Genomic DNA, 283451 nt, shown 5'->3' on the forward strand with positions numbered 1-283451 from the left:
GTCTGGATGCGTGCCCCCCTCCCCCCCCTCCCATTCCTCATTATCCACAAAGAACATGAGAGAGCCGAGCCCTGACCCAGCGCCCTATCAAGGGAACTGGGCAACAGCAGAAAGAGGAACGCAGATGCAGGGAGGAGAAAAGACAAGGCAGAAAATGCTTTGGCAATTCACCTTGGAGTGTGTCAAAAGCACAGGCAGGCGTGACGCTCACCAGACACCGCACAGAGCCAGGGGGGATCCGTGAGCTTTCCCACCACGGTTCTGGCAGTGCAGCAGAACTTGAATGGACCCCTGCAAATCCCCTACAATTATTCTGCAAGTTGCACTAGGAACCTTAATCGCCAAGCCCGGAAGGCCTGCCAAACAGGTTGGCTAAATACTCAACTGCAGCTGTATTCCTGTAACACTGCGATAGTAGGCAAATATCCTGTCTTTTCCTTTCCCGCTAAAGAGCTAAAGTTCACGTTTACTGAGCGCTTGAAATAGGCAAGATGTGCTCAGAGGAAACAAATCAAGTAGGTTACAGGGGCAGGGAACGTTTTGAACCTGCTGAAAGATTTAGCTAGGAACATACAGGTTCTGGGGCTGAGCCTTGCCTCTCTCCTGCTTGTTTTACACCAGTTAAGCTTCACTTTCATAATAATCCTCTAGTGACTCCAATCAGAGAAAATTCTTTCTGCCATGCTTTGTAAAAAGGTTCAGGACACTCCAAAGGTCCTAGTAACGTTTCCGTTGTCAGTGCTTTTGCAGGTTACTTTAAATGGATTTACTTGCTGTGGGTGGGGCTCAAGTAATCTCCAATCTAATTTAGGTGCTTCCAGAGAGGGTTGGTGCTTTCCCCTGCTAATGAGACTTTTAAGCAGCATGGTAAGAGGAGCTATTGGAGCCTCGGGGATGCTCTCCTTTGGGAAGCAGAACGTGCACCACATAGCTGTTATCCGTTCAGACCAGGCAATACAGCACTATACATCATGCATTGATGTATGAGTATGATGACTATGAAACTTCCAAAGAGTGAGTGAGTGAGTTTTGTCCCAATATATACACCTCTGCTTTTAATACCGAGGAAATAATTGATTCTAAAAATGGAGAAAAACTAAGGAAATGGAGCTTTTTAGTGGGAACCTTATTACTTCCAGTAACAGTTCACAGAAGTACTTCAGATACATAATCATGGGAATCAGCCTCAGGTATACCAAGTCCACAGCTAGCATCAGGCAGTGGTAAAATAAAGTGGCTACCCTGTTTTAGGTACTTAATTTCCATTCGGTCTCTTTAGGCTTCCTCTACAGTTACTGAAAAGAGCTAGGGTTTTTCCAGAGGGCGATGCAGAGTCTCCTGATCTCAGTTGCCTCTCTCCCTCTGGTGCCTGCAAAGAGCGAGCAGGTGCCTATCGTGGGTTGGTTCGCATCCTCCCCTTCCTAATAAAGCCTGCACTTTATAGCCATTTAGCAGATTGCTAATGCGCTGGGAGTTCAGCAACACTTAAGTACTTGCACATCCCCCATGGAAATAGGCACTCAAATGTACGATTAGCTGTTCAGTTTCCTGTGTTCAAAATGGTTTCTCTTTCCTTGATTAGCTTCGGAGCATAATTAAAATACGCTGCCAAAAAGGCTTCCTGTTGCTAAAAAAAAAAAAAAAAAAAAAAAAAAAGTGTCTGCAATAAACCACTTTTAAAGCGGAAGGGCTATAATTTGTGGCTATGCTTCATTACAACTCTTGTACCAAGTAACAGGTGAAACTCTGGGATGGGGCCAGGGGCTGGAAAAGCGGTGACAAAAGGAAGTGTCCTACCCGAAAAACACGCGACGAAGTCTGGATTTTTCCTTCCCGTGTTGCACTGATTTTATTTTTCTACTGCCTTCTTGACTTCACCCCGCAGAACGACCCGGCTCGGGCAATGTCCCACCGTCCCTCCCCAGCCGGGCTGGCCGCGGTAGCCGGGCCGGGGGGCGGAGGAGGGGGGGGCGGCCACCACGGGCCCCGGGCACCACCTGCCGGCAGCGCCTCTACGGGGAGGCCCAGGCTGCGGTACGGAAGAGGTTGGGGCAGGTTACCGAGTTGGGATCAGCCAAAACTTGCCGGAAACCAAGCCTGCCAGATCCCTGGAAAGCTTTCCATTCTTGTTTAACTGAGCTGATGTAAGTTTTCAATTCAGTGTTTAGTTTACAAATTATTTCATTCTGATTACTGATTTTAAAAAAAAAAGTATAGTTCTATAAGCTCCTGAGCACAGGGATGTTGTGTACACACGCACAAACTACCGTAGCGTATTTCTGTAACAGGAGGAGAACATCATAACCCTGTAAAACTGCAAGGCCTGTCCAGTGCAGCTATTTATGTTGGAAGACATCTCTACCTGGAATAATCACACAAATTCAGAACTGTTTTTGCTATCTCCATCACTGACACTGACTGAGTCAGGTGCCTGGAAGCGCAAGGGGAAACCTTTCACTCGAGTCAGTGGTTTACAGTGGGTAAAGGCTGGAGGTGCTTCGGAGCTGACAGCCTTTGGATGATATGCACCAGGGGAGGTGAAGCCCCTCTCATCCAGCCAAGATGAGTGGGAAGATAAAAAAGAACTTCTGGCCCTGCTGTGAAAGGGGGAGGTGTGGAAGACAGGCATGGATGAGACAGACATAACAGCTTGCCATCCTTAAAGAAACAGAAATACCTCTGTGCATTACACTACCTAAAACATGCAAAATTTCCACAGGCTTCTCTGAGAAAAAAATCTCGTTCAGTTTTATTTTCCTAAAGAAAGCAGTAGCAATTCAGCTGTAGTTTCTTGAAAAAACCTTCAACCAACTGAGAGGCACTTTGAGTTTGTTGGGTTTTTTTCAGTAGAGATTGGTATCATGAGGAAATTTATAGCACTTTGATTCATTTCTGGTCATTTTGACAAAGGTCAAAGATATCTGTTAGCAGTCTGCTCACCGCTTCTGGCCTAAATCAAGTCATTCTGCATCGGTTGTGTGGCAGGACAGAGTAGGCAGAGAAGTTCAGCAAACCTAATCTGAAAATTTTTATCTTTATTCTCTTATTTTTTATCATATAGTAGCTTATATTTTACCTCATCAAAGGCAAATTCCTTTATAGCTGTATGAGAAGCGTCAACGCTCCTTTAAATGAACAAATGAAAGAGCAGATGCCCAAGTGCTGCTTGGCAGCAAGAGCACAGGAGTGGCAGGGCTCTTTAGACACTTCAGGACTTTATGTAAAGTGTCTCAAGTACCTTGTGTGGCAGCGGTATGAACTGGAAAAAATCTAAAGGTATGAACTGAAGAATTCATTCTTTCTAGCATATTACATGGTCCTGTGATGAGAAGCTGACATTTGTCATGCAAAATCCAAGGTTATGCTGTCCCCAATTCCACTGCCACTGAAGTCACCAAAAAAAAAAAAAAATCTGTCATAAGCATGGGACTATACAGGGATCTGACTGTATTTGGCTTTAAATGCCTTTCCCTGTTTACAATGGAAATACAGTCAATTCCAGGCACTATCTACTTCATGTCTATTTCAAATCTGCAAACATATTGTCATTGTTTTGTCTACATGATGTTACATTTCTTTTCCCTGCATGCTTTTTAAGGTTTTTTTGCCTGCACGCATTCCAGGTTTTAAGACCCCATAGTGCAAAATCCAGCTTCCAGCATGAAATGTGCTTCAGATAAAGCATGGTGTCCAAGGCCAATAAGATTCGGATGCCATTTATGTAAAAGCCAGTCTGGCATTTTAACCAGTTAAAGAAATATTTTCCCCTACAACAATTTGATGCCCAGGAGTAGATGAGCTGCTCTGTTTTCTCTGTGACACATTTTAACATGAAGGTAGAGTCTAACTTTCACAAAGAGCAATCCTCATGCTCTAGCTGTGTAATGAAACCCTCTTGCCAGGCATGAATATGTATAAAGCTGGGAGAAAATACCTAATCACTCTAATGAAAAGGGGAATTAAGTCTTTCTTGCATTTTCTGTGTTCAAGCAACCTACCAGTAACAGCAAACAACCTTTCTGGAACTGCTCTTCTCTAAAGTTTAAATGGCATCATATGGGAAACATTTTGTTCCATTCTTGCAAACATGAGTTTGTCTAAAAATATTCACCAGTAAGTAATATAAGTTTCTGATCAGCCTCATTCCTTATTTCCTACCCAATCAGCTTGTTTGATTACATTGCTGCTAGTGTATGAGATTGTTTAGTACTGATTTTATCTTGAAAGATAAAAAAGACACGATGCCTTCTCCAAAATACACCTACTTCACTTATCAAAAGTAATTCTAACAATTCATCAGAAATGCTCTGCCTAGATTTTATTCTACTCGTGAAGCATAAAACCAAATATACTGTTTTGCTGTTCAAGTTTAGTTTCTACAACCATCACTAACAAGAGAGCACTCCTGGCATTGAGCAAGTTCTACTATAAAAAGGAGCTGGTCACAAAGAAAAGCAAATTACCAGCTTTGATTGGCTTGACTGAATACCTGAAGGTAACTCTGCTGGATGACAAAATTAATTCCTATCATTGCCCTTCCCCATGAAAATATTTGGAAGTTTTGACTTAAGTGAACATCATTGATTTAAGCGCCTACAGCCAACAAAGCCTAAAGAACAGGGTTACTTTTGAGGGCAAATAGTTTTTTCAGTATTCCCTATCCAATTACAAAGTCAGTACATATTCAGATCAACAGGATAAGGAGACTGGATACGCATATTCTCTTCTGTGGGTCAGTTGTATACCTCTTAAAACAGTCAGATGAGTTATGACACCTGAATCCAGGTAAAACACAAAGAAACAAAGTTTTGGGGCTATAGAGAACACACACATCACAGAAAGCATTATACATATATAGCAGCTCCATGGATTTTACTTGGGAACAAATCAAAACTTAATGCCAAATATTCAATGAACTGGAGCAATATGCTTACGCAATGTAGCAGGTTGTCTTTGTCCAGTGAAAGTAAAAAATTACATATCACCAGAAAGTATTTATGAAATATTCCTGGTGAGAGCTGGAAACTTTGAATAGTCTCGTAAAATGCCAATAAGAAACTGAAACTCAGTTTAGGGTGTACTAGTATTGCTGAGAAAAAGCCTCAACAATTTTTTCTAGAACATAATGCTTCAACTACCTTGTCTTGGGACCTACAGAATTACCCAGATTCAAATGGTATTTGTTGTTCAAGTTTTTCGTTTGTAGAGTTACAGTTTTCTCTTGTTTTAATGACAGCGTTTCTAGTTGGATTGATCAGATGGATGGAGCACCTTTCCCATGAGGGCAGGCTGAGAGAGCTGGGGTTGTTCAGCCTGGAGAAGAGAAGGCTCCGGGGAGACCTCATAGCAGCCTTCCAATATCTGAAGGGAGCCTACAGGAGAGCCGGAGAGGGACTCTTTGTCAGGAAGTGTAGTGACAGAACGATGGGTAACAATTTTAAATTGGAAGAGGGGAGATTTAGGTTGGATACCAGAAAGAAATTCTTTAGTGTGAGGGTGTTGAGGCACTGGAACAGGTTGCCCAGGGAAGTTGTGGGTGTTTAAGCCCAGGAAGTGTTTAAGCCCAGGCTGGATGGGGCTTTGAGCAACCTGGTCTAGTGGGAGGTGGCAGGGGGGTTGGAACTTAATGACTTAAGGTCCCTTCCAACTCTAACCATTCTATGATTTTTTTCTGCTCACTGTTCCACTGTAGTTACAATGCTGTGGCCAGCATGGTACTACTGATAAGCAGTACAATGGACTAGAGGCCTGCTACATACAAAGATCACTTTAGACATTAATGGAAAAAAAGATGCATCTTTCACACCAGTCGCATATAAAGAACAAGACTGCCAATAACTTATTCAAGCAGACTTGCAACACTGTAGGAAAGAATGGAGACGGAAAATTATTTTAAAGGCTATCAAGATCATGACATGTATTACACAACAGGTAATTCATTATCTACATTTCCCACGCTTAGAGTGAAATGAGCTCCACCGTTCAGTTCAGCCAATTACCCGGAAAAGCAAGCTTCTGCACACAGATAACCAGGATAAAATTCAACAGCAGAGTGGATTTCCTAGCACCATCAGAGGGTTCAGCAGACACTTGATTGGCAGTTTAGGTAAGCTGATGAAAGGATCCTAAAGAAGGCTGGAACTGGCTTAAGAATAGAAGAGAGGGAGATTATTTAATTGAAAGAAATACGATGGGCAGAATGACTGCTTATTCTCAGGAAAAAAAAGGCAGGAGGGTAGGAGAGAACTTTGAGCTCTGTTGCACTGCTCCAACTTGGAAGTAAGAGGAATATGTGACTCTCAGTCAAGTCTCGGCAAATAGCTGCCCCATCAGTCACTTTCTGTGACTAAATCTTAAACTTAAAAAGGGAAAAGGACTCAGGGACTCAAAAGGAGACTGCTGGTGCCCCCATATCTGTGAGGCCACTGTTCTGAAGGGTGACAGGAAAGTGCCTGGTCTTTCACCAGTGAATTAATATCATCAGTATGGTTAAAGGATGTCTGATGAGGAAGATAATTTCAGAGTTCTGTAACTATAGACGTACACTCACTCTGACAGGCCAGTTTTAAGATCACAGCCAAGTTACACAGGTGTAGACACAAAGAATGGAAACTGGATTTCCTCTAAACAGAGATTTACATTCCATAGATTACTCTGAAAGTGCCCTTGATCTACATTCTTGAAGCCATAGCAGTAGCAGAGGTGTGTAGGTTGGCCATGCATTCAGGCTGTCAGACCCCAGAACACCAAAGTCACAGATAAGACAATGGTGTGCTGTCAGGAGAGACAGAGCATTCTGGGGTATGTTATGGTTCTTCTTGAACACCTGAGCAGTGACGGTTTAACATCAGTAGCTAGAACTAGTGAGCACAATTAAGTCACACTGTTGCAGTGGTTGAGGATGTAGCGGCTTACCTTAAACAGCAGCATCCCTGAAAGCAAGCATGAAATGCTTTTTTCTGGTCTGTCTGGTGGGATTTAGAGTACAACTGACTTTACAAACAGAGGCTTCAGAGCTTCTCCAACTTTTTAAACTACCCTCTGGTGTATTCTGTCAATGCAGAACTGGAGAAGAAAAGGGAAAAGATGATGATTTGACATCAAGCAAATGTAGTTGTGAAAAGGACATAAAAGTACTCTCCCTCGAGGGTAGATATATTTCATCTTGAATTCAGAAGAAAACCTAGTGATTTTTCCCCAAATCTGACTTCTTGAACAGCATTAGAGGACAAGCAAATGTGGGTGGGAGTAAACCTTGTAGCAAGACAGAAGGAACACATATCCAAGGGGCGGGTGTATAAAGTGCCTTGTTAGCAGATGTTTGACATAAGTTTTATAGGGCTGAACATATGAAAGCCTAAAAAAATCCTATGATGTTTCCCAGGAGTTGCAGCTCTGTATTGCATACTCCATGTTTCTTTCAAGAACTCTGGGATATGGTGAAACCAGACCCAGAACTTCCCCCAGCCCTATGTGTTCAGGTCACTCTTCTGTTGTGGAAGACTGACTTCTCATTGGGAAAACAGCCTGGGCTTTCACTTTCAGGCTAGGTCTCTAAGATGTGAATGTTTCGTGATTTCCGGAAAAGGAAATCTGACATGGGTGGGAGAGCTCATGCTGTGGGCCACTCCATTGGCACGTTGTGGATTCAAGTGACTGCAAGGTGATCAACACCTCTAAAAGCGATAAAAGAGCTTTCCTTCCTGAAACCTGGATTCCTTGTCCTGCACTGAGTTCAACTTGGATTGCTTGTTCCTTCAATACATACATCCAGCCTGATTTCAGGCCAGGCTTCTCTCCACTACGCCAGGGAAACGCTTCTAAGAATTTCCTGAAAAAATGTCCACCAAGCAGACCAGCTGTTTCCACAGGGATATACTGTGTTACAGAACTAATGACCACCATTCATCTCATGGCTTTGTAGAGTTACCATGCTGTGGCTTGTAGCAGGATATACCCCAGTTAATGAAATTTGAGAATTATAGCTTTTATTTTTACCCTGAGGAAAATATAATCAGGCTGTGCAACTTTATAGAATAGAATATTTCAGTTGGAAGGTACCTACAGTGATCACCTAGTCCAACTGCCTGACCATTTCAGGGCTGACCAAAAGTTTAAGCATGTTATTAAGGGCCTTGATCAAATGCCTTTAAACACTGACAGGCTTGGGGCACCAACCACCTCTCTAGGAAGCTCTGTTCCAGTGTTTGATCATCCTCTCGATAAAGAAATGCTTCCTAATGCCTAGCCTAAACCTCCCCTGGCACAGCTTTGAACCATTCCCGCATGTGTCATCACTGGATACCAGGGAGATCAGGACCTCCCTCTCCACTTCGGCTTCTCAGGAAACTGTAGAGGGCAATGAGGTCACCCCTCAGCCGCCTCCTCTCCAAACTAGACAAGCCCAAAGTCCTTTGCCATTCCCCATCTATGAAGAATTGTTCATTACAGATTCCTTGCCTAGAAAGCATAAATATCAAAGCACTTCACACAGCTATCTCTGTTCTGGTAGCCTTGATAAAACATTTTCTGCACTTTGGTCCCACACTTAATGGGGTCTAGTTTCATGGTAATTATCATGAATCCTAAATGAATTTGTTGCATATAAATGTTATATTGACACCTGTAAGGTGAATAACACACATACTGAGAAAAGCTAGTCTTTGTATCCTTTTTGTGCTGTAAGTAAATTTAAACGTGAAAGCTTAAAAATAAACATAAATTTTTATTTTCAACTAAAAATGAGGCTTTGTAAATAAACAAGTTTCCACAAAACTTAAATTCAGTAAGGATCACTTCTACCAAGGTTAAAGAGAAAGAGAGAGAGAATAAAACAGATTTAGTTCCCTAGTATGCAGTCCCGGCACTGTGCTTGTCCACAGAAGGAATGTATTTCAACTGTTGATAAAACACATTTATATCCATTCTCAAAAAGTCAAATTTCAGAAAAGCTATGAATCTGTGCCAATCTTTTGTCATTTTATATAGTTTTATTCCTCAAAAAAAGATTCCATGAGTCAGCAAATAAACATTTTACTACTACTACCACCTTAACCGGGCATTACAGTGTCACTAGGTATTCTTTGAGTAATTTCTAGGATACAGACACCATATGCCATGGCCCATGACTTCCACAAATAGCAATATTTAGAGTTTCCTCTGCATCTGTGCCATAACTAGCTCCAATAGTCACACAGAAACCTGCAACAAGGGGATTTTGACTTCCAAAAGTATGTCGAGGTTGATCTATGCACTGCAAAACGCTTACTGGCAGGTTTTATTAAACAAGTAGTTCTTAATAACCTTTCCCCCCTGCCCGGACACACATACACACACACGAGAGCCCTTCCCCAAAGAGCACAGATCAGAAACAACCTTAAACTGAAAAGAGAGGAAGGATTAGTGCTCCAACGCACCTGAAATACATGTTCTCAGGGCTTCCCAGCTGGTTGCATTCTGTCCCGCAGGTACAGTACGTTTGAAGCTTAAACGCACCAGACGACACTGCTGTGTTGAAGCAGCAACCTACTAGTACAAACAAGGCTCATGAGAGTGAACAAGGCAGCAAGCCAAGGACATTTCAAAAAGGATAACTCACCTTGTCAAAACATGCTAGATCTTGATTCAGAGTGTTTAACACTTTAAAAACAGATGTGTTGGCAGACATGGCTTCCCTGTATTTCCCATGCCATGAGCTACAAAGACTGAGGTGTCACTGAAGGAAGAGAGTTTAACAACAAATGCAGTTGCCGCAGGCCACACTCTCATACTGCTACGGGCTGTGAGAGCCCATGAGCATAATGCAGCTCCAAGAAGTCGTGTGTGGAGGCTCTTCTCCACATGTTCCTCCCTTGGCCCCAGCCCGGCCCCATTCCTGAGGCAAGAGGAGCAGGAGGGAGCCACTCTCCAGTTCTAGGGAGGGAATTCTGCTGCAGGAGCTGTCAGATGGAGGGATCCTATGCTGGGTGTGCAAAGCGCATAAGAAGAGCAGCCTCCAGCTGACTTCCTCCTCTCCAGATCACATACAGCGAATCTCCAGTTGTTTATATCAGCTTCCACCTAGACTTGATTTGACTTGGAAATATTCCTGCTTTGCAGCAAGTTAAGACAGACAGCCAGTCCAGGCAGCTCCACCTAGTCCTTGTAGATTAAATATTAAAAAGAAAACTCATTAATAACAAAAGGGTATATAGTCTGTGTAGTAAAAATTGGTTGAACATTTCTTCTACATGAGGGCAGCACACTGATGGCATTGGCCTCCTATCTTGATGTGTAGGACACGTAATCATGACAGTTACATCTTTAAGTGGAATACATTTCAGAGTGGTAACGCTGATCAGCAGCATATAATTACGAAACAAATGTTACTTTTGGTATACTGAAGTAGAACATTTGAAGCAAAGCTCAAAGCTAGACTCTTCATCCTTAGACTCTGTCCTCAGCATTTCTGCATGCAGAAGGACACTTCTTACTAAAATTTCATTTTAGAAGGACCCAGAATTTCAGCAGTTCAGCTATAGTTTTCTGTCCACTAAGTTGTTGTGTTGCTGCAGAAGCATTTTCTGAAATAAGTGTTCCACATTTTTCCTCTCCATTTAAAAAAACAGGGCCTGCTACGGCCCTGATCCTGCAAAGCTTCATATGGATGGTCTGTGGTTACCTCCCTTATCACAGATACCCAAAGAATATTTGGAGAACAAAAGCCATGGAATGTCAGGGAGGGGGGGAAAAATCCATTAAAGAAACTGATACCAGTAAGAAGAATCTGATTCCAGGAGCCAATGCAAAGAGTCCTGTAGTCTTCAGGCGACTTTGGGAAAAGGCTCAGAATTTTGTGGAGGTGCTGGTCTTGGGGAGCAGAAGGAGAGGATGAAAACAGACAGCGACAGTTTAGTCACCTTGAAATTGATTGTCTGAAGTTTCATTTAAAATAAAATCAGAAAAGACACAGGATACTGCAATTATACCCTGGGATAAAGAAGCAGCTTCGGGGCATTTTGTGACTCCCCCTCCCCAGCATTAAATATCTGCCATTAATGGTTTACAAGCAGAGAAGTGTAGCAAAGCAGGTTAAAAGAGCTTGGAAAACAACACCCACTCACAGCAGTGAGCAGGAAGAGTGTGAGAAAGGCAAGGATTTTCTTTGACAAAATTCCTTCCAAGTCAGGGAATCCATAAGCATGAGAAAACAAACACTTTAACTACTGGTCCCAAACACAAAGAGTTTAAACATATGGCCAGATATTACTATATAAAGAAAAACAATTTGAAGTTATTGCTGTCACACACATATTCCCACTGGGAAAAGTAGAAATAGGCTCACATGACCATAACAGATTCTCTGGCACTTTGTAAAAATTGTTACATGGTGAGGAACTTCGTTTAAACAGGGAGGACGAAATTAAACCCTTTATTGTTTAGCTATCTCATCCTCTTTCATTCCCTTAGGCGAGCTTTAAGCTTGAATGCCTCCCTCATGCCCCAGGGCCAGCAGCCTCCTGCTGGAGCAGGCAACGTGGAACACATGGCACTTGTGTGCTGGGAACCTCCTCCACCCCAAACACTTATGAGAACACAGGCTGCGATTTACTTTGCAGCACATGTTTCACTTGAGGCTTCACACTACCCAAAACCATGGCAAAACCTAATACTACAGCTGTTGGGACACTTGTGGGTTTTTTGCTACCCATGCATGTAAAGTAAAAGATGCTTTCCTCTGTTTTCTAGCACTTAAATATTTTCTGCCACTTATTTTGTCTCAATTAAAATAACAAATACAATGAAAGCTCTGGAAAATGCTTCTTCTCACACCAGTCTTGTAAGCAGCTGCATGGACAGAAAAGATATCAGGGAATAGCTTTTCCAGGCCATAGTTGTGGGAAACACAGCTCTTCCTTCATGATCAGCAGCACCATCCTCAGAGCTGAGTGTGAAACCAAACAAGTGATCCAGCAGGTTCTGTATTTTCCTCCCATCTGAATAAATGGCAAAAGAAACTTCCTGGGCAGCAGTCTTGTTCTATCCTTCAACCAGTTATATGCAGATGATCAGTCGTATAAATACAGGGAGTGCATGGGCCAGCCCTTCCCAGTGTCTCTGGGACTAAAAACACCTGAAAGATGCTGTTTCACTTTCACAGAGAAAATCCCATCTCTGGCCTCCAGGACAGAGATTGCTTTTTGCTTCTGTGGCAGAACAGTGTCTGCCTCATCGGCACTCCTCAGACAGGAGTAGAGCCAGGATCAGAAAGCCATCAACTTGTTCCTACTGCTTTTAATGAATCAGAACTCATCAGCAAACTGAAGGCCAGCAAATGGCACAGGCATTAATAAACATAGTAGTCTGACTTCCAATATTCCTAATATGGAGCTACATAGCAGCAGCACCCTCACTCTGTTGTTTGCTCTCATTTGCTATTTACTGGGGTCAGCTGAAGATGGGAAGAACAACCAATCTTATGTAATTAAAACATTATACCCTGCAATGTACTGCTCAGCAGTAAAAACTTTCCTAAAGCAATGAAGTGTTAGCATGCAACAGCCACTAAAGTGGCAGTCAGGCCAGAAGAGCTCCAGCCCCCAAATACTTAACCCACACTCTCCATTCAAAGATCAGCTGTTAATGATCTTCAGCTTCCCTGAAACAACTGCCCCACTTCACCTGCCAACAATTTGCCCTCCTCTAAGAATATAACTCAAATCTCTTCTGCTTTCTGTTAGATCTGAGTCAAAGTCCTTTGGAAATTGTGGAGAACTGTAGCAACCCTGGGCTTGAGTCAGTTTTCTAAAGGACACTTGCAAACTGAATTACAGGCTTGCAGGTTTTTTTTTTGTTTGTTTTGGCAGTTTTTTTGTTTTAGTTTTTTTGTTTGTTTGTTTTTAAAGTATTGCACTGGTATCAGGGAGCTGTTACAACAGTTACAATGATACAAGTCCTTCAAGGATAGTTTCAGTGGCACATGATCTTACTGGGACTATGCAGGAGCACATTTCACTGAAAAGAGTGGCGAACAAGGGAAAAAAGTGCTTTTGGGCTTACACTATTATACTGAATGCTTTGATTTTAAATATTTTTGAAAAGTGTCATCAGTGTGCTGCCCAGTGAAACTCTGGAAAAGCATTTCATAAATCAGTTTAAGTTAGCAGCACTTCATGTCCTCCAGGCAAAGAAATCCTTTATGGTTTAATTTATATGGTAAGATAGCATTAAAAGGAAGAATTAACTGAGGATTGTTGTCAGTGTATGACTGACAATAAGATGGAAGATAGGTTTGATCACAGGAAATGCAAACAAATTATACCTTTGCAGGGTGGGGGTGTCAGTGAAAAGCTCAGCATTAAAACAAATCACCAGACAACCCTGGTGACAGAGCAGCTGGGAACAGGCTGGTCATGCTGGCTTTACCTCTGTGTTAATCCTGCTGACTTCAGACTTTCACTGCACAAGTGAGAAGAGAATCACATGCCAAATATATGCCATGCTAGCTTTGACCAATCTTAGCAATTGAGACTCTGGAGTTTCCAACAGTAGCATTTCTATACATCCTGAACATCTTTTCCACTGGGTACTCGAGCGCCACACAAAAAAATACAGGGCTTTAAGAAAGTTCTTTTATGAGGGAATTGCTGGTATATTCTTTTTCATTTCATTTATGTTTCTTTTGAATCAACATCTCACTTAAAAACTGTAGTGTCAAGAACAGCAGCAATTTCCTTCTTCAGAGCTCACAAAGCAGATTTCAAGTCTTTTCCATTTTTACTAGGTTTCTTTTTAATACTGATCCTTTTATAGAACACAATTCCCATGCCACCCTTTTATTTCTCCATCTATACTGGTGCTAAATCAGAATATAAATCCATTTATCATAGTTCTTCTCACTTGCACTTCTATGCAACTGAAACACCATAAAATTTTGGCCACAGGAAGCCTATCTAGCAGTCTTAGAACACTGCACCTCATAAAACCTTATTAAAACATTTAGTAGATAGCATTGCCTCATTCCGATTTTCATCTTTTATCTTTTGTCTTATCTTTTGTCCTGTTGCAGATTACACATTACTCCAGGATTCCATTTTCCTCCTCTCCTAGAGGTCAAGCTCCCATCAGGTATCTGCCATCTCTGAACCCAGCTGGTCTTAATGTATCAGATCCATTTTCTAAACCCATTCTTGCAGATGTTTGAAGCAGAAGCAGCAGCCAAGTCAAGATAAGGCTTTGGCTGTGTATGACAGGTCTAGAGATCCCTCTCCTGTTACCAGCAACTACTGTTGGTATTGGAGTTTCTCTCTGAAGCCCAGACTACTTATACAAAGCAAGTCTGCAGATTATGCCATTTTTGGACAAGGAATGCAGGGCTGGAAGAGGCCTCCCCCACCTCTAAGCATGATCCCTCTCTATTGCTAACACTGCACTATCCAATTCCCCATATCTTATCCTGCTTCATTATGAAAGGAAGTCAGGTTTCAGCTCTGCTTCTCCCAGAGGAAAGCTGTTCTAGATCCCAATCACTGCTGTGATCCTTCCAGGCTAAATTTACTCATGGCTAGTCCAGGCTCATCCATACTTCCACTGACGTTTTCCTGAACCTCATACAATTATTTCCCTTCTTCCTTCCCAACAGTGTTCACCCTCCAATGCTCTACAGAGAACAGTATATTAACATGCACTTTAAGTCTCCTCTTGTAGAAGACAATACTCCTATCCTTGCCCATGATAGGAGATCTCACTAGCAGGAATATTCCTTGTATCTGAGGGAAACAGATCCCTCAATACATGTCTTTTTCAGGACTGCTCATGGTGATGTCATGATCGCCTGTTACACCTAAGTCACTCCCCACAAATGGCTCACATTTTGGTGCAAAGGGTTTTGTTCTTGCATTTGTTCATGCATTTTGCAGCTCTGAATTTCTTCTGGTTTCTTTTACTTCATACCTCAAGGAGGACAGTTCTTTCTTCCTTGTCTTAAAGAAGTAACGTTTCTCTGCCCTCATCAAAATCCTCCCACACAGTGTGTTTCAAGCAAAGTTTTTCTTTACATCAAAGGGGAGAGGCATAATATTTGGCTTTCAGTCATCAGCAGAAACCCAAATAAATGGCATTTTCTAGACAGAGGCTGGAGAAAGCTGTGTGGAAACAGTCTATTCACACAGTTGAAATGAATTGCCACCAGGACTTGGCAAATGAAAAGGTACGATCACATCACTGATTCTTCAAAAGGTAGGTGTGAGCAGAGACATGGAGATGTGAAAAGAGCCCCAGCAGCATACATCCCACTGCTTTGCATGAGTCTCTGAACCATGAGCTGCATGTCATTTGACAGGAAGTCCACCAGGTTTACTTATACTGAGCCCTATACTGGACATGCCATAATTTTACCAGTATTCTTGGCATCAATAGCAAGTTTGTCTACGTAGTGACTAGTCAAGAGGAGAATATTTAAAAAAAAAAACAAAACAAACAACAAACCAACAACATGATTCACTGCTCCTACTTACTCTCATTAATAGCTTCTATAAGGACTCTAACTTCCTGGGCCAAAACTTTTTCTCTCACTGTCCCGTTTTCTTTGCTACCCTTCTTAGCCTGAATCATGATCAAATTCCTCACTATTTGGTAACTGGCTAGCAGATTGTTAGATTGCAATTAGACATACATACATGGTACCACCTGCTACGTGTTTTTAATTTTTTTGGCTCTGTAACAGCTGTTGGTTTCAAATTTTGCCAGTTCAGAGTGAAGGAGAGAAGGGAATTCTTTTGTTTGCTTGTTTTGCAGATGCTTTAATTCTTCTGCAGCATATCAGGGACACGTAACAGACTCGGAAGAAAATTTAAGATCGTACGTAATCATGATGTTTTACACAAGGTTTGTCAGTGAAACAGTAGACACTTAATGAGTTCACTTAAGGAGTCCCCAAAATTATACAGGCCCACAACCACATCTGTTTGTCCCTAGGTTTGGGTTTTTTAACCTCCTTCTGATTTTAACAATATGCCCAAAGTCAGTCAAACAACTGAAAGTTTTACAAACCAGTAGATAGGATATGAAGTGATAAAGCAACCAATGCATCAAAAACCTACCAAAAGGTGAGACGGAGAAATCTCATTGCTCTATCTGGAGTACCTCATTTAAAAGTGAGGGAGACAAAGATATACAGTACATTCTTTCCATGTTTTTCAGTCCTTGAATTTATCAATAGTAGGGCATAATTTTCTCAAAAGCATTGATATGTGTCAACTTAATTTTAACATCTTTTGTCAAGTCAGGCATAAAGATGCAGATAACAACCATAACTTCCAAATACTTGATGTCGTGACAAACACAGTTCTGGGTTCCCTGGTGGGAAATGAATCATGCTATTGCAAAAGCTAGCCATGCTCACTCAAGTAATGGCTCTTTCCCCTTGGGGAGACACACTTAAATATACAGGCTTACTTGAGGTGTATGAACTGGGCCCCGATAGCAGAATCTAGTCTGCACCATGGTATTAAAATCTCCACAAAAACTTGAGAGCTGTTCAATGTTGACATGGTTCCAACTGGTAAGTATAAACAAAAAAAGCATCTTACTTCATGGGATTTGTTTGGGGGTTTTTTGGGATTGTTTTCCCCTCAAGCATTCTACATTAAGAAAACCAGAATCAGTGATAAGCATAGCTCCCCTGTACTTTAGTACAGGGCTGTACTTTAGCATAGGGTAGAATACTTATGATTCCCTCATTGGATTGCTGGGCAGAAGCAGTGTCTAAGCACACAAGAAACATCTGCAAAACCTGTCCAAGAGCCAGAAAGGGATTTCGAGTTGTGAGACTGGTAGGCACTGTTGCCCTGTGGCCAAGTTTTCTGAAGCAGTATAAATTTCCTTGCAAAACTATAAAGTTGTAACCGACTCCCCCTCCACAGTCACAAATGCATAGAGAATCTAATGCCATGCTCTGCCTCTCCTTTTTTCCCCTTGTCTAATCTTTGCTATTTCAAACTGTAACCAGTTTATAGCTGTTTTCCCAGCACTCAGTACTGTTGCACATCTCCAGTCACATACTACTGGAGAGTACCTTGTGATGGGATGGGCTGTACCTGTGCTGCAGTGCTGGACCTCTTCCCTGCAGTGGGACAACACAGATGGCACCAAGGGCAAGGTTTTGACACCTCAGAAGACTCTAAGCTGGTTGGGATTTCTGCTCTGTTTCAACAAGATTTAAATCATAGAGCTCAATGAAAAGTTGTTTTCAAGGAGACAAAGTACAAAGGAACTAAGCGTATAGTAACAGAGTTCCAGATGTATTTAGGCACTCAGTGATGTGAACAGACACTTCATAGCAGCTCTTTAATTTATATGTTGTTTAAAATCTCATTTATCTAGATTGCATTTATAGCTCAGATACTTTTACAATCAGCACTAGGTCTATCTACATAGGCTGTTACATGCCTTCCTGAATTCAGCCCCTTAATAGTTCAGCTCTCACTAAAATCTATAGCAAAACATATACTGATTTCAGTCACACAACAGGTCCCTAGCTACATCTAGTCAAATAGCCAGCTATCTCAAACCCTTTTCCTGTGACATTTCCTCACCCAACCTCCTCCATCTCTCAGTATTGCAACATGAACATCAGTACTTACTGAAAAGACATCAAACTGTCCCACATAAGCTAATGGCAATTCCAGCCATTGATGAGGAAGTATGGAAAGCCACAATATCCTCAGCACTTAGGCCTTGGCCTCCTAGACATATAAAAGAATAACCTTTGAGCCCTCATGATCCAGCTATTTGTTCCCATGCATGTACGCTGGTGACTTGAGAAGACTGAAAGGGGCAATCCCTGACAAAGACTTTTGCTTTACCATTGAGATGGTAAGTGTTACAGGGTTAGGCTTTTTCCAGAAATTCTAGTGAGAAAATTATTTGCTGACATGGAACATCAAAGAGCTGAGCTAAAATTAAACTTTGGGGTGAAATTGCAAATTATTCTATTGACCAAGACTAAGTGATTTATGTTAGTCACTTCAGTTTCCATTAATTCTAATATAGTGCAACAAGATGGCATCTTGGAATCCAATTTCCCCACAAATGCTAGTCCTTCACGTATTCAGAGACATCTTGATTTTATTCAAGCACTTACAAAGTCACTGCTGCATATTCATTTGGCCTTCACATCCCCTTTTTTCACTAGAAGCAGCTTTTTTTCTTTCATCTGAGGGGAGCTTGAAATCTGACTTACAACTTATCGACACTGTACTTTTGCTTTCTCAGATACCTGAGAGCAAGTTACATTGGAGGCCTTATAAGTATCCTAGGTCTGCAGGATGGGGAATGAAGCAGTGTAGCATTTAAGATGGCTGTATTGAGGGCACGCTACCTACCTTACAAACAGCAAAGTGATAACAATCCCTGCTTGTTTCATGAGGCAGGCTACGTCCTGATTTGAACCCTTGCTGCCTTTTTGGCAGGGTTTGAGTTTGAACCCATTCTTAGTTTTCTGACACTCATTAAAACATTCAGTTAAGATCTGTGCATATGCCTCTCCTGCCTAAGGGCAGCGTTATTTCAGTACTTTGGAATAATTTTCCCTATATCCAACAGTCCCCCAACACGAGAGCACTACGATCACGCAAAACCCTGGTTGCTCTCATTAGCTCAAAACAGTTGCAGTCTCAACTTTGGAGAGCTTCCACCTGAGCAAATGTAAATCTGCCTTACCAAAGTGCAACACATAAAAAGAGGGGAAAACAGGGGTGAATATCAAGTGTAAAATGATTTCATATTGTAAATCTTAATATAAAAAGGCTGCTCCCGCTTACAGTTAACGTTGATATTACTCACAGACACTGGGTTTTCAAGAGACATGGCCGTATCAGCTTACTCCTGCAGTTACTCAGACAAACTGGTAGAGCAAATACCAACTTCTCTTTTTCTTTTTTTTGGCAAATCCTCCAAGGCTAATATCTGCCTCACACAAAATGAGATATAACCATTGCAAACATATGCAACAGACGCTGCTCAACCATGTCCAATTCACAGAGTGTCAGTGATGTCCCTTTTACTGTCTCCTAGGCAAAGGGGCAGATGTCCCTTTTGCTGTGTGGTCAGGGCACAAAGATCTGTGGTTACCACTACAGCACAGATGACTCCACATTGTAGCTGCAAATCCTTCACCGCACAGACTTCCCCTCCTCCTCCCTCCCCTGTTCAACTCCCTCTGTCAAATCAGTCTGTGCAACAGAAGTGCACAAGAGTACATTATGTTAACAAGACAAGACAACTGTGGAAGGTAACTACAGTATCGAAATATTTAGAAAATGGATTCCAGGTTCCTAAAACTGTAAATGAAGCACAGTTACAAATGCTTTACCCACATCTGTTATTCTTGGGCTGCAGTAGATGATGATGAAAAAGTTCTGTTTGGGCAGGTGACAAGTAGAGAAATCTCTCATATTTTTAGTGAATCATTACCTTTAACAAGGCACTCAAGGAAAATATCTGTTTTTTCCTTTTCACTTGTTCCCTACCCCCAAACATGCACAATACACAAGAAACTGAAGTCAGGTTCCTAGGGAAAGATTGAGATATCTGCAAAGCCTGCATGCCAGCCTCTGAGGGCAAAGACCGGCACTGACAGTGGAAAGCACACTACAGAGCCTGTTCTGTTGCTGCAGGAGAGAAAATTCTTCCTCCCTAGGTGGTTAAGAAATATTTAACCATTTCAGTTTTATGAGCATAAAGTAACACTAAGTAAAATTCAAGTAGAACTGCAAGGGCAAATTCGCATTAGGATAAAATTGAATGAAATACTTAAGGGATACAAAACATTTCTGGACAAGCTGTGTTTCTAATTTGTATGATATCTTGAGTACCTAATAGTCTGTTACCTATTATTGAAGGAATGCTGAAATCATCCTTAAGGCAGAATGGTTACATTTACTAGTGCTGTCTAGTACCACTACCACTTGCTGTAATTCTTCAGCTGCCTGACTCTATAAAATGATTCCAGCAGCCTCAGCAGCAGTGATTGGAATAGGCCAGCACATTGTTGTCACATGTACTGCAGTTCCCAGCACTCTAAAAAAATACCTGATAAAACAGAAAAATTAATCCTGTGATGTAACTATTGCTTCAGCACCATGCCAGCCATTTTTAAGATTCGTTAAACGCTCACACAGAGACAGACATGATGTCTGGTAGGCCAGGGGTCAGATACTACCATATCTTATGGCCTTAACTCAGCAACACCTTTAAGTACCTGCTTAGCTGCAAAACAGGGCTCTGCCTCATCACTTGACTGTGTACTTTCTCCTCGTCAGGAAACCAATGATGCTGGTGCTCATAAGCAAGGTGTGGTGAGGCTTAATCCTGCCCCTCAGACTTCAGCAGGACTTGTGCGTCAACTTCAATAGCTGCCATATTTATCAGTAACAGATTTCTCACAGGTAAGGGCACAGATTAGCAGGACTTGTGCCAATTTTAAAAATTGCAACAAGGGTCTATCAGACTTTTTAGGTGACAGGTACCTTTAGAAAGATGGTCCTTGCCCATTGAACTGTTCTTCCCTCAAGAAAAAGGATGCCACTATAGACCTAACTGATTTTACCTTATCATTATTGCCACATTCACAACTTTCAACTATGATGCTATTGCTGATACATTCAATCCTGATGCTAGCTGCTGAATCTGGGCATAGAAAGAGAGTCAATGACGCACTGCACTTTGTCAGAGTGGTAGAAAGAAGTAATGCAAAGAAATCATGACAAGCAGCAAAGTGATCTAAAGCTACCAATAGTTATTTAAACTCTGGCAGAAATACATATAACAAAGTAGATTTTTGTGTTAGCATTATAACACGTAGATCAATTGACTACACATTTAATCATATGGATGGGTCATCCCCAGATAATGAGTTCCTGCACATTGTGGCACTTCAGTGTCATTCCTCAAAGTGCAATAGTGAAGGACTCCTCATTTTTGACCCTGGCATGGCAACATTAACGCCAAATCCATCAATGTGTCTCATGTTGAGGTGGTTGCACGTAAAATTTTACAAATAAACCTCTGATGTATTTTAGGTATTTGGAAGAATCTGCAGTCTGGACTCCAACACAGAAATTCAGATATCTAGTCAGTTTAGTGGCCAGAGAAGTGATGATGATTCTGGGCAAGGGAAGAGTATTCCATCTCATAAAGCCCAGCAGACAAAACAGTTGGATGTGTGCCACTGGAGAAACTTATTCATTGGAGTCAGCAACAGTTGGAGACATTATTACAGTTCTTTCTGGATAGAATTATGGAAAAGTAAAAGCTACACTTACTAACGAGGCTCTCTCCAGGGTGAGAGAGTTAGGGTTGTTCAGCCTGGAGAAGAGAAGGCTCTGTGGAGACCTTATAGGAGCTTTCCAGTACCTAAAGGGGGCCTACAAGAAAGCTGGGAGGGACTGTTTGCATGGACAAAGGGCAATGGTTTTAAACTAGAGCAGGGTAGGTTTAGATTAGACATTAGGAAGGAGTTCTTTGCAATGAGGGTGGTGAGACACTCAACAAGTTGCCCAGAGAGGTGGTGGAGGCATCATCCCAGGAGACATTCAAGGCCAGGCTTGATGAGGCTCTGAGCAATCTGATCTAGTTAAAGATGTCCCTGCTTACTCCAGGGGGGTTGGACTAGATGACCTTTAAAGGTCCCTTCCAACCCAACACATTCTATGATTCTAATGAGACGATTATTCATACTGTCTTTATCCCTTGCTTCCTCCACCAATTCAGAATTGGATGCTTCTAGGTCCCTTCAAAGTCTCACAATAACACAAAAGCTTTCTCTGCAACTTTGACGTCTGGAAAAAACTCTTTTGTATTTCTCCATCTTGCCATTTCTTCTGTCTTCAGACCTCGTAAGTGTCCACAGCTTCCTGCTCTGCTGGAACAGCAGAGTTTTTCCTTAATTGTTCTGCTAATCTTTCATATTTAATTTCACGTAGGTCTAAGTATTTAGTCTGCCTGTAAATATCAGTGAATGTCACCATTCATAAGATTGTTTTAACTCAACGCATTTTTCTTGCCTTTTTTTTTTTTTAAGAAAAAAACCAGTGTGTATCTGATTTATGTAAAGCACCTAATGAGTAATTGTACACATTTTACTTCGAAGGCACAGCGAATGCAAGCCAACCACCAGAGTTGGCTCAAGACTTCTTATCAGCATATACTAAGTTGTGCTGCCCTCAGGATGAAGTGCATAGGTTAAACCCAGAGCTGGCTTTGTCTGCCACAGAAAAGTGAACAAGATCCAGAAAAAGGCTCACATGCCCCATTTCCCTCAAAGTAGCTGCTGTTTCATACATTCTCATCCCCTCTCTTGACAGCAGCAGCTGCCAGTCTGGTTTTCAGGGCTCTGCCAGGGCCCATTCTGCCATCCTATTGCTGCCTGCCTCCTTTGCCTGTGCCTAGATCTAGCCCTGTGAAGCACCAAGAGATTAGCCTCGTTGAAAAGTAAAGAAAAATCCCAACCTCAACTCTGCCTACCCTTTCTACCTATGTATTATCTCACTAGAAATTATTTACATATCAATAATCTTGCTTACAAGGTTGAAATAGACAATCATGTGCATCTTTATAGCCAGTATGTGCCAGTTTCCACCTTGTCTGGCTTTTAACTCTTAATGAAATTTACAGCATTATGTTAAAAAAAAATTCACCTCTGCCCAAATTTCCAAGGTCACTAGTACTAATTGCTTCTCTCAGGTAAATAAATTAGGTAGGCATGTACATATACACACATGTTCACACAGACACCTACTCCATTCAAAAGGGAATGTACTTGGTTTGTGCTTTATTTGAATGATCAAGTTGTTGCAAGGGCACTTGAAAAAAATCCAGATATGCACAATGCAGGGTGTAGAATGGTACACAAGGGCCAAAGAATGTGCCAAGTTCCCATTAGGATACATGCCCAAGTGAAGTCTAAGCTCATGCTTCATGGTTTAAAAATCCCACAAGACACTTACTCCCTGAACACAAGGCTAGAGTGATATAAGAGACCTTATACTGGTCCCCTGCTGTGGAATACCTCTTTTTCTTAGCAACTGACCATGAAATGCGTAATAGTTCACATTCATATGCAATATATTCCATCAAGGAAAGCATCAGGGATTTAGCCATAAAAAACGTTGTAGAGCTGCTTCTTTTGCCGTGCTTTCATTCCCCTTCCCTGCAAGATGAGTAGGGAGAGCATCTAATACAATGAAGACTAACTCATTCTGGAAGGAATGCAAGTCTGTGCTGAAACAGTGAATTTTGCCCTTGAGGTGATGAATACAATCAAAGAAGAACAAACCATTTTGCAGAAATCATTACATCTGTGGAAAGAAATCCACAGGTCTGTTTCCTAGAGTCGGGACAAGCTGTTTCAAGTCCAGCCTTGCAAAGTGCTGGGTCAGCTCTGGAAAGGAAGGGGTGGCTTGGCAGAAATAGTTAAGCTGCTTCAGGACTAAGGGAAGACTGCCAAATCCACAAGTCCTGATTACAATTAGCTGATTTAACAGACTCTTCTGTTATAAGATCTTTAAAGTGGAAAAGAAGAGATTAGAGAATGTTTAGCCCTGTTCTAATGCATGTAGCTACATCCCCTGCACATTAGCTACCCCAGGACACCCCACTTCATTTGCATTACAGAGGCAGCAAAAAAGGGATGGAAATGGTCCCTTTCAGGGACTAATGTCCAGAGAAGGGGTTCCATGTGGAGCACAGGGCTGGCAGTGCAGCTTCCTATACATGGGAGGACATGTTCTTGAAACAAGAGAGTATGGGAGAAGGAGCAATGCCAGCCATCCTTGGTTTCCCACCACTCAGCAGGAGGTAGGGCAACTGAACATAAGTGAGGCCAAGAATGAGCACTGACATGTCACAAAACCCAGGAAGTACAAAGGTGTCACATAGCTGAACATAAAATTAAGTCAGGGCTTTTACATTTGTGCTCCCTCCAGACCTCAGGCATGCCAGAAGTAGTACAATTTTCATTAATAACTGCTTCTATCACTAAAGAAAAAGGCTGTTAAATCGTTATTGACTTTATACATACACAAGAAAGCATAGCAGGCAAGAGATTTGTCGACAAAGTCACAGAAAAGGCAGCTTACTTTTGAAAGAGCCTAAAATAAGGATACATAGGAAGAAACAGGATGCATTGATCTATGTTTTATAAAATTATTCCATGTAATGTATATTTTTATAGTAATTATGTGCTGTCAGTGATTTCATATCAAGAGTGTGACTTCTTCATTTTACTGAGGCAAGATGTAATTAGCTCTTCCCATGGGTGAAAAAAATGATTATGTATGAATTTGATAGTCAGAAGTGATTAATTATTGAGAATGGTTGAGAATGTTACTCTTGCAAACCTGGTTTGGTATGCACAAACAACAAGATGTGCTCTGATTAGAGGAGGAAGCAGAAATAACTGCACTAGCACAAATATCTATAAAATGCCTCTGCAAAAAAGAATATCACAAGATCTAGACATCATTTAAGAAGTTAAATACAGGCCATCCCGATATACACAAAGAACATGCATGCAGGTAGAGTTTGCTTGCTCAGCACTGATAGACAAGGACTCCACTTGCACATCTACCCTTAAGATACATTATGCAAAAGTTATGTTATGTATCTTCCACTTAACGTCAAGAGTGTCGTTTTTGTTCCCACACAGTCCTTGTACAAGCTTATCTACTTCATCAGATTTTTATAATATTGCATTCTTCACCCATTTGGCTAGAGTTAGATAAACCCACTGAAGACATTATTGTAGAAGACAGACTACAAAGAACCTACTGCCTTCTTTATTGTAACTCCTTTCATCTCCCCAAGTTACCAATTGTCTAGTTCTATGCAGCCACTTCATTTATAGAGCAAAATTCCATCCATGTATTGGGATCTCTTTCAGAGCTTCTCAGCTTATTCAAGGCATTGGTACCAGCAATGAGGAATAGTTTCCTGTCTTCTACCCACCTTTTTTCTCAGCCAATAAGTGAGTATTTGTCAGCAATACAGTAAGACACCGTTGAGGAAACACTAGCATATTTCTACCACACAATAACTTATGTTTTTATGTAGGTATACTGCTTAAAAAAAAGAAGAAGAAAGAGAACTTTCATACTTCTCCTGTTTGACAAGGCCTCAGGATTTGGTGCATATACCAAAAAAAAAAAAAAAAAAAAAAGGAGACAACAGGAATCCAAAGATCTAGGAAGAAATCCAGCCAGATTCTCCCATGGTAAGGCAAGAGCTCTTTTAAAAGGCCAGCAAGCTGGTACAGCAGAAGTAAGCACTCAGCAGGGCTTCCCTCTTGCTATGGAAAAAGCCAGAATCGCAACCCTTTGCAGAACATACAAGCTCATCTTCTCATGCCCACAGCTCCACGCTTGTTACACCCGCTTACAGCGCCCACGCAAATTGCTATGCATCAAGTAAGCTATGAGGATGAGGGAAAGAAACAGGGAAGGAAGAAATGAACCAATGAATGAATGTAGGCAGCTTCCCATCAACCAACATGACTGATGTCTTCCTAATCTTTGCCCTACCACATGCCTTACCTTAGAGGTAACCACCCCAAAACACGGCTCCATTTTCCTGTGATTTCATTCCTTGGCTCTCCAGTGAAGATCAATAATTGCAGCAGTTCTGGCTGCCTGCAGAAGCCTGGGGCCATGCCATGGAAATCCCTGTGTGGCCATAAAGAGAACACAGCAGTTGAACAGAAGGCACAGGAAGGACCAAAGCTTATCTGATACTTCAGCTCCAAAAACCCAAAAGTAGTGCTAAAGTAGCATGTGGCCCCAGAGCCGATACCCTGAATGCTTTTTTTCTAGAGTGAAAAGTTTGCAAATAAATATTGATTTTGAAGAGTTATAGTGTTTGTACACATGAAGCTTACCCTGTGGGGCCAGATGCTAGTGCTTTATTAAACACACACATTAGAGGAGACTTGCAATAAAGAATAGTGTGACTGCCGCCAATTTTTCTTTGGCAAACCTCCAGCAGGAAATAATCCTGTGTCAACTACAGCTCTCTCCTTTAGTATCGCACAGACTCAAACAATGCATCCATTGGATTCATTTGAATATGTCCAAGTCTGTGTTTCATTGTTTTAAAGCATCAAAGACTTTTGCTGTTATAAATCATAACAAATAATCAGTAATTCTGAACAATAAAACCACACAAAAAAATGAGGTGCAGCTGTTGCTAGTCATTGAAGGAGACTGTAAAAGAGAAAGGAAACAGTTATGTACATTATACTGCATGTAATTTCATTATTTGTTTGAAGACAAGGTACTAACAACATCTCTCATTTTAAAGGTGAAGATTTTTCTATAATACTGAATCACCATAGTTAAAGAAATATAGTAAAAATTATTCTTTATTCCAGCAACAAACTTAATGTATTTGTAACATCTGGGGAGCCAGAGAAACAGCAATTTATTTCCTAAAATACCTGGCATTGCTCCAGCGCTATATCAGCATCCTTAAAATACAGGCAATTGAAAAAACACCATTATTGCTGCATGATATGAATTTCAGACAAAGCAAAAAGTTTAGCGTAATTCCATACAAGTCACATCTGATTTGGATCATTCTGTACAATACCCAGGCAGTTTAGAAGACTAAATCCTATCTTCAAAATTGTAATACAGTATTCCCATGTGTACTCCGTGCAGTCAACTTTATGTTCTGCCATTGAATATGGACAAGAAAAAAATTAAATAAAGGCCCAAACTTTTAAAAATAAATGCTAATTCAGTATGTGCTTTTAAAAACAATCAGGAAACATAGCTATTTATACTCAGGAGTATCTGGAACCCAAAAACTCTGTATTACTGTTCATATTAACTATCACTTTGCTAGACACATGTGGGTTCAGGGACAGCAGTCCATGTGTTAACTTTCTGATTCTTCCCACAGCAGTTTTTAAAACCTGGAAGTGTTCATCACACCAGAATGTAGTTCAACTGCAAACATTAATGTTAAAATATTTTTGTCAGAAGCTACAGGGGGCTTGTAATCAAAAGGCAACTTGGATTGCCTTCCAAGGGACAGCGTTACAGAAAACATTGCAGTTTGGAAGTTAGAATTTTTCTGATGGTACAAATGCCATGCTGGGGGGCAGCCATCCTGATTGACTAGGGGATCAATTTATGACCCTTCCACTCTGTGTACAACATGGGATATAACTGAGGGATGCTACTCTTGTTCTTAATCTCCTGACCTCCCACATTGCCAAATCTGTCTCTCATTAACTTTCCTGGGACCAACATTTTCTGTGGGAAATAGATCTGAATTATAATCCTATCCTTCACTCTCTTTGAGCTCTTGAATCTGCTGTTCCCTTGAAGATTACGTACCTAAACATCTCCTTTGTTCTCTTCAGTCTTGGTCTTGAGTATTCCTTACCAAAAAATGTTAACTCTAAAGTCATTCTCTCCTTTACAAATGGTTGATTAATTTTCTGCAAATAAAACAACTACCCCACAACAGAAATACAATTTCAAAGAAAAATTGTATTTTAGACAGTAACGTAACTGCAGAGCTAAAAAAGAAATTAATAAGATCAGCTGATCCTGCATTGACAGACATCAGTCAGTGCCTTGTCTTTTCATCATGACTAAAATTAGTAGAGCTGGGAAAAATTGGTAAGGTCATGACAAGATTGCCACAACTCTCTGCATGACCTTGAATACTGTAAGATGAGAGGGAGATGATCCCTTCAGTTACACAATTTGTTTGTTAAAGGTCATTCAAAGGTAGTCCAAAGAGATTTTTTTCTAATAAATTAATTTCTGGAAGTTACTGTGCCAATCTGAAGAGCAAGGTTCAGCTATGCCTCTAAAGAACTTATTTCCATATGGAATTGGATCTTTATATGGTAAGTGGGACCACTGAGGAGTTTACTGGAAGGTCCAATTATTCTGAGAATGAAAAAGGCGATGCAAAATAAGAACACAGCTCCTGTAACAGAGTAATGCTGTTCTTTTTGTACAGCGCAGTGGTATGGAATAGACAGAAAACACAGGAGCAGTGTTTATATGAGGCAAGCAGTAAAAATTGTTACCCAAAATTCCACTTTTCCCTCACATAGCTAGGATCTTCACTGAACGCATTTAACAGAAGATGCGGCATATGCTATCTTACACATGCTGGTGGATACCTTACATCCACAAGCAAGGTTGAATAATGGCAAAGAAAATCAGAACCACTGACTCTCAGCTCAGGGAGGTCTTGAGATGTTGCCCAAGAAAGGTGGGGAGAAGGTGGTGACTCTGATAAAGTCAAATGGCAGTAATGTGACCCAAGGTAGCAGAGATACTTATGTAGTCTTTGTAAAACCTATGAACTGCCCACAATACCACTGTGGTATTAAAAAGACACCCTTTGTGCATTCTTCAATCTAAAGGCCTAGTTTGATTCACAAAGGAAAACTAAAAAGCTAATACAGAGGGCTGCACCAGAGAAAGGCGTACATAAAGTTGTAATGATCCAGAGGAGACTGCAGGAATCCCAAAGAAGTTTGTAATCTTTTCATGAACATCTAAATAGGTGTTAGTCAAGCAGAGGAAAGAGAAGTTGATTCTTCCAATTATAAAGTTATAATTTCAACAAACGTAAAGTCAGAATCATGATCCATTTGTTTACCATGGCAAAAGAGAGCAGTACAATAAGAAATCATCTGAATTAGCACCACAAAAATAGACTGGGTTCTTGAAGAAACTTCCTAGTGAGGCCGGTGGAACACCAGAACCAGCTACATAAAGATGCTGCAGCATCTTCTGGCCTGATGATTTTAACAATGAGGTTAAGCAAACCACAGTCCTGGAAGACCTACACATTTTGCCACCATGCAGAAAACTGGTTTTCTGGATTTCTCTCAGCCCTACATTTTTATGACTGTACAATTCATTATCAACCTGCATGTTATGAGGAAGAGCACAGATACCTCTGAAGGCCTTTGCTTAGTCTCTTTCATACCTCATTCAATCTCTCCTTTATCTGCAGCGCTATAAAATAACAGACAATAGCTTAGGCTACTGATGCATGGAAACAACTTGTGATGCTGCTGAAACAGTATGTGATACTGGCCACTAACATCTTACTTGTACTTCCCATCTGCCTCATTCAGTCTGCTGCTCCTTACAGCATAGTTAAGTAGTAAACTCTTCAGGGCAAAGAGGGAGCTTTTATTCTATCTTCCCTTAATGCCTAGCAAAATTTTTTGATCTGCTTCTACAGCAGTAACACAAACAATAGCAAGATTATTAGAACAATAAAGAGCACATATGTATTATAACAGTTTAAGAAATTAGTTTGTACCTTAGCTTGTATCTGCCAAGGAACAGCAAGGACTGGCTGCTTCCTACAGGATAGGAAACTGGGAGCCACAGCCAGCAGAGCAGAAGCCACCCTACAGTACCCAAGCAAAGATATCAAGACAGCTATAAATCTAAAGATTTATAAAGATGCTATCTAAAGATAGCAGAAAGACTTAGCCAAAACCCCAAATCATTATAGAAGCTTACATCAATAAAGCAGATCCAAAGCGCAGCCAGGAAACCAGCCCACGGGTCAGAATGATATTTAGCAAAAGGTAACCAGGCTCAGACACAGTCTAGCTATCTCCAGAATGAGTCCATACCCAAGACAGGTTCAAATTCAGACCAGGAACCCAGTTTGCAGATCAAAAGCTAAACTAGCAGAACCTATAACTAAAGCCAAACACTCCTACAACCAAGAGCAAACAAGAACTAAAGGCTCAGGGCTGAGCTTATACGGAGCTCCTGGGCCTGTGGGCAGAGGCTGTGGGTGGAGGCCCCAGGTGAGGTTGGTCAGGTCAATTAAGGGCTATTTGTGCACTCAGAACCATTGTAACAGTACTGCCTGCTAACGCTAAAGTAATGACAGTGCTGACTTTTGCCTAACGTTTACTTATCAAGGATAAGTTTGGCTCATAAATGCCATTTTTATAACTATGTGTCTGAAATTTATCTTTCAAAGCTTTCTAATGTAGTTATTAAAGTAGTCTGGTCACACACCCAGAATCTAGTTTACGTGCTTGGGTATGATTTATGCTGCATTTTAATGGGCCTGTTCTAAGACAGTGATTTAAAATGTATTTGAAATGACAGATGAGAAAGCTGTTCATAGAGTACTTCATTGAAGGCCCCTGCACACACACTTGACTAAATTTTAGTTCACCCAAAACATCAGTAAATATGCCAGTATTGCTCTCATCCACAGGCTATTTTAAGGACCAGAGTCCCTAAAATAATTTCACTACAAGGATTAACAGAGGGCCATGATCAAGTAAGACAGCATTTGTGGATAGTTTGTGTAGATATTTCATGTCTCTGTTTTGGGGGATTGCTTAACATCTGCCTCCTGAGCTGAAAAAACCCCAAAATGTTCCCAACCTTACTGTCCCACCTGCCAAAAAGCTAGAGAATGTCCCTGATGTTAACACACCAACCCATTTGGCTTTGTAGAAACACATAAGGTAATCGTAGTCTTGCTCTGACAAAGTACACTTGCCCTTAAAGCTCTGGGGTTTAGTAATTAGGAGATGGAAAGAAAAAGTGTTAGAACAGCTGGAATGGAAGGATAACGTAACCTCAGAAATGAAGTCTAACGCCCAATAGAATGTCCTAATTTTAAAATGTTCTCTGAATACAAATGCACCCTAGAAATGTTAAATTCTTTTTAAAAGATGTTATTTTTCCACCCAATCACAACAAATCATAAACAATACCCTTCCCTCGCACTCACCCTCACTGTCACAGCTGGTTACTGCAACTGGAGTCTGATTTAATCTCAGGAGATTATTAGGCCACACAGATACTGTTATCTCACACTCCACTATGACTGGTAAAAGCAGTTTAACAATACCCCAGGAAACCTGTGGCAAACTGAGCAAAACAGAAATGAAAGGCCAAAAATTCTGTAGAAATACTAAAGAAGTTTTGGATTGTGCAAGTACATTGATATAAGAGCTTTCAGGTTCATTTATACTGTGACTATTTTTTTCTCAAGGGAAATGCACCTATCTGTAAATTTTGGTAAGTTGAAATCATATAAAGGAACCAGGAAGTTATACCTCTGTTCTCTATACCCACTGTACTGTAGCAAAAATATGGATATTTCTCATTAATATGGTTATTTCTCATTTTGTTATTGAAATAACAGAAGCCAGATCCTCAAATGACAGATTGATAGGATACCGCATTTATTATTGGAATAGTGATATCATGGATTGTTACTATAGAACCCAGGTATGTGCTCAGACCCCCTTGTATTTGGTATGATTCAAAGACAGAAAAAAAAAACAAAACCAAAAAACAAACTGGTTTGTGCCCCAAAGCAAGTCACTAGCTGGGGACAAACGGAAATAGTAAATGCGTCCAGGCACATTGGGCATAGCAAGACACAGAAATGATAAAGGGAAGCCCAGTCTCACCGTTGCACTCCATATTGTGGTAAAATTTTGTTCTTTGGGATTGGGGGGTATTTTTGCTGTCATTACAATGAAGAGATTTCAAAGGAGCTGTTTGGAGGGCAATGCAGTACAGAGGTTTCCACAGCATTCCTGTGAACTGAGAGGAAACAGGAGAACACAGAAATGACAACAGCAACAGTGACTGGAATTGTGGCTTTGCATGTTATTATGTGAGAGACCACATAGGCTACGGAAAGGTTTAAAAGTGAAGCTTATAAGGTAGGAAAAGCTAATGCAATGAATTATAGCAATGGGGTAGAGGAAGTTTCTTTTGAAGCAGCGCTGCAGCCAGAAAATAGGATAATACTGCAGAAACAGAAGAATGGGGTGATCATGATATATTTTGTAAGAGGGCAGTTTTAGTTATATGCTGAATAGGGAAAGCCACATTGTTGGAAGCTTATGGTGAGTAAAAAATGGCCACAGAGAAAAAAAGCTGTTCTTTATGCGAAATGTTGTGGCTGTTCACAGGTAACTTACATCTGAAAAATGGCCTCTAAAACACAATACTTTAGTTACTGCTTCTTTTAATAACAGACATGATGGTATCTCTTTAGTAACAAATATGAAAACAATAACTCATTTTTAAAGCAGGTATATTGTCAAGTATTTGCAAGTTATAAAGCAAACCCCATGTAGTCTCTATTTTATTTAACAGGGCAGATACTTCTTGTTCCTTTGCTGCAGCTGACACAGCTCAGAGTGACTCTTTCGGATGTTAACATTGTGATGCTTTTAATTCTGTAGTGTGGGTGTATAAAATGACCTAGTTAGTTTTTGTTACTACAGACTGTCTTAATCACACCCACCAAGAAGTTTCCTGATACAGGTGTAACTACGTTGGGCTGCGTCAGAGCCTTGTACCTGAGCTCAGTGTCTTAAGGTTAATTTGTTGGAGCGAAATTACTTTCGAGGGCACAGCCAGCTCTTTAATCTGGTTACAAGCAAAAATATCTACTAATGGCTGCACTTCAGCTAAATCAGATTTTATTATTTTAATTGTATGATTTTTAACTGTCAGTTTTACTGATGGGGACCCCAGTATACATGAAATTAATTCATATAAGGGACTTATGTTTGCATAACTATTTATTTCCTCATATTGATATGAATATATTGGTATGGAAACCATTTACACAACTGTAACAGTAGCAGCACAGTTAGAGCAATACCATCTGCGTAAGGAAAGTCCTGGGTTACCTTTGCTGCTACAGCGGTCAACTACTCGCTGGTGTTACTTGTAAATGCTTAATACAACAAAATCCAAGGGCAGTCTGGATTGCTTCCACAGCGTGCCGGCTGCTTCTATGTATTTCTGTTACCTTCAGGCCATTTTTTTTCCTCAGAGTTTTGTGGAAGCCTCTGCCTGAGGAGCTGGAAGCGCGAGGCCCTGGGTAACACCGACAGGGCCGGGCTGACACCGGCGCCCCCCAGGTGTCTGGACAGGAGACCCGGCTGGGGGCTCTCAGCAGAGATTTGCTCCATTTTGCCCTTGGGACGAGGCGGTTGGGGTTTTTTTTTTGCCTATCGCGACAGGGAGCCCGCCATGCGCCCAGGCATCGCGCGCCTCCCTCCCGCCCTGCAGCGGGAGGCGCGAGGCTGCGCGCGCGCGCCGCCTCAGGGGCCCGGCGCCTCGTGCTGCCTCAGGGGCCGGGCGCCTCGCGCCTCCACAGCAGCCCCTGGGCGGGCGGTGGCGGCCCGGGCGGTAGGCGCCCCCCAACCCACCCTCCCACAGCTTTATTTTCCTTCTCGCGGTAAAAAGTGATGGGCTCCCCCGGCCTTCCTTCTCCTCCTCCCTGAGGAGTTACCGTCTCCCCGGGAACTGCTGTCACGGGCGGAGCAGGAGCGACGCGACCGCATCGTCGCCTGGAGGGCCGTGGCCGGCTGAGGTGCCGCTCCCTCGGGGCCAGGTAAGGGGGGCCCTAAGCCTTCGGCCCAGCGAGCTTGCTGAGGCGGGGTTACTCTCCTGCCGGTCTCTGGGAACCGCGGGTTGCTCTGACTGGGTGAGCGGGAGCCGCAAGTCGCCCGGGCTGGGTGGGTGCCCTGGGCTTCCCGCGCCCCGGGCCGGGCGGCGGCAGAGCGGGCCGAGCCGAGCCGGGCCGGGTGAAGGGCGGTGGAGCGGTCCCGGAGTGATGACGCGCTTCCTGCCCCCCCCGGCGGGGGTCTGCGCCTGGAGTCCGCAGCGGCGGCAGCTGCGGGCGGCGGCGGCGCAGGCGGGAGCGGGCAGGAGGCGAGCGGGGGGGAAGGAAAGAAGGAAGCGAGCGAACGAGCGGCGGGGCTTAGGCGCTTTACAATGCTACAGTAACTCCTTTCCCGGTAGGAGCCTGCGAGGACCCCCTTGTCCTGCCCTGCCGTTGCACGTTGCATGGAGTGTCTGGTCCGTGCTGAGCTGCCGAGAGGGGGAAGACTCCGCGCAGGGCTGAGCGGCGGGAGCGCGGAGCCGCTCCGTGCCTGCAGCGACTCGGCTGCCACTGGGTTTCGCATATAGACATTGCGTTGCCCGCAGGCAGGCGGCAGCTGCCGGTCGCCGGTCCCGCGGCAGGAGGCGGGAGCTGCGCTCCGTCCGGCACAGCCTCGCCGGCGCGGAGCGCTGCCCGCCCAACAAGTTGCCGGTTCCAGGGAGGACAGCAATAGCTCGGCCCAATACCGTGCGGGGAGCCGCGTTGCCGTGGCCCGGTATGGGCTCTGCTGCCGGGCGGGCTGAGCTCTGGGAAAGGGAGAACGGCCCCGGCTCACATTCTCTCCATCAGGAGCCGGGCCGGGGTGGGAGGTGAACCGCCGCTCTTTTGGGATTCCTCCCTGTGCCGTATAGGGTTGGTATGGAGGGCAGTGCAGGGGCGGCCGGCTCCTCCCGGCCTCTCGCAGCCTGTCTGGGGGACGTTCGCGTGGCCAGGCCGGGGGGTGAGTTTGCCCCAGAGACGGAGCTGTTCGCCGTTGGGCGCTACTGGCGACCGCGATGGAAAAGAAAACCTTTTCGCAACACGTTGCGAAGCGACGACCTCCCAAGGACGATCGTGCCGTGGGTGTATATGCGTGTACCTATATCCGTCTATCTGGGTATACGTCCGCGTCTTCCTAGCAGGCACGTGGGATAGCTCGGGTTGGAAGCGGGTCGTAGGCCGGTCCCGTAGGGCCACCCTGGAGGGGAGGAGAGGGGAGGGGAGGGAAGGGAAGGACGCGTCCGCCCCTGCGCAGCGCAGACGAGGGTTGGTGGGCGGGTGAGCCGCTCCGTTCCGCGGCCGCCCCATTCCCCGGGCCGGCCTGAGAGCGTTCCAGCGGCTTTGGGATACATGCCCCGGTGCACCAGGGCTTCATGCCAAAGTGCAAAACCTCTCTTAGTGCAAGATGGTGGTGTGTGCTCACAGAGGGCCTGTCCGTGCTGTGGGTTGGGGTCCCCCTGCATGTCCTGGCACCTCTCTTTCTTCCACCTCTAGCACATGTCTGTGAGTCTTACCTTTGGGTGACTAGAGGGTCCTGATGCAGCGCCACTGCCTGAGCACTGCGTGGGGGGAACACCTGTATGGAAAAATGGGGCCTCTGCTGTCTTTGTGCTCGCCTTCTGTAGCACTTTTGTTCTTCTGACCAGCCACTTCAATTTATTTAGGCTCTACTTTTTGTGTGTCAAAATGCTGCTGCAGTGTCTAGTTAGAAAGATTGTGGGTTTGTTCATTGATTGAGAAACTCTGGCAGATAAAACAGTTGCCTGCTTCCCTCCAATTCTTTTAAAAGTTTACTTTGCAGACCTGTATTTTAGAGCAAGTTTGAGCTATATTAATTTTCAAACCAGAAAGCCAGTTCTGAGTTTGAAAGTATGTTGTTTAAAGGCATCAGGAGTTCTGCATCATCAGGAGAGCCCAATAGCTAAGGGAAAATGTCCATATGATTAAAAAGCAAACAAGCAACATGTTTCTGAGATTACTCTTGCTTATGTAAAATAACATTTGCCGATATGTGTATGGCAGTGTGTTGCGAATATGAGTGCAAGCTGCCTGTGTTAGTTATAAATACCTTACAAATTGTAGTATATGAAAAAGTTTCATACCTGTTTGAGGTAATCGTCAGCCGTTCTTCCAACAGTACTGCTGCTAGCTAAGTTAACTGTGAATTACGTTGGTTGAACTACATTTTCTGCTTTAATTTTCAGAACATGAAATTTTCAAGGTAGTGCCTTGAGATTGAAGGTTACCACGCAGCGTGGGGGGGAGAATCTCTTGCTTCTGGGAAGTGCATTTCGTGTGATTTTCTTAATGCCTCACTTAAGTCACTGATCACTGCAGAACTGAAGGGTTAAGTGGAATTTTCATTTAGATCATCTGTTGGTGGCAAAATTATTGAATTTAAGATAAGAATACTTCTTGTTTCCAATTGCCAGTCGAAGTCTCTGGGTTAATTGTGGCAAACTTAGGCAATATTTTAAGTTCTGAATTTCAGTAAAAAACTTTAATAAAGTTTTGAGATAGGGTACCCATTTGTTTTACTGTTCAAATTACAGCAGTTTACCCTGAATAATTGTCCTGTGTGTTCTTCAAGTAACATCTGTTTCATGATATCATGTAATGGAATGTAGTACAGCCTAATTTAAGTTGATTTGAAATGTTGCCATTGCACTGTAGTAGTGCCGAAGAGGGCGAGAGGTTTTCTGGTATATGTTTGATGGATAGGTTGATTAAGAGTAGATGAGGTTGAGAAAGGTGAACTTGCTTTTGAACTGCAAAGGATTAAGTAATTTTATTGTGAACTTGGTTTGTGGTGCAGTTTTACTTAGACTTCTTTCATCATTTGCCAGCTAATCTAATCACTTAATTTTGCTTACATTAGGAATGCATCTATAGTTATAAATATAACTGATTAGTACAAAACACTACTTCAGTAAATTCAAGTCTTTTGTTTTGGAAAGCGCGGAGTGGATTTGAAAGAAGTATCTGGCTGTGGCATAGCTTGAACTGCATAATCTTCATGATGACTTATATTTTTTTTGCTGTGAAAACCTTCTCTTATTTGGTATTGTTTCTACAAAGATTTGAGTCCGCACAGCAAGGAAGTTCTGAGGCATTAGTATTTGGATTGTGTCACTTTATATGCTTACCTATATAATATGTATCTATTAAATCTGTGCAAATGCAAGGTCTGGGCAGCTTCCAAGAATGCTAGTACTTAATTAGTCACCACAGCTAGACAGTAGTACAGACATCCACCTCCATTCCTCCTTGTGCCATTGTAGTGTCAGATAGCTGTTGGGATATCTGTGTTGTATGTTCATGAAATGTGAGCAATACCATTTGCTGATGCATCATTCTAATCCATAATTTTAGTATTAAAGTACCAAAAGAAGTGTGAATTTGTTTACAGACCACTGTATCCAGCTTTCAAAAATTCCTTCTTTTCTTTTTTCCTGCTCTTGAGTCTTTAGAAGGTTTGGCAAGTCTGCTTATGCATGTTTCTGCAGACAATAGAATGCTGATGCAAATTGAGAACAGCAAACAAAATGGTTGGGTGTTGTTGCAAATGGGGGGAGGCTGTGTTAATAGGCAGTGTTTTGTGTATTGGGTTTCATTTGTTTACTTTTGGGTTTTGGTGTGTCACTTGGGACAAATGTTACTGGTATATAGTTGGAAGTTGTAGTTTCAGGTAGTCCTGATTGTTGGTACCTGAAGGAGAAAGCAGGTTTTAGCTTCTGGGGTTCTGCTTTTGACCACATGTGGTTATAAGACTATAAATTAAATTGAACTGAAGAACTTTTGGGTTCAGGGGAGATGTGAATGATAAAAGTAGAGGGTTTTTTTTCAGAGTAGCCTGGCTCTCAAGTTCCAGAGACTATGTTAAATTGAATAATCTAGGATTTTGCAACTCTGTGTATGAGATTATTATGATTATGGACATTGTGTCTTAAACTCTTTTATGCCTTTTTATTGTTGTGATTAAATAATCCATTCCTTTTCAGAAGAATCTCTGATTGCCTTGAAGGTAGCCCAAGCTATTTGGATGCATAAGTGCTAGGCTGATCCACAGGATGTTAAAATCCTGGGTCTGATCAATGTTTAGAGGATTGTGGCCTTCTATCTCTGGGTGCAGTAAAGGCATGCCTTTTGAGTGAGGCTGATACACCTGGGGATGAGAAGGTGGCGAGGAGCCTGTGGTTAATTTTGAGGCCAGACTTATAACTGTAAACACTGATTTTTTTTCTAGGTTTTTGTCCGTGCTAATGCTGCTGGAAACCCATTTCACAGTAGTGTCAGAGAACTGTTTCCCTGGGTCTGTTGTGTGCACACATGCTTATCTTGGAAATGAGTTTGAATTTGCCTGTGCACTTGAAGCAATTGTGATAACATTTTGATATTTTCCACTTCCAGTTGCAAGCTGGGATTCCATCCCCAGAGATCCATCCCATCAGTTCTTGAAGCTCCAGTGTCTTTTACCCAAGCATCTTCATAAAGCTAGAAAACACACTTACTGACTTCACAAGGTGAGGGTGACTATACAACAATAAATCTTGTCTTAAAATATCTTTACAGTACTACAGTGCTGACTTGTTACTTGTCGTCCCTTAACTTGGCAGCAACCAGTTGGATTTCTGCCAAGATGGGTCAGGCTGGCACTTGAAACTGCCTGCCTTGCATTCTCAATAGGTAGCTCATCTTTCTGTGTTTGGGCAGCGGGAAGAAGTGTGAACTGCAGTGAATTGTAAGTGTTCCTCGTGTCTTTCTGTCTGGCAACTTTTGTAAGGTTGGGATTTCTTATTTCCATGAAAAAGTATCATGTAAACCAGGAGTAAGCAGGAGGTTCTCAGTCTTCTAAATCACTGCAGCAAGTAACAATTGAGGTGATAAAGGATCAATGGTAGTACATGGGCTGTTTAGTTTTTCAAGTTGAATAACAATTTGCATTTGTCAGCTGTGGTAGAGAGATTTCTTACTATAGTATATCAAAGTATTTAGTGTTTTGCTGCAGTGTTTGGTGTAGTGATGTGAGAACCTCTTAAACGATAGGATTGTCTTCAGCTTAGAAGGGCCTTCAGAGTTGTGTAATGCTTTTCTTACATGTTTTTGTTTATTTTTATATAATGATGTCTCTTACCTTTCTTGGGAGTTGATATCTGTAATATGTTAAATAACCCTTTGTTTCAGCTACCTCAAGTCTAGTTTATACTGTGGTTCGTTTACAGTGGTGGTATGTACTAGTGGGAAAGGTGTGATTTTTCTGCAATGTGACATTAAAAGTTCAGGTATAGATGACATAAATATGTGAGCAGAAAACAGTTTCAAAAACTTACTGATAGTAAAAATCAGGCTCAAATTTCTGAAGGTGGAAACATTAATTGGCCTTAAAGGCATTTATGGCAAGTACCTCTTAGCTTTTTTCAATTGAAATGTGCCAAATGCTGCATAGCAGGAAGTAGCACAGTGACACTTGGCAGAGGGAATGGAAGCAGCAAAGGCAGGTTATGAACGTCTGCTAGAAATGATAATCTCTGTTGCAGAAAAAACCTATGGTAATCTAATGGGAGGGATTGTGGCAGGAACGTGGTGGTGATGTAGATCTGAAGCACATAATGCTTAGATATAATAAAATGTTTAAATGCCAAGACAAAGTCAAAGTTTAGCGATGGGTCTACAAATGAATATATGAATAAATGAGAACAGGAAGCTGAACTTGAATGCTACAGTTCCCTGTAGCCTGCAAGTTTTGTATTTCTTTCTTGTAATTTTCCCTTTTTTGACTAAAAGATTTTCATAGATTAATTTTTATAGCAGTACAAGGAAACATCTTCTGTTGTGAGGAGGTATCTGAACTATATGGGGAAAGGATCAAGTGGAAGCCACTGCTGCACTGCAGGAATGCAAGGTCAAGCAGAAGGAACTGGTGGCACGCCTCCTGGGTCAGGGTATCACTAAAGGCGCTATTACAGGGTGGAAGAGATAAATGTCCAATTTCAGTTTAAAAAAGCAAGGTCTGTGGGAAATGAGATCGCTCTGTTTTGATGGTTAAAGTCCTGTTTGGAAATGTTATGTGAAACAGCTGAGGATGGACGGTACCCAAGTGAGAATCCAAGATCTTGTAATATGTAGCCAACCCTGAAAAATATTTGTTTGTTGTTTAATTAAAAAAAAAATTCAGTAGCTGCATTTACAGTTTTGAGTAACATCCAGATCAGCCTGATTGTAACTGGATTCAGCTGTAGTGTGATGGTAACCAGACTTAAAAGCAGCTGAGGAAAAGAGAAGCATAACTAAATGTACAGAAGACTGAAACCTGTGAAGAAGGGGTGGTTAACTAAACTCTGCCTGTTGAGATTGGATATACCAGACCATGGATTAAGTACAGAACAAACCCAGACACAGAGAGAATGGGGGGTTGCGTGGATCTAACAGGCCTTGTCTGAGACTTTGTATGTAGAGGATGTGGTTATGGAAGGGGTCAGTTCAAATGAGTTCACAGGTTCTGTATAGGTGAGTGACATTTTGTCCTCTCTCTGTCCTTAGAGAACCAAGAAAGCAAAGGCCAGGCTTATCAAAATGGACTTTTCCCAGGAGCAGGAAGATAGGCTGTTAGTGGTGCTACCTGCATCCGTAGGTGTGAGTAGTTGGAGGACCCAAGACACTTCAGTCTTTATCCACTCCTTTTGTACACTGGCTGTTGTTTTGTTCAAAATGGGCACTGCATTTCAGAACATGCAGATACTTAACCTCTTACAGGGAGATGCTTAGCCACTGCTGTGTGACTGCTCCTGAAAGAAAGTGGTCCAGTCTTGAAAAATCTCATTGTAGCAGTCACAGCAAACCATCCAATGTCAACACAAAGCCTTCTACTGCCATGGAAAATAATTGTTTGAAGCTTGATGATCTTGAGGAAAGGAACAGTTATGTTCAGTAGGTGACCACCTAGTGTCACAGTACCATCAGAAAGCCCAACTATCCAAATTTCTGGGTAATATTTTTGAGGGGGAAGGAGGAAGTGTTTCTTTTGCTATCCTAAGAACTTTTTTGCTGCTGCTTGGTTTGCAGCATGGGCCTATGCATCCCAACGCCTGGTGGTTGCTTGAGCACTAATGCAAATATTTCATGAGTGAAATTCCTCCCTGAGAAGATTTAGCGAAGTGTTATTTATTCTCAAGTGACTCCTTGAACAGTACTCTTAAAAATCTGGTTCTTTACTTCTTGCATTCTTCTTGAAAGCAAAGGCTTTCAGCAGCCTTTTTGTATTAATTGCTGTGACAACCAAGGTGCTAGCCAAATTTTAATCCATTCTACATAACAAAAAGCAAGATATATGAAATAAGAAACCATGGGATTTAAGTTTCACAATTCTTTTTTCTGCTTTCCTGTAAGGAATCCCCCAAGACAAAGCATTAAAATCTTGGGAGGGCCTGGGCAGGAAAGATATTCTTAAGGATTTCATGTCAGAAGCGTGGCTGACTTTGTAAGAGCACTCCAATGGAATGGCAGGGCTTTAGTAGCAAAGAAATGAGGCAGAAAAATACCTTGATTGTGGTACAAGTGTGTGGTTAAGGTGAACTTCTTATGCAGCAGTTGTTGGAGATGATTTAACACTGATAAACAAAGCCTGCAACCAGTTTGAAGGGTGAGTGTGTCTGAGGAACCAAGCATACCACTACTGAAAAAATGTAGGACCAGGCTATGAAAGTGACTCAGTAATGACTGTGAATATCTGTGCAGGAAAAAATGTCTTCCTACCTAATGCTATTATCATTCCTTTTCAAAGATAAATTTACGTTAAAAATGCCATCTGCGTAGGAGAGCAAAAAACTCTGTTACTTTAGGTTGAAAACTAAAAATTAAAAAAAAAAAACAAAACCACTAAGTTCCATAGTTTCTTTGGAATAGGGTTACCAGCCTACCAGGTCATTTAAGGCAGTGGTTTCCAAATATTTTTGATCTAACACCCATATCTGTAAAAGATTTGTGAGCACTCCCCCCCAAAATACGTATATTTATTTATAAATTATACACATATACTACTGTACTAATATTATGTATGTTATAAAACATATACAAAAAATAAAAATCAAGAAAGCTTGAGAAACACTTTTAAAAATCTTTTTGTGAGATCTATGTGATTGAATATGCTTCGCTATTTTTAAAAAAATCTTGGTTTAACACTTTGATACAGCTATTTGAAGGTTCTGGTTCTAAGTTCATTTTATTTCAGTACTTCGTTTTAATGGCTGTCATAGCTGAAAAAGACTTGTCACAAAGGTACATAGATCCAAAAGGAAGAAGAAATGCATTGTTGGTTATGCTTACTAAATCATGATACTCATTTTCCATTTGCATACACTAATTATGCAAAGGTTTTTCTTGGAATTTATCTATTAAATTTCCATCTTTGCTGATGTCAATCAGTTGTTCTTGCAAACTAATGGGAAGGTGTTGCATTCTTATATTTTTAACAAATGCATTTGAAACCCCTGAAATTCTTCTTTTGGAAGATTTTTAAACAGGTTAGGAAATTACATTCCCAGGTCTTTCAACTGTACAGATTTGAGAGGTTTTTGTAGGTGACACATTATTTTAAGCCACAAAATCACCTCACAATGGAAACATTTCCAAACATCCATTTTCAAAACAATCTCTTTAGAGTGAGTTTCTTTTGAAAAGCGGTTACTTTCTTGCTCACTGTTAAAACGTCAACTTCACTTTGAAGGGACACTTTAAGTGTGTATTTTTTATAAAAAAATATCTGCTAGCTAGCATACTACTGACAGCCACTTGTCATCACAGAAAAGGTCAGCAAATTTTGAACAGTTGTCTTTGTGGGAAAAAAATGCATAATGTATCTTTAAGTTTGACAACTCTTTTAAGCACTTTGCCATGAGATAACCAGCAAATGTCAGTGTGGGAATATGACTTTCATGGTCACTCCTCATCTCATTACAAGCTAAAGATTCTACTACTTAAAGATCTTGTTTTTATAAAATTAACTATATCCGGAACATCCTGTAGGAATTTGTGCACTTCTGGCCCCAAATTTGCTGCTGTACTTGCTGATGAATGGTGCAGTGAAAGTATTCCACGTGTGGTTCTGTCTGTAACCTTTACACTGGAATCTCCCCCCACACACACACTTAAGGCAGCCACTCCATCAGTGATTACACTTGCAGAGTTTTTCCATAAAATGTTGTTTCTATTAAAGAAATAATTTACTGTTGAGAATGTCTTGAGTCTCCTCCAGTACATCTTTCCTGTAGTGACGTGCAAAAAAGTAGTTCCCAGTGTATTTCATCATTGAAACAATCTAGCGTGTACTCTAAGCTGAGACATGTTAGAAACATCTATACTTTCAGCCAACAGTATAGCAAACCTCCCACAGTGCATAATTTGTTCTAACACTTGTCTCTTCAAATCATCGTCTCTTTTCTATGCCTCTTCCAGCAGTATTTGCTGACAAAGGAATGTCGTATTGTTTTCCATGTATTATTTCAGCCATTTTTTACTGCAGCAGGAAGACCAAGTGCTTCCCCAATGGTATATGGCTCTATCTCTTCTGCTGTTAAGTAAGATACTTTAAAAGAGGCTTCTGCAGATTTATCATTAAGTTCAGTGATTTGGGGGTTATTGAGTTACTGCATGACTAGAAACCAGTACTGAAGAAACTGTAGAGATTTGTCCTCGTGTTACGGGTGCTTAGTTTTTAAATGTTTTGCTAATCATGATGGCTTTATACTATCATTAGCCAATATCTCAAGACACAATGTACACTTCGGGTGAGGTTCATCATTAATGACAGCAGATGTAAATCAGTATTTCAAATAGTCATCTTCATAATTTCAAATTTTTGTCAGATCTGATTAGGTTGTTGATTTTACCTCATAATGTGTCTGACAAGGAGCTTGTACTGAGGGTAGGAGATCAGCTGATGCGCGTAGGTTTTGAAGCAAAAGCAAAATCTGTTGTGGCATCTGTGTATCTGACATAACACTTCAGAGTTTTCAGGGTCAGAGGTGATTTGAGCAAGACTATAACTGTAGAGGGCCCTAAACCATTTGTGCATTTCCCTGATTAGAGTTCCTTGTCTTCACTTGCCTCACATTTTTGTACTTTAAAAAATGGTATGTAGTAATGTGACTCCTGTGTTGTGACAGCATGCAAATTTTTATGAGCATGCCTTTTCGAGTTGTGGCCTTAGGTCATGCCAGTTAAACTTTTAGAAATAAGCAGTCCTAAATGATTGAAGTTTTGTTTGTTTGGATTGTTTTTTTCTGCCTGGGACTTCTAAGAAGGGACAGCAATTCTTACTTGGTTTGTTTAACAGCCAACACGATGTAGTTCTCATCCTGCCTGAGGCTACACTTTCCCCTAAAGATAAATTTCAAGTACCTGCTAAACATCTGCTATCAGGCACCAGTACTGTCTTGGTACCTACCCAATAAGTGTATCTCTTCATGTACAGCTCAGTTTCTGTAGCTACCATGTGACTTGTAAGGAATAAAGTACAACTTTACCCCCTGAAGAAGATGCAAAAGCAAGGTGGGATTGCAGATAACAGTCCTTTGGGCAAAAAGGGAAGATAAAGCAGGGAGTTGCTTTTTGAAAGTTGTTTACAAGGCACTTCTTAAAACCAAGGGGAGAAATGTAGAATGGAGACAGAAAATAAACGAATGAAAAGAAAAATGAGAGAAGCATCTCTTTTAAAAACTGTAGTTGCAGCTGCAGTAAAGACTGAAGATTTGCACTAGTGTGGTGTTGACTAATTTTTTTTTTTCAACTATGTACTTGTTTCAAATTTCTTGCTTAAGGTGTACCTTTCATTATTTAAACCAAAATTGCATTGCTACCTGTGAAATAGTCTTTGTACTACCATGATTCATAGATTGGTCCAGGCCGGAAGGGACCTCCAAAGGTCATCTAGTCCGACCTCCCCGCAGTCAGCAGGGACACCCCCAACTAGACCAGGTTGCCCAGGGCCTCGTCGAGCTTCACCTTGAATATCTCAAGGGAAGGGGCCTCAACCACCTCCCTGGGCAACCTGTTCCAGTGTTCCACCACCCTCATGGTAAAGAACTTTTTCCTAATATCCAATCTAAATCTCCCCTTCTCCAACTTAAAACCATTGCCCCTCGTCCTGTCACTGCAGGCCTTTGTAAACAGACCCTCCCCAGCCTTCCTGTAGGCCCCCCTCAGGTACTGGAAGGCCGCTATGAGGTCTCCCCGGAGCCTCCTTTTCTCCAAGCTGAACAACCCCAGCTCCCTCAGTCTGTCCTCATAGGAGAGGTGCTCCAGCCCCCTGATCATTTTGGTGGCCCTCCTCTGGACCCGCTCCATCAGGTCCATGTCCTTTCTATATTGAGGGCTCCAGACCTGCACACAGTACTCCAGGTGAGGTCTCACCAGAGCAAAGTGGCAGAATCACCTCTCTGGATCTGCTGGCAACACTTCTTTTGATGCAGCCCAGGATGTGATTGGCCTTCTGGGCTGCGAGAGCACATTGCCTGCTCATGTCCAGCTTCTCGTCCATCAGCACCCCCAAGTCCCTTTCCTCAGGGCTGCGTTCTAACACCTCATCCCCCAATCTGTATTTATACTGAGGATTGTTTCTTCCCAGGTGCAGAATCCTGCACTTGCTTTTGTTGAACCTCATGAGGTTCAACTGGGCCCACCTGTCCAGCCTGTCCAGGTCCCTCTGAATGACATCCTATCCCTCTGGTGTATCGACAACACCACACATCTTGGTGTCATCTGCAGACTTGCTGATGGTGCTCTCAATCCCTCTGTCTATGTCTTTGATAAAAATGTTAAACAGTACTGGTCCCAGCACGGACCCTTGAGGGACACCACTTGTCACTGCTCTCCATCTGGACTTAAAGCCATTGAGTACCACCCTCTGGGTGCGACCATTCAGCCAATTCCTTATCCACCGAACCGTCCACCCATCAGATCCGTATCCCTCCAATTTGGCAAGCAGGATGTTGTGAGGAACCGTGTCAAAGGCCTTACAGAAGTCCAGATAGATTACATCCATAGGTCGCCCCTTGCCTACTGACCTAGTCACTTCATCATAGAAGGCCACTAGGTTAGTCAGGCAGGACTTGCCCCTAGTAAAGCCATGTTGGCTGTCCTGAATCATCCCCCTGTCCTCCATGTGCCCAAGCATGGCGTCCAGGAGGATCTTCTCCATGATCTTCCCAGGCACAGAGGTGAGGCTGACAGGTCGGTAGTTCCCAGGGTCCTCCTTTCTACCCTTTTTAAAAATGGGTGTGATGTTTCCTTTCTTCCAGTCTGCAGGGACTTCACCTGACTTTTCGAATATCATGGAAAGTGGCTTTGCAACTTCATCAGCCAGTTCCTTCAGGACTCTGGGATGGATTTCATCAGGAAATGATGATCAGATAAAGAAAACAGTCATTTCTTCATAGAAACGGACTTTCTAGAACAATCATATTTTTTACCAACACTTATTTCTGATGTGTTTAATAGAATTTTTTTTTTTTTCTTCTCAAGTTAAGTTGTTCTGTAAGAAAAGTCTCCAATTTAGCTGTGTCTTATGTGGCTGCTATCCCCACTTAAGGGGGATAAAGACCAAGTGTACTTAAGGTTCTCTAAACTAGATGTTATACTGCAAATGAATGATACAGTGCTGTATCTTCCTAGTGGAATGGATAAACAATTAAAGCACTTGAAACAAATATTTATTTTAGAAGACTCTGATTTTTGAGCTGGAAGAAATAGCTGTTGTGTTAAACTGTTCTGAGATTTTCTGGAAAAGTCTGCAGGGTGCTGCAAGTTATTAGTGTAATAAACTTTAATTTCAGCTTGTTTATACTGGTAGCTAGTGGTTTCTAAATGTCTGTTCTTGGCTTGTTTGGAGGCAAGTCTTGCAATAGTTGTCTTCTGCATCTGAACAAAGAAGCAGTGTTTCTTGAGTATTTGCAAGAAAATAATATGCATAGGCAAAAGGCAATGCTTACCAAGTAGTGGACAAAAGGAACTTCCTAGTAAATTATCAACTTTGAAATCCTTGAATCAGAAAAAATGTTTTCCTATATGTACTCTCCTTTTCCCATGCACGCTCAGTTGTCCTGCTTTAGTGTCTGCTCTTTAATGATTCCAAATACATAGAAACTTATGTTTAGTCCTCCATAAAATGAAGCGTAGACAGGAAGAGGTTTGCACTCATCTAGATCTATATGAAGTGTGTGTTTATGTTGATACTTTCTCACATTGAACTGGGTGGTTGCACCTTCTGAGCTGCTATTGCAAGTTCTTGTCCCACTGAGGTACCTATGCAACTTCTTTGACTGCATTTACTGTTTTCTAAGGTGTTGTTAACAATCATATAAGCTGGAAATGCAAAATAGAGATATTGTTTAGGTCTCCATGGTGACCGCAGGATCCTGAAAACTTAAAAAAATGTATTTGACTTCCTAGGGCACTAGGTTACATCTAGGCTCTATGGGTTTAGGCTTACAACTTAGAAAAATGTTTCTTCAGGCAATGTAGAAAACTGTACATGCAATATAAAAAATAAAACACAGTTGTGTAATTACAAAAGAGTGGAACTATGGTTGTGTTTAAGTAAAGAAAAGTTTTCTGTTGGTTTTTTTTTTGAAGAGGTTTATAGAGATGAATTATACTTCATAAATTACTCCAAAACCATTTTATAAATAGTAATATGGGCTGCCTGTCAAAAGAATAACCTTGCTGTATGACAGTTACTACACTTGAAGACAATGTAAGTTATTAATGAGATGGTCAAGTTGTGCTTTCTGTTGTGTATACTTGGTATCTTCTCATCTACTGAATACAAATTTTCAGTTATACACAGAGGCATGAGTCAAAGCCTTTGAAGCACTATGGAAATCTGTGTACGTGAGAGTAATGGCTCTGAGGGAATGTGTCTGTAAAACAAGTGTGTGTGTGTATATATATATAAAAATATATATATAAAAAATGTATTGAATCTGTCTAAATGGGCGCCAGTACAGCCTGAGGCCTTGCAGTTGGCTACTTAAGATATTTTAACCCACACATTAAAATAAATTCACCTAATTAGTGTTGATGATCAGAAAGAACTATGTATTAATTTATTTTGAAGAATAGAAATAATATAACTTTAGGATTATTTGTTTGACTTCTTAAGGATAAATAGAAAGACTCAGGAGTACATGGTATTGATTTTTTGAATGCTTTAACTTGGTTATTGTAAGTCAGAGACAAGGACCAGTCTTTGTGCTTAAGCTGCTGAAGTGTCTAGACACGAATTGAAATCTGGAACTATTTTTGCAGCATTCTCTTACATAGAATGATGATGTCTCGAACTCTGTATCAATGAATTACTGGCATCCATTTTTGGTTTCTGCCTTCTCTCTTAGAGAAAAGTGAGTTTGATAGTTTAAGGCCAAGTTCTCCTGACATCTGATACTTCATTCTCTTCACACAGCATGTAGCCAATCTGTGGACTCTGGCACTTCTGGGGATCAGAGCTGGGTAGCTATATGGGCAGGGTTGATGTGGTTATGCATGCTACAATAGAAGTCCTAAACTTCAGCTGCAAACAGCGCAATTTAAATTGAGAGCCTAGGGGGAACAATTTTTTCCTTGTATTACATACATAGGGTTTGCTGAGTGATCAGGGTTTTACCTTTCTCAGAATCATTACAGGCATGTAATTGCTCTGTCAAAGGTGAAGGCAGAGATCTTGATGGGCAAGGGGGAAGTAACTATGTGTGTCATAGCAAAATGAGTTCCTGAGTCCAAATGTCAGGTTTGGATTTGAAAGTTTAATTTGAAATACTGACTTTGCAGGCATATTTTGACCTATGGCTTGAGTTTGAAGCTTTATTAAACTTGCCTCCCTCTATCCTTCCTTTCATATCCCGTTCTTCAGTAATCTTTCATATACTTACTGAGCATGATGGAAATAAAAAATCTTATTGGATGTATTTTAATGATACTTGAGAAACTCAGAGTAGATTTTGTAAATCAGTGTTAATAGTGTTAAAAGTCTTTTCTTAATTTGCAAAAGTATGCACTTTTTCAGGAAACCTAATATATTCAAATTGTTGGATTATTTAAAAATAAAATAAATAAAAATTGGTAGCTTCCAGAGGTGGCCCATTGGAGGTCTGGCTGATTGATAGATGCTGCTTTAAGTGTAGTCAACAAACGGCGTGCTAACCTTATTGTAGCGGTTTTGTTTCCCATACAGCTGATAGTCAGAATCCAGTGGTGCTTATAGTATCACAGAACAGGAATTACCCAAAATTATGATTAAAATGTAGCAACTTGTATTTTCTAAAATTATTAGTTAGCAGGATAAAAATGAACAGTATAGTTGAACAAGGATATTGTATTTAACACTGTGTTTTAGTATAAGAACATGTGAAGCATATCCTTCTATTATGGGCTTGGATATCCAAGGTACTGGCATAATAATCTGAAAACCGCTTCTGAAAACACTTTTTCGGTAGTTTTTTGACAATGATATACAGTAACAAATTCAGTTATTTTTGATAGTGAAAGTATACCTTTGTCCTCGCTGAGTGAATTGCCGTCTCTTAAAGTGAATATTAAAAATCAAACCTAATGTTTTTGAGCTATGCTATGTACCTAATGATGTTTTGGCTTGAGATAGTTAGCAATTCAGGAAAGCTTAAAAGCGTTTGATCCATTTTGCCTGGGGATATATTTCTGGTTTTGTACTCAAGGCCTGAAATTTTACTCTATCTTGCAGTGACATGTAACTTACTGTTTATTTCAGCTTCCTGAGCATTAAGGCTACTTTGGCTGAAGAACTTGTAAGGAGGCTGAGGGGAGACCTCATTGCCCTCTACAACTCCCTGAAAGGAGGTTGTAGAGAGGTGGGTGTTGGCCTCTTCTCCTAAGGGAATAATGACAGGACCAGAGGAAATGGTGTAAAGTTGCGGCAGGGGAGGTTTAGATTAGATATTAGGAAGAATGACTTTACTGAGAGAGTGGTCAGACACTGGAACAGCCTGCCCAGGGAGGTGGTGGAGTCACCATCCCTGGAGGTATTTAAGAAACGTGTAGACATGGCGCTTCAGGGCATGCTCTAGTGCCTGAGATTGTTGGTTTGTGTCTGTTTGTGGGTGGGTGTGGTGTGTGGTTGTGGGTGTTTGTTTTGGTTTGGTTTTGGTGTTTGTTGTGTTGTTGTTTGTGGGTTGGTTTTTTTTGTTGGTTGAACTCAATCTCAAAGGTCCCTTCCAACCAAGAAGATTCTGTGATTCTGTTTTGGGGTTGGTTTTTTTTTTTTTTTTTTCAAACTGCTGCTGTGGTGAGTACTACTGAAATACTTGGTAGCTGCATATTGGAGTGCAGCCTGCGACAACAAAGTGGTCATTCCTTGGAAGATGAACGTCTGCCTGCATAGCAAGTACTCATTGTTCTGTCCATTGCTAGCATTAGTATCCTGTGTTTCTATTTTGGAAAGAGCCAATCCTATTTTATTAAAACTTAGACTTTGGAAAAATGTGTCTCTTTAACTAGATTTGGGTTTCAATACTTCAGATGAATGCCATAAAAATAACTTCCTGTGTCCAGTTACTTGGCCTCTGTAAGGAGCAGTTCTTTCTTTGAAGGGTTGACAGATCAAAGGACAGACACTTGCCCTAATTTGGTTCTTCCTTAGCCACTCTTAATAGGAAACATTGTTGCCTGCTTTTAACACTAAAGACTATCCTTGTTTTCATGTGTTGGATGTGTTTGACAACAATTATCTCCTTCCAAATTTTTGTAAGAAATGCTTGTTACTAAGTTGTTCCAGCATCACAGAGGTGCACCATCCATACTGAACAATTGTCTTGAATACCATTTTCTTGTCAGTTTGCTATATTCTGTGTAAAGATAGGGATATTAATCATGGATAAGTGTATCGAATGGTGTATTGAATCTTGCAGAAATGCTGCTGTCAAATCATCACATTAAGGGGTGGAATTTAGGCATGCGGTAGTTATTTGCGAACTATTGAGGAATCTAACCTTGCTGTGGAGGTAACATACTGTGTGTGGTTAGTGCACACAGGAAGTACAGTGAAGCTAGAGATGCTTATGTTATGTGAATGGCTGTGACTTGTCGTCTTTTCTCAAATATAATTTTTGAGAGATTTTGAGCATGTTAAATCCATAGAAGAGAATGTTGATTCAAACAGTGTAAGTCTTTGTGGTCCCTTAATCTGAAGTCTACTTTTTGAGCTATGTTTTAAAACACATCTCATCAACACTTAGTGTAATTTCATGCATGTTTTTCTCTGGAAGCCCTTATGTTTCATTTCAAATAAAGTTATATTAGTTTGATGTTGGTACCAGTTTGTGATAGCTGCTTATCAGAAGGCGTGATATTTTTTGTGTCGACTTTGAAGAACACAATTCTGATCAGTGTTCTGTATGAAATGCTCTGGTAAACATGATTCCAAAGCCTGTTTACTGCTTCAGGTGATCAAAGACAATGCAGAGCTCTCCGTTGATTATTGTGTTTGTGAAGACTTTGTGACCCTTCCGACAGTGTAACAAATTGATTTACAGTCTCTTGTGTGCAGAAACATCTATAAACCAGCTTCCTGATGTGGTTAGCTACACTGATAACCACCATTCAGTTTTTCCAGGAATTAGTGGCATAAATGGACTGTAGTACAATACCTAGCTTCTTGATGTAGATGGGGCAGAAAAATATTTGGGCAGTGTATTGACAGAAGACTTACCTTACTTCCAGTGTGCCTGGCATATTGATTCCTCTCCACAGCCTTCAAAATTAAAACATTCTTGTGTTCATAATTTAAAATTTAAACTAGTGTGACAGTGTTAGGACAGATTCTGCCTGATGGTAGGACAGAAATCTTGATCAACTGTGTGCTTTGATATTTTTGTTGTGAGGAAACAAATAACAATATATTTCATCTAACACATTGTTTCTGGGTTGAGTTAGAAGCTGGAGATTCCCTTTGTAAGAAGTTGTTTCCGAAGATTGAAGTCTCTTTATAAAGCAGACTTGCAGCCAAACCAAATATTTAAATAAACCCAACCAATGCAAAATCTATTCTTTCTTACAGCTGAGAAGCTGTAGGAAAGCTAGTATTAGTTTTCCTTATTTACTTCTCTTCCCAATACCAACTACTTCCAAGTTCACTGCATTTGGCATTAAAATAAAAGATATACACAGGGTACTAAATGTTGACTTTGACTCCTTCATGTTGTAGAAGTAGTGTGTCTTGCTAGCTTATGAAGCTTTCCAGTTACTTCCTCAGAATGTTGTGTTTGAGATACTAGTACCTTTCATTTCTTTTTCCCTCCCCTGCAGAAGAAGTTGCTTTGAGAACTGTGTATTAAATTGGAAATGACCTTACTTGCCTTCAATTATAAATAACAGCAAGAAGGAAGGGTATTCCCCTGCTGCCAACCCCCATTCATGGCTTTCTATTTTGGTTCAAACCATGTCCTACAGTACTCTTTGACTTCCAGCTCTCAACATGTTGCAGCAAATCTGGTTGTATTCCGAAAACTACGTACTGAGGTCATGAGCAGGTAAAGATGCTGTGATACAAGTGCTTTCTTTTTTTTTCTTTTTCTCTGGGAGTTAGTAGAATTAGAATTGCTGCAACATTTATTGAAACAGTGCCCTTTTGATATTCACTGCCATGTGCTATGTTGAGTGCTACGTGCATTGATTTGAGCTGTGTTGAATCATGAGATGAGACACTGTTAATGGTGAAACACTACTGTGCCTGAAATTTGAAGGAAATAAGTCTTGTGTATATGATAGCTTAAAAGAAAAACACTTTTTCTTTATTCATATGGCTTTCTCTTATGGAACTATGGTTCTTGTACTGTAGCTGTTACAGAAGCTAAGCACTTGAAATAAATGGTAAAATAACTAAGTAATATTTTGGTGTGTGTTCTTTCTTTAAGAGAGCATTTAAACCTCTTTTAAAAAATCTGTTTTATGAAGCATTAGTAAAAATATGCACTTACTTAATAAGGTAATTCAGTATTAATAGTGCTAACTGTTCTCAACCATTTAATTATTAGCTGATCAATTGTCTAAAATACATCTTTGGCCAAAAGTAAGTTGGTACTGACATTCAGTTTATACTTCACCTTCAAGTCCTACAGTTTATATCTCAGTCTTTGCAATGCAGTAAGTGGTGTTGTGTTGGGTGGGAGCAATTGATTACTTAAAACGTTATGATGCAAATGATACTTGATCTTGAAAGTACAATGTGATTCCTAATTCAAGGATTTCTAGTGGACTGAATTAAAAACACCCGACTCCTGTAACACAGCATAAAGTGCTGTGTATGTTAGGTGCATGACAGAGCAGAATTAGCAGTGTACCATTATTTTGTACATGACTATGATTTAGTTTTGAAGGGAAAATTAAGTTAAGCTTGGCTTCTGACTTAATTGAAGAGCAAGTTAAATTGGTTTGACGTTAGTATTAGTTTTATGTCATTTCCCAAATAAAGACAGCAAACCTTTGGGAGAAGGTAGAATTAGTATGAAAAACATGAGCTGCAGATAGGCTCATGTCAAACCTCTTCTATCCTTTTGCTCCTGTCGGGCAAAGTAAAATCAGATTTGTCTGGTTCAGCCTCTGTGATTGACACAAGTAGGTTATGAGTGGTGATTGTTTCTTCACAGCATGTCTCTCACTTGTGTTTCCCCCCTGCCCATTTGTTCATTGTATTGTAATTCTGTTTTAGAGATCACGTTTTTTATAATTTAACAACTTTGGATTTTTGTGACGTTTGTCACTTAATTCAGAATGCTGCAGCTAAGACTGCTGAAACAGTTAATGATAAACTAGTCTTTTAGATGTGTTCCTTGCTTTATATCTTCCTTTCCACTGTCTTCAGGACTCATTCAACAACACCCACTCCTCTCCCAGATCATGCTTGTGCCCAGCAGCAAGTATAAATTGGGAGAGGAGTGGCTGGAGAGCAGCCCTGCAGAAAGGGATCTGCAGGTGCTGGTTGACAGCAGGCTCAGTATGAGCCAGCAGTGTGCCCTGGCAGCCAAGAGGGGAAAACTGCATCCTGGAGTCCATCAAACAGCATAACTGGCCAGTCAGAAGAAGTGATTATCCCAGTTTATTCAGCGTTGGTGCAGCTTCACCTGGAGTGCTGTATGCAGTTCTGGGCCCCACAATTTAAGAAGGATGTGAAGGTACTTGAATGCTTCCAGAGGAAGGAAACCAAGCTGGTGAAAGGGCTGGAAGGAATGTCCTATAAGGACTTTGGGCTTGTCTGGTTTGGAGAGAAGGAGGCTGAGGGGTGACCTCATTACTCTCTACAGCTTCCTGAGAGGGAAGTGGAGAGGGAGGTGCTGATCTCTTCTCCCTGGTATCCAGTGATAAAACACGTGGGAATGGTTCAAAGCAGCGCCAAAGGAAGGTTTAGACTAGGCATTAGGAAGCATTTCATTACTGAGAGGATGATCAAACCTGGAACAGAGCTTCCTAGAGAGGTGGTTAATGCCCCAAGCCTGTCAGTGTTTAAGAGGCATTTGGACAAGGCCCTTAATAACATACTTTTAACTTTTGGTCAGCCCTGAAGTGGTCAGGCAGTTGGACTAAATGATCACTGTGGGTCTTTTCCAACTGAAATATTCTATTTTCATTCCTTGATTTTACCTTCAAAATAGTTTCTAGGTTTTCACGCTGTCAGTGATAACTAGCAAGAATCTTTTTTCCCCAAAGGCATGCTGGCAGCCACTCCTGCTTCTGGGGGACAACTCTTGTTCAAAACTCATTACCTTTTTATTTCTGTTCAGGTGAGAAAACTGCCTCTTAGTAGTGAGATGACTCCCATCTGTTTATTTGGCTTAAAACTTGTCTTTTTGTCTCATCTTATAATCTAATTCAGTAGTCTAGTTCAATAGTCTAACTAATTTTTCTTGTGTTTTGGGAGTAACACTGAGGCAATGCGATTTTTCAGTGGAGCCCTAAGTTGGTGCAGTCACCTTTGAAAGAACTTAAGCGTGTAAAAAGGCATTAGTGTGGCAAGAGCTAGAATGTTCATTTTTCACGTCTTGCTAATGAGCCTATCTTCAGTTTTGAGCTTTTCCTAAGCAAAGTTGTTTTTACAGAGGTGAGGCAGGCAGTATCTCTGCAGGTTTTACTGTACATGTGTAGTTTGTAAAACATAATTTGTGATAATAGCATTCTCAGTGGAGAAACTATTACTAGCAGGAACTTTGAATCTTTCATGTCCCGGTTTCTTGGATTTTACTCCAACTATAGGTAGTCTTCATGAATCGCTAATGACTCATGGAGGCAGCTGCTTACCAGTATCACTCCTTTGAAAACTGAAAAAAATAAAGAGTTGACAACTAGTAGATTTTTAAGGAATGCATCCTTAAACGCATCCTGGAGAATGTGTGCTGCATAACTAGAAAACTTCCAAACACTTGGGGAGTGTAGATCTAAGACAAATTGGAGAATCTCTCTGGTTAGGACCCGAACAGACCTGCCCAGAAATCGTACAAAACTTAATAACTTTAGCTTTGTATATCTCTGTGGGCATTATTTTGTAACTTGTTAGGCAACATGCTGCTAAAATCCTCCTAATGGTTTAGTTAACTAGATACCAGCTCAATTTCAAGTGACTGAAACCCAAAAGAGCGGTTTAGTTGTTGGCTATTCTTTTCCAGAATAATTTGTGCCAGTTCTGGTGCCTATGTCCATGTTTAAGTGTAATGCATCTGCAGCATGGTTATTGCAGTTTGAAGAACTTAAGCCTCTTTGTGCATCAGCCATTGGTTTGATGACTGAATAATTTGCCCTAGGTGGGAAACCCTTGCTGCGTAATCGAAAGTATAATGAAAAAAACCTTAACTAGTTCAAGTGGCTTGAAAAGTCCATGTCCCTATTTTCCTGATCCTTAAGGTCGGAGGAGGTGTGTTTACAGTTTTCCCTTATGTGTATGTGCGTGCACACAGCTGGTCTCTAATAATCAATTGCTGGATGCTCTAACTGCTGTTATACTGGGTTTGTAGCCTGTAACTGTAGAAATCCCTGTGAAAGAGCTAGGTTAGTGGACAAACTGGATCTACTTGCTCTTTCTGTGTCTTTTCCAGTCATCACCAGGCTCCCTGGATGATGTCAGGATGATCAGTGTAATACTCTTAACTCAAATTTGGCACTTATTTGGTAGTTATGGAGTTGTTTTTTTCACAGAAGTGTTATCTTGAGTGTGTGAATGAAGGTGGAAACACTGTATACTTCAGAGCTATGTAACAGAAGAAGTTTGTGTTTGGGGTTTTTTGTGCCCTGAAGACAGAAGCATAATGACTCAAAAGTCAATACTGTTGTGTAATGAGAAGCTGCTCTTGGCAAAAGTTACTTCAAAAGTGGAGGTTTACATCTGCCTCCTTGCATGTGATTGGATTCCTACCTACCACGGGTGAGGCATGAACCGGAGTGTGGAAGACATCTGAGGTAGCAGTGCAATGAGAAAAGAGGTTACTCAGACTTCCGGGTCTGAGAGAGGAGAGGGGAGCAATGTGAGAAAGTGACCTGCAGTGTGAGGTGAATGGGGCTGTTAAATGAGAAGTCTAAAGCAATGACAAGGAAGCGACTTCCTGGGGGAAATGACATTGTCTAAAGACGAGCAAGGATTATGGTGGCAGATGTCAGACCAACTTGTATATCCCCTGGTAAAGCTACAGAATCAGCAGAGTGATCTCTTTGGAAATGTCTGATCTTTTCGGTCAGGTGCCAGTATCAAGCAGTGGCAAGTAGCAGTCTCAGTAATTAGTCCAAGGTTTTGATGCAGAGGTCACTGGTGGAAGATGACGTCCAATGTCTGTTTCACCTGAGTTGTCACCTCAAGTTAAAATGCTTGGAATGTGTGCAAAATGCAGGCAAATGGGATTACTTTGATATAAATGTCTCTTGTAGTTATGAACTTTTTTGCATTTACAAAAATGGCTTTTGGACTTAAATTTAGGTGTGTGAAATATTAAATGTAGGGGGTTTTGGTAGAATAGCAGTCTTTTGTTTTCAAAAAGTATTACAGAAATTTGAATCACCCACATAGCCCTCTACAGAAAGATTATCAGATGCTCAAAATTCTCTTTCGAGGTCAGATTCTCCTCACTTTTTTCTGTTACAGTGTGCAGCCTGTGTTTATATAGATGTTTTCCATTAAGCCAGGACTGTTATTTAAACTTGTCATTTTCCAACTCTGTTAGTTGCTGGGTGAAACTAATCTGTCTTCTCTTTTCACCCTTCTCCTAAGCCATTTCTTTGCTCTCCCTCATGAGATCTTAGCTCTTCATCCTTCTAAGAAAGAGTTATGGATTTTAAAGGTAATATGTAGATGAAGAGGAGTGTTTACCCTGTGTGGCTATGCACAAGAATACAGGCATGTTTCTTGGTAAGAAGAGCAAATGTCTTAAAGGTAAAAGATAGTGGGTGGGGAGTCTGGATATTTTACAGCTGTCTATGTTTTGAGCCATAAACTTACAGCATAGGGTAGCTTCCACAAGTTGGACAGCAGAGCAGCTGTTGCCATACAGTTACAATTCAATTGGCTACATTTTCCCACCTTCTAAGTGGGTTTTGAAATCGTAGAGCTAAGCTTGAGATAAGCTGTAATTCAAAACAGCGGAATTGGAGAAGTGGTCATGCTGCAGGTGGTATTAGCTCAGCATGAGGGGATGGCTTTATGCAGTGCTGAGTGCAAATATTAATTAAGGAAATGAGCTGCTGTGTTGGTCACCTTGTTGCTCTTCTCCCATCTCTGTTGGTGATCTCTGCCCTACTTTGAGCTTATTTCTACTGACATTTTCCTTTCAAGAAAGGAGAATAACAAATGTGAGTGTAAAATGTCATGATAAATAAACCCTGAACCCATATATCTTGTGTGAGGAAAATAAGAAAAGGTCAAAAGTCATTATCTGCTTTTTGGTGAAGTTTGGATGTGACACTTCTGTAAAAATTAAGGCTGTTGGTTCTCCGGACTGTGTATTTAGTAATTTCACTTGCAACTGTCCAGTACATAGAGCTGGCGCTATTGGAACAGAACATTTTTTTTACTTGGAATACTGCATTGAGATGCCTTTCATACTTCGTGAAAATGTGTTTGATTCAGATTTGAAGTATAAACTTTTTTTCAATCATACTTTTTGCAGAACAATAAATTCCTTAAGGAGGTATTAGTGGGGAATTTGAAATGGTCAGAGGAAACAAGACTAAAACCTTAAATCTTATAGTGTAATTGGAATAACATGAAAAAAGCAACGTTTTAGGTATTCATGCTTTGCTGATTCTTTGCAGTGCGGTGGAGTTGTTGTTTTCAACATGTTTATTAATAAAAATTATAGAATCATAGAATGATTTGGGTTGGGAGACCTTTAAAGATCATCTAGTCCAACCCCGTGCTGTGGGCAGAGACATCTTTCACTATATCAGGTTGCTCAAAGCCTCATCCAGCTTTCAAAGATGGGGCATCCACAACTTCTCTGGGCAAGCTGTTCCCCTGTCTCACCATGCTTATTGTAAAATAAAATAAAAAACACTGAAAAATTTCTTCTTTATGTGCAGTCTAAACTTACCTTCTTTTTAAAACAGTTGCCTTGTCCTGTCACTACAAGCCTTGGTAAAAAGTCTGTCTTTCTTTATAAGCACCCTTAAAGTATTGAAAGGCCACGCTATCTTCTTCCTAGAGCCTTCTCTTCTCCAGGCTGAACAACCCTCTCAGCCTTTCTTCACAGAGGAGCTGTTTCAGGCCTCTTACCGTTTTTGTGGCCCTCTTCTGGACCAGCTCAAACAGGTCTATGTCTGTCGTGTACTCAGGACCCCAGAGCTGGACACAGTACTCCAGGTGGAGTATCATGAGAGCAGAGTAGAGGGTGAGAATTACCGCACTTGACCTGCTGGCCACACTTCTTATGCTGCCCAGAACACAGTTGCCTTTCTGGACTGCAAGACAGTCTAATCTGACAGACAAGTAGACTAAACATGTCTGTTATAAGCTGCTAGTGCATACATTTGTGGTATATCCAATACTTTCTTAAAGTGGAGATCTGCTAATGTATTAACTCTTCAACTTTCACAACTCCTTGACAACTCGTATCCTTGTAAATGTGAAGTCACTAGTAGTTGAAGACCTTTATGCTGTTGCATTCCAGATTGCCTGCTTATCAAATGTGTGGGGTAGGCTGCCTTTCTGTATCTCAAACTTGTAAACAAAGCCTCTATTTATTCCAAATGAATGGCAGCTAAATAAAGTAGGCTGCAATATCTATGGCCTTTACTAAGAGTAAAGGCTTAAATAAGAATTGGGAGGAGGACAAAGCCAGCAATCATTCCAGAGCAATGTAGCTTGCAAAAATTACTGGTCTTCTTGTAAGCGAGGCTGTTTGTTTCCTTGTGTTTGTGAAGGCCTGTGCTGTTTCAGTGTACCGTGCACTACAAATCTACGTTCCCAAGGAGCTGTGGCATCTGTACGATCTGTGAAACTAGAAGATATGGTCATATGTTTGCAGGAAACTTTCATATTAAATGTTCCTGCAGCTGTGAGTAAGTGTCTTGATAAGACATGATAAATCCAATTTTTAGTCAAACTTGAGCCAGCTGGGAAATTTGAGTTGTTTCAATGCTGGGAATGTGTTTCATATTAAACGTTTTAAGGACAAGATGGGGAAACTTTTGCTACCCTACATTTTAGATAGCTAATTTAGCTACTAAGATACTTAACTCTTAAGTACTAAGGTACTTAAGCTACTAACTCTTCTCTGGTTACAGCCCTACAGCTGAGAAATAAAATGTAGTCTCCGTAGATGTGGAATATTATTCTTGGGCACAAATGTAGAAAGTAGAGGTGATTGTTGTATCCAACCTGATTTTATTAAAATACTCTATTCCATTCCATGTGTCATGTAGTCTACAAGCATTGCAATGAAGTATCTGAAATCTTTATATAAATTAATTATTAAGTGTTATCCCTCTCATCCTATTAGCGGTGTATAGTGTATGTAGTTTGTGCTGAAATGAGTGAATTTTGGGGGTAAATAAGATAGGTGATTTGTTAAAAAAAGGTAATAACCTCATGCCATCTGCCTTTGACAAAGTTGCCATAAATGCTGTTCTTAACTTGGAATATAAACTGAACACTGGGGTGTTGTAAAAGTTGTGATAATGAAACCTGTTAATTAGGCAGATTTGCATAAATCTTGTCTGAAAAAGCTTGTTCTTGTGTAAAATTACATCTACGTGGGAGTTTACCTTTTCCAGTACAGTGAAAACAGAAAAAGATATAGCCTAACTTTGAACTTCTTCATTGTTGGTATACCCTAACAATAACTGTATTTGGTGGACAACCTCTTTGAGGTTGAAGTCTTTGCTACTTCTAGAGCATCCGTGCTTGGGTATTTTCTCTTCATAAAGGATTTTAAAGGCTAGATCAGCAGTGTGGGTCTTAGACTGTACTATCTATTCTGGTGCGCTCTTCCTCCCTCATCTAGAGCAAGAGAAATTTGGGGTTTTGGTTGACATCCTGTATCTAGGCCATGTTGTCCTGGTGCTGGAACAGGTACTGTGACTACTGTGAAGATAAGACCTTTGCCTTTCCTGTTACCATGAGTCCCTCAGGTCTAACTTGTATCCTGATAAGCACTGTGTGTGGAAGGAAGACTACAGTGTATATAATAAATATTTACTGATGTAGAAACACTTCTTTAAGCGTGCAATTCCAAGGTGGGTTGGTTTAGATTGAACCAAGGTTAGTGCTGTCTTGGTCTTCCTCCCTTCCCTTGTGTCAACCTTAGCGTTGACCTGAATGTGCGGAGAAGTATTCTGGAAATTCCAGCCTAGTTGAAAACTAACATTGTGGAGAAGCGAGGTGGGGAGAGAGGCAAAGTTGGATAGTTTAGCTCCCTGCATGTACTTGCTATGAGCAGGGCTGCATGCCAGTATAATGTGGGAATGGGAAAAACTGGATAGTGGGACAAAGGGGAGGAGGGGATTGCACTCCCAGGGAATCTAGTTATCTTAGTAGAAGTGGTCTGCTTGCTGGGGGTGAGGTTGTTAATGTCCCCCAGCATTATGAGCTTTTAGTTTGGGTTGGTTGAAAAGGTTTTTTTCTGGAGTGCAATTACGGATGCTAAGTTTGCTTTAATGCCTTCAGGTGAGCTTAGCGTTTTAGGATATATCTTAATGGATTACTGTATATGCTGATAGTATTGTTATGGTACCAATTACAACTTAGCCTTCTCATTTGGTCAAGATTAGAAATAATAATTTAAGTACCAGTTAAATGACCTGATAGTCTTGCAGTTAGTTAATTGTGTATGATACACTTGGTAGGAACAAATGATACTGCGGCAGGCTTTTGCAACTGGCATTGTGCATCAGAATTTGAGTGGCTGCAAATCTGTTGATGCAATTAAAGTTCCAAGCAGTTAGCTATTTTTTTAAATTTAGTTTTGTTGCCTCAATTGACACACATCCATGGGCAGAATTTTCTACCTAACTTAACTTTCATGTAGCATTTTTTTGAAGTGTCTAATAGGTGTTTAATAACTTGATTAACTATAATGACTGTGCAACATACTTCAATACATCAGGCCATGCAAATATAGATTGACTTTTGTTCTGTTGAAATTATTCGGAAACATCCAGTGTACTAATTAAATTTTGTTAATTAAAAGTTAATTAAGCATTATTTTCTGTGCTTGAGGGCCATTTTTTGTGGAAGACGTTACAGATTGACTTATTTTTATGTTTATTTCACACACACACTTTTAGTACAAGCCTTGGGTCAACAGAAGAAACAAGTCATTCAGTACTGATCAGTATCATGACACATATTTTAATACACCTAGTCAGCTAGAGATTAAGAAGATAACATGCAAGTGCTTTACAGGCAGTGTCGTTAATGCCAGTACCCATTCTGCTTTGAGGTGCTCATTAATAAACCTGAATTCACTGGATAACAGCTTTCCAAGTGCATTTTAAATGTGTGTGTGTTTCTAGGGGTGTAAAGTCTTGCCTAGTTTTCCTGGCACTTACCAGCCCTCTTGGTATTCTTGGATGCCATGGGAGAAGGGTTGAAATGATAGCAACAAATCTAACTAAAGTATCTCTTAGAGCTTTCAGGTTTCTTTTAAAGTTCCCATACAGCCCAGAACCTGTTCCAGTCTGTTTTGTGTTGTGTTGTGTTCTGTCAATGCTGACCATGCTGGTCGGCCATGAGGTTGCATTTGATTGTCCTAGAAAATCTTGGACCCACATGAAAGTCAAATCCATTACACTGATAGAAGGTTGTTGTCTGACATGAAGGGGAAAGAGGAATATTTCTATTTTTGGTTGTTGAGATTAAGAAACAACTACAGTTGTGGTTTTTTTCAGCGCTCAGCAATAGTCTCTAAAATACATGAAAGAAGCTAATCAACTTCATCTCTTTAGCATGGGTATTCTGTTGCAGCCAAGGCCGTTGATTACATGTACCATGCATAAATTGTGTATTTCAAGGATTAATGCATCCTATATGAAATTGTAGAAGATTGTAGAGCACTAGGCCCACTAGTAAGGTATAATTGTCTTGACAGAGCATCAACTATCTCTTGAGACAAGGCTAATTTTGGAGTAATTTAGGGTCATCAGATTTAGAAGTAGTAACAACCATGAGCTACTTTTTTTGTTACTGAGGAAAACAGCAACAGATCAGAATATTTGTATACATATCAGTCTGGGAAGACATGTGAAATATAATTAACAAGCTAAACTGCATGTCAATGGGATCAGTTTTGTGTATCCATCTGTACTTCACTGAGATGAATCTAATTATTTTTGGGTGACTAGCTTATCAATATTCTATTCAGTACCTTGGCAGTGTTTTCTTGCTCTATGTAACCGTTTCAAAGCTGGGGCTGAGCAGTAGTTTTTACTTAACACTGCAAGGACTTTCAGATGCATAAACTTAGTATCTTTAAATTCAACCCAGCTATCACAGTGAAGAATCTGAATATTCTTTCAGTACTGTTTACCTGCTAACCTGCTGCTGATATCTAAGTGCAGAAAGACTAAAAGTCTTTACTGTTCCCTGATCTGTGGTGGGCATTATGCGGGAGGCGGCATCTCTGAATGTTTTTGTGGAATTTTGTAGCGTAATACTACATTCTGTATGTTAAAAATACAGAGATGATAAGTTTCCCATTTTGGGAACAACCAGTCTTCTAAGAATTCCACAAGAGCCCAGCAAGTTCATCCAATGGTACAACAGTGCTGCCAGTGTTGCATTGTCCAAAGTTTTCATCCAGTGGATTGCTGGAGCCCTACAGTTGCAGTGCTGAGACCTCAGAATTCAACATGGCATTTGATGCTCTGAGGTACTATTTCACTAGGGTCTCTGACAGGTCAGTAGTATTTAACTGGGCTGTAGATAAAGATGGTGACAAACTCAAAAAGAGCATGGTTTGTAATTCTATTAATATTTTGAATTCAAACTGGCCAAATTTGTAAGCTGAATTTACAGAAAAGTTTCTCAGAGGGTTTACTGCGAGTCTCTTCTGTTGATGATGATAGAAATGACAGCTGCTCTTTCTGTGAGCATTTTCTTGGGGGGGAAGACGGACTAACTCCATGGTTGGACTGGAAAGTCTTTGGAGCATTGAACACTTATAGGTTTTTCAAGTGGGTGTGCCTACTGCTGTCAGTCTGAGCAAATAACCTGCAAGGCAGGTGTTCAAGATTGCCTCTTGGCAGTCTACAAGGTTTTGCTGGAGTAGAGAAGCTGGTAATTTGTGCTGTTAGCTGTCAAATACATAGGGGAAAAAAGCCCTAATTAGTTCATCACTTAAAATTTTCTTTTTAAGTAAATGTGAAGCCATGAATTCCAGTCCTGGAAGAGGACAGAAATGTATTTCCTGTGCCTGGAATAATTCTGTTCTTTGTGACATGGAGATGTAAAGTTTATTTTGCATTGCTAAAAGGGGTATCTCAGTGTGGCATACCCTGCTGAAGTCCCTTAAGTTGCAATGAAAATTTCACCTGACTTGTTATTAGCAGACCTGTTGGAAAGACAACTTTGAGACCAAGCGGGTGAGAAATGTCTTTTAGTGTGAACCAATTATATATGTGAATGAATGTGTGGGCTGCTGGGTGTAAGCAGGGAGAAGCTATGGTGCAACTCAGTTGGAGTGATTAGCTTTTATTCTGTGTGGCTGAGCAAAGGAGAAGCAGCACTAACCGCTGCCATGATACTTCTTGGTGACGTTTGTCTGCACAGGTAAAGTGCTGTGAATGAAAGCATGGTGAGAGTGGAAGGTATTCCTTAAAATACTTTTTGCTGTTTAGGAGGAGTTTACTAGTAGTTGAGCTACTCAAAGAAAACCATTTTAGTAAAATAGGGAGGTAATTGCAGCTATAGGGCAAATGATGATTAGTTTGTCTTAACTTTTAACATCCTTTAAATGACAAGCTTCCTGTAGAGCTCCTTCTTTATGTGGGATCTGGGGCATTTCAAGTCTTTCTTAGACTGTGCCCCATGCCACAGCTCCTCTCTTTCGTAGTCATATTAACAGAATGGATGCACTGACAATTTCCCTTTGGGGCACTAAGGTTGTACAGATTTGTAGTGCCAAAAATATCTTCAGAACATATCATTAGTTCAAAAACTTCAGCACAAAAACTAAATAAGTGACAATGCTTCTAGGAGAGAGCTGCTTCTGCTGATCTACACAATCAACCCAGTTGAAGAGAAGGATTTAGAACATTGGCTCAGTATTTGGATGAGTTGAGTACAGAGGTGAGGGATGATCTGGTCTGTCTTAATTAAATCATCAAAAGATGCAAAATGTCTTTATTGATGCATGAAGAAATAATACTAAATGTCAAATCAGTGAGCTGTAAGTTGATCTCTAGTTAGTGTTATCTACTAGACAAGTCACATGCAGTTTTCAGTTACGATTGCAGGTATTTATTTGGTATATGAGAGTAAATTTTTTAGGATTAATTTAGGCTTTCTTTGTACCACCTCATATTTGTGTTTCTAAACCATGCAACAAGCGAAATTTGTAGAAGAATAAAGTAAGATTGCTGTGTGGTGTCAGTAGGCATGACGGTTCCAGTAAGGACTAGAGGTAAGATATGTACCTAACAATAGATTACAGGTTTGTTTTGAATCCCCAGTTACTTCTGGCATGCCTTCAATTTTCTTGGATAAAATTTATATCTAAACTCTTGAGATGAAATGCTTTTAAATTCATCTGTCCAAGTCTATGGAGGACCTCCTTCTGCTGAGCCTTAAAACTGAAGAAAAGCTGTTAATACACTTCATATTTTTTAATCAAAGGGCAAAAGCTAATATTTTACATTACTTTCATAAGTTTTGTAGATTACCCTGGCTAGTTTTGATACCTTCTGTATTGGAGGGCAAGCAGGCAGGCGGCTTATGCTGTGAAAAGCTGATGTCTTTTGAGATGTCCAGCTTTACTACGTAATGAGCAACCATGCTAAAATAAATGGTAATGATGGCTGCTATAGTTTCAAGGCGAACAAGTTACTTCGTTTTCTAGATTTTGTTTTTGTGAAAACCTAAACGCTTCCAAAATAATCCTTGGAACCTCAAACATTGTAGTGGCATGTTCATTACTGTAGTTGGGAGTAAAAGGTACGCTTTGTATCTTGTGTATCTGCATGCATATATATGGTTATATGTTTATTTGCATCCCAGGATATCACCATCAGAAGTGTGTAAATTCTTTTTAAACACTGTGACTAATTCTTGAAAACTTTGTAAGCATGTTGCAAGTTCCAAAGGCAAGTATTAAGAGAAGTTATTTGTTAGACCTGTGTAATCTGAGTGTCAGCTATTTGAAGGGCAGATGAGGTCCAGGAAGAAGCACTTCAGTTGTAGATGGTGCATTTCTCAAATTAACACCTTAGCACCAATGTTCTAGCAGTCATGTAGATTGAAAATCTTTATTTTGATTGCAATATTTACTTCTTTAGTGACTCCAGTATAACTTTTTTTTTTTGCTTAGTTTGCTATGTGAAGTTTTAGCCCAAAGATGTCAATGTTGAATGAGTGAGTTGCATGAAAATAAAATATGGGATTTTTAAAAGGTATGTAAAATATTACAGTCCTTAAAAGTACTCTGATTTGGCCAAATATTTTAGGTTTTGACAGTCTCAGACTGTGACCTTCAGATTCATAGATGTAAAATCTATGAGGACAAAATGACTTCAGCGTTTAAAGAGAAACTGGATCACAAACAACTGATTTACCATAGTATTTTACCACAGTTATCTTGAAGATAATGCTAGTTTGTCTACAAAGAAGTGTTGGATGATAGAAATAGTGACACTGCAAATCTTAAAATTATCTATGAGGAGTTTCCTTTTTCTCTACGTGTCTCCAATATACACATTCTTGGGAGCATTGATCAAACACTGTAGATTTGCCATAGCTCGTGCATATTTGGATAGCAGTTGCTGCTGTCAGGTCACTCCCAACTAAATTTTGCAATATGAGCTGCCCTGGTTTGTTGTTAACTTCGCTCAGGATTGAAGTACGGGTCACTTTGCTGCCATATTTCATTCCAAGTTGTAGAGGTTTGGGGTTTTTTTTTTTGTTATTTGGCTTGATGTGTCTGTCGTTCTGAAGAGCAGTGTCATAACATGCTGTTGCTTTCACTAACCTCTTTGCTCAGGTAGAATATTGAAAATGCCTGTTTCCCCTATGGCTTCTCCCTCCCCCCCCCTCAAGTAGTACACTGCTGTGAGTAAACATCTTGGTCTTCCTTGCTGCTGAACTGTCATGTTAACCTGTTCCAGTATTCTAAGATCCCAGATTGGCAGGAAGGAACCAGTAAGTACAGTGGTATGGGGGAATATTTTACTCTAATTTAAAGTTCTACATACCTCAGAGATAGATAGTACTTGGTTAGTGGTGTGGTGTGTGTGCTTTAAGAAGCCTTGCAAAACAAGTGGCTAGCAGCAGCATTTACTTTATGCCACTTAGCTCTTAGGCAGCTGATCAATAACCAAAATTATGGCACTGCTGTCTTAAAACTGCAGTTTACATCTTTATCCCTTAAAGAAAATATTACATGTAAAAAAGGAGAAAATTCTGTTAATGAAATGTATGTCACTTCAATGGCTGTTGTTATTTTACAGTCTTATAATTTTAGAGAAATTATTTAACTGCATAACCTGTAAAATTGTATCAATAGGAGGAGAAAGAATATAGGGAAGCATTCAAAATAACTGAATGTGGTAAGATTTAATTTGACAGTCTGGAGTTTGTTACTTTCAACTTTGTCAGGACATCATGTAGTAGATGTAGTTTTTTTACATAGTGTCAGTGTTTTTAGCATGTGAATTACTTGGACGGCTTATTAGTATACTGATTTGCTTTGTAGTTTATTTCGTTGCAGTTGCTTAGTTTGGAAACAAGTCTTGCCGTCCAAGCAGCATTCTTTCCAAGTGCCCAGGGAGTGCCCCATTAGATGAAGTATTTCTGCTGGGATGTCTGGGCTGGCTTCAGAAACTGAAGTGCTGTAGCAGCTGACTTGATTTCCTTGCTGATCTCGTGCTCAACGAGTTCTGTTGCCTTTGTTCTTGCCTGGTTTCCCTCTGGGCTGCCTCTGTAGATGGAGTTTTAGCAAGCATGCTGAGAGGCCTTTCTAGTTCAGGCATATACAAAGTGTGTAATCTCCAATGTGCGTTTTCTTCAATGAACAGCTGAATGTAATGTTTCATGTCTCTTATTTCAGAAAACAGAGCAGCTTCTGGGGAGTAGTTGGGTGCCTTTGTTGCTTTGCATTGTTTTGTTGTTGCAAATAATGGATAAGACTAGGTATATCACCTTTGACCAAATACTCTGGAGAAAATGACATTATCTGTAGAGGAATGGAAAATGAAGATAATGGTTGCTGAGATAATGTTCTAGCAAGAACACTGGGAAAGGAAAAAGTGTTTGTCTTGAGCAATTCGTCAGGCGCTGCTTACTGGGAATGCCATACTAAACACTACATGGTATTTTGAACACCTGTCATCTAGCAAGCACTGGGTTCTGGAGAAACATCTGAACAGAAAAAACTGGTTTTGTTGCAAGGATTTCATACTGCAGCAGTTGAAAAATGAGAAACGCTAGATTATTTTTTACTGTCAACTTTCTATGACTGGAGGCAGAAACATAAAATACTTCAGTCAAGATGTGGTTCAAATGTTGTGAGCGGAAATTGCAATTCTCCCTTTGAGAGACCCTATTGATGTCTTCATCAGTTATCCTGCTCTGAAAATGAGGTTTCTTTATCACGTGAGAAGAATTTTTTACTTTTTTCTTTTTAAAATGATGAGTGGCATGGTAACTTAGCTTTCCCAGTGTTTTGTTTGAGGCTGTTTCCAGGCATGAGAACATTCAGGTGTAAATAAAATTCACTTTTCTTTTACTGACATTCCTGTCTCCATTGACATGGCTTTCTTTTGTCAATACAGTTGATTCTTACTATCAGTTACATTTAATTGTTTGAATACTAACTTGACTTTGATACTGACTTGATTTTGAAGTATGAACACTCAGACTTGTCTGGAATTTTCACCCCTAAAGATTGCTTCAGCTGCTTACTCCCCTGCTGATACTTATCCCTCATGTTTGAGGCTGGTACTGTGTATTAATTAATGATCACGGTTATTGCAAGGAAGGTTTGGCTCTTCTCTTCCAGAGAATGTTTCAAACACGTTTGAAAATACTTCATGTTTAATAGTGAAACAGTTAAATAGTGAGTTTTGACTGTGGATCTTGCTTGCTAGTGAGCTTTATAGTTCCCATGTTACCCTTTTTCATCAATGACTATATCCCATGCTGTGTGTCCCTGTACTCGGAACTCTGTCTCTTCTTCCTACTGGGCTATGAAGTCCAGAGTGGTTTGATTGAACTGCTCCACTGTTCATTTTGCAGATGGACACTAAATTATCTTCATGTGTTGACATTTATTGTGCCAATAGGAAATAACTGGCAGTTTGAGCCTTAAATTAAGTTGAAAAACCATAGGTTAAAGCTCTTAACTTTTAAATGCTCTGAACACTGAGAGAAACACTGAAATTTTCCAGATTTGAAGACAATGAAAATACTGCAAAAGAATGGAAATGGTGTCTTGTTCTGTTTACTTTCCTTCTGTTACTGTGCATATTTGTAGATTAACTCTTACAAGCTCATTGTTTTAGTTTATTTAAATAGAATGAAACAACTCTTAATTATATGCTAACTTCCGATTGCATTGTGGTGTGGAGTTTTTTGAGGAAAATAAAACTGCTTTTAGGGAGGAGGAAAGATTTATAAGATGGCCCCTCCTACAGAGGAGGGAATGGTCAGCCTGACATACCCAAAGTTAGCCAGCCTGCACCAATCCAACAATAAAGTGGCTTTTCAGGCAGAGCTTCCCAATTAACTTGCCTTTTTGGCTTGTAAATGCTAATCATAAGTAAAGTTTGAGTTGCAACTGAAACATTCTTTGTTATAGGTAGGGCTTGTGCTGTATCATTAATCCCAAATGCCAAAGCATCCTTGCCAAAGGATGATGCCAAAGCATCCTTGACTTCTGTTCAAATTGAATTCTAGGAAGTCTGCCAATACTTTGTCGTTCAGCTTCTTCAAAAACTTACTACAGCCTCAGGTTATGTATTTGTATACTGCTGACAAGCATAGTTTGTTTTAAGTACAGTAGTTGGCTGGATGTTATGACTACAAATTGTGCAACTTTTGATTTAGTATTTTTGTGCTATCCTAATCAAGCGTGTTAAAAAGGGGCCATAGTTCAAAGACGAATCTAAAGGCTCTTTTTGTGAGGCATATTGAAAGTTTGTGAGAACTGCTCAGTGTTGCTCTAATAAATTGCACTCTGAGATGCAGAGTCAATTTATACAGCATAATAAAGAAAAGTTCAATACTATGAGTGAGTTTTAGAAAGTCGTCATATTTGAGGAAATGTAAAGCTTGTAAGAAACTGTGCAGACTGTTGTAAAGCTAAATGGATGTTCCTTTGCCTTTTCTGGCAGTGGGGAAAGGCCCTTCAGGAATAGGCCTTGAAATATTTGTCCTGAAGTTAAAGCTAAGGAATTGTTTTTACTTTATTGGGGGAAAAAAAAAAAATCACAGTTAAATTGGGTATTTAATGGTATGCATTTTCACTAAACTGCGTGCACACTGGTTCACATTTCTGAAACTTAGTTCTTCACGTACTTTTAAGTAGGAGGGCCTGACACTTCTTTTGCGTCTGTCCCGAATTTTGAGAGTTCTTATTCTTTTTCCTGTTATTCTGTTATTCCAGACTTGTCTTCTCTCTGCTTTTTTTCCCTTAGACTTCTAAGGGAGAAATGTGCCGTGTTCTCAAAGGAAAACCATCCAGTTTATATGACTTTGAAATAGATATTGGACTTTTGTGAGACTTGGCAATTGGGTCTTCTGGCTTATTGGTCATCTTGATTAATATTATGGCAATATCTGGAGAATTTTCTGATGTTCTCTTAGTTCTGTTAAGTATTTTCAGCTGCTTTGCCTTTGATTTTGTTTGAATTTCACTTTTTCCTTTTGCCTTGACGTGTGCCATCTATTAAATATTTTACATATTACCACAAATTCTCTTTTTCACTCTTGTGTATTGTCTGGAATTATTTGTAGCTGGCTACTCATGCTATGTGGAACTTCAGCTTATGTGAAGCACTTGTGAAGCCTTTTGTTGGAGGAGGAGAGACTATCACAGGTATGTAGGATCTGAAGGAATTAGATTTATTGGTGGAGAGTAGTGTGTGAAGCAATTAGAATTATTGGGGGAGAGAAGTGTTAGGAGAAAGGCATTATGTCTGCAGAAAACCACATTTTCTTGTCTTCCTGCTCAAAATCAATGGTTTCTTCTTTAGAGTGTTAAGAGCTTTTACTTCAGTATCACAAAGGGTGAGGGAGGGCAGTTTGCAAATTAACGATGTAACTTTTTTTTTTTTGTGTTCCTGTTCTAGAACTGTTGGGAGACATATATATCCGTACATATCCCAATATAGCCTTAGTCTTCTGCTTCTACCCAGTCTACTCTCCTGATTTCTTCTCACAAAAAATCATGTAACACCTGCTCCGGAGTAGCTTTTGAGTTCAGTCCCAGAGGGCCCTTATTACTGAAGGCAGCCACAGCAAAGAATATTTGTTGCTTGGTTTGGTGTGGTGGTTTTTTTTGTTTTGGTTTTTTTGGGGTGTGTTTTTCTTTTTTTTTCCTTTTTTTTTTTTTTTTTTGGGTGATGGTGGCATGGTTTTATTTGAGCTGATGACTTTCTCCCATTCCTTTCCCCTTGCTTCTTTATTTTTTTTTTTTTTTCCCCTATAGCATGGGCTTCCAACACTTTCTGTGCCAGGTCCAGGCTGCTTATTCTGATAGCTTTCTGGGCATATAACTTGTGTTTAAGCTGTTGATGGACTTGGTAGTAGTTCATTAAATGGCTCACTGATTTCTGCTTTAAGTGGAGGGCAGGTATGGATTTATATTTTCTCCTTTATGTTTATGATTCTGAGATCTGTCTTATGGAGAAACACTATTTCCTAACTCTCAGAGAACAGGCTATTTATTTCATTTTCTTAAGCGGTGAGAGAACAACTTCAGTTTAAATACTCTGTTCTATTAAATATTGTTTTCCTTGTATATGCTTTCCATATTTCAAATAAATAGATAAGCAGTTCTGGCAGGTTAATTTCAGGATGTGCCAGAAGCTGTTATCTTCATAAACAGATGAGAAGTTAGTTATCTTTTGAAAATGTATAAGGAAATATTATTGAGCTCAAAACAGTAGCTTTGACAAAGTTAAATAAAAGAACAAGATGCATTTTATGGCTAAGGGGAGATGGAAGGTAAACTTAAACATTTTAGTGGTAATGAAATAATATAATCTGAAGGTATGATATCTTGATGTGTCCAAGATGGATAACTTCTGTATTAGACTTCATCTTTGTGATGGAGAAAAATTATCTTATTTTTAAGGTACAACTTTAATTCCATTTTAAATTAATCTAATTATTAATCTAATTAATAATGCCAATTTAAATTAAACCCCTTCAGGAATATTAAAAATTGTATGGGAAGTTAGTCTGCTATTTAATTAAATGCACCAGCCACTGAGCCATCAAGTATGCTGGAACTATAGGACCAAGTTATTATACATAGTGCATAATTGAACACTTGTTTTTACTACATATATTCCCATAACAACATAGTTTTTTTCCTGGAATCTGAGGAGCACAGAAACTAAAAATGCAGCTAATAGGAGGAAACTTAGAACAGCTTCCAGTATTCAGAAGGTCATTGGCCGTGATATTTGAAATGGTTGAAAGGAATTACTTACCTGCATCTATGGTTTGTAGGGCACTTTCATCAAGGGTCCTTTATAGAAAGATCTTATTTAGACAAGAGAAGGGAACAGGCTTGAAGTTGTGCTTTCTTGACTTGGAGTGTTCAAGATAATATAAATAAGCTTTTGTCTGAAATTATGTAAGTTAAAGAAGCTATTAGTGGAGTTTAATACTCAGGACTTAGAGAACAAATTTTACCATGTGTAAAAGAGCATTGTAGCAGAAGCCATTTTACCCCCTTTCTCTACTGCAGATTTGATTGGTGTCCAAGAACTAGGCTGCTTCTTATCCTTTTCCAAGATCAATGACTTGTTGCTTTGCAAGTGAGGTAGCCAGCTTGAGAGGGCAAACGCTCTAGAAATTGGCTCTGCAGTTTAGGATTTTTTCCATATTTCTGCAATTGTTCCTTTGATGGGTGGGAACTTTCTAAACAGCTGCTCTGATCAGATCCTTACAAGACCTTGAGAAACTCTTTTAGAAAGCTTTAAATCTAGAACAGAGTCTACATTGCAATCATGGACATTGTTGGTCATCAAAAAATGCATTCCCTCCCTGGGTAAGCAAACAAGTATATACTTTTGTAAGGTTCTTGCAAGGAAGCTCAGTGTAAAAGAGGAACAGATTGCTTTTGTGTACTTGTGAATCTTAGTTTTATTTTGCAGTCAAGTATTTAAAGATGCCGCCACCTCAAAAATCCAGTATACAATTTAACAAGCAATTACACAACACAAAGAAAGTATCCTCTTAAGTAATTATGTCTGCAAGTGTTGTGTGATGTTTTTTATTCTAATTATTTTGCTTTCAGTAAATGATTAGATATCTCATTTTGAACAGGACTATAAAATACCAGACTGAATTTGAATTGCATGTGCGGACTGAAGAGGGGCTAGTTCCAGAAAGCTGCTTTCATGACTGGGATGTACACTGGCATCCTGTTTATCTTTCTTCTGTGATACTATTACCACTCCCTGTTGCCAGAATGTCTGAAACTGAATTCCTCCCCCCTACTTACGTTTGGGAACTAAGGAGAGCTACTCTAAGTGACAAAAAGAGTAAAAAAAAGTATTGGTTTACTAGGGAAAGGCAAAAAGATGATACAAAGATGATATTATGACTTTCTTGGAGTGTGGGACCAAAAAAATCTGAATTGCAGCTTGGGGAGAAGCATAAGGTCACTACTGTAAACTAAGTTTCTCTGGAAAATACTTTCCAGTGCAGAGCACAGCAAAGAACTTGCTAACTACAAAATCTGTTCCATAGGCAGCCTGTTGCCTTCACTAACTAATTTCTTCATCTTATGCATTTAGATGTGTAGTATCTTGTAACTGTTGTGAGTGCCAAAATGTGGAAGACCTGGCATACTGCTGTACACTGGTAATGAAGCTAACATCAGTTACGCTGTAGTACACAAGGGAACATTACTGGTATTAGAGAGGTATGCCACTTCTGTTGATGATGTGCATACTCCTTAACTTGTAGTAGCAATATCAGTTCTTAGCATGTTCAGGAAACCGATCACAAAGTGTACAGCAGTAATGTGCTAAAGGTGTAGCATGAGGAAGGCTGTATAGAGTCAAAATCTAGGATGCTTAAGTCTTTGAAGAAAAATGTGTATAAGCAGCAGGTGAGCACTTATCCAGCATCTCCTCATCTATTGTTGCTTCTAAGTCTTGAGCTTGTTACAACTAGGAAGTTTTATAGTGCTTGCTTTGCTTAAACTCATATTGCTACTACTGCTTTTAGGTTGATTTTTCTTCAGAAGTGAATGAGTTGTTGCTTTTAGCTTCTGAAAATTTGCAACTGTGTGGTCATTGCCCAAACAGATAGGGGATTTATGGGAAGCAGATGAAAGGTTTACTGCATCTCCTGCCCAGTCCTGCTAACACCTTGGTCTGCCCATTGCAGTTCAAGCTCTCTGGGTTATCTAGCACTGTAACTTCCTTGTGGCCACACATCTTTCCTCGCTCCATGTGCCGAACACTGTCTTATGTGGCTTTATTGCGTGGCTGTTAGCACATACTACCAGCCATAGGATAGGAAGAAGACTCTTGAGAGTTTCAGCAAGAAATCAGAGTGAGTTAACTCAAATGAAAGTTGTTTGTGGATTTTGTAGGAAATGGGAGTACAGGCTATAGTACTCTGGGCATTTAGGTAGGCTATAGTACTCTGGGCATTTAGGTGATTTTTTCTGTGAAGTGAAGTGCTTCAAATCATGCTGCTGTTGTCTTCGGCTTATATTCAAGTTGATCAAATGATTAAGTGCTCATATGAGTCGTGGCAGTGGGGTGACGTACTCATTTAGAGGTGGTCGGGGAAGTAAATGGGAAAAAAAAGCGAAGATATATTAGTGCTGTCTAAAAACAGTATTAACCATTTCTGACAATGAGTTTTGCATTGATTGTATAAAAATTCTGTAATCAAATTTCTCTGACTGTAGCGCTTCTCCCAGTATTTCTAAAACTTGAGCTTTGATGTTACACTTGTGCTACTGTCAAGATAACTGATGTGGTGATGTGTGGTATATGAACCTAAGACTGTAAATTATTCTGTTAGACTGAAGGTCCAGCACTGATGCATGGCTTTCAGTGGTTGAGCTGAATGTGGAAAAGTAGGAAGAAGTAAATGTCTGCAGCCTTTCTTCCTTATTAGAAGTACCGAGGGATTTACCAGACAGAAAACTTGGTAGGCTTTACATTCATTCAGTTCACATTCAGTGAGCGGCTGTCCCCTTAATTTTTAATTGTTCACTTCGACTCTCCCCAAACTGTTTGGGGATCTTATTCAGACTATTTTCTCCCTCCAGAGAAGGTGGTTAAAAGGAAGGTGTCTGGAAACTAGTCCATATGGATTTCTTGCTGTTAGGCTGCATCTGAGACTTGATTTCCTTAGTGTGCTTCTGTTTATTTTAACAGGAAGTTCAACCAGGCCTCCATTTATGCAGAGTAAAAAAACCCTCTGCATTTTCATTGCCATTGTTGCTTTAATGTCAAATTCTTTAACTGTTGAAGTCCATAATTGGATCATATTTGAACAAGAGTTTTGTTTGAGGTGAATAGAGTTAACTGGAACAAGAGATGCTGAAGTGTCTCAGACTTGATGCTTTCATTCTGTTAAATGCTACAGGTGCCTATGCAACCTTTTGCTTTACAAACCACTGCAACTCTTGTGATCCTGGCTGTTGTCTTCAGTGTCCTCTGTTGCTTCCATATGTAGCATACTTAGCTTGTTCATCACCTGCGTACTGTCAGCTTTTTCTTTTTAGCAACCTGAATGGCCTGACTTGCCTTTTTGCCTGCTTGCTACAGGAAGGCTTCTGAGGGAACAACTTCATAAATGTCAAGTTTCTTTACTATGACAACTCTGTAATTTTTTTGTTACTTTAAGTACTTTTTTTCCTCCTTTTCATAGAATCATAGAATGGTTTGGATTGGACCTTAAAGTTCATCTAGTTCCAACCTCCCTGCTATGGGCAGGGACACCTCCCATTAGGCCAGGTTGCTCAAAGCCCCATCCAGCCTGGCCTTTTCCATTTTCAAATCTTGTAAGGGGTTTTCTACACTCAAGAGTACTTTTCTTGTTGTTACTTTAAAGCTGGTAGTAATTTAAGGTGTCACGTGTGTTTGGTCAGCTTTTCTGTTGGGAACTAAACATTGCTAGGATTTGCTTAATACTGCTAACATTCATTTAGCTACAAGTGAGGGGCCATATTTCTTCCTATTGCATGAAAATACGGTTGGTTCAATCAAGAATCTGAACTCTGAGCATGCGTCAGCAGATTCACTTTTGTGTAATATTATAGAACTGAACAGGGGCTCTGGTGATAAGGCAGCAAAAGCTGTAGCTTTGTGGTGGGTTGACTTGCATAAGACAAGTGTTTTGACAGCCACAAATTGCGGTTTGCTAGTTGTTCAGCCTTTTGTGGTTGAGCTACTGTTCTCAAGTTTCTTATCACCAAATCTTGATGCCACAGACAGTCTTTTCAAAAGCACTATATGGAAGGAGGAGTTGCTGCCACTCTTTCTAGTATCTGTCCCTTTCAGCCTAATGTCTTCTACCCTTTGGCCTTCAGGTTACCCGTTCATTACTGATCCTTTTAAAGGCTGTATGTTTGCTTTGGAAAGGGCACTGTTATGCTTCTCCATATCCAGAGGATGGAGGCAGCTGAACCAGTCTCAAAAATCTTAAGTGGCTGTGTTAGGCTGTGAAAGATTTCTTAGCTTGGGCCCACAAAAGGAATACTCAGGTCTGATCTTCTACCTTTTGTGGTTTGTGTGGATTGTTGCCCTCTCAAGGGTAGAGGGCTTGGAAACTACAGGGCTGAGCTGTGATCTGGGACTTGTTGAGAGTATGGTGTTCCTATTTCTCTCTCAGCCTGGTTTGGAAAAGCTTTTCCCCACTAATACGGAGAGCAATAATCTCTTCTCATCTTAAATTGAGGAATTAATGCAGATACATTTGAGAGCTCAGAAGTGTGACAAACAAGATCATAGAATGGTTTGGATTGGAAGGGACCTTAAAGATCATCTAGTTCCAACCCCCTTGTCATGGGCAGGGATACCTCCCACTAGACCAAGTTACTCAAATGTGCAAGTCCTCCCATGTAATGCCTAAATTTTATATCTCTGTATAGCTTAATCTAGCCCACATAAACTTTCCATTAGGACTTGCATGTTTACTCTTAACAGTTCTCATGAACGAACACATGCATTGCTTTTTAGACTTAAATAGTAGTGTAATCTGAGATGAGAGCTGTAGTGCAGCAGCTAAATATATCCTTACAGCAGAGCACAGGAGTCCAGCATTCAGAAATTAGTTTTTGCAAACAAGGAGGACTTGGATACTTTTATAGCTACACCAAATAAACAGTTATTTTTCATGTGGTAGTGTAATTTAATACTAATTTATTCACATGCTCACCTGAGATACTGTTAAGTGCGTACGTGTTGGTATAATAAAGTTAATGTGAAATAAATCAATTTAGGCTAAATGGTAATGTTTAGCTTGCGGGGGCTATGCAGATGCTGAAGTAATAAGGTGTCAAAGTAGTTGTAGGTGGCTGACACATTTGTCATGTAATGTCACTAGACACACAAGATGAAAAAAATATCTATTCCATTTGATGGCAGAAAGCATTGAAATTGTATTGAAACTTCCATAGTGGCTTGTGTAATTGAATGTTAATAGGGAAATGTGTGGTTGGTGTGGATTTCTATATAATTATTACATAGTGTTACATACTAATTAAGTAATTGAGTTTTGTATATTGATAAGAAATGTGGAATGGGGGAAAAAATAATATCTTAAAAAGCCCAAGAGGTCTCAATTGAATTTCTTGCATTTTGTGATACATAAATGCTGAAATGAAAAAAACCAGTGGTGTTTGACATCTACTCTTTGTTGAAGTTTTAACTGTTATCTTTCTACAGTGGAACTGGTGTTGTGTTCCTGAGGTAAGAAAAATGCCTCACTTTAGGCAGCTGTTTGGGGCTTGGATTTTAAACTGTATCAGTTTTCACGTAGGATTCTCCTGTCTCTGAGCATGCTACATTTTGTAGTGAGGCGAGATACGCAGCCAGAAAGCAAGAGGCAGTTTTGCAAACTGCATTTTACATATGAGGCCCGTATGAGCATGTCTTTAGACTTTAATGACTTTAGATGGTTGGACCTCAAACTTTACATTTGATTGGATTTTTCTGCATTGCAGATGCACTCATATGTCAGTTGCAAAGCATCCCCAAAATGGGCATGAATTTCAAGCCTTTTTCTGGACAGTTCTAGCAAAGTTACAGATGTTTATAAGAAATAATGGGCTGGTATGACAAATGACGTAATCTCTATGAGGCAGCAAATATGAAGGGAATAGGATGCCAGCTTCCTCTTATGATATGTGTAAGTTGTTTTTGGTTTTCCACTCAATAAAGAAATAATTTTGCGTATTTGCTATCAAGCTATTTGCTGTCAAGTTTATTTATCAGGTAGGCTAGAAATGATGCAGATAGAGTTGAATGTTGGGAAGAACATTTTAAAAATTAGATTTCAGTGACTGACAACAGTTAGAAGTAGTAAACAGGTGTCAGATTTGGAAATTTCACCATATGAAGAGCATGATATAAAGCCATATTGGTTTAGGTTTTTGTTTACTGGTTATTCATGTGGTTTGAAAGTACTGCTATCTTTTCTCTTTGAGAAAGCTAGGAAAGAATCAGTGAGTTTTGATTCATTAACTGTGAGCTCCTTTGATTTCCAAATGCTTATGCCTTTCCAGAAACCTTGTGCATGTAAATAAGGTGGTATTTCATGTTCTAGGTTTCAGTGTCTTTCTGCCTTTTCATCATGCTAACAGTGTCAGTGCTGTCCGGGTTTTGATTGTGTTCTACCTTTCCCTCCACTTGGCTGAGCTGTCATTTAGGCGATAAGAATGTATGCCCCAAAAGTGGTCTTTTGGATAATAGTGCTAAAAATGTAGATATTCACCTTTTTCCTGTTCGCTTTGGGAGTTCCATTTCTGTAGGTTTTCCTTAAGCTGGCTCAAGCAAGCTGATGGAAGGCCTTGTGAGAAGCTTACCCTGGGCACATGGGATTGAAAGATGTGGCAAGGTGAAACACTGGGTGCCAGAGTATGTGCAGAGGAATCTGTGGCAATTGTTGGAAAGGTTTCAAAATGGATTGTGGTGCTGAGAATAATTAGTCCAAAGCAGTTGTATGTTTTCAGAGGTGACTTGTCTTGATGGTCAGTGTTGACGCTCAACAAAAGCAGGCTTGTAATTGCCAGTGTGATTTCATGTGCAGTCAAAGGAAGTAATGGCAAGGTATGACCCAAAAGGATTTTGTTCAAAAAGGCAGTAGATAAGTCTAGCATGCTACCTGTCCAGAATTACCCTCTTCCATTTCTACTTTTTTGTAGAAAGGCCACAAGAGTCTGCTGTTGAGGCCTGAGATGACTTGTTGTGTAACATAGCAGTTTCTGCAATGCACAATTGAATCTTAAAAACTGCAAAAACAATGGTGCTTTTGATCCCGGACTTTATGATTAAGCACAAAAGCTTCCTAGAGTGTGGAGAAGTTGTTTTTCTTTTTAAGACTGCAGGGAGAGTTTATGTGGAAACTGGTTTTTGGGCGTTTTCAAAAAAGCTAGCTGAAATAGTGGCTTAGTGTAGCAGTAAGAGACAAGGACAAACATGAGTTTTATTAATTGCACTCAGGGTTTCTTAGGAGTGACTGACTTTGCCTGACCTCGAACACGTGATGCTCAGTCTGCATCTGGGCAAATCAAACCATGCTGGAGTCAGAAGTGATTAAACTGTAGCTTTAAATGATATAGCTGTCGAATTACCTGCTTACTGAATCTGAAAATATGCTAACAAAGCATGCATAACATACTAAAAGGTACAAAAGGTATTAGTCTTTGATAGAGCATGCCAGTTTAGGTTCCCCACCCCTTGCATGAAAACATAGGCCAGAAACATTTAGCTGCATTTTCTACTTAAGTGTAAATGTGCAGAGCTGCTGCATAGTCAGGGAATGGAGTTCTGATGCTCCTTTCTTGCACACGGTGGGCCAACTTAAATCAGATTATTTACCAGTTAACTCTCTGAGCATACACACAACCTACCACATTTTGAGTGGTGTATCCAGACTTAAGCTTTTAAGTGAAGAGCACTGTATTTTCTGGTTAAAAATACCCTGTTTTTCAGAAGTATTTTTGTAAGAAAGAAATAACTGTCACCACAGTTTTTTTAAGGAAAAGAAACAAGATACCCCACCTCCCCAGCCCCCACCCCCAAAAAACTAACAGCAGAAAAAACCCTCACAAAGAGTTTTTTCAGTGGGAGACTTCTTCGAATTAGCAGTTACTCTAATCTAACATTGTAGGTTCCTAAGAAATAATATTCAGTGGGAGACTTCTAGGTTAGTCATTATTCTAATCTAACATCATAGGTTCCAAGGAAATAAATTTGAGAGAAATCTCAGGATACCTGGTGGTTTAGTAAGAGAATTTAAGTTTCCAGTTACCTTTAGCAGGTATCAAGTTGCTTCGTAATAGTAAGTAATTACCTTGAAATTGCTACTTCTGTTTTTAAAACTTAGTTTTGTTTGTAAGTATTGGCCACAAATCTTAATTTTAGTTGCAGAAGTTCTAGAATAACAACCATTTTGAATATCGTTCAAACTTGCAGCTTGTGTGGGAGGAGGAATTCCTTGGGAGACTGGATCATGTAGTCCACTGAACTGTTTGCAAGCTCTCTCACTACTGGAGGTTCCTTGTTGCTGCAATATTTAATTTGGATAAAGGCACCTTTGAAAATTTCAGTTTTAGAGTTAATAGCTACAGAAACATGGATTTCTTTCTATGGGCTAAATTCAAGTTTTGTGTTAGCTTGTATGACCACAATGCAGTGTACTGGATTAAGGTCACAGTTAGGATTTGATCTTGTGGGGAATATGTGCTTTTGTTGTTGACAGTGTCTTCTCATTCTCAAGCTTCTATTGCTGTGGACTGCTTTTTTTTTTTACTGCTTTCCCTGTCACTAGATTTTCAATATCATAGTTTAACTGAAGTCATTCAGTCACTTCAGGCATGCATGTCCTTTGGATAGAAAATGTAAGATCTCAGAGACACAAACTGTCCATGGTAGGGCTTTTTACTTCCTTCCCCAGCTATCTGGTTGCTGTGAGAAATCTTTTCTGCTGCTCAGGTTTCTTAAGCCTTCATTTCTGGATCCATGTCCCTAGGGACTTTAATCAAATCAGAGGAAACTGCTCTCTATCTTTCCAGATTTTTCTGCAGCTGCAAAGATACAAGGAAGTAGAACACAGTGCCAGAATAGGTCAGCCTTTTCTCAATTGCACCAGGGAAGTTCTAGGCAATTTTGGAGGTTTTTTTTCAGTCTTAAGATACTGTGTCCTTGGTCTTTTCCCTGAAACAGACAGACACATGTACCCCCCTACATTCAGAAATGTTTCAGAAGTATTGGATATCCTGGAAGTGATTATTTCCCATTGATAAAACTTTGTTCCTCTGCCTAATCTGTGTGTTTGTCTAGGCTACACTAAGGTCATACTTCATTTAGTCGTTTGTTTAATCTTAGAGTGGTACTTCCAAATATAAGACCTGAGCTGTGATCTTCCATGTCCTCAGACTGATGTGTCCTCTTCACTTTCACCCTAAGAAACAAGTTACCTCTCCTAAATGCTTCTGAGTTGCAAATTCAGGGCAATTTGCCAAGGGGTAAATACATCAACTAGAAGTGTGGTTTTTTGCCCATGCCCCTCCCCAGCAGTGCCAGTCCAGAAAGAGGGTTTGGCTTGGATGTTCTTGGCTAGAATTACTTCCAAAAGCTAGTTGTCCATCTGTTCGTACAGCGAAGTGCTGTCCAAGGAGTCAGTAACACATAACTGTAGGAGACTTGAGTGTTAATCATTCATGAGAGCAGCTGGAGTGAAAGTCAATCCAGAAAACAGTTCTGAATTATCTCAAACTAAAATGTGATGTTAAAGGATATTTTACAGTTGACTTCCTCTCGGATTAAATTGATAAAAAGGTAGTTAATTTCTAGAAACGCTTATGTCTCTTTGAAATGCCTGCCTTCAAGATAATAGCTCAAAAAACCTTGCATGCTGTTTAAATGTGGCCTTGTTAATTGTGGTTTACCTGACAGATAATTATTAACTAACGCCAGCCTTGGTAATAGGTCAGAATTGTTGCTAGCTTCCCAAGTTGTATGCACTGTATCCCTGAGTTGGGCTGCTCTGATTTTTTCAGGCAAGTTGGGAACTTTGCTTCTAAAGTATACTATGACAGAAGTGGATACTATCACTTAAAAGCATAATCAAGAGTACTCAAAGGTTGTAATGATAAAATTCATGTAATAATTTGTAATAATGCAGATTTAGAAGCATAGGAATAAAGATGGAAGTTAAATTCTAACAGTGTCACTTGGCCTATTGGCCTGCTAAATGCTATCTACCAAAACACAGTTGCATTATATCACCAGTTTTCATGGATATGCTCACTTCTGTTCATCCAAGTAGCTTATGCATAGCTTTCTGGTAATCATTTACTTAATGTTAGTTCTTACATTCCTGTGGTCCATGACCAAATTTATGTTCCTAAGCAGGTATTTTAGTTATTGAATTCAACAATCTGTTGTATTTTTGGCAGGCTCTTGTATTTTAATTTTAAGGTCTGTGAGTTCTGAGAGCAAAAGCTGTCTGGGTAAAAGTTTCAAACTTTTTGCACCTATGACTAGTGTCCATTCTCTTATCACTAGGGTCCAACTGGTGTAGTTGGGTTGTTAGATTCAGATCTGAAGGTCTAGCAATGTTATACATCAACTTAATTTATCATTAACTTGGGTAGACCTGTGTTAGCTGTTGCTCTTGCTGTCTGACTTGATTTGCGTATCTGGGACAGTGAGGTCAGTTGTCACCTATGTGTTGACTTGATCCAATAAAATTATTAAGTGCAGAAATGGACGTAATTAGTGATTATTAAATTTTGCTTTTAGTGCAAATTCTGAATGTAGTGCTTCATATTTTTGGCAGAGAATTGCAAAAAGGTTATATGCAGCAACTCAAGTTCCCAAATACTTTCACGTGTTTCAAGCAGCCTGCAATATAAGTTTTGTTTTGGGTCCATCTTCTGTGTTAAATGGATTGTTCTGTCTAAAACTTGAATATGAGCTTTGTATACCTGGAGAATTAATACTCAGGAAACGTGTTTATTCTGAAGTGAGACTCTGGGATGAAAACCAGAGAGGCTTTAGCAGAGCTGTTAAGACAACCCGGCTGAGTTATAACACTAACTTCTTCTTTCAAAATCTGGAAGCAATAAACACTTCAGATGTGCTTTCTGAATGCAGTGAAATCGGTCCCTTGGGCAGACAGTGTATGAAAAAGCCTTTGGAATTGACTTTGGATATTAACTCTATGATACTCTGAAAATACTGTAATGCATACTGGAGCTAAGAATGCAATGTTTTACCTCTTCCTTTCTAAAGCCTTAGTTCTGTGCAGACTGGTGTCACAGTGACCTGTTTCAAAAAGACCAGATAGGAAAATTGCTTGATTTACTCAGGTTTTTTGGTTTCAATTCCAGGACAATGAATGGAAAATCAGTGAACATATATCTTTCTGGGGTCTCTGTTATTGAAAGTGTTAGCAGTGAGTCCGCTTTTCCATGCAGCCAGATTGAGTTGTTGCTGAAATGTGTAGTTTTTTTTCATTTGGTTGGTTCTCTGGTTTTTTTTGGCTTTTGTTTTGTTTTTTAAGCCATGCTACCCCGTGGCTGTACAGTGGCAACTCTGCTAACTGCACTTTAGTGGCAGGTAAAGGGCACTATCTCTATCTGCGCCAGCAGTGTTGCAGGTCTACAATCATGCTAAAAAACTGAAACTAGCTCTCAGTGACTTAAGATTGTTGAGTACTTCAAGTTTTTGCAGTATTTAAGTAGCTTAATTGAGAGCAAAGGCAAACAATACTTTCCCTCTAGCAAAGTGCCTCAGGGTGACCTGATTTAAGTTTCTTGACAAAGATTATGGAAGCGTCGGCTTCCTATATGGAGGAGACTTATGGGAGCTAACTTCTAAGGTGAAGTGTTGCGAGGTAGGGAGATTTGAAATTGAGGCAGCTCCAGTATAAGGAGTGATTGAAAAGGATAGTATTTGGGGTTAGACAACTCAGGTACACAAATGGAGGGCTGATTTGGTTCAAGACCATTTCAGTGCACAAGTGTGGTGGAGTTTCACTTCTTCCTTACTCTGTTGAATAAATATAAATTATGTATATAAAAAAACCTTGGTGTAAGACTATATAACTAGAAGTAGTGAAAGCATCTTGAAAAGGGTTATTTCATGTTCTCCTGCATAGCTCAGACACTGCCTCAGTCCAGAAACATGTGCTTGGAAAGCTTAGTCCTGTCGAGAAGACATCTCTCTTCTTTTATTGGGACGGGGAAGTGAGGAGGAGGATGAGCTTCTTATGTTTGATTTCAATAAAGAGTATAAACAGTGTGTATTTCCTATGTATGTGTTTTTCAGCGTTGTATCTCCTTATTCTCCCGTTTGAATAGCCATTCCAGTCAATGTTCTCCTCTGGGACACTGAGTGCTGTTCAACCTGTCTGGTGAATACTGCAAAGCATCACTTTTGTTCTGTGGGGGACTTGAAGTGAAGCAATTAAAATGACAGGAAGTGCTTGAGACTGAAAGATTGATGTCTGTGGGAAGACCTTATGAAATTCAAAGTATATTTCAATCAGAAAGAATTGGCTTGGCAGCTGCATAGTTAAAGATGTGCTGTTTTTTCTGAAATGTTAACTTAATGTCCTCCAAGACAAATCAGGCAGAAATAAAACCGCTTTATGCATATCTAGTATAGCTTATAACAGTTATGTGTATGCTTCGTAGAACTACTAAATTCTAAATCACTGAGGATCTCTAATAACTATTAGCGATTAAAGCTGCCTTTTAAAATCCTACCCCTGTCCAGTCATATCAAAAGACTTACACCTCCTACAAGAAAAGAAATCCTTAATGCAGAATTCACTCACTTGCACAAATAGCTGTTATTGGAAGTGCATTGAAAGTAAATTAAAAATCAAAGATTACAAAAGTTGAAATACTGTATAGGAAGCTTGATAGCAAGTCATTGTGCTGGGAAGATGAGCTTCAAGCACACAAGAAAATGAAAAAGTACTGTCTTGGAAGTCCTCGCAAAACATTATTACTGGTAAACTGCTCTTGGGAGCACATTTCTTCCTCTGGAGAGATCTAGAACAGTGGTTGATGACAGTGGGTTTACTTTGAGCTGGGAGAATAGTGTCTGTGGGTCAGGAATTGCTTCAGTTTGGTTCTAGTCAACCACATTCACGCTGGGCAATTTTTAATGCCGGTTGGTTTTGATCTCAACTTCTGCAGTCTTAAGAGCTTGACTGGAGTGACAAACTCCATTGATGGAAGATGTCTGTGGGCCTCAGGTGGCTGCTTATGATCGCCTTTTGGACTCCTGACAGGTATTTAAAGCACTCACACTAGTTGTATAAGCAGTTGTCGTTTATAGAAAAGTTTTGGGTTAACTTTTTCCGTTATTGTTTACTGAGGTGGTGTCAGACAAAAAAGTAATGTTTCTTTTTTGGCTTTAGTAGAGTAAACCTAAGGACATTACTTACTGGGGTTGAAAGTTTCAGCTTTGTTTCTGCATGCAGTTAGACAAATGTATAGAGGGAAAAAATATATAGTACTGAGATAGGGAACACCTGCATAGTTTGCATAGCAGAAATAAGTGTGTAGATTTCCTGAAATTTTAGCTCTTCCAGTTCTAAAGTGATGTGAAACTCAGATATTAAATGATATTTTAGTGTGCCTCCTAAGTATTCGGGGTAGTTCTCCAGAATTCTCCAGAATTAGATAATTGGCTGGTTTTATATGGAGAAATTGTGAGAAAGAACTGTATCTATCACTGAATTTTCAAAATAAAACTTTTTTAATGAGGGAAGTAATTTAAATTCCAAGACTTTTAAGTAGTCACAACAGTTAAAAACAACTGGTGTTAAGATGTCATACTGGAAGTTATAGAGCTATAGTGGTAAACATACATTTCTTACTGTCAATATGGTTAATGGGTTGCCTAAGTTAAGTATTTAATAACTTTGTCTGAAAATAGGAAGTTTTATAAACCGGTGCTCTTTAAAGAGAATCTCTTCAGTCGAGCAAAACAGGATAATATAACAATAAAAAATCCAAGTTTTTATTGGATTTCCGACACTTTGTATCTGGACGCTCTGAACCATTATTATACTAACCCTTTGGATGCAAATATAGAGCAGCCCAGCTTTCAAGGAATATGTTTGGAAAGTTGGCAAACTTCCTATTAGTCATGCCAAAGAGGTAAATTGTATGCTTTGTCTGCTACAGTGTAAATGGACCGTAGTTGTGTTGTGAACAGATTTAGCTGGAAAATTTTATGCTAAATATAAACAGCTTGAGAATTACACCATTAGAATGGCAGGTGCCCTGTCTTGGTAACATACTGCGAAGAAATTGTACCAGCAATAAAAACCTTGTGATGTTTTTGTTTTTTTTTTTTTTTTTTTCTTTTTTTCTTTTTTACCTGTGCATTGAGAGATTACTTTTGTTGTTTTATTGCTTATTCAGCTCAGGCACCAACCCCAGACATGAAATCTTAACTCCTAAAACTAATACCCATATTGCTAATGTCTTTATTTGCAGGTATTGAGCCAAAATTTTATATGTATTTCATGTCATCATTCAAGCTGGAAGTGTTCACGTCACAGACAACCTCATAATTTGATTATAACCTTGTAGTAAGTTGTGACATATTTAGATTAATACTGGCAATGCAATAGATATTTTTTTTTTCAGTTAGCTTAACTGCCGGTACTTGGAACCAGACATCTTTGTTACCCTTCCTGCAGGGATTTTAATGTCAGACATGGATCTGGTGATAGTTTTATTTTATATGGGGTTAAAATCTACCATGCACGTAGTCAAGCTATTTAAAATGTTAATGTATTTTCTTTAGCTTATTTAGAAGAAACATAGAAATGGTAGCCATTGTAATAGGCTGTCTTTTTAATTGCCTAAGACTTCGGATTTTTTCTAAATTGCCTTATTTTGTAAATTCTTCTTTGATCCAACTTCAATTAAAGAGCAATTGAGGTTTTTGGTGAAATTGAAGGTTAAATATATTTTCCTGAAGAGGAAAGCCTTACTGGGGATTGGGAGCAAGGCCAGTGTTATATTATGGAATGATATGCCTTTCTTGCATGAGTAACTTGAAGGGAAAGGTGAACCTACTGTAAAAGATTCTTATATAGGAGAAGTGTTTGAAGCTCAAGTGATTCATGACTCAAAAGTTAAGAAAAAGTAGACGTTCCCATATTATTATCTTTTTTTATAGTAGTTACTTATGATAGCTGAATTCACACTTTTTCATAAAGATGATGCAAATATACTGTTAATTTATATTGCGATAGAACTGCTGAGGTTCAATAGCTTCCACTGAACCAGTGAATCTTGGCAATGGATTGCTGCATAATTGGTGCTGTAACGTATGTCATCATAAATGGATGAGAAACCTGATTAATTTTGACCTGAGTGCAAGTACATATTTGGATATTCTGAGTGTATAGCATCAAAGCATGGAAAGAAAATAGACCCCATGCTGAGGAATTTCTTTCTGATATTAAGGAGTTGTGTTCACCGCTCAGGTGTTAGTGTCCAGCAGAGAACTGCAACTGTTCTAAGGCAAGTTACGCTTCTGTTCTCATGAAAAATAGGCTTAAGTTGTTAAACTGCTTACAGATTGTCTGGTTGGAAATAAAGGATAACGTTAGTGTAGATTCCAAATCGTAACAGGTCAAACATTGCAGTTAATGTGAAAGGTACACTGATGAGGAAAGTGCCACGTACTCGTTTTTGAAGAGCTGTTGCTTCACATCACTGCCTGTCATTTTCAGTTACTATGTATTGTATCATGTGATTCAAAATTATGTATTTAGCTCTGTTTTTAAAAGATTCTATTCTGTGCCCAAATCTAGAGTCAGAGATTTTATAATAAATGAAGAACCATTGGTGATGGCTGTGGTTAACTCCTTGCAGACATTGCAAGTCTGACATACTTAATAGTGGTTGTGATGCTTGTTAGTCTCTGGACACTTCCTGTAGTAGTACTCAGAGGGTGAGTGTCATTCACGTCATGACAGAAGAATAGGTGGGTTTGACGCATAGCACCTTTCTAGTGTGTGGTTTCTTAGGAGGGCAGTAAAGCATGACTGCCTTGTACTTCACATCACTCCTGTGAAACGGTCAAACGTACTTTGTCATCAAAGGAAAGGCATTGCAATTTGATGCCAGGATTACATACTGTTCCGGGCAAACATGTTTCAAAGAAATTACCAGGCATGACTGAATGTGAATATTTGCTGTAGCTTTTTCTGTAGTAGTAATAACAATAATAAAAATTGAAATAATTTACCACTCAACTTTTGGTAAACATTCATTGCCTACCTTAAAAGAAATAAAAATTCACATTAAACAAGATTTTGTCTTTCTACTATAAAACCAAATTAGAACCTTTTTTCTAACTTATGTAGAGAGGAAGCTCTGAATGAAGTTTAAGTAGTAATTCCTCCTTTATGGAAAACTGTCTACTGCTCTTGAAGATCACTGAACAGGAAGAAAGTAGCTTTTGCCTGACAAACTTTAAATTCATGAAAACACAGGAAGATGTTTATCTTCTGTAAAGATCACAGAAAGCTGATTCAGTTTCATAATGTAAGAGATCTGAGATTTACATGATTTTGAAAATATAGCAGGGTATAGTTGACTTCAAATGATCAGAACAGCCACATTTTTCTGCTGAATACAAACGTGCAGCCTTGAGAAGAAATTAATGCCATACTTTCTTCTTGTGTTGCAGAATTTATGTGTTGTGCCTTTTCAGACCTCCTCAAAACTATCAACCCATATGCACAGGAAGCTGTAAAGACTGATAAATAGAAGTTGCAAAACAGTAGGTAAGATGCGATAGAGTGAAGCAGGTACTTAGAAGTTTAAAGCTGAGTTTTGGCAGGCTGGTGCAGGGCTGAGCTACCACCATCTGTGAGGTACAAAGGAAGAAAGTCTAGCTTGAATGCTTCAGCTCACACTGAAGCACCATTTTCATAAAAGTCGCAGTTTTTAAGGAATAATGTTTAGTCCCATGTGTAAGGAAGGAATGGCATTTCACAGAATCACAGAATCTTAGTGGTTGGAAGGGACCTTTGAGATCATCGAGTCCAACCACATTAAAAAAAAAAAAAAAACCCCAAAAAAAAAACCACAAACAAACAAAAAACCACAACACACAAAACCAAACAAACAACAAATCCCCCCCCCCAAAAAAAAAAAAAAAAAGCACCCACCAACTAAACCCCACACCCAGAACCTCACACACAACACCCCAACACAAACCAACAATCCCGGGCAACTAGAGCATGCCCTGAAGAGCCACGTCTACACGTTTCTTAAATACCTCCAGGGATGGTGACTCCACCACCTCCCTGGGCAGGCTGTTCCAGTGCTTGACCACTCTTTCAGTAAAGTAATTCTTCCTAATATCTAATCTAAACCTCCCTTGCCGCAGCTTCATACCAGTTCCTCTGGTCCTGTCGTTACTCCCTTGGGAGAAGAGGCCAACCCCCGCCTCTCTACAGTTTCCTTTCAGGTAGTTGTAGAGGGCAATGAGGTCTCCCCTCAGCCTCCTCTTCTCCAAACTAAACATGCCCAGTTCCCTCAGCCTCTCCTCATAGGACTTGTTCTCCAGACCCCTCACCAGCTTGGTGGCTCTCCTCTGGACACGCTCCAGTCTTTCCTGTAGTGAGGGGCCCAGAACTGAACACAGTACTCGAGGTGAGGCCTCACCAGTGCCGAGTACAGAGGCACGATGACTTCCCTGCTCCTGCTCCCAAGAGCTGGCCACGCTATTCCTGATACAAGCCAGGATGCCGTTGGCTTTCTTGGCCGCCTGGGCACACTGCTGGCTCATGTTAAGCCGGCTGTCCACTAACACTCCCAGGTCCTTTTCTGCCGGGCAGCTTTCCAGCCACTCAGCCCCAAGCCTGTAGCGTTGCTTGGGGTTGTTGTGGCCGAAATGCAGAACCCGGCACTTGGCCTTATTAAACCTCATCCCATTGGCCTTGGCCCATTGATCCAACCTGTCCAGGTCCCTCTGTAGAGCCTTCCGACCTTCAAGCAGATCAACACTCCCACCTAACTTGGTGTCATGTGCAAACTTACTGAGGGTGCATTCAATCCCCTTGTCTAGATCATCAATGAAGATATTGAACAAGACTGGCCCCAAAACTGAGCCCTGAGGGACACCACTGATGACCGGCCGCCAACCAGATTTTGCTCCATTAATCACAACTCGCTGGGCACGGCCATCCAGCCAGTTTTTTATCCAGCGGAGGGTACACTTGTCTATGCCATGATTCTCCAGTTTCTCCAGGAGAATGCCGTGAGGGACGGTGTCGAAGGCCTTACCAAAGTCCAGGTAGACAACATCCACAGCCTTTCCCTCATCGAGAAAGCGGGTCACATGGTCATAGAAAGAGATCAAGTTGGTCAGGCAGGACCTCCCTCTCATAAACCCATGCTGGCTGGCCCTGATCCCTTGGCTGCCCTGCACGTGCCTTGAGAGCTCACTCAGGATGATCCTCTCCATGATCTTTCCAGGTACTGAGGTCAGGCTGACAGGCCTGTAGTTTCCAGGATCCTCCTTCCGGCCCTTCTTGTAGATGGGCGTCACATTGGCCACCCTCCAGTCATCTGGCACCTCTCCTGTTGACCAGGATTGTTGATAAATAATGGAGAGAGGCTTGGTGAGCTCTTCTGCCAGCTCCCTGAGAACCTTTGGGTGAATGCCATCCGGCCCCATAGACTTATGCGTGTCCAGGTGCATAAGCAATTCATTAACTACTTCCTACTGGATTACAGGGGAGTTGTTCTGTTCTCCATTCTTATCTTCCAGCCCAAGAAGCTGAACACCCTGGGGGTAGCTGGTCTGACTATTAAAGACAGAGGTAAAGAAGGCATTAGTATCTCAGCCTTCTCCTCATCCTTGGTTGCAAGGTTTCCCCCCGCATCCAGTAAGGGATGGACATTCTCTGTCACTCTCTTTTTGTTGATGTATTTATAGAAACTTTTTTTGTTGTCCCTTATATTAATTGCCAGGTTGAGTTCCAGCTGGGCTTTTGCCTTCCTGATTTTTTCTCTGTATGACCTAACACAATCTCTGTACTCCTCCTGACTTGCCTGTCCCCTCTTCCAAAGGTGGTAAACCTTCCTTTTTTCTTTAAGTCCCATCAAGAGCTCTTTGTTCATCCATGCCGGCCATTTTCCCCGCCCTTTAATTTTGCGCCTCATGGGGACAGCCTGCTCCTGGGCCTTTAGGATTTCCCTCTTGAAGAGCGTCCAGCCTTCCTGGGCTCCTTTGTCTCTCAGGACTACCTCCCACGGGACTCTCCCAACCAGGGTTCTGAACAGGTTAAAGTCTGCCCACCGGAAGTCCAAGATAGAGGTTTTGTTAAGAGTTTCATTTAAGAGTATGGATTCACCTGGGGGATAGTCAAATTTGCTCAGCTGCTACCTTGTTCCAGTAGGTGAATTCTGATCATTTATTGAAGTACCTGATGCAGCAGCCTGTGTGGTATGTGTTGCTGGTTGTAATCAATAAAGAATAGTTTGGTTATTTTGAACAGTTAATCTGGTTGAAGTCACAGATGTCAGCAAAAAGACCCAGAAGCGTTGATGGTTTAGATGTTGGATGGTTTGGAGCAGAGACAACCTGAGTGCCCTATTATCTAGATAGGGAGAGTGGGGCAATCTGTATTACCATCTGATAAATGGTAGTTTCTTAAACCTACCTGAAGTGTAACCTAAAGTGTAAATGATCGTATGTGTCTGGTGGGGAGGAAGGGCAAGAAATGATGTTGCTTATTGGTTTGTTCTCCTTGCTGAAATGGATTTCCTGCTATAATGAATGTCTCCTGTAATACTTCTTTGGGGAAAAAAGTCAATTAAAATTGAATTTTATATTCAAAGGTAAATGTTTTGTTTCAATTCATACTATTAAAAACTGATTTACCTGCAGCAGCCATTTTGGGGTGTAGGGTTCTTACTGATAATTTTTTTCTCTTTGTAGCCTGTTTTTATCCTTCACAAATAGTAAGCATAGTAGCAAAGCGTGTGGGTGTTTTGTGCTGCTGAGCAAGTTATATGTGATGAACTAAATGCGGAATTCCTTGTTTTATGTGCAGTGTTCTGTTTACGTTCTGCAGCTAGAAAACCTTGCTGGTTTCAAAGTAATGCAGTTCCTAAAAACTTAAACTCAGTAGTTGAAGCCTGGCTGTAGGCATGACGGAGGCTTTAGCCTCATAATTTAATAACTTTTCCTCATTCACCAGGAGGAGTGTGGTAATGGTTGTGGTATGTTCAATGTTTTGTGGTTAGTGTAGTTACAGTATCTTAGAGGAACACATATAAAATATATAAACCTTTATCATAATGGCTTTTGGTAATGAACTGTTGCCTAGATTAAAACCTAATACAAGCCACTTTGAAAAGTTTTTTAAATGAGAGCTTCTTCAAGTAGTGTCAGACTAAGATTTCTATTAGGTTTTTGTTAGACTCCATGAATAACGGTTCACAGTATATAGAAGGGCATGACTGTCATCCTCGAGTTGTGTTTCTGTGATGGGCTCCTCATGCACTTGGGTGTCAGCACTCCATACCAGGACATGTACTTGATCTTGGAACGCCCCGCTGGATACCCCTGAGTCCTGGCAATTGCTGCTGTGTTACTTACCCTAGTTGACCCAGTCTGGCCTCTAGAATGGAAAGCCCAGGCACGACTGCAGTTAGCCTGCAGGTTTTTTTTTTAAACTGAATGTGTTGCTAAATAGCTGGGGTTTTGTGTATTATGCCATGGTTTAGAGGGAGGTAGCATATCTGTTCTCAGAAGTCACCTGCAAAAATATGGATGTTGGTTACAAGAATATTTTATGTGGTAAATGCCAGAAATTGCTTTGATTGTGAAAAACCCTATACTGAGCTACTACAAAAAAACATTACTGTTGGTTTTTGATGTCAGTTTGATAAGGAAAGTTGTATATCAGCTCAGTTTCACTGAGGCTAATAGGTATTTCTAGTAAATGTTCAGACAGCCTTAAAGTTACTGTGGCTTTCAAGTATATATTTGGTGGTGTCTTATCCCACCATTTCTTCACTTGATTAAGATGCTTCCCAGTGCTAATGAGCTGAATACTGCCTTAGGCTTGAAAGAGAACCTGAAATGCATGTTACTTGGCACTTAGGTCAATTAAGATTTTAACTATTTATAAGTTTGTAATTATTTTTTTCTTAACATTTTATAATCTTGTTATCATTAGATGTGATATTGTTCTGTGAATGCTATGTTTGCCAGCAGAAGGTTATTTTTACATGAATAAGTGTGGGAAGCCAAGGTCTAGAAGCTTGGTTGCAGCCTTCATTGCAAAGCAAACCTTTGAATAATTCATTAGTGTTAATTTGTGTGGGTTTTTTTTATATAAACTGGTGAAGATCCTTGTTTGTAAAGACAGAAATCGTATCAAGCATTACATCATAAAGGAACTTTTTATTATAACCGAATTAGGTTTTACCAATTATTCCTCTGATATATTCATGTCTTACTTAAATTGTATTTGTACTAGCACACTCTGGAGCCATCTTCTCTGTATTATAACTATGTGAGTTCTTATATTGGAATATAGTAACGGATCTATACTGCTCAGTAGGTCATCTTTACCCGACAAAGATGCTTCCTGCTTCACCTTCCAGGCTACCTGTTTGTTGTACAGAGTTGAATAAAAGCAGTTCCATTGCAAACTCTGCAATATTATTAAATACTCATTAAGTGCAGAGTGTGTACAACAAGCACATTGCAGACACTCCCATGTGACCCTATGTAGCGATGGGAGCATATTCTCAGCGTGTTGTTTTACAGAATGCATCTTGTTTGATGTGCTGAGTAGGGATTAGAGAGATGTGAGAAGAGAATGGAGGAGACACTTAAGGAGGATAGGAGCTCTATTCCTGTGGTATTTTTAGTATATGGAGCCGAAATCCAGATTCAGGGTGCAAAGGAATCACAGTAGTAAGTTGCGGAGAAGACTTTTGAAGGAAGGTGGGAATCTGCTTTTGGATATAATGTGAGGATATAGTCTTGGGTCCTGTTGAATGTGTTATTTGCAGTGTACTGTGAGTGGCTGCATAGACCGTATTTCTCCATCCTCTCCTTTAACCTGTTTGGTGGAATTCACCCCAGTTTTATAGGGATGGGGCTGGTAGCAGGGATTTAGCCTCTGAAACTGATGCTAAAAATATCTGTGCCTCATAATATTGCGTGTTTCGTTTCCTTGCATATTTCGTAGTTTGCTCTCTTGTACTCTTTAAGAAAATAATAAAAGAAGACAGGTAAGTGGAGGACTAGAGAATTCAAAGAAGTCACACTCTACAAAATATCTAAATCAGTACCAATTTTAAATGGCCATTCAATCCCTTTATTGTGTGCAAGGAACATAAAGTTTTGAAGCATGAAACATGTATCAGAACCAAATTTCCTAATGCTGGAGGGGGGACAGGACAGGATTATTCCCTGGTTTATACCTCAAAATATGAAGCTATTAGCAGATTCATTTAGCGGGGGGAATACAGTAATGTGGTGATGAATGCCAACAGGATTAAAACATAGGCATTCATGCTTTGTGTAATGGACCACGTATTTTGATTTGCTTTTGCTTTTTTGCAGCAATGCTTGGCTAACAACAATAAGAAAATAAAAAATAAAACAAAAAATACCTCGGAAAAAACCACACACAAAACACAGTACAGGAGAATATACATAAACCCAATGGAAATGCATAGGCAGAAATATTTTCCACATTCAAAAGATGTAGTATAAGAGAATGCTGGAATTTATCCTTGTATTCTCAGCAAGGTTGAAATCCAAATACTACTGAATTAAACTAGGTTATGACCAAGAATTTTGAGAATACAGAATACCTAGGAAATATCTATAAAGGGCAAAGCTATAGTTTAATTCTCTAACTCACAGTGTGGAGTTCTGCAATGGAATTGAGAAAACACGTGCTACTTCAGCACTTCTCTTTATTCAGTATTCTTGTTCTATAAATAACATCACTAGCATTTGAACCAAAGCCCCAAAGCCCCTTCATAGAAATGTAGTTGCAGCTAATTAAAAAAAAAAAAAGGGGGGGGGGGGAATGGGGAGCTTATGCTAAAAAATACTCCAAAATATTCAGAAAGTCCTACTGAATTTTGTGTGAACTTCCACAATTTGTGTAAACTTCCACGAGTGCTTTATGCACTCGTTCCCACACTACGATAGGTTAAGAGTGTTATAAGTAGGATCATGCTGTAAACAAATCCAGGGTTCAGGGCAGCTGATTTGCTGACTGGGCTTTTGGGCAGTCGAGTTCCATCTCTGACTACATTCCAGGAAGTGAGGACAATAGAATAAACAAACAGTGATTAATAGTTTTTAGGCTCTCTTTAGCTCCAGTTAGTAAGTTTAAAAAAAAAAAAAAAAAAGCTACTTCAGCAGTAATTAACTGACTTGAAAAATGAATGTTCTTTCCACAGTCACATTTCTTCAAGCTAGTCTTAAAATCTAACATAGTATAAGCAATTTTTGTTTTTCCCTGACTCTACAAGATAAATTCGTTTTTCTACTATTGAATATTCAGATAACTGAAAAATCTGTTACTTTAAAAGAAGTTATAATTTTGAAACATGATATTCTACTCATTAGGTTGCTCTGGTAGTATGTGCAAATGCATTGTTTTGTTCCTTCCCTTGTTCCTTCATATTTTTCCTTCCCAGTCGCGTTTCTGATTAACACTTACATGAGCAGGTAAACCCTCCTGATAATATGGTGAACTGGAAATTTATTTTTCTGTAGTTTTAGTTTATAGCTTGAAAACAACAGCTGATTTTCATTACTTTTTTTAGCAACGACTGCTAAACTGCATCTGAAAAGATCAGATTTCAAAGCAGTTTCCCAACCATTTCAATCACAATGATGGTAAAATAACAGTGTGTATTGAATTGTAAAATTTATTTGGGGATCTTTGTCAGATGTAACGAGAAAGAAGTGGTACTGGGATGGTCACTTCATTCTCTGCTACATCAGGTTTTGTTGTCCCCTAGATGTATTACATTCTTTAGACATTGAGTTTTTAATAGGAGCCCAGTGTCAGCCTTAATTGCTCAAGGCTTGGAGTAGAGTTAAAGATGCTTCCAGCTTGGTGCTCTCAGAACTTGGGTATTTGAAAGGTCTTTGTCAACAAAGGACAGAAAATAAAGAAATGTATCAATGTTGTAAGTGACTGAAATACTTGACAATTGCATTTGAAACAAATTTTAGAAATTTAATGTGTGTGCAAATACGGAGAAGTAAATAGTGGCTTCCAGGAAGTAGGGTGGCTAGCAAATTCCTGGGCTGTACTGAACAGGACTTTGGCGTGTTACTGTTACACAAATACTTTAATTACAGATAAATCCCTTATATGCTGTTACAGCCACCTAAGGAGCGCATCAGATACGCACACATTCTGTGCACTGAACTTGCTTTTATCCTGACCTTAAATTTTAGCAGAAAATCCATGAGGTGCAGGCTGGTGGCACACATTTAGATTAAACTTAATTGTACATTCTTTGTGCATTACTGAAGTCTTGGTATGTGTTGAAAAGTTGAATGAGTTTGGATTAGGGGGCTAAATTTCCAAGTAGCAAACTGTTCATTTTAATGCATGTGCAGGTGATCCTGCAGGATGCTAAAATAATTGTCCTAATGTAAACTGCATTTATTCTTACCTAGTAAATCTATTAACCTGCAGTTAATAGTTGCGTTGGCATAAAGCTGATGTCACTTAGAAGTCCACTGAAAGGGGAAAAAAAAAAATATCACTTTTCTAACCAACCTAAACAAGCAAAACATTCTATGATAATTTTATTCTATTGGAAATGTTTTTGCCAGCTTTGGTTGGTTAAAATTTGCAAGAATTCTTTTGTTGCTATAGACTTCCCTCAGGTAAGAGGCATTCCTTGTTATGTAGTACGTGTATGTGCATATCTGTGCAGTACATCTGTGCCTCTAAAAGTGATAAGTCTTGTAAACTTTAAGATACTTGAAGAGGTGGTGGTGTTTATTTCATAGCACTGGGGAGGAGAATTGATAAATTGCAATTTATTTTGGTGTTCAAACTGATGTGGCAATCTTCATGAGATGAATACTAAACATGAGATGAATATTATAAACCTATATGCTCTATTAGCTTTTGTTTAGAGTAAAAACTAACAACTAACTAGGAAAAAAAAAAAGAACCAAAAAGTTTGAAATACACTTTCTGCCATCTTTTAAAAACAAAATAACCATTAGTTCTATTTTTATTTTTTTGCAATCATACTTTAAGAAGGAGGTTCGTTGTGAAGGGAAATTGCCTAGAGAGGCTTGTGCTGCAATATTTTCTACCAAGTTACTCCACACAGAGACTGTGAACCGTAGAAAAACACAGTTAATGGAAAATAAATGTCTTTGAGAGGTCAGCGTGCTTGTTTAATTTGTAAATACCCAGACTTGTGCTTCAAGTTTTTTGTTAAGTCACTAGACAATTGCAAGGGGGGTGTGTGTGTGTATATATATATACACACACGTATATATACTCAGAGTATATATAATCAGAGTATATATACTCATTTATTATGACATTTTAAGTGTGAGTAATTTGGAAGCCTGGATCGAATTTTATTTTGTTGAACTTAAAGCTATTCTTTTTGGCAATGCATATTCCAACTCACAAAGAGAAAAGGAAACTTACAACTTCCTGAGTTGCTTCCTTTCCAGTGTGTTGGCAGTTCCTTTCCAGTGTGTTGGCAGAAGGTTCTTTAAAACTAGAAATTAATGGACTGAGGATAAATAACTAACTTGTTTGTATCTTGTGTTACAGACCTGGTTACTGGAAGCATTCCACATGGTCAAGCAGTACTTTCAGAAAAGCTTCTTTTCTATTAAATGAAGTTTAATTTTGAGGTAAGGTTCTGTTTCATTTTCTGTGAAGCATATAATGACATAAAAACTCCTACAGTAATTAAAAAAATTTATTTGCTGCCTGTATATACAAGTGTAATATTTTCTTTAGAGAATGCATAAAATGTATACAGCTGTGGCTGTGATGGTGAGGAGAGAAATCAAGCTGAAACATAACTGTGATGCATGAATATTGAAGCTTCAAGTAAACATTGCAATTAACAGCCAGGAGACTAACCTGACCATTACAGCTATTGACTATTTTTAACCAGTTTCCAGGGAGACTGGAGAATATGGTCATGTAACAAATGAGTTCTCTAAGCCTTAGGAAAAAGGGCCATGCCTTTCATTGGTATGAGAACAAATACCTGAGAAGATGACTTGACTTTGTCTCATCTTAATACATGGTGGCAAAAAGAACAGGGGAAAAAATCATTAGTAGAATAGCTTCACAGATAGATTAACATTTCTATACTGTAATGTTTTGAGAAGAGAATGTCACAAAGTGGTACAACTTGCTTTGGGCAAAATGTTGATAAATCTCACTCCAGATTCTTAATCTCTTGGAGTTATTTTGACCTTGTACACATTACTGTTCTAAATGTGTCTCTGGCTTTGACTGCTCATCTGGAAATGGTCCTTGTAATACTAAAAGGTCTCTAATGGAATTTTGTCCTGCTATTCTCCATGTTTGAAAAACATCTTCAGTGAACTTTCAAAGCAGCCTATAATTAAAGCAGCATGTCAACTTATATCAGATATGTCTAAGGACAAGGTTAAATGAAGTAAAATCACTAAAGAGTAAATAGTTACTTAGGATACATGTTCCATCATAGGTAAAAATATTAAGAGAAGGCTAGATTGTTAGCAACACTGTTTTGTTCTTGTTATTATACGTTAGACCTAAATATTTGTAGAGCGTTCTTGTAATCAAACCTGTCAGTAATAACCTTATAAGTATTGTGTTTTTAAGAATTAACATTGCATTAAGTCCTCTTCTGTGATGTCTCTGTTCTCCTCATTTCACTGATGCTGCTGTCAGATCACTGTTATCAGATGCAGTATCAAATAATACAGCTAAAGATCTTAATTAGTGTTTGATTTTAGAAACTTTTTTAAAAGTATTATGTATTTGTGTACTTAGACTAATTATGTCTGGCTGTATAACTGATTGAACTGGATTGGTAACTACTTACTAATCAAACAAAACAGGTGCTTTTGTGAATATTCTTGGTTTCTTCACTGTGAACGGAGATTTCCCTCAGGAAATGTTTTCAGTTCATTCATGCTGGCCTGATACAGGAATGAATCTCTCAAAGTCCACAATGATTTCCCTCCTTTCTGTCAGCAATATGTCAGTGCTGGTGGCTGTTGGATATGTAAGTGAATGGTAGGAGAATAAATTTGTGCTCAAGAAATTCAGTGACCTCTTCACACAGGTTCTTGGTTAACTGGTGGAACAGTATCCCAGTAGTAGCAGAAAGTAAGCGTAGTCACTAGTGGAATGATTGCCAGTGAAGAATATGAATAGTAAGGAATGCTTCAAGCCCTTTACTTCATGTGTACACTAGAAGGAAAACAAAAGCTAAAACTTCTGAAAATTCTTTCAGTTGGCTTTAAGTGTTGTGCTTTCTTGGAATTTACTAACACAAAAATGGCCGAGGCTGATTTTTGCCTGTCTGCCATGATTCAGTGTTTTTTCTGCATCAGGTAGTCTGGATATTAAGATATGAGAAACTTGCTGTTAAAAAAAACTTGCTGTTATATGGCTTTGATAGGGTGGCTCACTTGTCAATATTGAATGAGTCTGAAAAGCTACCTGCATTGTTGCTCTTCAGTGGATTGGCTAGCAGTTCTCTGAGAAGAAATCTTAACCTTTCTTAATTTAGTTAAAAGCCATATCAGTTTGTAAAACAGCAGAGCCAAACAATTGCAGCGGACTGTAAGCCAAGTAAAACCTACTTATAAAAAAAAAAAAAAAAAAAAAGGAAAAACCAAAAAGTGTATGTGCTAAATTATTTTGTTGACTCTCTCTCATAGGTGGAAAACATTTTAAAATATTGTTATAGGAAAATGCTTCTCCATGTCCTAATGTGTATTATACAACATTAGTTTTTAAAGGGGAAAAAAACCAAACAAAAACATGTTTTACATGGAGAATAGCTCAGCACAATATGCTGTTTCCCTCTATGAAACTGAAGAAAATGAAGTCACATTCATTTTAGTATGTTTTACCATTTAAGTTACTTTAATGGTGGTGATAGTTGAATTTTTCTTAAAGCAATACTGATACCATGACGCACGAAATGCTTATGGACTTATTCCAAAGATAAATATTGTGTGTCAGCATATAACTTCTGCTGCAGTCATTACAGTCATATAGGGCAAGCAAGTCTGCTCTTATGCTGCGACAATTTTGAGTGTTGCTCCCTTCATTCTGAGATTTTGTTCCGTTTGCATTTATTTTGTGGTGGGTAGTGCATTGTGAGTGATTTAAATTAGCCATTCTTTTGTGTTGTGCAGTAACTATAGTCTTTGTAAACCAAGTTATCACCAATGGTGAGCTGGTTTTAAGTCCCCAACCTTGATCAGTGGCTCAAGGGGATTTCTATGTATTGCATGTGTTGAATATTCAAAATCATCACCCCAAGATAGAAAGCTTTTTAATTGACTTTGCTTCTGTTCTCTTGACTAAAACTCGCAAAAAGGCTTTGTGAAGTTTGTAAGTACAGAAACGTGCTGATGTGTACAATTTTAGTTCTGGGAACACATAGACTAAAGATGAAAATGGTCAAAAGGCTGCTGAATGACTGCTTTGTTCCAATGCTGATACAACAATTCAGGACTCCCTCAAGTAAGAATACAATAAATTAGTTTATTGTTAAAATTATTTATTCTAGACATCTTTATCTTTTTTGTATGCAATCCAAACTAAAAATTAAAACTTCTTATTGATGCACTTATTTAGGGTGTATAAATAATCAGGTGAAAAGTTATCTAGCTCTCTTCAGGGTGAATGAAAAATCATATTTAATCTTGTCATTTCATTAAAACAGCAGCGCGTAACTAGCTTCCCTTTGAAATTTCCCATTCAACTTTCTGTGTTTCCAATGTGAAGATTATTGAGGCCCAGGAAAACATAACTGTCTTGTTGAATGTGAGAAACTCGTAAGTAATTTAAACTTAGTTTCGTGTACTTCAAGAAAAGCGTTGGGTAAAAGGCTAGTGGAAGAAGACATTGTTGAAGGCCTGTGCTGGTTCTGACGAAGAATGAGTGGGGAAGCAGAGGCTCTCGGGGGGAAGATGATCTAAGTAAATGAATGGCAGCATCCAAGTCTCTTTTCCTGAACAGTGACCTAAACCCCAAACAGGATGTTACTTTCAGCTTTTGTTAATAGTGTCACTTAAACATTGAAGTTGCACTTAAAGTAACTGCTGCAGTGTGCTTTCCACAAGACACAGGCACTTTGGTGAAGAATAGTTGTAACACAGCACATAATAAGCAAGTAGGAAACACCAGTAAAACTGAGATTCCTGCCAAAGCTGGATAGATTCCTGTTTTGAATACCAGGCTTGCTTGAGGAATTTTTCAATACTTGATTTCAGTATTTTGATGCCTTTTTTTCACCATTTTGAATGAAGTGTATGCTTTATTCCAAGAGAATAGCATGTAAATAGAACTTGGAATGGTGAGGAAATCTATTTGATGTTTTAATGCAAAATAGGGAGTGGGCTGGGAAATAGTGGTATGGGGTTAGGTTCTAATAAGTAAGAAAAGCATTACACAAGGAAACATTTCACTCCTGTCTTGTCTAGTTGTTACAGTAAGGTGTATCTTAGAGGGAAAGGATTGGAGTTGCACAAGCAAATAAAATAAAACAGCATAAAAGGACTATTCCTTATAAAGGGACATTTCTGTAAGAATGAGAGGTATGTGGAAGTCTTGAAAGAATAGGTCAATTAATCTTACGTTTATGCAAAAGATTTCTAGTGTAGGTTTTAATAGTTCATATAATAATAATTCAGCATGAATGCTGTACGTGATTCAGGTAAGTAATATAAGATTTAGCACATTGCTTAATTCTAAATAGATAAATATCTTGTAAAATCAGTGATTTGGGGCATTTCTTTTATTAACTGTGGTAGTAGTGCTTCTGCCCCTCAAAAAAACCAGTGGGTTAATGCCACTAGTATCAGCAATTATACTGAAGTTTTATTTCAAATGTTTCCATTGAATATTTTCTCTATATCCTTCTGCTGCTAGTTCATGGATAGGATTACTTCAAATTATTCAAGTATTGCGTTATTAATCAGACTGTAAATATATAATTCAATATGAGCAATCCAGTGAGCATTCCCTTGAAACTGGAGTTGATTAATGATGCTGAGCCTGCAGTAACTATCAGGTGGTTATATTTTAAATGCTTGATGCATGTTGTTGAGGTCTTAAATTTACAGCTGAAGTAGTCAGCCATTCAGTTAGTGATGATAGTGGAGGGGCAAAGAGTAGGAGGAGCGCTTTGACCCTGAGTGCACTCATTGTACTAGACAACGTATAGGGAAAAGTGTTTTCTCTTCAATCCGTTTTCAATTGTAAACTTTCTCAATGATACACAATGCTTAAAAGCCATGATGATTTTCAGGGATGTATGTGTGCATGTGCTTGTATCATACATACACAAATATGCTGTATTTATGTATTATTAGTGTGTTAGTATGCATGCACCTAAAAATATAAATAATATATCAAAGCCAAGTAGTACTTCTAAAACTGAGACTTGGTATATCATTAAACATGTTATTTACCATGTTAGTCACTTTAATGCCTTTTTACTAACACATTTTTTTAAAATAAAGCTGAGTTCTTTAATAGTTTGATTGTGAACATGCTATGTGTTTCTACAGTTGTGGTTTATTTGTTCCTTTTCAGGTTGTAATAGATACCAAAATAGTTAACAGATCTTTATTAAGTATTAGCGTAATCTCTTGCCCATATATATTGTGCTTTGTTATTTGCTACATAAATAGCGTGCTTGAAAAAATCCAGTGCTTTGCACTATGGGCAGAAGAAAACCTTGATGAGAACAGATGAGGATAGATACAGATCTCTATTTAGAAATACACCCCTCCTTGTGTTTTTATATGGAGTTAGGGGGATGATGTTATAACATACTCTATTTTGAAATACAGGTTTATAACTGTTGAATTTTCACAACATTAGTAGCAGCTTAGATTTAGGGATTCTATTGCACTAATTGTTCCTTTAAGCCAGGAATTGTTTTCAAACATAATTTAAACACTTTAAAAACCCCAGAAGATTTAATGTGTGACATCAGGACCTTGTAAACAGTCTTCTGTTTCTCAGAAGAGAAGTGCTGGTTCCAGATGAGACCCATTTTCTGGGTGGCAAGTTGAGTCTATATTTTGTGACAGACAGAATTCCATGATTCTGTAGCTACTTGAAGCTGGAGAGGTTTTACACAGTGATGGAAAGAATGAGTGTCCCTGCACAACTGTGTCCTATGTTGTTATTTATCCAAGTTTTGTCTTATTTTTTGTCTTATCTTTCTTGGATTTATTTTCGGGATTGCCTGAAACTCACTGTGGAGGTCAGCAGTAAAAAAGAAAGTTTTGGCATAGGAGCAAGAGCTGGGAACGCCCTAGACATTATACAAAAAACAAAACTAAATCAATTTGGCAATGTAATGTTGTCTGTGGAAATCAACACTGAACTCTCCACTGGAACTGGTGAATGAGAAACAGGAATTATAATTTATTGGAGTGAAAAAGAGATGTTCAGCTATTGCTTTTAAGTCTTTTAAATAAGTTGACATAAACTAATTTTGTTGTGATTATTTTCCTTTAAGTATGTTGTCTGAGGAGTAGGTATTTTCAGACTGTATATTTAGAATCATTGGTGAATCTGTGAATTTTCCAACTGGGAAATCTTGTTGCCCTACTTACTGTCACCTTCCTTAGCTTAAGACCTTTTTAAATGGAAAATCTGTTTGCAGGTAGAAACCCTACTGGGAGAATAAGTCATTGCCTGTCCCCGATTTGCAGCTCAGTTGATTGAATTGCAGGACCACTTCAAACACTTGTGACTATCTGCATTTAAGACACTCCTCTGATTCCCATTAAGTAAAAAAAATCTTCAGTCTTGGAGAGGGCTACTTGGTGAGTATTCTCGTAGGTAGCCAAAATGATAACTGTGAAACGTTGATCCCAGCTAAAACAAGTTGAAGCCCTATCTGTCTTTAGGTAGGAAATGATATCTGTAGCTGTAAATTGGATCTCAGATTGATTTCCCATTTGCTGCTGACTATAATCAACAGAAGCAGTGACAATGACAGATTATTTTTCCCGCCTGCACTTGGAAAACAAGCTCTTCTCTTGTTTTATGCAGTAACTTTTTTATTGCCCTCTGGTCTTTTTGTGTAATTGCAAAGGGTGGTGGCTTAAATCTTTTAGGATGCTCTATGTAGTGCAGAATACTGGAATGAAATAGGAGTGATGTGTAATGGTCCAAGATAGTGTTTATTCCTTTGTGGTCCTATTTCATCTGTGAATTTCCTCACTAAACTGCATTCCCCATCTATGCTGTTGACCATCAGCTGAGGTGGAGGAGGTCCTGGTAGGTAATTTTATTCTGACTTAAACTGGGTTTTCTGGAGGGATGGCTTCTGTGGAGAATGTACTTCGAAATCCTTTTAGTAATTGACACATTTTAAATGATGGTGGTAGCTGGAGTTAAATGCTTTTTTGTTGTTGTTGTTATGAGTTTATGCCTATGTCACAAATCCTAGCCTATCTAACATGCTCTCTTTTCAGTTGTGTATATGCACGTGTGTGTGTTCATATGCGTTTGTTCATATATACATGTATATGTCTATGTAGGTGTAGAATGAGTGTGTTCTTCCATATATAGCATATCTATGGTATATTCCTGCTCTGTGTGAGTAAAGCATTTTAAGACATTTACGAAATCTAATAGTTACAAGGCATAAGAATCATTTAGGTACATCTTGAAATAGGCTTTGCTAAGAAAAATAATGGAATATCTGAGTTCAGGCTCAACAATTTGAAGTCTGCCAAGTTGACTTTGAGCTTTTCAGTAAGATTACTGCCAGAGTCTGTCTCTGCACACATTTGATGTAGGAGGAGGTTTGACCTTAGATTAGCACACAGTTGGCAGTGTGCGAGGATAACTATAATCTAATTGACATGTAATGTTTGCGCACACTGTTACACCCTGATAAAAGTGCAGCAGTGTTTTATGATCCCTTCCTTTCTGTTTCTGTTGTAGGAGTAGCAGCTGCTTTGGCATTCAGTCCTGGTCAGAGGACTCCTGAATCCTCAGATTTAGGTTTTTCTGAAGCTTAAACATATTCAGAAATTTTCACAAGTATTACACCAACCTGTAATTTCTTTCCTTATCCAGTAGTTGTGAGCTTTTTACCTTGGGGGTATGGAGTACTCTTAAAGCCGCAGTGAAGTGAATGCTTATGTGCTTTCTAGTACTGTCTGATTCTTAATTATGGTTTTATTTAATCCTGTATTAGTATGTAGTATCTTCTTGAATGATCATATCATTTTTAACTCAGAGTAAACCCTAAGATTTTATCTTTACCGGACATACTTACCTATTCTTTAGTTTCTGTTGACTTTTCACAGTGGGCTGTCAGCAGGATATACTTTACTTTTGGACCAATGTTTTACTGTTGTAACTATTAAGTATCTGTCCTGTACAACAGGCACATAATGGCAGGGTTTAACAAGAAGACAGGAAGCATCAGTATCTGCTGCTGTTTGTATTTACATAGATGTAGTGTATTATGGAAGTCAGTGTTACGTTGCATGCTGAGCATTTGGGATGGGAGGCATTTTTACTGATGTGACAAGTTCTGGACTTATATCCGGGTGGGAAAGACAGGCAGATAGCATTCAATGTCCCCTTTGCTGCCTTTTTTATTTGTCTTTATTCTTAAGACAGTGATTTAAAAAAAAAAAATCAGACACTGGTAATGAATGTTTCCTATGACAGTGATTTTTGCTGTCGTTTGTATTCCTGGCAAGCTCAGTAGATACTGAAGTTTAAATAACGATTGTAGCTCGAGCACTTGGATTTGTATTGAACCATACAGTTTTCAAGTGCACTTCATCTTTCTATATATGGCTGTTTTAACATAGAATGAATTTTAGCACACTCTGTGTTCTTGAACAGAGAAGGTTAGAGTTAGCTTGCCTGGAGAGTAGCTATAACTTTTTAACTGGGACCTGCTTTGCCATGCTTTGCTTAATATAAATGACAATCAGTGTCAGGCTGTCAACCTGAATTTTCACTGAATGACTGAGCTCTTTACCAAGCATCCTGCTTTCCAAATGGGCCTTCAAGAAATAAAGATTTTTGAAGTCAGGAATTCTTTCGCCTTCATCCTCAATTTGTGAAGATTGTGGATGAGCAGGTAAAGTTCACAGTGGAGATGATGGTTTGGTTGTCAGCATGTTTTGTGTAGTTCTCCTTCAAGTTCTTCTAAGCTTACTTAAATAGGTGGAATGCTGACTTGCTAGACTACAGTTGCATTCATTAAAATAACATTTTATAAATGTTTACTTTTTTTCTGCCTCACTTCCTGTTTTAGTGAACTGCTTTAAATGATTGTACTAACTGATTATTGGGATAAATTGATCAAAACCTACTGAAAGCAATTTCAGTGCCTGTTAAGTCCACCGTTTCACATCAAATCAATGAGAGCAAAGAACTATTCCACATAAACCCCATCACAGAGTTGGCAAAAATAATTTTACTTGAGCCTCACTAATTTTCTCGTTCTGTGTAGCAAAGCTGCTTCTAAAGACTTGTCTACCCCATTTAGTTCTGCATCATTATGCTGATCAAAACAATCAATATGGATTTATTTCAGGGATTTCAGTAGCTAAGTAGATTTTATTTTATGCAGTTTCAGCTTCCGTAACAAATTAGAAGGCTTTTTATAAAGCTTGTAAGAAACTTGAGCAGACTATTAATTGTCTTTGTGTTCCTTAAGGTAGGTAATTGAGCAGAGAATGTATGAAGTGACAGTTGACTGCCACTCTCTTCAAAGAAAATGATCAAAAAGTTCCAGGGTGGCATAAGGTGATGTTCAGGAGGGTGGGAGGAAAGCAACAGAAGAATTCTTGTATGATTTACCATGACACTCTTTTCTGGAACTTAGCAATACTGTTTCCGTACCTGAAGAAAAAGATTTCTTGATTTTCTTTTGAATGGGCAGAGTGTATTACTGTACAAAACTCAGTATTTTCTAAACTCTGCCTACATGTGTCACTTAAAAAAAAAAAAAAAAAAAGGAAATGCAAGGTAATATCTAGATCACAGTAGGTGAACCCAAGAGGTCATACCATAGCTGTGTCATTTAATAACTATATTAACAACTCTGGTTTATTGCATCCTACTTTGGAGCTGTTGCCAAGAATGGCAGGCATAGTTCAGAGCTTTGAGTTGGGGCTTTGAATTAATTCAGTGAAAAAAAGCATTGAAGTGTGCTCAAAGGTTGTAAAATTAGACATAAAAGCTTAAAAATTTTCCTTCAAAACATTATAGCATTTCAGCAATTGAAAATAATGTGAATATACAGAACTGTGCAAGCCTGGATTTAACAGCCCACTTGTTCAGTTCAACCTATTACTGTTGTTGTTGTGATTTAGAATACTCAAATCTGCTGCTTTGGAAAATCGTTTTCATATCAGTTTAACTCTTCCACAGAAAATAAAGTATTTGTAATCTTAGTTTATTCTTCTTATCCTATAATTTACCTATGTGCTTTTAAATTACCAGAAATCAGGAAATATATTTGAAGTTATTTAAGTATATATTTAACTGTAAGTAAGTTGCAGCTCTTGTGATAGGCCTAGATTAGCCTTACAAGCAGTAAAGTAACACAAAAGGCCTCCCAACAACAAACCCCACAAAAAAACCCCAAACAATAACCTCCCCCCAAAAAACCCCAACCAAAAAAACCCAAACCCAAAATAAAACACCAAACAAACCCACACCAAACAAAAATGTCTTCTGTATCTCGGATACTGTTTTATTTATACTCCTAGGATCTGTGAACATCTTTCTCACCATCCTCCCAAGGACTGTCTTAAAAGTAGAGATTCTGTCTCTACAACAGAATCATTTCCTTTGGAGAGGAACCAAGCAAAAGGATGTTGATTCACTTCTGATTTCTACAGAAACTCATGTTCCCTGTTTTCAGCTTTCTCCTGCAGTGTTCTTGCAAAATCAGAACAGAAGCCTGGAAGGCCTCTTCAAAGTGTTGAGTCATTGACTGCCGTATTGGAGGCTTCTGCTCCTGAGGCTAATGACTTCTATGTTAGACTGGTTCCAGTTGACCTCTTTGTTTCTGTTATCTAAAACCTATTTCAGCTCTGTTTGGAACAATGACATTCCTCCTGTAGTCGCTTGCATGTATCTTCAAAAGGAAGTATGAATTACAAGGAAGTTAGTTTGCAAATACGCCTTTTGACTTAAAAAGCAAACTGTATTTTAATTGCTAATAAGCTGACTGTCCTATAAACAACTCTTAATTAGACTCGGATATTTTAGTCTCTTATATAATTCTGCTTATGGGTACTTCCTTTCTGGATTCTTAGCAAAATAGATGCTGTTCCTGTACAACTACATGTGAACTGTGAATGCCATGATTAATGCTTACTAATGATTAAAGCCTACTTTCACAGTAGCCTTTCAAAGCTTGCCCTACTTCATCTCCATTTTTCTGTTTTTCAAGTGGGTTGTTTTTAAGATTTAGCATTGCATGCAACAGATAAATGCTGTGAATTTTTCCTGAGATTTTTGAAGATTTTAACTGTAAACTTGGTTATCAGGATGTGTGGGGTGTGTATACAGGAGTTGTGGTTGAGTAGGGCTTTTCTTGGGGCAGGGGGACATATAGGAGGTCTTTATATAAGAAGGTCTTCATATAAGAGGCCATCATAACTGATGGAAGGAAGGATTACACTTTTTGTGCTTGCTTGTTCAAGCTTGAAGAGTTCTGACTAGCCACCCCAGATACCATGCGATGCCTGAGGTTGTCAGGCTACTTTTGGACTCCCCTTAGCTGGTATCTTTGTACTCATTGCCCGTTTAGAACATCAACTTTTACTGTATTTGTTTACTGCTCTTGCCTTCATCTTCAAACTAATTAGAGGGAAATTGAGATTATTATTTTGTTTTAATTATTTTTTTCCTTTCTGGTCACCACAAGAGTGCATACTGCTCCCTTCTAAACTTACTGACAAGACACAACTTCCAGTCCAGTGTTTAAAAGTGGGATGTTTGCACATCAGTGATAGTTGTCCCTGAAGCACCTCTCTACACTGTTCTCAGTGAAATGACAAAGCAGCTGACCAGTGATGATATCTTCAGTGGCTTGTCCATTGAGGAGTTGGTGATGTAGGCCTTGCTATGACATACAGACATATGTTTCAGGCATACAACCCACAGATGATTGTTCAGCTCCTATACAATGTTCTGGTGGAAAATCAACGTAGTGTTCTAGGAAAACATATCAATAGCACCCTTTAAGCACCTTTGAGAGCATTGTGGTATAAATGAGTTACAAATTGATAGCAGTGGAGGGTGATCTTACTTGGAAAGAATGTGTGATCTTTTATATGGTAAGCATCTAAGATTCCAACAGCAGCAAAGACCAACTAGTTTAAATGCCATTGAAAGTTTGTAGTAAAATGTGTGTCGTTATCTTCCGTACCTGTGCAATCATCTGCCCGCTCACATGCTTTGTGGTTCCATCATCCTTGATTTTGAAGGATGACACTTCCATTTGCGTTCAGAATCTTGGAAACATCAAATGTAGTTATCGGTACAACTGGGTTTATATTTTTGAGTGTCTGTCGCTTAATGAGGTCTTACCAGGTGCCAGTCCACTAAACAAGCATTTGGTATGTCGCAATAGAATTAGATGTTCAACTGTCACTAACAACAGAAAATGTAACCTGTCCTGTTTTCCTGGTGCCCTGTGCCAGCAGGTAGGTGGTGGGAGTACCGAAAAGAATAGGGAACTCTTGTCCCACTGGATTGTCTTACAAAGTTAATCTAGAATAAAAATACATAGCTTTGCCTATACTAGCATGTACACATGCAGGTTTTTAGACTTCGACAGTTTCATGACCTAGATTTGTGTTTGCTCAAGCTTGAATGAACCAGTTAAGAAGTATCTCCAGGGAAACAGACCTCTACTAAATCATAGCAGAGCTTTGCTTTTAACCATAGCACTGGCAGTGACAACTTTCCTTTAACTGGGTAGGCGTAGTCCATATTTGACAGTGTCAGTGTTGGCTGTTCTACATTTGCCTAGTTTAGAAATGCAGATATTTCTGGGTTGTATTTTGCTTTAAACTCTTTATTGGCAAGGGTGTGAAATGGAAGGCAAAGAAGTGTTTATATCCTTATAGCATTAAGCAGAGATAATATTAAGCTGAGATTTTGCATTCTTTGTTTGCTTAGCAGTGTAGTTCAAAATATACAGGTAACATCCTGGCCCCATCAGCTGTCAGACACCACAGATGTTAGGGTAGGAATGGCACAAATAAAGCCAGGTGGGTTTGTGAATGATCCGGTACGTCAGTGTTCACTAACTGGTCTCCCCTCTAAATCTCATTCTCCTGTGCATCTGGTAAGCCGTTCTTCCCCCGGTTTATTGTATGCTTTTAGTTAGATGATAGTTGATTCCTGTTGGTATTATGTGATGCAGACTTCTGTCCTCATCAATATTCAGAGACACAGCCTTTTTGTTAAAGAAAAATAATTTAACTGTTCATTGAGTATGGATCTGCTTCTAAGCCCACACCTATTGTAACTTAACAGTAACAGCATCCCAGCTCTAGCTGTTGTGGGAGTGTGTCTATGCAGGGAGCTTTTGGGAAGGATACAGTAACTTCAACTGAGAATTGACTAAAGCTGTGCAAATGGAAATACAGGTGATTGCTGCAAGATGTATCTTTCCGGGGCACAGTGACCATTCCTTACCACATGTTGCTCCTTCTCCTCTGCTGGAGAGTACTACTGCCTTGGATGCTCTCACAAATCATGTGTGTAGTCATTCCACAACCCAATTCTGTCAAAAAGTAAGGGAAAGATTCATCAAAAATGCAGTGGCCAACACGAAAAAAAAACCCCAAAAACCAAACTGTCAGAATTGCAGCTGTGACAGGGACTGTTAACTTCTGGAGCTGAAAGGGAGCTGGTTGCTGCTGTGGTTACACCATTGCTGAATTGCAGCGGTGTAATGTCAGGCGTTCCTCCAACTTGAAGTTACTTTGCTCTAAAGAACCTTAATATTGCCTCATTCTTATGTCTTACTTTTCGGTATTTGATAATATCTTGGGGTTTATATGTTTGAAATATTTTTGCTTGTTTGCAAGGTATCTCTGTGGGCACACAGAGGCCTGCTCATTTTGGTTCAACCCCTGGTGATAAGCTTATTTTGGGATTTCCCGGAACCTGGGCACTGGGACGGTTCAACATGAGACCTTGACTTACCCACTTCACATAGGTACTTGCAGGCACTGGGTTCTCTCACTGATGATCTGTGGATTTTTTAAGAGCTCAGGGCTGCTTCTTCCTCTCCCAAACCTTTCAGATCCTTAATTTATTACTTCAGTCTCTAGGCTTTGCAAGTACAGATCAATCATAGTCTGATTTAGAAATTACCTACTTCATTACTCACACAGCATTAGACTTAGTACCAGGCAAACCATTCTTTCCAAAATCCTCTTAATTTCCAGGAACACTTTGACTTCTGGTCAGCCATTCCAAAGGCTGAGTGATATTGGGGAGGAGAGAGTCCCTTACCTGCACAGAGAAATATTTAAATGTGGTGTGAATCAATGTATAGAAGATAAGGGGAACACAGAAGGTATTTTTCCCTTGTTTTTCTCTGTGATCTCAGCCCTTTTTCTTGACCAAGTTCTTAGTTCTTTTGAGAAAAAACAGCTGTCCTATTTTGGCTGTTACCCAGGAGATGGAAACTGCCTGTCCTGGTTATTACTGAAAGCCAAGTGGGGAGGTTTAGAGCCTGAGGTTAATTTGGAGGAGGCAGATGAAAACCTTTGTCTAAAGTTTGAGAACACAATGTTGGAGGAAGCTGATAACTCATGGACTCTTATCATATGCTATCTTTGAAAAAGGCATCCTTTCTGTCTCTCAAAACAAGAGCACTGAGTTGGAGACTAGACCACTAATGTAAGGAGCTGAATTTGACTCTGAAAAAAAGGAGGGGTATTGAGAGGACACAGTAACAGGTTCCCAACTTGTAAAATTGTGTTAAAGATGACAGGAATCAATTTGCTGTGTTATTTTATGTAGGGCAGGGAAAAAATGTTCTCTTGCAGAGTGGAAGACCTAGATTGAAAACTTGGGTAGGTAAGGAAGAACCACCCAAAATGTAGTAGTAGTAAAAAGAAAAAATAAAAATGGAGCAGCTTTCCTGTGGATGTTGTGGACTCCATTTCAAAGGAGCTTTGTCAGAACGGATTAGATGAGCATCTGGCAGGGGCAGCATAGGGATGCGTCACCTCACAGTGCAAGGGAGTAGGCTAGGCTGCCTCTTGAGGTTCCTTCCAGCACGTTTTTACGGTTTTTGTGGTGCATGATCACAAAGTGAAAATATTAACAGGAGGAGAAACTGCTTAATACATTTTAAAAGAACTTTTTTTTTGTCTAAGTTTTAAGAAATGGGACCTCTGCTTGTTTTTAAACTTAAGAAGTATGTGACGCAATGCTGTACTGGCGAAACTGCTTTCAAGTTCGGACTGACTCTGTTCTGGGTCTCACAGATGAAATTAAGTTTATCTGAATGCTTTGGTTTTCTAAATTTATGCTAACCTAGTAAAAGCAGCAGTAAAAACAGCAAAATCACAATAACTTTAGCAGAATATTTTAATTCGTTGTTGGTTGTTTGTTTTTTTTGTTTTGGTTTGGTTTTGTTTTTTTTTTTTTTTAGATTTTTCCAGTTAAAGTTTCATGGTCAGTCATCACCGTTTGGTTTTTCTTTGCTCCTTTTTCTCCATTCAGATTAGACCATCCAGATTAGACACTGGAATGAATTTTGGTGTCCCTTGATGTGAGTTAGTGCCCTTTTTTAGTGTTACATATAAAAGAGTTAACTAAAAGATTAAGTAGATTTTTCGATTTGCAAGTAACTGTATTTATTTTCATGCCATAACCTTCTGACCCTTCACCTTAAAAGAAAATGTTATTTTCTACAATATTAAAAGATTCAGCTATACATAGGAAGCATAATGTTACATCACTGTAACTTACATGAGACCCTCTACTGTCAGTGCCGGTAATACAGGATTTGTATGGCATGAAACTTTCAAGTCAGGTGCTAATTTATGATTATTCAGTCGCTTGTCTAGTATTCCACTCCAGAAAGTTGTCAATTATTCCATTACACACAAAGTTTTTTCAGGTGGATCCTATTTTCTATGGTAAAAAAGGTTTAATTTGATCTTTCCAATGGTGCTGCAATGTGTGTGTGCAACTGTATTATATTCACTTTGCTTTAACATCAGAGAATAGAAATTCAGTCATCTGTATTACTTCTTTATATGTTAGCAGAAGAGAGGAGACCTCTTTTAATGCCCTTACTCAAGTTATTTTTTTAAAAGACGATTCTTGAATGTGCTTGCATTTTTTTTTCTGAACAACTGTTTCCCTTCAACCAAAGTCATTCATACTAAAAGTTAAGACTGCAGCTTGTTCATGGGAAGTTTGATAGGAAAAGGTCAGTATCCATTCTGCCTTTTAATAGACAAGATAATCAGATGGAGTCTGCAGATATGTGTGTGGCTTCAAGTCTTACCTTCAGGTTCAGTAGAAAGCAAAGAGGAGAGGAAAGCTTTATCTAGCATGTACCTGTTCACTGGTGTTGCTTCATAGCATTTCCTCTTTCTAAGAGGAGTAGAAAATAGGAGAGAGTTCAGAGGTTTCAGTATAATGGCTGTGCTCTCACCCATTGACCGAACAAAGGGAGCAGGGATTGTGGCTCACCTTACCAAAAGGGAAGCTGACAGACAGACAGGTTTCAGAGGTCACCTGTGAGTTAGAACAGTTTCCTCCTGAGCAGCTTGGTCAGACTGTTTTCCAAACTGATCTGTCTCTTTTCCAGCTGTTTAGTGTGCTGCCTTTTTTTAACAGTTCATATAAGTACACACAAAAAAAATTTTTTCTTCCTGGGGCTGTTCTGAATAGTGGAGAACTCTTCCACTCTGTAGTTTCTTAGGATATTTTTGGTTTTGTAATGCTCTGATGTTTGCTTATGTACAAACGATAAAGTGCTAAACTGAACCCAGTTATGGTGAATGTCTATGAAAATACTGCAGAGATTTATATTTTGTCCTGCATTTTTGTGCTTCTGCTTATACAGAACAATTACTTCTGAAACGTAAAGACCCTTCGGATGGGTGTTAGGAAGTAGTATTTGGTAGTAGGGAGAGATCTTCATTTGTTTGTCAAACCTCTGCCTAGAATGATTGGTTCAAAATACAGATTGTTTGGTTGTCAGACACTGATAAATTAGAAAAGCACTGAGCTGTGTGCATTAATGCTTCTTGTATGTTTTTTGTTCATTCACCCCTTTTCCTTTGTCTGATAATCTTATCATATCTAGCATTTCATACTGGTGGTGGCTGGTCTTGGAAGCCATCCCCAAAAATATGGGGGAGGATGACATCTTAGAACCAAAGTTACTCCTAAATGTTATTGGTAGAGAAATTAGTTGTCTGTGCCTTGGGGAAGGGATACAATAACTGATGCAATCATCAATGTATCGGTGCATTGATGAAATGTAAATGCTGCTTCCTCCCTATTCCTTAAAGTGATTTTGTCACACAGTACCAAGTATCTAGGCTGTAAAAAGGTGCACAATTGGGGTTTAATCTTTTGTTTAGCTATTAGAATTTGTCCTGCTTAAATTGTCCTCAGTGGCAGTAGTCCATAGAATCTCCCATCATCCTATTTAAAATACACATACATGAATTTATGAAGAAAATATTTGGGGATTCTAGTAGATTCTGTATTTATGCAGAAAGGACTTCAGTTACGAAGAGTTCTTGGAGATAGCTATGGAAAGCTTAATGATGGAAGAGTGGTTTGGAGTGTTATGACAGCAAGGGCAGACACTTGAGACAAAACCCAGAGTACCTACAAAATGAAACAAAACAAAAAGCATCTGTAGCTTCCTGTTTCGGTAGACAAATGCTGTCAAATCCAGTGAAGTTTCTGAAATAGAACTAAAATGAAAAATAGCACAACACAGTATCGCACACTTCAGAGTCTCCAGAAAGGAGAAATTATATACTAAGAAAATCCTGCCTCGATTTAAGTAGTTATTCTAAGCTGTTAATTACCAGCTAATCTAAATGGGCTAGTAAAAAGGTTTGGTGAGAGAAAAATAATTTTCTGTCAGTAATAAATATGTTGGCAATATACCCAATAAGTGTATTGTTTTCTTATGCACCATTTTGATAAACCTCAGGCAAATTCTCAACACTTAACTATGTGTACACGTTTTTGGAAAATGAATTTCCAATATACCAAGAAAAAGACATGTTTTGTTTAGTTTCTAGCTTGATGAAGCTAATGAGGCTTTATACAGAACTGTATTTGAATACGTATAATTCTACTGAACTGATTTCTTCTTTTTTTAAATGGAAAGTTGAGTGTATTAAAGTATTAAATTGAGAATTCTAAGCAATAATACCATTATTACTTTTTCAGATACTTTAGTAGGAACTTGCAAGTGACTTGACACCATGGTAGCTCTTTCCTTGAAGATCTGTGTCCGCCAATGCAATGTAGTGAAGACGATGCAGTTTGAACCATCTACTGCAGTGTATGATGCCTGCAGAGTTATTCGTGAACGAGTGCCAGAGGCTCAGACAGGGCAAGGTGAGTTCCTGCATTTGTCCTTAGTCAATTCATTGGCTGAATTGAAAATAAACACAGACCCATGGGCGGTTTTTTGCACTATTCTGTTCCTTCATTTATTTTTCAGGTTGGAGGGTTTGAGTTTTTATTTAAATCATAAGGCTCTGGAGTGAAAGGCACAAAGTGCAAACAGATTTTTCTTCCTTCTGTTCTGACAGAGGTTTTTCTACAAAGGATACTTTTTTGTGGAACTTTGTGACTTCTTAAATAAATTGCTTGTTTGCCTGGAAGATGATTTTTTCCCTGCTTGGAGAACAATTTTTGTGGTACTATCTTTTTAAAGTTATGTTTGTGGTAATGCTTTCCATTGAAATCTGGGCCAACTTATTTTTTTGCTTCAGCAGAAGAAGGGACAACAGGAATTGCAAAAGAATGGCTGGACATCTCAAAAATACGCAAAGGGAAATGTTTGAAACTGGTTAATAAGTGAAAGCATCACCATGCTGTGCATACCATATTCAGAACACTGCTACATGTTAGTCAAATCTAACTGTCTCTGTACCTGTTGAGCAAATTAGATGAATGCAGACTGTGAAATATGTCATCACTTGGACAAAAACTTTGGTTTAAACATAGTCAAAGTTGTCAAATTCAGATTATTCAGAATCCTTTCTTTGTACTGTATATAATGCCATTGGAATGTAATTCTTAAAGCAGATTGTTTATTGAGTTTTATTTGCAGCTGTCAACCTTTAGAGCTGTTTTGAAAATCTTGTCTGCACTGTTAGAAAAACTTATCAGTAATGGACAATGTTACCGTTACTTAGAAATGCTTCTCCTATGCAGGAGTCCTTAGGAAGTCTAGTTACACAGATTCAATTTTTCAGATGCAAGATGTGCATTTTTACCTTTGTGCTCTCAAGGCAGTTATTTTGAACAGCTGTTAAATTCAGAGAAGTTGAGAAATAAATATCCCTGAACACCACGAACCACATATAAAGGAAAAGCCCTACTGTATAATCTGAAAAGAGTTCCTAGGTTTTCTATGTGATTGCAGTGCTATTATGAACTTCAAAAAACTTTTATGAAGTTCAGTGATGAACAGAAATGAGAGTTTTATCATTTACTTGTGATTCTGAAAGAATTAATTGGCATATGTTTAGCCTGCAATAGATGCAAGTTTTTCCTGAGATTTTTATTATGGTTATAATTCTAGAAGCCTTGTATTTTTTAAATGTCTAAATCTGAAGCATCTACCAAAAAGATTCTGAAGTTTAGCATAAACACAATATCTGAAGGGTTGAAAGCAGACTATATTTATTTTTAATAAAACTACTGCTTAAAATAGTATGCTATGGTTAAGCCCAAACTGCTTGTATCTTTGGTTAGTCAATTCCAAGGCAGGACCTATAAGCATTTAAAAAAGATCATCTTCAAGGGAAATAATTACAAATATAATACAAATTACACAGGACATGTGACATGTTCTTGCTTAGTGAAGCTTTTGTTCTGAGTCTTCTATAAAGCCTGATCGACCCTGCTGTCTGCTGCTAAGCTAAATATTTTCTGAAGCACAGAAAAAATTTTCTATCCAAGTTCATTAAGAGTGGAAGGGAAGTGTTATGGAAGCTTAACCCTGAAGCTTGAATAACCTTGAAAAAAAACATGTTGGCTTTATTAGATTTGATATTTTTTCAATGAGTCTCTGTCTCTTCTGTTCCACAGCCTCTGACTATGGATTGTTCTTGTCAGATGAAGACCCTCGAAAAGGTATATGGCTGGAGGCTGGAAGAACACTGGATTATTATATGCTGAGAAATGGGGTATGGTGCAAGTCTGTTGCTTCATTCATCAACATGTTTTTAGAAAACTTGTTTCCCAAGTAGCGAGAAGAATGTTTAGCATTTGGAAGAGTAGGAGGGTCTTGAGTCTGTTCCTGAAATTGTCCCACTTACCTTCCTTGCTGGTAGGTAGTTTGTTCCTGTGTCTGGCCGTGACTGTGAGCTACTGTGGCCAATAGTGTCTTCATAGAACGATTAACAGAAAGAGATAAAAAAAAAAAAAAAAGGTTTTGTAATAAGCTTTATATTTGAGGTGACCTTGCATTATAGTGTAGGTTTGTTTTGTACTAAAGATGATGAGGTCATACTTGTTCACATTATGGCCAGCTTGCTTACAACCAGAAGGCATTTCTATCCTTTTTAAATGGTAAACTAGTTTTTGCAGCACAAAGGTGCTTTAGTCCATCCTGCCCTGTCTAGGTTTCGGTCTTGCCAGCTAGGATAAGTTCTTGAGAAATGGCGCTGGCAGAACTAAAAGTAGTCACTTCTCAAGTTTGTTACATGAGTAAGTTTGCCTGTATTATAACAAAGGAAAAACTCAGCTTGGGGAGTGGGGAGAGAATGCTGTTTTCGGCATCTAAGTTACTGGGTTGGCTCATGGTGGCTTCCAAAAGCATATAGAAACAGTATTGTTTACTTCTTAGGATATATTGGAGTACAAAAAGAAACAGAGGCCTCAGAAAATACGTATGCTGGATGGTTCAGTGAAAACTGTCATGGTGGATGATTCTAAAACAGTTGGTGAATTGCTGGTTACCATTTGCAGCAGGATAGGTAAGTTTTTGGGACCCACATACTTAAGCATTTGTTTTTCTGCCATATCTTCACTTTTAGGGTGTTATGTGTATTACTGGCTAGAAATTGTAACATATGTTTAAAAAAAGTTTAAGTTTGTTATCAGTTAACAATTACCAGATGCTTTTTTGAGATCTGTTTTCCAGGTTTTATGGAAGTTGGTAGAGAGTTAGCTATATCCTTCAACTTCAGTATTCAGCAGTTGAAGGCACAAAGTAATCTGACAGTACAGTTATAATTTTTTTTTATTATGTTACCTTTTACATACGCTTTCCTGCTATGTAGCAGAGAATTAGAACTAAATTTATACTTAATTTTAATGGGATAAAAGATAAATACAGTTAACCTTGAAATATACCTAAACTTAGGGCTCTATGTTGTTTTGATAAAGAGTTGATCACAGTACAGTATCATTTGTGAAATGACATATGGAAACCATCCAGAGCAGCTGGTCAAAAATGTGTCATATTGGTTATAGTCTGGTTTTGTATTTATCTAAATAGAGACATTTTGGAAAACTAATCCATATTTAACTATAAACATGCATCCAACATGGATTAGTTTAAATCATCTTAAACCCTTGCTTAATTCTCGTTTAGAATTAAAGTGGCCTTAATTTGATTTAGATTAATTTACTTGGAAAGTAATTAAGCTAAATTTAAATTAATCCGTTTCAATTTTGTTTGAGTGTTTCTATGCTGGATTCTAACGTGCTATGTAACTGCTTTACTTGAAAAATTAGTTTGACATATTTTCATGAATGTGGTCGTGTAGGTGAGCATTTAATTTGCATGATTTACCAAACAGTGGGAAAAAACAAGCAGAACAAAGGAATAAGAACAACTTAGCCCTTATGCTAAATGTTTTGAACTGAGTTTTGATTCAGTTTCATGTAAAATTCATAGGAAATCTTGAGTTTTAAAACTCTAAAAAACCCCCACAGTTCACGTGGTTTCTATTCCTCAGTCTGCTCTGCCACATTTCTTTTGCACATTGTGGGCAAGCTGAAATTACTCAGTTCTCACAAAGCAATTGCAGGCATCCATGAAAGGAAATTTACTATGCTGTGTCTCCATTCTGGAATTTACTGCTCTTTTAAATCCAATCATGTTTTTAGACTGGTAGCTTCTCTTGGTAGATTAAAAAAAAAATTTACTGTCTTTCTGAAAGTGGCAAATGCAGCATATGACAAAGGAATGATGTATTTAAAGTATTATGCCAGATATTGGAGAGATGTCTTAAATGCAGAAGTTGTGGATTATTCTTGGGATCTCCTCCTCCATACACTGTTTTAGTATTTTATCTGGAATTTCTTTACTATACTTGAAATGAACCATTGGTGTTCTAATATCTGGAAAAAAATATTTTACCCATCCTAAAATGTATTAAATCTTTACTGTTACAAACCCTGAATTTATTTATAATTCCAGGAATAACAAATTATGAGGAATATTCCTTAATTCAGGAAAGCATCGAAGAGAAGAAAGAGGAGAGTACCGGAACGCTTAAGAAAGACAGGACATTGTTGCGTGATGAAAGAAAAATGGAAAAACTGAAGGCAAAGCTTCATACAGATGATGATTGTGAGTAGTGTATTCCAGGATAATTCATTGATTACTAGCTTTCCATGGTATAGTACAAGAAAACCATAGAAGAATACATTTTTAGATTCTTCAGTGTGTCTCAGTTGATCCCTACCTGTATTTTCTGTCTTCATATATAATGTCTGCTACTGAGTACTTTTTAAATCAGTTAAATGGACAAGTTATGTCTATCTGTGAGAGTTAGTAGATATTTCAAGGTGGTTTTTGTTACTTTTTTGGTAGGGGAGTTGTAATTTAAGTGTAAAGGGTCATTTCTATAATGACCATCTTATTCCCTTCATTAAAGTTGGATATTTAAATATTGATGCCTGTTGAAAGCCATCAAAAGGTACTTTTGTCTTTGAAGGTATAAATTTTTAGTGTAAATGAAATTTACCAAAGAACTAGGACCGTGTTTGATTTTGTGTCATGAGAAGTCATGAGAACCATTTTTTCTATGATTAACTGTGACTGGCAGGAAGATGTTTTAAAATTGTATTCAGGGGTAAGAAAAGTAAAGAGAACAATTGGTTTTAGGGGGAAAATGTGGTAAACTTTTAAGTAATTTTGCAATGAAGGGGTTTGAAGATCTAAATTTAGTATTAAAATGTTACTGTAGTTGTTTCTTCAACAATATTAATGGTGTTTTATGCTATAGTAAATTCTTGTTTCTCAGCAGTGCTGCTGTTCAGTTCTCATTTGTAGCAACCATCAACACTGACGACTAGAAACAGAAATGAAAGCAACATTTTTTTGCTGAGTTTTCCCCTCCAGAGAAAATGCCAAATATCACATGATTTTCACAACAGATGCTAACACTGGCAACACTGGGTATTTAACAATGTCCCTGTCTGTGGTTTTGTTACAGTAAATTGGCTAGATCACAGCCGAACTTTTAGGGAACAAGGAGTTGATGAAAATGAAACACTGCTGTTGAGACGAAAGTTCTTTTATTCAGACCAGAATGTAGACTCAAGAGATCCTGTTCAGCTTAATTTGCTTTATGTTCAGGTACAGTATGTTGACCAGAAACACAGGTTCTACCTTGTCTGAGGAAACCTGCATAGGTTAATAAGAAAAATTTTGTTGCTGAAGTACTCCATCTTCTAGAATTCCAGTTCTTGGAGGTACTTTGATTTTACTTTTTTTGTCTATCCCTCTAAGAACGTGTGATAATACTGAGGCTTTGCTGATTCATCTTAATCAAATACTTTCAACCCAATTATAATGGACATTCAACCAAAATCCACTGACTTTCACGTCCTTGTCCTGGTTTCCTTAAAATTCATGGATGTCTTTAGTCTTTTAAGTTGTTCTTTTTAGTTTTTCTCCACACTCTCTTCTATAGGTGCTTTCTCTGTAATACGGAATCTCAGGTCACTCTTGCAACCAGCTTTCTGCTTCTCATCTCTTTTCTCTTCTGCCTGAGCTATGAGAGAGCTTCTTCCGCACTCCCTTTCCAGTCTTCAACCCAGGCAGTGCACAAGGCAGACAGACTTCCTGTTCGAAATGGGCAATATCATGTAATATCATGGGAGTCTGTCTAGGCAGGTTCCCCAGACTGTTAGAGGTACAATACATACCTTAGCAAAGCGAGGAGTTTTATGCAGAAGATACTATTTAGCTGAAGGCTCCAGTGCAGTTGCCTGTAACGTAGTCTGAAAAAAAGCAGGCTTTTAAACTCTTGGACAAAAAGTTTTTTTTTTAAAGAGTAAAAAAAAAAAATAATTGGAAGTTTAATGGAATGTTCAACTGATACACTTGCAGCTGATTCAAATGGGATTGCTCTGAATTACATTTTAAAACTGAGACAAAAGATAAAGATGTCATTGCTTGTAAGACTGCATTACATTTTTCAAGTATTTTAGAAGACTGGGTCACACTGAGCTGTTTTCCTGCCACTTAGGTATTTCTTTCAGGCTACTGTTATGACAGTGTGTGTTGATACGGCCCTGTCCCTGTTTTGTCTAGGGATAGATGAGCCTTCTATTTCCAGAGCTATAACATCCATCATCTTCTATGACCACTAAATTTAAACAAAAGGAAGGAAAATGCTGTTTGCTTTCTCCTGTTGCCATTTCTATAATAGTAATCTGTTTTTTAATTACTAGTTAGGCAAATAATTTTCCCCGCAATTAGAAGGTGGTGAGATAAAAGCTTTTACATTGTGTGTATGTACACAAACATAGATCTGTGTATATATGTGTGTCCATACAGGAAAGTGTGTATAAATACATATACAGCAGGAAATGGGGTGTAAAGTCCTCTTTTGATGAAAGTTGTTACAATTGTGGTTTCAATAAGTCTCTGTAGATATTCACCAGATAATTATCTACACCACCACCACCCCATTTTTTTATTAAACATATCTAGAATGGAATAATAAAGATATTCAAACAGAAAAATGTGTTGCTGGATTTTTGGGCAGTGTTCAAGATTTCAAGGAATTTCAGAGATGTAGTAGTTATTTTGAATGTCCCTGACATGTCTTTGTTTACCTCCTATAGGCTCGTGATGACATTCTGAATGGTTCCCATCCTGTCTCCTTTGAGAAGGCCTGTGAGTTTGGAGGCTTTCAAGCACAGATCCAGTTTGGACCTCATGTAGAACACAAACACAAACCTGGATTTTTAGAGTAAACACTTCTAACTTCTAAATTTGGGTGACCTCAGGTGTAACTAATGTTGAATTGTCACAGACTAAATGCATTGTGGTACTCTAAGAAGAGGTAATCAGGTTGAGTATGTTTTCTGTAGCAATCTCCCTGTGAAAGGAGCCTTATTGCACAAATCAGCAACCCCAGTTGATGAGGGGACCTTTGGCAGTGGCTTATTAGGCAGCACAGGGTACCAGCTCCCCCCAGGGTGCCAGTTAAATAAACAGTTGGATTCTCCAACCACCTGGTAATATAGCAGAACTGGGATTTTGTTCTTCCTTAGAAGTCTACTTTTGCCTGCATGTAGTAATGCCATGTGTGAATTAAGGGTACATCAGTATGTATCACAGAGATTTGATCTGCGAGGAAAGTACATGAATGGAAAGATGCTCTGTCATTTGAATAAAGTTAATATTGCTGTGCATAGAGGTTAAATTTTCCAAACTTTTTAGAGGCAATCAGTTGTTGAGATTCCCCCTCTCATGGCATTGTATGAATGGAGATCTAGAATTGGGCGCTCTGTTTCAGACATGGGTGGGAGTTCTGCTTACAAGTGGCACATCCTTTAACTTTTTTTGTGATACTAAACTTGCCCTGCTAATAGCAGTAAAGTTTGCCCAAAATTCAGATATCCCATTTTTCTACCAATTTTGATTTTCTGATCGGTTTGCCTGCTATAGAATTAACCAAGGCTGGAGTCTGAGGAAAAGAATGTGAGAAGGTAAAAGAAAGCTATTTACTGCACAGTCCATCAAGCCTTGCCTACATATGAGGCTCATACATGCGTTAACGGGGTGCACAAAAGAATGGGTGCATATTTGATTTCTGTCCTGTTCCACTGGCTGAGTGCTCAATGCTGACTGTGACTCAGCACTGACTTCCTTGGTGAGTCTGGTGTTTACTCTGTCTCTGGGAATTGCTTTGAAATGGTGGCTTGCTTTGGAACATACAATGCTGCAACATTAGTTGTTTGAAACACTTCACTTTTGAAAGATTTTCCTGAAGTAGCAGTTCAGTGATGCAAACAAACCACATGAACAAACATCCTTCAGTTCTAGTTAATAATCAGCTTTTCTTTGTACTGTTTGTTTGCTACTGATTTGGCCCATGAACCTTTCCTAATAGGGCTACTGATGTCTCTAAGAGTTATGGAGATCCAGCATAATAGCTCCAGTGTACTCCTAGGTCTCGTTCCCTAGAATTGTAATCAGTTACTCAACAATCTTCCTCTGGAATTTGTCCATTGTCTACTTATTCTTCCCTTCTCCCTTCACTCATTCAAGAGTATTCCTACAGCAAACCATTAGTGTATTGCCTCATGACAGTCTAGTGTTGTTTCACGGTAATGTTTCAAGAGTTAGGTGTTCCCAGCAATAGTTGGCTTTAATTTTTAAAACAGTAATTCCCCACAGACTTAACCAGCAGTTTTTGCAGTTCAGTTGCTTAAATTTTTTGATGTTTTTCTAGGTGATCTCCTTGGTCTTTTTGGTGTAAAGAGTTGGTTTGTTGTTGTTTTTTTCTTCTTTTTTTAAGCTCCTATAAAGTACCTGTGTTTTACGGTGGACTGAAACTGCTGGCTGGATGATATTTTTACTTTGTATGCAATGCTAGATAGTTTGAAGTCCATCACAGAATAAAGTCATCACGCATATAAAGTGCATTATCTTTTTTTTTTTTTTTTTTAATTCCTAGTAGAAATGAAAGGTATAAATAACTGAACTGTATGTGAGAGACAACATTGCTCCACTGGAAATCATTTGGAACCAGAATTTCAAAAGTTTAAAGCCTTGTTACTTTCTTCATGGAATTTTCTCTACTATTGTTTTATTTTAATTTAAATGGACCATGACTGGATTAGGATCAAGCCTTGCAGGTCACTAAGTGTAATCGCTTACTGTCCTGGTGTATAATCAGTTCCATAAAATTAAGGATTTCTGATTTAGAAGTAATTCTCTTTTTGCCCTCTGTAGAGGAGCCTGCTCCAGAACTGTAAGTCCCTAGTCATTGCCTTCTAATTTCAAGTGTACATGTTTATGATTTAGTGTTCTATGCGTTTGGCTGTACATAGCCTTTTTGTGAAACCTCATGCTTTTGTTTTATGAGTCTGAAGAAGCCAATTACTCCTAACTCATTATGGACAATATATATAAATAGTGTAGATGAATGCTGAATTTTTTTTTTTCTAAAAATGCATCTCTTGTCCTTTCAGAAAAACTTTAGGTGTTTGTTTTTTTTTTTTTCTTAAAAAAGATTAAGCTTTTTTAAAGTTTCATCCAACTATTTCCTACTCTTTGGTGGATGAACATTGATTCTTTTCAGGTATGAAAGTAGTTATGTTTTATGTAAGCTGTATGCTGTAGCTGACTATGTGAGATACATTCGAGAGGTGTCCATTTACTCACCACTGAAAGCTGAACATGCTACAGATTCACTTAAGCAGAATCTGTAACAGAATAGTAATTAGTATTTCATAGCATTGTTTTGAAACAACTTAGTTTGTTGTGTCTGCAATGTGTTTATACATAGAGATCTTCTGTATCTTTTTTTGTCATTGATAAATGATTCTTGGCACAGAAGAAGATCACTTTAGTATTGGTTGTTGGAATTTCCTTGAAGCTCATGCCAAAGTAAATTGTGAAAACTCTTAAACTATCAAATTGCAAATAGTCCATCTTCATGCCCTTTCTCGTACAGCTGAAGTTTTGCATTGCACCTACAGAGGTACACTGTGTTTAAATTTGCCAAGAGAATATTTAAGAAAGAACTCATGCTCTTCATATGCAGGTAGGAAAGGAGCAGCTGAAACTGCCCACCTCAGCTTTTCATTTCCAAGCCCGCTTGGTGACCAGTAAGCTCAATTCTTTTGTGTAGCCTGTTTTACTGTCTTAAACTGTCTTTTTCAAGAATACTGGATATTCCTTTATGCTAATGAAAAACAAGCAGTATATTGGCACTCGTATTTTTTTTTAAGAACTGTAGGAACAAACTCACAGTAAATGAAGTTAAATAAATACTACTTGCTATTAGATTGCTTTTTTAAATCTGAGTTCATTGTCCCTTGTAATAATGTGTAACTAAAGAAGGGTAAATGGTAATATTTCCAAGTGTTTTTGCTAACTCCATTAAACAAGCTGCTAAATAAAGTTAAACTATTGTTGGTTGCATCATAAAGAAAATATCTTTATTATAGGTAGCATTAAAATAATTTCAGTCTGTTTACAACTAGCATTTCACCCTTTCAGTTAAGGTGTTTACTTGTCTTTTTATTGAAGAATAATGGAAGGTGATACAAGGAAAAATCATCTGATCTAACTGCCAGCTGCATGTGCAAGAGTAAACCAATTGGTGCTTAGTGGACAATGCACAAAGTTGTTTTCTTAACTTTTGCTCCTTAAGAAGCTCCAAATAATGTTTGCTCAGCAATGTCTTCATACAGTGTATATTAGTTAACAAAGTAAGTAGACATGCTTAAAATGTAATGATCTTGATAGTTTATCTACACATGGACAGCTGAGAAAACTCCAGTTAATAAAAGATGATAATTGGAAGTGCATTGATAACTATCATTTTTCTATATAAATCCATTTCCAGAATTAAACTGGGTTTAACTCAGGTTTGGGTTTTTGTTTTTGATTCATTTCTTTTGGAAGTTAATTTAACCAAACTGGTTTGAACCTATGAAATTCTGTATAAAAGCACTAGTTGTTTCAGAATAAAGGCACAGCTTTTTAGGATAATAAGTTGTATTCAGTCTTATCTACAAAATTAATTTGGCTCTTCAGCCTTCCCCGCCCTATGATGTGTCTTAGGAATTAAGTCCTGAGAAGAGATTTCATTATCATGTTTTTGTGAGATGTAACTACTGGAGCATTGGAAGAAAGATTAGCAAGGACAGTTGTTCTTACTTTGATTTATATTGTTAGAGTTTTATGGGAAGAACAAAATGAATGATCTCGCTACTGAATTATTTTTTGAAGAAAGCGCAAGATCCTGAATTATTTTTTTGAGTTATTTTGTTTGTTGTCTGCAATGACAGGCTTTTGTGTTTAAAAACAAACAAAAAGCACACTACAACAACAAAACAAAAAAACCAAAACCACAAACTCCTATCCCCCCAAAAACCCCACAGCTGAGCAAATCCATCCTTCTCAAAATTTGTAGCTTTCCGTGTTAGTAGGTAGCTCTAGCTTTCATAGTGGGCTTGCTTAATGAGGAGGAGATTGTCCAGTCATTTTCCCTGTGATTCTTAATAGTCCAAAGCGGGGGCATGAGGGGTGTCCTTAGAAACCAATTTTTTGAACCGTGGAAGTTTCTTCAGGCTGAAAATGAACTGCTGAATATATGACAGAGTGTTCCAGATGGGAAGGTGCAATCCATTGTTAATGCATGATGTTCATCTGTCTTGAAGTTTGGCTGAGATGAAGGGTTTATTTTATTATACAGCAAGGAGGTATAGGTGAGGTGTTTAAAGATTCTTTCTGACTAAACTCTATCATGGAAGCTGAACTTGCTAAGTTTACTTTGTTTTCTGAGACCCCTTAGTATCTGTGCTACAGAAATTAGGACTGGTTATTTTATAACTTTGTTATTTAGGTAGTGACTGGTATTAAGTGTCCACTTAAATGGCTTTGCAGTTTTTCAGTAAAATGTTAGTTTTCTAGTGTTTGTTGGAAGACACAAATGAAGAACTTTGTCCTGCACATCAGTAAATCAAAATGCTACTGGAAAGTAATAGCAGTGTTTGAACTTGGACACAGCTGGCTCAAGCTTTGATGTCCCCCTTCTTCCCCTAGATTATAATGACTATATTTGGATTTAGATGTGAATCCCTTTGAGCTGCTGAGACACATGATATGGTTTAAGAATGGAAAGTGTCCCAGCTATTGTTTACTTTTGATGACTTTTCAAAACATGAAGAGGTATTACATGAGGATTTAACTAAAGTGTTTTTCTTAATTATGCAAGGTATCCTCTTGCTCTTATGCTACTTAGCCAGAGTTTTGTTTCATTGTACGGGTTTTTTATGCCCATTTTAGGAAGTTTGGGGGACTTACTGCCAGTAAAGGAGCGTGGAAAACATCCCTCCTCAAGAAGGCACCGTTAACTATGGAATTGTTGTTTTGTGTTTTGTTTTTTCCTAGCCTAAAAGAATTCCTGCCTAAAGAATATACCAAACAAAGAGGGGCTGAAAAGAGAATATTTCAGGTAATTGTGAGGCTGAAAAACCTACTACAGTTTCACTTCCTTTATAAAAAAAAATATGAGCTTTCACAGGTATATACTTTGTGTATATTTGAATTATATAACTATCAGAAAATCAAGTGTAAATAATCTGACAGCTTTTCTTTTCTTTCTTCAGCAAATTTATTGTCCTGATCCTTTTTTCTTCACTGATGATTATTCAGTGTATTTTGTTGAAGGGCAGAGAGTGAATGTTCAATATTCTTAAGACCTTTTTCTCATTTGCATTGAAATGTAAGGATGTGTATTTGTACTAAAATAGAAGCATGTTTAGGAAAACAGTTTCAGTTTGACGCCTTCATTATTCAAGCATAAGCTTCAAGTAATGTGGAGTTCTGCTAGCTAATGCTTGAGTTCAGTGATGTGTCTGGGAATCACATAGTTGTAAAAGACTGAAGCAGTTGAGTATTAATGTACTGATACTATTGGAAGTGGACTTGGAGTTTGAGTACTGTAGATGCACTAAGTATCTGTGCCTACTGAAATACAAGTTTGGCAATACAATGTAGGTTGAAAAATTTCTGTGGTCAACAGCTGAAATAGTCATACTGTTTCTGGAAGGATATACCAGTGATCTGGGATCTCCCCTTATAGACAAGTTAAAGAGCAGGAACATGTCACTTACTTTCCTATGTCCGTTACACTCCTACTCTAGGAATTCTGTAACTCAGTAAGTCTGTTCTACCTGGAGCTTGTAGTATTTTCTTGTAGATGAGGATGTCTAACAGTTTTCTGTATACCTTTAGCATTTGGCAATGATGTTGCAGTTTAAACCAAAGAAGATTCATTCGCCTCCGAGTGTCACTGTGATGCTATTCATAGCATATGATTTTTGCTCATGTCAAATATGATCTATGAGTAGTTTCAGTCACTACATAATTCAGTGCATGGACAAGGAGGTCATCAGTGAGGGCATTGATGCTGGGCAAAGATACAACAGCAAGTTAGAATAAACAAGCTGTCTTCTTGAAAAAAATCAGCTGTTTGCCCGAGTTATAAAGTTGAGTTTGGCAGGTGATTTTCACCAAATATTCCATCTGTAACGACTGTATTTGGGCTCCTTGCTCTTTTGGAATCCTGGTTGTGTTCTCTGTGTTGAACTTGACAGATGTGATCAGTCTATGTCCTTAGGATGCTAAAGTGTTTTTGGAGTTGCAGTTGCTCCTCCCAATGCTCCTTCGTGGAACATTGTGAACATGGTAACTTACTGGAGTAGGAAAGTGTTTCCCATGTTCTTGGTGCTCCCCCTGTTGCCATCAGTCAGCATGAAAGAGTTGGCAACCAGCCTTTCAGAAGAATGTGAGGGGAAATAGGGTGTGATAGGGAAATCCCACAAGCAGTATTTAAATAGCAGGACATTGGAGTAAGATTTTCAGCAGAACAGTCTGGGCTAGGAGAGAACGTTCTGAGATGAAGTTTGAACAGGTAATATTGGTAGTTGTCATTACTTACAGGTAATAAAGTTTACTATTGAGTATATTGTTTAAATAATAAATAGAAATTGAGTTTAAAGACACACCTAGATGAGTATTTCGGGATGAACTATTTAGAAAAATTATTGCTGCTTCTTCACCTCTAGAATTCTTTTCATGCAATGAAAAAATTGTGTATTTGCAATTGGCAAAAAAAGCCCATTGGAAATACAAGAGATGAGAAATGGTCTATTGCATGGCATAAAGCTTCCATGAATCAGAAGTTTGGGGCACAAAGCAGGAATAGTCTGTTCCTGGAAAAAACGTATGGGTCTGGGACTTCTAAATTGTTTTAAAAAAGCCGAGGAAGGAGCCATTAATTGTTGGAAACCTAATGATCTCAAGTAGCAGCAGTACATAGAATTTTAAACTGTTTCAGAAGTGATTTAAATGTGCTTGGTCTGAGGTACAGATAGAATGGATGATGGTGAAAGAGGAGTGTTCCATTTGCACAAGTTGTTTATGTTGTCTGATATGAGGAATTACAAGATACAGTCTTGGTAACGTTTTTGCCAGTATTTTTTCAAATATTCTAATTGTAATGATTATTAACTAAACATCCTTAAACAGATAAAAGCTATACCCTTTTTGGTTTTGTTTGTTTCCAGAAAGCATAGTTTCTGCCTAAGTGATACTGAACTCTCATTACAGGAGCACAAAAACTGTGGTGAGATGACTGAAATAGAAGCCAAAGTGAAGTATGTGAAGCTAGCCCGTTCCCTGCGGACCTATGGAGTATCATTTTTTCTTGTTAAGGTAATGTAGGTCTTGCTGACCGTATTGTATGGTTGCTCATGTATTACCTCAGATCCTGCACTAAGTGAAGGTCAAGATGTTCTTTCAGTCTTCTTTCTGAAAGCAGGGTTGAAAAAAAGTGTAAATTACTACAAGACAATTATAATTTCCGTTTATATCCTTGTAATATTAAATATGTAAATGTAAATATTAAATATGTAAATGTAAAAATATAATAATTACCTTCCAGAAAGAAAGTGGAGTCTGTCATGATTTAATTTCTTTAAACTGACATTTCTTCTTTTCTCTTTTGATTGCCAACAAAGTACTGTCTTCAGAAAAACATTCACAAAGAACTCATAAGTTGTTCCTGTTTAGAAGTTTAATGATAATATAAGTTGCATGCTGAAAAACTGCATCTGAAGAACTTCGTCAGCTGCATGATTAATTTCTTTTAGTCCTTAGAGTAAAAAAGGTCATGGTCTTAAGGCTGTTGAAACGATTTGCTACCAAGATACTCATGTTCTGCTGTGAAAATGGGACTGAAGCATTAGTGCCTGAGTATTCAGTAACCAATGACATGGAATGAAAAGGAGGCTGAACTTAGGCAATGCTTTCATTCTTAGGTTCCCACAGTTGCAGTACAGAATCTTTGTAGGTAGCTGAATATCACAGAATCGCAGAGTGGTAGGGGTTGGAAGGGACCTTTAGAGATCATTTAGTTCAGCCCCCTGCCAAAGCAGGTTCCCCTACAGCAGGCTGGACAGGAACATATCTAGGCGAGTTTTGAATATCTTCACAGGAGACTCCACAGCCTCTCTGGGCAGCCTCTTCCAGTTCTTCGGCACCCTCAAAGTAAAGAAGTTTTTCTTCATGTTCAGACGGACTTTCCTGTGTTCCAGTTTATGCATGTTGCCCCTTGTCCTGTTGCTGGGCACCACTGAAAAATGTCTGGCCCTATCCTCTTGATACCTGCCCTTTAGATATTGATAAGCCTTGATGAGATTCCTTCTCAGTCTTCTCTTCTCCAGGCTATACAGACCCAGGTCTCTCAGCCTTTCCTCATAAGAGAAGTGCTCTGTTCCCTTAATCATCTTCATAGTACTCCAGATGTGGCCTCACCAGGGCAGAGCAGAGGGGAAGGATGACCTCCTTCGACATGCTGGACACACTGTTTTTAATGCACCCCAGGAGACCATTGGGCCTTGGCTACAAGGGCACATTGCTGGATCATGAACAATTTGTTGTCTACCAGGACTCCCAGGTCCCTCTCTGCAGAGCTGCTTTCCAGCAGATCAACCCCTGATGTGTACTGGTGTATGGGGTTGTTTCTCCCCAGGTGCAGGACACTACGCTTGCCCTTGTTGAACTTCATTAAGTTCCTCTCCACCCAACTGTCCAGCCTGTCCAGGTCTTGCTGAATGGCAGCACAACCTTCTGGTGTGTCAGCCACTCCTCCCAGTTTTGTGTCATCAATAGATTGCCTTTTCCTAAAGTACTTCCGCATCCAGAAATTCTGGCAAAGCAGATAGAAGGTGAAAATACAATGAAAAATGTGCAGAGGGTAATACTATTAATATTTTGAAACAATTACGTTGTCTTGCTTCCATTAAGGGAAGATACCTGGTTAGGTGCCATTAATGGTGAAGGGAGTCTCAACTCTCTAATATATAGCTGTTGAACTAAGTTGTGTATTAGAAACTATACTAAAGTTATGATGTACAGTTTTCAGTAACTAAAATACTGAAACTAACAGGCATGCACGTTTACAACAAGCTGCTACTTCAGTGGAGATTTGTTAACAAAATGTAGCTGACCCCTATAGTAAAAGGTAAAATAATCTTTATATTTTTCACTAGTGCCTCACTTTCTTTTTGTCATAGCTTAAAGCAGGCAGTAACTGAATCAAGTAACCATGTCATGAAACTTCTGTTGGAAGGAATAATTGGTCATTTTAAAAGTCTATCAAATGATCTACTGTGTAAATAGGAATGCAGCCTACATAAATTCAGGGGAATGGGACTTGTGTATTCATTTCTATTTTATGATGGATTTTTTTTATGTAGCAAATTGGGCTTGGGCCCATGTTCTGCAACCTTGGAAAACTAAAGAGGCAGAAAGTCCAACAAATGACACATCAGCTGGCAGCCCCTTTGTGATATTTGCATGGATTAGGATGTTCTCATCAATTGAAAATAATATCTCAAATGCAAAATATGGGACAAATTATGGCTGATTTTTCCTAATTGTCAACCCCAGAGGGCATTCGTTTCCTTGACCTCTCCAGAAATTTTATAGAAAAATGATGCGGGCTACCTAAACCCTTAGTCCTCCCAATGCCAGTTTGTCATTCAGCCTCTCTAATAAGGTTTTACAGAGGAAGTCTTGTGTCTAGAAGGACTGCCATCATGGTTATTTTTTTAAAGTAACTTCTAAAGATTTATTATCACAATCCCTGAAATGCTTCTGTTCCCTGGAGGAGGGAGAAACGGGCATGTCTTTTGAACTGCACAGTAAAGATCCAGTAGAAACCAGAGCTTCTTAATGTTAATGCATTCCTTGAAAATCACTGTCTGTGACCAGACAGACTGAGTCTGGAGTTTTAAGTTGTCCACATGCCAGTTTATTCCCTTTGTCAGTATATTCCATCATGCTTTTCTCTTCTTCTATGCCAAGCTCCATTTGAATGAAAAATAATCTTTCACACCTTGTTATAGGAAAAAATGAAAGGCAAAAACAAGCTGGTTCCTCGGTTGCTGGGTGTAACCAAAGACTCAGTGATGCGTGTGGATGAGAAGACAAAGGAGGTGTTGCAGGAATGGCCACTGACAACAGTGAAACGCTGGGCTGCGTCACCTAAAAGCTTCACTCTGGTAATCTTTTCGTATATTCAGAAGAAAAGGGACCTATGTGGCAAGGAGAAATGGACTTAGAACAGTTACATTAAAGAAACTTGTTCTGTCTGTAATTTTCTAGCATTATGTAGAGTCATTGAGTCTTAAACTAATATACTGGCCCATGTTGGTGTCTGGGGTAAATCTGTATTTTGATGTTTCTAGGCAGACCACTTCCCCAAAAGTACTGTTGAAATCTTTTCAAAAAACACTGTTTAAATCTACTCTGTGCCTAATCACTAAAACAGTTAAGCAAACATCATTATTCACCCCTGCTTAAACCCTTATGGTGCTTGCCATTCAAAATGCACTTTGTGACTTGCAAGATGTGAATGTAAACAAAACTAGATGGTTCATTAATACATTTGATAATTACAGATTTCAAGAACTTTTAGGAATGTGATGTTTTGTTAATGCTTTGGTCCATAAGAGACCACTGCAATGAGAGTATTTGGGATATGAAAAGGTTGTTTAAAGTGATAGAGCAAGTGGCTAGAAAATTAGATGCACGTGGTTAAAGTGAATGTAATTTCCAATTGCATGGGTAAATATGCTTTCAAATGAAATTCTGAAGACTTTTCTCCAGCCTTCAGTGATTGAGTCTGATAAAGTCGGACTAAGTATCTCTTGGTCCTCTGGCATGTCAATTTATGAAACCATCTCTGGTTAAGCTGCAAGAGACAACATTTTTCCCCTCTCCTCTCTAACCCCCATACAGCCTGGTTTAGGATCTTGGAGCAGTTTCATTTACTGTTGAATATAATAAAATATCTATACAAACAATTTCAAAATCTGAATTATTCATATTTGGTACTGTTTCATCATTTCGTACTTTCCATTTTCAAACATGGGTTTGTGTTTTTTTTCTCTTCAGGATTTTGGTGAATATCAGGAAAGCTATTACTCAGTACAGACCACTGAAGGAGAACAGATCTCTCAATTAATTGCAGGTTACATTGATATCATCCTGAAGAAGGTATGGTAGGAAGGTGATGTAGTAAAAATGCAGTACAAATCACTGTACAGCAATGCAAAAAGCTCAAAAGTGTGCATGTTGCAGTTTTTCTTTCTGTCATGAAATCAGTCTTGTATCTTGTGTTTTGATGTTATTAATTTTTACCTTTAAGTAATATAAGCTCTTTCTCTTTAACTTAGTGGGTGCTTCTGGAAAATATCAAGGCTGTTAACTATAGGGGTAGTATGGTTCAGGCTCCATACAGTATGCTTGGGCTTTGTTTTTTCTGTCTGGAAGGCAAACTGCTGGCTATGAGTGTATCCAGAGAAGAGCTTAGAGCTTCAACAATGGATTTTAAGCTGTGGACCGAAGCGGTGGATTGAGTGGGAAGAAAAGATCCTGTGGAAGCAGCATTTAAAACTACATCAAGGACTACACAATAGTTGTCCCGCAGCTCTTGTATATATTTTATCAAAACTGACAAAGGTTTTCGCAAAACTTAAAAAAAAAAATAAAATTGCTGTGATAGATTTTAATAGTAAAAAAATGAGAGAAAGCTAAGCAGCTCAGGGGACTTTATTGCCTTTGTTCAGGTGAACAGTGTAGGATGTAACATTAAATGTTATGAAATGAGAGGCTGAGGAGGATTGCCAGAATTCATCACGGTACATGTCTTTTTCTCTGAGGTTGTCAGTCTCAGATTTAATAAATCTTAAATAAACTGCAGGTTTCTATTGATGATTTAAAACTTGATTCTAGCTCTCAAGTTTCAAAAGTAGCTTTGCTCTCTAATGCCAAAGCTGCCTTTCTGTCTTGATAGAATACAGATGTGTTTATTTCCACTCTCTTCCAGTTCTTTGATTTCCTCTTTACAATCTGCTGACACAGCAAGTTTATAAACGAATGAATTAGAAACAGGTTAAGTAATAAACACCCATGATGCCTCATGATGCATATGATAAGCATGCAGTGCTCAATTGTCAAGCCCGTTATCTTTGTGATGCATGCCTCAAAGTATGGTTTAGGTTTATTGCTCTCAGTTGCATAATGTTAATTTTTTGTGTGTTTTGGACGTTTCCAACTTATTTGCTCTGATGTGGATTATTGGTACGTTTTTTTCTGCTAAAGTACTACTGTTGCAACACTTCTCAGCCCTCAACCCTTCTGGTCATGCAGTTTTAGTGACAGGTTGACAGGGAAGCCTCAACTTGAGTAACTTCTACCATTTTTTAATGTAGATATATTTTTTTTTTACTAAACATTAGTATGGAAGTAAGGCACAATCTTGACTAGAAATGGGCAGTTTCAGTTCATACATGAACTCAAATTATAATAGTAAGAACTCCTTTGAAGAAAGTTGGGGGATATGGATGTGCATGAGGAGTTCCCATTAAATGTACCCACGGTCATAGTGGATGTTTCTCTATACATACATACGTATATGTATTTTCAGACTACAAATCACTTAACAGGGCAGAAAACAGACAATATCTTTGTACTACGTCACAATTAGAAATGGACTGTTTTTACAAGGCACTACTTCTATGACTTGTGGTAGTTCCGTATTGTTTCTAATGGTTTAGACTTACTCCCCTTATGTATATTTACCTCCCTCATACAGACATAAACTGTCTCAAAAAGTGAGGTGTGCTGAATGTCTATAAGTTTGAAGTAACTATGGTAAAATAACATCTTTCCTATGGATATGTATTTCCTAGTGGTATGTATGTAAATATGTATTTCCTGACACATGTGCAAGACCCTGCCCTTGGTCTTGTTGAACTTAATGAGGTTGGCATGGGCCCACCTCTCGATCCTATCCAGGTTCCTCTGGATGTCATTCCTTCCCTCCAGTGTGTCAACCACACGACACAGCTTGGTGGTGTTCGCAAACTTGCTGAGGATCCACTCAGTCCCACTATTCATGTTGCCAACAAAGACGTTAAAAAGAACCGGTCCCAGTGCCAACCCCTGAGGAACACCTCTTGGCACTCGGACATAGAGCCATTGACTGCAACTCTTAGAAAGAAGACAATGGGAAGGGGGATGGTGGTACATGTCTTGTCTGTGCCAGGATTTGCTGTTGTTGCGTATCACTCAGAACATGTATTTCTGTGAGAAAAGACAGTATCTCAGCACTTTCTTTATACTACTTTGTTCAAAAAGGAACCAATAGGCTTTAGGCTTTTTTCTTTATGCTTTTAATCTGCCAGGGCTTAGAACCTGGTCTGTTAAATGCTGAAGGGCACCTCTTCTCAGCTGGAGGTTATATTGTCACACACTGCCAAAAAGTATGGTGTTCAGCACTGGACGAGACTCTGCAAATGATTTGACTCGGCTTCTGATAAATGGCCAGGAAATAGTGGAGAAAAAGTAAAAAGCACTACATGTTGTCTAACTCTTTTTTTTTTTTTTTTTTTTTTTTTTCTTCCCCTCTCCTCCTACTTCCAGAAACAAAGTAAAGATAGATTTGGGCTTGAAGGTGATGAGGAATCAACCATGTTGGAAGAATCTGTTTCACCTAAGAAGTGAGTGTATGCAACAGGAGGAAATGTTCTTTATTTACAAGTGACACTTATCTGTGGCAGCTTTTTTCAAATTAGACAGTATAGTTATTGCTGTTAAAGAATAGTTTCCTACATGGTATTTCAATTGAAGGAAGTACTACTCCCAGGCAATTCAGCAGGCTCCTAGCTTCATTCGAGGAGTGAAGAGCAGGTATTTGTCTTAAAATTGTTCATTAAGGCAACCAGCAGTGGTACCTGTTTGCAGTAACTTGACCCTTGAGCAAAGAAACTTAGTCTATAATTCAATAAAATGCTGGGGGGGGTGGTAATGGTGCAGAGCTGAAAATGTCATATTAGATTTTTGATCTTCATGCAAACACCTAGGATTTACAAGATTTTAGTTGCTTGCGTCTGCTAGGTCCGTGGTTTCCGGTAAATTTGATTCCTGTCAGTTTAATTGTATGCTCTATCATGAACAGAGCTGGCTTATTTCACCAAACCACTTTAGACAGACCAGTCAGATGTGTGGTGACAGTAAATTCACCACATGAATTTGGTCAGTCACCAATGTGTTTGGTACAAGTAGGTCAGGCTGTAGTTCTGATGGAAGAGAACTGAATACAGCAAAAAGCAGAATTGTAGAGCTGGCCATACTCTTGAAAAAGGAACATTAAGTCTTTCCTTGCAGTGACAGAACAGAAATAGGTTTGTGATGTTAGAAGCTGTAATGAGCCACTCAAGTCTCCTCTTGGAACTCTCAGGATGGCAGTGTCAGCACTGCATATGTGAAAAGTCTGTTTGATTTCTTGTTAAACATACGGTTTATAGGAGATGGACTTGTTAGATATTTAATGTGGCCTTACATGAAATTTCGACTTTTGACAGATCACACATGTTCAGATGTGCTTTCTTTTGACATTGCCCTTTCTAAATCACTTCCAGAATATACTGTTAGCTAAGTGCTGTACAGAGGAGCCCAAAATAATAGATGAATACAAGATTTTTCACAATTGAAAATACTTCTTTTTCCTCAGCAGATTGTTGTTGCCAAAATTCCTGTCAATGCTTCTAGCTGTTAAAGCTTTAGGCATATTTAAATATGAGCAGTATTATCTGGCAAAGTGGTTCACGACCATGGACAACAGTAACTTTATTATTCTTGAAAGTATCCTGCCTCCCAGCCCATTATATGATAGGCTGCCAGATTGTTACCAAGTATTGTGTGTGCACGGGTGTAAAGAGGGAAGAAAGAATGTTGACTTTTACCCCAAATCTAGGGGTTGCTTGCAAAAAGCATCTCCACAAGGTTCATGCTTCTATTTTCTATTGATCAGCCTGAGATACAACTGAAACAAACCAGTTGTTATGCCTTAAATCTTGTTCCGGTTCTGTTTGTCATGCATCTTAGAGGGGTAAAGCCATTGTACCACATACACCAAAACTGCACATTGCCACCTTTCCTTAGTGCTATTAATATTTTATCTGCCAAAAGCCCCAGATTAATTTTTTTTCAATATGCTAGAAAATGGTTAGAAAGCTGTAGAGTTTTCCAGCTTCTCCAAATGTTGTAAAATGCAATTTAAAATCTTAAAGGAAAAACATCTGGCAGAACTTGATTTGTTAACTAATTCTCTCTGCATTGGATTTTTTTTGTGTGTGTGTTTTTGTTTGTTTGTTTTTGTTTGTTAGATCTACTATCTTGCAGCAGCAGTTCAACCGAACAGGGAAGGTGGAGCATGGCTCTGTGGCACTACCAGCTGTTATGCGTTCAGGATCCAGTGGCCCAGAGACTTTCAACATTGGCATCATGCCTTCTCCCCAGCAACAAGTCACAATTGGTCAGATGCACAGAGGACATATGCCCCCACTTGTGAGGAACCTCCTTGTTTTGTATTTGAAACTTTTCTTTTTTTTTTTGCATTTGAAACTGTCTGTGTTGCAAGTAGTCAGAAGTAGCATGTTATACATATTATTAAGAGCAGGAGGAGGATATAAAGTATGGCTTCCTGGCTGTCCTACTGAAAATACATTTTGAGCATCCTTGAAATATTTAGGGTATCACATTTTGACTTGTTTCTTCATTTTCCTTAAAGCCAGCTCTTCTAGCCTTCTCTTTACTTCTAAGTACTTAAAATAGTATTCAGAGGTCAGAAAAAAGGTTTAAAGACTGGCAAGAGTAAGCAATTTTATGAAAAAAGCTTACGTGTAACTTACCACTAGCCCACTAATCTGTTTTTTTGGGTTTTTTTAGCGGGCTTAAAGCTGATGCCGAGTTTTCTCATTTAAATTAAAAGACTATCAAAAGGCTTAAACAGCCTGTAAAGAGTATAATCGATGCTTAAGATCACAGCAAACTACTAGAAGTGTAGTATGTGTAGTGGGTTGACTTTGGCTGGTTGCAAAAGACTCACCCAGTGGCTCTTTCACTCCTGCTTCTCAATAAGGCCAGGGTAGGTGCAGTGGAGAAAAAAAGATTAAAAATGGCTTTATCTCAAAATAGATAGAGTTTTAGGCAGGGAGATCACCAATTACCTTCATGAGCAAACTGAACTCAACTTGGGGAAAATTAATTTAATTTATTGTCAATTGAAATAGAGCTGGATGGTGACAAACAGACGAAAACTAAAACACCTTCCTATCGCCCCATTTTTATCCAAACTCAACTTCACTCCTTCGTTTCTGACTATTCTGTTCCCTGGTCCCAAGTGGTCAGTTTATAACAGTCCCATTTGCTGCTTCTTCCTCCATACTTTTCCCCAGCTCCAACGTGGGTCCTTCCTATGGGCTGCAGTCCTCCAGGATAAACTGGCTCCAGAGTGGGTTCCCTGTTGCAGTCCCTGTCAGGAGAGCCTGCTCCAGCATAGGTCTTCCTTGGGCTGCAGTTTGTCAGGACCCTGTGACACTGTGGGCTCTCCGTAGGCTGTAGTTTCTTTCAGGGAAATATCCACCTGATGCAGTGTGGGGTCCTCTGTGGACTTCAGGGTGCATATCTGCTCCAGCACGGCCCTCTCCGCAGGCTCCACTGTGGTCTCTCCTGCTGGCTGCTGGGGAATCTCCACTCTGCTGCCTGGAGCACCTCCTCCCCATCCTTCTCAGACGCTGGTGTTTTCAGTGTTGTTCTTGACCTTTGGAGTTGTTTTTTTTTTCTCCTTCACCCCTCACTGCCATGTGGTGTTTTGCCCTTTTTAAAGGATGTTTTCCCAGAGATGCTACCAACTTGGCTGCTGGGCTCAGCTGTGTCCTGCCGTGGGTCTGTTGGAGCTGTCTGGAACCAGCTGTGCTTGGCATGGGACAGCCCCTGGGCTCTTCTCACAGAGGCTGCTGCTACAGCCAAAACCTTACCACAGATAGCGATCCTGCTCTGTCTAAAACTCCTCAGTTTTCTGTTAGCTTATGCATATTGATGGCAAATTATTTTTAGAGTTCTCCTTGATTACATTGGTGGGCTGTTCCACAAAATCAGTAATGATATCGCGGAAATAAATTCAGTTTTCATGTTGCTAGAATACAAGTCAGTAAGACAGCTTGGTGGTTTTCTGTGTGTCTGCTGGGCATTGTTTGATCTGAGAAAGTTCAGCGTTTTGTAAATGTGTGTGAGTACAGAGGAGTATAAAATTGCAGAGGCAGAAAGAAGACTGAGAGGAGTGTTAGAGAGCTTTGCTTTCTCTCTTGCAACAGAGAACAGCTAGCTGTCTGAAAAAGCCTGGTGTGATTGTTGTCACTCACTGTCTCTTTGTGCATATGTAACATCTGCTTGAAGTGCCATTTGGAACATAGCACACAGCTGCTTCCTTGTTTTGCCTTTCAGACCTCAGCTCAGCAGGCCTTGATGGGGACTATTAATACCAGTATGCACGCTGTTCAACAGGCACAAGCTGACCTCAGTGAGGTTGATAACCTACCACCTCTAGGGCAGGACATGGTGAGTTTTTCTAATCCCTTTTACAAATGGATCCTAATGCTTTTAGTCATTGTCCCTGGATCTAAAGTGGTATTGCTAAAGCTTTTAAAATGAGATAAAAATTTTGTGTTCTCTTAAGAAATTCATGCAGAGTGTTCCACCTTACTCTAATTAGTCTTCTGAGATTACATGTGGTAGGCTTTCTTGCATAACCATGTTTGGAATCCTGTTTGTTTCATGTACGTATGTACAATTAAATGCAAACCATGGGCAGCATTTATGGTGAGAGTGACTGCCTCCCGGACACGTGAAAAATACGAACAAAATATGATTCTGATGTTCCTGATCCAGGTTAGGGCAGGAGGACAGATCAAGAGACTATTGCTTATGGGGGGCTTAACACTGTCAGTCAAGTGTTGAGCCTTCGTGGATGCACTGTTAATGGCATTTACCTTAAAAGGGCAGCTGTTGAAATGTGATAGCAATTCTGTATTGAGTGATTCAGCAAAAGAAAACACTTGCTTTCATATTTCACTTTAAGGGCTTGGGTGTTGTCCTCCATTTCACTTTTAAAGGTTTTCATGAAGGGTTGAGAGATTTAAGTAGTATCTCCTCTTACAGAACCTCACAGTAATCCTCAATTCTTGTTTTTGTTATTGCTCTTCAGGCATCAAGAGTATGGGTTCAGAACAAGGTTGATGAATCAAAACATGAAATACACTCTCAGGTTGATGCTATCACTGCAGGAACTGCGTCTGTTGTTAACCTTACAGCAGGTAAATTTCAAAGAGAAAAACAACTAGGAGAGTGCTAGGAAATCTATCAGCCTAAGTCAAGTAACGTAGGGACTGAGTATGGGACAGCTGGAGAAAAATTTTCTTCAGAATACTCCAATAGTTAAGTGCATTGACATGTGAAACAAGCTTTCTGTCCCTCCCAACACAATTTTTGTACCTTCAAATTATCTCTAGCACTAAAGATGTGACCAGTGATGAAGATAAAATGTAGCCTGCTTATTCAACAGAGTGAAGAAGAGAGTATTTGCAAGGTTACTACAAAACAGCATGATTGGTCTGACAGATGTTAGAGAGAGATGATGTTTATTGACAGTGGTTTTTTTTCTTCAGTGAATTACAAGTTGAAGGAGCTGTGCGTGGCTTAAGAGGGTCAATACTGTGTTACCTTCAGTTCTTTCAGGGTTGAAAGACAGCTGAAACTGGACTTCTTATCAAATTATGAGTGAAGAGAAATTCTATTAGAAGATAAATTCTTGTAGAAGAATAAATGTAGAAATTGGAAAAATTATAGCAGTCTTTAATTTTTTTAATGTGACAATGAAATTATTTAGTAGGCATTGCTTGGCTATCTTGAAATGCCTTTTTTTATCTCTGTCACCAGAGTTTAGCTTCTGGTAGCTGCCTCTTTCCCCTTTTAACCACCAAAGCATTCTGATCATGAAAAAACATTTGTTCTACAGGGGACCCAGTTGACACCGATTACACTGCTGTGGGATGTGCAATTACAACCATCTCTTCCAACCTCACTGAGATGTCTAAGGGTGTCAAACTGCTTGCTGCTCTCATGGATGATGAAGTTGGAAGTGGAGAAGACCTCCTGAAAGCTGCTCGAACGTTGGCCAGTGCTGTCTCAGACTTGCTGAAGGCTGTGCAGCCTACTTCAGGAGAGGTGAGTAGGTGGAAACTTCTCAGGTTCCCTCTTTCAAGTGCACGGCTTTAGCTTTTTTGAGACATCTTAGCTTCTAAGCCTCACCTGCTCAGTGCCACATGTCCACTGTGCAAGCCATTCTTTTGACTGTTTCTTCTTCCTTCATCTCTTTCTGGTTTTATGCCTTTAAGTCTTGCACCTTGATATTAGAATGTTGTGTTATATGCAGAGGTTAATTGATTTGTGTAATAGTGAATTTATCTGCCTACTGTATTCTCTTTTAGAAACAAATTTCAAACAGTACTATGATTCAATAGGAAGTGGAGAGATCCTCAGTCATGATTTTTTTTTTTTTGTTACTGTCTTTGTCTACTTTGACCTATAAAATGAGAAGTTAATCCCCCTGTTGTAGTTTTCTGGAAATGAGAGTAGTACTGACTAGGATAGACTATCTTTGTCAGATGTATAAGATGGAGTCTGCAGCCAGTTTGCCTTAGATCTCTTCAGGTATTTGTTTTGAAGAATGTGATATCTCCTGATGTTTCAAACCAGTTGGCATATTGACTGACCGTCCTTAATTACCCTTGGAGTTATTATGACAATGTTTATTCACGTTCTTCAGAATTTTTTACATGTTCTCTGGGAGCATTTAGATGAAACCCCTGAAATATTGATGTGCAGTTGTGTATCTGGAAAAGTAAAGATTTTTCCAAATTATTTCTGTTGTGTAATATTTTTTTTAGCCATATTGATTGCAGAAGTTCCTTGAGGAAATCTAAAATTCAAGTAAAACTCGTTTTCTTTGAATTAATGTATTTCACTGTTACATTTTTCCAGCCTCGACAGACAGTTTTGACTGCAGCTGGAAGCATTGGGCAAGCAAGCGGGGAGCTACTGAGACAAATTGGAGAGAATGAAACAGATGAAAGGTTCCAGGTAATGAGGGGGTTGCTTGTCACTCTCAGAACTGTGCAACTTTCTAATGAGGATGCCACTGCATAAAACCAGGCTTCCCGAAGTGCAGTTAGGAAATGCTAGATTTGAAGTTTCTCAATGCTAATTGAGGTTAATCCATTATGAAATTGTTTTTAGCTACACAATCACAGAATGCTGATTTCATAGGAACCCCCACTTCATTCTGTGCATCATACAGATGCTTTCCTGCTTTATGAAGAGTGGTTTGCACTATACTCCCCTCAGTGGTTTAAATATATGGCTCATGCTATTTGCGTACTGGTCAGACTGTTGCTTTTCAAAGTCTGTTCTGCTTTTTCTTTTCACCACTTCCATCACTGGCTTCTTTTATGGTGACTTTCAGTACCTCAGTGTTGCACAGGTAATATCTTTTGTAGCTTTCCTGGAGGATGTGGAACTGTCATTCCATTTTATAGATGGAAAATTTGGGATGGAAGTCCAGAGATTTGCTAATTTGCAATACCCTATGACCTGTGGATCTCTAAAATTCTTGATGCTGTGTCACACTTGATGTGTTTGAATCACATTTCCCATTGGCTTCAGGTACAGCAGAGTGCAAGTTATATTGCCCAGTGCCAAGTTAGACATAGAAAATAAGGAACAGCAAACAACTTATTTTTACACTCTGCCTATCCACCAAGTAGACTGTGTCAGGTGCAAGATTATGATTGAGTTTTTTAGTAGGGCATGTGTAGTCTTAATCAATTGTCCTGAATGCCGTAGGGATTTTATGGGAAGCAGTGTACTAAAACTTGCACGTGCACACAGACAACGTCAATCCTCGCCTTTGCTTGTGTTTCACTGTCTTTGCAAACTAATGACCTATTATGCCATGTATTTCTGAAGAATGAATCAATGTTTACTAATAAATAACAAGTATTTCTTCTCATTAGATACAGTGGTTTTCACGCATTTGCTGTGTCTGTGTGTATGCATGTAAACCAAAAGTTTACACAACCTTCTTGTAACTGAGGAGAAGAAAATTATGGAATTACAAACATATTTTCTTTAAGATCATTAGTATTATTAATTATCAAATCATAATGCCTGTATGACTTAATAATAGTGTTAGCTATTAGCAGTTTAAAACCATTGTTCTTAAATCCTCTCTTAAAAATGTGTCTGGATTTTTTCACTCAATGCCAAGAAGAGGTTTGCACCAGAACCAAGGGGAAGTCATTTACAGCCACAGACCTCTGGAGTACACTGTATGCAAGATGTCTGCTAAAATATCTTACTGGCCACTTTAAACACTTGATCCACTAGTAAATGTCTGCAAGTTTCATCAGCGTTCTCATTTGTATTCCTAGTTGAGTATGTATTGCAGCCCTCTCTTACTTGGTGAAGGGAAAGAACCTAAACATTCTTCTAAGTGCTGTGGAGTGTTGGGGAAGGTGACTAAGGAGCAGGATGGTTTATCATGCCTTCATATCCTAAAAACAAAATGAAAACTAGTGATCTTAATTTTTGAAATCCAAGGTTTTCTTTCTGCTGTTGAAGTTAAAATTATGCATTAGTGTATCTGTAGTATCTTTTTACAGGACAGCCACATCATTTTAACAGTACAAACATTAGGAACACTCCATCCCACTAAAAAAATGAAGTATATGGGATGTAGCATTTTAAGTGGGGAAGTGAGAAGAAATTTTTGAACTTTTTTCATTGCAGGAATTAACACATTAGTCAGTTTAATTTCGCAGTTTCAGAGTTAGCTGCGTTATTTTTCTACAAGGGAAAAACGTTCTGGAATTAAGACCTATTTTGAGTTACATTTTGGAGCAGTTATTTATAGGACTATATTTACATCATGGACAAGGAAATATTGTGGTTGGAAATGGCATTTTCAAGAACAGAGTGGCAGTTATTACTGTTAAGCACAATTAAGTACTTGAATTTAGATTTAACTCAAGTACTGTGTGACTTCAGCAGTCTGCTGCTTGAGGTTGTCATCCTTAATGCAGATACTTGTCACATGTTTAGTGGTGAACTCCAGATGTTCCTTACTAATAGGATATTCTCAGGAAGTGAATATAAGCATGTTGCAATATGGGACATAGATTTGTTCTTATGGACTCTGAGCCAATTCAAAATTTGACAGTCCATACTCATTCAGTCCAGTGACTTGATAATGCAAATAGAGAAGCTGTTGTACTGAGAACAGAAAATGTCAAGTTTTCTGAGTAATAACCATGTTTGCTGCTTTACATGAAACAGAATGTTTGATACAAGAGAACTTCTGTTTTCAGGAGACTTGATCTTAATGTAAAAAACTATATACTTTTTTATTCATAAGTCTGAGTTTTCCCTTTATTTTACCAGGATGTTCTGATGAGTCTGGCCAAAGCTGTTGCAAATGCTGCTGCCATGTTAGTGCTGAAGGCCAAGAACGTAGCGCAGGTTGCTGAGGACACCGTCCTGCAGAACAGGGTCATTGCTGCCGCGACACAGTGTGCACTCTCTACTTCCCAGCTGGTGGCTTGTGCAAAGGTGAGGCAAACAGTGTTCATGAGGTGGCGAGGCATCGTTTCCAGTGTATGCTTCTGTGTATTCCCAATGGTCTCAGGCAATATACTGTGTTAATATCATAGCTCTAGATTTATGCAATATCAAAGTTGTTGATTAATAATTTTTCACTCATAACAGTGGCAATCAGGAGCCTAGATGATGCGAGGCGTTGCTATAATCTCCAGAGAAGGTTCCACAGATAACAGAGCCCATGTGGTGAATTGCTAGTATTGATAAAATAAAAAAATTTAGTTCAAGAAGCACAGCTTGCCTGGGAGACTGTGTAAGTCTTCTAGTAAAGCCTGGAATTAGGATGGGTTCACCTCATCTAAAGCTAGAAAATTAAAAGTTGGTATTCTTGCTGAAAATAAGATGGAGTTGGTGATCATTGATTTTAAATGTATTTTCACTAATTTACAGTAGCCCAGTTGTTTTAATAGATCCATTGCGTTTGGCCAAGTACTGATTTTCAGTCCAGGCAAATTACAAAGGATTTGAGATCAGACCTCAAATTCTGAAGTCTGAAATTGGAGCATTGCATCTTCTGCAGCCTTTTTTGTCTTACAAATAAATAAAAAAATGCTCATTTGATTTTAAAAATTAAAGAATTTGCATTTCCTACTTGGATGCTGCTTTTGAAGTCTGTGGTGTCATTGTTTGCAGGGAAATGCGTATTCAACTGTTGTGAAACATTCAGAAGGTTTATATTAAAATTAATAGTCAATATTAGGTATTAAATGTTCAGTATTTTCTGGTTTGTTTGTCTGGCTGCAAGGGCTCTTTGTAATGCATATGTATGAATTCTCCTTATTTAGACTTACTTGGATGTTCTTGCTGCCTGTGAATTTTTTCAGTGTGGCATAAGACACCCAGTGGCATCCTGTTTTCCTCGCAAGATACTCACAGTTTTCCCATTGCTAAAAGCTATCCGGATATGTCTGAACACAATGGGGGATGGTTGTTTTTAATCTGTAGATTACAGGGCTTATTACTTCTCTTGTGGCTTCAGAAGTAGAGTGTTCTTTGACTTGCACCAAGCACTGCTTTTATTTAAACAAGTAAACAAAGGCCTGATCAGAAGAAGGCTTTGCGAGACCAATTCCAATTAAGATATCATTTTATTTGGAGTTCTAGGATACAGAGTAGTTACAGAGTAGAAGAGTGTGGTTACTCTGAAGGAGCTTGGCCCATGCCTACCCTCCAGAACCACTTGTAGTGTTAGCTCAGTTCAGCAACTGCTGAAGCAGCATAAAACAAGGTGGGGGCCTCCATTCTCAGAATCTAAATTGAGATTAAATTAATGATTTGCAAAGCCCAGATTCCTAATCTAGATGTCTGAAGCCACCTATTTAAATACTTGCTTTCAGGGTTCTTTGTCTAGGGAAAACAGGTAAGTTAAAGATTAAAAACTAATATAGTGGATGTTTCACTTGTTAGTAGTTAGGAAATTTGCAAATAAGCCTTTTCTGAATGCTTTGTCCTTTCCCCATGCAGGTTGTGAGTCCCACCATCAGCTCTCCAGTATGTCAGGAACAGCTGATAGAGGCAGGGAAACTGGTAGACCGTTCAGTGGAGAACTGTGTGAGGGCCTGCCAGGCTGCCACAGATGACACTGAGTTACTGAAGCAGGTCAGTGCAGCTGCCAGTGTTGTCAGCCAAGCCCTGAATGACCTCCTGCAGCACGTACGCCAGTTTGCGAGCAGGGGAGAGCCCATAGGACGCTATGACCAGGCTACGGATACCATCATGTGTGTCACAGAGAGTATTTTCAGTTCGATGGGAGATGCTGGTAAGTTTCTCTGATGGACAATACCTTTCCATGATTCAGAGATGTGCACGTTTCAAATGATGCTAGTGCTGTTGTGATGGTTAGTCCTTCAACCTGTAATATTAAATCAGCAAAATGCACGTAGCTGCGTGCTAGATAGAACGAATATTCTGTGAAAACAGTCAATATCATGCTAGAGGATCGCTGCAATATGTTTTCTGGGTTTTATCATTGCCTCTCTTCACAGAATTGTGTAGCAATTTCTCATCTCCAGGTATGAAGGCAGGAACCTGAGTGAATACTTCCCAGGGATTGATTTTATTATGCTTAGATTTTGTTGTAGGTTTTGAAACATACTTCTGCTTTTTCCTATGACGTTTCTAAATTGTGCAGCTTCTACAGCCAACCAAAACTTGGGATGCCTGATTTTTAACTGATTCCATATCAATTTTAGTAAAGAAACAATAAATTACTTAGAAGGGTGAAATTCCAGTAGTTATAAGTGTTATGAAGTGGAGCACCATGAAGAGGCAGTATCAACTCGAAAACAAGACGATTCATAGAAAGTTTAAAATAGGATCATTTTTTAAAAGGAGTTATGGTGAGTATTATGGTTTTGGTCTTTTTTTTTGTATTATATAAACACAAGGCCAGGAAAGTAAATACAACAATACAGTTGTATTTATGTTACAATTGATATGAACAAACTAATCTTTTCTTGAAGAATCATTGTAGTTGTTGCATAGAAGAGGTAAAACTTTAAGATATCTCTCTTTAAGGAACTGTCATTTCAGCTGTGCAGCACTCTTCTAGAGGAAAATGTGCAGGGAAGTAATTAATGAAATTCTCAGTGTATTTTGACCTTAGAATCTTCTTTATGAGAAATCTGAGTGATTAATTTTTTTTTAAAAGATGCACAGGAATGTTTGCTAAACCACTCAATCTTCCAATTGAAAGCTGTGGAAAGTTTTCTAATGCTCTGTAGCTATTCTAAGGAATTTAATTACTGTAGATGTGCATAAGAAAGCGTGTCAAATTTTATGGTTTTGCTGTCACTTGCTTGTCATTCAACTTCGGTACAGAAGGATGCAGTAAAAGATATGATCTTACATAGGGTTTATTTTCTGTTCACAGTCAAACACCTTGTTGTGCAATACTTAGTTTTTAGCAGAAGGCATTCAGATTCCAGTCGCTGTTTCCAACTTATCACTGCACTCCTGCAGTTGCAATTTCAACAGCAAAGAGGCTCTGGCTTGTGACTGCTGTATTATTGCCCAAGCAGGTTGTTCTTTCTGTTTGTTTTACTGACTTAATACTGTAAGAAAGGGCATTTGAAGAGATTTTTTCAAGTGGAATATTTGGATTGTGAGCTGACTTAGCCATTATTGGTAAAAAATTTTAAGTGGAAAATTGCATACTGGGAAATAGTTGATAATCGCTAGAAAACTTTAAATTTTTTGCCTATGCCTGACCAAAGGAGCCTGGTAAGAAAGCGTTTAATTCTGAAGACCAGCAGTCATCTTTACACACAAGAAAAATGCTGCTTTGGTTTTCTTTCCCATGATTTTTTAAGAGCATGTGAAAAGAATTAGGCCTAAGACTCAAACACGTCTTACTTGATAACCTAAAGAAAGCCAAAGGCTTTATGGGTTCAAGTCTGTTAAGAAGGAGTTCAAGTATATGTTTTTGTGACTAAAGGAATTTACTCTACAAAGGGTATGTATCCACTTCAGAAGCATTGCTGTTTCATCTCTGTGCATCACCATGACCAGAATATGACTCCAGTATCTCAAATATATACCTTTTGGCCAACACCACCTAACCGGGGCTCAGTCTCTTCTGACAGAGTTCTTAATTTAGTTTATAATAGACAGAAGATAATTACCCGAAAGAACTTTCTGAAAAGAACAATAGGTGAAAGATGGATAATTTTTAACTAAAGGAGTTGAAATCTTGGCGGTAATCTGAAAGCAAAATTACTAGTCTTCACTGGGGCAGGATTTTCCCTGAACTGTATATTCAAAATTACCTTAAACTACTGATTTGGGGATTGTCTTGCTATCTAGAATGCAAATACATTGTTTTTTCTTAATGTCCACTGTAGTGGTTTCCTTAATTTATGTTACAATCCAGGATTTTGTTTATAAAGTTTCTAAGTTATGAACTATTAATGTATCATTTTCAAGTCAAAAGAATAGTTCAGCAAATCTAACTTTATTTTCATCTTGTTGAGATGACTTTTGAAACTGAAACTGAAATGCAGAGAGAAGGAAAGTAAAAATGTAATGGTATACCACAGGTGAAATGGTACGGCAGGCCAGGGTACTGGCTCAAGCCACTTCTGATCTCGTCAATGCCATGAGGTCAGATGCCGAAGCAGAAATCGACATGGACAACTCTAAGAAACTTCTGGCCGCTGCAAAGCTCCTGGCAGATTCTACAGCCCGCATGGTTGAAGCTGCAAAGGTACCAGGAAAATGAACTAATTATCACCTTAAAATTGTAGGGTTATACACAAAGAAGAGATGGTATGTGGGCTGTTATAGATAGGATCAAGCTTCTCTTGTTGCCCTTGACATCTCTGAGCAGATTTAACTCTATCTGAGCTTTAGCTTTTCGAACCTGATCCCTGGCTGCTTGGACAATTTTTCTGTATTCATCTTAGGCTACCCATCCTTGCTTCCACCCTCCGTAGGCTTCCTTTTTGAGCCTGAGTTTGTCCAGTATCTACTTTTACTCATGGTTTTTTGCTCTGAAATTTTGTGCAGGGAGCTGCAGCCAATCCTGAAAATGAGGATCAACAGCAGCGTCTGAGAGAAGCAGCAGAGGGACTGAGGGTTGCTACAAATGCTGCTGCACAGAATGCCATCAAGAAAAAAATTGTCAACAGATTAGAGGTTGGAAAGTAGATATTGTTGAATTTTCAGTTTACTGTTTTGGCAAGTAGAGATGGGTGTTTCAGGAAAAGTCCTAAGCACAGAATGATAGCACTGTAAGCTCAGTTCCAGAGTATAAGGCTTGGAGTTAGAGATGCCAGCACATGATACCATAATCTTCATAAAACTGAGCAACTTGTATCACTGATGTAGTAAGGTGTAAGAATTTGACTCGGAAAGCGTTTAATGGTGGCTTAGTCATAAAAATAGAACAGCTGAGCTTTCAAATAGCTGAGCTGAAAACAGTCCATTACTGTTTTAATTTATCTGTATGATCTGTCACTTACACACAATATCTTTTGGTGCTTTTACTAGTGTATCTGCCAAGAGTTTCATGTAAGTTTCTGTACAAAGATATGTTGAATTGCACCATATCCAATTAAACTGGTAAGTTATTCAGAGAATGAAAGAAGCAGAAATGACAATGAAAAGATAAATCGTAGCTGGTAGCCCAGCCAAGGGGGAGAAGGGCAACTTACTGTGCTTTAAACATAAAATATCTCTGAAGTTTGTCTTGTAGGCAAGGTTTATCTTCCCATTCTCAGCTAAAATGTAGAAAAGACAGATTTTAAAATAAAAAACAAACCCTTTTGCAATTACTAGTTTCCAACTGTGGTTTTACAGTAGTCTGATTCAAGTGCAATGACATTAGACAAACAAGGAGATCTAAATAGGTAACCATGTTCCGAAAGTGCATTTAAGTTACTGTATCTGGCTAGAACCAAAAATCAGGAGTGTTCCAGGAAATAAAGGCTGATGTCTCAATTTTCTAACTGGGTGCAAGAAAGCTTTATAGAAAAGATTTTTCTTTATCTTGCTGTTAAAACACGTACTGCGTTATGAAGAAGTGAAATGTGTAATGATGAGAATGAACTTCATGCTTGGTTGTATTTAGTGGGCCAATTAAAGGAAAGTATTGTGCAACATTTTGGAGTACCTTGGATAAATTGTAATAGGGAGAGGTTGATAAGACTCCTATGTATATGAAGGTCATCTCAGTGCGTTTAGACTCAGTAATACCAGTATTTTGTACCTCTGCATCATTTTGCTGTAGAGCAATCCCAGTAGAAGTTGGCTCCCTTGAGCCTTTGGTCAGAGGCGCTAATGTAGCAGTGTGAAGCACTATATGTACTTTGCCTGTTTTCTCTGGCCTTCTTTGTAAGGAAATAAATGATTAGACCATTTCTGCTCTCTGTAATTGACTTCTTTTTGTCATATTGCAGCCTAAGCTGTGAAGGAGCAAGAGCTTAGAATCCTTCTAGTTCCACCTTTTTCTTTATTAGCAAGTTAGAGATGGATAACAATGTTCAGCTCATTTTCATCTTGAGAGAGAAGCAATCCTGAGTTTCCTTAAAGCAAATCAAATTAAGGGCTATAATGTATTAATCTGTCAAAGTTGTTACTAACAAAGTTTCCTATAATATGTATTTCATCCTCTTTATTACTCAGACTTTTACCACTGATTTAACTCTGTTTCCCTTTCTCCAAAGATTGCAGCTAAACAAGCTGCAGCTGCTGCTACTCAGACTATTGCAGCTTCTCAGAATGCAGCTGTTTCAAATAAGAACACAGCAGCCCACCAGCAACTTGTGCAGAGCTGTAAGGTAAGCATATCACAACCCACTGACAAATAGCTCTTGAACTCTGCTTTATGGGGAACTGAAGATCACCTTCTGTAATAAGACTTGCAACCTCAAAAGAAGATTTTAAAAAAATCAAACCACAACCAAAGCCAACACCACACACGTTCATGTGTATGGATTCTGGAGAGCCCTCATTTATTGTATTATCCATAGTTTCCATGCATTACTGTATGGAGAGCTTTGAAAAGCTGTGATACTGTAAGTGCAATGCAGTACTTGACTGTTACACATACCCTTGCACAGACCTTACTAGAAATGATGGAGAGGCTTATAAACCTCTGTATATATCTGTTGAGTAAGAACCAATGTACCTGAAGCAAGTCCTTTAAATAACACTTTTGCTGCAAATCAGTCAGCAGCTTTACTAGAAGCACTGTGCAGAGGGGTCCGGTTGCTTAGAAATTTGTACACTGGCAAGAAGTCTTGGCCACGTGTTCAGCTGTCAGATGAGTGTGCAGTGAAAGGGGTCTGAGGTCTGCTGTGGAATAAAGGCAACTTTTGAATTTTTCACAGCAAGAGATGGGTAACAATAGTGATTTGTGCTATAGTGGAGTGAAATCCTTATTTAATGTGTGCATTATATAATTGGTTATACATCTAACAACACTGATCCTGCTCTTCTGATGTTCAGCCTACAAGCAACTGGGGCATTAAATCTCACTGTAAAAAATAAGTTACAGACATTGCTATGGGGTTAACATGATTCCTAGCTTGAAGTTAAAGCTGCCAAGAGCACAGATTTTAAGGTGTGCCTGAAGCCAAGCACTTTTTTTATAGTTCCAAGCTAGACTTCAGAGTTTGGTGAGAAGGTGTTTTCTTTTGTGTTTAAGCTACATCTGGCAGCTTAATTTATAATTCTGACTTATGTTGCTTCAGGGTTTTTAAAGAAATTGCATTTAAACAAAAACCTGAAAAAGATAATAGAATGCAAAAGAGTTTTCTTCTGGGTGGAAGAGCAGTTATGTGGGGAACAAGAACAAAACCATTAAAGAAGGCATCATTAAAAGCCACATTTAGCATTCAGCAATTATTTCTTGTCACAGTGGTATTCCTAAAAAATGTTGGAATTAAATAAGGTAGCTCAAGTACATCTCAAGATTGTGTTGTAGGCAGCTGCTATTTCAATATGAATTTCAAAAGAAAAGAGCTGAATCACTGTATTGTTTACAGTTCATTCTAATTTGATCTTGATGCTGATTTATTAGATAGCAGAGAAGATCTGATACCTACTTTTTACATTTTTGGGTGGTGGCGGGGGATTGGTATTGCACTGCTGAAGTAAGTGTCATCCATTGTTAAATGGATAGACAAGGAGCATGAATCTGGGCCGTTCAGGAATAAAGTTTTAGCAATACACACTTCAGAATGTTCCAGCCATAGTAAAGTTTTTGTTGTTAGAAGTCAAGGAAAAGTAGACAGAGGTGCTTGTGGGTAAAAGACGTTGTTACTCTGAAAGCAAGACACTTCTGTGAAAAATCTGTCACCTCCACTGCTGGCATTTGAACATACAAAGGGAGCAATTCAAAATATTTTGTTTACATAATTTTGCAGAAAAATCTTAGATTGTCTTATAGGATCTTTAAACTAGAGTAGCTTGAATAAAGATTTCTTAAGTAGAATGTCTGAAAAATCCTATGATGTATTAATGCACTTCTATGGAATCCTAAAAAATTCTGTGAGGGCTTAAGACTATTGTACCTGTGAATAGTACGGGTTGTCTTTAACGTGGGTGGGAAGGGGGCTTGCTCAGTTCAGAGGGTTTGGAGGTTTTTTTATTTATCTACTAAAAGCTTTTCCCTTTGTTTATTATAGAATGTTGCAGACCACATTCCTCAGTTGGTGCAGGGTGTAAGAGGAAGTCAAGCTCAGGCAGAAGACCTCAGTGCCCAGCTTGCTCTAATAAATTCCAGCCAGAACTTCCTTCAGGTGAAATGAATCAATCGCTGTAGTAGATTACATCAGAGCAAAAAGCATTTTTTAGTGCTGTATGTTTTTATTTGTGATAAATAAGCAGTAAACTGTTAAGAACCATGTAAAGAAGTTCATCGCTAACTGTGAGCCATAGCTGAGGAGAATTTAGTTCCTCAGGTCAGATGGCTGAAGAATGTTGAATCTGTGGAGAGTGACAACTGCCAAAATTGAGGATAAAAGTAACAAGAAAACTAAAGTGTATGGAGAAGAAACATTCATTGCTGTGGCATATGCCTTCTGGGAAAGAGTTTAAAGAACAAGATGGAGAGAATTCAGCATCTTTCTAAACAGAGGTCTGAATATGTGAGGTGCTGTTGTAATCTTTCCTAGTAACAGTAAAGTTAGTGTTGCAGCAACAAGCTCCAGAATTCTTCACAGATAAGACGGGATATCACCATGTTTTTTTAGATACTAACCTGCATATGTAATGGATCTTGATTGAAGTTTTGAACAAAACACCAGATTTGACTCTGTGCTTCTTCCAAAACATCTTTAAAAAAAAAAAAATATATATATATAATATTGGGCATTGATAACAAAACTATTGGGGTTATTGTTGGCATTACAAAAAAAACCCAAACAAAACACAGAAGAAACCAATTCTTCGTGTAATGACCTAGTCATTGAAATGATCCATCTCTCCTCTGGCTGCATATATAAACCGTGGTGATGGTGAGAATCAGCAAAGTATTTTAATCGTATTAATAGCTGTCCTTGTGAAAAGTCATTGCTTGAATTACAGTTTTCAATTTATAGAATTTTGGCAGAGTTTAATGCTTAGAAAAATTGAGAAAAATTTACCATCTCTACTACCTGGACTTGTTTGTACTCTATGGATGCTGAATGACAACACTGCACATTTAAATATTTTTAAGTAGTCTGCACGAGTGCTGACAGGCCTCAGGCAGACATTGCTACCAATGGAGTAGTCACAGTGCTATGAAAGCATAAATGAGTCCTGCTGCAGAGGACACTGCAATGTGAAATTATGACAGGATGCAGCATATGAATAAAAGGCTGGGATCTAGACAGTCCATGGTTGAGGAGCAGGGAAGTGCATTAAATGGTCATTACAGAAGACCTAGAAATTTCATGAATGTGTGAATGGAGGAAGCAGTTTCTTTATTGAACCATAAGCCTTCTTTAAAGAAAATGAGCTTGTAAACCCAACTGAGTTCACTTCTCTTTGAACAGCCTGGAAGTAAAATGGTGGCATCTGCTAAAGCTGCAGTCCCCACTGTGACTGATCAAGCAGCAGCAATGCAGCTAAGTCAGTGTGCGAAGAATCTTGCTACCAGCTTAGCTGAGCTACGAACCGCCTCCCAGAAGGTAGGTCAATACTGGTTTTAAGCAGCTGAAGCAAGATTTCTTGGATGGTGGTCACAGGCTCACTTCTGCTTGGCCCACTGTGTCTCCCCCAGAGGAATGGCTTATGCTCAGGCAGGGTTTACTTCTCAGTGTTGCCTTTTGTGCACAGTTTGCTCAGACTCCCAGGTGGCTTCTGTGTCGTAATAGAAAGGAGAGGGAGAACTGGCAAGAAAACTAAAAAGCTTGTGCTGACCTTTCCATACCAGAAAGACAGGAGGAGGGTGTACACCGCGGCATATCAAAGCTCTGAGCTGCTGCTGCTGCTGAAGGAAAGTGGGGAAAGGGGACCCTATCTCATGCACCTGCCAAACTGGGCAGAACCTATCTGCTGTGGTCAATGTGATTGTGAACTGGAGCTATCATCTTTAAAATTCAGGGAAGCAGAGGCTATCTGTGTTTCACTCACAGATTCATAAACTATGTATGGGTTTAAAAAAAAAAAAATCAGTGCAAAATCTACTCTTTTTGTGTCTGTACACTGAGGCCCCAAAAGAGCATTGTAGCACATAGGTGGCTACACCTGACCTAACGTTAAAATTTCCAGCTCAGGTACTGATCATTCTGGGCTGCCACAACAGAGGCTTCAGTGTGACTTCAGTCATGATGCATAGTTAGGCTGTTTGTCAAAGGTGAAGTCCGGACTGCAGCAGTTTTCTCAGTACCTGGGCTGCCTGGTGTGAAGGTATGTGTACGCAAGCTAAGTGCGTCTCACTCCCCTGGTGGCTCTTAACCTAAGAATATCGTGCAGGAGTTTGGAACGCATTTTGCATAACACTTAAAGTGCCTGCAACGGCCTCTGAAGTCATGAAAGCAATAATTTGGGAGGGGGAGATTATATCTGAAGCATTTACTATTTCTGATAGTGTCTTACAGCTGCTAACAGTGTTATTGGTCTGATTTCTGAATAGGCTCATGAAGCATGTGGCCCAATGGAAATTGATTCTGCTTTGAATACAGTCCAGACACTCAAAAATGAACTGCAAGATGCGAAGATGGCAGCTGTGGATGGACAGTTAAAACCTCTCCCAGGAGAAACTGTAATTGAGGAAGGATGTTCTTCATTTAAATACGAACAAACAAAGTTAGCTGTTAAAAATTTTAAGTATTAGAGGCAAAACAAGTCGTGAGGCTTTGGGTAATGATGTCACTGATAAGATTTTACACTAATTCTTTTAAAAAGAGTATATATTCCTACTACACCAGAAGTGTGTTCAGTGGCAGAATTACTCATAGGACTGTAGGGCCTCCTTCTCTATTGTACAAATTGCAATTTCATAGCAGCAATGTTTTGACCTTTTCTTGTCAAAAAGAATTTCTTTTCAATAGTGACAAAGATGAGAACTCTTTAGTTGAAGACTAGCAGTCCTGGTAGGCTTAGAAAATGACACGTTTTATTTGGGAAAAATCCCCTTCTCAGATGACGATATTTATTTCCATTGTTAGTTATAAAATAGTTTTATTGTTCTTATCTAATATATTTATTTCATCCTGGACAGGGAAAACACGCTAATCAGATTTCAGAGAAACTGTGGGTGTGTTTGGTAGCAGAGGTAAAAGCTTGGGTTTTGTGGACCGAGGAATTTTTTTAATATTGCTTAAAAAACAAGTGTGTTTTAATTGAGCTTAAACAAAGAATTTTGTTCTCTGCAATTTTTTCACAGCTTGAGAAATGTGCTCAGGACCTGGGAAGTACATCCAAAGCAGTCGGTTCCTCAATGGCCCAGTTGTTAACTTGTGCTGCTCAAGGCAACGAGCACTATACAGGTAGTGTTTTATTCATAATGTCTCTGCAAAACCTTTGCTTTCCGTAAAATACTTGATAGAAGGTTTTCTCATTACAGACTACTTATATCAAGGAGTTGCTTGCATTTTCTATGCTTGATAGTGAATTGCAGTTACTAGGAAGTTACTAGGAATTGCTAGTGTAAATAATGTGCTTCATAAAAGAATAGTGTTGCAATCTGCCGTGTGGCTGTATGTAATCAGAATATATTGAGACATCTGTTGTTTTTATAAATATATGCCACTGAGACTCTGTGAAGGACGGAACTAAAATGTAATGCAATTTAAAGGTCAGTGCCACTGGAAATGTTGCTATGTCAATTCAGAAGGTTAAATGGGTCTTTGGATATTTTTTGAAGCACAGAATGCAAACATACTTGGAATAGCTTGGTTGGTGATGGTTAAAACTGCGTCTCTTACTAAATGTTACCAGTTTACATGTATAATGCAACTAGTCTGTCTGACTTGTTGATCACATTTGCACGGTTTAACTTAAAGCCAACAGGGAGTGGGGGCACACAGACTTTGCAATTTGGTTTTGTACTGGTACTTTTAGAAACCAAAACCACCTTGATAAGGAAAATGCACCTTGCAGGCAGGGAAGAAGGTTTACTCTTAAATGGTAAAATGTTCTATCTCCTTATTTTGGTAAGCTGTTAAGCAAATGCTACTGTAGGATTTTTTTTTTTTTTAAATATTACTAATAAAATTCATTATGGCAATTACCACTTCATTGGATATAATTGCATCAGGGCTACATAACTTACAGTTGCTTTCATTTGAAGCAAATGTAATTGTATTAAGATGGCTCGTGTTTCTATTACAGTTATGCAGAAGTTAGCACTGGGTGTCTGGCAAAGTAATACAGATACTTGCAGCTGATATTGAATAATTGAATCTAGTAGCTCTCTCAACATCAAACTTACAAGAGCTGTTTGATTGGGAAATCCTACAAAGCAATGAGTTCCTTTTCAAAGGTCATATAACTATTTTCTATCTCATACTGTCATGTTATGCAAAAATTTTGTGTGCTCAAGCAAGCACGGAGTGTTTGCAGGTATTATGACTTTCTGCTGTTTCTCTGTGATAAAAATTCTTTACAGCTGATATTCACTATTTAATAATTCCCTCGTCTGCTACTGACACAGTAAGTTTTTTTACATGTTTTAGTCACATAATGACTGCTGCTAGACTACAGGTGAGCAAACCTTATTGTAGAGGATGAAAGAAGCACCAATTTGAAAGCAAAACTAATCAGACCTTTTTATTTTATGGTGCTATGGTAAATCAAATCAAACTTAAAAGATGCTTACTCATACTCTAAATAAAGGAAACAAAACGTGTGTACATTTTTCCTGAATTTAAGCACATAGGAAACTCTCTGTGATTTGTCAAATAGAAGGTTGTAACTGCACCATAGTCAGTAGTGTTTCTCTCCCTAACTTGACTTTACTTTGACATGTAATATCATTACATGTCACTTTCATTATCTCCTAAAGTTTCTGTGTTTAAAAATGTTCAGTTGATTGGAAGAGAAAATGTTAAAAGGCACTGGTGTTAAAATGCTAACATGGCTTGGGTGTTATATTTGCTCATGCTGTTCCGGCTTTCTAAACATTTCCAATAGGGATATAGAACGTTCTAATTATTTTTAATGTCTAAATATGAATAACCAAGAGGTCTTGTACAGCAAATGTGAACCTTTCTTTTGGTAGGAATAGCATGCTTTTAATATTATCACTCAAAATATATCACCTACATTAATTGCATGTGTTGTCAACTACACTATGTGCTAATTACGGTCTTTCAGAAGACTATTCTATATTGGTTTTCATTAGGGGCTGAATTAAATTTCAAAAATAGAAGAATGGGACCATTACTCATACAGTTGTATGCCTTAGCTCTAGAGCTGATGAATGTCCTGTAATGTTGGCCGGACAGACTGCAGAAACTAATTTCATGACATCTTCTCTGTGACTTCATTCAGTTATTCTTATGTGCTTGTACTCATGGTGATGTTAGGGTATATCAAGTTGTATCATTCCTAATGATCTCTATTAATTTTTTTTTAATTACTTGAACTTCATCTATTGCTGTGATTATTCTCTAAAAAGTCCAAAGTTGCATTTTCAGAAGCAGCAGAGATGCTGTGGCTCTGAAGTCATGTACACCGTTTTTGCAGAAAATCACTTTCCCAGTAGCTTGGAATATGAAGTTTTGCTCATTTCCAGGTTTTAGATTTTCGTCTTTTTCAGTCCATCACTAAGATTTAGTCATTCATGTAAAGCTGTGCCTGGAGCGTGTGGTCTTTGGGGTGTAACATTTACTTCATGGCTTCAATACCAGTACTTCTCTAGGCAAATGATGCTGTCTATTTCAAATGTGTTCATGTTTAAAGATTTCCTTTTAAACTGCGTTTGCAATGTTATTTTGCAATAGGATCGTTATCTGCAAATTCATCTATTATAAAATACAAAGATCGTCTTTAAGGGTACTAATAGAATCCTTGATGAAATCTGAACACAGGAGTTGCTGCCAGAGAAACTGCTCAGGCGTTGAAGACTTTGGCTCAGGCAGCACGAGGGGTTGCAGCATCCACTACTGACCCTGTGGCAGCACACGCAATGTTGGATTCAGCAAGGGATGTCATGGAAGGCTCTGCTATGCTTATTCAGGAGGCAAAGCAGGCCCTGGCTGCACCAGGGGATGCAGACAGTCAGCAGAGATTAGCCCAGGTAAGTCGCAACATAAGCAGTTACATGAATTATCAAACACCCAGTGAAACGCAGCATTAAATAACAAGAGAGAACAACAGAAAACAAAGCTGCAAAGAATGTGGGCTTTCTAGTTCTTCCAGCAACAATCAGATAGTATCAACACGCTTATGTTAAACAGCGCAGATGACTAAAATATACTTCGCACCATCTTTTGAAAAATAAACTTATACACAGATAGTTAAATGCTTCGCCCACAACATATTTGAGTATGCTGCTTGACTGCAAAAATGAAACAGCTGTTAGACTGATCATTATCAAATGAAGGATCTGAATTCATGTTATATTCTAAAAGAGAACGCATGTTTTCTACACGTGACACCACTGCTTTTGAAGGCTTCAGGGAGAAACAGGTTCTTTTTTACTGGTTTGAAAATGTCTATAATTGGCCTGTATTTTAAATAATTTCTTATGAGGAGGCATTTGTTTTAATGAGGACATTGTCTGAAAAAAGTAGTACGCAAAGGATTTCTGTGATTAGAATATGGTTAACTTCAGGGGCATTCCCGTATCTGCAGAGCTGCAGCCTTTATCCCAGGTGCCAGGCACAGTTGTGGAGCTGCCCTGCCAGCACTATCCTATCAAATGGGTGAGCATAAATAATGACTGCTGCTAGACTGCAGGTGAGCAAGCCAAGAAAGACACAAGCCTCAAAAATGGTCTTCCTGGAGTCAGAATTTAGGAATTGCTGGCTACAGAATGTGCCTCCTATTAGATAAATGACCACTTAAGCCTTTCTTGGTGTGGATGTTTTTATGTGTTGTAGGTGGCAAAAGCAGTGTCTCACTCCTTGAATAACTGTGTGAATTGTCTGCCTGGACAAAAGGATGTGGATGTGGCATTGAAGAGTATTGGGGAATCTAGCAAGAAGCTCCTTGTTGATTCGGTGAGATGTCTTTTAACATAGAAATAAATTTCAGAGAACAGAAGAGCAGATCTAGGTTCCCCACTTGTCAAATTATTATGTAGTAAATGTGCCCTAAGTATACTTCGTATAAGTTTTGTTTAAGTTTATGCAACTTTAAGTAGCTGCTACTTTGGTTAAAATGCTTTTTCTAGTTTATGGGAAAGGTAAAATGTGTTTGTGGTTTACGAAGGCAGTATTAAAGTTGTCAGAGATCACCATTATTCTGGTTTTTTTGAAAATGCCAGCTGTGACTTAAGGTTTTGAAGAATATGAAAACTTGGAAGTTATAATCCATCTCCCACCTAGAAGTGATCAGTTCAGTTTAAGGACCACTGTCATTGGTCAAAAAATGTCTGGTGGATCTATGGTCATTTTGTGCAAGGAGAAGAATTGTTATATTTCTGTTTAACTGCATTCATGTCTAAAAAGACCCTTTGTGCGCTGGTAATTTACCAGAAGATTATATGATTTGAACAACATTTTTCTGGACCTATCAGAAATCTGCTACCCTAGGAATGAAGGAGGAATTGTATTTTGGTATATTCGTGCAATGCCTTTTGGTAAAATCAGGTCAGGAATTTAGAGTCATTGTGAAAAGCTGCCAATACCTGTGTGGTGGTCTGGAAAGTTTGTTTGTGGAAGTGAACGATGACTTGGAGACCAAAATTTTGCCACTAAATTCATCACTTCCAATTTCGTAGTTGAACCATAAAATAGCTGTTGTCATCTCTGTCCCTTAAAAGGCTTATGTACTTGCCTGTCCCTGGAAAGAAACAGTGAGACTAAGGTGACTGTATAGATTTCTGGTTGATAGCTGTCCTGTAGTTGGACTATTCTGCATTCAGAACTGAATCACTACCAGTCCGGTTGCAATACTGCCTTCTAACTTGTATGTGAAGCTCACGTCTGTGTTGCGTTTAGTGTTCTTGAATTGCGTTGAAATTTCCAGTTGTGAAGGGCCGGTGTGATGCGATAGATAGTAAAATACAGCACTTGGTCTCTTATAGCTACCTCCAAGTTCTAAGTCATTTCAAGAAGCTCAGAGTGAACTGAACCAGGCAGCAGCAGACCTGAATCAGTCAGCAGGAGAAGTTGTCCATGCTACACGGGGCCAAAGTGGGGAACTGGCTGCAGCCTCTGGAAAATTCAGTGATGATTTTGATGAATTTCTTGATGCTGGTATTGAAATGGCTGGCCAAGCACAAGTAAGTTTTTTATCTTGATAACTGGGACTAAGGGTTATCTTGGGTATAGTGTCTTGCAGTGCAGTATATTGTTTGTCTGTAGCACAGTGCAATGTTCTAGTGTGAGCCTATCCAAATATGACAGGTGATGTTTCTTATGAAGCAGTCATCTGTAACTGGTTATCCAGAGTGAAGTCAGCTCAGCGTTTGCATTTTACACAGGACACTGGTATTTTCCCTGTGCCCAGTCAGAAATATGACTTCATACTTCTCTGTGTATTTTGGGCTTTAAGTAATTTGAGCTGTATATCTGAAGGTACAAAGGTGTTCTGACCTCTCAAAGCTTATGGGAAGGGTTGCATCTATTTTGGTAGAACTACCATGAAGGACATTTTAGCATAATGAGCACTGTTCAGAATTTAGCGCCGTTCCTTGCTAATTTTCAAATGCTTTAAGTAGAGGAAGGAAAAGATGCATTTAAAATCCGGACTTGATACTGCTCTGTAGTGCATGCTGGTGTGGAGCTGCTACAGAGTGGAGCAAGCATTTGACGAGGGCTGGCTAAAATGCCATGGATCTGACAGCAAGCTCTTGGCTGTCTGTTTAGTGATTTAAAATCTGGCAGAGTTCTATTCTGATGAACTCAGTAACAATCAGGAATGTTGTCACGTATTACTTAGTTTATTCCTAGTAGCCTAGGTACTCATTTGAAGTTGGAGATATCTCCTTTATTTTATCTTACTGCGTTTAGGTGTACTGAATTATGCTGATTGGTCATTTGGAGATGATTTAACGTAATAAATGTCAGCATATAGAAAAGAGTCATGTACCAGAAGAGCTAGGAGGACTTGCAAAAAAATAAAAAATTATCTGCAGCCTATTTTGCCCTAGTTGTTCCTAGGAGGAAATTGCAAACCTAAGAAATGATTGCTGAAACAAAACTAGCCAGAAAGTCTTGGGTGTGCCAGTCCTTTAAAGTCAATTATGAAGTGCCTCTGTAGAGCAGATGCTTTGTAGATAGAGCTCAATAGAGAGATTGGACAATGACTGCTGATTCTTCTCCTTCAAAACTTAATCATTCAGGTCCCATGAAGTGAGTTAGGCACCAAATGCCAGTGGATTCTCTGAAACTGAGTAGGAGTTAGGTACCTGACTCTCTTTTTAGCCATGGGCCTCATTGACTTTTAGAATGTTTCGTTTGAGGCAATTCAATGACGGCAAAGCTAGAAATGATACTGCAAATAGCTACTTGAAAAGAGAATTCCAGCTGCTGGTGACCTTGTGGCCCTTGCCAATTTGCTTATCCCGCTGACATAGTAGTTGATAACCATCTTAGTTATTAGTGGCTGGTCTTTCAAAAGAGAGTGCTTTCTGTCTGTGTCTAGTTATTTGCCCTGAACGGAAGCAATACCAGGTAGTTCAAATGCCAAGCAAAATGGGAGGGTAGAGAGGAAGCAAAATGTAAATATGGAGTAAAAACTATTCACATCAGCTGAGTAACATGCAACCTCTTTACACAGAACCCTGAACAGACTGTTAGAAAGAACAGATTCACTTCTACTGATCATTGACAGAAGAATCTAGTCACAGAAACTTGTCATGATAATGCAGTACTTCCCTGTAATTTTATGTATATTAAGGTTTTGTTTTCAAGCGATGGCTTAAAGTAAGTAATAGACCATCCAAGTCAGAATATTTACCAAAGTAGACTTATAGAAATGTATTTTCTTGGGATAGAGGACTTTCTGGAGGGATTTTTCTGTGTGAGTAATCTCAGTTGGATGCTAGAGAGCCTGTGGGTTACACAGAAGATACTAGAATACAGGCAGTGTACACTGAATAATGTGGATCAGTTGTGCCAGGCAGAGACACATGAGAGTCTTGACAACAAAAGCATTGTTCGACAAGTAGTAAAGTTTCTCCGTTGCTAATTTGTGAATACTGCTATTGTTAGAAACCAAGCTATTTGTTATAGGGGTTTCTTTTTCTGCTATGTAAGTGAAGCTAGAGGCACCTGTCCGGGTAAACAGAGGCTTAGGTCTATCTCCTCTGGAGTATAGTCCCCTCCATGTCAGTGGTTTCAGGTGGATAAACAAACTGGGTTTCCAAATGCAGTTCTAGCACGCTCTCTGTATTGCAAACTCTGCACTTAATGTTATGCTGCCGTGGCTTTGCAGACTAAAGAGGACCAGATTCAAGTAATAGGTAACCTCAAGAGCATCTCCATGGCTTCCAGCAAGTTGTTACTGGCTGCCAAGTCTTTGTCTGTTGATCCTGGAGCTCCTAATGCCAAGAACCTCTTAGCAGCAGCAGCAAGGTAAGGATGTGTTGCTTGCTTTAGGTTTTCCAAAGATATTTGCTTTTCTCTGTGATACTTATAATGTCTTTAAATACTTTTCAGCTATTGCCAGTTAAGTGAATGGTTCAAACCTGTGGTTCTATTTAAATGAAAGTAGGCCGGAGGAAAACGGCTTATTTTTTCAGTGACATAACATGTTAACCTTAAGAACCAGCAGTTGAAGAGTTGGCCAGGTTTTTGAAAGGGACTAGTGTGTTTTACGTACTGTTTTATTACCATCTATGTTCTGACAAGGCAGTAGCCTAACAGTGAACCTCTCAATCCCTAACAAAGAAAACAAATTGAACAATGTTGTTCTACAGAATGTGCTTAAAAATCACATTTTGGCTACCTATCACTAACAGCGTGTATGATAAAGAACACTTAAAAGGGCTAGATGGGTAGAAGATACCCTTACTTTAAGGATTCTAGCAACTATGCCCTGAATTTCATCTTGTGGACCCTGTTTCTCAATCAAGGTGCTCAGTGTTTATGAGAAAAATAACACTGCATTTCAGTGTTTGACAGGATAATCGCCTTTCCTTCACGTCAAATCCTTTTCACGTTTTTTTTTTTCCAAATTAACTTTCTATTCAATTATTTAAGTTTGTAAATTGAATGTTCAAATGTCAAACTGTAAGGGGACTGCTGAAGGACAGATAGATATCACATATAGAAGTGTCACCATTAAATCAGATGAAGGTCTGAGATTGTGTGGATGTGGCTTACGGTATTGTCTTCCACAATGTTTACACCCACAAATATTAATCTAGAGAGGAAATAAGATAAGACTGTTAACTTCTTTGGGGATAATTGTAGTTGATGTTTTGCTGGACCTTGGAATCATTCCTTTCTAATAGCAATAACTTTGTTCTTTAAAAATTAATCCACTCTTTTAATAAAGTACTTCTTAAAGAATCTATGCTAGTTTACTTTTTCAAAAAAATAAAATAAAAAATTCTGACATCAGTGTTGTCTCCCTGGAAGTAAATAGCTTTTAGGAAAACTGTAGGTGACCAAAGGCACGCTGCTTAAAAGTAAAGTTGCATGAGCTTTTGCTACTGCCACAGCATCACACTGCTACAGATTCCTGCTTTAGTCTTGGAACATTCCGGTTTGTAGCAAAGAGGAAGTTAGTATCCCTGGTGAAGCCCCTGTACAAGCATGTAATAAAAAAAAGGGAGACAAGCCATTCAGAGCCTTTACATGTTCTATTTTGCCATGCTGTTAGCATGTGTATGTGTGCCTCCATACATAAGACTTTACATAGACATCAGAAAAGTAAATCCTGTATCAATTCTCCATTTGTGTGATGCTAAGGAGACACCATATTTCCCTTCCCAAATCCTCCACGGCTGCTTGTGACAAGCTTGCCAGGGCTTTGTTCCCTTTCCCTGCTTTGACATACTTGACAGGGTGAAGTATTTTTACTTTCTCTTTTCTCATGAAAATAAAAAGAGGCAGAGCTTCCTTTGCTTCCTGTTTATAAGATGGCTTCTCTTTTTTTTTGTAATCTTTTGCAGTACTAGGATTAATCTTGTATTTTCTTTCCTTTCTTCCCCCTTTGTTCCAGCTGTAATAGACACTCCCAACTTTTTCAGTAGCTTTGGCCTCCTTGTGGAGGCATTTTTCTTGACTTCCTCTGAGACAGTCAGAGGACTGCAACAGTGGTGGAGTTCGCTGCAGGATCCAAGTATTTATATGCTGTATTTGATGAGAACAAATGTGGCTTTTAGAGTCCTAACAGCCCTGTTCCACTTTGTGGTTGATGTTTGAGGATTTTAACCTAAGGCAGCCGATGCATGTTGACTCGGAGAATATCAATTAGTTAAAGAGAAAAAACCAACTTGATAACAGAATGTAGAAATATATAGCAGGGTTATATGTCTCTGTGTAATACAGCATATCAGACAGGACACAAGACTTTGCTAGCAAAGGGTATATAATGTAACTTTGCATTCAAATATTTTTTGACATACTGTCCACTTCTTTATGTGTCTTTTAAGACTTCTGGGGTGCTAGTTGAGAAATGATTCGGTTAATATCAGACCTGGAGAAGTGCTAAAATGGCACTTAGCTATTAAGTTATAGCAGCTAAGCTTATGTTGCTGTGCTAGTGTAGTGGGTTGACAGTGGCTTGCTGCCAGGTGGTGTTTTACACATTATTTACAATGTTTTCCCAGAGGTGCCACCAGCTTGGCTGCTGGGCTCAGCTGTGTCCTGAAGTGGGTCTGTTGGAGCTGTCTGGAACCAGCTGTGCCTTGTGTGGGGCAGCCCCTGGCCTCTTCTCACAGAGACCACCCCTCCAGCCAAAACCTTGCCACAGGCACTTGTTGCTGTGAGATGAAGCTTCTGTTTCTTCTGGACTAACTTCTCAATTGTTCATACTGAAGGGATAGGTTTTCAGGTGTGGGTCAGTATCAAATGCTTTAGTGAGAATGTTTTTTCTCCTATGAAGCTTGTTAAAAAGGGGTCTCTAGGTGAACTGTTTAACATACGGTTAATCCCCAAACACTGAAAAGAAGACATGTAGTAGAATATCAAATTTTTAAATCTTTATGCAGTGTACAGTTAATGAAACAAGTTTTAATAAAAAGAATGGTTTAACTTTAATAGATGCCTTTTTTTCCTTTTACTCTCCCTAGAGCTGTGACTGAGAGTATAAACCAGCTCATCACACTGTGCACCCAGCAAGCTCCTGGGCAGAAGGAATGTGATAATGCACTCAGAGAACTGGAGGTATTAATACATTTCAAAAGTTCTTATGAATAAAAATGGGCCCCAAATATTTGTTTCCTTTGTTTTCTTTGTCCAATTAGCTACTGTCACTGTCACTTGATATCTGTGGCAGGGGTTTTAATTGCATATGAGGTAAGCGTAGAACCTCTGTGAACATCCTGTAGTTTTGGCTAGAATGAAATTTGCTGCCCTGTCCCCATCTCCTCTTCCCTGCCCCTCAAAAGGTAGTGTCTAGTCCTTATTGTTCATACTAACTGTGAAATAAGGAAGAATCATAATGGGATGGACATTCCCACTACCAGCAGTGCACTGGAGGGAGCTGCAGAATCTTAATTTTTCTGCATGTAGAATGTTGCTAGTGACATCCCACTTTAGGATGACGTTTACTGTCTTTTACCCTGTCGCTCCCTGCCATTTCTTAGTGTAGATTTTTGGTGCCTTGTATCTGCTTTGTCACAGCCAAGCTGATGTGTGTCGATACTGGCTTTTGCAAGGTATGTTCTGGTTCATGAGTGAAATGTTTGGCTGGCTAAATAGCAGGTTAGGAGGTCAGTTGAAAGACCTGATGCTAAGGCTGTGCACTGATCATCAAGACAGCTGCTTACAGTAGTGGGAAATAGCATCTTTTTTTTAATTAAACTGAATGTTTGTTTGCTGTCAAGGTCAGAACATCAAGGGATGACTGGCCTGTGTAGAGAACATAAAACACTTTCAAGCTTTTTATTTCTACCCCTGGGTATCAACAGGATACAAAGGTCATTGCAAGTGCATTCCAGGGTATTGAGAGTTTTTGTAATATGCAAGTCCACAGTCATCATCCTAAAATGTTGGTAGGAGTTTGCCTAGGAGCTGCTTTGTACTTTTGAATTCCTAGCTTCTTGAGCTTAGAAGCGTTCAACTTAGTTAAAGGGAGTAGCAGCAAGTCCAAATAATAGAAAAAACTGGAAATTGGGCCATAATGTAATGGCTGCCTGAAATCACTGCAGAATGTAGGGGTGGAGCAAGCAGGAGGAATGATGCACCATTTCTCAGGACTTCCTGAAACATTAGTGGGGAGAGATTTGCAAAACAGCAGGGATGTGAAATGAAAGGTCAGAATTCCCGGCTAATGAGCCACAGAAAACTGAGAGCTTAGGGGGAAAATGTAGGCCAGAAGAGCCTTAAGAAGCCATTGCAGAGGTTTCTGTGCCAATAGCACGGCTTGCGAGCAGAGCCTGGGAGGAGCAGAAGGAAGATCTGTAGTATCTTGAACTTCAGGAAACACTTGCTTGAGAGGGACAGTTAGCGAGAAAAGCCTGGGTGGATGAAATCAGTCAATTTCTGAGAAAAGGGCAATTTCAGCTGAAAGGATTAACAAAGATGTTATAGTAATAGCAAACTTAAGTCAGTTCAAAGTTGTGCTGGCTTGTGTTACACCATTCTGTTTCCTTATGTTCTGAGAGCTTCCATCTCCATAGTAGTGCAACTACTGCAGGAACGTTGTTTGCTTTACAAGACGGTATTTAAAGATGAAGCACAACAATGAAGAGTTGCTGCAATGTCTGTGAGAACTGAGAAAGAGATGAGAGGCAACCAGAAACTGTTTTCTGGATAGAACTTTTTCCTCCCATCAGCCTGCTCTCACAGTTGAATTGCCGTAAGGCTTTAAGTTAGATTATAGCTTTTAAAAAGCAATAGCTGAGTTGTTAAAAATATTGTAGGTCTATCATAATGTTAGGAGTTTAGTTATGATAAAAGTCTTAAGAGTTTAAAATTGTGGAAGGCAAGCATCAGGTACAGATGTTAGTATCTTTCTATACTTACTGATTTCACTGTCATCAGAAAGCTTATAAGTCTTTTTTACCTGATATTTGGCAGAAAATAGTGTTCCTCCAAACTTAGAAAAAGGCATATTGCAGATCTTTACGTATAAGAGAATTTGTCTGCTGCATTTTACAGCTTTTTACAAGTTCTATTATCTAAATGCATTGGTTCTTCTCAATGAATATGTGACGGACTTTCATATTGTTATTTCCAGGAATTGGAATCACCTCAGAAAAAGAAATAAAGCCCAAGTAGCGTTTGTAGTTTTCTGGCAGAGGGAGCTATGTTGGTAGAATCTGTTGACAGTAGTAACAGGCAGGCAGTGGATTGACTTGCACTTAGTTTGGTAGTCCTTTGTGTCTTTAGACAGTACTCAACAAATGGTCTTGTAATTCTCTTTATGAAATTTAAAATGGTACTGAAAGCATGTATTAGACTGTCAACTGACAGAAAACCAGATTACCTCATGTCAGCTGAGCGTCACTAACTGACCATAAATCACTCGTCACAAACACAAGGTAAACCACTCTAGCCTATATTCCCAACAGATTGAGTGCACAAAGGTGTAGTTACTGCAGTTCAGTTAACGTAGGGTAGCATTTAATGTGTAGCACACTCATCTTGATGTGGGCCCTCAGTGAGTGTGTTGACTTGCTGGAGACAAAGTTCTAAGATTAATAAGCAGGATAGTAGTTATGGTCTATGTTCTCAGCTCAGTATTTTAGGCTCTGTCAATAATCAGAGTATCTTTCATTATTTCAGACAGTTAAGGGAATGCTGGATAACCCCAATGAACCTGTGAGTGATCTCTCGTATTTTGATTGTATTGAGGGCGTGATGGAAAACTCAAAGGTAATTTCCTTTTCCTACCTCTGTGTCAATTGTAAAGTGTGTTTTGATTATTGTAAGTTTCAGCGTGTTTATCAAATGTGTTAGAAACACAGCACAGTGATTACAGCTAAAATATGTGCTGTGTTCCTTGATAAAACTCAGCCTGAGATAGGTCTCTTACAGCTAGTTTGAGGTTTTGGTTACTTAGAAGGCGTATTGCCTCAGTAAAAAATTTTTAATTAAGTGACTGGTATGCAATGCTGTTAAAGTTTCCCCCTCTCTTCCTTCCTCTCCTGTGTGTTAGAAAGCATGTCATATTTTCATGATATATTTTGACTGCAGCTGTGATAGAACGACCCAAAGCATAAATGGGAGGCTTGGCAATGAAATATCATTTGTATTGTTCTGTGCAAAACAGCTTGGAGTAATGTCTGAGCAGTCCAGATATTCTAGCACATCAGAAAATGTGTGAAATCTCTTAAGTTATTTTTAAACATACCATACTATACATCTTTCTTTGAAGCTTTGCTTTTGGTGTTCTTACTATTTGATGTGCTGGAATTTTCTCAGATCCTTCCTTCTCTAGAAGAAAATGAAAGTGCTTAATGGATGTACATCTTGCATCTAGTGCTCTATTGCAGTCAGATCTTACCTTGAATTTTAAAAGAAAATGAACTGAATTCAGCGGGAGACATTGTGGAAATTAATGTGTATTCTGACATTCAGATGGTTCCAGCAGACTAGATGCAGTTTCTTTTCCACTGAGTTTGGGGTCAAAGAAGATCCCAGATGTGTCAACAGCATTGGTTGTCATGATCTACAATCTGTGGAATGTACCTAGTGCCAGGACAGCTGTGATTAGTGGATGACAGCAAAAATAATGAGGGATAATTCTGTATCCTCTTAGTCATTTGCGCTATAATAGTGTTTATATTCAGCACTGTCAATCCAGTGTCGATCTGCATGCCTTATCGCTTACACCACACAGAGTAATGTGCCCAATTCAGTGAAGTCATTAACTAGCTAAAATTTCTGGAAGCCAAGTCAAAGAGGTTTGTGGGCCAGGACTGGCTTAAGGCAGGAATCACTTGCCTTTGATTGGTAGGGAAGCATGTTGGGGAGGTAACTTTGTTTTTTAATTCCTGAGGTTCTTGGTGAATCAATGGCGGGCATTTCTCAGAATGCAAAAACTGGAGATCTTTTAGTCTTTGGAGAATGCGTTGGAGTGGCATCCAAGGCTCTTTGTGGCCTCACAGAGGCAGCAGCTCAGGTAAGCTACTCAAGTCTGTAAAGCAAGTATATGTTTTTATTTTTTTAGAAAGATTCAACTTGTGGCCATACAAATGATGACCTTGTACTACCTTGACCTTGCTCTGTGTAGATCCACAGAAATTGTGCGTACACTGCTGTACATTGCGGAAACAGCAGAGTGCAATAACATGCGTATTTTATAAGGAAGGGAAATGACGTCAAGAAGGAAAGTTTTCTGAGGATAAAGCAAATGTCAAAGATGCAGCATATGGAATTCATGTTTGCATCTCAAGCTCTGGACTATTACATCATACAGAAGTGCACATAAAACAGCCACAGTTAAAATGAATGAATCAGGCTTGATTTTAGTTTGGAAAAATTCATAAGGAGCACTACTAATTTCAGACATTTTAAATGATAAGCAACCTGATTCAGCTGTTCGGATACTTTTGAAATAACCAAAATTCTTAAGTTACTACAACGAATTACAGTCTGGAACTGGTCACTGTGGTTTCACTGATCTGAAAACTGGGTGACTTGAACTATTGAGAGATGATACAGCCCCTTCAGTGAAGGATTTGGCTGTGGGGAAACATGCTCTGTATCTGGAAACTGCTTCTTGATTTCCCCAAATATGGAATATCTCAATACAGACTTAATCTTCTCCTCATCTAACCCTGCATTGCCTTACTGGCTTATCAAGGTAACAGATAATTTTATCTGCAATGGAAATTCATCAAGAAACTTTCAAATATGGTTTTGACAGTTCCAACAATTCGTCCTTGTTGAGTTTAATTAATTGAGAAAAAAAGTAAGTTTGGCCATCAGACATCTTGAGCTGCAGTGAGACCAGCATCTGCAGACTTGATGGGTCCTACACTCAGCAGTTTGCTGTGAATTGGTTTTCAGGCTTGACAAAACACCCCATCACCTCCAACTGTGGCTAATCCAGTAAATAATTTGCTGATGCTTGTGACCATTAAAGCTCTTTCCCTTGGCTATACAAGTGAAAAATAATGTTTCCAGGGATACCAGCTGTTTAAACAGTGGAGAGTTTTGTTTTGCCTAAATAAATTTCACAAGTGTAAGGGTGAGTGTTCTTTGTTCCAGAGGATTCTGGAGATATATTACTAAAAAAAAAATGGTGATAGTAATGCACAGTATGATTTTTGGATAATCTCTGACCACCATGTGCTATGACATATGGCAAGCTTATCAAAGAACCAAGATGGATTTAGCATTGTTTCTTAGGATTGTTTTCTGCCTTTCTTCATTTCTAGGCCGCTTACCTGGTTGGCATCTCAGATCCAAACAGCCAGGCTGGTCAACAGGGTCTTGTTGACCCAATTCAATTTGCCAGAGCCAATCAAGCAATCCAGATGGCTTGCCAGAATTTGGTAGATCCAGCGAGCAGCCCATCACAGGTAATTCCAGAGGACTGCAGTGAGATTTTCATTGTTAGGACACTTGACTTTGCTTTATTTGTGACCAAGCAAAGGATTTTTGGTTTGAAACTGTTGCAAGGCTTCGAACTGTGACTTTGCAGAGCTCTAGAGTATAGTAACTGTGACGCTTCTTTGACAATCTGCTTGTTTTGTGCCATCTATTTTTACAGGTATTATCAGCTGCCACAATTGTGGCCAAACATACCTCTGCTTTGTGCAATGCTTGTCGAATTGCTTCATCCAAGACAGCAAATCCAGTGGCCAAGAGACACTTTGTGCAGTCTGCCAAGGAAGTTGCAAACAGCACTGCTAACCTGGTTAAAACTATCAAGGTACAAATGCTGCTTAATTGTACTTCCTTCTACCTTTTTGGTTTTATTTCTTTTTCTTTTCTTTTTTTTTTTCTGTTGAGACAGAATCAGAACAGTTAGAAATGTCTTTTTACCTTCTGTGATATGCATGGTTTAAGAAATTATTAATTACATTTTTGAAGACCTGAACTGGAAAACACGTTCAGTGATATAAGTGTGCTGTAGTCAAGATACAGACAATTGGGCAATATTAGTGTAACGAGAGACAGCTGGCCCGTCCGGTATGAGACACCACTGAGTCAATGTACTTAATGACTGTGCACCATGAGAGTACTTTGCAAAGGACTGAATGTGAAGGCTTTTAATGGTGTTATATTGCTCAATATATGCAGGTTTGTGGAGGTATTTCTGACAGCTTTACCATATTTATAAGAGAAAAATAAAGAAACAAATAATACTGGGAACCAAACAGAAGCCGTTTATGTTGCTACTGTTTAATGGTCTCCTGTTAATTGCAATCCTTTATTTTCCAGATACCTCCCTGCAATTTGACAGGAGGCAGCTTTTCCTCATGCAAGCAGAAATAGTACTTGTTAAGCCGTAGAGGACTCACAATTTTAAACCCTCCTGGAAGCCATTAGCTGGTCTGCTACTTAAAGTCTTTAAAAATTATTATGTTTTTAGGACTGGGATGTTCTATTATGTTGCACAAAAGGTCTTTCATATTGGTATCTTTCCTATGAGATTATGAAAGATATCAGCTGACTTGTGTGAAATGAGAGCAATAAGTTATTGGTTTGCTTAAAAAAAAAAAATAGTATTTTTTTTTAAAAATCAGTCTATAGGAAAGAACCACCTTGTTAGCCACTTCGACCCTTTGGAGCATGAGGTGCTGAGACATGATTTATGAGAGTCACCGGAGTGCAATGATAGAAAACCTTTTTACAGTCTTGTGAAGCAAAGCAGCGGTTTTAAGTTTAGGGTCAATAGCCAGCTAAGTAAAGAAACACATGCTTAAAGGATCACATTCTTTGCATCAGCCTTGTTTGTGGCGGAACTTTCACATGCTATAAGCAGACAATAGTTTAAAGAATTAAACAATCTTCCTTCAGTTTTGCAAAGAAACCCATTCAGACACAACTCAATCATGATTTAATTTCCAGGCCCTGGATGGTGATTTCTCTGAAGAGAACCGCAACAAGTGCAGAATTGCTACTGCACCTTTGATAGAGGCAGTGGAAAACTTGACAGCGTTTGCTTCAAATCCAGAATTTGTCAGCATACCAGCACAGATCAGCACTGAGGTAAGGCAGGATGTTACACTTCCACCCTCAAAAAGTTGAAAATGTTGAATTAATCATGTGTCAGAGAGGAACTGAATATAAAGACCTGACCCTGGAATGTGTCTCTGCGTTCTTGGGTGTCCATAGGGCATTCTGCTGTCTGTCGCTTAACCTCTGGCCTTGAATTTTGCACCAGTAGGATGGGACTAGTTCAGCTACAGTAAGCGCTGCCAGTCTCCTGTTAGTGAACTGATACAGTACAGGTGACTCGCATGTCTTGTTAGCTGGATTCTTCCATGTGGTAAAGTAATAAATATCCCTTTTTCCCTTAATAGCAGCTTTAGCAGATGAAACCAAATTACTTCTGAAAAGGGTTGAAGGGACGTCACTGGAGTTTCTCCCTTCCAAAATGGTGCATTCTTGATGACAAGAAGTAGGTTTTCTGGCAAGAAGGTGTTTTCTGTGGAGCTTCTGTATTTTTTCCTGAGTTATCTGCCCTCAGCCCCTGTAACTACAACAGAGTAGTATTTGAAGTAACTAATAAAGGGTTAGGGGCAAAAACCCCAGGGAAAAAATAAATAATAAAATAAATCCTTCAAGCTTCATAATAGCTTCAAAGTAGAGATCATGTAGTGTTACTGACTCTCCAACAGCTCCTTCTTGCTTTTGGCAGCCTCTGTTCCAGCTGACAATTTTAAAAGTTGTGGGGCTGTACCTGAAATCTAAGCCTGTCCTCTAGGTCTATGGTATTATAGTTTACCAGATTACTGGCAATTAAATAGATACAGAGATGATGACCCAATTAGAGTGTTGTTGCCCAACTATTTCCTGGGGGAAGAGCACACTTGGTTGGATCTTAAAAGTTTTGTGATAAATAAAGCTTATTTTCAATGATAATCTCCATAGTTTACAATCAGACAAGTGTCATTGTTTTCTCGTGTTTCTCAGCTGGGTGGTGCCTTTGTAAACTTGAAAAGTATTTCTTAAGTATGTTACAGAGAAAATAGTTGGACTGCGATGACTTTAGTATGATTTCCATGTTGACTATAAATGAATATAATAGTATGATTCGAGAAATCATAATGCCATTTTAATGCTGTTAATTAAACAGATTTTTAGGAGCAGAAAGTCTGGATGGACCCAAATAATTATTTAAATGTTCTCTGTGGTTTTGTACCTTTCTGACCACAGGGATCACAAGCCCAGGAACCAATTCTAGTTTCTGCTAAAACAATGTTGGAGAGCTCATCTTTATTGATCAAAACTGCTCGTTCTCTGGCTATCAATCCAAAAGACCCTCCTACGTGGTCTGTACTAGCTGGCCATTCCCATACTGTCTCCGATTCTATCAAGAGTCTTATCACCTCTATCAGGTATGTCTTTTGTAGTAACTTTTTTGTGTCCACATTTAAGCTGTAATAATTGCACAGCCATTCATAAAGAGTAATACTGTTTGGCCTTTAGCACTGGGATTTTTCACTAATGGAAATTATTTATTCTGTGATGCACAGTATCTCCCCAGTTATGCTGGATGTTTAATCATAATTGATGACTGCAGCACTCTGCAGCATAGGGTGTTACTTTATATTCTGTTGTCCTTCCCTGGTTCTACCTCCAATTCAGTTTAAGGTAAATGTAATAGAGAATGCTGTAGAAAAAAAAAAGTACCTAATATTACTTCCATCCAGATCACGTACCAACATACAGTACATGGAAAACAACTCTTTTTTTTTTTTTAATTTTTTTATTTTTCCAGGGTGGGTCAGACTGTATAAATTACCTTTGCTATCTATTCCTTACTATAGCGTTCTCAGTTTAGTTGCAAGAATGCTGTAGCAAGAGGGGAATATTCTTTATTTTGTGGATGAAACCTGTCTATCCCTTTCTTAAAAAAATATTAATGTGTAGTTCGACACTTAAGCTCTTAATACTAATTAAATTAAAATGGTATGAAAACAGTGAACTAAGGGGTGTTTACAGTTTTGTTGATCTTTGATGATGATTGTAATGAAATAGCAAACTGCATGTCAGGACAAAGTACTGAGAAACTAACCTTTGTTAAAAGATACCTTGGAGTGAATGTAACACCTAATACCTAGAGAATTGTTTTCTGAGACAGTCGACTGCACTGTATAGAATTGTGAATATTTTTTCTTGGTGTCTGTTGCATTTTCATTTTGACCTTCATTATGGGGTCAGTCTGGCCATCATGAGGAGGTGGAATTTGTACTCTTCTTCTGAGGCAACACGTCTTTTTTCTGTTGAGAGGAGCAGTCTGTGTTTGTGCGTATGAAAGTGTGCAGAGCGCTGTACACGTACATCAAAATCCCATAGGTAGAATGAAGCTAACTTTTGTCCTTACTGTTTTCCTCCCGTGTGCTTTATGTATTGTCAGTAATGAAGTACGCTTGTGTGCATTCCTGAAAGAGCCTGCCTTCTTCCTACCATGCTCAGCTTACTATCACTGTCTTGCAGGGACAAGGCCCCAGGCCAGCGAGAATGTGATTTCTCCATTGATGGGATCAACAGATGCATCAGAGACATTGAGCAGGCCTCTCTTGCTGCTGTCAGTCAGAGTTTGGCCACCAGAGATGACATCTCAGTTGAGGTAAGGGAGGTAGCGCAGGGACAGACAGACTAATGACAGCAGCCTCACTCACTCTGCTGCTTTTCCTTCTGTTTGGAGCTGAGCACTTGGCACAATCTACAAGTGAGGGGAGAAGTATTCTTACTGAAATCTTTCTAGGCAAAATCATGTCAGCCATAGTGTATCATTTCTGGAAAGACACCAGAATCACCAGGCGAAAGTAGGGGTCAAAGTAGTTATTTTTAACTACCTCTGACATATTACTTTGACTTCCTGTGTTGATGTGGGGGACTGATAGTTACCATTCTTCTAGTGCCTTGCCATGTGGGAGTCAGGATGTTTCTGGAGCTAATCTATTACTAGAAGTCTGGTGATGTAAATGTCTACGTCATTTTTCTTAATGCCTATTTTGTCATTAAATAAGTGAAATCTGGAGTTGATCCTTGTAGTTGATTCTATGTTGTCATTAAAAAAGCTTGCTTCCCCCTGCCCTGCCCCGTGGTAATGTAGACCAATCCTGTGCTATTTCAGCCCTTAAGCTAATTGAGGAAGGGCTGTCGTGCCAGACTGCCTATGAAAAGTCAGCAGCTCATGATCAGATTCTCATCTTGGTATTTAATGTCTTTTTGTGCTATTGCTTCCTGAAATTACCTGTCTATTTGTGTATTCCAGTGGTTTCTTTGGGCTGTAACGCAGCATACTAGAAACACCTCAGAATAAATGAAGCTATACAAAATAAGTTATTATAGGAAATAAGTCATAGATAAAATTCTTTTCTATTTAAATAATGAAGTCATCTTGGATGCCATGTCGAACTGAACTAAACGTTACTGAAAATGGCAGTTATTTATAAAGCGGTACAAGAATGCAACAAAGTACAAAAATCTTTTATCTTTCATGTGAGTGAGCTAACTCCCAGGGGCTGGCAAGACATTAAGTAGCTGTGAATTAATAGCCAGTATTTTTGTCTTGACAATCCCAGCAATATGCTTTTCTTATGCTCCGGTCCCACAGATGGTATGCAGGAGGTCAGTCCACACCCCTGTCCCTCAGAGATGTCATATTTTTCCTTTGTCTTTCCTTATAGGTGAATTTCTCATGCTAGCTTCAAAGTCTACGGCAGAGCTTTTTGCTCTTGTGCTGTACTGTCTGCTTTGAAGAACGTTTCTTCGTTTTTCAATCACAGCCCCTGCTGGTTTCTCTGATTGGTGCAGTGATACTAAATCTTTGGCGGGGCAAGAATAGTTTGGGGGCGGTTGTCACATTGCGATGAGAAAGGACACCTACTCCTGAGTTTGCTACTATCAGCTGGAGTAGGAGGGAGCCACCTTCCCCCCTCTCTCTACCCAGATCCCCAGACTCGCCATATAAACCTAAAAAGGAGCAGGCTTATCTTGGGGTTTTTGTGGTTGAAGCAGGGTAAAGGAGAAGGAATGAGCAAGTATGTAAAGAAAGCTGACAGCGTGGATTTCTGCAGCCTGCTGTAGTGGGTCATTTGGACAGTGTTCTGAATATGTTGGTTGGTCTGAGTGTGATTGTTTTGGTATGGTACAACTTGATAAAAGAACAGCTGTGTTACTAACTGACAATATATCTTTATATTAGGCTCTACAAGAGCAGCTGACATCAGTCGTCCAGGAAATTGGCCACCTCATTGATCCCATAGCTACTGCAGCTCGGGGAGAGGCAGCACAGCTTGGGCACAAGGTACTGTCCTACCATTACTAAGGTATTTGAAATCTGGGACAGCTGGACGTTAGGGGAGACCATGATCTAGTAGCTTTTTCACTTCTTACAAAAGAGCAGAAGAAAGGATGTGGAAGGAAGAAAGATCTGGGATTTCCAAATACTTGGAGCTAAGACCAAATAAACCTGTTTATGTTTTGGGACATTAGAATGATATTTTCACTGAGGTTTTTGGTGAGGGACAGGTTCATGGAGAAAGGACAACTGAAGAAAGGGGAAGGAAAAGCAAAGACAAAAGGGTAGAGCGCAATGTTATAGGTCTCCCTACCTCTGGCTGTTGCAGCCAGCAGCTGTACATATGTGTAGGTTCTTCTGTCTCTTGCGCTGTTAAAGGTGACCACAGGACCTGGGGCCCATCACAATGCAGGCTCTTTTGGCAGGTCACAGAGTTATAGTTCAAATAGGTATACATGGTGGAATTTGGCCAGTTGATAAAGTCTGACAAAGCATGCCTAAAGCATGCTACTCCAATTCTTGGCCAGCTCATGACAAAGCGAGGAGGGAAGGGTGGGATATGCACAGAGGTTACCTCTGGCCTGTGGAGGCCCATCTCCTGAAGTGGCTTCTGTAGCCTGAGGATAGAGGTTTAGATTGTGGTTTCAGAGGAAGAGTGTGATGTGCCTGCTTTCCACCTTCTGAGGGAGGTGCTCTGTTCCATTGATTATAGAGGGTGTGTTAGCTTTATTAGGAAAAAATTAGCAATTTTGAACTATTCTGAGTTGCAGCCCCTGCTACAAATTTTTAGGGGAAGAAATGCTTATAACAATCTTACATTCTATTGTTAGCATTGTGTAAACATGTCTCTCTGTTATGTGGAGTGTAAGTATGGTGGAACCTGTGTATATTAGATCTCTGTCCAAAAATGGATGTTACAACACATGTACCAGAAGTGTATATTGTTCACTGTGGTTATTACAGGGTTTTAGTGGTTTCTCAGGTAGCAATTCCTCATCCTACTGTATATTTTTGAGAGAAAAATAAATACAAGTTTTCTGTGACAGTGCATTTATTACTGGAAGGGAGTTGCTTTGTTAGTGTGAGAGCTCTTCCACACTTGTACCCAAGTAACTCTGTTTAGCTTTGATAATCATCAAATATTTCATAACATCTCAACTGTCTGCAACTTTGATTCTCAGTTTACCTAGCCCTTAGAGGCACGCAACAGATCAGGATTGCTAAGATACAGGTAGTTTGGATTTCACATTCCTCCTCCTGCTTGTTAGGTAAATGTTGATCAAAGTCGATAGCACTATTCTGGAGCCTGTTTTTCCTGCTGAATGCAGAAGAAACCCTTCCTGCTGTTTACTTTGACACAGTTTAAAAGACCTTATGTTTGTGAAATCATTCCTATTATTGGTTTTTTTCCTTTTTCTTTTTTCTTTTTTTTTTTTTTGCTTTAATCCTCTGAGAAACAAAATAGAAAAAGAAGTCTAAGTCTTAAAATTTTATTGGCTCTTAGCTGTCCAGAGAGTCATTTAGATGGAGTAACCCTTTCAGTATCTTTTCCTGCACGTGAAGTACTGCTATTTTTCTTCCCCATGCCAGCCTTTGAAAACTGCTTATAGCCCCTATAAACATATGGACACTTGGACTTCTGAGGCTTCAGGTGTACCCGATGGTGCCACAGTGGGCTATTGGTGGAGTAATTGGCCCAAAGCAGTGCAAGGTTTTCACATCCAGTAAAAACTGTAAAAGCAAAAGTCTCATGGATTTCTGACAGGAACCAAGCACAGTTGTGGTTTTATAGAAGTGGTGTCAGATGACAGGTGGACTGGAAAAATATTTATTCATATAAAAATATTCATGTATTTTCAAAGAATACGTGTATAGCCAAAAGCAGATGTTTCCTCAAAACAAGCGTAAATCAGATCAGAAACTGAGGAAAACAGAGACTGACTCCGTGTATTTCTGAAGACTAAAATGTGGCAACAGAAGCTTCTGGCACAACTGTGTCTTCAGATATTCCAAACACCGTGTTGAGCCCCAGTAATTAACTGAGGGGTGCAGTGTGCTTAGTATGCGGTCTTTGTGGCATGCTTGTGTCAGCCACTGGGTTGCAGACTAGCACTTAACTAGTATTCTCCTTTTTAGCAGCAAGAAACGCTGCAGGGCTGGGCCACGTGGCTGTGTTAGGGAAGTGTTCATACAACAGGAGTGATGAACTGTGTCCAGAGGTCACATTAGCCCTTGTGACCACTCTGGTGTCTTACACAGTGGAAAACCATCCAGGTCTGCACTGGAATCTGACAAAGAGGGTTTGAGAGGTTAGGTCGCGAAGGTTGCCAATACTAGTAGTCCCTGGGGTGAACGGTGCTGTCCCATTTGTTATCTGTCATCCACAACGGAGGGTGAGAAATTCCTCCCTTGCATGGAGGTGACACTTGTCATGGATGCTCCTAAGTAGCGTGCAGTTCCCATGACAGTTTTGAAAATTATTTCATCTGACCTCAAGGGACTGTGTGTGTCTGAGGGAGGAGACACATGGCTTTATCAAGGAATTTGAAGCTGAAAGGAGACAGAATCACACTGGCACATAATACAACCTAAACGCTGTACAGCGTGGAAGCACTAGGACAGTGTGCTACTTGAGCTAACCCATGGCCCAAAGGTAATTAGGGAATATTGTTCCTCTATTACACTTCAGAAACGGGGTTAATGGCTTTCTGTGGTTGTTCTGGCTTTCTTAGGTAACACAGCTGGCAAGTTACTTTGAACCCTTGGTTTTAGCCGCAGTTGGCGTAGCTTCCAAAACACTAGATCATCAGCAACAGATGACCGTGTTGGACCAGAGCAAGACACTAGCAGAATCTGCCTTACAGATGCTCTACGCTGCCAAAGAAGGGGGAGGAAACCCCAAGGTACGGTTGCTGTGTGTAACTAAGGGGTGTGACTTGTTGGTGAGGGGAGGGGGCAGGCGGGGCACAAAATCCAGCACCTACCTGCTGCATGGCTCAGGGATATGTTTGCAGTGAAAATGCTATTGATGGCTCTCCTGATTTTTTGATTGAAGATAGAGGATTTTTTTGAGGTTGTATTTCTTTTTGTTTACTGCTTTAGAAAACCTGTTGTTGTGAAATAATTCTTAAGGAGTGTTTTTGTTAGTCTTTTTTAGTGATATTTTTTCTTGCTTATATGTTTACATGTGTCATTTTTGAACAACTTGTTGTGGTACGGAAGTAGACTGTTCCACTGTCTGGTGGTATTTTTGCCTTACCTTTGTTGCTTCTGTTACGTACGAATCCTGTTCGTAATTTTTTCTAGAAAAGGTCCTGTTTCTTTTCTAAGCGATTCCTATTTAACATTGTTTTCTTGTCTAAGGAAGATTTGTTCTGTCAACGCTGGTGTTAGATTTAGCTTCTCATCTTTCACCTCAAAGGGGATTTTCAGAGCTGTTATTGTATTGTCTTCATTAATTACACTTTTGGCATGTTGATTTGTGCACAGAATGATCTCTGACTATCTCTCTTTTCTCATTTCGTCCTTTCCAGGCATCCCATACTCACGATGCAATCACTGAGGCCGCCCAACTGATGAAAGAGGCTGTGGATGATATCATGGTGACCTTAAATGAAGCTGCAAGCGAAGTAGGCATGGTTGGAGGTATGGTAGACTCGATAGCAGAGGCAATGAGCAAGGTGAGCATAGAAATCCAGACTTTTTTTTTTTTTTGTACTTGAAAGTTGATCCACATTGCAGGGGATTGGAAGAGGAGCTGCTGTTTCACTTCAGCAATGATTGGTAACTGACACACTGTGACAGGAAATGTAAGGATTCTTTGGTTTTGCAGATTGTGAAATCAAACTGATGTGTGCAATGGCACTCAAGTTAACAACCTACACAGTACCTGTTAGTAGGATGACTACAAAATATTTTTATTTGGGAATATGTTGGTATTTAACTGCAATCTTAGGTCAACTGGCCTTTTATTTTTGCTTCCTTTTCCTACTTAGCTTTCATGTTAGTCTCCTAAACGATCAGCAAGCCAACCTTGAAGTAAACTTCTTTCTGAGAAGAGGAGGTCAAAGCCTGAAGTGCTCTGCTACATTTTGTAAAGTATTCTACTAGAAATGTAGTTGTAAAATTTAAAGGAGTTAAACCCAAATAATTGGCTTTTCCTGTTTCAAGTTGAAGGTGTGCAGGATTGAAGCCTTTACGATGTAAAGGAATCTTAAATTATCTTGTTACGGGAACATTTTGTTTAGTAATGGTTGCACGTTCCTTTCTACCTTAGTTGAGAACTACAGGTGGTTTGACCTCATATAAGAAGTTGACCTTGTGCTCAAAAACTCTGCACTGTAAATTCTCTGTGTCTTCCATGCTCATAACATGGGCTCAAGTCTCTTTTCTGAGCTTCTCCGTACATCCTGGTGCACTGTCTTCACTTAAATATTTTGAGAGAGAGAAGATCATAAAAATGAATATTTTATACAATTTCAGTATTATGTGTGAAGTATGCTATTGGTTATGAAATTATTATTTTGGCTGTATTTCTTTCTCTTTCTTGCAGCTGGATGAAGGTACACCTCCAGATCCCAAGGGAACATTTGTTGATTATCAGACCACTGTGGTGAAATATTCTAAAGCCATTGCTGTAACAGCACAGGAAATGGTAAGATGTTTTGGTTAGAACTAAGTACGAACTCTTCTGTGTACATAAGGAACGTGGAATGATTTGCACAGTGTTGTGAAACTCTTTATAATGCTAGTTTTCAATAACCTTATCTCTTTAGGGTTAATGGAGCAAACAAAGGAAGTGATGATTTTGTCAATTTAACTCTTGAATCTTAGTGGCTTGATGGTAGGGGTGGCCCTCTGCAGGAGGGCTGCTGGATTGTATTTGGCTCTTCTGCATAAAAGCTTTTTATTTGGCTCATTTTCTATGAGAAATAAAAGGAAAACCTACACACTTCTTCCAGCAGCGCGTTTGTCACTGCAATACCACCTTACATTTATTGATGACTTCAGGTTATTCTTTCACACTTACTGTTCCGTTAAGCCTGTGAAATAACATCAGTGTTTTCAGACCCCTGTAATTTTATGAATGAATGCACATCAACCTCTTAAATTGTTCTGTTCTTGCATTTCTGTGATTCACCTGGATTTAACAAAGGAAAAAAGGACACTTGTTGAATCAAGATTTTCTTAACTCACATTTCACAGCAATGCTTACCATAACATGTTTACCTTTTGAAGAGTATTTTCATTGCTTGTTTGTCAAGAGAGGCAAGGGGACAGTTTATGTATGGTACAGATGGGATTTGTTTACAAGATCGATTGCTCTTGCTGTCAAGGCAGGTTGATGATTCTGCTGTCCATGGCATTGCAACTTATTGGCAAACAGTATAAATTTATCTAAAACAAGTTTTGCCCCAAGGATGGAATTCCATGGTTTTTACTTACATAAATTGGAGACTGAAGAAATATCTATGTTAAAAGGTAGGCTTTTCCCAGACAGATTCAGTTATTTATGCTGACGTTCTCCTGAGGCATTCTGCATAGTCCTCCCTATTTCTTCTTGGTCTTCTTCCCATATCTTAGACATGTTTTGCATTGGTCCTCAGATTTTTCCATTGTCATGCTCTCATGCCACGCCAGCTGAGACTGATGTGGGCTGGCTTACCTTTGACAAAATAAGGTGACTGTGACACACAAAACCCGCTTCCGCGCCCGGTCCGAGTAACTGTGTACCTGGCCCATTGCCCCGCTGTGTCAAAGAGTGAATTACCAGCTCTGACTGCTGCTCTTTGATTACTCTGTTCGTTCTGTGAGTGCCTGGTTACCGTGACTCTAATAAAGCATGTTTGCTTGAGTTTCCCTATGGAATTCTTGCTGGAGGACAGGTCCCTTACATGGCAAGTGGTTTTCCCCATTTCATCAGTGTGGCCAAACAAATGAGTGTGCTTCTAAGCTGGAGTGTATTAACAAATTATTCTCATGCTTGTTATTTTTCTTTTTCTCTTGCCTGTGTTCTTTTTTCAGATGACTAAGTCGGTTACTAACCCGGAAGAGTTGGGAGGCCTTGCATCACAAATGACCAATGACTATGGGCATTTGGCTCTCCAGGGCCGAATGGCTGCAGCTACAGCAGAACCAGAAGAGGTCTGCAGTTTTTAGACCTCTTTATTCTCTGTACACGGTGGCGCCAACATGGGTATTCTGTTACTGTAGAGAATACAATACATGGCAGAGCGGGTGACAAGGGGTTTTCACCTGGCTCGGTTGCAGCAACATGCTTGCAGCCATTGCCAAATGCAGTACATCCCTCATATGATCAGGGAGATGATAGGTTTCAAACCATTGGGTAATGTGTTTTCTTACAAATATCTTTGCGATGATTCTAAAACAAATGCAGTGAATGAGTTCCCACTGCCTTTGCTTCATTAGCCACTTCTGCACGCAAGCACTGTCTGTACTGTGTGTGCTCTGTCTGACAGGCAGACAGATGTGCTGCCTCTGGCCCGCTGACACTTGACATGTGGGACAGGACAGCACATCTGTTCCCAGAAAGATTTCATTTGTCCTACTATTGCTTGTTTGAAACTGTGACGTGAACAGAGTCAACATTATGGGTGTGCTTTGGCTATACAGATCTGTCTTATACAATCTACTCTTATTTTTGCTAAAAAAAGACTTTAAGACAAAAACTATATGCAGCCAGACAAAAACTCTACCAAGTTAGTTTTCACTGGACAGAAAGGAACCGATGAGCATAAGTGAAATAATGTGTCTTTTCAAAATGCTGTGAGATCTTAAAATACCAAGTTATTTACATGTGTGGTGTAAGTACTGTTTCCTTCTTACCGTTTGGAGAAATATCTATTTCAGTCTTTATCAACCTTTTCCTCCTCCAAATATACTCTGAGTGTGCCTTCGCAGGTTGGGGCAGAGCTCACATAGTACCCTAGAGTACATATTTACTGATAACACAGTTTTACCACTGCTCACGGGCACAGGTGTTAACAGTAGGAAATAGGATTTACTACAACATGTTATCAGTGAGCATTCAGAACTTCAAACTGGCTTCTCTTCTGTTTCTCTTCAACCCTCCCATTGCTCTTGATCCATGTGAATTGTCTGTGGAACAAGTTTTTCTCCTAGGACTGCCGTGAATTGGCAGATTTTTAATGACAGTTAGGGACTATGCAAAAGATGTAACATTTAACTTCCTAAGTGTGGCTTTTTATGTTACAAGCCTTGTTATAAGAATTACCCAATCAAAGAACAGAAACCTCTTGTCAAAACTTCAGTCCACCTTCAGAAAGAAACAGCTTGCGATAAAAGTGGACAATTCCATAAACTGGGACAGAACCCCCTAAATTACTTAGGGCTTTCACTTACAGACAACTTACAAATACAAAGTAAACTCTTAATTATTTACTGTACAGCTTTCCTTCAGTCTCATGTGTTTCAGTGAATTACAAATATACAAATGCTTTTTTATCTTGCCTGTAAGCGATTTCAAGTATAACTTCCTGTCCTGAACGAGAGATGCAAGCAGCCAGTAAGTATCTTTTGCTGGTGGGACAGCTTTTGTACCTCAGAGTCGGAATAAGATGCAGGAGAAGCAGGTTCCCCATGCAGTGTTACCCACTTCATGCTAACAGAGGAATACGGACTATTCACCTCAGTTCCATTAGCCTGTTACTGCATATTCTCTGAGCACTGTTACAGAAATTCTTTCACCCCTCTCTTCTTATTGTGTGCCTCTGGTTATAGAGCATAGACAAACTTTGTGGAGATGGAGCAAGAGGGTATCTCACCATCACTGGATTTATCAGATTATCTAGATAAAAGACCTTCAAAGAGTTTTTGACTTTGTAATTACATTCTACCGCTGATAGACTTGAATGTTTCTTGCTCAGTAGCTACATGAAAAGCAACGGCTTGCATTCAGCTTGATACTGTTAAATTGAATTACCATTTCTGCACGTTGCTTTCTGCCTGAAGTTGAAATAATTCCATTTGTGATACTAATGGCTGTGATTCCTGCTTATTTATTAATCCCAATACACACCTCTATGCCTCAGTACTTGCAGGTACTAAAGCTATCACATGTTTCTAAACAGGGACCTTGCAGCTTATGCTGTAGGATTATTAATAAATCAGAAGTGGAGAGGGCAGGATTTTCCACATTTCAGTGCTTCGCATGTATGTGGTCAGTTCTGGAGAGCTGAGACTCTCTGCAAGATTAAAAACCAAAGAGAGTCATATACTTTTTGACCCAGTTTCAGCAGTGTAGAGTAAATGTGTCATTTTTACCCATCATATTTACCTTCAATACAGCTCACGCTGATGGTACAGTTCTGGGAGATGAGGTAGAGTTATCTGAATGTGGTTGTGTGTGCTTGAATTACATGTGCTTGACCTGGGTACACGCCTTATGCCTTCTCTTTCCCGGGGTCTGGTTCACTAGTGCTCCTGTTTCATCAGTTAAGCCTTTTATAGTGTTGCGCTACATGAGCAGATTGTGTTACATCTGTCCTTTTTTTCTGATCTCTGCAGAGAGTATAGCGATGGGCGGAATATTGGGAATAAAGATTCACCAGAGTGAACGTGTTTCCATTTGTGTTGACACAATGCAGCAACATGACATTTATTTATTCACTTTGCTCTTGCTTCCTTTGTTTCCCTGTACCTCCTTTACCATCTAGATAGGGTTCCAGATCAGGACTCGGGTGCAAGAACTTGGCCATGGCTGTATCTTTCTTGTGCAAAAAGCTGGAGCTCTCCAGATCTGCCCTACAGACAGCTACACCAAAAGGGAGTTGATAGAATGTGCTCGTGCTGTCACAGAAAAGGTAAGACAACCCCTGTGTTGCCCTATGTTTGTCTGCTGAGCTTCCCCAGGGAGTAAGCCACTCAGATTGTTTGAGTTCAGGAAATTTTTATTGTTTTTTTAAAACTTCCCATTATAGTACAATATTGGCTGAATTACGCTCAATTTTTACTTTTCTTTCAAGTGTTCCATGGAGTTCCTGTATTAGATTAGCCCATGATTAGCCCTTGCTCATGTCTCATAATAGAACTTCAGCCTCATACCAGAGGGAAACTAGTCCAATACTAATCCCGAAGACATGAGAGGGCACTTGTGCCTTATGAGGTGCTCCCTTGGAAATACAAAGTCCACATGGATGGCCACAGTTACTCAAATGAGGCTGGTTGATGACCAATGATTTCATGTAGTAATGTCCTCTCCTTTTAAGACTGGGCCAGTTAAGACTAGAACTGCATCTTCACGCTCTCTGGTGTGTCCTGGTCTTGGAAACGTCAAACAAGATGGCCTGGCTAGCTCGGATTTGGTGAACCTTTATGACAGCCTCTCTCTCCTTTTGTCAGGCACAAACATTGAGAGTCAAATGTCAGTCACTTTTAGATGTCACCAAGCATCACTTCTTCAGCCTGTGTTAGTGTGCTCTCAGCTGTACAAATTTTCCAGCGTGTCGTGCCCCAGAAGTATCAGCAATTCCAAATTTAGGCAAGGGTAGGCAGTATCTTATCAGAAGAGCTAAAGCTGATAAGGAGAGTAATAATGAATCACAGGGACAGCCTGTTCGTGGATAACTTTGATCCTGAGCAGAACCTCAGGAAGGACTTGTAGTATCAGAAGTCAGTAGACCTATCCCCAGATGTGGAGACTTTCTCTCAAAAGCAGAGTTTAGGACCATACTAGGGTGTGAAAACAGCATCCCAGCTGCAGAGCTTTGTAAGTGCAATGTTAATTAGATGAAATGGAGATCTCTAGCTTTTTTGGTGATCAAAAATGTTGTTAGATATAAACCCATATATTGTATTTCTATAATTTTCTGTAAATATAACAGTATTTAGTATCTGGATTCAGAGGGGCTATGCTTTCTATTTCTCTGATGTTACAGTGTCTATCTCTGTATTGAATGTGACTCCTGGCGTGCTTGAGGATGGTGTTTATTTGCATGTTAGGGGAAAAAGCAGTATCTCTTGGCTCTGGCATTTATCCTGGCAGGAGTTCGCTGCATTACCTCTGGCTGTATTTCAAGGAAGTTTTAAGTGATGTGTTTCATCCTGTAATGAACAGATCTCTTCATGCTGTCTGAACAGTGGACTCCCTAGCTGAAATCCCCTTTAATTTGAGACAATCTTTAGTCGTCACAATGACTGCTGCACAGAGAGAGCAAATAAGGGAAAGGGGAAGGAGACGTTTATTAAAGTTTGCAAAATAACACCGTGGAATGAATTTCCATTGTTGATTCCAGTTGTGCTAAGGAGCTCACTTAACTCAGCGTCCCATAAAGAGGCTTTCCAATGTGACCGCCGTGTTGTGTTATGTTGTTTCCAGGTCTCCTTAGTTTTATCTGCCCTTCAAGCAGGAAACAAAGGCACACAAGCCTGTATTACTGCGGCCAGTGCCGTGTCTGGGATAATTGCAGATCTAGACACCACTATCATGTTTGCTACCGCTGGAACCCTTAATGCTGAGAACAACGAATCATTTGCAGACCACAGGTCAGTGTAACTGAAAAAGATGGAAGAGCGCATACGCAGGGGAACAGTGGAAGTGGCAGAAATGACTGGCATGTGGAGATAAATTTTTACCTTTCTAGATTGCCTTGAATGGAACTTAATGAGGCAGTGGAGTGAGAAGAGAAATGGGAAAATTGGGATATTGATAGGTGACAGCAAACTTCACTTTGGTTATCTCTGTGAGGAAAGAATTTTAAAAAACTGGGGAACATCTGAGACCACTTCCAACAGAAGACCACAACTGTAGCACTGGTTTGGCTTTCTTTTGTTTTTATTCAAGCCATCTCATTGCTGTTATTCCAGTAGCGAAACTTAGCTGTCTGTGACATTAAAGAGGAATCTTCTATATACGTTTTTCCAACAGCTGTTCTTGACTGTCTGGCTGTTTATCTTGCTAAATCATGCTTATGGCTAATGCTGTTGTAGACAGCAGTGATGGAAACGGCACAGCTTTGCCACGCATTTTCCTCTTTGGCAGAGATAAGCCCATTTTCCGTTCAAGTAACATCTGCAACAAAATAATCCCACAGCATTTTTCATAACATTAATAGATTTGCAGCATCTGACTGTTACTTCCTTTGCAGTAAAACCCAGGGCTTCACAGCCAAGACACTGACTTACTGCTTCACAGCCTAGTTGGCCTACGTGACAGTTACGTGGCCAGCATTTATTTCCCTGCCTTGTCAGTTCCTCCAGAAAGAGGAAGGACACAATGGTGTGTAAGCTGCCGCCATTCTGCAGACTGAAAGTCAGGGATTTTCATACAAGTGTCATTAATCTCCAGGCTGACATTTTACATGAATATAGTTCTAGTTCTCAGTCTCTTGACTTGTTTGTGAAGTGCATACTCAAAATGGTTTCTTCTTTTACCCAAATGTTGTCCTGACATGTCAAAGCATGTATATGGTGGGGGGAACCCTGACTAGAACACACTCTCTCTTCCTTTTGCCATTCTTGCTACTGCCTTCCTCACAAATAATTATTTTAGTTTCCTTACTGCTGATTAAAATGGAGGCTTTACAGCTGTTACTTTCCTCATGGCACGGCCATATTTTCTTTTGGTGTTAAAATGCAATGCTCTCTCCTGCTACTGCCCTACCTCATTTCTTTTCAAGATGGGGTTATTTTAATAAACTGTCTTGCATCTAACCCAAAATATGATGCTACTGGTTTAATAGTTATTTGGTCTATTTACTTTTTTTAATTGCAACCAGGTCTGTGGTATATTATCATGAGCGGACACTGGCACGATGACTTACATCAGCTCTTTTATGTAGCTGTTAGTCACCATAACATTGAAAAACACGTTTTTTTCCTCTTCTCCTTTTCCACTTCCTTTCCTGCTTCCTCTTTTTTTTTGCTACAGGGAAAATATCTTGAAAACAGCAAAAGCTTTAGTTGAAGATACAAAATTGTTGGTTTCTGGTGCTGCCTCGAGTCAGGATAAACTGGCCCAAGCAGCTCAGTCATCAGCTAACACCATCACCCAGCTTGCTGAGGTAGTGAAACTGGGAGCGGCTAGCTTGGGATCAGATGATCCTGAAACACAGGTGAGATGTTTTACTATTTTTCTGATACTCTTAAAGAGACCAGAGACAGTTTTCAGTTGATAAGACTGCGGGACTTCTGCTTTTAAGCAACACTATAGGGTTCATTTTTTCTGGGACTTCTCTGGGTTTTCTTTTTTTTAGAACACAATCAAGAGGTTAAAGCATTGAGTGGAACTAGATGGGCCTTTGTATAATTCTTTTATTTCATGGGTGCGTTCCAGCTGGGATGCTTTTGGCAAAGTATTTGTCTCACTTACTGCTGAGTTGTGATTGGACCTCTGACATCCCAATTTTGTTCTGAAGCTACTTACCCAGCTTACAACTGGGCTGTGCACTGTGTGGTACTTGTGTAGCCTCATAAGCTCTTGCCATTCCTTAGCTATATCTGAGTTGGTTTCATTTAAGTCAGTAACTTCAGCCTTCAATTTAGATAATCTCAAATATTTCTTCAGTTGTTTGTTTGGATCTTTGTGAAATAGAGGTTGGAAAGCCTATTGCAGGTGTGCTTGTGGTGGTACCTAATTAGTCTGAAAAAGCCTGCTCATTTACATAATGCTTTGAAAGGGATGTGTGTTCTGTTTTGCATGGTCTGTATGATGGACTAAACTTCCAAGATGTTCTTCTCTAGGAAAATGCTACTGGAAGCACATTTTTTTTTCTTTTTCTTTTTTTTTTTTTTTAAGAGAAGGATTTCCATAAACTAGCAACATTTGCAAAACATTTATCACACATCGTAGGTGAATCATGTGTCCTAAATGGAGCATTTCTAATACCTTTAGCACACGATATTGTCGCAACATTTTTCCATAGCATAACTTACTTTACCAGGTTCAGCAGAGTTTTAGTTGTCTCACACTGCAAGTTGCTGTACAACGTGGGCAGTTGGACAACAAAGAATTGCATCAGTCTGTCCAGTGTCTCAGGTTCTGTTCTTATTTCCATGGTGAAAGAGCTTCTGAGCTACCAAAAGCTAAATAAACTTTCAGGAAAAACAAGGACCTCACTTCTATGTTAGTTACAGTGAACTACAAACAAGAAAGAATGAGGCTGTTTTATTATTATTTTTAATCCTACAGAAATACACTTATTGAGAAGTGATTGTTCCACATCTTTACATCTTTTTTTTTCCTGAGCTTTCTCATTTTCCATGCATCTTTCAATATTTTCCTTAAAATTAACTCTTCTGAATTCCAGCAAGATGCTTAAAACATCTGATTTTCTACTAGTGTAAAGGGCAAAGGAGAAGTATTTGGAGGAGAGAACTATTGCAATAATACTCTAAAATTATTAACAAGCCGGTTGTACTGTCTGTCTTTTGACATTGGGTTTAGGAGACAATATCTCTAGATTTTACTTAGGATTCATGACTTTAAGGCCAAGTTTGGTTTTTTTTGCTGTGTTCTGAAAATCATGCCCTCCTCCAGGCTACCGTTTCTTGCCTGAGTCTTATGGCTATTTCTCATTCCTATAGGTTGTCCTGATCAATGCTATCAAGGATGTTGCGAAGGCCCTGTCTGATCTTATTGGTGCTACCAAAGGAGCTGCCAGCAAACCAGCAGATGATCCGTCCATGTACCAGCTGAAAGGTGCTGCCAAGGTAAAAATCTTATTCTTACGTTTTGTTTGAAAGTATCTATGCAATCACACTTGATAGACACACGAAGCTTGGATTTCAACAATTTCTGGTTGCCTGAAATCTCATCTCTTTATCTGCTTCATTATCATCCTAGGACAGTACAGAAAATTAAGACTATTGAGTTTTCATGAAGCTATCAGGTTTTGCAGGCCGTCAGATGACTTCTGTGGTTTTGATGAAAGAACTGTAATTTTTCTGAAGACAAACTTCTTTTTTTTTGCAAGCCTGTGATCTGAGTGCAGATTCTCCTTTAATAATGTTATAGAGTAAAATTTATCCAGCATCAAATGGTGTCTAAATGCTATGTTCTTAACAGTGGGATGTGTTCAGGATAAGCGCACGGCCTCTTTACTTAGACCTTGCAGCGCAGGGAAGGGGAGAGAAGGGGAGAGAGGGAGGAAAGACAAAAAAAACCCACCTCCAATAATTCTACAGTAGAATATTATGGATTTCTGATCCGTCTCTTCTAGATCTTTCCAGGAGGTACATAGGTATCAAAAAGCTCAAAGCTCGCACAGATTACACCATACCTATGATGTCCTTGTGCTTTATTTTCCCTGCACCTGAGATGTGTTATGACATTTGCCTCACAAAGATCTCATGGCTTTGTGTATGCAAAGTATTTCCAGATGTAGAGATTTAGGCAATATTACTTCTGCTTTCACATTATGAGAGTGTCATGGCAGCTTCTTGCTTGGCTGGATGCTCTTCTCACACTCATGTCTGTTGCTTACCTGTAAGACCTGTGCCTCTTCCTTCCAGAGCACAGGAAAACAGTACTGTTGAGGCTCTGCTTGAAAATGACCTATGTAGTCAAGAGAAGTGGCTTCTTGGCTCTTCTTGCTGTGAAGAGCTCTCTATATTTTAAGTCATAATTGTCAAGAAGCTGGCCTTTCTGTCTCTTCTTTTTTCATTGTAGCTATCATTTCTACCTCAACATACTGGGGTGTAGGAAAGCTGTAGTTATTACAGTGACGATGGGGTTATTCTGCAGCAGGACTATTGGGTTTGTAACGGGAACAGTAACACTGATTCTATAATCCCCATTTGGGCTTGAGGTTGGCGTTCAGCTGCTGATTAACCTGGGGTTTATCTGATTGCAGAGAATGTGCTGGGTAAATTTCAAAAATAAATACCATACCTGTGTTCGCGTCTCTTTAAATTTGCAGTATAAAATGTGTGGGAAGAAAAGACAGTAACATAATCAATCTGTATAAGAGACTTACCCTGGAAATGTTGTGGACCTTCCATTTTTTTGTAAATTTTTGCCAGAACACTCACGCTTAACGTGGTATCGCTCTGCAGTTAGTTGTGCTACGTTTTTGCAACTCGCAGGGAGCTTTCAGAAAGTGGCCAACAGGAGAGCTGGTATTTACTCCCATAACAAGCACAGTTCATTAAGTCTTTTAGGCCCTGTTAGAAATAATAACGCTACCAGCTTCATTTGTCTTGCTTCGTGCCCTGCTGTCTCTCAAAAATGGGAGGGAGGAATCACCAATTTTTGTCTTCCTCTCTCTCTCAGGTGATGGTCACAAATGTCACATCGCTTTTGAAGACTGTTAAAGCAGTAGAAGATGAAGCTACTCGAGGGACAAGAGCTCTTGAGGCCACAATTGAGTACATCAAACAGGAACTCACGGTACAGAACAAAATAGCCATACGTGGCAGTCTTTGAAAGTATGCTCTTATACTCAAACCAGCCTGTCCAGGCCCAGCCCTGCCGCCTCAGTCTGTGCCTTGCTGCCTCGCAGTGCATTGGGTACACTTTGGTTGTCTCTACCTGTTGCAAATCACCTCTGAAAGTACGATTACAATGGCACTTCAGCCTATCTGCTTCCAGACGTTACCAGTCTCCACTTTGAGATTTGAGAGGCTACTGTTATGTACATATCTGGAAGCAGCTGCTTCTTTAGATGTTAAGCTTTCACTACAGATACTCTTTTCTGAGTCCAATGCTATACACTTTTTTTTTTTGGTCCTGGTTTTGGTAATGTCTCCTCAGCATCATAACCATATTGCACCTGGAGTTTCATCTTGTTTCTATTTTTCCTTTATTATAAAATGGTACTACCAGTGATACACAGCCCCCTGTCTGATACTCTGAGCAGAAATTAACAGTAGCATGGAATTGTCTCCCAAATTAGGTGTTAGACCATGGCTATTGTTTTCTTTCCTCTTTGAGATATAAAAGTATAACCTCCAGCTGCAGCTTTCAGTTACTTTGTTTTTTACTAGTATACTAGTCAGTGACATAAATTGATACAAGTGTGTTTGTGAAGAAGCCTGATTTTTTCCTTTCTTTACTTACAGTCCATTTTTATAAAAAAACTATAGACACAGCTTCAAGCAGAAAATATTTTGTTGTGTAGTCTGTGGATTAGCAATTCTTACACCATAACTGCACTGGCACTGTTTTGCCTTATCAAGTGCTCTCCATAAGAGCACTATTGCACTACAGTACACTAGAGCATTACAAGTGCATCTGTTTTTCATCGTGTGAGCACTGCTGTTGTAATGAAGAAATAACTCTTGTTTATTTCAGGTTGGGTTTTGTTATTTTTCTTAAATATCTGTATATAGTTTTTGGGAGTTCATACAGTGTCTGTAGTGGTAAAAACTCCTGATTTGGTACCTGGGTGCATGTTACTATTGTGTATCCTCATGAAGGCCTGGCTAAGTTACATTCCTCCCCATAACTGATTTAAAAAACCTGTCCAGGTCTACCGTTGAAGGATTGTGCATTATCACATCTGCTTTCTCAATCTGATTGGTATAGCTTTGAAATGTGCCTTCTCTGCCTTTTCCTTTTGTCAGCATTGCTAAAGAACATGTCTGTGGTGGTGTCATCTCTGTCATGGGGAGAAAAGTGGAGTACTAGGAGAGGGTCAAGAGGAGCATGGGATAACCAGGCTTATTTTTGTCCAGACATTTGCATTCTGTAACCACTAGCCTGCTTAGGTTGCACTGTGTGTAGTCAAGAAAGCTCTCCTGGTTAATTGTGCACTCCGAATTGCCCCCGCACAGTAAAAGAACAGCAAGCAAATAAGACTAAAGCTTGGGAAAAGGAAATACAAGGTCGAAGTAAGGTTACCCAGCTCTCACTACCCACATCTTACCACAGTTCATTTATTCTAGTATTCATCAGAGTAGTATGTACTGCCAGATAATTTGAACCATTTTCACACAGTTCACCCTGCAAAATTATGTCTTTAGGTTTCTAAGGGAGACTAAGTATAGTATAAGAGACAATGCTCCATCTCCAATTTTTGAATATTTTAGTGATGTTTTCAGTGTGTCCTGCACTGTGCTGACCACAGGGGCATGGTAGGGCCCAGCCTTTGCAGGGGAAGGATCTTCTCATGTGAGCACACCAGCCTAAGCAGCAGACAGGATGAAAAAAGAATTAAAGGAATAGTAATTATTTTGATCCTGTAAGACTCTGAACAGCTGTCTGTAACAAACTGTCATCCAGGTAGTTAAATGGCAGATGAGATGAATGGGTTAACCCGTTTTTGTGTGCTTCCCTGACCTTAGTGTTTCTCTCCGCTGCCTGTAGGTGAGGAGGCTTATCAGGAGCAGGCTCATGACAAGGAAGAATGATATTCAAGTGCTCCAAATATGTTTCTAATTTCCTGCTGTTTGAAAGCTGCTTCCAGTTGCTGTCTCTTTCTCATGGCTGTTCTGCTTTGACTTGAATGGTATCAGGCTTTCCTTCTGGTTTCACTTTTAGGTGTTTCAGTCAAACGAGGTTCCAGAAAAGACATCATCACCTGAAGAATCAATCCGGATGACGAAAGGAATCACCATGGCAACTGCCAAAGCTGTTGCAGCTGGGAACTCATGCAGACAGGAGGATGTGATTGCTACAGCAAATCTGAGCCGCAAAGCAGTAGCTGACATGCTAACAGCTTGTAAGGTAAAGATATACTTCCTTGCTTAAGACTGATTTTATTTTGTGTGTGTGCCTCTAGGTCCCTTGAATGTCACAGTTTCTGCTCAGTTTCTTTGTATTAATGCTTTACTTTTCAAATGAGAAAGTTAATGGTTATGATGATTTTAAGGGAATGGCTCTCGAAAAGCTTTTTCTGTGCTATGCACAAAAAAGCAGCACTAATACTGACTATTTTTCTTTCTGTGAAAATGAGAAGTTTTATTTGACCTGAGAATTCCTAGTTGTCAGTCTCCTATTAAACTGGAAGACAAATAATCTGTGCAAGTAGTAGAATATACAAATAATCCAATGGTCACAAATACAATTTCAATATTTCTAGGAACAGTGAAAGGAATGACAAAAGGAATCACTCGGGTCTATTTTTAGTAGTCCTTTTCCTCCAAACCAGACCTGTTGGTTTGCTCACTTTCTTCTGTGCTTTTCAAAATCTGTTTTTGCCTTTGCACTAAAAATGCTGGTACCCTGTTTTCTCCACTCACTTGATCTAGACAACTTTCAAAAACTGACCTGCAAACCTGGGGGGAAGGTATGTGTCACATAAATGGCTATTAACCCATTTGGCTTTGTTCTAATGATAAAAAAGATCTAAGCATAAATAATAATAATAATAAAAAAGGATTATAAAGATCTCATTTCTTTTGGTCCTCAGTAGTAACACAAAAATGCCTTTGCCTGTAAACTATTTTTCTTTACTTTTGCCTTTATGCGTATGGAAGATGACGGGTGCTCTCTGTGAGGTGTCTGATTTTCAGTATTCGGTGAAATCCTAACTGCCTATATCAGTCCCAGATAAATTTTCATCTTAATACTGCCCAGATGGATGGGGTAATTTTGTCTTTAAAATGATCCTCATACAAAACTGCAAGTTCTAACATAATTTAGAACTGGATTTATACAAAACCATCAAATGAAACTTTATTTTCTCTTGGTTTTCTGACAGGGTTTTTAGTGTCTGACAGTTCTTGATCACTTCACATCCTTCAAATTTTGATTCTGTCCTCTCCACTTCATAAACATAACCAGAAGGTCAACCAAACAAAGCAGCTCTGATTTGCATGGGAAAATTAAACTACTGTGCTACTTACATGAGAACTACTGTAGCCTGATAAGTCTTAGGTACAATCCAGTTAATTGAAACTTCTAAGGAAGGCTAAGAACAGTTCACAGTTGTGCAACGTTCTGATAAGTCAATTCAGGCTTGAATTCAGGTGCTGAGATGTGCTAAACATCCTTTGTCTTTTGGAAGTGGCTAGTTCAGACACATTTTTGTTTCAGTCTCTCCAAACAGGCAGCAAAGTCTCAGGAAAAGAATGTTATAAACACACTCACATATACAATATGCAGCCCAATACAGGATTTTGAACATTTAATTATGAACATTCTTTTTTTTATGTTTACATTTGGTCCCAGTTAACTTAATGATTTCAGAGTTCGTGCATTGCAGGCAACCGACAGGATGAAACTTCCTGCAAACTGAACAATGGAGGTCTGGGATGCTGGAAAAGCATTCGGGATCTCCCAGGGAATTACCGACACTAAAAAAGCAATCTGCAGAAGGAAGATGGCTGGAAATCATTTTACTTACCTGTAATGATACACTGACAAGGAGTAAGATCTAGTTTTATCTTGTCTACCTGTCCTAAAATCAGGAGTGGTTCTTGTGCAAACAGGGGTAAAAGTCTTCAAGTTACTAATTTAATGCATGACCTAAAATGTATGACAAAATAGTCAGGTCACTTAAAGCTTTTAAATATACGGTTTGTACCGTACAATTTGATTACATGAAATGGCATTTCAATGATAAGCCACATTCCTTGAATTTTAGGGGTAGGAACCATCAGTCTTAGTCTCACTCTGCTGTAAAAGCTGTGCAGTGCAACTTGGGGTTTGTGATATTTGACAAATACTGGAGGGGTTTCCAGTGTGATTAAGCTCATCTGTGCAATAAGCACTGACAAATAATCAGATTTTAACGTTCTTTCGGCTAAGACCAAAGTGCATGTGTATGATCTATGATATAATTGTATAGAACATAGCTCAGACTTCCCCGGTGTCAGGAATTTAAATTTAAGTTCTATTTCATTGCCAGCTGCCTAAGGCAAGTAGCATAAAGGGTTTGACTATTAGCAGTTATATATGTGCTTGCGCTGGTTCTGCTATACCTGAATTTACAGTGCTCATTATTAATTCTATGTTTATAAGTAGATGCCATTTCAAAAGACAATGAGGTTGATTACTGTGGGATATAATGAACCAAGACAACTCCCATGAAAGTCAGTGGAAACACTGTAATTACATTTACTGAAGGTTAGGGCAGGCCCCAAGATAATAACAATTTCTGTCCTTATTACCTATTTGTATAAAATAATGACTATGCAGTAACCAACCTGAGCACAATATCACTGTTTTTAATGATTGCTGTTGGAAAGGAAACAGATACAAAAGGTCCGTCAAAAGTATAGAAAATAATTAAAGTGAGTAATGACTTAAATCATAACATAGCCAGTAGGTTGAGGGAAACGATTCTTCACCTTTTCTCAGCAGTCATTAGGCTGCATTTAGGATACAGTGTCCAGTTTTGGGCTCCCTGAAAGAAGGCAGGCAGGCAGGCACTGTTGAAGCTGGAATGAGCTCAGCAGAGCCCACTCAGACGGCTGGGGCTGGAGCACAGGCTCTGAGGAGACAATGAAGACCTGCCTGTTCAGCCTGGAGAAGAAACGGCTTTGGGGGGACCTCGCAGCACCCTCTAAAACCTACCAGGAGATTGCTGAGAGGAGGCGGTGTAGGGCTATTTACTTGAGGCGCATGGCAGGGGAATGAAACACAATGGTCAAAAAATGAAACATAGGAACTTCCAATTATTCCACTGTGAGTTTAATTAAGGATTGGGACAGGGGCCTAATGAGGATATGAAATCTCCATCTTTGGAGGTTTTCAAAGACCTAAGTGATCTGGTCTGAATTCAGTGTTGATGTAGCTCTAGGCAGGGAGGTTGGACTGTGTGAATTCTCCAGGTTCTTCAAACAGCACTGATTTTTTTGACTTGTACTATGTCAGTACATTTTACCTCCACAAGTTATTCATCAGTGCTGACGGGCTAGAAGTCATAGTACTCGAGTCGAGTAGCGCTTGCAGCCTTACTGTTATGAAAGCACGTAAAGAGAAAATGGGGGCTGATAGTGAAGAGAAGCCTCAACGTGAGGAAATAAATGTGTGTTCTGGTTCTTAGGACACATGTTTCAGTTAGAGATGCTTCGGCAGGCTCTCTGCGCAAGTCTGGAAAAGTAAACATTTCTGTTGTGAGTCCAAACTGGTGTAGTGAGATTTCTGTTGGGATGTTTCTGGGTTACAAAAATATCTTCCTAAAATGACTTCATCACCTGTTTAGTCTGCTGTGAGGTATATGATTTGTTTTAAGACTCATTGAACCTTAAAAACGCTCCCAAAATATTCTGATATCAGTCTTGGCTATGTATGCAAAGCATAAAAGAAAGTTTATATTTCTCTCCTACAGATTTTTTGCTCTAATTGCATATGTAACAATATTTAAGTGCAGAAGAGGCATTATTGGTTAGGGTGCTTACGATGTATTCATATGAAACACTGAGGTATCCTTCTGCCCTAACTGAAAATTAAAAATTAAGCTCTTCTGGATTTTTTTGGCTTCTGGAGCATGTTTGAGTATGCTGAAGATTGGGAAGATCTTGTCCTGTTTCCTTCCCTCTCCTTTCCCTTCAGATCATTAGCTGACAAGATGAAGAGATGAAGGTGGCTTATGAGAGCCATTTCCATGCTCTGCTGATCTTGAACTTCCCGGTAGAGGGGGCCGATAGACCAGCTCCAGGCCCAGCTGACAACAGCGCCTGCTCGGGATGCTGAGGGTTGCAGGAAGGGCTCAAAATAAGTGAGCAGTAACATAATCCCCCATCCCAATGGAAGAGAGGAGGTTGCAGGGGTGGTAGGAGCTGTTCTGAGAGAGGAAATGCTAATTTTTAAGATTTTTAGGTATTTTCTCTTGTCAACAACTAGCACTTCAATAATAAAAAAAAGTTCCCTAGAAGTTTATTTTAGAAACTAAAAAGCTTGAAGAGGCGGCAGTTTTCACTTTTTATTAAAAATAAAATGGTTGAATTAGTCAGGCTTATGTCAGATGTCAGACATTATACTTAGTGGAAATCCTTAAGAAGTCAAAGAAGCACTCTGCTGCTTCTCTGTATTTAAACAGACAGTTCCAGCACTGCCTATTGCTGTGTTAAATCTAGAGCCATTAATAAGCTCTACATACAATGTGTTACCAGGTAACAAAAAGCAGCTCACACTTTTTTTGGGTGGCGGGTTGGTTGGTTGGGTTGGGTTTTGTCTCCCTCATGTAGAATAGGGATATCCTGGCACTTCCATAGCACTTCTTATCAGCCGTTTGCAAAGCTTTCTATAAGGAACAAACTATTATCTTTATCTTCAGGAATGGAGAAGGAAAAGTGAGACACCCCCATTTGACACACACACCAGGCTGGTGGTTGACCAAAGTCTTCTGGGGCCAGCTAATGCTTTGATCTCTAAACCAGATGGCCATTCCTTGATGGTAGGCTGTACAGGCTTACAATAAAAAAGTGGGTTTAGCATATTTCTAACCTGTAACATGTAAATGGCCATTTGTGGGTGGCAAAACTACACTTACAATTATTATTTTTGTTGGTATTAGTGTAAAAGAAGAGCCACAATAGCATAACCTTTGCACTGTAGAACAGTATATACACAAGTATATTCCAGCCCCAAGATGTTTTCCAAGTGATATATTTTCATTAGAAGAAATCATAAATCCTTCTGTATTTTCAGATGGTTCTTCAAGGGTTTCTCTTTGCTCTCAACTGCCAGAAAGAAATAGTGCTAGTGCTGACAGTGCCTAAGGAAGGACACTAAGAGAGACTGCTGATGCACCCCCAGACAGGAGGATGTGCTGATAAAAGGAAAATTTGTTCCAATGCCGTTCTCAGAACTGGAGCTCTGCTGCTCTTCCAGCACAGTTTGCTTACACTGTTACGACAGAAACAGCTGACCCTCAAGCTCAAATGTCATTTGCACGTTATGAAAGATCTCTTCCCCTCTCTTCCTCCTATCTTCTCTGCATGGGCCTTCTCTTGTGGGAGCAGTTTTGGGGTACTAATGTTATTTTGCCTCCTCAGCAAGCATCATATCACCCAGATGTGAGCGAAGAAGTTCGAGAGCGAGCCCTGCGCTTTGGAACAGAATGTACCCTGGGATACTTGGAACTCTTGGAACATGTTCTCCTGGTAAGGAGTCATCTGCATGCACCTACTGGATCCTTCCAAGGAGAGTACTCTCTCTGATGGTTTTCTATAGTGGCTGCTAGCGACACAGTTTTTTTTCAGTTTGTCACAAGATTATGAACATTTTTGTTGTTCAGGAAAAGCAAGCTAAAATAAACTCAGTACTTCAGCTCAGGCTGCAAGACAGAAGGAAGACTGTAAGTATTTAAATGGGACTGAATTGTGGATCAGATCTGGAGGCAGTACAGATCCTGACCTAAAAATGGTTCCTGACAAAGAAATCAAAATAAGACACATTAGTATCCTTTTAATCCCACTATAAGCATTAGATGCATTAGGCACACTCCTGTCCCCCAGACCAAAGAGGTTAATGTAATCTTTATAAAAGCTCTTTTGCATGCCTTTTGCAGTCCTGATCCCAGGAAAATAAGAGGCGCTTACTCAATGCCATCCCAAAGCCCCAAGCCAGCACTGGCTCCCAAAGAGCTCTCCAACTCATGTCAGATAGGACACCCTCAAAGCTCTGCATAAAACTTCTCCACTCGCATCCAAACTGATGAATTCTGCTACCAGCTGGCTTCTTGACCATACATAATCATCACATAATATATTGTTCTTCTGTTACTATTACATTTGTAGAAAGCAATAATGGGTGTTTGAACTAACTTTGGTGAGATATTGAAGTTTCTGGGGGTGACTTAAATGAGAAATCAGCTTCATGGACTCTCAGAGATTTCTTTTAAGTGGCTTTTAGATGCCATATTAAAGTCTCAAACTGAAATTTGCAGCCACTAACTGCAGATTAGCAAATCCAAGTCAGCTTTACTACTGAGAATACAACCTGTCCAATCATTTATATTAACTCTTTGAAATACACAAAACATAGAAGTATTATTCAGCAGCCATATTTCTTTGAAGATGATACTTTTTAGATGCAACAGTTAGATGCAGTATCTAAGATTTCTTAAGCCAGTATATTGACTTGTGCAGAGTTTGCATTGGGCAAGTGGCACAAAACTGACTTGATTGCTCAAAGGAATATTCTCCTAATCACCTAGTGAGGGGTAGGGCGTGGGAACATACTAATTAAAGCTGTTGAGCATGCACATATTTGTATAAAACAACTTATCAGTTATATTCTTAGCAAGGTTAAAGACCGCCTTACCTTCCTTACTCAGTCGTATGTTCCGTCTGAGTCAGTATTGATTCATGCTGAGTTGAGGGGAAGTCTGAAGCTTTTGTTGTTGTTCTCATGCCATGCCTTTACATGTCTCTGCAGGGGATGAGAATCTGCTATGAGTTTTAAATTGCCTTTAAAATAGTGCAGTTTGTAAATAGCCTAGTTTTAAAATTTGCATCCATTTGTTCCAATTCCAACATTGCCACTACTATCATAGGTAGCACTAGTGTCACAATTGCTGGAGCAGGAAATGTCACTTTGCTATCCTGACCACATTCATGTGTTTTTGGACAGATTTGCTTGTGTGGAAAAATAACCCTTGAGATGCTGAATGCCCAGTTTCTGCCATACTAAGGGATTATGCAGTGTATAAACCTTGGTTATAACTGTGTCGTTACGTTTTGTTAGCATTGCAGATTGATTAGCTATTGACGATTCTTGTACTTCTGTTTACTATGGATGCTAGTTGACTAAAGATCATCCTTAGGAAGAGGGAGACCAGTCCACCCATACATTGACATGGCAGTTCCAGTGAGACAGAATTCCTTATGTGGCAGAGTTCTTACCAGGCAAAGTTAAGAAATTAATTCAATTTAGTTTATTCTGTCAAAGTAAGGGGTTAGACACTTGACTGCAAATGGGAAACACGCTTACAAAAAGATAAAATGTATTTTTAATGTGCACCTTGTTTTCAGAGCTGCTTTGTGGGGGAGTTTTTGAAAACATTAAGAAAATGAACACCTGAATGTGGCTTTCGAGACTCAACCTCTTGTTTTGCTCCTAAATCTCTCTCTATGTGTGTCACTCTTCTCTCAGAAGTAGTTTTTGAGTATACATTAATTTCTAGAGCTTAATCTCTTTTCTCCTTACAATATGGTAATTAGAAATGCGAATGTTGTTCCTGTTCAGAGGAAGAATTTCAGCCTCACTGGCTGAACATCTGACTGTTTTCCATTTGAAGAAGCACAGTTTAATACTTCAAATTCAGCTCATAAGTGTCTCTTTCCCTTCTGTTTAAGAGTCTTGCCCAGGGTTGGCACTTCCATTGTGTTCACCATTGCTGATTTTTTCCAGAACAGACAATTAGCGCTAGCTTGCAGAACTCTGTAATTCTATTTCTTAGAAATAGTGACCAACCAGTTTGTTAATACTAGAAAATCAGCTTCTCTCCAGCAGTGTAGAAAGACTAAGCCTGATGCATAAGTATAATGACTATAATATCTGAGAATGGAGTGCTAAAGCTGCATAGCCCTCCCACGTGCTCACACATACACCCCTGTTTTGGAGAATTCTGTCCTACTTTTAGTACTGAAAACTTCCAGACAATATTGTCAGTTCCAATCCTGCTTCAGCAGGGGAGTTGGACTAGATGATCTATATGGTCCCTTCCAACTCTAAAAAAATTCAGTGAAATTCAGTGAAAATTCCTGTAGAAATGCAAGGCAGTGCCATTTTCCTAGGATGTATCAAGCGTTGCAGTGTAAGCTTTTGCTTCTAAAGATTGACAGTTGTATTTTTCTCACTGGACTCAGGTTTTCTCTCAGCCAATTGTTGTATAAAATAAATCTTTCACTAGTGTACCTTGGGAATGTTCCAGCATTCTCTGGAATCGTTGCTAATATGTGTTATTACATTTTATCTTTTTCTCTAGATCCTTCAAAAACCAACTCCAGAACTGAAGCATCAGTTGGCCTCTTTCTCCAAGCGGGTTGCTGGTGCTGTCACAGAGCTCATCCAATCAGCAGAAGCAATGAAAGGCGAGTTGGGCAGCATGGCTGCCAGTATGGTGTGCTTTTTACCCCAGAGATGATGATCTGTCATTTTTGTAGTTTAAAATGAAACCAAAAACTAAAAAAAGAAGCCCTTTTAGTATGTTCCAGGTGTCTTGGTACCACCTACTTCCATTCTTTTAATTTCTCTGCTGGTATTCAGTTGTTCACAGTGTTGGTAAACTTGTCTAAACTCAGTAAACTCTCCCACTTCATATGATCAGCCAGAAGTATCTGTAAATCGTGTGGCCTTTACAGATAGAGCCATTGAGCGGAGCGCTCGAGTCACAGGAGCAGAAAACAAAATACAGTATTGCTCCTCTTGAACTGGTGGCTGAATTGCAATTGGATGACTGGTTCCTTTGCTTACACTCATGTTTGTTCAGTCAAAATAAATCCTTTGCTTTGCAGTGATAGTTGCTTTCCAACTTCAAAATCTTACTGCATTAATACTCAGCTTCAAGCAATGATGTCAGTTTTAGGTCTATAGTGTTTACAGTCCTCTGTCTAGGTCCTGCCCTGACAAGGTATGGTAATGAAACAATTCAAAAAATTGTGATCTGGATGTTTTCCTGAACTCTTAGAATTGAATTTCCTGCACTCTTACAATTATTGTGGACAAATATAAATTCAGCACTCAAATACGCAATGAATTCCATTGCTTAGCAGAAAGTCACTGTCCTTGTAAAAGATGAGTGATATTTTTTTTCAGATACTGACTTCCGTGGTAAAATTTCTATCCAGCGATGCATGTGAACTCTTAGGATGACAGTTCTAATTTTCTACATTTTAAGTGAGACGAATACATATTAAGGGTGGTGTTATTGAATATTAGAGCATTAGTGCTGGAGTACATCTACTACCAGATTTACTGGCAACTTTAGTGTAAAGAAATCTTCACAGCTATCAGAAAGGCATATGAGCATTCTAATCTCATGGGTAATAGAAAGCTGCAGTAAAATATTTTGAATAAAGGGTTGTAATCACTTTTTTATTTCTGCCCCCCTCACAGCAAAGGCTTGTAGTAAATTCATATTTGTTCAATCTGTCTTTGCTAAGCTAGGCCCGAGACCACTATATACTAATTTTTCTGATATTCTGTGTAACGTACACTTCAGGTTTTCCTCAGTTATTTCCTGCTTTTATCGGCACACATTCCTTTGAAAAGAATCCTGACTAAACACTTTTCATCTACGGGAATTCCTTATTATTTTCTTATGGGTTTTTTCCCCTCTATTTCTTAATATAGTTCCTCTGTTTCATATAACAGTGATCTACATTATGCTTTTTCCCTGCTCAGGTAAATTTATTGAATTCTTGAGCTTTTTCTGAACTCTTATGTTTTGAAATTTCTGTTTTCATTTGCTAACAAGCCACATCAACATCAGAATTTTTTCTGTTCCCTAAATGCGTTTTTAAAGTCTTTTTACTGTCCTCACCTGTGGAGACATCTATTCATTTCCAGTATTTTTTACATTTTAATTCGTATTCATTAAAATAAAAATGAACTTTTAATTTCCTTTTTCACTTACTGCCTGTGGGGGATTTTTTTTTCATTCACTTTAGAAGCTTTTTTGTGGAAATGAAAATGTTTTTTAACCATTCTCAATTTTCATTCCTAATTTTCATTTATAGGTGATGATAAAATTCTGTCTCCTAACCAATATAGCACGTAAATGTTTTCACCTGTGTGAAATGCCTTTTTTGAAGAGGAACTGCTATATTTTACAAGTTTGGGTTTGACTGTGTTTATACATGCTGCCTGTATCAAAAATATTAATTTTTTTTTTCCTGCTTTTCTGCCAATATTAGGGTTCAATGTAGAATTCCTTCATCTTGTACACCATTTGGGCTGAGAAATTGTCTTTGGTAATATTTTGGTATTTTATATAAAATGCATATATACGTATTATATAGGGAATAGCAGCATGAAGCGTAGCTCACTAGGATTACAGTACCATGTACGCTAGCTTTCTCCCAGCACATCACATATAGGAGCCAGTCATTTTGTATTATCCTGTGATTTGGTCATCCATAGCAGAAACTTTCTCATTCTTTGGCTTGTGAAATACTGATACATAAGCGTTCAAGGTTATTTCCTTTGATCTTTGATAAATCAGACATGGGTTATGCTATTCCTGATGCAAAGTGCCGGTATTCTTCTCCCCATTCACTCTTCCTTAATAAGGTTTAGTTATTAAGTTGATTCAGTTGATAGTATTCAGTGGATATTTTAATATTAGGTTCACCCAAACTTTCTGATCCAGTTTCAATAATTTTAACAAGGCCTTAAGAGATTAATTTTTTTCCTTTGTCTTTTTTTTTTTTTTTTTCTAGCTTACTCTTTCTTTGCCTGGTGTACACTCCCTCACATCCTTTTCTGTTTCCATCTGTGACACCACTTCCTCCCCTTGCCCTCAGTAGTTATGAACTTAGAAGTTTTCTTTCTGGTTTCCTTTTCTCTCTCCATCTGATTTTCCATGGCTGTTTCATTGCTTCCCTCAATCCAGAACATGGATGCTTTCCGCATCTTGTCATCCAGAAAATAGTATTATGAAACTGAAAATAATAATGCACTGAGAACTTCTAAAAATCTGAGGTCACCTCCAGTCAAGTATTCATTTTGTGAACCTACAAATTTTCTTTGAGCCAAGAGAAATGCCAAAAACTCAACAACAACAACAAAAAACAACACAAAAAAGAAAGTTGACCTTTAAATAAGTTACAGGAACTGCTTTGGCCTTCTCTACATTGCTGTTAGAAACACATTGCCAAAAGCATTCTTTCTTCAGTCAATAGTAGCTTCATCTCTAACCACTGCCAAAAAGGAGACTCTGGAAAGTGCTGTGGGTGATTCTCTCTTGTCCTCTTTACTGTGCTGTCAGACTTGTCAATGTACCTTACAACTTGGTCAAGTTAGAAACCATCTTAAGAGCTCCGATAAATGGAAGTTGAGTGACAGCTAGTTTTGCTCCTAGTATGGACAGTAGCCCTTTTTGAAGCTGCTTTGCTTACACAGTTCTTAATTAAGTTACTTTCATAACAATAATCCTGCTAAATACTTGTTTTCACTCTGACTGAGATTTTACTCTCAGTGGCATAAACTTGAGGGTTTTTTGCCATTATGGTACTAAAATCAGCCTTCTATGGTGTGCATTCTGTATTTGACACTTGAAGTGTGATTGTAAGTCACCCTGTTTGAATGGCAGCTCACAGTGGCACTGAAGTTATTGTCTTCGTCTCCATTAATTCCAGGGACAGAGTGGGTGGATCCAGAAGACCCAACAGTCATTGCGGAGACAGAGCTATTAGGGGCTGCAGCATCAATTGAGGCTGCAGCAAAGAAGTTAGAGCAGCTGAAACCAAGAGCCAAGCCGAAGGTGAGTGTCCATCCCCCTTGTTTCTTTGAAGTTAATAAAGCAGAAGATACATATAGCCCATATGTTGGTGTGTACTTTGTTACTGTTCACGATAATAGTATAAACAATCAAACCTTGCATCAGTCTCAGTGCCACTAGACACTGCTCTGGATGGGACTTACCCCTGAAGGAAGAGGGTAAAAAGATGCTTTTCAGGGAGTGAGTCAAGCACCAGCCATGAGCAAGCAAAGGAAAAAAAGCCAGATGTTGGAAATGCTTTTAAGAGTTACAGTATCATCACTGTTGATTATTTACTTTTCTTTTCCAAACACATTTTACTGATGTGAAAAGTCATTCTCATTTGCTTTCCTTTGGAGGCCCTTTGTTCTCATGTGAATGTGTGTAGTATAGCAGGAGAAAGCAGCAGCAGCAGCACAGAAGGGATTCAGCAGAATGCAGAAGACCTTCAGGATTTTCTAAGATTAAAACCAGAGCACTTTATGCCGTGCTAAAAGAGTAGCTGCTTCAGTATCAAATCAGATACGTGGTATGACTGTTTCTATTTAATTTTCCTGAAGGAAAAGAAATTACAGTTAATTATGAAAGCAAGTAGTGTTGCGTGTTGCCAGGTCATTTCAAACGTGTCTCTGAATGTATTATATAAAATTAAGCCAACTATTTTCACGCATAGTCCAGAGGGAATACGTGAAACTGCTGTTACTTATGCTTCTATGCATAGCTCACAAGAGTGGATCACAGAGGATTGCTACCTTTTGCCTAGTGTGGAAGAACAGGCAGGTTTTAAAAGAAATTACCATGTTCCCTGGAATTGCATCTCTTTAAAATGAAAAGCATGTTTTGGCTGTGTAATTGACTTCAGGAAAGGACTATGTATCTATTTCCCTGTTTACGCTGCTTTGTAGGTGCAAAACTGTTTTCTGAGTAAAGCTAATGAGAAGTCTTTCTGAAAAGCAGGGCCTCAAGAACATTCAGTGTTGGGCGATTGTTTTTGGTGCAGGGTGGTATTTTGTCATTCAGGAACATCAGATGAAATAGTTCTTGGTAGCTTCACTCTTTGAGGACTTCCCACCCACCCCCCCTGCTTGGTGATAGGAATAAATTAGCTCATGAAAAAGAAATGCTCTTTGTTCTGCATTTTTTTAACAAGTGCATCCATTTTGTTTATAAAGAAAAATGGTCCTTTATAATGAGATTCTACAGAGCAGAGGACACAGGCTGAGTCTGAGGAGAGGAAGAGTCCTCCATCACCTTTTCTATACAATCACTGCACAATAGCATATGTGTGTTGCCTAGTAACCATGGAGCAGTTTCCTTCTAACATCTAAGCCACTCCAGGGTCATTGTAATTTCCCACTGAATACAGATCTCACACCTGCTCCTCATTTAACATGTTAATTTGAGTATCCAGTCTGCCTGTGATTTATTGGTCTGTTTATTTGTCATTTTCTGAAACTAAAATTCATATCCAGCTGTTTGTTTAACATGGGATTTAAACAGCCTTTACATCCTTTTTTAGATGTTTAATCCCTTTCACAATATGGATTGTAACACACATCAGAGGTACTAGGAAGATCACAGAGTGGCTCAAATATCACTTTTTCTGCTGAAGACTTGTAGCTTGTATCTTCCCAGAGTAGGATTTCCTGCTTTGAACAAGCTCTGTCTTTCTGATGCTCGTCTCCGACAACATACATGGTGTTGTTGTGTGAATGCCTAGACTGGGTAAGGCAGCTGATACGATTGATTTTTCTTATGCTTAGTCTATGAAATGCAGGAAAAGTAGCTGTCTCCTGCAGGGGAACAGATCTCTGGTCCAGCTAGACCAGTATCCTGCTTTGGTTAACAGTAATCATCATCAAGGGAACTTGCAGAGAAGTCCTTAGTTGGTAATTTTAGAATAATCTGCCTGCAGGAAGTCCATCATCTTCGTCGTCATTAATTGGTGGCTGATTCAGTATTTTTGGGTAAGCTTCTGTTACTGGGGTGGGGAGTGGGAGCAATTTGATTTGGGCTTGAAATTTTCATTGTGTGTTCCAGTTTGTCTCTTACCTCTAAAGAAAAAAATCAGTAGTTGAAGGTAGGATTTTTTCCTCATTTGTTCCAGTATCTTAATTTTTTTGATACTTTTGAATTATTTTTTTAATTCTTGTTTTCTCTACATATTTTTGCGCTTATCATACCCCCTTGATGTCTTAGACTGAGACCAATACAATGAGATGTCTTCATTTTCCACTACTGGGAATCATCTTATCCCAGAGAACATTCTCTAATGAGACCCTGACCTATTGAGTGCTGCCCAGGTCTTATTCTATGATGCAGATTCTGTTTGCTTTAAATCCTGGTCGTTTGGCTGCTGGTGAATGTGCTCCTAAAATGCTTAGTCCACTAGTCCACTGCCCCATTGATAACCTGTTAATATCTGGCTTTCTTCTGAGCTTCTATCTTCCAAACACTTTGAGAACTCTCCTAAGTAGGTCTTCTTACTCCTTTGCATAACAAAACCTGTCCAGTATTCTCATTGCAGTGTTCAAGGTGTGGGGAACGATCTGTGAAGCAATAAGATCTTTATTGTTTATTAAGCAAGTTTTGGCTGTTATATTTCCTTTAAATACAATTATGTTTTTCCCGAGTGTGGACTCTTTCCATTTTTCATTTTTGGAGAGTCAAGTGTCTTGCAATACAGCCACATATTCCTCCTGGGATGCAAATATGCCACTGGCTGTAAAATAACAACCCCCCAAAAGTAGTAATTTTTTTAAGAAAAAAATTTTGTCTAATAAACACTACATGCTTCACTAATACTGGAAAAAGAACACTTCTGAGGAAAAAGGTGCAGTAGATGAGGTGCAGCAGCAGAGAGCGTTGCTGTACCTACCCTGTTCTGTTGGTGCGCTCTACATGCAGCCTTGTGCCTTCAAACACAAGCGTCTTTAGTAGTCAAAAAGAGTTCCCTGCTGTTAGCTTTCAGCAGTTTGTCCTTTTTTTTTTCCCCAAGATGAATCAAACCTGGATGCCTTTTTCTGCAGGACTCTGTGTGATATGTTTGATATATTAGGTTGTTATTTAATCCAACTATATATCAAACATATTCCTACAGTGTCCTGCCCTGTCTCCGGGGGTTTTAACATAGTAGAAGGCAATATGAAGGAGTACATTCACTCACAAGCAGGTTTAGAAGACTTCCTGCAGACTCCTGATCTAATCTGATTTAAAATATATACATGAAGGGCTCCTTTATCAGGAGAGTTGTTCTTGGAGGGACTTTTAAGTTGTGTAGGGCCTTTTATGACAGTGAGCAGCAGCTGTGCCAAGAACTGACTTTCACTGGAATGATTATTGTGTTTTCCATGGCTTAGTGCAGTAACTTAGCCATATTGGTTTTCTCTTTATGAAATAGAAGATGAGCTGCTTCAAAATAAAATGGTTTGTCTTTTGTATTTTTTCCCTACTGTTTAGCCATGAGATTGGGGGCTCATTTGTTCTCCTATTAATCCTGACTTTATTTGTGCTACCCCTAATAATGGAGATTCTATAGAAAACTGGTTAAAAAACAGTACAAAACCATCTCAAATTATATATTTTTTTAATGGCACAACCAACATTTTCAGGATATTTCATGATACAGATTTTGTAGCTACCCTAATAATTTTGGTTTGCCTGTTCTGGGGGCTTCATTTTCCAATCCATTTATATCCATACATAGTCAATAACAGCTTATTAGTGGCTTGTGGAAAAAGAGAAGCTGGTCTTCATGGGGGCTACTTGAAGGAGAAGGTAATCACTTGGCTCATAGACCTGGTTCTCTAAAGAAACCCAAGTAGCCCTCTCAAGTAACTGAAATCTTACAAGGTGAAATTTTTTGCCATGTATCACGTCATTGTTCCTAACTTTGTTCTTGAAGACTGTTGTCAGGGTGCTGTTGGTGAGTGTGAACTTATGACACACTCTTTAATAATGGGAATGGGTAGAAGAATTACTTCTCTTGTAGGGCATTTTGCTGTGTTCGGTCTTGGACTGCTACATGTCCCTGTTGCCAAGGAACGCTCGTTGGAGAGTACAGGCAGGTAGACATACCCTTGGCACTGACTGAGTGTTGTACCCACTTCACTGTTTCAAACATGAGTATCCAGCCCTTAGATGTCACAGCTGAGAATGCTGAAGGGAAAACTGCAGGGAAGGACTGGAAAGCGAGGATTTGCTAGAAAAGATGAAAACTCAACAAAAGTTCCGCAGTTTGAGTGCTGTGTAAGGCTGTTTCAAAAATCAATTCTCCACAGAAGGGATCATCTGTCAATAGGAAACTTTTTTCTTTTTTCCCAGAAATAAAAAGTTGTGAGATTACAGGAATTGTAGGATTTGGAAGTTTGAGAAACTTGCAGTGTGGTTTCTTCTCCCCACCACCCAGATTTCAATAGAATTGAAAATAAATTAATTTAGTACACAGCAGGGGGGGGAAACATCTGTTGTCTGATGATGTCCTGGTTTGAGGGATACTAAGGTTTAGGTTTAGTCATCTGTTGTCCTGCTGAGCTTTACCTGCTGCTCCGCAGTGAAAGTCAATCCAGCCATTGTACAGCAGCATTCTCAGTAATGCAAGGTTTGATTTCTCTGCATTCCCTTTGCAAGTAGTCATTTTTGCTTAGCACTTATGTGCAATATTTAGTCCACTCACTGTGCTGAAGTGAGTTCAAACAACTACTTCAGCCTCTTTTTGTTGGCTGTTTTTTCGCGAATTGAGTAACATCTGGGCACTTACACGGCTGTGTAATAGACCAGAGTATGGCCGTGGGCATTTTATTAAGCTTTATGAAAGAATGACACCTCCTTTGTAATAAATAAGCAGATACTGAAATGCTTACTTGCTTAGGTTGAATTCCTGACAACGCTGACATATGAAGAATAACGCACATAACGTATTTTGTTATGTTGGAAATGAAAATTTAAGAACTCTAAATAACAAGGAGCCCTGCACAAAAGTAAAAGTGTAGTAACAGTCTGTTAAAAGTACAAGTGCGGTAACGGCCTGTTAAATTGACTGTCATCCAGTGGTACTTCAGTTGATATTTCAGTTAAAAGTCTTCAGTCAACTTCTATCAAAGCCAACAATGCATCTATTTTAACAATGAAAAGGAATCTGATAGTGACTATACTGAATTCCATTTAGTCACTTTGGTTTTATGGTGTCGTGATTGAAGTAAGGGTTTTATAAATAAGACGAGGCCTGTTGCATAAGTTCAGGACCAATGCAATTACCACTTAGATGTAATAATGGTCATGATGTTACATTGCAAGCGTTGCCAAAAATCCATGTGAAACATAGCTTGATCGCTTTACAAAGCAATTTCTTATACTCTTATTACAAAGATACAGGCTTCAATTGATGGGATTAGACTAATAGCAAGGCAAGACAAATGCTTTTTCTGGAATTAGGTGGCTTTTCCTAAAGGATATGAAAAACTTTGAAGTGCCAAATAGCTTCATCTACACATCAGTTTTTATTTTCAGATCATTAAGTTTTTCTTGTGTCTATGGATGCTACAGTTTCAACTCCTGGACTTTTAGTTACGTGGCAGTTATGTGAAGTGTTGTAGGACTGGGCACTGCTTTATGTGCCACTTTATATTTATTTGTAATTACTCATAATTATCTTTTATTTTATAAATGACTATTATTTCATCAGATTGCAATAACAGGAGAACTAAACCTGACTTAGATTCTAAGATGGGTGAGCTTAGACTTGCAAATGAAGTGCCTGGTTTTTTAACTCAAAGCCCACTTAGCTGCTGTTCCTAAAGGTAGTTATTTGACACAGGAATGCTGTGGTTGCATAAGTTGGAAGAAATTTGTATTTCAAAAGCCTCATCTCTGACAAGGTGGTCTCTTCTGGTATTGTATCCACTAACCCTGCTGGTCAGACCGCATTGGATTCTGGTAGGCTTGTGATTCGATCACAAACAAAATGCATTCTGTTGGTTTATTTTGTATAAAACCAATGAGAAGACATGGCCCAGACCTGGTTCTGTTTGAAATAACAATAACCATTTATCTCTATTTTGTTAACTGTTCAGAAGCTAGTAATTGTGCTTAAATGGATAAATGTTTTCAATATTTGTTTAAATGATTAGAAAGTCAGGGAAGCTGTTGTTTTATGGAACAATAGATTTGCATTTTAAATAGCAAGAAAATTCCTTAAGAACAGCTCATCTCTCTATTTGCACATGCTTATTGAAAGACACGTTTGGATGACTGAAATGTTCCAGACAGACCTTTGGAGCTTCCTATCTCCAAGCTGGAGAGTGGACCTCTTCACAATGCTGTTCCCTGTGAAATGACAGCTCTTACCAAAAGCTGTTAAATCTTTGCTCTTGCTTGGTATCTGTGTTACGTTTCTTAGTACAGGTGAATGAGACAATATGCATTTATCACTGTTCTTTTTTAATGCTTTAAATATTTAGAAAATGCTCTACCTGGTTTAACAATCTTGGCAGCAGTACCATAGCACTACAAAAAGAATCTTGATAAGGAAAAACAAGAATTTCTTTTCAGACCTGCACTTTTCTAAATGTAGCTTTGAGTAGCCCTAGTGGAAGTAACATATTAGGAAGTTGAAGGCAATTCTTTAAGTATCTTGTGTGATACTCAATTTCACGCGTGAGCAGCCACAAAGGCAACTTAATAGTTAAATTCAATTATTCAATTAAATAGTTAAAATTAAAATCAATTCAATAGTTAAATTCAGTTAAATTCAATTATTCAATTTATGTTGACTCCCAGCTTTAGTCCATACGAAACTCCTTTGCAGAAAATGATGTTGTAGGTCTTACTGAACTTACTGATGTGTTCCAAAATCTTCTTGTCTCACTTTGTATATATCCTCAATCTTGAAAATACAACTGCTTTCAGGTGAATAATATGTGACGTTGTTCTTTCTTGGTTATAGCAAGCAGATGAGACTCTGGATTTCGAAGAACAGATCCTGGAAGCAGCTAAATCCATTGCAGCTGCTACCAGTGCTCTTGTGAAGTCAGCTTCAGCAGCCCAGAGAGAGCTGGTGGCGCAGGGAAAGGTGGGTAAACAGGACAAGTAGCAACAGTGACGGGGGGAGAAGCATCAAAATTGAATCTTACCTATTCTCTTTTAAAACAGTAGGAAAGGAGGTTGGGAATGCCTAATGAAAATGTAAATCTTCTCATTGCTTATCACACTGCATGACCCAGGCCTGGTTCTGTTAAAAACGCCACAGTTATGTTTATTTAAACCTCACAAGTGTAATCAAGTGTTTTGGCTCTTCAGATGTTTCAGCTGTGGGGAGTTTTTGTGTTTGTGGGGGTTTTTTTCGTTTCGTGAAGATCTCTGATTCAACCTATTAATGTATAGTCCCACAAGACAGCTTGGGTATCCAAAACCAAATGTCACAGTATACATACAGTACCACTCTGGACCAGAATAGCAAAGGGTTGCACTAATTGTGCCCTCAATGTTTTGTTGTCTGATTCATTGGGGATACAGGCCTGCATCCAAATTCAGTACATTCAAGTGGACGTGCTTGTTATTATCCTTGGGACCAACGGGAAGAGTGCTTATAACATGTGTCATCCTTTTCGTCTGGTCAGCATTGAGGTCTTTGTAATTAATTTCATATCCATCACTGTGTTTTTTCCCAATTAATATACTGTGAAACTTTAAAATCTGAACATCAGATATGTTGCCTGTGAGAACAATTTGTTACAGGACCATAATGTTACATAGTTATGGTTTCCAATTTCATCTAACTCTTTATTCTGAGCAGACTGTGTCATGGATCCTGTCACAAAAGCGATGTGGTGTCTACTTCAGCTGGGGTTCCTGGGGAGCTTCTGCTTTTAGTTCCAGCAGGAGCACAGAGCACTTGTTTTAGAACAATAGTGATGTAACTGTTTGAAAAGACCCACCATAAGCTATAGCTCTGGAACTTACCAATAATACATAAAACAAGATAGTATTAATGCCCATTGAAATCTGGCTGTGGAGACAGTCCAAAAATGAGAACTTTGACTTACCTGCTTCACTTAGATTATTGTGCAGTCTGTTTTTATGTGGTAAGACCTGTTCTTATTAGTTTCACTGTGACATACAGCTTGCTATGCTTTCCTCACCACTACCGCCACCGTAAAGTTATACAGAATAATACAGATTGTGTTTCTATCCTGGTACCAGCTCTGAATGTCCCTCAGGCAGTTTTGACTTTTTTGGTCCCTCAGATACATTTCTATTTGTGTCTTTCAGATTGAGGCTGACAGCACTTCCATCCTATTCCATCCAAGTTCAGATAATTGCTAAAACTGCTTTAATCTGTCTGTGTGAGGAAAGCTGAAGTTTGCTGTTCTAAGGACACCTGTCAAATATAGTGCCGTATTAGCAGATCTGTTCAGCCTCCTTTACTGAATTTAGCCATTTTGCTTTATCCATCACTCTAATATAGTAACCTGGTGAAAGATCAGGAATTTTTGCAGCACATGGCCTTTACTGATAGTTTTCTTGCCTGCTTGGAGGATCTGCAAATAAGACTCTGGTCTTTAAGGGAAAAAGAAATTAATCCCAATTAGAATTTAATGAAACATCAAACTTCAGAATCTTTTGTTGCACATCCTCTCATTATGATACTTCTCATAAATAAATAAAGCCATTATAATACTTCTGAAATAATGAAGCCCTAACGCATTTTCCTTCTACTCTTTCTTTACTAATTGCTAATGCTTAGCTAGTAGTGACTATGTGGTATCCTCTGACTGCTGCAGTAGCCTGTATCTCCAGGTCAGCCAGAAGTACAGAAAGCTGGCTTCTTAAATGACTGTCCAAATTCTTGCCCATAGTGAATGGCTCCAGCCTGCCCGGTGGGAAGATTTTGTTATTGATACTGGGGGAAATGTTTTGCTTGGTTAAGAAACCTTCTGAGGCATGTGGTATGGACACCTCCCAGAAAAGCGTGGCTGGCATGTGGGAGGGATGGACAGGTTTGATCTGCCTCCACATCCATCCCTTCAGTACTGAACAGTAAATGGTACTGACTGTTGGCTTAGATTCCTCACTGACCTTTTATTCAGTACAGAGGCAGTGGGAAATTTTTACCCAACTGCATGGATGTGTGCGAACCAGGCATGTTCTTGTCCCAAATAAATTTCCAACTTTGCTGAGTAAAGGCTGTGAAAGTATCTTACAGGGCAAATTGGTGCAATATTGTAGTTGAAGAGTTTGCTAAAGAAGTTTTAAGTGAAACTGCTTTTCCCTGTGGAATTGTTATAAAATAATTAATTTGATGTTAGGCAACTGTTTCCACTTCTGTGGTATCGATGAAGGCTGGGAAGTTGGATCTGATCTATCTTCTGTTTCATTGTAAGCCATCTCTGAACTGTTTTTTCAGGTTGGAGCAATCCCTGCAAATGCAGCTGATGATGGACAGTGGTCTCAGGGACTTATTTCTGCTGTGAGTAACTACTTCTATTAAGGAAAACTAGCAGCTTCTCTGAAGAAATAATATCCTGTGAGAATACATAGTGACTTTTTTTACTGTCCCCTAGGCCCGAATGGTGGCAGCTGCAACCAGCAATCTCTGTGAAGCAGCTAATGCCTCAGTACAAGGCCATGCTAGTGAGGAGAAGCTCATCTCATCTGCCAAACAAGTGGCAGCTTCTACAGCACAGTTGCTTGTGGCTTGCAAAGTGAAGGCCGATCATGACTCTGAAGCCATGAGGAGGCTGCAGGTACTTGTGTTCTTAATTACTGAAAACCCATAGTAGTGCTGTGTAAACACTGTTTTAGCACTGCGTGAACAAACTCCAAATTTTAGGAATAGTTCATGAATTTTTAGAGTTCTGTTCAGTTTTTCTTCCTTGTGGGATTCTGGGGCACTTTCATTCATCAAGGATGAAGTGATTGTGCATTTGTCATTATTCAGCAGTAGCTACAGCTCACTGCACTGCTTGTTTTATTCTTCATTTTAAGAGATGTTGAGGGATGCCAATGTTGACTGACCCATGCCAAGCCCTGGTTTAGATGCGATATTGATAGATTCATGTTTATGATCAGCCACAGGAATACATGAGCTGAGAATGTTCACTACGGGCATTTTTATAGCAACTGAGTATAGGTGGTTTCTCTGCAATTATTTTGTATTCAGTTAGACTCCCAGTGAACCTGCAGACAGATAACCACACTTAACTTGGGTGCACATGAGTATCCTCCTGACGTCTGTAAGAAGTGCCAGCCTGGGTTGTGGTCAGATTTCCTTTGTTTCTAGGAGTCAAGAGACAGCAATTGTAGATAGAACATTTCTAAAATGGAGAATCATTGTCAGACAAAAACAAGAACAGAAGCTGATGCAACATCTCAACTTAATTTTTAAGTTTGAAAAAAACTTAAGTCTGACTTAATTTTTTTATGTGAAACTGGTTACCTTTTTCATTACACATCCGTTTCATGTTGTGCTTCTCTGAACTATTACTGAATGTTATGACAGGTAAAACCTACTGTCTCCAGAAGTTTTGTTTAAGGATGTTCATTTTAAAAATGGCTACAGCCTTCTCTGGCATCCTGTCCTGCAGGCTCAGCCTGGAACGTAAGAACTATTTCAGCTCCTTTTTTTCATACCATCAACATGGACTATCTTGGGTGGTAGTGAAATTTCCCCTTTTTCTCTTGCTTGCACAGATGCTACTAATGGACTCTGAATACAACAGTTCATGTACGGATAGGCAGGATCAAGTACAACAGAAATAAACGTGACTAAGTATCTGTCTGAGCAAGAGGAATTGATGTCATCATTTTTTCAAAGTAGAAAAATGGGTTAAATATTTGGGAGGAAAAAAGAAATGTGTGTGAAAAATCTGTTTGTTTCTACAGAAAACAGTGGCGTGTTAACGCTGTCTGTAGGAATGAGATGGGTTTAGTGCTTTATAGTGAATTCATAGATTGGCTTTGCCGAGGGTCTGTGGGGAAGGTATCACTAACTGGAAGATAGTTCTGACTGGAATTGCAACCTGTGCTTTAATATCCAAATGCCAAGATGGGTCTGAGGGAATTTTAAATGCAGAATAATAGGAACAGGAACAAAATCAAGTACTAGAGACCATTTTCTCAGCTCTGCCAGGAAATTCAGGGTACTCAGTCACTGTAGGCAAATATTATTAAATAGACATCGAATGTGAAAAGTTGGAAGGGAATGTGAAAAGGAAATGAGCCCAAGTGCAGACTGAAATTGAACTTTGCCACTTTGCCAAGCTTCATATCTGTCACAAAATGAATAATGAAGGGAAAAGCGGTTTGCAGTTGGAAATAATGTCCTTTATCATAGCAAAACCAGTGAGTTGATGTCTACCAAATATTTTTACTGGTGGATTTGCCAAAACTACTGAGGCTTTTCAGCTGGCTTTGCCCCCAGCACAAATGTTTTCACATAGCCTTAATCAATAGGTTGGGTTCAAGAGTTTGAGTGTATTAGTTTTGTCTTTCCTATCCCACAAACAATTGCAAGCTTTGGGAGAAGACATTTGAACTGCATTTCCCATGAATGCTAACTTGGAATGCACTCTTACAGTCTGTTCCAAGACTTAATGAAACAAAAGGAAATGTTTCCATTCTCTTTGGATGAGGTCCAGACTGAGCAGAGCAAATTTCAAATAATTTGTCCTTGGGTCATTTCAGGTGGGAAGAAAGTTAAATTGAAAGGGAGATGAAGTTGGAAATATGGAATAGAACTGGGGGGAAGTAAGGGGCAGGTTCGGAGCTGGTCCATGTGGCTTCCCCTCCTAGTGCCCAGTGTGTCTCCAGAATGTGTGAGTAGGCTGTCTTGGCCAGTGGCCTGTGTGGGAATGAGTGTTCTTAGCAAACATGACACCTGGAGACATCGGGAACCACAGGACAGAGAACTCTGCTCTTGCTCTCTCTCACTGCCTGTCACAACACTGCAAGTGCCTACCCTTTTTCTGCACGTTGTGAGAGCATTTATATTGTTTATTGGTGGTGTTGACTGATTTGCTGCTAGATACTAGGGGTTAGGGTTTAACACGAGAACAGCCTTACTGGCTCAGACCAGAAGTTCGCTAACCGACTCTAGCAGTGGCCACTAGGAAATACTTGGAGAAGCAAGTAAGAACAGGGTAGGCACGCGTGATACTGTTCTGCACTATGTTCTGAGATAGAACACTCTGCCAGGGGTATATTAAAGATCTCCTTTACACTTCGATGTGCAGAACCCATTAAAATATGGACCATTCTTCTCCCAGTGCCAGCTTTTCACACTTTTACCAGCTCTTAGGACACGAGAGCAAATTCAGTGCCAGATCTTAAGATGCTGAGCCCTGTACTGCCATCACCCGTCTGCACAAGGTATTTCCTGGCCAGTGGTCTTCAAGACCTCAGTCCTTCAAAAAAGGTGCCAGCTCCATCTTTTAGCTGTAGTGGAAGAGAGGTTTGCATTTTGTTTGTGAGAAGGACTCTTCTTCCACTCATCTCCATGGGAGGAGTAAGAGATTCCAAGGCCACTCCTCTGGTATCCTCCTCTGTATCTATTAAACCAGTGCCCGTGGACACAGTCATTACTGAGCACTCAGTGTGGAATCTCTAATGCCAATATGTATTATAGTATAGCAAGGACAGCTTTGTCAACATCAGAATGCACGTAGCTTAGTTACCTTTTTATTTTTGATGCACAATTGCTGACACTACTCAGTTTAGACAACAGAAGATGTACTACAAATATTTGTCTGTTTATTTTCAGAAATCTGAGAATTTTTAAGGAAAGAAACAACCACGGTTATCTCATATTTAAACTTTTAAGTGGCTAATTTGCCCTGATGGAAGTCCATTAATTTTAAAACTTCATTGCTTTAAAACGTTTCTTTATACACTAGCTTTCATTTTCTGTTCTTCCTCAAAAAAAAAAAATAAATCTGGTGAGTGCTATGCATAACATAATTTGTTATTTCATCCACTGTTTTATTTCAACCTGTAGGGAAAACAATCTCATTTGTGACTTCCCCAACTTCCAGCTGCTTAAATAATGAATTTGTGTTCCTTTCTGTTCCATTGATTGTAAAAGACTAATTTGTTTTTTACTGGGAAAAACAAAACAAAACATATCTTTCCTGTGTAGTCAAGCAAAGATGTTTTAGTTTTGATGCTTAGATGAATCCATGTTAGTTATGCATTTTTGTTATTACTAAATTTCTCTTGTCTTTTTCAAAGGCTGCAGGAAATGCTGTCAAGCGAGCATCAGACAATCTTGTCAGAGCAGCCCAAAAAGCAGCATTTGGGAAAGCAGAAGATGACGACGTTGTGGTCAAAACAAAGTTTGTGGGTGGCATTGCTCAGGTTGGTAGAATCACCCGAGAAGTAAAGCAGAGGAAAAACTATCACAGAAATGTAGCACGGTATAACAATGTCCTTCTGCTGCATTGCAGGTTGGACAAATCTATGATAAATTACTTGAAGCCTCACTGATAGATATCCACTGACATAACAGCAAAGTTCTCTGCTGTAAGATGTCCGAGTTCTTCACTGAGCATTTACCATAATAGCAGTTACCATTGTCCAATATCTTTTATTTTTGTTCTGATGAAGTTAATGGTTCTTTTCTTTAAATACTTCCAAATCTTAATAGACCACTAGTTTTGTATGCATATAATCAAGGAAATAGAGCGAGAGATAAGAACTGATGATATTTTGTTACTGTGACATAATAAATAAGGGGAAACAATAACAATATTTAAAAATAGATTCCAAGACTTTGAGGCTGTACCAACTTCTGGATTCACTGTTCTGAATGAGGAACACCATGTACTATGGACACTACTTAAAAGATATTGAAATTTTTCATTTCTGCACATCTGTAGTACTGTCACTTTTCCTTTAGTATTCTGAGAGGCAGGAAAATGCTGTGGATACTTGCAATGATGAGTGTTCAATTTTACTGTCACTCAAACATTACGCTAAGACACGGTGCTTATTTTACATGTGCTGTATCCTCACCCCAATAATGCTGGGGGAGCACAGCACTATAAAATCCATCATGGATGCATGGTAAAACTATGCTGGTAGATTCTTTTTGCCTTTTTATAGTCTTCTTTAAGAAACAAGTGGGAATACGATACTGTTCTTGATGGCATAGTCCTGGAACCTGGAAAAATTTGAGCAATTCCTGCTAAAGTAATTGAAATTTGCTGTTTCTCTGGAGAGTGCTCGAGGCCTAGCTGTGACTGGTGTTATAGAAAGAGAAATCTTGGTTTACAGACAGTATTCCTTGATGTCATAATTTGTGCTTCTGTTTCCTAGATCATTGCAGCCCAAGAAGAAATGCTGAAGAAGGAAAGAGAGCTGGAAGAGGCAAGGAAAAAACTGGCTCAGATCCGCCAACAGCAGTACAAATTTCTACCCACAGAGCTGAGAGAAGATGAGGGTTAACCTGCTGAGATTTTCTTTTTTTTTTTCTTTTTTTTTTCTTTTTTTTTTTTCTTTTCTTGTAAAGAAATAAGCTAAAGGGGGACAGTACAGTGAGAACTGCTCTGACAACATTCTGGTATGCCAAGCACTTACCTAAATAAACTGCCTGTCATAGCTTTGGATGAGCAGAGGGCAATAAACAATTGTTCTTTCTCATCCAGTCAGCTGAGGTGCACGGTGATCAAATAATGGTACAGTGTTAGGTTCATCATTCCTGTTCCTTCCTTGACTTATATCTCAGGAGAGAATGTTTCACTTTTTACTAAAGATACTAAGTCAGTATTATTGTCACTTTCCTGTTGCTTGAGGTATTTATCGTTCCTTGACTTGTTATAAAACATTCATAATATTAATAGGAAAACAGTCAAGAAATCTTTTGTATGATAAATATCACATGAGCTGGTGGTTCTCCCCCACCTACCCTTGTAAAAAGAAGACCAAGACAGAGAAGGAAGTATGTCTGAGTGGAGAAACACGCATGAGTTGGGTTTGAAGATGCCTCTCCTCTTTCAGTGTTATACAGCTGGTTCACCCCAAAACTGGAGGAATTGTCTCTGCACCTGTTTGCACTAGTAGTATTAGTCCTTACCTGATACCAACAAGCTTCTGCTTGTCCGGTATTTAGGTTTACAAAATGTGGCAATAGCCATTCTTTAAAGAGCTCAGAAAACAAAGAAATGGAAACTTCGTCACTGCCTCAGTAATAGCAGGTTCATGAAGGAAAATGCTGTTTCAATTATATACCTCTAATGTGTGACTACTTTTACAGTATTATACACACATACACATGCTCTAACATTGGACTGAATAGTTTGCTTTTTTTGTTTTAATTGAAGTTATCTGGTTCGTACTGTGGGATTTCTGTTAGAATGTATGTCAGTTAAAAAAAGGGAAATGCCCAGTACGACGACAGATTATCACAATTCTTGTTATTCTTGTAATAATTTCATTTATAATTATTTTGTTTTGAAACCTGTGGGTATTGTAGGAGAAAAGAATAAGCAATTTACAAGTAGACTTTTCCTGTAATATATTTTTGAAAAATCTGGACTCTAGGGAGTTTGTTTTCATAGTTGGTATTGATGAAAATGTACTCACCAAGGAATTGCAGAGAAGGAATAGCAGCAATCTATCAGCAATCTTTGTCTCCAGCTGCAGAAAGGTATGGTATGCTGTCAATATCTCTTGTGACCTAAACAATGGCAATATGGGTAGAGTGAGTAACACATTTTACCCTGTCAAAGAAAGAACGCGAATCACAGCAACTTTAAGTAGCAAAAGCTAAACTATTTGACTAAGTACAGGAACACCATCTCTCCTAACAACAACTCCACTTGAGCCCTCCTAAACAGTAATGTCAAGTCTATTTAGGTCAGAGGATGTTGCCTCTCCAGTCCTTCTGGAGGCTGTGCTGTCATTTAGATACCTGCCAAGTACGTTCAGCTGAGCCTGTTATGTTCTGTGCATACCCACTTAGTTGTCATTGTTGCAGAAATAACTTGTCTTGTAGACTCAAAACTAACCCCCGTAGTGGTAGGTTAACCAGTTTAGATAGTGCTAACTCCTCATTTAAGTTACCTGCATGAGATATAATTATCATGAATTTTGTCACACTAGTGTTAAATATATAGCAAAAAATTACTAGAGAGTAAATATTAAATTGTACGAAGATTTTTATTGTTAGAGTCTCTTCTCTGGTACTGATGTATTTCAGACTCTGTAGAGTTGCTGGAGAATCCACGATCATGAGAGGAAAAAATTGGTAAATCCCAAATGGAATCACTGGCATCAACAGATGTGCTGTGATGTGTAGGCTTGTGTGCATATGCAAACCCTTACTATCAGAGACATGCAATTCCGAGTTCTGTAATTTTCCACTTCAGCACACTTGATTTGATTTTTTTCCACTCAAATCCCTGTGAGCAGTGTCACACAATCTCGATGTTAAGAATTCCTACACACACATAAAAAAAAAAAAAAAAGACTTCCTGTAAATTTTTAGGCAGAAGGCTAAGTTGGTGTTTATTGCTGTAAGACCTAAACAAAGACAGCTGTAGTGATAGGGATTTTCTGCTGCTGTTGGTAGGTCCAAGCTTCTTCGCAGGTTATGGCTCTTTCTCTTTTTTTAGATGGGTAGCCTTGCAGTCCCATCTCTTTTTCAGAAAGATCTGCAAGACAGGTTTTTTTTACTGCTTCCCTTTCAACCTGTGTTTAACCTATTTTTGCTCTTATTAAAGCACCAAGAAAGATGATGCTGTCCTTAGCACCATGCCAGTATTTTATTGTAGGTATAATACTATTGTAATATATGTTGATCAGGATGGTATTTGCCAGTTTGAAAGAAGCCAAGAGCCTGGTCAAACGCAACTATGTATGGAAATTGTCTAGCTAGAAAACTTTTATCAGTATGTAGAAGGAAGGACCATGCTCAAATTGTGTTGCAGATAAATTTGTTTAGGAAGTCCATTTTAGCACAATTATTTTGAGATCTCTCTATTTCTGATTTAATGCCCCCTCTTATTTGACAGAAAGCATTGTTCTTTTTTTCTCCTTAGCTATGTGCTCCGTAGAGGAATCACACTCAGATGAGTAGCTGAGCTGGACAACTGAAGTATTTTTTTACTCTGGATTTTGGGTGTTCATTTGGGAAACACTAAGAGAATATAAGCTCATCTAAAGTCTTTCTATTTCAATTTTTTCTTGCTGTTAGAATTTCCAGTACCACTGAAGTCCACATGTGAACGTCTGTGGAGTTTGGAACTTGTCCATGCACTTGTTTGGCGTGGAGACTTGCAGCAGGAAGTGACAAGTTGGAGTAAGGGATGAAAGCTAGTTAATAAGAAGGACAGATGTTACTTTGTTCTGTTAACTTGTGAAATGGTAAACGAGCTCTGTTGTATCTCACCCTTCTTCATGTGGAATTCACTTTAAGGAATTGTATGCAAATTAAAAGCAAAATGCCTCAAAGTTGTTCGTGTGCAAATAGTCTAGTGTTGTTTCCCCAACTATTCAGAAAATAATTTGAACATTTTATCATTTGTTGAAACTTTTCTGTATCAGAAGCCGCAAAGTAAGAAAAGTTTTACAACAGAAAAATTGAAGGCCGGATTCTTGTTTCATCTGTCCCATTTCCTTTGATTTTCTGCATCTTTATTACTTAATTCCTAATAAAGGGATGAATGCAAAATTTAGAAACCTCTTCAACATAAATGTATAGCTCATGAGTACATTTTTGCTTTTAATCAGTCCAAACTGGTAAGATATTCACCCCGGGAGTATGGCATGTGCCATCACTACATTTCTTTCTTACATTATTTTTAATCTCTGGTTTTGGAATATATTATTTTTTTTTGTCTTATACTGTAAAAGCTTTGTCCTTATGTAACTGCGTCATGATTAACAGGGAGAGTTATCTGCCCATAACTGTCATGATTCCTGAAACCTGCTTTTCCATATTCACAGTATATACATTAAATGTATTGTGGTTGTTCACGTTAATGGAACAACACATTTCTGTGGCACAAAGGTTATGATGCCAAATGCAGAAACTGTTTGTTCATGTGAGTTACAAGTCTGTTACAAATTGCTGCTTTGCAGGACGTGCAATGAAGTCTGATAGATCATTTCGGAGGTAGACAGATGCACAGACTGCATCTGGCTCATGAGCTGCCCTTCCTTTGCTGTGGGAGCTCTGTCCTGGGGCACTCCGCATCGTTCAGCGGAGAGCGATGCAGAGATCCTTGAGTGAATGTTGCTAAGTGCACCAGCGCTGGGTACAGCCGCACGGGTGTCCTTCAGCCCAAGAGGCGACACCCCGACTTTCATCACAGTGGCCGGGGGGATGCTTGACCAAACTCACACTGCTTTAGTCAGCACTGGGCAGAAGGAGGACCTGGTACTGAGGCGCAAACACAAGCGGCATTCATTTCTTCAGTAGCTGGTAGTTTCAATAATTCTGGCAGAGTATCCCCTGTGTCAACTGCCTGGTATCAGATTATCCCCCGAAATCTCATGCTTCCTAGTTGAAGTCAATAAACTCAACAGTGCCGAACTTTGTGTATTGCCTGCGTCTCCAGAAGGCACAGTAAAGCTTGTCTCAAAGTGTGTGTGATCTGCCTTGCCCCTGCATAAAGCAGGTACTGCAGAAGAGTTCTGGGCTGCAGTCTTGCAGCACCAGAGAAATTTAACAGGAGAATTCATCTAAACTAAATATGGCCCAGTTCAACCCCATGCCCTGGAGTGTGGAAATGCTATACCCATGACAATTCATATCTGACAACGTGATTCGTTTTGCCTGAAGATTATTATCTGTCATTTATTGAGCTACAAATAAGTGCCATCTTCTGACTTTTTAAACGTTTTAGAAATAATAAAGCAGTAGAGACTTTTGTTTTCTCTCTAATTAGTATGCTTTGTTGCAGTGGAAGAACCTTCTGTTCAAGACAGTTTTGTAATTATATGCTGGAGTTTCTAGGGGGTTGAGCTCCTACTTTAATATCTTCCCTTCCTGTTAAAGTTTTAACCCCAAGAAAGGCACAAAGGAGTTTGTAGTCACACTGCCACGCCATTATATATAGTATTTATCTGGCCACAAAAATAAATCACGTTTTATTTTTGTCTTCACCAGCAATAAGCCCTTGAAGGAATTCCTTTTTTTTTGCCTGGACATATTTGTGACTTGTGTTGCACTGATTGTCATGCAAAGGATCATTTTGCTACTTAAGCAAAATAAGGCAGAAGTTTTATCTATCTGCAAGGCTGGGAAAAGGCAGAATTCCCAGGCGACAGAGGAGAATGTTCTATTTAAAGCTCTGCTTCATAGACAAAATTATGAATGCTTTGTGATACATGTCAGTGACCATGCAATATCCTCAAGATAAAGCCCATTAACCACACATATACACAAAAGTCAAACACTGGTTATTCAGGGGTGTTGGGTGCTTGGTGGTGTTGAGTTTTTGGGAGAAGGCTAGTTTTGCTTTTATATATGTTATGATTTCCATTTCGTTCAATGTTTCGCCATGTCAAATATAACTCTGGGTGTACGTACAGTTAAGCTACTTCAATCCTCTATATGAAATCTTGCCAGAAATTTCATACCAGAAAAATGAAATTTTTCTGAAATCTTGCCACTGATCTGTTGCATTATAACTAGTTTGATGTTGCTGCCAGCAGGGGCTGTTTCTGGCATGACCGTGTTCATGTTGAAGTGGGATCTTTTTGGCATTCTGTGTGCTCATCAAGTGGATCCATCCCCAGATGGGTATATCATGGCTGTGATTACATGGTAGCTTTTTTCCGTGCATTCTGCGTGACAGGATTGGTTAACTGAGTATTTAAATGGGGGGGTATAGAGGCCTTTGGCATGTTTTAGGCTAAAATATTTTAAAACATTATTAAAATCTTTTAAAATAGATATTTTAAACTTCTAGAAAAAGCTTTTGGCAACTTTGCTGTCTGTTCTTATTTTCTCCGCTGCACGATTTTAATTTGTGTTGAAAACATTCTAGGCACTACTTTAGAGACTGTAGAGAAGTTAATTGTGCTTGCACAGTAATGCCTAAAGACTTCAAAACTAACCGGCAGTGTTTGACATGCTTGGGTCCCTTTTGACCTTATCTTTCTTTACAAGTTCCTTTGCTTTTTCCTTTCTCTTTTGTTCTGAGCATTTTTGAGAGCTGGGCTCTTTCTTTTTTGACCATCTTTTAACAATATATACACTAAGTTTTCCACCTGTGCAAGTGAGTTATGTCTAGTGTGGCAGGAATACTAATATGTGGGGTTTATCCATTCCTAATTTGGATGAGGTACAGTTTATATAACAAACATGATTTTATTTCTCTACTAGTTATTTTCTTTAAGTATATTTATTTATAAATTTTAAAAACTGATAGTAGACGCTGGTGACTTCTTAGCATCCTAAAAAGTCCACTGTGAGTGTTTATCCCAGGAGAAGAGGATTTCTTTTGGCATCTTTACCCATAACTGGTATTGCTATAAAGTCAAAGTCTCTTTATTAAAAATATATGTGGAACATGAAGTTCAGAACTTTTGAAGATGAAAATTCATTCATGGTACTGAATCAAATGTGAATTTAGCAGGCTCAGAAGCATTTTGAAGTCTGTGGAAAAGATAGTGCATTAGGAAAGTGAGAAAATTTTGCTGGCTATTTTCTTAATACAGTTTTTGCTCTTAGAGTGCTGAATTTGATAAAGCTGGTTGGAATCGTCAATCCCACATGGGTCAATATTCAGTACTTTCTTGGCTGTTGTTATAATCCTTTTGTTTTAGAATAATTGCCTGCACTATGCTTCATCTTCTCTGAATATGGTTCAAAGGATTTGTGGCTGTTTGTATCTCGTAAGGTGCAATGGACCAAGTAAAAAGGTTAATATAGAGGTTTCTTCCAGCACTATAGTTGATGACATTTGTGTTCAAATTGCATTGTATATTCCAGGTTGTTGACTAAAATACTTACTTGAACATAAGTCCCTGAACTGTTGACCTGATAACGTCTTGGAGAGAGTGATCAGATTCTGGGGCAATGGGTATATCATAAATACGTGTTTGTACTGTCTTGTACATTCTCCAGTTTGACAATAAATATATTGCTTTTTATTAAGGATGTACTGCCAGATAATAGTTTTATCAGCCTTGCTTCTGAAACCTCAACTTGAGCTAAATGGGATTAAGCCCGTGCTTAAGGGATTTCCCAGCTGACAGTTTCAGATGCTCAGAGAGACAATGCACGGCCCATACGCTTTACCACATGCTACTAGTTCCGCCTTCTCCATCGCATCTGTCCCAAGATCACCGTAGTGGGTTTCAAGTACTAAGAAGAATACTCTGCTCTTAGAAACCATTTCTTACTTGTGATTCATAAAACACTACAAATGAGTCACTCCTATTTAACAGATGGCAAAATTATGTTGCAGGAAGGGAGATAGTTTGTTCAAATCCCTGGAGCAGGTTGCACTGAATGGAATAGCCAGTCAAGTTCCTGTGATGCAAGAACTTGATAGAGCAGTGGTAGCCATATCCAGGAAAGGGTTAAAATTTATATTCCCATGTAGTTGCTAACTGCTCTACATTATTTTTTGCCTTCATGTTTCTCTGTCAGTTCCAGAGAAATCAAATGCATTCTTTCTCAGTAACTGTATAGCAGAGGGACTTAAACAGTGACTGTGATTAGTGCCAAGAACAACCATCTTTCGCTGCCAGTGCTTTAGACAAACATCCTGTCTTCCAGAGCTGAATTTAATCTGCAAGAATCTCTGCTCAGTGCCTTGGCTTTGCCTTATGTTGTAACCACTGCTGCTAAGGCACCAGCCTCGGTTCTTTTCCAGTAAGGAAGGACTGAACGCAGCTTTTTTCTCTGATTTTTTTACAAGAGAAGTGACAGCTTTAATACTTCGGACAAAGCTCTTGCAGCTTATTTAACTCAGCCTCCTGCAAAATATGGTGACAATCCTGAGGCATTGGAGCCTTTAATGTGACACCTTTAGCCACAGAACCAGTTTTGAAGTTTACTCAGAGATGCCTTTAGTCATCTGCAGTTACATGAGACTTAGGCATTAAGAACACCACACTAATGATTCCAGTCTGTCTGCAATTGCTTACTCTTTGCCTTCAGCTATGTAAGCACGCCTATTTTGTCTCTTCCAAATATTCATATTTTGTTTGCATTTTTAACAATAAATGAGTTCAAATGACACTATATTTCTAAAATGCAAGCACAGTTTCTCGAGATCCAGTCTGAGGATTACGCTTAGTTCTACTTTTTCTGTATAAATGGTTAGCTATTAAAAATAATTTTTTTTAAAGTGGCATGCTTAGCAAAGTTGGTGTGAAACCTCTAGTAGCTCAAGTGCATGTAAAATGCTTATACTTTAGACAATTTTTTTATCTTTTACTGAGGGAGGAAGCACATTGCTTTGCTAACAGTTTAAAGATTGTTATTTGTTGTTATTTGAAATTTAATGAGTTGAAGCAATACAGTCACTGTGGGAATATTTGTGTTATGACCTAAGATGGAGGCATGTTAGGAAGCAAAATGAGTATATTCTTCAAGCCGAGACTGAACTTTTGTCTCATGAAATCATTGGAGACTTCAGCTGAATGTTTATTTCTCTTCTCTTTTTGGTTATTGGTTTTGCCTGCTTTCATCTGCTCCTGCTTGGCTTTTTTCCTTGAAAGTCAGTATGTTTCAGTATGTGCAGGTTTAGTCACAATCGTGTATTTGAGGAGAAATGTGTATGGTCAATAAATACGAATAATCACATTTGCTTAAATAGATTTGAAAATAAGTAAGTTCAAGCAACCCAGACATTGTAGGAATATCAGTGTTACGACTTCAAACAGAGGAGTGTTAGGAAATGAATTGGATATATTTTTTAAGTCTAGATTGAGCTCTTGCTTCATGAAATCAGTAGTGATTTTAGCGAAATGTTTGTGTGCCAGCATAACTTTGAGTATGTTTCCTTTTGTGTCAGAAAAATGACAGGGAGCGAGAAATTTAGAATAAACACACTGTTCTTGCTCATCTCTTACATATATTGCTGACCTCTTCGGATCTGGGACCTTGTGTTACTGCAATTTCACATATGAAAACTGTGGAGAGAAAAAATACCAGTTCAAAAAGACCGCAGAAAAATTGGTCATTGTGTTGTGCTTGGCTTGCAATCCAGTTGCCATCCTCTATCATTTGGTGGTGATAAGGCTATTTAGGGTAATTTTCAAGCCAAACCACTGTTGTGACATGCCTGTGATGCTTCCAGATCCTGTAGCCCAGCAATTCAAGCCACAGAAAGAATTTTCTGGTTAGCTTCTTGACTGTTCAGGAGTCATCTTAGGTCTCTTCCAAATCATGGGAGCGGCTCTTTTTTACATGACCAGATCAGTCATATTTTGGTCTGTGCAAGATCTTGTTATCTGAAAAAAGGCTAGATGCAAAAATTTCTCTTTAAGGGTGTCCCATTCCTCTCCTAGTTCTGGAAAAACTTTAAATGTACTGAATATCTCTTATTAACAAAACAGGCTGCCAGTCCACCCAGCCCAGAAGAGGTCAGAGCCTATTCAGATGTTCTTCCATGGGCAACACCCACTAAAACGAGAACCTTTGGCCTATACTCCTTTTTAAAGTATTTGCTAGTAGCAGAGTTCAAACTGCTTGGTCCCTATGTAGATTCACGAGTAGGTTCATGTCTGTTGATGAAGATAACAGGTATTTCTTTTTATTTTGTTGTTTCACACCCTTCCTCCCTGCTTAACATGCTAGATGGTTACTAATATGCTAATTGCCTTTGAGTGGAGGGAGAGCTGCTGGATACAGAATAGAAAGTTGCCTGTTCTTTTCCTCTGGAACTGTAAGGCAGGCACAGGCTAGGAAATGGCTTTGGGACTTGCAGAGAGTTCTCTCTAGGTCTGGTGGGTCACATTATTGCAGTGGAATTTGAGATGCCAGCACAGCTTTGGATATGTGTGGTTGTATACTGGAAGTGGGGCTGGCCAAACAACACAGCACAGGGAAGTCTAAATCCTGTGCTGGAGAAAAAAAATAATTCACTGTGAGCAAGAGCAGGGGGGCAAAACATGAGATAACACTTTCCACCCTTGTAGAGACACACTGAAAGATATTGCTACATCTCTACCCTGTTGCAAAAGGGGAACAGGATAAGGACTGGATTTTCCTGTAAAAGGTAAGCGCTGGGCTACCTTCAAAATCCTAGCAAAATTCTAAAAATACATAAATTGAGAGAGCAAGCAGACCATTTGAGGCTTGTTTCAGACAGTTGCTTCCAAGTAGGGATTGCATTATCTGTAGTTGCTTCCTGACAGTAAAATTGGCAGTGTTGAAAGGGTAGGTGAGACCCGCAGGGACACTATTGATGGCAAATTACAGAATCACATTTAAAATTAGGTAAACTCAAATGTTGCTTTGATCCCTTTTGATCTTGCAGACAAGTAGATGGTAGCTTTTGAGACATCCGTGCATTTCTGAGCGTCCAGGCCACCTTCAGAGTTGAAATAGAAATACTTGCTATAACCAGGGCGTGTTGAAAGCCATGACTTCATTTCTTAGAACTTTAACAGCTGTATAGCTCAAAGACAAATAACATCCCTGGCTGGTCTCTGTAATAACACAGACATCTAGAAAATGCCTGGCATTTTTTGGTTCACTACTTGGGACCAAATTCCTCTGATTTTGTTTCTCTCTGGACTAAGAACAGACTATTCTTAATGTTATAGCCCTAAGGAGAAATTTTGCATCCCACTGCAGCTTTGTTTCCACATGTGTTATATGGGCCTTGGAAAATTCTACTGCACTAGCAGTTATTTGTCCAGTCTCATGCCCAGCCCCTTCCATCAGCAGCAAGTTCCTGTTGTTTCATTTGGATTTTCAAAGAAAAAAGCATCTGTTTGCTCAAAAAGCAGTTGGCAGCTTTTCAGCCTAACTGCTTCCACAAAGCCCCAGGGAGCTCTGTAAAGAAGCTAGTTCCCGCCAAACTAATTCAGGTGCCAGTTCTGAATGACCTGATAACTTTTTTTTTTTTCTTTTTTTCCCCCTGCAGAAACTCTTCTGTGATCAGAATTCTTGAGCTGTCAAAGCACAGGATTTCAAAGGGCAGAAATACTGAAATCGAAAGGAAAGGAGAGTCTGTCCTGGGAGCCAAAAGAAGTGTTTTGTTTAAGCTTAAGAGTCCAAGACCAGATATGGCTCCTCTGCATAAGAGCAGCAAGAAGGTAAGTGCAGATTTAGGAGACAGGGAGGGAGCTATTTAAATTCACAACACTGTTGGCGTAAGAGGAATTGATATGTATTGGTCCTGAATTAGTTTAGGCAGGAAGGGAATTCTGGACTAGCCTTTAAGTATGGCTAGAGGGGAGTAGAAATCAACTCGCTTTTGACACCAAGAATGAGAAACAGGCTTATACAGTCACAGTGAGGATTTGACCTCAGGGCTCTTCTGTCTCTGTCCCTTACAAAGTGTTACTGAGATTTGGGATGGGAACCCAGTGCTGGGGTTACAGGTTAATCAGCCTGAACCATTTAATCTAAACAATTGCCCAGATTACTGCAGTCTGGAAACTGATCTGGTTTTTCTGGCAACTGCGTTCCAGCCCAATGTGGTGTTTTCTCCAGTAGGACTGTATTTCACCATGACATGCTTCTCGGGCAGTGTGAGACACACTGTAAGGTCAGAATCAACTATGGCTCTACATGGCTGGAGTGAGTGTCTAAGCCGCTTCTAGCTGCTGTATCTTAAAAGCACTCTCTCTAGTACAGGCTTCAGGTCCCTGGTTGTGCCTGCAGTCAAGCCAACCCATGTACAAGTGTGTTGTTGCATCCAGTTAATTTCTCTGCTATTGCAGGTACTACCAACAGAGAACTTTGTCCAGTGTTTTGATCCAATCTACCAGTTTTAATATACTTTCTAAGGCTTTCCTGGAGATCCCTGTAGGCTGTACCGGGCGTTGTTTTTTTTTCTTGTCAACTGTAGTTGATTAAATCAAGAAGATGGAAATGGGGATATATAATATTTTACAGGATTCTTCTCGTGCAATCCTGCATGTTTATAACCTGCCCTTCACTGTGTCACAGTCAGGTTTATCTTGAAATATTTACCCTTCTCTCACAGTCTTGCCAGCTCTTCAGAGCTTTTTTCTCTTACTCCTTCGTTCATGTTATTCACTGCCCAAAATTAAACATAGAGCCTTGAAGTTGAGGACCGAGTAGAAGGGGAAGGCATTTGAGTGACAGAGCCTGCAGAGAGAGTGTGGCTGCAGTAGAGAGTCTCTCTGCCGCTGCTAAATTGCTTCGATGCTTCTGCAGCCCACTGTTTCTTGCAGGGGCCACTTTCCAGCAAAGCCTGAACTGCTGTTGAAAGCTGCATTTCCTGCTACACAGAGATCTCAACCAAAGCAGAAATCAAAACAAGAGCAAACCCAGTGTGCTCTGGCAAGGATCGCCCTCTCTTCATATATAAAAGGGAAGCATTTAGCCTGACCTCATAAAAGAGAGAATTTAAAGGACCGTTCTACACTTTGAAATCTTACCCTTGATGGCATGGAAACAAAACGCTGACTTGGGAATTTCAGCGGCTCATTTCACGTTCTGCTCAGCCCTCTGTACTTCCTGACCATGAATCGGCCATTGCATCATCCCAGGAAAATGAAGGTTATTGGGTCACTGGCTGCCCTTATAATCTGCTCAGTAAGGAATTTCTCAAGGGTATAGACCAGTGCCCAGAATAACATTTAACAAGGTCTGGAAAATTATGCCTGCTACAAGCAGAGACCTCTTAAAAGTTTGCAGGAGGCCTACCGTTTGGATGAGTTAGCAGCACACCCCCCTCTATAAACAGCACTTAAAACAGCTGGTTCCAGGAACCGTGGAGAGAAATAGCTGAGGGAGAGTCCAGATGACTTTGCTAGTAGTTTAGTACCTTTCTTAATGTATGGGCCTGTGCGAAATGGAGAGAAATCAATGTCAAGATTTTCTTGCTCCTATTTGCCTCCAGAATACGTCAGGCCTCCTGTTACACAGCCACTCACTCCACATGCAAACCGCGCCCTGGAGTGCAAGTATGGCTGAAACTTCATGCAAAGCAGTACTGCCTCTTCCATTGCAAGTCCTGTATATTTTCTGTATGTGCTATATATGAGCCCTTTCTTTAGAGGGACAGAACAGTATCTGCTTTCTCTGAATTGTGCACCAGACTATAAAGGACAATTCAATAGCTCTGTTCACCAGTTGGATTGCACTATTTCACCTGGGAATAGATCCTGGGATTTAAAGAAACCTCCCACCCACTGGGCAAAGGCAGAGACAGACGAGATTCAACTTACTGAGAGCAGAAAAGCGCTGTCACTGTAGAAACCCAAATATGTCGTGCTGTGCAATCTCAGGCTCCCTTTCTACTTGCTCTGCTGATGATTTGACTGTGAGCTTGGAGGGTCTCCCCAAGCTGTTCTACAGTGCTCCTCTTCACTCGGCTCTGCCTACTAGTCCTGACAGTTCCTCTATGCCTGTGTGAATGACCCACTTCTGCTGTCCTTGCAGCTGGTCACTGTAGGAGTGTTTGACCGGAAAGGATTTCCTGCCCACATTCTCTTTGCCTACAGAGAGAGGTGAGTTGATGAGGAAGTTATTGTTCTTCTCTAGGAAGTGTTTCTAATTTCTCCCATTTGTGTCTTGCGATATCAGCTGATCCTATGCCTAGAGAAGCTGCTGCTTGTGCCCCATCACCTGATCCCACACCACAACTACTGTTCACCTCTTCTTCAGCAAGCAGTGCTTAACTGTATCACAGTTTTTCTTCAGGCAAAGTGTCAAACTGCAAATATACTAGTGACCATAATTCCATACAGCATCCTTGTACTACATAGACAGATGAAATGTCTATAGATAGAATGATCAAAGCTTGAAAATGTTTGTGGAATAACTTCTGGTTAACAAGCCCACTCTTATAATGGGTAACATATGAGAACAAAAGGTGCAGGGGAACATCGGCTTTGGAAAATGGAGCTTAATACAAAATTATATATTGCGTATTGTTTTAAAAAAAACAGTGTAAGTAGTGCTTAACTGTGATTAGAAGAAATCTAAAACATCTGCAAGAGCTCTTAAATAAACCATGGAAAGTGGGAAGAATTCAACAAATGTTGGGAAATGAAAAAAGAGCTGGGGGGAATTTATGCATCTGCCTGAATATGCAAAGCTTTCCCCCATACTTGTTGTCATTACAGCTAAGCAGAAATTATGCTTTCCCTACTTCATTGTGCAAAACTTCCATTAACAATCTATAGCCCTCAAGCCTGAGACCTGAATTTCTTTTACCATTGAACTACATGACTTGTGGCAATTTTCTCTCTGTTTTCTTACTGAGTGTGATAATAGCATTCTCTTTTCTCAGAAGAGGGAGAGATTTTGGGCTAACTTGGGCAAAGAGTTAATTTGGCATCACTTCTAAACTGTTGTTAAATAAAAATGATGACATAATTTGAAAAATGGGATAAACTTGAATGCTAATTTTGCCTCTTGTTAGATTATCTTTAAACTTACTTACTTTCCCTTTATTTATATGCCTTAAATACATTTGGGTGAAGTAGATCAACCAATGAACCTCGCCTTCTTTAAACATACCTTGGAATAGCCGCCAGTTCAGATCCAGCACAACACTTACCCAAACTTATCAGCAGCACAGCTGGGCACCATTCCTGCCGCCCCGCTCCTGCTTCTTGTGGAAAGAGTTCTACCCACGCTCTAAAATCCACAGAAGCACAAGAAGTGGAGCCAGTGTCCATCAGGCATGGGGACATAGGAAAAAAAAAAATTTCACATATCTGTGGAGAACTTTTCCTATTACCTGGGGAAAGGTTTCTTTGCTTGTTTTAAATTTAAAAAGTAACCTTCTTCAGGAGTCTAAGGTAAGTAATATTGGAGGAAAACACCTGCTTTGGCACAAAACACTGAGCTGCATTGTAGGAATGGTCAACAAAATAATTTCTCTTAATTTAGTTTTCAGAACGCAGAGGCACAAGACACAGGAAGTGCAACGATAGAAAGCTCCTTCCCTTTTTATCTCCACCAAATTCAAACTACACTGTTACAGTTTTTCTCATTCTTGCTATGTTTGGCTCAGAAGCAATTGCTCTCATCATGAAAAGGAAACAAAATAGGTGAAATTTCTCAGTTGTGATAACCTGCAGCATTAGCTGTAACAAAGAGAAGGGAAGGTCTTCTTCATAAGTATTTTATTTTTTATGTGACTGCTTCTGGTGTCCAATCTCTCATTTAGGACTAATTTGAGTACGCCTGTGCTACTTTACTGTGAGAAATCCAGCTCTACAAAGGAAAGAAGTTAACACCAAGTCTATGTATTCCTTCTTGTCAGTATAACAGAGGTACAAATCATTGCTGTGATAAGACAGGCAGAGATTAATTTTGTGCCCAAAAATGAAATTGCTAACCCTTTTCTCCATTGTCAGAATCGCGGGGACTGCAATACCACACAGTACACTTCCTGAGTCCTTACTTCGCTTATCTGCTCTGCCCACAGTGAAGCACTGACCACTCCAAGTGGCCTTTAACGGCTAACTTGGATGCCAGCAATTGTCATCCTGCAGCACTGGGGAGCTCTGCACAAGCTGCAAAACTTCTCCAGAAGCAGGGCTGTGTAGTCTTGCTCCTTCACATGTGCCAACAGACAGAGCTTCTGGCATGGGTTCAGTTGTGCTGCTGCTGAAGGAGCCTCCTCTGGCTGTCATACCGGGACATACCTTTTTTTTTTTAAAAAAAAAAAAGGGGGGGGGGGGAGGGCAGAGCAACTACTTGCAGTTCTTGCAGTAAAAATGCAGCATCGAAAAGGGTCTCCGATATAATCCAGTTCTTGTGTGTGGTGATGAAAACTTGCTGTTACTCAGGCACGTATCTGTGAAAGCGTTTTGGTATGCTGAAGCAGTACCATATTTGGCCACTTCTCTTCATAGTCCCTGTCTAATTGCAGAGGAGGCTTTTGCACCCTGCTAGCGTTCCCGGACTGCTACGAAATGTGCATTAGAAAGCTCTGCTTTCAATCTTCAGAGCTGTCAAGCAACTTTAAAGAGATGCTGACTGTTTTGAAAAAGAAACAGGAAAAAAAGAATTTCAAAACAACTGAAGTCAGTCTCTACGTGATTCTCTCACACCCAGCTAATAAAACAGTTTTAGGGGCTGCTGCAAATGACAGTAGTGCATAGTAATCTCTGAATTATCTGACCCTCAAGATACTTTGCAGTTTGTGCAGTGTAAGTGTTGTAATTTTTTCCATCATTGATTTGAGTGCATAGGCTTCCTTCCCAGGTAAATTTGGTGTGTAAAGCAAAGAGGGAGTCATTCAGCAATAGCAGCTTGTCATAGAGGAAAGCTTGGAGCAGCAGTGTGGCACATCGAATGGTTTTGAGGAAACGACTCATTGGGATCACCAAATCCCTGAGGAAATTAGGGTGCATGCTAGGAAAGAGAGCATCATATTGTGGGGCTAAAGTGCTCAATAATGAAAGGAAAAAAATCAGAATTTAACTACAGCAGTCAAAGCTTTCCATGCTAAAAAAGGTAAGAGATGGAGACAGAGCAGAGCAAAGTAAGTAGCAAGTGTATATCTATCTGCTCATCTGCCCCTAAAATCTAATGGAAAACAAAACTGGACACTAAGAAAATCTCATAGATTATTTTTTTATGCTTAATAGACCAAGTAATTTCCCTCAGTAATTTCATGAGATGTCTCTTTAAAAGTCGTGTTCAGCTTTGGAAGTAAATGTCTACTTGCCAATATTCATACCAGCCACATTTCTAGTAGCTGTTTGCTATTTATTGGTTGCTGGAGTTCCCAGGGTCCGCAGTTGGCTTTTTCCAAGTGGGTAAAAGTAGAGTGTTTTCTTGAAAGAATGGGAGAGATTTGACCACGAAGAGATATGTCTCAGTTCTTTGCTCCAGGGTACAGCACTGGGAAAGGAGTCCCTGGCTGGGACTATACTGCCATTATGATGCAAACCCTTGTCAGCCCTCTGGAACTACACACCTCAGTCAAGCCTGGTGTGTCCTCAGTGCAGTCTGGTGGCACACCTCAGGCAGCAGCCAATTCCACACGTTTCAGAGGAAGGGCAAAGAAATCTTGTGGTGATTTCTCCATGAGCTAAACGTAGGTAAGCACATTTGACTCCCTCGCTTCTTTTGGGGTGAGTTCTGTGCTGTCATGTGTGATTCACAAGGAAGGAGAACAGCAATTTAACATTTTCCCCATCTGCCCTGCTAACCTTCTGCAGTAGAAGTTCCCCTGGCTGAGTCAAAACTACAAGGTACTGGTAGCTTCAGTGTTACCCCTGAAGAGTTTTGGCCCTCATAAGAACCATGCAGTTGAAAAGGCTAATGACTTTTTTTGCTTTTCTACCCCTGAGCAGTTTTGAAAGCCTCTGGCTTCCAACAGTAGATGATGTAGTCTGATGCTAGGGAGTAGCTTTCCAAGAAGATTCTGCACCCTTAAAGACCTAAAAGATGCACTGGGCCTATAAAAACCACACTTTGAAGGGATGAGGGGTTCTTGGTTGGTTTGCTTTTCTTTAAAAAAAGCTACACAGAGTGATCTCTTCAGACATAGGGAAAGGCTGACTGAAGATAAGGAATTCTTATTTCAGCATAGAAAAGGTGTCACATGTTATCCTGTCATAGCAACATTCAGTTTTGTGGCCATCTAATTTTGGACCTGCCACTTCAATGAAACAAACATTTGTAAGATTGCTTTGTTATTTAGGTGGATGCATAGCATAGATCTGAAACCAGGTTATGTTCCTTACATCGAAATGCCAGCAGCATTGGGAAATTTCCAGTAATGTGGTGCACCAGTGCAGAAGTCTTCAATTTCAAACACTCATTTCCCAGACTGGAGGCAGAGTTGGTGACAGAGCTGTGAGCAGTCTGGTCTGGCCCTGCACTACCCAGTCTGATACAGACACTCCAGGATGTGCTCCACAGCTCCATGCCGCTCTGCCAGGAGACTTGATATGCCTATAGGCTTTGAAGGGGAAGAGTATAGAAGCAGAGGGCCCGTCATGTAAGACTTCAGTACTCTTCTGTCTTTGCAAGAAACAAAGGGGTGGTGCCTTGGACTGAGGGATATGCTGTATCTTGGCCTAGTAGTATCATAGGCTAGCACTTCTGAAAGTGCAACGATACATTTGAATGAGTCTTAATAATAGCTATTGCATTCTGAGAAAATGCCCAGTCCTTGCCTTGAAGCATGAAAAACTTATTGTTAGGGTTTTTTAATCTTTCCATATTTTGTAACTAAATATTTAATGAGTTTCTTTTTTGTAAAAAGCTGGGTGTTGTTCTTTGTATTCTGGCAAAGTTCCAAGCTGAATAATTGCATTCTTAATTCTCACCACATTTCCTCCCCTCAGCAAAAGTGGTGTAGTGTGGTGCTCTGCATGGAGCTCTTCGAGTGTCAGCACGTCAGAAGCGTCGCTTCTAGCGCAACAGTTCTACCATGCAAAGTGTGCTAGAATCAAAGGAATTGAAAAAGCATCAGCTATTGTTTTTAATCAATAAATATCCTACAGTTTGAACCAAGATTTTTATCCCAAGGTGTTTCAGAGCTCCCCATGGCAAGAGAGGAGCTGCACTCTTTTTAGGTTTCCCAGAGACTTGCTTTTCTCTGCTAACATCTTATCACAGCACCGTAAACAAACTGATCAAAGCTGTAAACCCTTCCATACAGTTCCCTCCATTCCTTCCCTTTATGTGTTCCTATAGATGCATTCAATGTCAGTGGGGACTCTCCTTGTCTCCTTTCAGAGTAGATCCTTTGATCTTACACTGATCTAGTTTCTAGAGAGCTTTGCAGCGATGTGAGTATGAATCTGACATGGAATGAAACCAACTAATTCTCCTGCAGAAGAGGGATCCCAGTGGACCATGCTGGACAGTCAACTTGCCATTTTGTTTAATGTTTGTTCATGTTTTCTGAAAGAGTTCAAAGCAGCCTCTAATTTGTATTCATGTTTTTATCTCTACAGATAATTGTAGGTAAACAGGATTTAAAAGGTCATCCCAGCCATTCTATCTAGGCAACTATGCTGGAAGCATTTCTACAGCATGCTAGATGTCTACCAGGTCAGTGTGAGGGAATTGACTGCTGTATTAGTATTACTCAGGAGTGTCCTTATTTCTACTTGCCAAGGTTTGAAAACTTAGCCTGGAGGCAACAGTAACAAACTGAGGCTTGCTGCCTACCAGACAAGGCTGTAAAGCATATCTTTATAGAGGGATGATACAACACCAGTGAGATCGCGATAAAAATAACGCCAAGTTATCTAAACTAATCCCTTGTCAAATCCCCTAGATCCTTTAGGCAATGTGTGTGCAGTTAAGATGTTAATTGGTATGGGAATGTGTTGGGTAAGTTACAGCAGTTATTGCTGTTGGAGATAGACTTATCCACAGCTCAATAACACACTTTGTCTGGCACTCACTGGTGTCAAGTGCTTCAAATGTGTTACTGGGGGCAGCAGCCACCTAATCTGCCAGCTGCAAGTGCTACAGGCTACTGATTGTCTGCGTGTTTCCTCTGTTGAGATGTGTGTGCCTTCTGGCAGGACTAGGGGATCTACCTACCCCAGTACCCCCAAGCAAGAAGCCATGAAATTCCTGCTTCCCTGCTTTTTAATTTTCAGACAATATGTTCCAGACCACAAGGCTAGGAATTCAAAGCAAGGAAAATTCCCCACTCCTGTAAGAATGGATAGTTTGGGAACATAAATAAGTTTGGAATGTCTAGTTTTAACTGCAAGTAGCCAGATGGTTTTGCTTCCTTCCCCGACTCCTCACACCAACATTAGTCATCTGGAGGACCACAGGAGTGCAAATGTGCCAAAATGGAATAATGGCCATTTTGGGGTAAGATTGTTGGCAAGATGTTCAACCAGCATAAACTGTAATGGCTTCATTAGAATCACCTTAACACAAATCATGCTGGTTTATGCTGTCCTGGAGACCTGACCCACTGAATCAATCCTTTAGTACCTGCTCTTGAAAGAGAAGGAAAATGTAAATCAGACTTTGGAAAATACAAAGATGAACTCTGTTCAAGCCCCCCTGTCATTAGTGAGGTTCAGAGGACAAGTGCAGGGCCACTGGCCAAATTCGGTAACTCCCACTTCTTTGACAGGCAGAAGCAGTTTCAACAACAAACATAGCCATGCAACTTTGTGATACAGCACTACATTCAAACATCAGGCCCTTCTGCACTGACCAAATGTACTCCTCCCATAACACAGCTGATGCCTTCAGAAAGGCATTGAAAGCTACAGAGAGTTTCCTCCCAAGCAGCTGTTTGCTGTGACACTGTTTAATAACAGTTGTGCTTATCAGCATCTTCTTCCAGTTCCTCCGCTCCTTCTCATGCATTGTCATTTGCCAGGTTGGGACTCCTTCTTTGTGGTTAGCAGCTACTTTGACATTGCAAAGTTACAATTAGACAATACAGCCAGCAGCACTGCATTTAGAGCAGTCCGTTCAGATGTGGGAGACATTGCTTCAAATTCCTGGCCGATTCCATTACTGCAGGGACTTGAAACTGAGTTTCCAATGTCAGAAGTCAGCGGCTATTCCTGGGTAAGTATCAATGTCTGATCTCAGGAACAGGCATGTAAATATAAACCATGAGCTCAGCAAAACAGTGTTATCCTGCAAGAAATGTCAAATAATCTGAAAAAACATCTTTTTCCTTGCTCATGTCTGTAAGCCAGACAAAGCTTGGGGCTACTTAATCATGCAATCTGCGCTACCATCTGTTGCTATGAAAGTTCCTGTAATGTTTGGTTTCTATCCTGCATGGGAATCCAATATCCTTGAACTCCACTGGAATTGATGTGAACAAAGGCAGGAGGCAACTTCTTAGTGGGTAAGATTCCTATAACCAGTAAGCACAAAGTTGGGTGAAATCACGCGACTTGATGTGGAAAGTTAAATGTGTGTTAAAAGCTACCGTTCAGCTTTACTAGCAATACAGCCAGAATTCTCATTTTAAGTAATGGGGCATATATATCTGAAAACTATAGTTTGGTGAACTAAATTCTTCCAGATTCAGGAATGTCTTGGAATTCTGTAAATCATACAATCTTTTTTTTTTGATAGCTCAAATAGCATACACCCAAAGATTGTCTTTCATTAATACTTCCGCAGCTAGCATTCCAGTTGTGCTCTTGCCTCACCAGCAGAAATCCAACAGTGACAGTTATCACCACAATTTTGTGGGCACAATCAGTGCACAGTGGGATAATAAGTTATGCAATAATAAGGCATATGTGTAATGCTCTTGCCAGGTGAGCTGCCGAGGCAGCTTTAAAATAGCTCCAGACTACTGGCTTTTTATTAAAGCTCCATTTTCTAGCTTATTCCAGTGACCAGAAAGAAGCACTCCAAAACTTACATCATCTTGCTGCCTGCCAGATCCTGTTTACTGTTGCCACTTGCCTCTTGAACAGCCAAACCTCAGTCCCCGTCAGTAGTTGGTGGTGGCCACCAAATGACTACATGGGGAGCTAGGAAAGAGGCATTTGAAAAAAAGAGCTACTCAGGTTGCCTAAAAATTCTCTGCCTGTCCTGGAAAGCTCTGTCAGCTGAAGGTTTTGGCAATGCCTGTGTTGTGCCTGGGAAGCTTGGATAGTTGAATTGAAACCACAGCCTCAGTTCTGTTTCCATCTGAAGCAGAATGGTGACAAGAGGAAGAAGTGTTTGCCAAATGGAGCAAAACCCCCTTAATTCTAAGTGGCGATGTACAGCAGGAACAATCTGTTCTTTGATGCATATCTTTTGCCAAAACGTGATTGAATCAGTTATTTTTTCACTTTTTTATTTCTAATATTCCCAGGAACTATTGCAGTAATGAACAGGGGTTTATGGCATTCTGACATACACCAGGCACGCGAGTGTGTGAAGTTTACTGAAGTGCATGGCATTAGGATGCTTGGTAGTAATGCTGACAAGACTAAACCATTGCACTTGGGGTGTCTTGAGCTTACAGGGTCAGTAACATCAGGTGATCCCTCTCTTCCCACTCCTGGCTGCTGTGGATCCTGACTATTGCAACATTCAGGCAGTTTTGAGATCTGGGATTTTATTGTTCTTTTCTAAACAATCAAGCCAGCCCTGGGCATCAGAATTTATCCTGCTGTCCTTGGCATTGATGTGGCAAGGTATTTGCAATGATGGATCAGAAATATCTACATATATATATATGTGCACACTGTCTCTTGAGAGGAGGCAGAGTATCTTTATTCATAAGTAATATATTATTTTACAATTGATTCCTTTATGACAGCCTGCCCACGTTGGAAAAATTCTTCTGGTGAGGTACTTAAACACAGATTTATTTTTTTTGATGAAAGTTAACTGAGGTTGTGATTCCAAAGGCCCAGAAATACTGTGTGTAATGAAACTTTGGCAAAGGCGCTTTATACGACTCTGGCACAGAGAAGCTTGCATCTATAAAAGGCAAGATCTGTCCTTTGTTTATTCCCTAGTAAATCAGTGAAGTATGTCATGGTATTTTAGCATCAACTTAGCATATTTTATTTTCCCTTCTAATTTACAGGCCAGTGGAAAATAGAGATTGACCAAGTTGACTAATGACTTAGAGACTGTTCATAAAAAAGACTGGAAAGCAAACAGTTTCTCAGCTCTACAGACAACAGGCAGCACAGTGCATTTATGATGTCGTATTACAAGCTTCATGTGCCACATAAAAGCTAAACATGATTTAAAGTCACACTAGCAAGCAATAAATTTGAAATGGCATTTAAGCACAAGGGAAAAAATCAGGCTGCATGTGCATAAGAGAAATTACTGATATAGACAAGATATTATTGACATCTAATGGCACTGAAGGTTTCTCTGCAGTCAGTCATCAGAAGAATGGTACGGCACTGACTGCATCACCCATTTGCACTATGCACTGCCAGTGAGACATAACATATATCTTCATTAGCATTTTAATTTAGATCAGGATTGTAGTTTTGATGTGATTCTCTCTGTTAACCTCAGTTCCTGTGCTTTTGTTTATATTGTTGGGTGGCCTTGAGGTACACAAACTAGGTACCTTTCAGGTGAAACCAGAAGATGTGGTCAGACCACAAATAGGCATTCAGTCCACACAAGACACGACAAAGTCTGAAATAAAACTCCCTAAAGCGTATTTAGGGCAAACTCTGGTCCTTAGTACCAAATTACTTGCTTTACAAATCTGTTACTTTAATATCACTCTACTTGCTAATGCAGATACAATTGTACTTGACTATCAGTACACAGATATATGCGTGTATGTAAATATAAAAATAGCTTCCATTGGTCATGCTTTTGGATTTATTGGGTTGGCTATCTAGGTAGCACAAGTTAATGCCATTTCACTGAAACCTGCTACTACCAGAAAATAGTATTTCCTAAATACTACAGTAGCTTTATAGTCAGCTAAGTTTGCCAGCTGCTGTCCCATGTTCTTTAAAATATGAGCTGCAGCAAGCTCAAGGATGGATAGCTGGAGCTGTTCTAAGTAGCAGGATCCCCATTTCCAAAGCTCAGGAAACCTAAATTCAAAGAATGTGGTTGGCAGAGAAATATGTGTTCTGAATGCTTCTTTGCACTTCACCTTGACGTGACCAGCAGATTGCATGGATGTCCACCTCTTTGTGTGGAATGAGTGTTCAGTATAATGTTTCTTCAATCTCTCGTAAAAATACCCATGAAATGGATTAATTGCATGATAAAGGAACACCATGATTAAATGCTGTCACAGGAATACTAGATGAACCTTCAGAAGGAATAAAAGTATTTCCCTATTAAGGGACATATTAAAATTAAAGCTCACAGAATGGGATTTTAGAAATAGATGAGTTAATATTTGTCATTAGTGCCTAGTTACATGAATGAGAGCACATTCACTGTCCTTTAAGAGGGAAGTTAACATTGGCAAAGGAAATGTGGGAAGGTGTGAGACCACAATTTATAAATGGGATTAATGACAGAAAAACACAGTCTTGCTTTCCCTAAAGTTTTCCACAACAGCAGGTTTGGAGGATACCTGTTTAACTTCAGACGTAATCTAACTTGCTCAGATATTTACAACTTTTCCACTCAGACTACTATGGAGAAATACCTTCAAAAAATAATTTCAGACAGGAAGAGAAAGTGATCAAAATGAAAATTTCCATCATTTTGCTACAGTTTTGACTCATCCTGTCATTGTCTAGGATGAGATTTCAAATACTCCCACTATAGGAAGGGTAACGCAAGACAGTGTTCACTTGCTTCCTTATTCAGCTTGAGAGAGCAGCCAGAACCTCGACCCAGAGAGAAATCCCAAGTATGGCTATGAAATCGTATCTGCCGGGACTGACTGCAGCTGTGAGCTCAGCCTGATGCTTTTGCCTCCCTTCAGAAGCTGCCTGCCAAGACCTATCACTCACACTAGTACCCTAAAGGCAAGACGGAGGGCTGTGCATCTCTTGGCTGTCTCGTTAAGACTGAATTCCATCAAAGGATGCTGTTCCCTTATGTGCGCGTTTTGTGTTTGCTCACTTTGATCGTGTGAGTTGCCATTTGTGGTAGCTGTTTTACTTGTGTTAAAATAAACACTGAATTACATATGCAGCCAACAGCAGCTTTAATGCAGGCAGGCACTCCTTTAGCATTCAGAGAGGGGAGAATGCACAGGTGGAGTGAACCGTGGTTGTCTGTAAATGTTTTTCCACCATAGCAATTGTTTTGAAGTGGGAGTGATTTCCAGGGATGCTCTAACATCTGCATGTTCCCGTGCCAATTATAAAAAAAACCTGCATCTTCAGGATCCTGGAGCAGTGTGAAGTCATGGACACCCTGGGCCTAATTCTGCAGTAATTTACCCAAGCATAACTGGAAGTAATTCAGCTGAAGTCTTTGAAGTCATCCTGGCATGAAGTGGCTTGTGAGATCAGAATCAAGACTTTTCTCTTGTCATTAAGGCATTTTAACTGGAGCTACTTCTGATCAGAAGGGAAGTAAAATAAAAACAAGGGCAAAACTCTGCCTCAAGAGAACATCCTGAAAGATTTGGATTTCTTTTTCTACCTTAGGAAAGAATGAGCTTATTTCAAATTTAGACCAGGGAGAGTCTGCTTCTGAATCAAGTGTTGGACCTCCTCCTCTCCACTATGAGTTCCAGTCAAGCTACCATTTGCCTTAAGTGACATTTGGCTAAATGCTTAAAGATCAGTCCATAGTCTACATGTGATTATTGGCTATGTAAGGAATTGCATTTTGGAAACATGCATCTTGCCAGTCTCTTTTCCTGCTAGTGTAAAACTTGCATCCCATTTCTATGTATTGTTCCTCTTCTACAGAATCCAATATGACTTATAAGACCCTCTGCTCTTTTTCAGCAAGCTTTTGCTGAACTTCTGTGCTCTTTCTCAGAATGGTGCTTTTATTTCTTCAGTGGCAACAATCACGGTTGTTGCGCTTTCTGAGAGATGGTCTCCCTTTCAGGAGCAGCATCGAGTCCTCTCTGCTTGCTATCTGTTGCTATCAAAACCAGTGTTAACATTCCAGTGGTCCTAGAGGCTCCTCAGAGATCAGCTGAATCCAAGAGAGGTCAAGTCTTCAGGACAGAGGCCATTTTAACTCTTAATCTGACTGTAAGGGCCTTGGAGCCACACAGCACGGGCCACAATGCATAATACAAACATATGTACTGCACAAACTAATGTTAAAAGAAGTGCTTTAAAGCTTTTTGAATACTCCTAGTAAATCTATTTGGTTTAACTAAAATTACCAGCCAAAACTGAGATGGGGAAAAGAAAACTCAGAATACCAGGACTTGCTAAAAGTCAGAAGGTAAACAGGAAGCTGCATTTGGAGGTGAATCTCAGTGCACGTTTCCAGGCCACTATTTTACCTACTAGCCTAAGTATAATCGTAGATGTGTCATTCTTAACTATAGGGTTTTTTTCTGTTAACTGCTTCAGTGCCGCCTTTTGAACAACTGTTTCCTCAATCAGGACAGCTCCACAGTTTGGATGAAAAGCCACCCACAAGTGTATCCCAACTGCAGCTATGGTAATTAAACCCAAATAATTAAGACGTTCATGAGTGGCATGTGAAACCTCTGGAAACTGGCAATAATTTATTTATTTTTTTTTGTGCAGGCTCACGTCACTGTGGGCTGGAAGCCAGAGCTGCTGCATGTTTGTGTGCGTGCATGCATGCGTGGAGAGCTCACTTTGGCTTTTTCAGGGAGGAACAGATCAGTATGCAAATGTCAGCTTCCTAATTAAGCCCTACTTTTGTGGGTTATTAAACAAACAAAAAACCCACAAAATAAACCACAAAAATATTTTTAAATGGTATTACCAACTTAAACTATTTTTTGAGACTGTCGTGTTAACTTGTATACCAAGCTTTCAGCAGACACAATTTAAATGCTGTTATTAACCACTGTAAAACTGTATTTATAATGGAAATTGCATTTGACTCTTTCTAAGAGCTTCAGATGTGTGCCACGCTCAGTCCCATGGTGCTATGGATACACTTGAAACTACAGAAATGTTGTTTAATTCTTCCATTTAGCTTATGAAATCTCTGTGGATTCAGTGTGCTGGACTTTAGCCAAGACTTTAATATTCAGTCTCAAGCCTTACAGGGAGAGTTCTGGAGAATGCTTTTGGCACTGACAGACTTCTTTCTTACCTGCCCATATTAGACCAAAGAAACGCTGGCAAAAGGTGTGACTCAGGCACTCTGAAAACTCCAGAGTGTAAGAATGTTGGATATATTCAACCCAGTCATGGTGTAAAAAGGAAGGGAAAAAAACCCTCTTAATTCTGTAGAGTTGAGGTATAAATCATAGAAGAAAGTTCTTGTCAGCAAACTGAGAGGCTAACTTCATGAATTATGGAATAACAAGACTCCCTTTCTTACTTAAGTCTCTCTTCTAAGATATAACTTCATCCTCCACATCAACTGAAGTCTTTAGCTCCTGCAAGTAGAAAGTTAGCTGGTAGACCTGAGAAGGGTTAATCTCAGCAACATAAACAGGCAAAGCCTGATTTTTCCTTCCAAGCATTTCCTAGACTCCAATAGTAAAATTCTAGTAGACAGAGCCTATCTAGTGGTGTTAACTAAAATTAAGCTATAGAAGGTGATTGACTCATTTCCTAAGACCAGTAGGAGTACTCTACTGCAGTGATCTTGGTAAAGAACAATGGGCTTTCCTTTAAAAAAAGCCTTTAACCCATGACCATTAAAGTTCCATTTCCTTAACCCAACTGTCAGGACCCAAGGAAGAGGCAAGAAAACAAAATGGTAGAAAAAAAAAACCAACAAAAACAAAAACACAAGAAGTAGGTCTGTTATCAGTAACACAGCTAAAAACCTCAGCCCTAATCTAAATCCAGAAAGACACTATTTTTATAGAGTGCTTTGGTCACATGCAGCACACATGCAGAGATTTCCAAAACTGGAGACAGGCATTATATCCCTGATGAAAGATTTGAAACACTGAAAGCCCTTATTTTTCACTTTGCATGAGTTCAGTCTAGAAACACACTGGGCTTGTTAGAGCCCGCATCACACAACCAGCGGGGTTGCAGCTCCCATGAGCCCAGGGGTGCTGCTCACATTCTTGAGTGCCATCTGCTGGCACCTTGTCTGTTATCTCCACCGGACACATAACCTGTGATCCTCCCAGAGGCTGTTCAGGATCCTACTCTCCTGAGACAGAAGGCTACCCAAGGGTAAAAACGGAGCTGGCCTGTCTCCCCACGCAAACTTTGGACCAGAGGCCCTGAGCAGCAAGGCTGTGGTGATGGAAAAGTAGTACATGTAGCACTGGACTATGATTTGCGCAGAGCATAGTTGAACGCATCGTGTGGTGCTACTTTTAAGATTACTAAAAGAGAGAACGCAGAAGGCTGATAGGCCCTTAACTAGTGAGAGATGTTTGCTTGCCTCACTTGAGAAATATGTGAGTGTGTTGCTATTTTCACATAATACTCTTAACTACTTTTTTCTTTTTTCTTTTTTTTTTTTAAAGATACTGTAAGTCACGCTACCTCTTTTACTTTCAGTCAGTAAATTGTGTGTGGGCATGTTTGGACACAACTGTTTGTAAAATTGCACTTTATAATGAAAAAAAAATCTCTGTATTTTGGTGTTAAAACTCTAGCCTACCCTACATTTCCAAGAAGTTTTGTATTCTATAACTCTACAGCTACCAGAAAGTGATTCTCTTCTGCACAGATACTGGTTTTAGTAATCCTAATATACTATAGAAAAGCTTTATTTTTTGTTGGTCCTGACATGAGGCAAATCTTTACTCAGATTTGCACAGTGGCCAGCAGATAAATACCTGATATTATTCCAATGGCTATTCTACCAAATCTGAGGAGCCATCGCTGTTCTTTCTAAGCTAGCCAATTAGGTGAATATAAACTTGTGGGTCATCATACTGTTCTGATATGAGCAGGTGATTTAAGTACAACTTTTTGAGCTGCCACACATGATCAAAACTCTCTGAAAGTTCAGGACCTTTGAAGAGAGTATTATCCTACTTCACAGGAAATAGACAGTCAAGTAAGTTTCTCCAGAGCAGAGAAAGGAAGGAAAGCTAGGCTGATAGCCACTGTCTCAAGTTTATACAGAACAAATCATGGGATTTCTATGTCTGGTATTCAAAATCTTACCTCAGCTGTTATTTCCCTGCAGACAAATGTCTCAGGTGACTCCAAGTGATCTGGGTTCAGGGCTACTGCTCCTTGCAAGGCATATTTTACCTGACTCAGGGCTTGGACAGGCAAGCATTGGCTCATCTCACTAAAGCAAGGCAAGGACACACCTCATTAAAGCCTCGTAAGCCATGATTGTTCCTGCTGTCTGTTCTGCCCATCTGCCAAAGCTTACTGCCCCCATGACAGAACTGTCAGAAAGGAACAGTCTATGCTTGAGCCCTTTCCTTGTACAGGTTGATATCTTTGCTCCATCAACTTTCGGTTTTGTGGCAAACTAAGCTGGATTACATACTGGAGCCGCTGAAGCGCAGGGACATCTCTCCTCTCCTGCTCTCTGTGCTGTGGGGGCTGCGAGCATTGGCATGGAATCAGGGCACTTGGATGGGGCTGATAATGTTTCAAACCGCTGTGGTGAGAGTCTCTGGCGTGCAGTCAAAGCCTGTGGGGCCATTTCATAATCTTCCTGTGCCACTGAGCTCTGATCTTTACAACAGCACAATAGTCTGCTTTATCTGTACGCATTAGAAAGATTTTGTGGCCGATACTGTATAATACAACCCATATGTTGCTGAGCAAAATGGCGCTTTCACTGCCCTGTCCTTGTGGGTTTTGGCATGCAGGTCTTTCTGCGTTAATGCTGTTGCGTCCCCCACTATGCAGGCAGGTGTGTAAAAGCCTTAGTGTTTACCCACAGCCTGTGTAGCCCAAGGTGCCGCCACTGGTAGGTCCAGGGTCAGGGTGTGAGGGCAGTGCGGCCCGGCTGCCCGCAACCATGGCGCACCCAGCCTCCGGGGCTCCTTGGCCAAACGCATGGTTATTTCTGCTGGTGAAGAAGGGGATTTGGCAGCAGAGTTACCTCAGTCCAAGCTTGAATCAAAAAAATGGTTTGAGACCTCTTTTCCTCCCAGACTTTTTCTCCCTTTTGTGAGGTGAAAAACAGTCTTTGCTGGGCCACAATTTCCTCCCGCCTTTTGCATCCCTGCTTGACTGGATTCGAGGATTTTCCCTCCCTTTTGGAGGTGGGAGCGGGGCAGAAACCACCACAGAAAAAGGATGTGAGGGGATCCTTACCGGCCTGTGCCCCTCCAGCGTGGCTGCTGGAAGGCGAGGAGGGGACGTGAAGGCCATTGTGCCTTTCTCACCTCAGGGCTGTGCTATGGCCAGAGCTGCCTCCATTTGCACAGCCCCTCCATGGTTTGTGGTGAGGCCCTGAGACAGCGGGGCTGGCTCCTCACCAGCTGACAGGGCTTCTCTGTGGTTTTCAGCTCTTGAGTGAGCCCTTCAAGCTTGGCAGACCTGTTTCATCCTCTGCCCCCTGGCATTTGGGGTGTACCTTTGAAGAAATGGGAGAAAGCGCTTCCAGCTCGCTTCATGGAGGCCGTACACCTAAAATGGCTGCCGTTGAGCAGGGCTGGTTTTGGCCCAACAGCCCAGATGCGTCAGCCTGAGAGGATCAGGGTAGGTTTCTGATTTATAAAATGCTATACTGGGATTTTTGTATGTGGTGGAAGGTGCTGTTAACGCTTTTAGTGGCTACTGGGGCAGAGCTGACTTACTAAGAAGTTTTGCGTAAGCCCAGGCCCACCTCTGGGCAGATCCATATTCTACAAACTGAGCACAAGATGAACGGAAGCCATTATGAAGGTATCCCATACATGACTAACTTTAATTTTTATGTAATTTAACAGCATAAAGAGTATGAAGAAACAGCAGCACACTGCTCAGTAAAGTTGCTACAGGAGGCTGCTGCAAGAGGGAAAAACTGCTGTTCTCCTGCCTGGCTGAATGTCTGTTATTCACTGTAGAGCAAACGCAGGCCCCTAAGGAAGGGCCGCAGCAGACACCAAACTGGCAAAATACAGAAGGTAAGAATAAAAGAAAAACATGAGATTGTCTCTCAGATGCAGAGCTGTTTACTGCTGCCTCGTTTACCACGTGAAAATGGGGTATTTATTGCTCTTTTCTGTCACAAATCCCTACTCAGTGCACCAGCAGAGCAAATCTGCTTGGAATTGCTGTGGGGAAGACTTTTTTTCCCTGGTCTGTGACTTGTTCTATTACTTCTTGCACACTCACTGCAAATGCTGGAGGGGTGCTGACCTACACTGTCCCCAGACTTCCAGAGTACAAGCATACTCCAGGAGTGCAGGATTTGTACCTTAGCAGAAATTATCACAGAAACAAACTCATTGTTCTTTGGTTATGGTCCCCGCATATAACAAGCTGCAACAGGCTGGCTGTGGCTACCAGAAATTCTCCACCCTCTTAACAGGTGTTGATCTGGTTGAGGGAGGAATAGTTAATTCATTTTGCAGACTCCTATTGAGGCAGGTGTCTCTAATTATTACACATGAGTTACATAAGGAAAAAAGGAGTGGCTTTCTGAAGGCAGAAGATACGTAGTTTCCTGAAAGAGAAAGCCTAGAAGACAAAAACTCCACCTTTTGTTCTCTTATTATCTTCTTTTGTTACCATATCAAAGCTGTAGGAAGATAGGAGTTTTAATGGAGGAAAATACATGTTGTTTAACTTACAGCATTTTGGTAAAGAGCACTAACTGTATTTGAAATGTGTGCGCTTTCCATTCAGTAAAGTCTGGGTTTGGCGAGCAGTTCCAGTACTGATGTAACACCTTCTTCCTGTTAAGAAATTTATACCATTAAAATCATGTCATTCACCAAATGTCATACTCCAAATAAAATGAAGTTGTATGAAAAAATTAAAACAACCTCAGCAGTAAATTTGTGCCAAATAAACAGTGCCTCTGATTTGAATCCAGAGCAGCAGCTTGTGCTGGCAGCCTTTGCAGATAGAAATGGCATTTTCACTATGTATTGTTCAGTGGAAGCACCTTCGGTATTATATTTAAAGCGTGAATTTTGTCAGAAGCGCCACCCTGGGTTTGATTCTGAATGTATGTACTAACAAATTCAAAATTACAATTTTAGAGTCGCAAAAAGGAAACATCGATACTATCATGATGGTGTTGTGCTTGTGATGTTAGAGCTGAGTGCAGCCAGACACGAGAGCTGTGGTGTCTAAAAGGCTGGGGGGCTTGCCATGTTCCCTTCTCCAGAGCTAGGTGAGGTTTTCAGTGCTTGGGCACTTTGCCATGCTATGGATGTTCTTGGGCCTGGAGACCCCATCCTGCAGAGCTAGGGAAACGGGATTTGCAGTTCCACATCCTCTACTTTGCAGCATAGTCCTGACGAACAAGATTGCAAGCCTCCCTGGTGAGTTTAGATTGACTGAACAGCACAAGCTTCTAACAGGAGAAGCATGCGAGCTGACCTCGGAACAGAGGTTTCCCCCCAAACCACTTTGTCTTTTTTGTCTGAGGATTTAAAATTCTGAAAATCTGTGCGATTACAGTATCTTTTGAGGGATAGTGTCAGAATCTTTGGAAGACTTTTTTTTTTTGGCCCATCCCGACCCTAGATATAGTGCACTTTTTTGCTGGTTTATTTGCCTGCTTCCTTCTTGTGTCATATATTGTTCTGGAGCTCTGCCTGCTGATGATTTGCTAGTTAAAGCTGTTTCACTGCTTTGGGGCTTCAGCGGATGGTGGGCTTTGACAGGATAAAAATTTAATGTTACACAGAACTCGCAGGAGAGCATTTCTGCGCACCCTCTGTTACTGAACTCTCTCCAAATGATTCAGAGTGATTAGGATCTTCTAGTTTGCATTGCCCCCTCTTGCTCAGGGTGCCTTCACTTATCTTGGAATGTGACAAGGGGAGAGAAAAACCATTCCTGAGTCAGTACTAAGTACCTTTCTACACTGGGTCTTGTTCTTTACAAAGTGTTTGTTTTGGGAGAGCTTTGAAATCAAATTCTGTCAAGCTTCTGCTTTTCTTTCCTGTATGAGTGGTCCCCTAAGTATAAGCCAGAGCACTAAAGGCCTATGTCTGTTTAACAAGAGGCAGGCAGGACCAAAGAACTGGTCTGCAGTGCCAGAAAACCTGGACTTTATTCCTTGCATCCACTGTTTGAGCAGCCTTTCCCTATCAGATATCTACCTGGAGGGCAAACTGTTACACAAAGAGGGATTTTTTGCTCCCAGCTCCAAAACAACTTGGAGCTTTAGAGAATGCCTTGTCCTCAGTAAAATGACCTCCCTCTCCTACAGACCTGCCAAGCACACTGCATTTTGCTACACACCGATCTCTGCAAGGTGGTGAAAAGCAGGGCGGTGTCTCATAGGCAGGCTGTCGAACTGCAAAGGAGATTTTCGATTTGAAAGACTAATTGTGAGGAAGGGCTGAAAAGGAGAGGCTTCAGGCAGATGTTTTTCTCAGAAGTTTATAAAGACTTCTCCTATGCCTCCTTTCGTTTTTAGAGATTTTGTATCTGCAGATCAAGAATGTGTTTCCTTCAACAGGGTCATGCAGGGCGGTGCATCTCTTGCTCTAGAACATAAATACACGGTGCATTTTACCTCCAGCTTCACCCTGTTTTGATATGGAAGTTTTAATCTGGCAACTGATGTTTGAGTGTTTGTACCTCTAGTCCAAACAAGCCCTGCTGTGAGATGCCCTTCTGAAAAGACTCAGTATTTAGTTTAAATCAGGCTTGCTTACCACAGCTTGCTTCTATCAGTGAAGGTGAGGCAAGAGTTGTTCTGGATGAATATAAGATTCCTTAGACTCTCTGTATGAATACACTGACGAATCCAGCTCCAAAAGGTCATTTTGTTGAAAAGCAGTCTCTGATATAGGGGAGGGGAAAAAAAAAAGAAAAGAAACGAAAAAAAATAAATCAAGTTGTTTGATCAAACTTTTTGTAGTCAAAACTTTTCTTTGAATGTCTGGGTAGAAGTTGGCTGCCCTAACGTTGTTTAGAGTGTGCTCATACAGCTGGGCTGTCACGGATCTTGCTGCAAAGACCGGTGAAATGGGATCCCCTTTCCTGGCAACAGACAGTACTTGCCCCTGCCGAGTCCTTCTCCTGGGCCCAACCAGATTGCAGCCAGCTCCTGTACTAAGATTACCTGTTTTCTTGGAAGCTTTCACCGTGGCCAAAGGTGAACCCTAAAGGTCTAGTCTGATGATGACTCCCATTTGTTTAGCAGAAATAAATCCCTTGGTCGGGGATTTCCTGGTGAAGTCCCTGGAGTGAGCAGCCCCATGATCTTGCTGGTGTGAGATTCAGCATGCAAGAGCCATGTGCCACATCAGGCTGTGCAGGAAGCCTACAATCTATTTCCCAGAAACAAATTAACGCGATGATATTCAAGATCATCTTCTTTGTACTGCTAAAACGTAGGTCATGAAACTTAATTGTGCTGGACCCCTGACTGTCATGTCCTTTTAGTATTTCAAAGCATGTTTTATTTACCATTGTAAAAATTACACTTTTGGAAAAATTCCTAGATAGTAGAACTGAATTTTCCATTCTTAGTTACAAACCAGGCTGTAGCTTGAGCTTGAAATTCCTGCATTTCTTAAAGGATCTATAGCATCATTGTGCTAAGCACTTTAAGGAATAGTTGCCTCAAACAGAGAAGGGGCAAGAGGTTTACTGCATTCTTTGTGAGCTGTTTAAATTCCATATAAGGTTGAGGTCAGTTTGCTAAAGGCAAGTGAAAGATTTTATTACTGATTGAAGGTGTGTGGAGTCAGAGTAGAAAAGAGTTTTCTTAACAAATGGTTAATTAAAAAGCAAATGTCTGATCACCTGAACAGAAAGCTGTCCCATCCTACTCGTCACTTTCCACTGTACCATGGTCACAGATACATGTTTATCTGTGTTCAGAGAAGCTGTGCCTGGTTGCAGCTCTTCCCTTGTCCCTTATTTAAAAATAAATAAATTAAAAAACCACCAAACCCCAAAGCTGTGACAACAGGGAACTGAATCCTCGTTGCTCTTGTATACTTCATACTACTCTCCTTAGTTAAGTGGCCATTTGAACAGGCACTTTTCCCTTGTGCTAGGAGGTGAGGATCTGGATGATAGCTTTAAGTACATATTCCTGATAAGAGCAGACTGTTGGCTCTGTGTTGGCTCAGCCCCATAATATCCATCCCAATGTATTGTGCCAAGCAAGGCAAGAATGAGTTGTAGAGTGTGCTGCATGCAACCCTGTATTCAACGTGCTTGTGAGTTTAGGAGTATTTTTGTAGAGGAAGGACAGCATAGAGTCAGGATCTGCTGTCAGGCAAGTTTCTTGATTTATTTTTCTGGGAATTAACAATATTAACATTTGACATACCTCAAATTCAAAGAAAATGAGAAAATAATGAGATGTCCTTTTTTCTCCATTGTCAGTTGTTGAGATCCGGTGCTCTGCACAGCTCACGGGTATATCTTCTTCTATGCTAAGCAATATCTTCAAAAATTACCAGCAGGGAGCAGTGATTTAGGATCTGTTTTCCTTAGCTTGTGGGGTGTGTGGATTACTTCTCCAGGCAATGGCAGAGGACAAACTTCACAAGGAAAGGGGAGTGGGTATTATTGGCATCAAGTTACCAGCTGGAGTCAGGCCTTACTGATAGCACAAAAATTACCAAGATAGGCAGCATTGTTGCCTGATTAGGAGTTGAAGCACCCTACTAAAAGTAAGTGGGCTGGTTAAAAGGATGTGGCTCTGCAGGAAGGCGTGAGTGGTGGTGGTGTCTCTTCTTGGTGTAGTGACCTGGCTGCCGTACATGTACAGCACCAGCTTCAGAGGTCTCTCACTGAAGAAAGAGGGGAACCTAGAATGTCATATCTAACATCTCTGACACATCTGAAATGTAAGACATGATCAGAGATGGACCTAAAATGGATCCAAATTTCCCAAACACTTCTTTTCAGAGGCTTGATTTAGCTTATAGGTAGAAGACCAGTTGCTAACAATTTATTAAAATATAAACAAGTGAAAAAAGGCAGTGCACATTTGCTGTGTACGGTGGTGCCTTTAAATCCTGACAGGCATATGCTTTTGTTTACTCTGTTCACTAGTTCAGTTACTCCATGCATAGACTGAAACTCCAATAAACAAATGGATGAATCAAAAATGCAATTAATGCTGCTTAGAGAAATTACAAGATGTCTTTCAAATATAATCAGCAAGACATACTCTGCATCAAAGAGAACTTTAAATGCTATCAGGAAGATCTGATTCAAACCACATCAATACTATATTGTGGAAGTTGAAAAGCATAAATGGGGAGGCTTTCAGAAGTCACGCAAGCAGCTTGAATTGCTGACACTTATAGAGGACATAAGGTATGTGTATTCTGATTTCCTGGAAGAAAACTTCATCTTAGGTGAAAACTGTTGGGTGAAACTACAAAGTGAAAAATTATTAGGCCCCTTGCCGCCAATTCTTCATGCTTGGTTAGCCTCCTCTAAGTCTTCCTTGAACTGATACTCTTCCTGTCCTTCAAGTCCTAGGATAAGATAATTGAGTTATTTTAATGTCTATGTAGGGTACTGTTCTTTTCAAATATCTGTTCCAGTTGATTTCCTCAGATAAACAAGACAAAATTCTTGTAAATCAGAAAGCCTATCGTAGACAGAGCATCTTCTGTAAGAGCCTGTTCTTGGCCCCCCAGACTGTTTCAAGACTACCACTATAAACCTTGGTGAATTCAAAAAGTAACAGTGGAACAAGGGACTAGACTTTCTTTTTGTGCCACATACCTGAGACTGTCATTATGAATTGGGAGCAGAGCAGCTGGGGTTGCATCATAGTTCATCTGTGAATCACAGAACAGATTTTTTTTTAAGGTGTGTCAGTGTTACATTAGCAGCTTCTGTTTGTGCAGAGTTCATGACAAGTCTCTATTTGAATGATTACTAATCTGCTATACTTCTAAATCCTATCACTAGGGGTGTAACAGGTCTATCCTCTTTGCAGGAGGCGTATGCAGTAATTCACTGCATGGTAATAGACTCGTAAACTAAACCTCAAATTTCAGAGACATTTCTATAATCTGGCTGTAGGAACTTGAGTTGTTTTCAGGGTCTTTTGCTTGGAATACTTTTTGTTTGGTTGTTTATGGTTTGTTTTGGATCATATATTGAGATATGTTTGTAAATTAAGATAGTGATGATTCTGGAATTTCTTCAGGGCTAAGTAATAGGATAAAATAACTCTTTCATTCCGTCTTGTAATTAAGCAGTTCTCTTACTTCTTTGCTTTTTTTCTTCGGGTAGAGTTTCAATTTCTTCTCAGATGCATTGGTTTATATGAAGTGTGAAGAAAGCAGAGGGCAGGCTAACCCTGAAACTGGGGCCAGCAAAGCAGATCTCCTTAATTCCCTTCTAGAGATTTCTTGAAGTAACAGTTTCTTGAAGTTTGGGAAAGTTGATTTAAAAAAAAAACCACACACACACACAAAAAACCCTTTGGTTTGTAACATGTCTCTGTTGTCTTTAAGTATTTTCAAATTGATTAGTCAAAATTTGCAAAATGCTGTTCCATCCTTGTGTTAGAATTGCAAAGTATTTTTATGATATGTACATAATGACTCAAATCGAGCTGCTTCATGTCCTCACAAGCTCTTTCTGTCCTGGAGAATCTCTTTTAATCTAGCCTTTGCTTTGGAAAAAGTTCTTAGATTATGTTTCACATTTTTCCTAACTATATATGGATTAGGTTTCCTTTCAAAGCTGTAACTTGACCACACAAATTCATTTAAAAATTACTATATTAAGTTCCAGTTTGGGGGAAGAATGTTCATTTTTCTAGAAGACACATTTCTAATTGTGTTTTTAGGAAAGAAAGTATTAAGTCTTCTCTTTCTCCTCTGTCCAGAATGGTTTGTGTCTACATAGCTTGAATGATAAAGCAAAAAATCCTAAGTGTTATTCACGCTTTCCTTTTCCTGCTCAGGACTTGAGCCAGTGGTTTTACAGCCAGTAGTTGGTGTGCTCTGTGTCATACTTCAGCCAAGTTAAAGGTGTTCTGGCAAGTAAGTGGTTACTGTTCCTGCTGGTGGCCTGGCCCATGTAGGCTCAGCTGTGAGCCCAGAGGGGAAGCTGGGGCTGAGGTTATCAGAAGGGTGTTCCCCTTTCCTTCCAGCTCCCTAGGCAGGAAGGGCAGATGAGGGAATTTGTTGCTCTGCCCTCTGATTTGGCTTGATTTAGGTTTGAACATGGGGCTTGGAAGTAGATCCAAGGAAAAGGTTGGGAAATGGTTTGTAGTTAGGGTTTTTCTTTTTCCTGCTTTGGCTAGTGAACCTTTGGACTGTCCTCCTTGATGTATTTTTTCAAGTTATGGCTGAATGTGGAAGTAAGAGAAGGTTCCCTGAGCTCAGCTGTACGGTCATGAGGGAACAGAGCTGACAGCTTTGCTATATGTCATAGAATATGGTAGAGAATAGAATATTCTGTACAGAGTATTAGAACAGAATACAGAATACATTCTATATCACTAGTATAGAATAGAATAAAGCTTCTGATTTACATGACAAAACTCTTATGTTCAACCAGACAGTGGTAGGTGTTCTTCTGCTTTTCCTTTACTTCTGTGAAAGGAACTCTCGGTACAGCTAAATAGGTTAGGATAGCATGTAACCAGAGAGATAATGTAAAGTGAATTCCAGCCTCACAGTCAGTTTTGACTCTTATGCTGTCTCTGTATATCTCTGAAGTGCAACATAACATTGTTACCCTGTACAGTGTGGGTCATCAGAGAGGAACTGCGTGTAACTTAATTTATCAGCACAAACAGAATCAAGACATTGACCTCTATAATATGCAGACAGCAAACAATAATGGGAAAGGAAACATAGGGAAGCAGTACATGTTACTTGAGTAAAGACAGTGTCCTGTAAGATTGTCTGTAAATGGTACCAGAATAATCATTTATGGTGTCTTGTATGATTTTTTTTTCTGGGTCTCCAGCTTCCGTACGTCTTAAAAATCTCTCGGGGTTTATTTCTGAACCATTTTCTCTGGACCATTACCGATCTCCAGATATTCCCAGTTCACACCTGTTTCCTGGCCATTTTTTGAGTGCACAAGTTGCTTTTGTTTTCTGGGCATCTGAATTTGGTAGTTCGAGCAATTAGCCTGCTTTTTCCCAGGAAGGGCATAAATCTTCAGGAACTCACTGGGAGTTCCACTTTATTGCAGTGACAAGCATAAAAGTGGACAAGCTCAGTGGCAATGACATTTGTAACAGTTTTCTGTCAAATAGTTCTCCAGGATATTTGAAATGTCTGAATTGCATAGTGCCTTGTTACTTTGCTCTCAGCCAGCTTGTTCGGGAATTCCTTTTTAGGCTGATGGTGGATGATGTTATGAGACACTGTTTTCCACAGTATCCCTGAAAGTGCTGATGAAAGAAGCTACTGGGCAGATTTTTCTATCTGTTATGCTGGTTTTTTGCTCTGTCTGTACTTATCTTTTGAGGAGTTCACTTACAGTGATACTGCTGAAGCAGACCATAGTCACAGATGCACGGAAAAATTCGTGCTTGACAGAAACTTGCAGCTATTCTGTGATCTTTTGTTAGGTTTGCTGAGTAGATGCAGAAAACTTTGTAAATACTTTATCTATTTTCCGCCTAGAGACTGCACAGAATGTATCCTAACATCTTCCTTAGCTCTCCTACAGTTCGTTATTTTTCATGAACAGGGTTAGAGTAAACCTCTCTATAGTGCTAAATGCTGTACAAATCCAGACTGAAGAGATGGCTCTGTAATTTTTCCGGCTTTCTGGGGATGGCCTTACAGAAAATGTATTGCATCATCTGTTGCTTCTGCAGATTAAAGAGCATGCCCCTGGAATACACAGGGAGCTACAGAACAGTTTTTCAGTGTTCAACCTTGTAGTAAAGCAGAATGTGAAAGGTGGATATAAAAATAGAGGCATCCGTAGAAAATTTAGGAAATGTGTTAACGTAGATGGGTAAACAAGTTTGAATTCCTTAGGTCCAGTATCTGTCAGCACAAAAGATATGGACACCATTGTCAATGATGTACAAACCACATCGCTGCTCCAGCTGTATATTTTGAAAACATCAAAAAGCACAAACTTACCACATGCCAGAGATACTTAGCGGGCATAGTCAGCATGGTTGGCCCTGTGCCTAGGTGTTTGCTGTCTGGGGAGAAATGTGAGAGAGAGGTAGACAGTACCTTCATTCTAACTACTCCTGAGATTACAGCCCTTCGGGAGTTAGTTACATCAGGCTGCTCTTGGGGCTGCTGAGGCTGATGTAAAACTGGTCTTAGGAGTGGGAATTTGTTCTTGGCTCACTGCCACCTCCATCCTATTGCCCTTCCCAGTAAAGTGAGTGGAGGCAGAACACAGCAATGAACATCAGCCTGTTGGGTTAACATCAGTTGTGCCAAACTTCTGTTTCTCAAGCTTCAGAAGCGCCAGTGTGTCAGGCATACTTTTCCCTTTTGATTTACCTTTCTAATTACCTCTTTCAGTCTTATTTCTGCTGCAGCACTTACTGATAGCAAAGCGAAAGTGAAGAATAGCATGAGTATGCTAGTGTTTGCATGCTACTATTACTAAACTTCTGCTTGATCGTTTCATTTGTAACTAAAAGAGTATTTGGAGCAGAAACTCGCTCACTTATGCTGAGGCAGCACCAACTCTAATGCGGGATTTTGATTTCTGAACTGGCACATGTAGACATCACTGTGCAACAAGCATTGGAGTATAATTCTGAAATAAAAACTCTTCAGAAATCATATTTAAAAAACCCTCAAGTTTTTTTTAAAACCTCTAGTCAGCCACATTCAGTTAGCTTCCATCTTTCAGGACTTTTTACTTCTTTATGCTCCCAAGTTCTGACTAGGAGGTACGGAGCCATAACCAGGCATTGCTAGTCTAAAAGAAAACAGAAGTAGGGGAAATGTGAGGCTGGAGGCCTTCTCTTGAAGTTTCAGCCTTTATACTAACTACTACTGAACCTCTGCTTGGGATTGTGTTTCAGTAACGCATCAAGCAGGAATAGTTATATATGCCAACTCTCAAGGGAGAAAGCAAAAATGTATGGATAGGATAGGAATAGGATACATGGGTAGGAAGGTAGCATTCTTCTTTTTAAATGGGAATGAATCTTTTCCTCTATATCCTCTAGGGAAGGCAAGTCACAAGAGGAGGCCATATTCAGGGATGTCATCAAAGCATTGCCAGCATTCTCCTTTCTCTCAGCTCACTGATTTAAAAAGCTGGTGATGTCAGAGAGCTGGGATTCCAGACAGAATTGTTGATCTTACCTCACTGTGAGAAGCTGCATGGATTAGCTTTTCCTTACAAGACATTGTCCAGCCTTTCTTACGTGAAGGATTTCTCATATTTCATTTGGGCTAATTATGCTGCCTCCCTTTCCACTATGCCTGACTCTAGCCATTCTTAAAATAGCTATCAATACAGCTCACAGCTATTTATATCTGCTAGTGTCAACATGAAGCAGGCACATATTCCCAGAAGAAATTTTTACAGCTTCTCCATCAACAAAGCTAAAAAGGCTTAAAATGCAGAGATAGCTTGGAGAAAGTTTGAAAAGTTCTCCATTTTTGCCTTTCCCCTGAAAAAGATGCAGAAAGTTGCGTGTCATGATAGATTTTTAAATCTTATGGTCTGCCAGAATTCCCCCCCCCCCCCCTTTTTTTTTTTTTCAGATTTGAAACTGGGATTTTTTTTCAAGTCATGTTGTGTTTAATGTATCCTCAGTGTTCAGCAACTTCATGTCCAGGAATACAATAAGAAATGTTTATCATTCTGGTATAGTAACTTCCTTCCCTAGAAGTAAGTCTTCCATATGCTTGTCATTTTGGTTCCTGAACTGCTATTGTAATAACGCTGAAAACTTAAACAGGATTGAGTAACTCAGAGAGCAGTTTGTGCTCCAGAGTAGCTCACGATTTAGATGTCAGAGCATTATGAAGTAAAGAAACATACTCGTGGAGCGTGATGTTCTGAGGAGGATGCCTGAAACACTGCTGAGAGGAAAATTGACATTGCGTACCTACATCTGCTCACAGGTAGCTGAAGTGGCAATACAGGTTTTTTTCATATATTTGTGACCTTCTATTTATCATTTGAAGTATGAAGACACACTTATATCTAGGGATTTGTGCTTGTGTCCAGTAGCATTGTCCCCACAATGCTTTGTTGAGAAGCTGGAGAGAGAAGAGGATGAATGATACTTATGACTATATTGAAACCAGTTTGTTCAATCTCAGTTTTTTTAGATTGTGTGTTCCGTTAACCTGTAGTGCAGAATGCTATTTTTGGTATAAGAAGTACAAAGCATTTCATTTCAATAGTTCAATATTATTAACATTTTGCACAGAAGAGTTCAGTGCAATGCTCTTTATTTTGCTGTGTGCATTGGATTTTGACAGAATTTTTTACTCTGATGAAGTGGGACTCTCAGTGGCTCTCATTGGAGTGTCATGCAAAAGCAACACAGTTGAAACATCATTTTTTTAAAATATGTGCAAAAGAGTCAGTTCCAGGGCTGATCGACAAGGGAAGGAGTAAGGGAATCAATTCTTCTAACCGCCTGCTCCGGAAAAACGTGACAGTCATCAGTGGAACCTCATGTGGTGTAGATGCTGGTAGTATCAATCAGAGGATAAAATGCTGTAGTCATAAGGAGCAGTGTCAGCACAATTCCATGGATAGCTGGTGTAGTGGATTCTGCCCTTTACTGTGGTCAGTATGTGACAGCAAACTCTTCCTTTATTTGGAGTATTGCGTCATTGATTAAACATTGTATAAGCTACTCTAAACTTAAGTGCTGGTTGCTGCTGTTGCCATTCTTGGTTTTTATTAGTATTATTTTGTTACATTTATTAGAGCTAATTTAAGGTCTACTTCTATAGAGTTCAGAGAAGTTCTTGGGAGATTGATAATTCTCCCATCCCCAGTTGCTGTGTAAGGCTTAGCTCACGCTGCAGCAAGTTAACAAGTTGTCCTGCAGCTGTTGACTTGGTCAACATCAAACCCTGCCAATGGATGATGTTTAAATTATTAAATTAAATATTAAATTATTACATCAAACCCTGCCAATGGATGATGTTTAAATGTGTAGTCCTGTGTACTACAGACTAAGACCAGATACCACAGACAGTTTAGCTGATGAATAGAAAGTTACGGAGCTGATGTAGTTTGATCATGTATCCGAGTAAGGACAGCAAAATACAGACTTAGTCAGGGAGGCCCTGACTTCCCTGATTGTCAACAGTTTTTAGTTTTTCCATCTCAGTCTAGAGAACTGCTTTTGCTGAGGTCTTCTTTTAAAATATATTGGGCAAATATTTTAGGTACTAGTGTTGATTTATATCATGGAATGACATTCATGGTGCTTTTTAAGTGCTGAGTAGAGCTAGTCACCGCAGTCAGGAGGGAAGACTAAGAACTATGGAAAAAAGTTGTAATTCCTGCAGGTGAAGGAAGATAGCCAGGAAAGCTCTCAACCAAATGGGGCACTGTGTCCTGCAGTATGCTACAAAGCCACAATTGTTTCATACAGTAGAAATTAAGACTGATTCAGACACTTCAGGTTAAATATTTAAACACTGAAGGCTGTAATTACAAAAATCATAGTCAGTATCACTAGTAATTAGTTAATACTCGCAGACTCCAGAGTAATGGTGCAAGGACTGCAGAAAACGTTGAATGTGGTGACAGTAAGTTTTTGGACAGAAAACCAGCCATGCCTACACCCTGCAGAATAGAATATTAAATAAGGGTCCATAAAATCATGTAATGAAAACTTGGCCTTAATGCAGTTTGAGAATCTTGTTTATTTACACTGCTTCAGGCAAGACTAATGCTTAGTAAAATGAGCTATTACCACTGCTCAGAGATACGAATAAATATGGATAAGGGGCTTTAGGCCTTCCCTTTCACACCTTTGAAAGTTACCTTTTTCTTTCCTTTTTCTTCTAGCGAGTAGGCTTCGGTTATTCCACACCTTCCGTGACAGTTGCTGTTAGTAGAAGAACAGCCCAGTCAATAGCAAACCAGGCAGTTGTAAGGTTGAGCTAGTGCTCATGTATTCCTGTACGCACGATCACTGCTGTCACTTCAGTGGATAAGGTATTTAAGTATGTTGCTTCTTGCCCTTCTTGCACGTTATCTCTGCCCTATTTGATTTCTTGTGTGCGTTGGGCAGTGGTAAGGCAAACTGTGTTTTGTTCAGAGTAGCAAAATGGCAAGAGTTCACACTCACAGAGAAAATTGAAATTGGCCCGTGTATTTCCAGACACGTTCAAAGGAAATAGTCAATGCTGCTTTATTGCTTTTGAAGCCTAACCACAGTGTTTGTGCCTGTGACTTCAGTGAAGAGTGAGTAAACAGATGAAACCTCATAGCAACTTCTATTTGAAGAAAAACAAAATAATTGAATAACAAATGAAAACAAGAAATATAACAAACTGAAACATTCCTATCAGATGGCTGTCCAAGAATTTTTAAAAGGTAATCTCCACTGGTGCTTCACCTTCAATGTTCACAGACAAACTTTTGTTGTTTCTGAGAGAGATAAGAACAGCAATATGTGGTTCTGATGTGATAAAGCATCCTTTATTTCTGGGCTCATTTGGTTGCTTACTTTGTTTAATATCCTTCATGCCTGGGATGACAATCAGCAGATGTCCCGTGACTGAAAACTTCCAAACAATTTCAGTGCAGGAAATAAATTGAGGTGTTGGATAATGCACTTGCATGCTGTGAGTATGTCAGGGGTCCTCTCTCTGACATGGAAATGTGCAATCTGTTTGTTTCTGGGATGTCAATTTTGTGTCTAGGTTCCATTGACAATCTGTGGAAATAGCAGTGCAACGCTCCTATTTCTTCAGTATGTAATAAACCCCTATTGAGAGAGTCACAGTCCGTTGTGACTGGTAAGCAATAACAAGCACGGCTGAAACACAGACTGTTTCCCCCTGTTGTACCAGGTCTGCCAGCTTGCTCAGTTGGAGCACGGGTCATGTATTACAGGATGATGTTCAGTGAGACCCAACTGCCAGAGTAATATAAGACCCAGCTCCTAGAGTAATGTGAGTGTGTGAGAATCTTGGATTTGGCGGGGGTTAGGGTAAGGTTGTTTGTTTAAATTAATATGTATGGCAAAAACCTTGGAAGTGTCATGTAAATTCAAAATCTGGAAAGAAACCCAATTATCAATTTATTATTTCTATGAAATTGTAGAAATTGGGATATTAGAATATTCAGCTCTTTAGGAGAGTTTGACTCATGATTTAGGAGGATCAGCAATATCACCATAATCTCATGCAATTAATTTTTTTCCATATGTCCAGCCAACTCTTATTTGGGATGCATATAGCATAGATTCACACAAATAAAAACCCAGATAATGTGAAACATGGAAAGTAAGTTAGACAAATATGTCATGGGACTGATGTAGAAGGGAGGGGTGCAAGTCCATAGCTAGTCCATAATCTAGAAAATCAGAACTGAGTTCACTTTCTTCCATTCCTTAGAAAGCCTTAGAATGTATGTCTGAAGCTGTCCTTCAGGTATGTGAAGTCATTCAAAAACAGATGAGAGGAAGAAATACATTCTATTAAGTCTTGCCTTGATTTGTTTTTGCAAGGTCACTAATCATATGTTACTTTCTTTACAGTTATCTGCAGAGGAATCAGTTACGAAGGAGAGAACCATTTACTTCAGGGCTGTAGAAGTACTGAGCAGAGAGGGCCTGCCTCAAGGAGCTTACGCAAATCAGCAGTAAGATTTCAGTTATTTCATAGTGAAAAGAACTGGTCTGATGCAGTCAAGTAAGGGAGGGAGTTCAGATCTTCAGCAGCCTGGTTCAGTGCCAGATACAATAGATGCTGTATCATATACTGTGTCTTTCTCCATGTACAGAAAGACTCAGGAATTAAGTATGCTTTTCTAAAACACATCAACAGACTGTGTTAGCTTTCACTTAAGGTTTTTGAGCAACAAACCTTTTAAATATATTGAGGACCAAGTAAACCATAGGCCACTTAATGGGGAGACACTAGGTACAAAACAGATTACATTCATAGCTCACGAATTATTTGTCTAGAACCTGTATTTTCATTAATTACTTGCATTGAAATAAGTACTTTCCTTTGAAATATTCAGGTATTCTTGGTATTTTGTAAGCTCATTGTGGGAAATAGATGATGTTTGGATGGAGATGACATAACCCTTACAGAAGATTTTGACCGATGAGTTTTAGCTTTTGTGAGAAGCAAGCTAAGAAGCTGAGTTGGCAAGTAAAATGAATGTCAGTCTTCCAGTTCACAGGCCTGTGTGAATGGGTGTTTGCTAATGCTTAATTGTGGTGGTTTCATGTTGCACATCCCCTTTTCCCTATGTTGGTTCAGGCTGGCTATGGGTTTTGAGGTTTAAAAAAGTACAGGTGCTTTGCAGAGGAAAATTAATTGCTCTCAACAGAGGAACACTATGGGATCCTCCTTGGTTTCTAACAGCTACATTCTTTCAAGCTTGGTAATGTATTTAGTGATAATGAAAGTAAGTAGCTCATTGTGTTGGTATGAGCCAGGTGTAATGTAAATAGGCATTGTGCAAACATATTCAGACTACCAAAGCAAATTATTTCAGGTTGATCCTGGCCTTGTATAAGCATAGATTGATAACCAAGGGGAAGATCCTTGTCTAAAAGCTTACTGCTGTTATCTATAGCCCTGGCATCTGAAGATCTTCCCAGAGAGCAAAATGCATGACTGCTTGCAGGGCAGGATCCCTGCCATGCCGCTTTGACAGAACCTATGGCAAATACTTATCAGTTGATTAAACCCTTGAAAACAATTGTATTTAGAACTGAGTTTGTCAGGCTGAAGATCTAGGAAACCATTAGAGGAGAGCAGCTTCCAAATGATGCACATACGGTGTCCCCTTACTAGACGTAGAGTTCACCTGTAGTATGGAAAAAGCAGCAGAGGAGATCAAAACACTGGCTGTCAGTTAATGGATTTGTGACCAGCAGGTGGACTGTAGAAGAGCTTTCTGGAGGGGAGTCACTAGCATGTTGGTACCTATGTGTGTGTTAGCTGAAAGCCATACTGTTTGAACACATGATTGAATTGATACCAAGCCTTTAGAATTAATGTTAGCCCCAAGCAGAGAAGCATGTTGGAACACTGGCTTCCACTTCCCTTCGGTCTCATCACTAACCCATCCTCTTGTTATCAGGGCCTGGATTTGTGGAATCCCTGGAGCTGTAATAATAAAGACCTGGTGAACATGTAGAACTGGGTGAAGGGGAATTACTGGAAATCTGAGACCCCTCCCTGCCTTTGCAGAGCAAACACCTCTTATAATTGATATGTGTATTTAGTGTTACTAGTTACAAATCTTTAGCAAATAATGCCTTGACAGTCAAACGTTTAGGGCACAATGAGTCATTCCCCAGCATTAAAGGAGAAGCCTTGATCCCAAAATTTTTGATTGGGGCAAATAATGTTTTAAAAGTGTATCTCAAGCTGCTTGTTAAAACAAATGCCTGTGGTATGACTGGACTGGAAGGATGAAAGAGAAAATTCACTGGACTTTCAGACTGGAGCGTACATGGCTCTTCCAACTTAAGATTTTATTGCAAGGGCTCTGGTTTTACCCAAATTGACAGCAACTTGGCAGAATTTTTCCTCAGCACGTTCTTTTTATGTAGATTTACCAGCAGCAAACTCAAAAATTGGACAAATGAAAGCCGTCAGTGAGCTCCCGGTGTAAGTTTCGCTCTGTGCCCAACCCACAAAATGTTATTGGTCAGCTGTTGCCCCAGCCAGAAAGTGTTGGCTCCTTACTTTAAAGGTTGTGGTAGCTTGTGTTTAGCTTGGGAGACTCCAATATGCAGAGTGCCAGCCAACATGACTTCTGTTGGAAACAAAAGGCCTATCAAACAGAGTGGCCTCCTGCCTCTGAAGAAAAGGTGGATGTGTCCAGGGAAAGAAGGACCGTCCTCTGGACTCGCTCCAACAGGTCCGTATCCTTCCTGTGCTGAGGGCTCCAGAGCTGGATGCAGACCTCCAGGTGGGGTCTTGCAAGAGCAGAGTAGAGGTGGAGCATCACCTCCCTTGACCTGCTGGCCACACTTCTTCTGATGCAGCCCAGGATGCAGTTGGCTTTCTGGGCTGCAATTGCACATTGTCAGCTCATGTCATCCACCAGTATCTACCAGTCCTTCTTGGCAGAGCTTCTTTCTGCTCTTTCCCCCAGCCTGTGCTGATACTGGGGTTTGCCCTGACCCGGATGCAGGACCCTGCATTTGGCCTTGTTGAACCTCATGAAGTTCACATGGGCCCACTTCTGAAGCTTGTCCAGGTCCCTCTGGATGGCTAGTATTTCCCTAAGAAATTAAGTCCACTTTCTGACATGATCAATATTACTAGAGCAAAAGTACTCTGATAAATTTAGCAGGTTGTATTACACAAAAGACTTCTTTACAGGTATTTGCTTACAATAGGGATTGACTGTTGATAAGAAGTACATAATCAGAAATTTAGTTGTTTGATAGCTCTGAAATAGAAAACCTTTTCTGCAACTGTGCATACGTGAAATTTTTGAGTGAAAAATCAATCCTCTCGACTGCTTCAGATATGACATGCATCATATTTTTAAAAACATCAAAATGTTCTTGAAAGAAAGGAACTTGGGGTGTGAGTTCTTACAAAGCCCTGCTTTGCTGTAGTTGAAAGCCTCTTCGGCTGCAACTCAGCAGATTTCTGTTGACTGATACTGTCCGTCTTCTTTTTGTCACCTATTTTTTCCTTTTTTTTTTTTTTTCTTTTTCCCCTTCTTTGTCACTCTTTGGCAGTGTTTTGGTCACCTAAGGAGTATTTGGTTCCTTGCCACATACATGGTGCCCACAGAGGGGATTAAAACTTTAAGCTCTTGATGGACAATTTGATGGAAAACTGCACACACAGTTCTTATGGCCTCCTTTCTGGGTAGATAGATGGTTACACTGTTGTAAGGGTTTCAGTCTCCAGGGCTCTAAAAGCCTCCCTGCATTTCATATCCAGAGGTGATAGACTTGCAGATTGTTGTTCGCTGTGGACAAAAGGAAAGGCTTTTAACACTGCACAGTGTTTCATAAAACCCAGACTATGTCTGTGTGTTAGTGGCTGCTCTCGGTGCTGCTCACAGAAGTAATTTCACACTCCAGGTAGAGTCCTGTGATGTGTGTATGTGCCATATAAATTGAGATTGCTAAGGCTGCCCACCCATCAGGTTAGCAAACGGAGACCCCATTAAATTTTGCAAAGACTGGAAAGACGACAGTGTTATATCCAGCCAGAGCAGCAGAAGAGGCAGAATATCATTACACGTAAAGGATCTTTTCTCTGTGCAGGCATTGTAGTTTAGATGTGCAATAACCAGAAGTGATTGGAATTATTATGAAGTGGTAGGAAATAGCTTTCATCAGCATCACCTAAATCGTTACTGTGTCCGCAAATTCTAAAATTTATTGATGCATGCTACCGAATCCTGTAATCTCCCTTGCAATTTGCTGGTATCTGTGTCTTTATTGCTCTGTAACAGTAATCAGATGGATGTTCAGCCAAAAAACTGTCCAACTATTTCACCTGTAAGAAAGAAGATAACTATACACATGTGACTGAGCTGCCTGTGTCCTTTCCTTTCAAACCAGTTAGTGTGGAATTTACAGCTCCATTTCCAGGCATTTAGCTTTAATTCTTATGGCTGCCTGAATTAGAGAGCCTGAAACAGAGTGAACATAGGTACTGTCAAGAAATATAAGCAGTTTTATTTTCTCTCTTTGACTTTCACCCTTCCAAGTACCATGTTCATAGTGGCTTTGTGTGAAGACTGAGCAAGATACATGGGTGAAAAAGCAATAGATTTCATTTAGAAAGATAAAGGTGATAATGTTGGAAGAAGTTAAGAAGAACTGCCACCAAACATTATGGCCCAGATCCCAAAGCACCAAGATAACTTTACAAAGCTCAATACAACACCTACCAAGGGATAGTAGTAGTCACAATGTATTTCCACAGTTGTTTCTTTGAGATCCAAAATCTGAGCTATGTTGCACTGGAGACCAGAGAACCGCTTCGTTCTTGCAGAATGTATCAGGAATGGGCTGGATCTGACAGAATTTTCAGCTGCCTTTTTTTTTTTTTTTTAATATTATTAGTAACTGGGCAACTGGGCAACTATTTCTATTGATCATTGATCAGCTGTTAGAGAGTTTGGGGAATAAGCATCACTCTTAGTTGGTCATTAGCTCAACATGATTCTTTCTGTTTCTTGGGTTTATGAAGGGAACTACAGGTAAATGGCCTTGGAAGTAGCCCTGTGTAAAAGGAGGTAAAGGGATAGTGGATTAGAAACAGTGGCATTTTGGTTTATTTTTTTAAAACCAGTAGGTTTTCTACCTAACACACTAGTGCGTGGCAATTGAGATAGAAGTGCCCTGGGCTAGAGAAGTCTGCTTTCTTTTTTCAGCTACAGGAAATATAAAAAGAAAGCACAGTTGCCAGTGCAAGAACTAACTCCAGATTTTAAAATCTTCCTGTTGAGAAATACTGGTTTTGTAAGCAAGGAAATGTGTTTTTCATAATTACGATCAATTGTTCCACCTAACTATTTCTTACTAAAGTTTAGGAAATCTAAACAACCTTCTACATAAACAGTAATGTCAGATGATATTTTTTTATACTATGTAAATGTGATATGAGCTGTTTTTCCATTTTTTTCAAAATAAATCTTGACAATTTCTGTACAATTCCCATTCATTGTCTCTCAAGCTAGAGAGTATATGGATGTGCACATCTGCAGTACTTCTACTCAGCAAGTTGTGCGGTTCTAATGCATCTATTAGTGTAGAATCCAGAAATAATATTTTGTGAAGCCAGCTCCTGTACTTTTCTTTTTTTAGTCTTTCCCTTTTTTATTCCCTTCCACCCCCCACTCCCACCCCAAGCAGTGTGCCATTTGGCACTGGTGGAATTTCCTGAAGGCAGAGCAACGTTATATCCCATTACAAGTCTTTCACATGTTCTGTAGTACTTGAAACAGTTGTGCTGTCAAAAAACAAATTTCCACCTGTTGCCTTTGAAAATGCTGTCTTGTTTTGCCTGGAAAATGAGGCAGGGCCCCTACTTCATGTTTCTTATGAAAATAGCAGTTTGCATAGTGTGCACAGCTCATGCCTCTGAATTCCTGTGTTTGTTGACTTCTTCTGAGTTCTACATTGTAACTGTTGGCATTCAGCTTTGAAGTGATGAAAGACTGAGAAGGCGTACAGAGGTGCGATAGAAATGGGAGTAGAGAGCTTGCCAAACCCTGCAGCATTTTGTACAGTTAAAAAGCTGATAGCGTCCTTTTGCTCTTGGCAGTGGTACTTAACTTCAGCTGCCCAATGGGTGTAAGAATGAGCTTGTTTCTATTCATGTTGGAATTGAACTCAGAGTCTTATTTTTGTAACAATCCTTACAAGATGTCTTGCTGGGATCATAGCATATCCTCAATCAGCATGAACATCAAGAGAAATTTGAGTGTAAGACACATGTACAGCAGGATGGATATACTCATGCTACATTTAGAACTGGATTTCTGAAGTCAGGTTAAAATTTCCTATGGCCCCTTAGTTAAAGAATGTGTGTATTAAATGTTCCAGGCCTCCTTTTTTTTCTCTGCTGTTTGTTTGAATGGAAGCAACATGTTAGCTTTGATGCGAAGATGAGCAGGTAGCACATTTCCTGCCATGTGTCCCACTGCACTGTTTGAACATTGAAATATGAACGTCTTTCATCTGTGAATAACCCTTATGCTATTGGTTTATAGTCACAGTAGGATTTTGACCATGCTAGTCAGATCCTGAGATTTGGACTTCAGAGACCAAAGTGGTTGGATGATGTGATCTTTCCCTGAGTTGTATAGTGCCCTTGCCACTAGATGTAACAGAAGTACCCTTCCATGGTAGATGTGACGTGTTCTGAAAATCAGTGTTAGGAAAGAATGTGAAGTCCACCTCAGTGGCTTAGTGGCCTAGTGGCCAAGACCACTCAGTATTCCTGATACCATATATATAATTTCTGTTCTTATTGATCATAAGTACTTTTCAGGACATTGAGAAGCAGATTTTTGCATGTGCTTGATCATATGTACAGTATCATGAAGTCCATATCTTCAGACCAGCAATAAGGTTACATCTGTACTTCATTGTTGATTACAGGGTTAAGAATATTGCAACAGCCCCACCAAAGACCAGAACAAGCACATTTTTCCTGAGGGAGTAGACTTCTGAAAGCAGTAGTCAGATTCTTCAGGACATAACTTCTACCCCAGAAGAGGTATAGACTGTTTTCCAGTCTCTAATACAAGACATAATTAGGCATTATTGTACTTAATTATGCATTACTGTACTGGGCAGGGAAGGTATTACATTCTCTACCACAAAGCTTGACAAGGTTTACGTTGACTAGCATTGCTATTATTTTGAGCCAAGTAAGGAAGTAATCTCACTTGTTTCCAGATTGATGTGTGGTGTCTGAAATCAGATTTTGAATCTCTGTTCTTAATCACTTCATGTTCTAATCTCTTTTTGCTTGTTGGATGCAGTTTTGGCTTTACGTAAGTAAGCAGTGTGATTTTGAGTCCAAGCTCAGGTAGTTCCTGAAGCAATACAGGCCTTATTTCCTGTTCCGTCTTCTTTTCTTGAAACAGACGAAGATTAATCCATGACTGAAGCATTAGTTAGAGGAGAAGGCAAGAGGTAGTGTAAGATTGTTTGTGGTACAGAATGGATATGTTTGCCAACTGTATGTTATGTAGGGCAGAACAATCATTTAATGTTGAAATTCAGACCTCAATTACAGCTTGTGTGAGACAGTGGTTGATGGTTCAATGTTCTTAGCTGTGCACAGGTGCAATAGGGCAGCTGCCCTTCAGCATGGGTGTAGGAGCTCCTGCAAGGAGAAGGGACAGGTCAGAGTCCTGCAGGCTGCCAGCTGGAACACCCTTACCTATGGGATTCTTCAGTGCTCCTTCTCTCTTAGATTACCATAGCTATAATCAGGCTTAAAAAACCAAAGAAAAACGTTTGTACCAATTGTCCAAAATTTCTACCAGTAACATTAAAGTAACAGAAAAAAAGTGCAGAACAAAATACTGCTTCTCTGGCACCTTTCACCATGAGTCTGAGAGTTGTATCTGATGTGTAGGTGTCTTCTACTGAGAACTGAAGGACCAATTTTAGGATGATCACTGTGTCCAAGGCTCTCCAGCGATATGGGAAAGTGCAGAAATGAAAGACAGAACTACCATACACTTAACTTCCTAATGCTGCCTCTTGGCTCTCGTGCCATACAAATCTCCACAACACAATGACAAAGAGTGTTTCTGCTGCCATCTTTTAGCAATCTGCTATCCTCAGCCGCACAGGTTTATTTCTTTGTAAAACCAAACTTAAAATAGCAAGGTGGTCCTCATAGTTCTTAATCAAGTGGGTTAGCACTGCATGAAAGGAATCCTGTCTCTATAGAGCAGATTGTTGGCTCTTGCTATCATAGTTACTATTCTTAACTTCTTAATGTTGCCTGCTTTCAGCTCAGGAGATCTCTTATCAAAATATCTCAGTTCTGCTATGTATTACATAGGTAAAGCTTCCTGTGTATTAGGAATTACAGATTTTTATTTTTTTTAAATATACAAATATCTTGGAATCTGTGACTTCTGCAACAGTTATGGCAAAATGCAGGCTAAAGAATAATTTACACTTGCTCGATCTCCTACTTTCTCACTCTTGATCTTTCAGTGCAGCTCAAACCAGAAATCCCCTAGCACCTGATTATGAGTGTTCAAGGAGTGGTTCATGTTATTTCACTGACAGTGGGCCAAAGTGATGTCTGTGTTGTCCTCTTGCACCGACTGTGAGTCTGACCTGTATAGTGCTGAGGGACATGGCTTAGCAGTGATGGGTTGGCAGTTGGACTTGATCTTGAAGGTCTCTTCCGAACAAGGTGATTCTATCACCCACAGAAAGCAATTTTGCTACTGTATAAAAGTAAAAAGAGAATTTAATCTCTATGTTGCCAGTGCTAGATTGAAGTTATCAGATTTGTTCTGCCCTGTCATCTTAAATTCTTTCCAATGAAGTGTGGCAACATAGCTTAAAAATGTCAAAGGTCGTAGCTTTTTTTTAAGAGTATCTTTTTCCATCTCTTGGGAGGTTATTAAAAAAGTGAATGACTATCTTGAAAATAGATAGAAAGGGAGCACCTGTATAATGAAAAGCATTCTCTTTAAAAAAAATAAATGCCACCAACATTTGTGTGATCTGGGATAGGGTGGGAGGAGGAATTAAAGATGCAAGTTCTCCTTCTCTCTTGTTTTTTCCTACTTTTTTGTAACAGAGAGATTTATGTATCTGCTGCTATGGCCACAACGGGAAAAAATGGATTAGAGCGAGATATCACATTGCAGAAAATTAGTGTTCTTGCCGCAGTTACCCCTGTACACAGACAGAACCTTGGGCCAGGGTCATGCCAAGTCTGGCTTCTCACTCAGTGGATTATGTATCACTGCAGCAGCACTTGTCCATGCCAGTCTTTAACACAGTCAGCAGTTAAACCTAGGGATTTAATTCCCGCACATTACCAAGAAGCTTAAACCCATGCCATTCATGACTACAAATATATTTAGGAACTTTCTGCTGTCAGGAACACTTGGGGAGGAATATCTGGTCGTCTGTTGGGTTTTACGATAATCAATTCTGCCAGTAATGGGGACTGTCTATTACTGGGCTTCAAGCAGTGAACTGAAAGGATGCCCTATAATGAATAAAAACTTAGTTGGAAAGAATTCTTTTGTTCTTACATGGGTTTGCTGTCATCTCCTGAAATGCTATTAATTTCCTTTTGGAAATGGCTACAACAATCAAAGCTTGATATCCTTGCCAGCCATTTGGTTTAAATAAACAGCTGTATTGATTTACAGAGATGCTGGGCCTTGTGCCAGATTTTTCCTTGCACTGCTGGTAGAGTAGGAAAGGAACCCTGACACGGTGTGCCCTTGACTAAGCTGTATCTTGTCTGCTACATTCTATCGTATTCAGTTCCTTTCAATTTCTTTCTATGTGTGAAAGCCGGCTGGCCATTAAGGAATGTAACAATTTATGGTGTGAAAGCTGGAAGTAGCCAGCTAGCTCTTGGCTTGGTTCTTTTCATCCCAAACCCACATGTTTCCCAGCCCCTCTGGGGATCCTAGCATTTCCTCCTAAGCTGCTTTAAGCATGATTCTGCTTCTCCGTCTCTGCTTTTTATATTTTGAAAAGAAAATGCCTAGAAAATGGCTTTCTTGGAGACATTTCCTTCCAGAGACTAGACTAGAGCAGAAAATATAATTAGAATGGAAGGCGCTGACTGAAGGTTTAATACCTCAGTCCTTAAACAGGCTATTTCACCACTGGGAGTAGTATAGCTAAGGCAAAACAGGCTGTAAAATCCATTTAAGAAGCTGGCTAAATACATAAGCTGTGGTCTTGAGCTAGCTTTGTGTCACCATGGCAACAGTGGTACCAAGCTAGCTCAGATGTGTTTGTGGGAACTGATGCCATAGGAATGATGGCAGCATAGCCCAGAGGCTTCCTCCATGGCAGAAGAGGCAGTGTCCTTTCAGTGCATCAAACAAGATATCCCAAGAAATGGCCTGATAATTTCTGAGCCCCCTCAGCCCTTCAAAACATAGCCGGTGAGTGAATAAGCTACCTTTTTTGGACTTAGATGGACATCAGAAAGGTCTGGCATGTGGGAGCTGCTGAGGAATATCTAGATTTTAATTTCTTCTGGTTCTTGTGAGTTGAGGTGGCTAAGGGCAGAAAGTGGGACCTGTTGAGTCTAGTGGCAATTGCCTCTTTGGGAAGCAAGTAACCTGGCTTGAGATAAATGCCGTGATACAAATGTGATCTCAAATTAGGACTCCCAGTAAATTCAGACTGGCATATAATCAGCTAGGAAAGAGCAACATAGGAATCTTTATTCTAGCGGCTTATTACAGCAGTCAGGATTCATCTCAGATTGCCGAGTTTTGTGATTAGTTGTTGTTGCACTTGGAACTTTCTTTGCCTTACTTTTCTGGACTTTGATCGTATCAAACACTTCAGGTATGCAGGCCTGGCCTGTCTGCAGAACCTTACAACAACTCCAGAAACAGTGTCTAAAGCAGCAGCTCCCTTTGGGATTCTGTCATGTGATCCAGAAGCTGATTTTTGGAGGTAGACGATGCTATTTGCTACTCTGCCAATGGAAACCCCAAGTCCAGTGGACATGGTGATCTGTTTTTAAATTCCTTTTGACACCAAACTGTAATATAAAAGGGAATTGCTCTGGAAGCCTTGAAAGTTTTCCAGGGTCAGGGTTAGCATTCCTTGACTTCTGGTTCTTGGGTCACTGGAAATATATCCAGGCTTGGAAGAGAGCAGGGTGTGCCAGAGAAACGACACAAACTTCATGCTATCTTTGTTTTTATATAGTTCATTTCTGCTATCTGTCACCTCTTTCTATTCTAGAAAATAGGATAGGGATAGTAAGAGCACGGAACAAGTCCCAGGCTGTAAGCTTTGCTGGGGGCTTTGTGGTTGGCTTCTTTTGCTAGAAACCCCAATAAAAGAGCAATAAAATCATACAGGCAGAAAACTCCCCTTGATCCCTTTGTCTTTTAGTGGTGAACCTCACAGCCGTAGGTGTCCAATACAGTTTGTCTGCCCTTTCTGCTATGTGAATCTCCTGTCCTTTGAGTAGAGATCAAGAGATCTCAACACTTTATATCATGAAGATTTTTTGTATTGCCTAGCTTGCTAGTGAACTGAGCTGGAGAGGCAGTTTTTTTGATTCGTTCATTCATTTAATCTGTAGCAAAATGATATATCCTACATTATTTTTCCTTATGGACTAGAATCAGAATTGTCCACCTCATGGCATTTCCTGAGACAGTTAAAAAATTCTTGTCCCTCAACTTAACAGGTAGAACTGGATTCTTAAGCATTCTCTCCCAGTATTAGCAGGAAGGCTCAAGTATTCTCTTTTTTTGTGCAACAATTTAATATTTGATCATGTTTATAGAGTTGTTGCAGCATTTCGGTCTTCATCTGATGCTGAAGTTTGCATCTAGCAATGCTTATGCTGTGTTACATCATCATTGGTTATTTGTGGTAACAGTGCTTTAGCACTATCATGTCGAAGCAAAGCGTTCAGTTTCTCCTCTAGTCTGGATAAGAGGGATGCCCAGGGACTGGCCAAGGACAAGCCACTCTTGTATCAGGCAATATAACAGCTCTTCCTCAGAGGTTTATTGGAACAATGGTCAAAGATGCAGGCAGGGTAAATAATAGAATGGTGACTCGACAGGGCGAATTTTGGGATGAGAGTATTGTAGTTTAGAATTATGCCTTTTTTTTTTCATGCTTTGATCTTTCATGAATATTGGGCTTATGGCAGACAATTAGATGCCAAGCTGCCTCAGGCTTCCATTCTTTATTGCCAGTTCATATTCTGGATTTCATCTGTAGTAGTCTTCTCTAGGTGCTGTAAATATTTTATTTTCAAGGTGGGTTCTATGACCATTTGCTCATTGTGCTTATAAAGCCCCCTCCCATTTTTAAAGAGGGTCTGTACTTGTTTTAATAAAGGCATAAAAATATCCCAGCAGGTTTGCAAATCCACTAACAGCTTGCCTTTATCCTTACTCTTTGTGGAAGCAGGAAAGGAAATTCCTTTCAAAAGATACTGACATTCTCTGCTTTCCATAGACTCCAGCAGGGTTGTCCTTTGCCTGTTAAGGACAGGAAAAGTCCAAAAGCTAATTGCTTTTCTGGTCAGCAATTGCAATTTTCTGTAACAATGGTGGAAGACTGACCACACTCTTCTAACCTTGAGTGCTATGGTCCTCTCCTTAGTAGCAGATGACTAGGAGAAAATGGAAGAATAAGGTACAATTGCAGAGATCCTTCCTGAGATAGTTCCCCAGGCTCCAGTAATCTGTGGTGTAAGGATCACCTTAATCAAAGACAGTGCTTTTGTGTTCAGTAACAATGGATTTTTTTTTTTCTATGAGTTTTTCTAGTTGCTTTTGAAACCCTTAAAGGTTTGCTCTCCAGACTGTGTGGAAATGAGTTCCACGCTGTGTCTCTGTGTTTCCTGAATATGTAAGCCATGAACAATATACAAGACTCCTCTGTGATCTTGTCTCCAAAGCTTTAGTTTGGATCATGGTGAATTTGCTTTAATCTCCTTGGTCACTCCAAGACACTGTTGCTGAGGAAAGGAATACTGCAGCCTGTCTGTCCTCTGGCAAACAGCGGACAAATCCAGGCAGCAATTGTTGTTGGGAGGAGTAAAGACTGACATCAGTGTGGTATCGCATGCACTACGTACTCAGAGTACATGGTACACTCAGCTGGATCTGCCCGGCATACTGGCAAATCCTAGAATGTAACAGTGCTCTAGGGCAGGTTTTTCTGTTTGTCCAAGGACCATTAAGTTGTTTGGAAAACTGTCTCACCTATCACACACATTGTCACCATGATAAAAATAAGACTAAATTTAAACTGTTCTTCTATAATTTATAGTGTGCTTCATTTTTGTTTGGTGCGTCCCTCAAGTTAAGTGCATGGCAATGTGCATACGCATGTTCTGTTTTGTGGGGTTTTTAATTCCAGTTATTTTGCAGACTTTCTTTTGTCTACCCTGGACTGCCAGTGGTCTGACGAGTATGGGTTAATAAACACTGGTGTAAACCACGTCTGTACTAATATGATAAGCAATAGAAAAGTGATAGGCTCCTGAGATTTTTTGCAGTGATGTTGTTTCCATTCCTCTTCTTTTTTTCAGAATTAACTTCTGCTTTTCTGTCAGTCTCTCTGATGCTGTCATCCCCGAGTCCCTCTAGCCACCTACAAATTGGGTTTTTGAACAGAGTTTGAATACTGAGGAGTTCTCCCGTGTACAGGTATGGGATGCTTTTTTTTAGTGGAGTAGTTGCTCATTATCTAAGCTTTGTCTCAGGCTTTATATGCTATAAACTGTCTGAAACAGATCAAAATCTTGATAACTGGTTCTAAAGATCCAGGTTTTCTAGTTTATGCCTCAGAAAAAAAAAAATCTCTTGTTGAGGAAAGTGGATAGCCAAGGAATCCTGACAGCATAAAAGAAAAATATGCCAAAAAGATAAGTGATTATCCTCAAAGCAATAAATAGCTTGTAAGTTAACGTTAAGTACCTCAGAGGAAGTAAGCAAAGTGGTTTTTGCCATCATATTCATGTGCCTCTATTGCTGTCACTGAATTTAGAGAGAGACATAATTAATGGAATACTTAATCAAGCACCTACTTTGTAGTTTTCCTAAAAGGGAATCAACTTTGTTTGGATTCAAGACAACCAAGTCGAACAGAGGCTTCTGTCAGAGCCATTTTAATTATATTTACAAAACTGGTTAAATTCTTTCCCTCTCTTCTGACCCCTGTGCATGAAGGGACAGGAGGAAATGTGCATCGCTCTCTGCGGCCTTGAGTCATCTGCACTTGTGTTCTAGGCCTTATTCCATGTCACTGGGGCTTTAAATGGAGAACAGTACTTTCAAGCAGTCTGCTACTGCTTCAAACTGGAAATGTTTTATTTTTCCAACTCTGGATTCATGCAGTTATTGTTTCAGTGTCTTCTACGTTTTGGGAAATTGAGAAATTATAGAAATTATTTGGAGAATAAAATATAGACAATAAGCTTGAAAAAAGTGACCTTGGTAAGTTGATTATATACATGTAATTTTTGCATTCTGCTTTTCGTGTGGATCTCATAAAGAAGATGACCAGTAGTCCTCGTGTATGTGTTTTGTATTTCTAAAAGAGCTTTCTTGTTTATCTGATAAAGAGCACATTCCTTAGAGAACAGCAAGGGGCCACAGGGAGCTGTTTGACATCTCTGACCCTCGGTGAGGTGTTACAGAGCAAGCTAAGGTCATTCCAGAGGTTGTGTTTTGATCCTCTGTTCCTCTAGGTCAGCACTGAGTGGAGGGGATTAAGGGATTGTTTTTAGCAGTCCATATGAGGGGTCCACTGCTGGGGATAGCCTTGAAAAGAATGTTTGTCATTCCCACTGCCTGCTGTGGGAAATTTATACGATCACTGCATCAAGTGCTGGTATTGCTAGAGAGTCTTAAGCCAGAAAAAGCCTCAGGCAAGATAAATCTTTCTTATCTAGCTGTGACATTTCTACAGGAGATGCTGTTTTACAGCATTTTGATTTAAGATACCTGATTCGTAGAGAATTGGCACATCTGCTGTGCTTTTTTCAAGTAATTTCTCCTATAATTTTAACTTTTGATTTGGGGGGAGGTTAAGCATTTTGTCCTAAGTCTTCCTCTCACTGTTCTTCCTGCTCTCATGAAACTTCATTTATGGTTGTCTGGATCATAATATTTAGAGGAACAGTAGCTTGCCTTGTAATTTGCTACCTGTCCCAAAGCCTGCATTAATTAAGTAGCTACCGTATTCGTGTGCTTAAAGGTCACTTTACTCAACCTACTGGTGTTAAAAAGCGATACCAAAGTGTGGGTTTGGCATGAGGGAAATCAGTGCAGTGGAAATAGGAGATTCTCCTGGGGCATAGCTTCACATCCCAGCTCTGGCATTGTTGGCTTTGTACTGTCAGCTGGGTGTGAAACTTCCTGTTCTCTCTTTCGTTAAGTTCAGCCTGTCCAATGCAAAGGATGCACCTACACAGCATGATGCAATATAGCCACAAGAAGGCTGTGCTCCTCCAGGTACATTAGCTGTGGTGAGAAACACAGTTTATTAGCCGGTGTGGTTCAGGACAATGCAAGTTTTTCCACTTCCAAGATCTGAACTTGCTTATGTTTTGATAAAACACTGTATCGCACAGTCCGTATCCAAAAGGCACTGGGGTAAAACCTTTTCACAATTCTAGCAGGATTTTAGACATACACGTTTTTGTAGCTTCTACTTTGAATGTAATACCCTGTTATTTTATACAGAGATTCTTGTGCCTGAAGGTCTCCAGATTACTAGCAAAATTCTCCACTGCTGTCTCCTTTGCTTTGAGGCTTGACTTACCTGTTACATCTCCCAGGAGCCAACAGTACTGCAGTCAGTGTCAAAGCAAAGAACTTTTGATTGTATTTGCTCTGCACTATACTTGTGTACCCTAAGAACACTACGAAGTATTCTGAATTAATTCTGCCTACTAAATTCTGTAATTAAGGACAACAACAGTGTGGCATACAAATCTCTGAATCCCAAAAGAGAATTTTGCACTTGAATATTTGATGAAGAGAAAAGTTCTGATCAGGTCTTTAGTATATTGTGGCTTCATAATTTTGCATCTTGTATTGCTCAAGCCATTAGTTACTAAAAACTATTGGCACAAAACCCCATTCATATTTCAATAAATTAATTGTATTGTATGAAAACATTGTATCACCCTCAGAACAACCAAAAGGAAATGGTTTTGTGTTTGCAAGACAAATTCAGTGGAACCTGTCTAGTTCACACGTGGGAGGATCATTCTTGTCTTTTCATTGCTAATTGTGTTACAGCACTAGTTTCTTTCAACAGGAACTTATCAGGAGATAATCTAATTATGAATAATTTTGTTTATCAGACAGTTTTTCTTTGGGAATAACTTAAGTCTCTCAAAATTTATCACCTCAAATATACCCTATTGTTGATTTCCCTAGCCCTTCTTCATTAGTGCTTCTTTCATGGGTTTCTCTCTCTTATCCTTGATGATTGTTCCGGAAGAATGATCTCTCATTATTTTAATCTGTCTTCCCATTGTGAAGGCCTGTCTGTTTAAAGATATAATTCTATTATTCTTTCCTTATGATTTCCAGAAGCACAAGTACCTGTATTCTAAAAATATGTCAGAGGCTGGAAGGTGTTAAAAAAGATTAAGTTATTAGATGCCTATGCTGCTGCCCATCACCACAGAATGTGAACATTTCCATGTAAAATAGCATGGCCATTGCGGAGTATCTGTGATCTTCAGGGTGTGTTCTGTCTCATCCTTTCACATAATTATAAATGGGAAACAAAATTAATGTAATAAATTGGTAGCCTATGCAGTTGAAGAATTACTGTATTAGGCTCATGCCTTTTAAAAAACCAGCATTGCGTCTACTGGCCTGCCATAGCCCAAGAATACTTTTCCGTTACTGTTGTCTCTTTCCACATCTCTAACTAAACTGCTGCTCTGCAGTTTGTTATTGCAGAAAACACAACCCTTACTGCTGTCAGTTGTCACATTAGTGTTGCAGGAGTGAAAGTGTGAAGTATGAGATGAAGTCACTCTGCTGTCTGCTTACATCTCAAATGGATGGATGGCAACACCTCCACAGGCTAACCTTCCTTTTTTTTTTTTCCTTTATTTTTTTAATTTCCCTCTCTCTCATTATTTCAAAATTAAGCCACATGAAACCTACTCCTAAATATCTGTCTGCTGACCAGAGCTGTTAAGCGCTGGTGCCAGAGAAATGAGCCTGGCCTGACTGGACTAATTAAGTTGGCAAAGGCACTTGAGAATAGCTCAAAGACAAGTCGCAGTGGGAAAGGGAGGGAGTAACACCAATTTCTTATATATGCACGTATTAAAGGAAGCCAGCTCCTCCAAAATACCCTTGGTTAGTGAATGGCTCCACAGGCAGTCTGCTAAGGGAG

General features: G+C 39.5%; 1 protein-coding gene across 1 annotated transcript; it reads left to right on the forward strand.

Moving 5' to 3' along the window:
* The first annotated feature begins 33685 nt into the window (after positions 1–33685).
* On the forward strand, positions 33686–224654 carry TLN2 (talin 2). Its single transcript, XM_074155555.1, has 59 exons — positions 33686–33829; positions 37864–37976; positions 97388–97470; positions 115274–115444; positions 117149–117246; positions 117909–118038; positions 119490–119642; positions 120511–120653; positions 122150–122277; positions 127440–127503; positions 129663–129767; positions 132464–132619; positions 133515–133616; positions 136047–136123; positions 137792–137972; positions 139911–140024; positions 140671–140779; positions 141481–141689; positions 142506–142604; positions 144963–145130; positions 146643–146937; positions 149216–149382; positions 149685–149813; positions 151343–151456; positions 153308–153421; positions 154661–154795; positions 155743–155871; positions 156496–156598; positions 159143–159351; positions 160157–160276; positions 161305–161502; positions 163659–163798; positions 166465–166558; positions 169124–169213; positions 170340–170462; positions 171724–171867; positions 172059–172220; positions 173363–173503; positions 174674–174855; positions 175958–176090; positions 177675–177776; positions 180503–180673; positions 181304–181450; positions 182323–182424; positions 183795–183914; positions 186467–186613; positions 188128–188294; positions 189679–189862; positions 191334–191459; positions 193021–193137; positions 195229–195414; positions 200634–200741; positions 203570–203675; positions 206943–207067; positions 214008–214133; positions 216468–216530; positions 216625–216807; positions 220289–220414; positions 221375–224654. The coding sequence occupies exons 4-59, from the start codon at positions 115309–115311 to the stop codon at positions 221501–221503; spliced, it is 7629 nt and encodes a 2542-aa protein (XP_074011656.1). The 5' UTR covers positions 33686–33829; positions 37864–37976; positions 97388–97470; positions 115274–115308; the 3' UTR covers positions 221504–224654.
* The last annotated feature ends 58797 nt before the right edge of the window (positions 224655–283451 follow it).

Source organism: Numenius arquata, chromosome 11 (assembly GCF_964106895.1).
Source record: "Numenius arquata chromosome 11, bNumArq3.hap1.1, whole genome shotgun sequence".
Taxonomy (NCBI): Eukaryota; Metazoa; Chordata; class Aves; order Charadriiformes; family Scolopacidae; genus Numenius; species Numenius arquata.

What these genes read in the sequence shown, in the direction of transcription:
- TLN2 (XM_074155555.1), top strand. Translation starts at nt 115,309, where the DNA reads ATGGTAGCTCTTTCCTTGAAGATCTGTGTCCGCCAATGCAATGTAGTG. An exon ending in AAATGGCTGGCCAAGCACAA is followed by an intron (nt 161,503 to 163,658) that starts GTAAGTTTTTTA and finishes GTGGCTTTGCAG; the next exon opens with ACTAAAGAGGACCAGATTCA. An exon ending in AGCTGGTGGCGCAGGGAAAG is followed by an intron (nt 214,134 to 216,467) that starts GTGGGTAAACAG and finishes CTGTTTTTTCAG; the next exon opens with GTTGGAGCAATCCCTGCAAA.